Below are 288,358 nucleotides of genomic sequence, written 5' to 3' on the forward strand. Positions count from 1 at the left end.
GGGTCTACCTGAGCAGAGGGCAAAGGTGACCTAAGCCGGGCTCCTGCTTACAGAGCTCCCCGGAAAGAGGAGCCCCCCACGACCACCTTGCGCTCTCCCCACCCACCAGCCGCTCGGCGTCCGCCCCCACCTGTTCCCGGGACGCGGCTCCTAGAGGGCCCGCCCCGCCCCGGCCCCTCCCCGCCGCCACGTGGCTGACCAGGTGCGCGCGGCACGGGTCCCAGCTGTCCCGCTGACGAGGCGTCCGGCGCGAGCTCGGGCACCGCGGCCACGACTCTCGGATCCAGGTGGAGAGAGAAGGGCTGCGGACACTTCCCCTCCCCAAGGGTGGTGCCCGCGCGCCGTCGGCCGCCCGGGAGAGCTTCCGGGAGAGAGGAACAGCAATCTTAACAGGGGTGGGAAGGGACTGCGCGGGAGGTGCGGGAGTGGACAAGGGAAGAGTCGGCAAACTCTCAGACTTGACCAGTCGCGGCTCTGGATAGCTCGTTCACCGCACCCCGCCGAGGTGCACGGCCCTCGGATTAGGGTGACAGGACGCGAGCCTACTCACTGCACCTGCTCGAACACTGCTGAAGGCAGGCCTGAGCGGCTGGGGAGCAGAAGCACTGGGGCAAGAGACTAAGACTGCGCTCCAGGGACCCCAGTGTGCAGCGGCCACGCGACCCAGGTGACCCTCAGCCTTGCCGGAAGTGGAATTCTCCTCCAAGAAAGTGCCCTCGGGCATGCTGAGGTGTGGGAAGGAATTACCTTGAAGGGATTAGGGATGAGGTAAGGTGTCCAGGACCCCGGCTTGCAGGAAAAAGAAAAAAGTCATCAACATGCAGAGATTAAATTATCTCTATTTCCAATCCGGCATATTTCCTAAGCCTGAAATAACTTGCTAGGCCTCCGTGTGGGCTTCTGAGAAACAGGAGGGCAGCTGGGAGTACTTCCCACGCCCACAGGAGCCTTTGTGTGAAAATCCCTAAAAATAGAGATTGTTCTTTTAAAAACAAAAGGGAAGGCAAAGCCATGGGAACACTGACAGAGCTCCAACCTCCTCTGCTCCAGCAAAGGGTTTTTTGTTTTTGTGTGTGTGTGTTGTTTGATGTGGAAATATATATATAATATAAAATGTACCATTTAAACTACTTTTAAGGGTATAGTTCAATGGCATGAATAATATTCACCATGTGGTGCAGCTTGAACTATTTCCAAAACTTCTTCATCACCCCCAAACTGAGACTCTGTACCCCTCAGAAGTAACTCCCCACAGCCTTCTTGCCCAGCAAGTGGTAACCGCTAATCTACTTTCTGGCTCTACAAATTTGTTTCTCCAACCTTTCTCATATAAGTGAAATTAGATGACATTTGTCCTTTTTATGTCTGACTTTTTACTTAGCATCATGTCGTCAAAGTTATGGCATGTGTCAGAACTTCTTTCCCAGTAAAGAAGTTTGTAACAATGCATCTCTGTAAGAGGAAAGAACCCCAGGATAAATTACAGATTAGCCACCTGTGAGCAATGGATGGCTGGGTGGGCATATTATTGGAATCTCATGTTTGTACAGACATCTGTACAGAGAGTAGTGCCATCTTTATTATTTACTTTGGGGTCACACATGACACTGGCTTTTTGCCTCAAGCTGGTTTCCTGTTTGCTGTCACCTTCTGATGAGCCTCTCTCAAAGTGTCAATGTGAACTTTGAAGAATCCACATTCAATTCCATATCAGCCTGAGCTAAAAACATTAAAAAAGGAAATCCACCCCTCTGTTCATAACCACCTACTTCCTGTCACTCATCATTTTCTAAACAAATGAAAAGTTTCCCTTAAAACTTATGAACATCTTCTATACCTAAGAACAAATGTTTGTCCTTTTTCTTCATGTTAAAGCTAGAGAAACCTGTCCATTTGCAAATAAAAAAAAATGTATCCTGCTTAATGTAGATTTATAACAATGATATAACTGTAAAAAAACATATTAATACTCTTACTGTATTGAAAAATAGTATCCTGCATAACCTCTGAACAGAACAATTCCATTTTTAAGATACTACCCAATATCTAGTACAAAGATATTCACTGCATCATTACTTTGCAATAGTTTTTTAAAATTTAACATCCTAACTGACCACAAAAGAAGACTGATTAAATGAGCTATGGTACAGCCATACTATGACAGCCAGCATTAGAAAGAACTAGGTGTTTTTATACGTACTAATATAGAACTTTGATAATCACATCATAACAAGTAAAAACAGCAAGTTGTAGAATAACATATACAGTTTTTTTAAAGCAGTGCATATATGTGTATAGTTTGTATGGAAAATACACATCCATTTGTTAACTGGTTATCACTAGAAAGGGGGGTTGAGATAGTAAAGTGGGAGAAGAAATCTAAGTTTGGTGCACAGATTTTGGATTTTTATTGAATTTTTTTCTTACAATGAGCACATGTTATTTTTGGAATCTGAAAAAATGAGTAAGAAAATTAAAAGACAATGTGGGGCAGATTGCATTTTCCAAAGATAACTGTATTAACATATTCCATCCCATATGCTCTTCTTGCAATATGACATTGACATTCCTTCAAAAAGAGATGGGAATCTATGTCCCCTCCCATTGAGCCAAATGGACCTTTGTAAGTGCCTCAACCAATAGAAGTGGAAGAAATGACACTGCTTGACTTCCTAGGTTAGGTCATAAAGGCAGTAGGGAGTCCATCTGGCTTCCTTGCTCTCAGAGCACTTATCCTTGGAACTCAGCCACCATGTTGTGAGGAAGCCCAGGCCACACGGGGAGGCCACATGTTCCTACCAATAGCCAGCATCAATTGCCAGACATGTAAGTGAAACAAGCCTTCAGATGATGATTCAAGTTCCCTGTCTTAGATTATTCCAGCTGAGGTCCCAGACGCTGCAGAGCAAAGATAAGCTGCCCTTGCTGGGCTCTGTCTGGATTCCTGACCACAGAAACCATGATAGATAGTGAATTATTATTGTTTTAAGCCACTAAATTTTGGGGTAATTTGTTACTCAGCAACAGATAGCAAATACATAATGCATCTAACCAAGATAAAAAAAAATTCATTTCCTTTCACAGTATTTTTATTCATCTCAAATTGTTTGAACTTACTCTTGTTGCAGTACCATTATATTTAAAAATAATAATGTTCTTAAACTCACCTTTTTTTTTCTATTTGGGAACCACTCCAGCTAGAGTTGAAGCCCACAATAGTGAGGTTGTTACTCTATGGGTCTTGCCCTGGTCAGCTGCAGACAGAAGATCCTTCATCTCGTTCCTTTCCAGTGGTCAGTGCTGGGAATTGCCTTCTGTGTAAAGGCTGGAGAAGAGACCATGTCTTGAAAAATGATCTCATTTATCAGAAAGTCTGAACCCTGGGGAGGGATCAGGGCTTTGACAAAGTCAACCAAAATAGAAATGTGAAAACATATTGAAAACATTAAATCAAAATGTAAATATGTATAATAATTACAAAAACATATCTCACAGCCTGTGCCCTAGAACCAGCATCAGAAGGGCTGCAAATAGTGGATCTGCTAGTCTGGTGGTTCTCTCTCCCCCAGGTCTGCATTTGGTAATCACCTGGGTATAGTGTCAGACAATACGTCTGGGGTGGGGCCTCGGCATCAGCATTTTCTTTAAATTTCTCAGGTGATTCTAAGTGACAGCCAAGTTGTAAACGATGGAATTTCTAGCTCAGTCATTTTGGGATTTTTGTTTTGTTTTTCCCTTCTCTAAAATATCAGAGAGAGCATACATCCTGTCCACAATTGTGTCTTACTCCAGTTATAATCTTCAAGGACAAGGGGAAAGCGTGAAATATATCTGAGTGCAGAGAACACAAGTAAAACAAATATATTTGTAAATATACAAATATAAAATATGTATATTTTTTTCTTTTTAGTTGGACATTATGCACCTCCTGCAACATCATACCTGTCTAAAAAAGTCATATTTTGCACACACTCAGCAAACTTTTGTTTGCTGACTCTGAGGGGAGAGTCAGAATTTGAACCTAAATTTGGTTTGGTTCCAATACCAGACCCTCTCCTATACACAGCTTCTCTAATCCAGGTGAAGAGATGAGGCAGGAAAAGGGTTTTCCTTCTTCCTGGATTTTAAAGTGCTTTTCCAAGTGCCCCAGATACAAAAAACGTCTGTTAGAAGGGCCATCATATGTGACTAGGAGTTGGAAGGGGGTGAGTGAAGAGATGCAAACCTGACAAGTACCAGCACCTCACACAGCCTGAGTGCTCTACGTTCCCAGAGGGGAACAGGACTCCAGAAGACTAATCTTCTGACTTCCCGGGCTGGGTTGAGCGGACAGGGAGGGGCCGCCACTGTCCTGCTGTCAGGTGTCCCCAGCTCCTGTTGAGCAGGTTTCTCCTCCAGGATCTAAGCTATTTGTTGACTCTGGGGGTTTGCCCTCAGTCAAGAGAAAGGCATTCTCCCTCAGCCATCTGGCATCTGACGTGAGCCAGGACCTGGTGGGACTGTGAGAAAACATAGGATGCACAGAGCAGCCTAATGAACAGGGTCCAGTTTATTTCATGGATGATGGTGGCAGTCTCACTGAAATGTGACAACAGTGCAATTAGCACTCAGCCTTTGTTCAAATATAAGACCCATCACAGACCTTCAACAGTCTAGATGACAAAAATTAGGTCTGAATTTGAGTCCCAGATCTTCCTTTCCGCTGTGTAACTTCGTCCCAAGTCTTTAATGTGTCTGAGCCTCAGCGTCCTCATTTTTAACAGAGTTAATGATAAGACCTGTACAGCCTATCTGACAGAGTTTTTATGAACATTCTAGAAGTTGCTGGAGATTGAAATCCAACTCAGCTATCTGTTGTTTTCAAAACCCGCTCTCTTTCCTCCCATTTTGAAATTCACATGACCAGTTTTCTGGTCCCACAGCTACTATCCATAGAGCCTCACTCTCTGGCAGTGCTTTTACGCCACCTGCAAGCTCTCTTTGCTTCCTCAGGTGTAAGTCATAGTGCCTGAATGCCCTCTTTCAACCATATTCTCTAGACATCTGTTGATCACCACTGTGCCCAATGCAGATACACAATGGGGAGCAAGATGGCTCCTGACAGGCAGAAAATCAAATTCCCACACTAATAAGCAAATCATTACAAACAGCCAATGCCAGTTCTTTCCTATGATAGAAAAGAGCAGTACAGGGTGGTCCAAGACTGGGGGTGATACAGAGGGGAGGGTGGATGTGACGTGAACATCTGGAGAAAATACTGGAGGCTATCAAGACTCCTTATGCAGAAACTTGCAGGAGTCTGGGCAAGAACTGAGGTTAGCTTGGGCTGTGGTAATGAGAGAGGTGGGGTTCAAAAGGATTTGAGAACTATTCACAAGCCCTGCCTCCATGAGTTGCCAATCTGACTGATCAGATCATAGAACATTTACTAGGCCACACCCAGCAATGAGTAAGGTCATTTTCCATTAACTGGTCACACCATATGTAGATATGGTTCTTTGTTCCTATGCAACTGGGGTAAAGAAAGGGCTGGGACCTACTTGTTCACTGATCAAGTCCTGGCTGTACTGTTCCTCACTCTTCTCACATATTGAGATGCTCTCATCTCTCTCGTAAGGCGCCAAGGCGAAGGAAACGCTCTAGGGGCCTGTGGTCCTGGTGACACTGTCTGACCCATTTCTGCATGAGGGTATGGGAAACAGGTCCAGCACTTAAGATAGCTTGTATCCTACTAGCCATTGGTCCTTGTGTGGATTTCTTTTGGGGATCTTGTTGTAAGTTTGTGGTTGAATGCAGAATCTGGCATTTCCAGGCTTCCTGACCATAGCATCATCTTAATGCCATCAAATGTCCACCACCACTTCTAGTACCTTCACTGCTGCCTCTTTTATCCCATAACATTGTTCATTCACTCACTGGTATCTGCTTATGTTTGAGGCATGGATCTATATTCTGTGAACAAAATGCCTTCAAGGAGCCTACAAACTAACCTAGGCATCCAGAGTCTTTTCCTGATGAACAATTAGTTTTGAATTCTCTGGAACTAGTAATACTAAAAAACATGTATGATAAATAAATCTAACTTGTATGAAAAGCCAGGCATTGCACACCGTCTAGCTGTTTCTGACTGATATATACCTGTTATGGCCCATACACACAGCCATTTAGGAGGAAGAAAATAAAGGAGATAAACAGAAATGGTGGAAGAAAAATAAAAAGGTGACTGGGCAGGCCTCCCGCACCCAGACACACATCACTCCCTCCCAACTGGTGAGGCTGGCTGTGCTCCTCCAATCTTCCTGTCCATGACTGATTTGGCCTCAGGGGCAGCCAGGTCCCTGCACATTATTAACCAAGAGCTTAGGATTCAAAAGTTCAATATATTCTTGCTTTTGTAGAATGATTTCTTACCCTGAAAGTCTACTGACTTTGTTTTCACTCACAGTAACACAAATGTTCCATCCTTTCCAGGGTCTCAGATAATGAAATCGTAACTTCACAAAATTTTTGTCACTTCCACCTCACTAAGTAGTTATTCTTTGCTGGTCAATTAAATCCAGACAGGTAGATCCTCTCATAGCTACTTTAATCTTTTGAAAGACACAGTCAGCAAGTCAGGAATTTATTCCATGTGCTGCTTTACACAAAATTAAGCTTGCAACATCTGTCCAACTCTGTTCCATCTTGCCTTTGTGTTCTAAAATCTAAACTAGGGAGTATCTATTTGTGCTTTTATAGTTTTACAAATTATCTCAAATGACTTGTCACAGCAACTCTTACAGGGATTATTACGCCCGTCTTACAGATGAAGAAAACAGACTCAGGAAAGGTAAGCAATTTGGACAGTGTTACACAGGTAGATCCAGGTGGAGCCAGAATTTGGAAGGTCTAAATTCCTTATTTCACTGCTCCTTACCTGAAGAGTACCAAACTGTACTCCTGCTGTCTCACAATTATCACTGGCAAAGTCACACACAGCTTACTTAAAGCTGTCGCAAGCAGCACCGGTTATGCTGTCCTGGCATGCCATCACCTGCCCCCCAGATCCTGAGGGCCAGCTCCACAAGCTGCTCAGACAACTCTCAGCCAAAGTCTCCTGTGGAGTCCTGAGGTGTTCTGAACACATTTATTCAGTTGTGTCCTCTGCCTAACATTTACTTTTGTGCTCCAGCAATCAGTCTTAACCTTCATTACTGCCATGGAAAAAAGTAACATGATAGTGCTGCAGTTCCCACAAAGAAAACAAAGGAAACCTACCATATTGGACATTTAAAGATACATTTTACAGTGACCCAAACACATTGAAGGATACAGCTAATGAAAAGATACCAGATGATCTGGGGCTAGTGGAAGTTATCTGACATGAAGAGTATCATAATAATAGTCTGGGAGTAATGGCCAGTCAGGTGTTATTTCTGAGTACTTAAAAAATATTAACACCATTCTGTGAAGACTGCTAGAATGACTAAAAGCACTGGCCTGCCTACTGCCAGGAAAGCATCCTCCAACATCCATTTCCAAACCCCCAGTGAGAGAGGTGATTCTCTCCTCCATTTTCACCCTCAGGTTGGTGAATCCCTATAGAGTATTCATCTTCATTTTTTGAAATAGGTCAGTTCCCTCTGAATAAAGCCTACTGTCTCATTTCCACAGCCCAGGTTTGAATCCTATCCATAATCCTATTCAATCCTACTTGATGTTTTAATTAGGAGATGATTTTTAACAATGGTTTCTTATTTCCACTGTATTTATCTGTATATTTCTATCTTCTGGAACCTACTAAAACTCTTCAGAAAACTATCCTAAAATAAGACTACTACTTACTCATTCGTTGAGAAATGACATATCCTAACACTGAATATTTGCTTTAATAATCTAAAGTACAACCCTGCATCCTGAAACTGATACCATCCTGTAGTTGACACCTTTCAGATGTTCATATAAAGATACTAGTAGCTTCAACCACCTATTTCCATCTAGCACAACTCCTGTTACTAAGTAGGTGATCAATGCTGAATACTATACCCTCACAAGAATTCAAACCAACAAAATAGTTACTATCACAGATAATATACACTGTTCGGCCCCTTTCTTCACCTTGACACAGGCATCATGGCTTCAGAATCTTATTAAGAATGGTATAAGCTAGAAAAAATTAAGAAGGCAACAACTTTAAAGGTTCATATGGATAAACATGCAAAGGCTCAAATGTTCTCTATTTCACAATTCAAGTCCATTTCTAAACTTGAGTTTTTCCAGTAATTTGGAAAAACCCCTTTGAAAATGTCATTTACAGTATCACATTTCACATTCCAGCTCTTATTTACAGGGTTATACATCTGCATGAGAGTTTGTAAAATTTTTACTAGAAATGTCCTTTTAAGGGCATTTAAAAATGACTAAAGAACTAAAATAATGAGACTCTAAATTTACCTTTAATTCACTTAAAACTTCTGCTCCACTGATTCTTTATCCATCAAATGAAAATAATTATTCTAATATCATACTAGTTTCATCAAAGTGGGGGGAAATTTGCCAGCACTCTGAAAAGAATTTTTAACTTCTATCCAAACATGCAATCATCAAAATCTTCATACTCCTTTCTGCCTGATAAATTTTCAAGATTAGATATCAAACATACATTAAGTCAAGTGACTTCAATTTTTCCTGCAGTCTTCAGAAGGTGGGAGAACGACCATGAATAGTTGGCATGTATCTCACTGGCCCTCTCCCTTCCATAGTTCATCATTCAAGAAAAAGTGTGATCAAAGCAAGCTTTAGTAGATTATCGGTGGTATTATGATGTATAACTGGTTAAAACACCATACTAATAAACTCATCATGGTCTTAGGATTAATCTTTGCAAAAGCCAGTTCGTTTCTATTTGTCCCAAGGACCCAGACTGCACTCCAGTTTTCAGACAGCTTCAGACAGCTTTCTTACAATGTGTCCCACGGTCACAAAACAGGGAGGGAGTACTGGCAAGGAGATAAATGGATGAAAACAAATTTCCACAAACGGGGGAGGGGGGGGGCAAGCCATGTATGATGATAATTCAATTTTATCTATAAATAAAAAATCATACATTCTTACACTCTTATTCTTAGCTCTATGTTAAACTTACTTCAAGTCTAAAATACCGGTGACTAATGTGAACACCCGACTCCTGTGTTTCAGAACCGCCTAATGACGTTCTACACAAACTACAGTATGGGCCCTGCTATTTGTTACCCGACTTGTGTACAAACTGTTTGCTCTGTACAGACATTCTTTTCCTCTTTTTAATATTAACCTTACCAGTTTTAAAATATTTATCAGTAGGTTACTTGGTTCAGAATATTATGAAAAATTCAGCTAGGAAATTATTCATAAAACTGTATTCTGTATTTTATTTTTCAAACAGCCAGTGTCCACATTTTAAATGCAGAATTTGCAAATATAAATTAGTCTAATAATTCAATTAAAAATAAAACAAAAACAAATTCCTTTAGTATCACAATACATAAAATGGTATTATAAACGCCAAACGGCAAGGTTTACTACATGACAATAATGTCAAGAAGCTTTGAAACTCATTAAACCTCTTAATGAATAGGTCAGTTTAAAGAACATTTCTCTGTTCCATGATTATGCATGAAACAAGCTTTCACTATATTGAAGGCTCAGCAATTTATTCATGGCATAATATGGGGTCAAGCAAAATTTTATTTTTACAATGACAATAAAAAACGCATTTAAACAACAACAAAAAATCCTCCCAATTGTTTAAAAACAATTCTTTTTGGAGGGTAAAATGTATTTTAAAATATATTGACTTACCGAATTTCAATTGCCAAGCTGCTGACCACTGATGTAAAAGTTTGTATTTAAAAATATCACAAACATCATTTAACAGTGAAAATTTCAATGGGATAAGTTTCATTGCAAAGCAATTTTCACCTGAGTAGACTTTGAAATTTAGTGCTCATATGTTTGGAGGGAGGAAAGAAAGACCCACTGGTGTCAGATACTGAGTTTGTAGTTCTTTCACAATGATTTCCCAGAGGGCTGAAGAAACATCAACTATTACCTTCCAGGACATATATGATGCCCCCCCCTCCTCCTCCAATAAATTTGTTCTGGCATTTTATAAATTCTCAAATTCTTGTTTAACCACTTAAGCACAGCAACTCAAAATTCATTCAGTTCTATACAACAGTGTCTATATTATGTACATGTTTAATTACCAAGAGGAAATAGAAAATAAAATTTACAGTTGATTGAGAAAGGGTCAGAAAATGGGACAGGAGAAATAATACTGTATAATCAGAATATCCTATTATCCTACCAGTTTCAATGATAAGGTTTTTCCTTTATTAGTTGAAATACAAAGAAGGCATAGGGGGGGTCCCAGGAAAATAACACTATGTATCAGAAAATTCAACGTGCTCCACCGTCAGGATTTCCATTACACATTTAATTTCTTCTGTACAACTTTTATAAACGTGTTTTTCTTTTCAAAGCCATCAGATTCCCAGATTAAATTCAGCACTACACAATATGCCCTTGAAGTGAAATGAGGTTACCTGCTTTATTTGGATACCAAGTTCCCTTCCAGACAGCGTTAAAATAAAGACAAGGAAGACTGCACAGATAAAATCCAGTATAATTCAAACCCAACAATGAAAAATTTCCCCCGTATTGTTGCAAAATTCTCTCTACTGAAATGCTTTGCTACAATAATAAAAAGCATACATTACATATAAAAGGTACCAGTGTACTAAAAAGTGACAGAAGTGGACTAGCAAATCCTTCAAAGCACATTATATAAATGACTAGCATTTAAAAACATTTTCCTATAAAATGTAGGTCATATACATTTATAAATTGGCGAGTTTATTTCTAAAGCAGTGATGTGTGTGTGTGTTCAAATAGTTAGCTGTTCTGTACAGTATAATATCTACTCAATTCAAACTACAATAGGTTTGTCTTTCTTTGTATTAAGTTGAATAAATTCATCTGATCAGCTGAGAAACCAAGGTTGAAAAATAAGTATCTAAAAATCAAAGTAGAAAGTTCAGAATTGTTGAAATGTAGCTATGAAATATGAAGAGAACTATTTCACAATGGAGCTGAAGTCACCTCAAAACTTATGGGCTTGAATCTAAAACAGAAACAAATATTAAAATCCAAAGCAAACCACAAAGTTAGGTAGCAGTACAGAAGCAGGAAAAAAACCCACACCCCCTTCCTTCAGTGTGATGGGCACTGAGTTCTGCAGTCTTCCTCCATCGTGCAGAAGAGTGGTAAGGCCATTCAATGCTTAGTGAGAGTGAGTACAGATGAAGTCAGATTTAGCCTGTCTCCCCTGCAACTTCAATTATGCTGTGTAAACAGTGTTACGTTCCAAAAGGAGGAACAATGGAATTTGCTTATAAAAACTGATTAAAGATAATCATTATTAAATGAAATAAAGATAATAACTCTGAAATGTTTTTAGAACTTTCCTGATGCTACTTGTAAAGTTAGCACTGCTATGTATTATTGCTTACATACAGTACAACATCATATGCCTTCTAACATAAAGCAGTACTGTGATTTGTTTGTACATATTTACAGATTCTTAAAAACAAGCTGTAAAAACATTACATACTTTCAGACAATACAAATTAGCACATTGGTACTCACTTCAAAACAAATGGAATGCATAACATTAATAAAACATCATAAAGGAAGACTCACATAAAAGTCCTTGATTGTCAAGACACGTTTATATATAAACTCTAACTGTGCAGAATTAAAGATTCAATCATAGGTACATCCTTATTTGATGAACCATATTTACAGCATGGTATTGCATAAAAAAATAAAATAATGTTTACAGGGTTTTACTTTTTTATCCATTGGATTAAAGAAAGCAACAAACACAATAAGAAATGTTTGTCTGCTGTAGTTTTGTTTCCTACTAAAGTTTAAGTGAAAGAGGAAACATCCGTTTTTTATTTGCAGAATATAGCAAAAACAACTGGAAAATTATTTCCCTGAAATAAAGCAATTTGAAACGGAAAAAGTTTAAATTAAATTGCAGAGTCAAAAAGTTTCTCATCGATTATAATAGTGCTTCAAGTAAATATACTGTGAAAAAACGAGTTCTAGTTTAAAATGTTCTAAGTCTAAGAAATGTAGTTTTACAGTAATGCCTACTTTTAAGTTTCCCGGCTTTTTTTTTTTTTTAAACAGCCCTTTAAAAACCCAAATTAATAAAATGAAAGAAGTGGCAAAAGATCTAACCTAGCTGGCACTTTGAAAGCTTCTCTGGCCTATGGAAATGAAAGCCTACCCTGAGCACAAGGCCTCTTTTGCCTCTCAGAACGAGAAAATTACCCGACCACTGGCAGTCCTCACTCAGCCAGAGCTAAGAGGATGGATTTCTGCGGTATCAACTAGAAAATCTGCAAGCAGATCCAAAAAATTTAAGAGCCACTTCAAATATTCTGAACTAAATGAAATATGTGTACAGTAAGTTAAAAAACAAACACGCTTTTAGAAGATGTTCAAGAGATATTACTTCATCTAATGTGATCTGTTTCCAATCTTCAAATGTGAGAACAGGTCTAAGAAAGCACACCTCGGCTCACATTTCGCCAAGTTTAAGGATGTAAGAGCATGTTTTCATAGAACAATTTGCTCACCAAAAGAAATGAAAAAACAAAATAAAACCCAAATTGCAAAAGGATATCCTCAATATTCTGATTTAAAGCAGCACAACAGGCTACTTGCTTTCTCTATTAATGCCCAGATAGAAATTAAGTAACTTTCTGAAGCAAAATGGGGAAACCCAACTGTTGAGATGTTTATCATATGATGATAATATTAATACACGGTAACTCTGGTAGGCATGTAAAATTTCACAGTAAAGAGAGTAATGACTATACTTTAAGTGGTAAGTCAGTAAATTATGCCAAAGTATCATTTACCTCAAAATATGCTTCTAATGTGGTAGAAAAGTCTGCCATTATGTAGATGTAAAGAAATGAGGCGAACACAGAAATGCAACACCTGAACTTCTTTCTACTTGCATTGACTGCCACTTTCAAAGGCTTACTGCTCAGCAGTAGAGCCACATTCTAAAAACTGTGCTGGTGATGTTAACACAAACCAAAACCCCCACTTTATTCTGTACCAAGTTCTCAACAGAACAGAAATTCTGATCAGGCTCAAAACAAAAACAACTCACGACATCAATGCCTACTATCACCCAATAAGTAGTATGAGAAAAGCACAAATGCCTATTCCTACAGAGAACACAGTTTCATTGTTAACATCTCGCCTGAATGATGACTTCTTGAGGTTGTGATGTGCAACGCAAGACACACCATTCTTAAAAGAGTCAATAATGGCAAAACTTAAATATATACTTCAAAGAAGTCTAAAATTCTTGAAAATTTGGCAGCAAAGACAGCTGTCAAATGGGAAAGTTTCAAGCAAAGTTTAATAACCAAAGTATAGAGGAAACCACATTAAACATAATTTATATTCCTTATCATAAAATACCATATATTCAAAATAAATGTAAAAGATGTTAAGGTTAGATATTTCTTTGTTCCCTTTCTTTATGAGAACAGTCTTGGGATAACATTAAATAAAAGAAAAAATAATTTAAAATGTAGAACATTCTATACTGAAACAAAGACTGAAGATCTATAAGGCCAATATAAAAGCTAAAATGGAAATTAATAATAAAGTTGCATCTTCAAGGGGTTATTAATTTTAGATTACTGATGCTCTATCAGTATGTGTGCATTGTGACAAAGATGGTGGAAATTTAAAATAAAAAACCAAAAAGTTGGAACAAATTAAAGAGGATAATAAAATCAGTATAACTGTTATTTTCCAAAAATTAAAACTGTCCAATGTGTAACTCAAACCATCATTCTTTAGAAAAGTATATATATATATATATATATATATAATATGTATATATATAAAAGCACTATTTATTGTACCATGCTGTATTAAGACAAAATATTAAAAAAAAACATTCGTGGTATAAGGATAAAGTCTGTAGTTTATTTAGATTTTGAAATGCAACAAAAGGTTTCCGATCACTCATCTAGCTGAAAAAGAAACTGTAGTTACTAGAATTAGTAAACACTTTTGGTTTGTAAAATTGTAATGAGCAGTGTTCATTAAAAAGTAACTCAAGATAAAATAAGCAATTAAAATGCCCATTTCTTTAGTTTCTCTGGATACTGTTTAATTATCCAATCTATCAAGATTCTAGAAAGAGAAGGATTAAACCAGATTTTACAGTTCCAAAGATACCCAATTTCCTTTTATTGCCAAAAATTAAAATTTTCAATTATGAGATGATTATGACACAACCATATCAAACCTAAAAATCTAAATTTTTTTTTTTTACTTTGAGAAATCAAAAATACCAAATAGATTCTAAGTGCTCTATGTTAACTGAAGTGTATATGTAAAGTAAAATACAATTAAGCTTTAAAACGTGGAATATACATTTTGTATAAGCATTATGTTCTTGGGAATGTAATCTACAGAGGATCTTCTTACTAAAACTTCAAAACCTTGATACTTGCACATGAAAAAATCATAAAAAATATCTAGGTACAACTGTACAAAGAAACTGACACCAATATGCATACTTCCATATAGAAGTGAATGCTTCAACAGTTATGTATTTTGGTAAAAGTTTTGAAAGTATGCATATTTTTTAAAGTAATTAGGCTTTTAAATAGTGGAGTCTTAGACTATCAGATTTTTATTACTTTTCTCAAAAAGAAAAAGTCAATATAATGCAAAATGAAAATCAAGGGTATATGGCATATCATTCTTTAAAAGGTGGTTTCTTTTTTCCCCTCATAGGACACACTAATTTATTTAAGCCATAATCTCTTGACATTTAAACTTTTAAGTTCACTCTGTCTGTAAAGTATACTCAGATTCCCTGCTGAAGTGCCATGACTATGCTGAAAAACTTAGAAACAGTATGAGTAAATTTCACACAATTACTAATCTCCTAAGAATGTACAATGATATCAGTTAGGAAACAATTGTGCGAAAGTCTTTTTTTTTTTTTCCTTTTAAACTTGGTGTAGGTGGAATAGCAAGTTTCTGATCTAAAACAAGTAATGCATTGCTTCTGTAAAGGTGACAACATGTAAGGCAGTTCAAAGAATGCTGACTAACCAAACAAAACGCAGTTATTGGATTATCTTGCTATTCGTATCAGCTTAACTTGTTATAACTCATTGCTCTTAAATCTGTACAGCACTCCATTTTACACAGAGTAACCCCACTCTTGATTAATCTGTTCTAAAGTGCCAGTATTATTTACACATTTTTTTTTTTAGCCAAAAGTCTGGCCAGTTGTAGCATCAGGTGAGGATGTCATCCCAGCTCTATTATCATTTACATTCACCAAGGGAAATTCTGGAAATTCAGCACTTGTCCCTGGTCCCCGAAGGTTCACCTGTCCATTGGCAGTGCTAAACTGAGTAGCTATTCCAGCTCTGGATCCATGATATGGAGCACGGAAGGGTTGTTCAAAAGAGCTCATTTGGTAAGCTTGGTGGACAGGCTGAGCCTCAGCTTTCTTCTGAGAAGTCACTTGATCCAAAAAGTCCTGTGTTGATGTGGCAGAAGTATGGTTTGTCTCATCACCTGAAAAGGGAAATGAGTGCTGTGAATCACCAACTATGAGTCCAAAGTGGGATTTATCCGGAGTTGTTCTTAGTGGAGAATTCATTCCTGATCGAAAGCTATTGATGGGCATGGCTGCATAGACTTGCTTGTCTATGGAAGAGAATGCTGGCTGATTTGGAAGGGTCTGGTTATCAGTCACAAAGTTAAGGCTCGGGCTATTCAAATAGGCATCATTTTGGCTAGTTCTGTCCAAAGCCTGCTGCAGAAACTTTGAGTATTCCTGCAACATGTTGGCTTTATCTGATGAGGATGCTTGGGAGCTTGATCCAACATTCTCCGACTGGGTAACCTCAGGTACTTCTGATGAATTTATTGATATGCTAGAAGTCACCTCAGTGTCCGCAACACTGAATGATATCTCATGCTGTCCATTAGCTTTATGGGAATAATGATCCAACAGAGTCTGTAGTACCTCATCTGGAATAACATTTTTGTCATGATTACTCTTTATCTCCACATTCAGTGCCTGTGAATCTAATATGGATGCTGTGGTACTCTCATCAATGACACTTGCCACAGCTGCTTGTGTTACAGAAGGCTGAGAAGCTATAGTGCCCACATTCAGCGCATACTCCCTACTATTGTTACTCGCTGCCTGAAGATACCGCTTCTTCTTCAAAAACTGCATGGCATCATCATAGTTAGTGCTACTGTGCACAGGTTTACTGGGCCCCTCTTGCAAATTGTCAACCTGGTCAATATCAGCATTGCCTTCTGAGTCCAGTAAAGCTTGTTTGTCCACAAGTTCAAAAGCATATTTTGAAACTTTGCTCTCTTCGTATGTGGATAAAGGTGAAATTGTTTGATTCTGCTCCAATGGCTGTTTCAGACTTCTCTTACTATTAATTTTTTTGAGAACCAACTTAGGTGGATGTATTTCTCCTGATGCATCTTCCAAATGCGATCCCCCAACTGAGGAATGTGGCATTTCCACAGCATACTCTGCTACCATATACTCATCTTTCACTTTAGTACTTGAAGAGTAAAGAGGCAAGTAATCATTTTTGTCTTTCTTCAGGTCAGATTTGTCCAAAGAACTCTCTTTGTCCAGTCCAGATGATTTTTTCTCAGTTTTCTGCCTTTTCTTTTTTGGCAGTGAGTTATCTTTTGGTGATGTAGAAAAGCCAGAATCTTCCTCAGATGTCAGAAGGCCACCTTTGATGGCACATCTGTTTAGTTTTTTATCATGATTTTCATGGCACATACGTTTATGTTTCAAAACACGATCTGTTCTGGAAAAATACTGTCGAATTCAAAGTTCAGAGAGAGTTTTTTGTTTTAGTTTTGTGTTTTGGTCAACCAAGAAAAGAAAAGAAAAAAAGCAATTAATATAAAGATAGATATAAGTGTAATAATATGAGCAACTCTAAACTAATTTCCTGAGCCAACTGTCTATTATAAATTGAATCAACAACAGTTAGGAAATTCTTCAAATAGCTTTACTAAACTGTCTAATTTAATTCTTTAAAATTATTTTATAACTGAATTCCAGAGAGAAAACTTTCAATGTCAGTCATACCTCAGTAAAGTGACTTTTTAAAAAATTCAAACCACATCTTACCTGTAAACAGTATTCACACTGGTAAGGTTTTTCTCCACTATGAGTTCTCTTATGCCTTTCCATATGATATTTTTGAATGAATCTCATACCACATTCATCACAGCGAAATGGTTTTTCACCTAGTATATGATACATAAAGTTTAAAACAAAACAAAAACTATGAAATATAAGTTAGTGAATTACTTTACTACAAGAATCTCTAATAAGTTACTTTACCACAAGAATGCTGCCATACTTTGTTCTTTTTAAATGACATAAGTCTTTATTCTAAATATATCTTCCAATTTATTTTGTCAAGAATATCTTGCTTTACTAAAATGAAAGAGAGTGGCACATGCCATTGAAAAGACAAGACTGAAAGCACACATACTCAATTTCCCAGCATTTTATTATATGTATACATAACATACTCTTTCTACAGAGACCAGTATTACTAAGAACTTAACAGTAATATTAACAGGTCTCAGTAGAGTGGCTAACGTCTCTAATCTTTTTTTCAATCATACAAAAAATATTTTAGAAAAATTTTTGAAAAAGAAAAGGTTACCCATACACAGACCAACACAATTCTTGAGTATTATATCTTTTTAAATTCATATCTTTTCAAAGATATTGTGGTTAAATAAAATCTAAATCCTGAGAAAATATATTTTAAATCTAATTTATTAAAACATAAAACAAGTCACCTAATTAAACTTAAAAATATATAACAAGTGTAAATCAGAGGCTAGGTTTTAAAAGTAATGTTTGTTTATATTGATTCTCTTTTCCTCAACTCAAATGAGCATTTTTCAAGTCCTTCTGGGAAAGAATTAAAATGAGCGATGTTAACTGGACACAGAAACCCCACCCCACCTCCAATTTTTTTTTAAATGACAAAAGGACTTCTTAGCTTGAAGGAAGCATCTTATGAAGATCTAAAAGTTTTTACTGATAAAGCCACAGCCTACATAAACAGAACTCACACAAGCCTACATAACACAAGAAGTCACACCCTTCAACCTGTTTGGAAAACCACTGTTTCTACTTTTCATATAGTCAACAAAATTTTACTGAATTCTTCTCCTCTCCCCATAATCCCTCTCTAAGAGGTTAAAAGTTTAAGACTTGTTACTTGTCCTCAAAGAGTTTATAACATAATTGGGAAAACATGATACAAATATTACAAAGGAACAACTAACAAAACTATATCCAGCTCTGGTTTACCTTTACAACTTTATAACCCACTAGCTCTCTTCTTGACCTTTTCCTCCAGTCAAATTGAAGAACCTACCATCCTCATGCTTTCCTACTTGTGCCTGCTTCATGCTGCTCCTAAAGTTCACTTCTGTGTTTTCAGGTACTACGCTTCCCTCCAGGACCAACCCATCTGATCAAAGGGATATTCTGCCCTATTCTCCCAGAGGAAAGGTATTTATCTTCTTTGTTGTTGTTGTTCAGTTGCTAAGTGTCTGACTCTGCGACCTCCGGGACTGCGGAACTGCAGCACACCAGGCTTCCCTGTCCTTCACTATCTCCTGGAATTTGCTCAAACTCATGTCCATTGAGTCAGTGATGCTATCCAACCATTTCATCCTCTATCGTCCCCTTATCCTCCTGTCTTCAATCTTGACCAGCATCAGCGTCTTTTCCAATGAGCTGCCTCTTCGCATCACATGGCCAAAGTACTGGAGCTTCAGCTTTTGCATCAGTCCTTCCAATGGATATCCAGAGTTGATTTCCGTGAGGACTGACTGGTTTGATCTCCTTACAGTCCAAGGGACTCTCGAGAGTCTTCTCCAACACCACAGTTCAAAAGCATCAATTTTTCGACACTCAACCTTCCTTATGGTCCAACTCTCACATCTGTACATGACGACTGGAAAAACCATAGCTTTGACTAGATGGACCCTTGTTAGCAAAGAGATGTCTCTGCTTTTTAATATGCTGTCTAGATGTATCATAGCTTTTCTTCCAAGGAATGCCTTTTCATTTCATTAAATTATCATCAAATTATCTTCTTTAACTTGCCACAGAACTGTAGCTGTACCTTTCCTAAGACACTCATTACTTTCATCTCAATAATTAGTCTACAACTCTACTCTTTTACTAAATTTCTTTAGGTCAGAATCAGGGCCCAAATTATCTTTATGTAGCTCAAATTACTTGGGCAATTTTTTAAGTGCCACATGAATGGCATAAAGGATTATCACAGAGGCTCATTAGTGGGAAAAAACATTTATCATGAACTGGTATGATTTGGAAAAGTTTCTTGGAAGTGTCAGACTCTATGCTGAGCAGTCATTCAAAGATTGTGTATATGTGATTAAAGCCAAGAAAAGAATATTTAGTGAGGAATAACAGAGCAAGTAAGGGTTTAGATATTATAAGATATACTGGAGAATCACAACAAACTGTGAAAAATTCTTAAAGATATGGGAATATCAAACCACCTGACCTGCCTCCTGAGAAATCTGTATGCAGGTCAAGAAGCAACAGTTAGAACTGGACATGGAACAACAGACTGGTTCCAAATAGGGAAAGGAGTACATCAAGGCTGTATACTGTCACCCCACTTTTTTAACTTACATGCAGAGTACATCATGCAAAATGCCAGGCTGGATGAAGCACAAGCTGGAATCAAGATTGCCAGGAGATATATCAGTAACCTCAGATAGACAGATGACACCACCCTTATGGCAGAAAGTGAAGAACTACTAAAGAGTCTCTTGATGAAAGTGAAAGAGGAGAGTGAAAAGGCTGGCTTAAAACTCAATATTCAAAAAAAGAAGGCCATGGCATCCAGTCCCATCACTTCATGGCAAATAGATGGGGAAACAATGGACACAGTGACAGACTTTATTTTTCTGGGCTCCAAAATCACTGCAGATGGTGACTGTGGCCATAAAATTAAAAGACGCTTGCTCCTTGAGGAAAAGCAATGACAACCTAGACAGCATATTAAAAAGCAGAGACATCACTTTGCCAACAAAGGTCCATCTAGTCAAAGCTATGGTTTTTCCAGTAGTCACGTATGGATGTGAGAGTTGGACTATAAAGAAAGCTGAGTGCCAAAGAATTGATGTTTTGAACTGTAGTGTTGGAGAAGACTCTTGAGAGCCCCTTGGACTTCAAGGAGATCAAATCAGTCAATTCTCAAGGAAATCAGTCCTGAATATTCACTGGAAGAACTGATGCTGAAGCTGAAACTCCAACACTTTGGCCACCTGATGCAAAGAACTGACTCATTGGAAAAGACCCTGATGCTGGGAAAGATTTGAGGGCAGGAGGAGTAGGGGATGACAGAGGATGAGATGGTTGAATGGCATCACTGACTCGATGGACATGAGACTGAGCAAGTTCTGGGAGTTGGTGATGGACAGGGAGGCCTGCCATGCTGTAGCCCATGGGGTTGCAAAGAATTGGACACAACTGATCGACTGAACTGATACTGGAGAAATGGTGCCTAAGAAGAGACTTAAACTTGGCAATAAGTCAACTATTTGAAACTTTCAAGAATGCAGCTTCTGTAATTGCTATGGAGTTAACTAAATTTTAGGGTTGAAGGGACTTTGCAATGACTTCAAACTGTCCTCCTGGGAGCTCCACAGAGGCCCCCAGAGGCTAATATGGCAAATGGCTCTAAGCTTCCACCCAGAATTCAGGAGCAAATAGCTCCACTTCTGTACACAGGGGGTCTGAGTAAGGACACCAAGGGTTTAGAGACTAGAATGAAGAACCTAATATAACTAACCTCGACCAATTTACTTATCATTACAAAAACAAAGTCCAGAAAAGTTGAGGTACTTGTCCAACAAAAGCTGGGAGAGAAGAGCACTTACTTAGAAGCTTCAAAGTGAAAGAAATGAGAAAAAGGAGGTGAGAATAGACAATCCACTCAAGACTAAGAATTGTTAAGGGTGGGGAACTTAAACTAAAACTGAAATGGACTATTATGGTGACTAATCAAAAGAACAAGATCTCAGAGAAAGTAGGATGAAAAGGGAGAATACAAGTATTATTTTTTAAAAGGTAAGAATAGATGCATATTTTGAAGTAAAAAGATGTATATGATAGAAAACATTAAGATCAGAAGTTAATTAAGATCATTTTTCAAAAGTGAGAGAGGATAAAGGGAAAATTAGTGAATGAATTAGAATTCAATTAATTCTCCATGATAAGACTTAAATATTGTTAATAATGATATAACACCTCACACTGGTCAAAGTAGAAGCTGACAAACTGATCCTAAAATTCAAATGGAAATGCAAGGGATTCAGAACAGCTAAAGCAATTTTGAAAAAGGAAACTCAGATTTCTCAACTTCAAAACTTACAGCCAAAGGCATAAGGAGACATAAATATGAAAGAATAGAACTGAGAGTCTAAAAATAATCTTTACATTTACAGTTAACTGACTTTTCATTATAGTCGCCAAGATACTTCAGTGGGAAAAAGTCCTGTCAACAATAATACTGGGACAATTTGATGCTTATATGCAAAAGAATGGGATTGGACCTCAACTTCACGTTGCATACAAAAATTAGCTCAAAATAGATCATAGGCCTAAATGTGAAAACTACAACTATAAAACTCTTTAATATATGAATAACTCTTGACTTTAGATTATGTAGGCAATGACTTCTTAGATACCACACCAAAAGCACAAGCAACCAAACAAAATTAAATAAAATACCTCATCAAAATGAACCTTTGTTCTTCGAAGGACAGTATCAAGAAAGTGAAAAGACAAAATGCTGTGGTAGCTGCTGTGAGAAATAGTTTGCCGAAATGTTAAACTTAGAATTACCATACAAGTCAACAGTTCTACTCCTAGGTATACACCCCAAAGAACTGAAAACAAGTATTCATTCAGAGATTTGTATACCAATGCACATAACAGCATTATTCACAACAAACAAAAGATGGAAACAACCCACGGGTTCATCAAGAGATGAACAGATAAACAAAATGTGATATATACAGAAGATGGAATATTTTTCAGCCACAAAAAGAAATAAAATTCTGACACATGAATGAACCTTGAAGAAATTATACTAAGAGAAAGAAGCTAGATAAAAAAAGAACAAATACTGAGTGATTCCATTTATATGAAATACCTAGAATAGGCAAATTCACAGGGATAGAAAATAGAATAAAGGTTACCAGGGATTGGAAGAGAGAGGAAAGGAGCATTATTGCTTAATGGCTACATGTTTTTGTTTGTGTATAATTTTGTTACACAATGTCATAAATGTACTTCATGCCACTACACTGCATCCTTAAAAATGATTAAAATGGTAGATTTAGTTTTTTTTTCTTATAAGGTGAAAAGACAACCCTGGAATGAGATGAAATATTTTCAAATCATGTTTCTGAAAAGGGATGTGTAACTAATATATTAAAAAAGTAACCCAAAAACCACTTACAACTCAACAGTAAAAAGACAAATTATCTAATAACAAGCAATGGATCTGAACAGACATTTCTCCAAAGAAATACACAAATAGCCAATAAGTACATAAAAAAATGCTCAACATCCTTACTTATTGTTGAGTGTGAGTGAAGTTGCTGTCGTGTCCGACTCTTTGCGACCCCATGGACTGTAGCCTATCAGGCTCCTCCATCCATGGGATTTTACAGGCAAGAGTACTGGAGTGGGTTGCCATTTCCTTCTCCAGGGGATCCTCCCGACCCAGGGACTGAACCTGGGTCTCCCGCGTTGTAGGCAGACGCTTTACTGTCTGAGCCACCAGGGAAGTCCCTTCCTTACTTATTAGGGAAATGCAAATCAACATCACAATGAGATACCACTTCACACCCAACAGGACAATTACAGTAGAAAGGACAATAATAACAAGTGTTAGCATGGATGCAGAGAAACTGGAATTCTCATGCTTGGGTGGTAGGATTGTCAAGTGGTGCAGCACCTTTGGAAAACAATTTTGCAGATCCTTAACATGTTAAACATAGAGTTACCATACCATATAGCTCAGCAATTCCACTCCAAAGCATACACCCAAGAGTACTAAAACATTATTTCCACACAAAAACAAATATTCATAACAGCATTATTCATAACAGTCAGAAAGGAAAAACAACCCAAATGTCCCTTAATAGAATCAAAAAAACATGGTATATTCATACATGGAACATCATTCAACTACAAAAAGGAACAGAAGTACATGCCGCAACATGAATGAACTTTTAAAACAGTATGCTAAGTGAAAGGAGTTAGGCCAACAGACCACTACTGTGTGATTCCATTCAATATGAAATGTCCCTAACAGGGAAATCCACAGAAATAGAAAGTAGATTAAAGATTGCCTAGTGCTGGGAGGAATGGGTACAGCATTTTAGAATGGTGAAGGTTATTCTAACTTAGAACAGACTGTTAAAGACTCCTGTGACGGTTGTACAACTCTGTCAGTATACTACAAACTACTGAATTGCACACTTTAAAGGGATGGGGGTTCTGACACTGTTAATTATATTTCAATAAAGTTGCAAATTTATACACTGCATGTTAATACAACTGACATCATGCAAAGTGAGTAAGATTATTTCTTCCCCCAAGGAGCTAACAATTGAAAATAAATTAACTGGAGAAAAATCATGCTTGAATTACTAACTATGTATTACTACATGTGGGGTACAAAATGGCAACCCCGATGGGCTACAGTCCATGCGGCTGCAAACAGTTGGACATGACTGACAGTCACTCACACACACACACACACACATTAGTACATGATCAAGAATTAAAAGCTCATTTAACTAGAAGCAACATTAACAAACCTAAACAAAAAGGTACTAGAAACATTAATACCTTAAAAGAAATTTGTACAAATGTTCCCTTGTTGCTTAAAAAACAACAAAAAACAAAACAAAAACAAACAACTTTCACAGCCCCCTAAACAGAACAATTTCAATGGCCAAGTCAGCCAGGATTAATGTAGACACAAATTTATCTTCCATAGTCATTTACTTTTTGAGTACTCACTTTTGATATACTTATTTCTAATCCTTTGTCTGTTTTCTCCTTTTAATACTTTCCTTTTTCACTGTATCATCTTTCTTCACATTTTTTTCTCCCATTTTCTCCCCCCTCTTCTTCTCTCACTTTTTAACTAGCCATTCCAGAAATAAGACTTTTTAAAATTTAAGTTTTGTCATTTAAGGATCCTTCTTTGTTTATGGATTAGATCACAAACTTAAATGGTTAAAAAAAAAAAAAAACACACAAAAATACAAAACAATACAGAGAAGTATATGGAAAAAAGTTTTCCTCCTATCTTTGCCCCTCCATTGGTATCCACATTTACTTGTTGGTGGTCTGTTTCCTTTCAGTTTCTTGACACAAGGATGAAGAAAAATAAGTATATATTCTTTTTATAATTTTTCTCTCTTTCCTATGTGAATACAGCATATTTTATTATGTTTAGAGACCTTGTCAGTAGAAGAAGAATTAGCTCATTTGTTCTGACAACTGATATCTTTCACTGATGGACTTACAATTTATTTAACCAGTCCCTTATTATTTCCGGATATTTCCTATCATAAATAACACTGTAATAGATACCCTGTCAATATATTAATTCATACATTCACAGGTACATTTGTAGGGTAAATTCTCAGAAACAGAATTCCTGATCAAATAATAAAAATATTTGTGATTCTGAAATACACTGCCAAATTGGTCTCCATGGAGATATTAATGTATATTTCACCACCCATGTATGAGTGACTGTTTCCCTATAACCCTGCTATATACTACTATGTTGTTAAATGTCTTGATGACTTCAAATCTAATACATGAAAAACCAGTATTTCAGTATGAGGCTGACCATCTTATATGTCATTTTTCTATGAACTGTCTATATCTATCTTTCACCTTTTATTTTTTTAAACTAGGTTGCTGATCTTTCTCGTGATGATTTATAAGAGCTTTATTAAAGAGACTGGTTTTTTGACTGTGTAAGTTCTAAAACTATTTTCTGTGGATTTTTTTGGTGCACGACTCTTTGTGACCGTACAGACTGAGGCTACCAGGCTCCTCTGTCCCTGGGACTCTCCAGGAAAGAATATACTGGAGTGGGGTGCCATGCCCTCCTCCATGGGATCTTCCCCACCCAGGGACTGAACCCGCATCTCTCATGTCCCCTAAAATGGCAGGCGGGTTCTTTACCATTAGTGCCACCTTCACATAGATGAATTATCAAACATTTATTTTATAGATATTAAATTTTGAGTACTTTCAGAATTTTCCCGTTCCAATCTGTCCATATTTTTAATGACACATAGGTAGTTTCATCTTTTACATTAAATGTGATACATTTGGAGTTCATCCTGAGGTAGAATGTGATGGATAAAACTCTGTCTTTCCAGATGGCTATCCTGGTTTTCCAACATAATTTACTGCAAGGTTCAGCTTTACTTGATCACTTTTTTATCATAATCATACACTAGTAAGTTCTACAGGTCTATTTCCAGACTTTATATTCTATTCTATCGGACTATTAATAAGCCAGAACCAACATATTTTAGTTTTTAAGACTTTATGATATACTTTATCATTTGGTAAGACTAATCACTCTACATGCTTCAGTCCATGGGGCTGCAGAGTCGGACATGACTTAGTGAGTGAACAACAATCCCCCTCATTGTTGTTCTTTTATTTTTCTCTGGTTTGTCTTATTTGTCCACTTTTCAAAACACTTTTGAATTAGCTTGTCTAACATCTGGGGTGAGAAGAAGGGACAGTTGTCTGAAATGTTTAACTTATGGAAAACTGATACACGTTATGAGCTTCATGAAGTTGCCTCTTCAAAGTGAAAAAACACAGGGAAAGGGGATAAAGTTTTATTCTGTGTTTTCAATAGACTTTTAATAATTTCCCAATATGGAATTTTCCACATTTCTTATTGTGATATTAAAAAAGGATTATTTTCTTCCATTATATCTTCTACTGTGTGTTATTTACATACAAAGTATATGGTTTTCGACAGTTTTAGTGAATTTGCTGGTTTGCAGTCATTTTCAGTTGACTCTCATGCGTTTTCCAAGTTTACAATAATACTGTTTGCACAGTGTTATTTTTAACCTATAATATTTTTCTCTTGCCACTTCTGTCAGCTACTATTCTCAAATATTATGTTAAAAATAATGGTGATAATGTGCTCTGTATCTTCTTCCCAACTTTGGTACTTTCGTATATCTCTTAAATAGAAATGAAAATAAAATGACTGGTAAATATTTCCTTAAGAAACACAAAAACACTTAAGATAAATTTCTTTAGGAGAAAAACCCCTTTGTTATTTCTCCCTTAAGAACCAAAGCCTCTCTACTGGAAAAGGAAGACAATGTATACAGCACTTGAGTCACTTTAAGGTGAACAGGAAAGGTTTGTTTACATGAAAAACACCAAGAATTTTGTAAATACTGTTTGCAATTCAGGAAAGCAATAACACGGTGAAGAAGAAAAAAATCTCAAGCTGTTCTACTAATGATAATTTTCCAATACCCAAGGAGCCTGGAGTTTCATTTTTACCAGTTATCAATGAGACTACGTTGCAGTGTTTTCTTTTTCCCACTGCAGTGTTTCTACCTGGTAACTTGACACCGAGTTGTTAAAGGGTAAGAATTCTTACTTAAAATATGTCTAAATATTAGGGGAAATTATATACAAGAAACTGATAAGAACATAAGTTTTATGAACAAAATAGCTCACAATGACTTAATATATTAATCTTACTTTTGGTAGTTTCAACTAATCTGCTTCTTCCTCTTCAACCATTCTAATCTGGCTTCTGTACTTACTTTATCAAAACGGTTGAATAGATCACCTTCAGGTTACTAAATATAACCAAATCTTTTCAGTTACCATAGGAGACCTCTCAGCAGGATTCAATTCAAGTGATCCCTTTCTTTTTCCTTGACTTCTATGACATTCATGCTCTTTCAACCTCTCTTAATGGCTCCTTCTCAATCAATGCTGTTTCCAGTTCACTCTCCTCCCTCCAACCATGAAATATTTTAGTTCTTTATGGCTTCCTTCTAAACTCCTTGCTCTTCTCCTTCTATATCCTTTTCTTTGGCAAGAAGGGAAACTCATCAATTTCCACTGCTTTAATTATTCTCAACTCCGAGCTCCAGATCATGCATCCAAATTGCCTACACTTCTACTGCCTACACTCAGGGATCTCACACATATGGTATTATTACACACTAGTGATCTTCAACCCACAGTTTAGTTCTTATCCAGACTCCCTCTTTGTATGAATTCTTACTTAAAATATGGGTAAATATGAGGGAATTAATGCATCTAGTTTTGCAAGCTAGAGGCCTACACAACTTTTCTCTTCTACCCCCTCCATATTCAACTGATTAACACATTACTGACCAACTGATTCTACCTACTAAGTACCTGTCAAATCTGCCCACTTCTTTCCGTTACTTCCCACTGTCATCACCCAAGTCCAAGATAATCTAATCTTCTGGCATGGACTACTATATAATATCCTCCTAACAGTAGTCTCTTTGTGATTCACTCTTGTCTCTTTCCAATTCCACACCACAGCTAGACTTTGTTAACATTAAGTAAATGTGATCATGTATAAAGCCTACAGTTCCTAGGATCAATACACACACACACGTGTGGTAGTCCATTACCATCTGGTCCCTGTATCTTTCTCTCATATCTGATCATTCTTTACAATACTCCTCTTCACCTTCTGAGCGCTAGTCAAAGCCTTCTTTCAATTCCTAGTACTGTCATGCTTTTTCTCCCCCCAGGATCATTTTCTCCTATAACTCCTCCCCCAAACCAATTCTTCATCATGATAGTGAATCTAAAGAAATAGTACCTACTGTTCTTAGTAATCAAAATGAAAACGGCAATCATTTTAATAATGAAGTCTTCATAACATCTAGGTCAAAATACTTCTATTATTTAGATATTATGACATCAAATATAAAATATATAATATTATAATATTTAGATATTACGATATCTATGAATATGTTCACATGGCCTAGTAATACATACTTGGTAACAGAAGGGATTTTCTATCTTTAATAAGTCATAAAAGCAGAGAAAATAAAATTTACAAGTATAGCACATATTATGCTAATCAAAAAAGACTATTCATTACTATGAGAACCACTATAAGTACTTAAGATTATAGATTCTAGAACCAGATTGGCTGGGTTTTAGTGCTAGTCTCAGCATTTCTTAACTGTGAGACACTGAACATGTTATTTAGACTCTTCTTGATATTCTCATCTGTAAAGTGAAAATATTAATAAAACACATATTGGAGCCAAATGTTAAATGAGATAACCTGTGTGAGTAACTAGTCTTTGCTTAAGAAAAATCTAGCAAATTTTAATAGCTCAATAAATATGAGCTATTAAAAATACAACTTAAGAGGCTGATGTAAATGATTATCATTATATTAACCTATTGATTACAGTTAAAACCCAGAGACTGGGCTATATATCCCAAATGAAAATATCCTTAAGCTTAGACAGACAATTCAGGAAACAAGGAGGATTACTGAAATAATTATATAGAAACATAATCACACTCCCAGTAACTTGCTTAAAACTTCAGAGTATATAAGAAATAAGAAGGTCACTTACTGCATGATTAAATTTATTTAACATTCTCAAAATGGCACAACTATAAAGATGGAAAACACATTAGTGTTTGTCAGGAGCTAATTATGGAGGAGAGGGAGTGAAAGAAGTCATGTGTGACTGTAAACAGATAGTACAAGGAAACTTTCTATAATAAGATGAAGGTACCAGTAAAATTAAAAAAAAAAAAAAAAGAAACAAACAAACAAAAAGAAATAAGAATATCCTTGGCATATAGGAGGCCAGAAAGTTCATTTAAGAACTGGTTATGCTGCATGGCGTAGATATGGAAACTCGGTTCCCCAACTAGGAACTGAACCCATGCCCCCTGCATTAGAAGCATGGAGTCAACCACTGGATTGCCAGGGAAGTCCCAGGAACTATATTTCATACGAAATCATCTAAGACTAAAACCACAACCCATGAAGTACAAATTATGTTATTAAATAAAAACTGTGAAACTGCTCTTTTCTCTTCTCCGCCATCCTATGTGCGGTTGGGATCTGTCCGCACCATTTCTTCTCACAAGACTTTCAGGATCAAGCGATTCCTGGCCAAGAAGCAAAAGCAGAATCGTCCCATTCCTCAATGGATTCGAATGAAAACTGGCAATAAAATTAGGTACAACTCCAAGAGAAGACACTGGAGAAGAACCAAACTGGGTCTATAAGAAGCCTCACATAAAACGTGGCACACATATTAAGATCACTTATTTAAGCAGCCATATCACAGTGAGAACATCACTACTGTAATCCTTGGCTCTTGATGTTTCTTATTTCCTCACAATCAGTCTGAGACCAGTAATAAATATGTGTCATCCTTGTACCTGAACGCAGCACCTTTTTAAAATAAACTGTTGTGGGGGGGGATGCCTTGCCACAAGACATGCAGGATCTTAGTTCCCCAACCAGGGATTGAACCCACTTGGCTGCCAGGAAAGTCGCATAAAAAGCATGTTTATATGCTATTCTATGATGTGAACCAGGGTTTGGCCAACTGGTCTCCCACCTGTTTTTGTATGGTCTGTGAACTAAAGTTCTGCATTTTTAAATGGTTGAAAAAAATCAAATATTTTTGACATTTAATAAATTCAAGTTTACCTACCAGGAAAAAAAAAAAAACAAAAAACTGTGAAACTGCCACAGTAACATGAAGCAATGTCAGTTAAAATGGTAAAAACCCAAAAGGCCTTAAGTTAACTAATGACAGGAGTAATTTTTGTGGGTAACAAATTTTTTAAACCCCATTTTTTGATAAGTATAGAACAGTTTCGGGAAGAAATTTCAATGTCTGCATTTTCAACTTTAGAAGAAACTCTGGCAATGTTTGCCCATTTTAAAACAACACACTAGAGACACCATCTCCCCCGACAAAAGAAAACGAAGAAGGAATTGTTTCATTTTTTTCTGGGCTCCTTTTCTTTGGTAGAGCTAAGAAATTATACATTTATAGTGTAATGTTTTAAATGCTCTAGCTTCCTTAGAATGAAATAGCAAATGACAGGTGGGAAACTATGTTTTAGGCTACCAGAGATTAGATTTTAGATTCCTTTTTTGAGACAAACAACACTAAAAAATTATCAATTACCTCTATCCAGTAAAAGCAACATCCCTAATGCATTATACAAATTTTTTTAAATATAAAAGCTGGTCTAGGAACCATTTGAAGAAAACAAAACAAAATCAAAGCAACAAACACTGTCCTAATTCTGAAAATAAGTCATCATCATATAACTATGGCAACTTCTACATTTCATTTTTCTGTCAGCCAATATACAACTTGTACTAATATCTAAGCATTTTAACACTAAGTAACTGATGTTCCAATTATGGCACCTAGAAAAACTTAAAGTAATATTAATTAATGATAAATACCATCCAAATGCGGCGTATGTTGTTGTTAAGTCTCTTAGTTGTGTTCAACTCTTTGCGACCCCATGGACTGCAGCATGGCTGCCAGGATTCCCTGTCTTTCATCATCTTCCAAAGCTTGGATATGTAACATATGTAACTACTTTCTATTTATTTAAAAAACTAATGCAGACTATCACACAAGTCTATCTTCCACATATGTGGTTAAAAATTTTTTTAATTAGTAAAATGGTTGGAAAGATATCCTTACTAAAAAGAAATTTAAGTTAGAATCTCAAAATGTAAAAGAGATTTAAAACAGCAGTGAGCTAACATCCTGACTTACAAACATTTTAAATTAGTTCATCTATTTTAGAACTTAACATAAATCCCTAATTTCTAGCTACTTCTTGAAAACAGTGTTCGAGAATAAAGTTCAACAGTTAAGACTACATTAAGAATCAACAGACTCTATCATTTTACTTTAATCGTTCAGTTGTGTCCAACTCTTTGCCACCCCATGAACTGCAGCAAGCCAGGCCTCCCTGTCTATCACCAACTCCTAGAGTCCACCCAAACCCATGTCCATTGATTCAGTGATGCCATCCAACTATCTCATACCCTGTGGTCCCCTTCTCCACCTGATCTTTCCCAGCATCACTTTTTTTTCCTTTTTTTTTTTCCATTTATTTTTATCAGTTGGAGGCCAATTACTTTACAATATTGTAGTGATTTTTGTCATACATTGACATGAATCAGCCATGGATTTACATGTATTCCCCATCCTGATCCGTGTGCCCACCTCCCTCTCCACCCGATTCCTCTGGGTCTTCCCAGTGCATCAGGCCTGAGCACTTGTCTCATGCATCCAGCCTGGGTTGGTGATCTGCTTCACCCTAGATAATATACATATTTCGTGATCACGGTCTTTTCAAAGGAGTCAGCCCTTCACATCAGGTGGCCAAAGTATTGGAGTTGCAGCTTCAATATCAGTCCTACCAATGTACACCCAGGACTGATCTCCTTTAGGATGGACTGCTTGGATCTCCTTGCAGTCCAAGGGATTCTCAGCAGTCTTCTCCAACACCACAGTTCAAAAGCATCAATTCTTCGGTGCTCAGCTTTCTTCACAGTCCAACTCTCACATCCATACATAACCACTGGAAAAACCACAGCCTTGACCAGACGGACCTTTGTTGGCAAAGTAATGTCTCTGCTTTTTAATATGGTATCTAGGTTGGTCATAACTTTCCTTCCAAGGAGTAAGCGTCTTTTAATTTCATGGCTGCAGTCACCATCTGCAGTGATTTTGGAGCCCCCCAAAATAAAGTCTGACACTGTTTCCCCATCTATTTGCCATGAAGTGATGGGACCGGATGCCATGATCTTAGCTTTCTGAATGTTAGGCTTTAAGCCAACGTTTTCACTCTCCTCTTTCACTTTCACCAAGAGGCTCTTTAGTTCCTCTTCACTTTCTGCCATAAGGGTGGTGTCATCTGCATATCTGAGGTTATTGATATTTCTCCTGGCAATCTTGATTCCAGCTTGTGCTTCTTCCAACCCAGCGTTTCTCATATGTACTCTGCATATACGTTAAATAAGCAGGGTGACAATATATAGCCTTGACGTACTCCTTTCCCTATTTGGAACCAGTCTGTTGTTCCATGTCCAGTTCTAACTGTTGCTTCCTGATGTGCATGCAGGTTTCTCAAGAGGCAGGTCAGGTGGTCTGGTATTCCCATCTCTTTCAGAATTTTCCACAGTTTATTGTGATCCACACAGTCGAAGGCTTTAGCATAGTCAATAAAGCAGAAATAGATGTTTTTCTGGAACTCTCTTGCTTTTTCGATGATCCAGCGGATGTTGGCAATTTGATCTCTGGTTCCTCTGCCTTTTCCAAAACCAGCTTGAACATCTGGAAGTTCACGGTTAATGTACTCGTGAAGCCTGGCTTGGAGAATTTTAAGCGTTACTTTACTAGCGTGTGAAATGAGTGCAATTGTGCGGTAGTTTGAGCATTCTTTGGCATTGCCTTTCTTTGGGATTAGAATGAAAACTGACCTTTTCCAGTCCTGTGGCCACTGCTGAGTTTTCCAAATTTGCTGGCATATTGAGTGCAGCACTTTCACAGCATCATCTTTCAGGATTTGAAATAGCTCAGCTGGAATTCCATCACATCCACTAGCTTTGTTCACAGTGATGCTTCCTAAGGCCCACTTGACTTCCCATTCCAGGATGTCTGGCTCTAGGTGAGTGATCACACCATCGTGATTATCTGGGTCGTGAAGATCTTTTTTGTACAGTTCTTCTGTGTATTCTTGCCACCTCTTCTTAATATCTTCTGCTTCTGTTAGGTCCCTACCATTTCTCTTCTTTATCAAAAGAACTAATATTGATGTTGGAAGTTGGATAGTGGTTATTTTTGAGAGGTTAATGGCCAAGTGAGGTTTCATGAGGCACTTAGATGCTGATAATGTTCTATTTCTTTATTATGTATGCTTGTTACAGGCATTAGTAGGATTTGTGAAAATTCAGTGAACTGTGATTATGACTTGTTTGCTTTTCTGTATCACTGTTATTATACTCCAGTAAAAAGTTCACTTGATAGTAAGAAAGGAGGAAAGAAAGAATTAGTTGAAACAAAATTTGCCTAGTGCTGATAATTATTTAAACTGAGTGATGAGTACATGAGGGCTGTTAGAGTCTTCTCTCCTTTTATGTATGTTTGAAGATATTCATCATAATAATTAAGATAAACTAAGGGACAGAGCAGATAATTGTTTGCCTGGAGAATGGGGAAGGAAATGACAGGGGCAGAAGGAAGGGATTATGTAGAACAACAGGAAACTGTGGTTTTAGGTAAATTCATGATGCTTATTGTAGTGATGTTTTCAGAGTTATATTATTTTGTGAAAACTCATCAAATGGTCAAATAGTGTAAAAAAGGAAGCAGACTTAGGTTGCAATCGATCCACTACTATCATTTTCATGGACATTTCCTGACAGACACTTAGTACTTGCTAAATGAATTCATGAAAGCCCGGATTACCTGATGTATTTATTAATCCACAGTTTGGGATTGCTCTGAGATAACAAGGTGCATGAATTTGATGCTAAAATTAAGCCACCAGGGTTCATTATTACCCTGACTTTGGGCAGAAGTTTCCTAGCCTTGCCAAATGAGGATAATTTACTTGACAAGAACAGAGTTGATTTAAATGTAAGAGTGCCCAGCATGTGTTTGGCACATAGTAGGTGCTCTATAAATTTTAAAATAATGATGTAAATAAGACACATATTCTAGGTTGGAATGCAATTTCACCTGCAAGGTGACACTTTAAAAAACAGAGTGCTTGGAGCAGACCACTTGATACCATGTCTGTGGAACCTGTAGTGCTTCTTCCTTCTCTTTAGCTGTTTAACTGACAGCTGAATTCAGAAAGGGTAACTGTTGAAATTGTCACTGATTGAGTCAGACTACCTGGGTTCTTTGTGTGAAAGTTCTGTTGTGTTCCTTGTTCAAATTTAAGGCATCTCTTAATACACTGTACTTATCAGATACTTTGTATGTGAAGTAAAAGTGTAGGTTGCAGTTAATGTAAAAAGGCAAATCACAGTATTGTGGCAGAACAATAGAGGCAGTATTAAGGGTGGATAGACAGTTAAAGGATCTTGATTAGCTCTGATGAGAAGGATTTTATTGATGAAACAGAGTATTTGTTGAGAGAATGGCCCTTCACTCTTTGATACCCCAGTTAATTTTTTTAAAAAAAGCAAGAATGAAAGCTTATATGTATTTGTGCAGTCTTATATGAAGACTGAAGACAGTCTTATATGAAGATAAGAAAGAAAATGAACTGATGATGAGTTTCTTTCTTTTATGGGATGGGGTTTAAGGGATTCAATGTAGAGTCTATTCTGTGTATTCTTGCCAGCTCTTCTTAATATCTTCTACTTTTTTTAGGTCCCTATCATCTCTGTCCTTTATTGAGCCCATCTTTGCATGAAATGTTCCCTTGGTATTTCTAATTTTCTGGAAGGGATCTCTAGCCTTTCCCATTCTATTGTTTTCCTCTATTTCTTTGCACCTATCACTGAGGAAGGCTTTCTTATCTCTCCTTGCTATTCTTTGTAACTCTGCATTCAAATGGGTATATCTTTCCTTTTCTCCTTTGCTTTTCGCTTCCCTTCTTTTCACAGCTATTTGCAAGGCCTCCTTAGACAGCCATTTTGTTTTTTGCATTTCTTTTTCTTGGGGATGGTCTTGATTCCTGTCTCCTGTACAGTGTCATGAACCTCCATCCATAGTTCATCAGATCTAGTCCTTTAAATCTATATGTCACTTCCACTGTGTAGTCATAAGGGATTTGATTTAGGTCATACCTGAATGGTCTAGTTGTTTTCTCCACTTTCTTCAATTTCAGTCTGAATTTGGCAATAAGGAGTTCATGATCCGAGCCACAGTCTGCTCCCAGTCTTATTTTTGCTGACTGTATAGAGCTTCTCCATCTTTGGCTGCAAAGAATATAATCAGTCTGATTTCAGTGTTGACCATCTGGTGATGTCCATGTGTAGAGTCTTCTCTTATGTTGTTGGAAGAGGATGTTTGCTATGACCAGTGACTTCTCTTGGCAGAACTCTATTAGACTTTGCCCTGTTTCATTCTGTACTCCAAGGCCAAATTTGCCTGTTACTCCAGGTATTTCTTGATTTCCTACTTTTGCATTCTAGTCCCCTGTAATGAAAAGGACATCTTTTTGGGTGTTAGTTCCAGAAGCTCTTGTAGGTCTTCATAGAACTGTTCAATTTCATTATCTTCAGCGTTGCTGGTTGAGGCATAGACTTGGATTACCATGATATTGAATAGCTTGCCTTGGAAATGAACAGAGATCATTCTGTCGGTTTTGAGATTGCATCCAAGTACTGCATTTTGGACTCTTTTGTTGACTATGATGGCTACTCCATTTCTTCTAAGGGATTCCTGCCCACAGTAGTAGATATAATGGTCATCTGAGTTAAATTCACCCATTCTAGTCCATCTTAGTTTGCTGATTCCTAGAATGTCGACATTCAGTCTTGCCATTTCCTGTTTGACCACTTAAAATTTGCCTTGATTCATGGACCTAACATTCCATGTTCCTATGCAATATTGCTCTTTATAGCATCGAACCTTGCTTCTATCACCAGTTCCATCCACAACTGGGTGGTGTTTTTGCTTTGGCTCCATCCCTTCATTCTTTCTGGAGTTATTTCTCCACTGATCTCTAGTAGCATACTGGGCACCTACCGACCTGGGGAGTTCATCTTTCAGTGTCCTATCTTTTTGCCTTTTCATACTGTTCATGGGGTTCTCAGGCAAGAATACTGAAGTGGTTTCCCATTCCCTTCTCCAGTGGACCACATTCTGTGAGACATTTCATGAAAACATGGGCTCAATAGAGGACAGAAATGGTAGGGACCTAACAGAAGCAGAAGATATTAAGAAGAGGTGGCAAGAATACACAGAAGAACTGTACAAAAAAGATCTTCACGACCCAGATAATCACGATGGTGTGATCACTCACCTAGAGCCAGACATCCTGGAATGGGAAGTCAAGTGGGCCTTAGGAAGCATCACTGTGAACAAAGCTAGTGGATGTGATGGAATTCCAGCTGAGCTATTTCAAATCCTGAAAGATGATGCTGTGAAAGTGCTGCACTCAATATGCCAGCAAATTTGGAAAACTCAGCAGTGGCCACAGGACTGGAAAAGGTCAGTTTTCATTCTAATCCCAAAGAAAGGCAATGCCAAAGAATGCTCAAACTACCGCACAATTGCACTCATTTCACACGCTAGTAAAGTAACGCTTAAAATTCTCCAAGCCAGGCTTCACGAGTACATTAACCGTGAACTTCCAGATGTTCAAGCTGGTTTTGGAAAAGGCAGAGGAACCAGAGATCAAATTGCCAACATCCGCTGGATCATCGAAAAAGCAAGAGAGTTCCAGAAAAACATCTATTTCTGCTTTATTGACTATGCTAAAGCCTTCGACTGTGTGGATCACAATAAACTGTGGAAAATTCTGAAAGAGATGGGAATACCAGACCACCTGACCTGCCTCTTGAGAAACCTGCATGCACATCAGGAAGCAACAGTTAGAACTGGACATGGAACAACAGACTGGTTCCAAATAGGGAAAGGAGTACGTCAAGGCTATATATTGTCACCCTGCTTATTTAACGTATATGCAGAGTACATATGAGAAACGCTGGGTTGGAAGAAGCACAAGCTGGAATCAAGATTGCCAGGAGAAATATCAATAACCTCAGATATGCAGATGACACCACCCTTATGGCAGAAAGTGAAGAGGAACTAAAGAGCCTCTTGGTGAAAGTGAAAGAGGAGAGTGAAAACGTTGGCTTAAAGCCTAACATTCAGAAAGCTAAGATCATGGCATCCGGTCCCATCACTTCATGGCAAATAGATGGGGAAACAGTGTCAGACTTTATTTTGGGGGGCTCCAAAATCACTGCAGATGGTGACTGCAGCCATGAAATTAAAAGACGCTTACTCCTTGGAAGGAAAGTTATGACCAACCTAGATACCATATTAAAAAGCAGAGACATTACTTTGCCAACAAAGGTCCGTCTGGTCAAGGCTGTGGTTTTTCCAGTGGTTATGTATGGATGTGAGAGTTGGACTGTGAAGAAAGCTGAGCACCAAAAAATTGATGCTTTTGAACTGTGGTGTTGGAGAAGACTGCTGAGAATCCCTTGGACTGCAAGGAGATCCAAGCAGTCCATCCTAAAGGAGATCAGTCCTGGGTGTTCATTGGAAGAAATGATGCTGAAGCTGAAACTCCAGTACTTTGGCCACCTCATGCGAAGAGCTGACTCACTGGAAAAGACCCTGATGCTGGGAAAGACTGAGGGCAGGAGGAGAAGGGGACGACAGAGGATGAGATGGCTGAATGGCATCACCGACTCGATGGGCGTGAGTTTGAGTAAACTCCGGGAGTTGGTGATGGACAGGGAGGCCTGGCATGTTGCAATTCATGTGGTTGCAAAGAGTCGGACACAACTCAGCGACTGAACTGAACTGAACTACCTATTATGGAAATTTTAAAGCATATTTTAAAAATACACAGAAGGTACTCTCAACATATTTTATAAACAAATTTCTTGAAATGCAATATAACCTACACAAAAGTACACCAAGTAAAAATGCAGTCTGATGAATTTTCTGAGTGAACACACCTGTGTAACAGGCATCCCAAACAAGAAATAGAACTTAAGAGTTACAGGCCCTGAAGAGGCACTCCTACTTCTTCTCCATTAGTAATTACTATGTTGATTTCTAACAGATAATACATTTTGCCTTGTTTATGAACTTCACACAAAGGGAGTCATACAGTATGTATTCTTTTGTGTCTGGCTTCTTTCAGTCAATGTTATGGTTTTAAGATTTATCTATAATGCTGTGTCTAGCATTCTCTCATACGAATGTACTACAATTTATTTAACTCTTGACGGAAATCTGGGTTGTTCCCAGTTTAGGGCTATTCGTAACACTGCTGGCTTAACATTCTGTTACATGTCTCTTGGTAAATATATATATATATATATATATATATATACTATAGAGGTGTTAAACTACAAGTGAAAAGGAGATATCAGGGAGTTCATGCATGTGCAGCCTTGGTAGATAGTGTTTACTAAAATTCGAAGTGCCAACTTACATACCCACCAGCATAATATTCGAGCTCCAACTGTATAAAGCTCCACAACCTTTAAAGTATAGTCATCCCTTAGTATCCAGTAACGAAGTAGTCCCTTGTACCCAGGAATCCCCGTGGATACCAAAATCCCCCAGAGGCCAAATTTCAATCAACTGCAGATCATGTGATATTTCTGATCTCTGGTTAGCTGTATCCATGGATGCAAAACTGCAGATACAGAGGGTCTACTGTACTTTGTACCATCTGTATTTTTCATTTCAACCATTCTGAAGTATATGCAAGTGGTATCAAATTGTAATCTTAAGTAATTTTGCTGGTGGCTAATGAAACTATGGCACCCCACTGCAGTACCCTTGCCTGGAAAATCCCATGGAGAGAGGAGCCTGGTGGGCTGCAGTCCATGGGGTTGCTAAGAGTTGCACATGACTGAGCGGCTTCACTTTCACTCTTCACTTTCCTGCACTGGAGAAGAAAATGGCAACCCACTCCAGTGTTCTTGCCTGGAGAATCCCAGGGACGGGGGAGCCTGGTGGGCTGATGTCTCTGGTGTCACACAGAGTTGGACACGACTGAAGTGGCTCAGCAGCAGCAATGAAACTGAGTACCCTTTCATATGTTTCTTGATCACTTAGGTATCCTTTTTTGGTATATAAAGTATCTATTCAAGCACTCTGCACTCTTTTCTACTAGCTTGTGTTTTCCTTAATAGATCAGTAGGAATTCTGTACATAGTTATCAGACTTATTTTCACTTTCTTAATGGTGTCTATAAGGAACAAAAGGTCTTAATGAACCCATTTTTAAATATTCTATTATGACTAACACTATCTATATCCCAGTTAAGAAAGATTATATCCCACAAGTCTTTTTCATTTTTTTCTATATTTTCTACTGATGTCTTCCATTTCACCAACCTTCTCTTTTACTGCCTCTATTATTCCATTAAACCTATGTGTTATGTTCTCTATATCAATTACTGTATTTTTCAGTTCAAGAATTTTCCTTTGCTTCTTTTTCACAGTTTATAATGCTTTAATAAAATCTTCTTTTTCTCTATTTCCTATGCCTTTTCTATTATTTTTAAAAATATATTAGTCACAGTTTAAGTTTTAAAGCCCTTCTCTGATACTTCTAAATCTGGATCACCTTAGAGATTTTTTTCATTATCTTTTTTTCCTCTTGCCTTTCTGTGATTCCAACCTATCATCTGGCATGCGCTGTAATTTTTGACTGGATGCAAAATACTGTATGTAAAAGGTTGCACAAGCTCTGGATGATTTCTTCTTTTAAAGAGAGTTCACCCTCTTTCTGAGCACATACTCGGGAGGATGATAACCTAAATCCCCCAATGGATTAAGTCAACCAGAGCCTGGGTTTTTTATATCAAACCAAAGAATTATTTTTATAGCTAAAATTTAAGACTTAGTGCCAACAACTATATACTTTCACAACATAAGTTCTAAACTTTTATATAACCCATTCTCTCTGATATTATCAGGTCTCTATGAAGTTCATTATGGACTTTTAGATTATGCATTATGAATGAGGGTCATTGCTAATTGAGAATGCATCATTAACTTAACACATAATGTGGTAACAGCATCTTAACTGTTGCAAGCAGAGCATAAATCTGACAAATTACATCCTATATAATTAAATATAAGTCACATACTAAAAATATTTTCTAAAAAGGTAATTTATCTTCCATATAAGTTATCTTCCATATCTTCCACTTAAATTACGTTGGTGCTTCAGGTTGGTAGTAACACTGATTTATGTGAAATAGTTTAATCAATTTTTTTAGATAACAGATGTTAGGTAGGAATAGTTAATTATCTACTAAATGTAAAAATATTCACACTGTTCTTTGAAATATACACTGTTAATAAAACTTATGCTCAACACTTAATGCAGAAAAATAAAGTCTAATATTTTTGGCAAATTTTTGTTTTTGGATTTCTGCATATTTCAGAAAATACTTACATTAATGTAAATTCATTACCATTTTACTCTTTTATTTTACAAAAGTTAGAAATATGAAGCTAATACTGAACATAAAAATACAATACTCAACATGTTTAATCCTTAGGGAAATGCAAATTAAAACCATAATGAGATACTAGTACACCTATCTATACACACTAGTATACCTATTACAATGTCTAAAATAAAGAAATCTGACAATGTTAAGGGAAGTCAATGACACAGATCTACTGGAACTCTAAGTGACTATGGGAATGAAAAATGGCACAATCACTTTGCAAAACAGTTCAGTGATTTCTTATAAAATTAAATATTCACTTACCATATCACCCAGCAAGTCCACTCTTAGTTTCCCAAGCAACATGAAAACATGTTTGCAAAAAAAGCTGTTCACGAATTTTTATAACAAATGTTTATGGAAACTTTATTCATAATCACCAAAAACTGGTAACAACCCAAATATATCTCACCAGGGGATGAATGAACCAACTGTGATATTTATCTATACAACAGAATACTGATCAACAATAAAAAAAATTATTTGTCATGCATCAAGAGTAGGAATGACTCAAATGCACTAGGATGAATGGAAGAAGCTAGACTCAAAAGGCTACATACCGTGTGATTCAATTTATATGATATTCTAGAAGAGGAAAAACTAAAGAGACAGAAAAATATATCAGTATTTGCCAGAGGATAGGGGTAGGGGAGAGGTAGAAAATACAGAGAAATTTGGGGAAGTGATAAGACCGTTCTACATCTTGATTGTAGTAGTGGGTTACAAAAATGTGTATGCTTATCCTTTTACATATACAATGTATGTATATACTAAGAGTATACACACTAAAAATAGTAAAGCTTATTGTATGTACATTATGTCTCAATTTAAAATAATGAAAAAAAAGTCTAAAGTTAACAAAACATATATCCCTTAAAGATGAAAAAAATAATGAAAATTTAAACTATCCATATGTATCTCTACACAAAATATTGGAAAATCTTCAGCTACTTTGCAAAATAAAATAAATCACTAGTAACCTATCTTCCTCCAAAAGATCAAAACTTTCTGACTAATAAATGGATATAATACTAGAAATTTATTAAAGTTCTCTTTGATTATTTCAATTTTCTCATTTAAATAAAAAGCAAGTAATCAGCTGAACATGAGAAAGTAGGAGAAAATGGAGATTTATAGAAAGGAGAAAGTAAAAATATGTTGGGGAAAGATTGGCAAGCATAAAGCTGTAAGAAATTGAACAATAAATATTTTAGGTTTTGAGGATCATATAATCTTTTTTACAATTACTCAACTTGGCTGTTAGAGAGAAAATAGCCACAGCCATTGGATAAAGGAATGGGTATGGCTATATTCCAATAAAATTTTAACTACAGTAACAGGCAGCAGGAATTGGTCTATGAGCTGAAAAATGGACCCCATCTAGAAGAGTGGTAGAACGAATAGACTAAAAGAAATAAATTTCAGTAGGCATTAAGGGCCCACTGAAAATTTAAAGTGCACCTAATTCAGCACAGCTTTCTGTTGGAAAAAGCTACATTTTTCAAATGGGACTAGTAGTAGTGTTAGTCACTCAGTTCTGTCCGACTCTGCGATCCCATGGACTGTAGCCTGCCAGGTTTCTCTGTTCATGGAATTCTCCAGTCAAGAAAACTGGAGTGGGCTGGCATTCCCTTTTCTCCAGGGGATCCCTACCCAAGAATCGAACTGGGTCTCCCACATTGCAGGCAGATTCTTCACCACTGCACCGCTTGGGAAGTCCTAATATAAACAAACAAACACAATAGAACAACCTAGGAAGATAAGATAGGACTTTTACAACTCAAAGACAGAGAAATCTGAGCTCCCCCCTAAAAGGCCTTGCTTAAGATTTTACCAAGCCAGCTTTTAATTTTTAACTGCATATGCATTAAAGAGCCCCCTCACTATTTAGGGCAAGATTTAATTTCTCCAGTTAACTAGGTACTTGCCAGTATGAGCTCCATTCCTTACATCTTTCTACAAAAGAGCCACCTTGGTGTCTTTCAACTGAGCCCTGGTTATTTCTCGGGAAAAACCAAATCCGCCCCCACCGGTGCCTTTCCATAATAGTAGGTATTTTCTCCATAAGTTTCAACCAAGCCCTGGGTCCCCTGTCCAGTGTCTAAAGACACAATACATCAAATTAAAAAGTTTTTGTACAACAAAGGAAGCGATCAACAAAATGAAAAGGCCACTAATCACCACTAATCATCAGGGAAATGCAAATTAAAACCACAAAGAGGTATCGCCACACAACTGTCAGAATGGGTATTATCAAAAGGACAAGAGCTAGTAAGTACTGGTGAGGATATGACGAAAAGGGAATTTTTGTGCACTGTTGGTGAGAATGTAAATTGGTACAGTTACTACAAGAAAGAGTATGAAGGTTCCTCAAAAAGTTAAAATTAGAACTACAATATGACCCAGAAATTCTACTACTGGTTATCTTTCCAAAGGAAAGGAAAACACTAATATTTTTAAAAGATATATGCAACCCTACGTTCACTGCAGCATTAATCATAATAGCCAAGACAGTGAAGTAACCTAAGTGCCCATCCATAGATTACTGTAAAAAGAAGAAGATTCCTAGATAGATACACTAGAGTATCACTTAGTCATTTAAAAAAAAAAAAAAAAAAAAAAAAAAAAACCCTGCCAGAGTGAAATATGTCAGAGAAAGACAAATACTATATGATTTCACTTATATGTGGAATCTAAGAAACAGAAGAAATGAACAAACATAGTCAACAGAAACAGTCACAGACAAAGAAAAAACAGGTGGCTGCCAGAGGAGAATTAACAGATACAAACTTCCAGTTACAAAATAAATGAGTCATAAGGATGAAATGTATATGTGTGTAGTCAATACTAATGTAGTATCTTTGTATGCCATTGAAAGTGGTAAAAAGGTACAACTTTTCAGTTATAAAATTAGGGATACAGGGGTACAACACAATTAACAATAATTAACACTGCTACATGAAAGTTGCTAGAAGAGTAAATGCTAAAAGCTCTCATCACAAGGAAAACCTTTTTCCTTTCCTTTTATTTTGTATCTACATGAGTTGATAGATGCTCACTAAACACTGTCATCATTTCATGATGTATCTATGTCAAATCATTATGGTGTACATCTTAAACTTATACAGTATTACATGTCAATTATATCTCAATTATACCCTGTTGGAAGTAAAAGATCGATCTATTGAACTCTATAAATACAATAACTTGAAAAAAAATAAATTTCCCACCAACGCTGTAATTCAAAGTGAGTACCATGTACGAGACAGCACAAGAGGTTCAAGCATAAGCAAAAGAGTGATTTAAAAAAATGATGACAGGATTTACACTGTGTAAAAAAAGTAATGAAGATATGAGAGAAACAAGGGATAGTATAAAGGAGGTAGAATCACTGGACTGTAGAAGCTGTGTAATAATTGCTCAGCCGTGCCCGACAGGGATTGATCTTGGGTCTCGTGTATTGAAGGCAGAATGTTTACTGTCTGAGCCACCACAGAAGACCCAGACTGAAGGAGCTAGTGGAGACAAAAAAATTGTTGAAACTGAAGTACTAGAAGGCATGAGCAGGAAGTAATGCTTCGAAAATGAGAAACTTAAATCATGAGGATACAGAGGTTTAGTATCCAACGGTCTAAAACATGACTAACAGTAATGAAGAATGAATGACAAGATGGCCAACAAAGCAGAAGCCTAAGAACGAGTAGGACAGTCAAGGAATAAACGGAGATCAGGAAACTTGCTCTAAAAGGGCAAATGGTAAATGTATTAAGCTTTGTGAGCAGAAAGGTAAAATCAAGGACAGTGTATACATACTCATATAATAAGAGGGCAAAAAAAGTCCATATATTTTACTGCTGAAATTCAAAACAGAATAATGATGATGATGACAGAATGTAATTTTTCATCATGCAGATGTACTAATGAGAAGACTGGAAACCTTTTTTATATGAGAGGGTTGCATTTTGCTGAATTGGGATTCAAAGTTAGTACACCCTGTCATCAAAGTCAATTGCAAGTGTTTATTTGCTAATGCTAATTTGCAGTGAAACTTTACAAGAATTCTTTGAAATTGTTTTGTCACAAAGATAGGCACTGATATCCACGAAAATGTAATTTCAAGAATTATTCAACATTTGGAAGGGATATACAGAATTCTATTAGACTCTTCCTTAATTATTTGCCTTTTTAGCATACTATCACATCATAAATTATTTCCAACTGAAGATTAGGTAGAGTTACAATTTAATTAGTTTTGAAATATGGAAATTTCCTTTGCATTTGTAAAAAGGTATCAGAGTGTAAAAAACTGATCAGAGTGTAGCTTGAACTTGGAAAATATCTGCCCCATACTTGTGTGGGAACAGAGATTGTACTTCCTGTAATTTGTAACAACATGGTAAGTATATAAAGCAGCATTTTGTGATTCAACATTAACAGCTATCAAGATGACTTTACCACAGTAGAAGCCTCACTGTTAAGTACTGTTTTCCCCTTGTAGGTTGAATTTTCACATCTTCAGCAAAAGCTAATTTTCCAAAGTCATTCTTCAATATTCAAATAATAGTGGTAGAGAGTGGTTTTTCTCACCCCGCCCCCACAAAAAAATCTAACCTTGGCCCTACACGCAAACACTTCCAATAAAACTTTACCAATTTTAAGATATTAAATAGTTGTAGAGTAGAAGAGTCAGGATATTCAGTTTCTATTTAAGACAAAACTTCTACCATAAGTTCACCAGAGCAAATGAAGTTTGTTGTTGATCTACTACCTCAATTACACATAATATATTCAAATATTTTCCACGAAAGTCTGATCATAGAATGAATAGCCATAAGCTTTAAATGCTACACATTTTCTCAAGTTTTGTAAATAAGGTCAACCAAACTTCTTTCTGCTCCACACATATTTCTCCCACCATTAGTTGTAACAACACATCTTGGTGCAGTTCACATTGCACTTACATTGAAATATGTTTTCTCAGGTACTTTTTTTTGAAAAAGCTCTGAAATTTAATTTACATACTATGCAATTCAGCCAAGTGTATATAATTTCATTTAAAAAAATATTCTTGACTATGTTGTTCCAGAGAGGCTAATTCTTTAGTCGTTTGAAATATGGCATTGTCTCCTTGAATAAATAACAACTAAGCAGTATTGGAAACATCTGTCAACTTATCAAGAGTCAAGGAAACCACCCGAAATTATCTGCCTTGACTACTGACGCTGCTTCATGCAAGATTTTGTTTGAAAACCAAGCTTCCACAATAAAAGCTTAAAAAGTCTTGCTCCTTTAGTTCCTTCCATTTAAATTGTTATTAAACTTCATCTGTATTTGTTCTTCCTTTAAAATGTCTTCCAAAGTTATTTCATTAGACTTCTAACGTCCCGCTGTATTAATGTTTTGTTCAATAGTTCAGACTCTCATCATCTGCTACAGTAAGATAGTGGGATCACTAACATATCTCATTACAAAAGCAATTTTTTCATTTAAGGAAAAAAAGAAAGACTGGGATTTGTTTCAGAAGTTACTTTTCTGCAGTGGAAAAAGATTTTAATAGCTAATTAATTCATCTAAAACCCAAACACTGCAAAAGATACCTGGAATAACTGGCAAGTTTGGTCTTGGAGTACAAAATGAAGCAGGGCAAAGGCTAACAGAGTTTTGCCAAGAGAACTCACTGCTCATAGCAAACACCCTCTTCCAACAACACAAGAGACGATCTACACATGGACATCACCACGTGGTCAATACCGAAATCAGACTGATTATATTCTAAGCAGCCAAAGATGGAGAAGTTCTGTACAGGCAGCAAAAACAAGACTGGGAGCTGACTGTGGCTCACATCATGAACTCCTTATTGCAAAATTCGGACTTAAATTGAAGAAAGCAGGGAGTACCGCCAGTAGATCATTCAGGTATGACCTAATCAAATCCCTTATGATTATACAGTGGAAGTGACATATAGATTCAACGGATCAGATCTAATATATAGAGTGCCTGAAGAACTATGACGAGGCTCATAACACTGTACAGGAGGTGGTGATCAAAACCACCCCCAAGAAAAAGAAATGTAAAAAGGCAAAATGGTTGTCTGATGAGGCCTTACAGACAGCTGAGAAAAGAAGAGAAACAAAAGGCAAAGAGGAAAAGGAAAGATATACCCATCTGAATGCAGAGTTCCAAAGAATAGCAGGAGAGGTAAGAAAGCCTTCCTCAGTGATCAGTGCAAAGAAATTGTAGAAACAATAGAATGGGAAAGACCAGAGATCTCGTCAAGGAAATTAGAGATACCAAGGGAACATTTCATGCAAAGATGGGTTCAATAAAGTACAGAAACGGTATGGACCTAACAGAAGCAGAAGATATTAAGAAGAGGTGGCAAGAATACATCGAAGAACTATACTAAAAAGATCTTCATGACCCAGATAACCACAATGGTGTGATCACTGACCTAGAGCCAGACACCCTGGAGTGCAAAGTCAAGTGGGCTTTAGGAAGCATCACTATGAACAAAGCTAGTGGAGGTGATGGAATTCCAGCTGAGTTTTTCAAATCCTAAAAGATGATGCTGTGAAAGTGCTGCACTCAGCATGCCAGCAAATTTGGAAAACTCGGCAGTGGCCACAGGACTGGAAAAGGTCAGTTTTCATTCCAATCCCAAAGAAAGGCAATGCCAAAGAATGTTCAAACTACTGCACTGCTGCTGCTGCTAAGTTGCTTCAGTCGTATCCAACTCTGTGTGACCCCACAGACAGCAGCCCACCAGGCTCCACTGTCCCTGGGATTCTCCAGGTAAGAGTACTGGAGTGGGGTGCCATTGCCTTCTCGGCAAACTATTGCACAATTGCACTCATTTCACATGCTAGCAAAATAACACTCCAAATTGTCCAAGTTAGGTTTCAACAGTACATGAACGTCCAGAAATTCAAGCTGGATTTAGAAAAGGCAGAGGAGCTAGAGATCAAATGGCCAACATCTAATGGATCATACAAAAAGCAAAAGAATTTTAGAAAAACATCTACTTCTGCTTTATTGACTACACTAAAGACTTTGACTGTGTGGATCACAACAAACTGTGGAAAATTCTTAAAGAGATGAGAATACCAGACAACCTTACCTGCCTCCTGAGAAACCTGAAAGAGATGAGAATACCAGACCACCTTACCTGCCTCCTGAGAAACCTGTATGGAAGTCAAGAAGCAACAGTTAGAACTGGATATGGAACAACAGACTGGTTCCAAACTGGGAAAGGAGTACATCAAGCCTGCATATTGTCACCTAGTTTATTTAATTGCAGAGTACATCATGAGAAACACTGGGCTGGATGAAGCACAAGCTGGAATCAAGACATCCGGGAGAAACATCAATAACCTGATATATAGAGATGACAGTACCCTTACTACAGAAAGCAGAGAGGAACTAAAGAGCCTCTTAATGAAAGTGAAAGAGGAGAGTGAAAGAATTGGCTTAAAACTTAACAGTCAAAAAACAAAGATCATAGCATCCGGTCCCATCACTTCATGGCAAACAGATGGGGAAACAATGGAAACCAACAGACTTTATTTTTTGGGCTCCAAAATCACTGCAGATCGAGACTGCAGCCAAGAAATTAAAAGATGCTTGCTCCCTGCAAGAAAAGCTATGACAAACCCAGAGAGAACATTAAAAAAGCAGAGACATTACTTTGTCAACAAAGGTCTGTACAGTCAAAACTATGGTGTTTCCAGTAGTCATGTATGGATATGAGAGTTAACCATAAAGAAGGTGGAGTGCTGAAGAATTGATGCTTTTGAACTGTGGTATTGCAGAAGACTCTTGAAAGTCCCTCGGACTGCAAGATCCAACCAGTCCATCCTAAAGGAAATCAGTCCTGACTATTCATTGGAAGGACTGATGCTGAAGCTCCAATACTTTGGCCACCTGATGTGAAGAACTGACTCATTGGAAAAGACCCTTATGCTGGGCAAGATCGAAGGCAGGAGGAGAAGGGGACGACAGAGGATGAGATGGTAGGATGGCATCACCAACTCGATAGACATGAACCTGAACGAGCTTCGGGAGATGGTGAAGGACAGGGAAGCCTGGCGTGCTGCAGTCCTAGGGGTCACAGAGTCGGAGATGACTGAGCAACTGAATAATAACAACAACAAAACACTGCTAAGCAAATAAATCAGGACTGTTAGAGAGCAATAGTTTCAACTCTCAACTCATCACAGTTAATAATTTAATGCAAACTTTATACAAAATATTCAGGGACTTATTTACAGCTCAAGAACTGTCATCCAAAACATAATACAAATGCAATAGCTTAGAAACAGAAAATACCACATGAAATACAAGGGGAGAAATGACCCCGAAAGATATTATTCTGCTAAAAGAGTTTTTGCTATTGTCTATTTCTTGGAGGCAATCTTTTTCTTTTTAATATCAAAAAAAGTCTAGGTAACATTACTGAGCCACTGAGCAAATTCTCCCACTCAATAATAATCTAGAACTCTCAGTGATTAAGCAGAGCATCAAACAATACTTTCGGTAGGTGGTCACCACCACTCCCCACAACAATCATTCTCTTCTCCACCCTTTCTTAGCTTTTCATCCCATTAACAGCAGCCCCTCAAGTGTCTCCTGGCCAGTCCCTAATATTTATGTCCATGGCTTTGACATAAGGAAAACTCTTGCATTTGTCACTGAAGCCTAACATTTTAAAGTACCTTTCAGTTCCAGGTTCCATGAGTCCATTGTCCTTTCTCCCCAATTCTCATATAAAAAATAAAGCACCTTAAGAACAGGGATATTTCTATAGGAATAAAGTTAGACCTTAAGACCCTCGAGTTTCAGCTGATCAGACTTCATGTCCCTCTCCTCTATCCAACTATAAAGAACTAAAAGCTAGATGAAGTAGGCAAGAATATATCCAACTGATTTTTGAGGATGAATAGAGTATCTAAATTATATAAGCACAACAAGCCTATATAGAACACCTGTCATTCAAACAAGAGCAATAAATATGTCGCTCTTTTTGTGCTGATAATAATTTTTTCACAGCTGCATTTCTTTTTAATTTTTAAGTAAATAATGTACAATCTGATCAATTCCCTAAGATAATTAAGAGCTGACTGAATACATTTTCTAGAATAATTAAAAAAGCACACTGAAAGCATTCTTTAAATATATTTAGAAAGTAAAAGTCAAAATAGTTAATGAAATGTAGGTAAAGAAGAATCAATTAGGCCTTGTAAAAGAATTTTTAGACGGATGAAAATATAGCAGGACAGGTGGGGGGAGGGGCATCAATAAGCTTAATTTGTCTATCAGCCTCTTAATGTAGCCAAGCAGGAAACAAAGAGAAAGAAGTACTTCTGTCAACAACTAATAAAGCAAACAGCAGAAAGGCAGCCCTGGGAGGAGCTGGATATATCAGTAAGTAACTATCTAGTACTACATTAGTATGTCAGTCCTATGACTCCATTTTTCATAACAGCATCATCTCCCTAAAAGATCTATAGAAGAGCAAAACAAATCACAAAACATGCAGAAGCTATTATTATTATTGTAGCTGCTTTCAAAAACTATCAAGACACTTTCATAAAGTTCAGATGGGGGCTGAAAATGATGACACTTCAGGCATATTTTTAAAAAATAGAGACTCTTCAGATCAACAACTGAAGATCTTAAAAGTATCCAGAAAAATTAAAAATGAATGACCTTGATAAGCAAATTTAGATTGCCCTAAATATTTTAAGCCCAATTTCTTTGCCATGACTGAGTCCGTATCAAATATTACATTTTGTCAGTCACTCTCACCAAAAGACCCAAATAAAAAATATAATACTAAAATATATGAATTCTAAGCCTAAGTGTCATTCAAAGTCAGTCAGTGAAACAAAAAACTTTATCAACAAATTTTTTTAATGTGTTGTCAGCCTATCCAGACATCTGAAACTTAATAAATTCAAGGTTTGAAAGTCATGAATGTAGTCATCTAACATCTACCCAACCGGGTTCTGGAACAGTAAGCAGTTGTCCAAAAGGCAACTTCAAAACTGGAGAATCCTGAAGGTCTTCAGGTGTTTGACTTAAAGGAAGTAATTAAGTATTCTTCCAAAAGAATACGATGTCAAAGTATTTGTAAAACATCGGATCCAGACTCAACTGTCTTAAAGCTTCATCTTCTGCAGAATGCAAAATAATTTGAAGAACAGGGAGGAGGCAGAGAAAAAGTCATATTAAGTAAAGGCAAATCAACAAGAGAAAGAGTAGAGAGACTTATCTTGTTCTAGACTAACCATATTGAAAATGGTTAAAAAAGAAAAAGCAAAACATCAAAAATGAGAAACTGCTGTCAGAAGTAACATTTAAAAAATTATTATCTAGGGTGAAACAGATCACCAGCCCAGGTTGGATGCATGAGACAAGTGCTCGGACCTGGTGCACTGGGAAGACCCAGAGGGATTGGGTAGAGAGAGAGGTGGGAGGGGGGATCGGGATGGGGAATACGTGTAAATCCATGGCTAATTCACGTCAATGTATGACAAAAACCACTACAATAATGTAAAGTAATTAGCCTCCAACTAATAAAAATAAATGGGGGGGGGGATTAGAAAGTTCTAGGTGTGAAGTTAAATTTTGGGAGTCCTTTCTCAGCCCTTTTTCTAAAAATTAGCTCATCCTAAACTGCTCAAAGAAAAAGAGGCTCTAAAGCCCAGCAAAATTAATTTTCTTTGTTTTGCAGTAATACTCAGTGGTCTCCAAATTTTGCCTACTTCTCATAAACTTGGTGAAAATTGAAGTAATATTATATTTCATGAAGTTTAACAATGTTCTTCTTTGTTTAAATTGATTTTTTAATACTAAAAGTAAACCTGATTAATAAATGTGCAATTATCTAAGCTATAATTTCTCATATTAGTTATACATAATTAACAAAAAAGTAACACACTTGTCAAATTTCTAGTTTTCTTCATAAAACAATAACGGTTCCTCCAACATGGCAGTTAAATGCACTGCTTTTTTATAATGCTTACAGGATAAATTTGACACCCCTTTGCTTGGCATCCAGGCTTAACAACATAATTCTAAAATCACGCTTTCTAGTCTAACCCTCTCTGCTCTACTCAGAGTGGCCCTTTAAATGTTATTCATCTTGCCTTTGTTCTTACGCCTACATCCATAGACTTTTCTCATTCAGATATACCCAACTGCCTTGCTGCAAGCCATAAGGCCAGGCCCAGGAATGGCTCTTCTCCTTGCTGAACAATAAAAACCTCCATGTTTGAAACCAAAGTTTTTGTGAACTAAAAATCTTCCTGGTGCTTGATTTACTCTTTCAATAGCATAGCAGTTAAGAACAAGAACTCTGAAGACTGAACTATGTCATTAACTGAACTATGTATACACTGGGGCAGATTTCTTAATCATCTTAACCTATATTTCCTTACTTGTTTAAAAAAAAAGGAACAGTACCCTCTTCACAGAACTGCTCTGATGATAAAGTGAGATAATTTATGTACAGTTTAATACAGTGTTTGGCATAAAATAGGTACTCAATAAATCTGACAGTATTATTAGGTTTATGATAATAGTGACTTTTAGGAATTTCTAGCTTTTTAACTATCTTAAAGCACATCCTTCTCCTGGTTCTTTTAAACTAGTAAATCTGACACACTGCTTCTCCTGTTATCCAGCATCTGCAATGATCCTAGTGGCTTCTTGTCTGTGTGATTTCTAACTTGCTGTTCTGTGTTTCCAAATTATCTGTGTATCTGTCTACCTATCCTTCCCCAAAGATTCCCAACTTCAGTACATCCCAGATTTTTTCCCCCCAGTCCTAGCTACCATCATGCTCTGCTTCATAGTTCCTGTGATAACACTTGACTCACATATAACACATGAACTAAATCCAACTCACAGGGCCACCAATCTAAATCCTCATTGGTCTATTTCAACTGAACTCCTAAAGGACACGTTGTCTCTACTATTTGCAAGCATGTGTGCTAAGTTGCTTCAGTCCTGTCTGACTCTGTGCGACCCCAGGCTTCCACGTCCATGGGATTCTCCAGGCAAGAATTCTGGAGTGGGTTGCTATGCCCTCCTCCAGGGGATCTTCCTGACCCTGGGATCAAACCTGCCTCTCTTACATCTCCTGAATTGGCAGGCGGGTACTATTTGCATAGCATATGTCAAATTGTGAGTCATGTGATTCACATGTTCATCCATTCAATAATTACACATAAATAAGAATGAGACTACTTCAAGAGATTCCCAATTTGTTAAACTAGAAACTTGTCAAAACAAACGGTAAGCATTTTCTTTTAACTACAGACACTATAAACTGACAAAGAATATTTTATATGGATTTGAGGGGAAGAACACTCACACACACAAAATGCATATAATTAACTGAAAATGATGCAACTTTCATTATAAATCCTCTGATTCTTTATATTTCAGTTCTAAGGTATTTTAAATGGAGTTAACTTTCTGGATAACTTCTCCTATCCCCCCAAACAAAATACTTTTAAAAACTTATGGTATAGTTTTTATACATATATGCATATGTGCATATGATTTTTTTCATATTCTGAGATATTTTGTTAAACAGTCTTGAAACTTTTAAGTTTTATATTATCATATCATTTAGCATGAATTATTAACAGTTTTGCAAAGAAAAAAAAACCTGGCTTCTGAAAACTTTGTTAGACCAGCGAATGTCAGTAACAGCAAGCTGCACTTCCCTGCTTAATCTTTCTTGGCAAGCTATGTTTGCACCAGTGCTGTCTGGCTTCAGCAATCACAATGCCAGGAGCTCATATTGTACGCAATCTTTTCAGTATCCCAAACAGTATTCAGTTCCTTCATTGCCACAAATAACGAGTTTAACTAGGTCTGTAACATTTTCTTTTCATAAACTTCTCTATTATGCTAATAAACACTAAGTTAAGGCTTCAAAATAATGAGAGGTAAATTAATTTTTGTCAACAGTTGAACCATACTGAAGGAAATACAAAGTGTTGAACAAACTTAGTCAAGGGTGAATCAACATGCTCTCTGACTCCACCTCACTAGCCCAACTGGTTTTAAAAATAGTAATAATAATAATATTGTCATTCAGCTATTTAACATGGTTGTGAATAAAAGTCATAGTCAAGAGGAAAAGAAGATCAATGCATGTTTTCAGATATTAAGAATGCCAACTTAGAAGACTGATTTTCCAGTGTTTCTTGCTACATTTGTATCTATAGAACTGCATACATTCAAGATCTAAAGCCTTAAAAAAATTTTGTGAGAAAAGAAACCTAATAAATATGTATAATTCTAAATGATTTGGTTTATTTTCAAAATCCCTTTTATTTTGGGAAGAAAATCACTTTATAAAAACTTACCCAAACATAGACATTATTTTATAACATTTTTACTAATAAAATAAAAAGCATTATGAAAATTGCCACAACTATAGAAAATAGCCATAATCTGCTATAATAATCAGAATATTAGAGTAAGTATTCTGTGGCTTACTACTTGAAGGAATTCAGAAAATTAATATAAAATTAACAGCTGTTTATTCCTCAAACCCCCAGACCCTACTCATGGCAATAAGATGGAATTTCCTTAGACTACAATGGTGACAAAGTGATGAGAGAAAGAACACATGCATTAGAAAATGCAAAGGAAAAAGCACCTTAGATACACTCACCTGATCACAAGGTAAATCCCCCAGTGATGAATGTTTACCTTTGGTGTATACCTTACCAGTAATTCTGACCCTAACCAAAACAATCATTAGGATTATTATCTTCAACTTTCAACCCTGGCTTCAAATCCTCACCTAATCTCCCATATCCACAAAATCTGTAATACACTTCCAAAAGATATAAATCTCCTGTAACTGCCAAAATTAGCAGTGCCAAGGATATCAGACTTTTGACAGTTTCAGTGCCTTAGGCTAAAAGAACAAGGCTTTTATCAAATGTTCAGGGACCATCGTTGGTAATCTACACTAAAATGGTATTTCATAGGCCAGTTCGAATTAGCAAACAATCAAGTAATAATAACCTGTCCAGGCTGAGTTTAAATTTTTTCAGTTTGAAAACCAAATCAAGCTAGGTTTCTGGGTTTTAAAAGCCACAGAAGATTTCTTAATTGGTAACAAGAGCAGCCAAGCAGGTAATGATTTTTAACCATCTTGCAAATGGAACAGACATAGGCTCAGGGGCTGGGAGACTGGAGGTGACAGTATAAAGAGATCCAAAAGGACGAGGGAGGCTATAAGGAAAACAAAGCCTGTAAGAACTGGTAGTTCTTCTCACCACACAACGTTGTTTAAGGTTCAGCAGATAGGTGACATTACTTTCTTGACAATTTAAAAATAGATAAACAATATATGCAAAAGCTTTTTTACTGCTAGCTATTTCAGTGCATTCTTCTACATAAAGACCTACAGAGAAAGTCTTGACATTGGCAAACTTTAGGCACAATCCCCTCCAAAAATAAAAGTCCTTTAAAATATGAAATAAAGAACTCTAAGAACAAAATATAAATGATGGAGAATATCTATGCTGTTTTATACATATATTTCCAGCTCAGTACAGCTTATAAGTAACCTGGTAACAGGACAAAAATATCTTACTATCTTCAGGAACAGTGTACACAAAAAGAATCAAGAACAATGAAATAAAGGAAAATTTATTTCCTTTACATCATTTCTACTTGGGGGGTTAGGGGTGGTGATAATGAAGCAAAACTGCATTTCTCTTCAAAAGAAACTTCTCTGTTAAAGAATCATAGTTACTGGTTTGACTGGTTCCACTCTATTCCCTGTCATCTCTGTACCTTGGAATGCTTCCCAGGTGGCTCAGATGGTAAAGTGTCTGCCTGCAATGTGGGAGACCAGGGTTCGATCCCTGGGTCGGGAAAATTCTCTGGAGAAGGAAATGGCAACCCACTCCAGTACTCTTGCCTAGAAAATTCCATGGACGGAGGGAGCCTGGTAGGCTACAGTCCACGGGGTCACAAAGAGTTGGACATGACTGAGCAACTTCACTTCTTTTTTATACCTTGAGAACTCCGGCCTTTGCTTCCACCCCTTTTAGGTGTTACTAAACCCACAGGAAGGCTAAGCCATAACTGGCTTAGTGGTAGAGCAAGAAAAATTCCCAAAGGCCAAACAACATTATTCTGCTTCTGGTCATTCTTCACAGTTAGTGATTTCACATGTGTGCTCTGGAGTTGCAGAAACCTGAGCTGGAATCTTGGCTCCACCATATATATACACTAGACTATATAAATTTAGGAAAGCTTCTTAACTTCTGTGCGCATCCTACTGCTTCTTCATCTAAAAAAAAGGGAATGGTAATAATAGCGCCTCCCTTTCAAGATTAGTATGAAGACTAAGTGAGACATTTAACAAACATTTAGCCCAGCATCTAGTCTTAGTAAATTCTCAACATGAACTAACCAACATAACCTGTTGAAATTCAAGATAGCCCATGACTCAGCACCATTATTTTTCCAAACTGGTATCACTAAATTGTGACCAGCACTGTAAAAAAGAACTTGCTACTAGAACAGAATAGAAAATAATAGGGTGCAATAAGGGTAAGTAATGTTTTGAAAATCTTTTTTTCAAACTCAAACACATTCTCTCAACTGAGCCTCCCAGTTTTTCTTTATTGCCTTCACTACGTAGTCTTCAAAAGCAGCATATCTGGCTCTTCTTCAGGGTACAACAGCATTTTGTACAAAACTCTACAACACTTACTACAGTGGGCTTTACATATATGTCTCTCACATTAGACTGTAAACTCCAACATTGCTATCAGAGAAACGCAAATCAAAATTACAATGAGGTATTGCCTCACACTCGTCAAAATGGCCACCATCAAATATTTTACAAACAATAAATGCTGGAGAGGGTATGGAGAAAAAAGAGAACCCTCTTACACTGCTGGTGGGAATGTAAATGGGTATAGCCACTATGGACAACAGTATGGAGATTCCTTTAAAGACAGAACTACCATATGACCCAACAATCCCACCCCTAGAGAAAAATCATAATACTTTATTTTAGTTTTTATAAACCAAAACTAGAAAAAAGCCATAATTTGAAAATATACACGCAAGCCAATGTTCACTGCAGCACTATTTACAATAGTCGGAACATGGAAGCAATACTAAATGTCCACCAACAGAAGAATGGATAAAGATGGCACATATAGACAATGGGATATTACTGACCCATAAAAAAGAACAAAATAATGTCATTTGCAGCAACATGAGTAGGCCTAGAGATCATCACATTGAGTGAAGCCAGATAAAAAGACAAATATCATAATGAACTTATTTACAAAATAGGAATCACAGATGTAGAAAACAGTCTTATGGCTAACAGGGGATAAGGGAGGGCAGGGATAAATTGGGAGACTGGTAATGACATAAACATACTACTATATGTAAAATACATAGCTAATGACAATCTACTGTATAGCACAGGGAACTCTACTCAATACTTGGTAATAGCCTATAATGGGAAAAGAATCTAAAACAACAATGGATGTATGTATATGCATAGCTGATTCACTTTGCTGTACACTTTGAAACTAACACAAAATGGTAAATCAACTATACTCTACTGAAAATTAAAAAAAGAATGCAAACTCCACGGAAGCTACCTTTTATTATTCACTATTTCTAGTATCTGAAAAACACTGCCAGCTCAATAAATGTCTGTTGAATGAATCATTAAATCATTAAAATCTAACAGGCATTAAAAACATATAAAAATATTTAACTGTTTCATTTATCACTATCTGATTGGGTTTTATTATTGTATAAAATTTTAATTTAGCCATATAAGTCACACGCACACACACACAGAATCAATAAAGCTGTTCTTCCTCCCAAGTGCCTTGTATACTTCCTTCCAACTGGAAATGGTGAATAATGTTTACTTAAGAAACTGAAATGAGTGGTGTGCATAATGATCTTTGAAAAGTAGAACATCAAAGCATAAAAATGTGCTGCACAGGGAACCAGCCACATTCATATTTGTTAGGGGCAAATAAAGTTAAGGAAAGTTACTAGGCAGAAAAGCTTGCTGCTTCTATATGATAAACTGTCCAAGGATTCTCTTTCACAGGGACTGCAGGTACCACGAGAACACATCTAAATAACAACACTGGGAGGGTAGCTGCTTGATTACTTCATACAGAGGTATATGAGGAACTTTAGTATTTTCAACATTTAAATATTATCACTATCATTTTTCAATTCTACTTAAACGAAGAACCAAAGTTATATAAATTTACCAACTCTTTCACTCCATCACAAAAAGGCAAAATGCTGGAAATAAATTATAAAGAAACACTTTTCATCGTGCTTACAGATGTCAAAAGCTCACAAGTGACTAAATTAAGGTCACATATAAAATTTGGCTTTACATTTGCTTAAAAAAAAAAAGAATAAATGCAAATAAACATTTGCTCTAAAATGAGGCTCAACTTTTAAAGGTATGGGTTCTTTTATAGTAATCTTCCAAAATATCTGTTTCTAAATCCTTAACAACTTGAATGAAAAATTGGAAGTTTCCAATTTATAAGGTTATAACTCTCTTGATATAGTAAGCTATATACATGAAATAGGGGTGGGGGGGAGTGTTATCGCTATTTAAGATTCAGGCATTTTGCTTCCTCCCCCCTAATTATCGCAAATGATAATTTTACCTACTCTAAACCTGTTAAACATCTAAGGAAATAACTACTTCACAAAAACTTCCTTCCTTCCTTCCCTTTGTCACTTTAAACATATCTTAAGTTATGAAACTTTACTTCAAAGTAATTTGTTAGGCTACAACAGTAAGTCAAGTCTTAACAGTTAACACTGATTTATTGAAGAAAGAAAAAAAGATGAGCTGTGATAAATACTCTTAAACAAAATTACCAAAGAGGCAACAAGTTGTTGCTACTTATTAAAAATTCTTCCCTATATTTGAAATGGTAATTTTAACGACCCTAGTAAGGGTGGCAACACTCACCAGTATGAATCTTCTCATGTCTCTGTAGCAGGTACTTCTGTATGAAACGCATGTCACATTGACTACATTGAAATGGTTTTTCACCTTAAAATAATTTCACATCCACAAATTAGTTACTGTATAAAACACAGTTTAGAGTCAACTATTTCTGAGGAAAGAGAACTCTTAGAAGCCCAAATTCTGAAAAATTGCAAATTATGCATACAAAGGTTTTATACTATTCATTAACAGAATTTTATTTCCTCTCAATTTCCACCCCCCCCCCCAAGATTCAAAACTCCACATTCTCACAACCACACAAAAATGAGACTGAATATTATCTATATCCTTCAAGGAAAAAGAAAGTAAATAAATAAAACAATTTACAATAGAATTTAAAACTCATGATGCTAAAAGGCCTCCACAGGTTACCAAGTGTCTTAAACAGCTTTGCTTTTTTTGTGGAGGAAGATCCACCTACCTTGCTCTCCCTTGCTAACCACCACTTTATGCCTTTTCACTTTTTTCTCTAGAACCTTCAAAACTTTCCAAACATCCCCTTAAAAAAAAACACAATCCTTTCTCTTCAAACATTCCCTCTCTGTTGGAGCCTTTCCTTTCATAGTCCAACCTATGTCTCAAATTCTTCACCACCCATTTGTCCTTTAACCCTTATACTCTGCTTTCTTAAAAGAAACTAGTAAAAAAAAAAAAAAAACAAAATACTAGTGATCTCCTTGCTATTTATTCTAATGATCTGTTCTCAATTCTCTCTCTTGCTCTTGCTCTCTCCTCTCAGAAGGTTGTGCAGTTACTGATTCCTCCTTGGAATTCTCTCCTCTTTTGGTTTCTGGGTGTATTTTACCAGTTCATCAAATCTACCTTATTATTTATTACTCTGTCTCCTTCCCCACCCTTTAACTCAACACATATGTCTAGTAATATTTCCCCAAAGATCTGTGATCAGTCTTTTGCTCTGATCTCCACAACTTTATGGTCTAACTTTTTATATTTGATTCCAAATTCATATTTCAAATTCCATCTGGACATCTTATACAGAAAAATAAATGTTGACAGGCTTTTAATAGTTCATTCTTTAACTGTTTCTCTGGTTAAAAAGAATACATTAAGCCAAATAAAGTGTTCAACTAAGCTAATTAATTTTGAACATCCATGCTAATTGTTTCCTCATTTAAAGTTTTTCTTGGTTTCCTTGTGACATCCTGGCCTATGAAAACTCTGATTTAAAATGCCAGGTTAACTACAGTCTTAGGAATGAATGACATTTATAAGAAGATGAAAATAGCAAAGATAATAATTTTAACGGCCATAAGCCCACTTTAATTCAAGAAATACCTGTATGAATGAAGACATGTCTCTGTAAGTGATAGTTCGTTCTAAAGGCAGCATTGCAGTGCTCACAAACGTGAGATTTAGGGGTTTTCAAACCAAGTGATCCATCCTCATTTATTGTAAGGATCTGGTTTAAAAAAAAAAAGGCAAAACAAAAGAAAGAAACTTTTAAAATGTAATACTAATTATAAAAAAGATAATGCCTTTTAATGCAAACAGTGGTCACCAGAGATTATGAAATATTTTTTCCCTAGATAATCTTGAGAGGGCTACTGGAATAATTTTATCATTATTTGAAGAAAGTACAATGTGACTCAGAGTGGGTAAAAATTACTAATAAAACCTTGGAAGCTGGTTAAGTAAAATTTCAGCATTGTGTCCTCTCCTCTCCAAAGCTGATGTCTAATAGAGTCCCCAAGTGTTCTCTGTTAGGATGAGTATAGTTTTATTTTCAACTTTAAAATATCACATATGCAGTACAAGTCTTATGTTCTAGACATGGTATAAATATTAATCAGATAGGAATGGTTAAATAAATCATGAAAAATGAATACAACTTAATATTACATGGTTGTGAAATAAAAAGAGAAAGTTCTTTATATTCTTATATAGAAAGAGCTCCAGGATTTACTCTTAAGTTAAAAAAAAAAAAACAGGGTTTAGAATCTAGTATATAATTTTGTTAAGTTTGAATATAAGATAATACATACAGCAATATATATTTGTTTGCATATGCATAAAAGCTATTTGAGAAGGATGTACATAAATGTATATAAATTTGGTCGTCATGGCTGAGAAACTTGGCAGAAGACATGGTAGGAGAGAGACTTTACCCTAAACATACTTTAAAGTATTTTTCTGAACCATACAAATGCTTACCTATTACATTTTCCTTTTTCTTTTTTCTTAGAGAAGTAAAAAGGAAAAGTGTTTTTAAGTCAACCTAGAATACGATTTGGAGTCAAAACGGTTCTGTTAAGGACCTCTAAGGTTATTCTAGGACTACCAAACTATTGTTAAGCATATTCCTTAATAAATTAGAAGGGTATGGGGGAAGGAAGGGAGGTGACAAAGACATCAACCTCAAATGCCTGTGCTTCCTGAAGCTGACAGTATCTTGGGCAAGGTCTAAACAGTGCCAGAGAGAAGTTCACTTTTGGGGTTCATGTCTTCCAGTTTAATCACCATTTGTTCAACACACAACATTTAAACTGCCTCTCTCACCAGCCACGTGGCAGAGTAAAAATAACAAATAATCCCTTTTTTCATTACTGAGGAGAGAAGAAAGATGACAAAACATGATGTGAACATAAGAAGCAAAGAAAACTAGGAGGTAAGATCAGGAGGAATATGGCAAGTAAGAAGGAAACAGTAGTGGAGGTGGGAACGTAGAGAGTAGAAGCCAAGAAACTGTGTCACACACAGGATACAGAAATCTAACAGACATCTTAAGAAATACAAAGGCCTGTGGAAACTGATTAGGGCCTGTAAATACACAGCTATGACCCCTGTCCCAAAACTTAGAGGGTTAGGTAAGGAAAAAGGGCTTTAGTTTTTAAAAAAAATTTTTTTCAGTTTAAATGCAGGAACACATTTCAGACTACACTGTATGTAAATCAATGGTAACTATTATGCTAATTATACAGGGCATGTGGATTCTAGGCAAACTGCCAATGTGGTCAACAATGCTTCAAAGTCTATGAACCAAAGTCACAGAGGGAAACATTTGGCAGGAGAATGCAAGTGGGTGTCACAGCTTCCTGAAGAGTCAGTGAGAACGGAAAGTTTCATCTCTGGTCAGTGTAAAATTTTTTCAACCCCTCAAAGTCACAAAATAATATTCAAATTAACACTGTGTAAAACAAACAAACAAACAAAAAAACAAAATCTTTTAAAACATGACTTAAAATATTTCTAACATAAAACCAGTAACAAAAAGATGTTAAACATTTTATACAAAACAGAATAAAAACAGGATAGCACCAGGTATTTTTTTCTCATATGTTAATAACAAGTAAGATTCAAGTGTCAAAAAAAATGGCAGCTCAATAGCTTTCTGTGGCATAGCAACTACACAGAAAGGCTCTGTAAGGAAAAAATCTGGCCCAAGTTACTTAATGTGAAACGAATATAATCCTTGACTGTACAAAGCCTTTTTATGAAAAGTTAAGGAGTTCTAGGTCATTGTTTACTCACTGGAGGTAATACTGCCTTTCACTGTGAACTCCAAGCCTTAATTCAAGGTGGATTTTATGGATGAAAGAGCAAACACTTACTCGTGAATAAGGAGACTGAAAACAATCTAGCATATTTATAAGTTCGATGACAAAAAATAATCAAATTGGTGAACATTTTACATTGAATTTTATATTATTTTCTGCTTTTCTTAGGCCAGGGGAACACATGTCTTTGTATAAAAGACACAGAAGAAGATTATCTTGCCATAGAAGAGCACCACTGGCTCTTCCAACTTGTAATCTGTTTTTACGTATAATCGACAGATTTTGCCTGTTTTATTCATCACTATAACCCCAATACCCAAACTGTACATAGTGAGACTCAGTGCCTATTGATAATGGCAACCAACTACCCATACCAAACATCCTCACTGCTTACCACTTCTATTCCTAAGTTTCTGCAAATTCACTAAGCAGCATCATAGAAAAAGGTGTGTAAAGAATGGGTATGTAAAGAACACCACTCTTTCTTGGTGGAAGAGAAATGGCTCATTAACGCAGATAAAATTATCTTCCTTGGTATAGACTTGGTTTCTTTTCCTGTCCACACCCTTTCCAGATCTTTTAGTAAAACTGATCGACCAGTTAAGTGTATTTGCCTTAGAGATTAGCTGTCTTACTTGCTAACAGTACCATAAAATATTTTCGCTTTTCTTTTTCCTTCAGCATATGAACACTATTACAACTGAAGCATTTGAAATCTCCAAGTTTAAACCCTAAAGGGTCTGCAAGACAAGACATAGTTTGTCTTGACTCCTGTCACTGTGACTTTTGGAGAAATATGGTAATTGTTAAGATCAAGCAATTGGGCTTTATCAAGAGTAAAGAAATTGGTAGTAGTCTAAACAAGACTCTAAATATTGACTGTTTTCTTAACTGTTTCACAAGTTTAAAACCGAAATTTTCAGTAAAATATTTCAGTACCAAATGAATTCCTCAATCTGCTTTCTTAATCTCACAGTCCATTAGCAAATACATTTTTTGTTCTGAGATAAATCTGTTCCCTGCCAGCTATCAACATACATAGCAATGGCTATGTTAAATAATATACCAATTTTTAACTAACAAAGCACTAAGCTCTGCCTATTCAATTCAGAGATTTTTGACTCTTCAAGGGTCACTGCCACCAATTAGCCAAAACCTGACACCCCTCAGTGAGAAAGTTTTGTTCTCTTAAAAGGCAGACATGATTTCCCTCATTCTACACTGGAAATATTAAAGTATATATATTTTACACTAATAATTATAGGTTTTACCATACATTCTTAATCAACTGATTTCTAAATCACCAAAATGCAAAACAACAATTTGGAGGAATAAATTTCTCACCTATCACATTTTATTGCAACTGGAAAATGAGATCTATAATTTCCTTTACTCTCCAAACCCAACTAGAAATGGAAGAACAGTGCAACCCCAAAGACATCCAACAAAACAACAAAGTAGCCCACAGCAATACCTACCCTCAACATCTCTGACCATCCTAGTTATCACTAACATTCCATCTTCACATCATTACTTTCTTTCATTCTCCCTGATTTTTACTGTCTCTCAGTACTTGGTTTTACTTATTACCAAATTTAATTTCTAAATGGTAAGATTTTGCCAGTGCAAAAACATGAAATTCACTATATCATAAGCATGGTATATGTAACTGGTGTTCAGGAGAATGACCGAGAGCTTTAGAAAAGGTTTTTTTCTCTCGTATTTCCTAAATATCAGGCAAAGATGTGTATGGTTTTTTAAAAAAGAAAGATTTATATCCAAATATTTTTAAAGTTTAGGGTTTGGCTCTGTGGAAAAACTATATACCCAGAATTCAAAATTCCCTAGGGAAATTAGATAAATAAATAAAATATGTATACTTTTCCAGTTTTTCTCTTAAGTATTATTTCACACTTCCATCCCTAGTCTTACAATCAGTTATTTACCTTAAAGCTACTCCTTCGACAATCAAGTCAGCATGAAGAAGAGAGTTTGACAAATAGCTAGTATTTCTATTTCTCGCCTTTCAATTAAATTTTCCTCACTTTAGAATTTTTCTTTCTTTTTTTTTTTAAAGAATTGAACCCTGTTCCTTTCTTCAGTATGCTATAATAGATCCTGGCACATTAACAGGCATTCAAATTAACTGCTTAGAGAATGAAAAGGATATATACTTCAGAATAAGAAGTAGGTAACCAAAAAGCACTCCACTCTAGCACTATTAAGGAGTTTGAAAAGACCTAAAAGATGTACATAATACTGGGTTAAGACAGTGTGGCTACATCTTTACTGAAAGGATTCTTAGAGTTTATCGATGTTAATTCAACAATCCTCATAAAACCCTTCTGTGGTGGAAAACATTCTCACTTAATTCACAAAACAAGTCAATAGCAAAGTCAGGTGGCAATACCTCATTTATCCAGAAACTTTCAAAATCAAGATTTGAGATTCTCAAACTTAAGTATAAATTACATTTATCTTGGACTCTTTTTAGTACTAATGGAAACCCCCTGGATAAGAATCTCTGGTGATGGGGCCTGACTATTTATAACTGGAAAAGCCCTATGGGTGATCTAACGCAGAGCCACAAGACCACTGCCATGAATGCACTGAGACTGAATGAAGTATACTAAGGCTTTTCATACATTTCTCATAACTGTGGTTCTCTATAGTCCTAATCCACACAGTCACAGTGTCGATGGAAGGTGATGTTAAGTGGCCACATAGATCTAGTAATGTAAAAATGAACAGTATGTCATTAAGGCATGAGAGGATGAAGCACTTATAAGCAGTCAAAAAAAACACAAAAACTTAAAATCTAGCAGTTAGGATTTCTTAGTGTGTGTGTTTGAGGGGGGGGGGGGGGGGGGGATGTAACATCTCAGTCCTCCCAGAGGGTTTCACTCCCAGAGGGTTTCACTATGATACATATGATTTTTTTTAAATATTTACAACATGAACCCCAAACCATTAAAAGCTGAATTATGTTCAAATGTACTATGTTTTAAAAGAAAACAATATATTAAACATTTCTAACAAAGTGGTTGAAATAAAACTAAACATTTAAAGGGGACAAGTTTTTATTATGTAGAAAATTCACTTTCATAAAACTTATTCCATGACAGTATTAAATTACTTGACCAAGATAACCCTCTTCTTTAGACATGCTGCCAAATATATTCTGTCAATTTTCAAGTAGCAAATCTACCTTAAGATGACTAAGCTTTGCCATATGATAAAGGATCAGAAAGCAATTATTGCTTAAAATTCATGGCAGCTAAAGATGACATAATATTGCAGTATTTCTCACCACAAAGCTTACCTGGAAGGGAGCCAGTCTATATGGATATATAAACTCTAATATTTTTACTGAAAGTCTGCAAGATAACTTCATCTATATTTCCTGTGCAGATCCCCAATCTAACATGATATAAAGGGGACACATACTCAAAATATTCATAATGGCAAAAATTCAAGATTTGTGAAAAGTGTTGGTGGAGAGTAGAGTCCTCTAAGCACTGTTGTTGTGGTCGCTAAGTCATGTCCAACTCTTGCGACCCCGTGGACTATAGCCCACCAGGCTCCTCTGTCCATGGGATTATCCAGGGAAGAATACTGGCGTGGATTGCCATTTCCTTCCCCAGGGGATCTTCCTGGCCCAGGGATCAAACTTGCATCTCCTGCAGTGGTTCCTGCGGTGCAGCAGATTCTTTATTGCCGAGCCACTGGGGAAGCCTCTAAGCATAATACACTACAATTATTTGAGAAACTTATAGTTGCTTTTAAGGAATTTAGAACAAGTAACACTGATTTCTAAGCAAGAGATAAGCTTTTCCTTCTCTTAATACAAAAAGGGGAGAGTTACTTTAATGAAAAATCTGAAGTGTGAAATTTTTTTTTTTTTTTGAAGTGTGAATTTTTAAACACAAGTTCAAAGTTCTGAGAATTCAGACACAAACCACTCATCTGGACACTGCAAGGCCAGGGTTAAAAACGGACAACAACCATTCTCTCTCCTGTCACATGTAATAGGTCAGGACAATGTAAAAATCCTTGTTTTTGTTATTCTCACAGCCCTGTCTGCCATGTATTATTTCCAGTAATTCCACTGTCCTAAGAATGCTCTAAAAAGACTGCCAAAACATCTTCTTAAATGCAATATACTCAGAATAGGCAAAACCTCTTTCATCCAGCAACAACATAAATATATACATACATACACACACACACACACACATATATATACATATAAAATTAAATAAATGCCTGCCTTTAGGAGTATTTTGATAATATATTATAAATGAGTTTATCTCAAATCAGACAAGCAAAAACTAAACTTAAACTCTGTAAAAATATGATCTGCATTACTTAGGACATAATTCCAAACACCCCTGAAGAAGATAATAACCTAAGTTTTAGTCAGAATTTCAGAATTACATAAAAAATAGTATCAGAAAAACATGGATATAAAGTATCAAGGAAAATTTTCAACTTACATATGTTGTTTTTTTAAAACTTGAAATAGCTGATTCACTTTGTTCCATAGCAGAAACTAACACAACACTGTAAACCAATTATACTCCAATAAGATAAATAAAAAATAAACCAATGAGATACTAAAAATAAAAAAATTTTTTAAAGATTTGAAACAGATTTTGCAATGAACACAAACATAACCACTATCACAATTTCAGAAATTAATAGTTTTCTTAAACAGCTTGATTTATTCATTAATGTAAATTTTTAAAAGCATCATACATCACTGAGAAAAACATTAACCCCAAGAAAAGAAAAGGAAGAAAGAAGCAGGGAGGAGGGAGATAAAGGGATTGCACAAAACATGAAACATAAAATGTCAATAATTATGAAAAACACACAAGTTTTAGTATGGTCAATAACCAAAGAAATTAAAATTTAAACTATAATGAGACATTCCTCTTAAATACAAAAGAAGCAAAGTTTCATACTCAAGGTTATGAGAGAGTATGGACAGGCACACCTTAGCTCTACTTCAGGTAGCAATGTAACTAATAGGACATTTCTGGAAGGAGTAACATTATTAGAAAACTTCACTTATTTTGCTTGCTTGTTTATTTGCTTATCTTACTTATTTAATTTTTAAAGAAACCTTTTAAAAAGTTCACACCCTTTGATTTAGCAGTACATGAAATGTATACACAAATATTTCAAGTGCAATATGATTTAAAATGACAACAAAGAGAAAACAACTTTCCAACAACATAGCAATATTGAATATAATGTGACACATCAAAATAATAATACATATGCAGCTAATATTTGTAAAAATCTTTAATAACTTTAAAAATAACTTACACACTCTAGTTACAAACAGGAAATTCAATGAACCTATACAAATTTGAAAATAGAAAAGGAATATGCCAGAAAACTGAAATATTTATCTCTAAGAATAAATGGGTTATTTTTGTCTCTATATTTTTCAAAATCTTATGCAGTAACCATATTTATATATATTCCAAAAGCAGCATATTGGTAAATGTTTAACATTTTAAGGGGTTAGAGTAGGGATGTTGATTTCCATGGTATAAATATTCTCACTGTGGCTAATTTCAAATTACCAATGGTTTCAGAGTTAGTTTGCAAAATTCCTGAAAACTTATTAATCAGCTCTGGCAAGCCAGTACAAACCGCAGCACATCACATATCCAAAAGTGTACAAAATGCATAAATAATGATGATGATTTAAACCACAAATACAAAAACAAGTAGCCCTCAAAATAAAAAAGATCATGTTATAAAATCTTTTTTAAAAAAACAAAAGATGAAAAATAACTGTAAAAAGATGTAAATTATACTGAGACTTCCTAGGAATATCAAAATGATACATACAGTCAGCAACTACTGTATTGAAAGGAAAAAAAGGCAGGCAATTCCTAATAGTAATTATGGGTCACTTGTTTATTTACTAAGCCATTCATTTAACCATAGTATTCATTGAGAATCTCTTAGGCCTACTATTCCACGCTCTTGGGACATAGCTGTGAATAAAACAAAGTCCCTGCTCTCATGGAGCTTACATTCTAGTCTATCACAGGTATTGCACAACCTTTTCCTCATGACCAATTGGTACTGAATTTTCCTGAAATAGGAATACTAAAATAAGTAAGACTAATATGAATGAGAAGCAAGGGCACTGCATATTATCAGTTAGTTTTTAAAGAAAAGAGAGATATGGGGTAAGAAAAGTTTGTTTAAAAAAAAAGAAAGACATGTGAAAGGGAAGTAGAAAATTTTAGAGCAATAGCCCACCACCTCCATGCAGGCATGCATCTCTTCCTTACTCCTGATGCAACAGTCCAACTCCACTAAGCCACATGAGACCTATGGACCAGCCAAGTTCCTGCCTATAAGATTAAGCAACAGTATGGGACCACCACCTTAAAATATTCTCTTACTTTTGCAGGAGAACGTTGTTTCCGTTTCTTCTTTTTCTGTAAGTCTACTGGCTCTCTGATTTGTTTTTTGTCTCTCATCAGTTGTTCAGATACATCAGTGAAAGTAATTTCCTGCTTTACACTTATCTGTTTAAAAAAAAAAAAAGCCAATTTTAGAAATAAACAAAAAGTACACTGTGACAAAGAGCCATTGTATGCTTAATTCTTTGCTAAATCTACATACAGATGTTGCCAAAAAGATTACTTGTGTGTGCAAGTAAATAGTGTGTTGAAGAATTCAATAGGTAATTGACATATAAGAATCAACAGTATATAAATTGAAGGCATAAACTAGGATTTTATAAAAATTTATCTGGAAAAAAAAGATTAAAGCTGTCCTGGGAAAAAATAATAAGACCTAGGAGAATAAAGTAGAAGTGAGGAATAATTTCACTCCCATATGTAAGAAAATTGAGGTTAAAAGCATTAAAAAAAAAGGTTGTAAAATACTAGGGGACCAGACTTCATGATGGGTCTGAATTTGTCAATTTGTCAATTGGCAAAACATCACAAAAATAACAAAAAATTCTAAGAGATAATTTCATCAAAAATGGAATGATAATCTAACAATAAAATTTAATTATATTTAAGTTCAATGTTTCTGGCAATATCTTAACCAGCATTTTCCCAGGCTCTACAAAAAACCATCACCAAATGTGTGTTTCTGGAATTACATATGGTTTTAGGCCACAGCTATGTACAAGACAATTCTAACTACATAATAAGCAAAGAAATACTACAAGCATTAAGATGTCAAAACGTTATCTCATCTTTAGATCTCAGTTCTCAAAGATGTGACGATATGTCCTAATATGTGGAGTGATGGTAGCATCAATTCTCATCAGAACTGATGGTACACAGTCCCCCACTCCTCACCACTACATTTTCAAACTATCCTTGAAATGAAAACACAAGTATATTAAAACTAAGAAACTTTCAACTCAACAGGCTCTGAAATACATTTAAAATCCTTGACCCTTCAACCAGAAGAACAAAACGAGAAGTCTGCAAACTGGAAGGGGACGCTCACCCAACCATGCTGGCACTCTGATCATGAACTTCCAGCCTTCAGAACTGTGAGAAATAAATTTCTGTTGTTTATAACCTTTAAAAAATAATCTTGATTTAAAAAAAAATCTTGATAATACTCCAGGAAGTACAATCTGCTAATGGCTATATTTTCAAAAAACACACTTAAAAAGGGGGTGCTAAAGGTTATAAACATCTTACAAACTTATAGTTTAAAGTCAGAAGACATAGCTGCGTAGAAGGGTTCATGAGGGAAATGCAACATAAGTCAGGGATTTCAAACTGACAAAATACAGAATTGGAAGTTTTGATAAATTTCTGAAATGTGGGCAGCATAGAACTGTAAATCAAGGAGAACTTAGGCATAAAAACATGCCTGTAAATGATTATTTAGCTAATAATTCTATCAGCTTAGAGAATAGTACTAGTGACCATTCTTGTGGCTTCTTTTAGTGTAATTATTTGAAATACAAAATAGAATGATAAAGTCATCTCCAACAAGGCTTCAGAATACACACGTTACCATCTCTGAAGTGATATTTACTGAAACACAGCTACTGAGGCTCAGTATGAGACAAGGAGAAGCGACAACAGACTAAGCAGTTGTTGAACTGCTCTCTCTTATATTGCAAGAGCACCAAAAAGTAGTTTCAAACATTTCTGTTGGCTGATAAATTACAAAAAACCCACAAAAATACAGAATGCAGCAATAAGAAAGAATAACATTTTTTAGCAGAAGTGTCAGGTAGAATGTAAGACAGAGTCACAAGTAAGTTCTGCCATTAGCAGCTATTTAAAGCAAGCAAAAGCCTTTATGTGCAAATAGTGAAAAACATTAATATACACATCTGAACCTTTTAGCTATTTCTACATATATGGAGAGTGATCATATTGGTACTAGCACTGACAAATGTAAGGTACACTTCTAACATAATGAAAGTATAGAACCAAACTTAGAAGTATCAATGAATCAAAGCACTGTGACTGCTAATAAGCACACAAAAGCTACATTTTTAGAATACTCCAACGGGCTTATCACTCATAAATGAAATAAGGTAATCTCTACATATAATACAACCACCTACTAAAGTATATGGTCCAGCCTAGGGTACTTAGAAAATATATTGGTAAATCCACGAACATAGAGAGACAGGTATGAAAATGATAAGGCAGCTAGCAAGAATGAGGTACAAAAAGTCTGGGAAAACAAATCTTCATCGGTCCAAGGAAGACTACAAAAACCTATAAAGACACAAAGACTTTTTTAAGCATGGCAAAAGAGACAAAACTCATCTGTAAGTTTCCTACTTCTCCTTGAGAAATATCTTTAAACAAAAATCAAGTTCTCAGTGTTACTTTTCACCTAAAATAAACCAAAGTATAATTAATCAAAGCAGGTATCTGCATATGTGTGATTTTTGAAGAGACTTACTAATTTGCTGGATTTTTTAAAACGTACTCATTAGTACATCAAGAAAATCAACAGGCTAGGAAATATGTCAGATTATAAAATAAATCTCTTGTTTCTCCCCCATGGCTTAATCTTTACCATTTCACCTAGCCCCATGTGCAACCTCCTGTCTACATCTGAGAATCTGAATTTCAGTGCTTTGCTCACTACCAAATCAGAAAACGCCATCAATACCATTAATCACCCTACAAATACTTTTTTCTTAAGATTTGACTAAACCCAGACATTTCTCCTCCTGAAACTCCTGCTCATCCACTAATCAAAGCTCCATATGGGCCTCCCACTTTTAAGACAAAGGAGGACAATCAGGCATGATCATCCTGTGTCACACTTGCTTTATACATGCATCTAACTTCTACCCCAACACGCTTTCAAGAGGCAGAGCCCATGCTTCCTCACCCCTTGCCACTTTCCAAGCTGGTTCATTCCTGCTAGTTTTTATATATATACATATATAAATTATACTTAAGTATTCCTCATTTTTTACTGTTCTCTCTTTATTCTCCCAACTTTAAACATAAAGAGGCCCTTCTATATTGAAAAAAATAAAAATCTTTCTCTTGATTATAATCACTAGTAATTCACGCCCAGGATCCAGAATGATTCTTTTTCAAGACTTGTATCATGTCTGGCTCAAACATAAACTATCTCACTTTTATATTTTTCTGTTTCATGTGCCTGTATCTTATCTTGGTATCTGAAAGGTAGATATTCTTCTTTGGTATTTCTCAGAACAGCTTTCACTCACTTATTCAATAGCTATTAAGTGCTAAATTCAGTCAGTTTAAAGTAATACAATGAAAACTTTAAATTTACTGAGATTCTAACATTGTACAGAGCAAAATACTAGATACAAAGAACACATTCTAAGATCTTTTTTCCAAAGATCTTAAAAGGCAAAGTTTTCATGCTTTAAAAAGAAAAAAAGAAAGGAAAAAAAACTAATAACGCTAGTAAACTAATAAAATGGTACATATTTGGCTCAACCTAAATGAATGACACAGGGCAGGAACCAAATGGAGAAACTCATGAGATTTGAAATAACTGCAAAAAGCTGTCTGGATTGAATAAGAGACTTAATCAGAGCTGCAGGTTTCTCACACTATCCCCTTTTTATTTTCTTCTTCCAATAAACCTCCTACTCTTCCCAACAACTTTCTTCCACACTCAGTAATGTTAATAAGCAATTTAACAAATGTAGGCATATCTAAAATAACATTACCAGACATAGTATGTGATGAACATTTGATGTGGTTTGCAAATTTTGGTCTACCCCTAACTCCCAAACAAACTGACCCCTTACAATCATTTGGACTCTTCTTAGTCTTTATTCTTAATAACCTACGTCCATATCCATCTCAAGCTTTACAGCATTATAATCTACCAATGTATTCTTCCCCAAATAAATTAACATAAGACTGCTTTATTGCCATTTGCCCAGTGAGGAATACATAAGAGCTCCTCCTTATTGCCCCTGCTATCAATTATACTCTTCCCTAGCTCAGCTTTCAAGATTCTGCATGATCTCCTTTACAGTAAAGACCTAAGTCACTTGGCAGAAGTATCTGTCCTTACCATCTCTCCATTTTTGAAGTCATATGTTCCCTTCAATTTTCAACTTCACTTTTAGGTATTCTCAATCATCTTCCCACCCCTGTTTAAGAAAAAAGAAAGCATCTTTGTGCTTTCCTCTATACTCTGTGCTGCTGATTCCATTACTACCCATCTTTCAGGCTCTGCATCTTCACTGCCTCTAAAATAATCTCTCTTACTTCACCAACTACTTCTTTGTCTAAGAGTACATTTAAATATACCCTGTAAAATAATTTCTTGTGGACCTAAATATCTCCAACAACTTCCATTCTCTTATGGCCCAACTTTTTGAAAGAACAATCTGAAGTAAGTATATAATATATAAATAATTGCTACCAAACTTAGAGAAATGGTTATTCTGAGAGTAAAAATAGTACACAGTCATATAAAAAGAATGTGTTTAACTCTCACTAGAAACTGTTCCAAAATACTGCCTAGGAAACAAACAGAATCAAAGTGACCACAAGTACAACAAAGTCTTTAAATGTAAAGAGAAAGATATAAAACATTAACTGTACTGTAAATATACAGAAAAAGCAAAAGAGTTCCAGAAAAACATCTATTTCTGCTTTATTGACTATGCTAAAGCCTTTGACTGTGTGGATCACAATAAACTGTGGAAAATTCCAAAAGAGATGGGACCAGACCACATGACCTGGCTCTTGAGAAACCTGTATGCAGGTCAGGAAGCAACAATTAGAACTGGACATGGAACAACAGACTGGTTCCAAATCCGGAAAGGAGTACGTCAAGGCTGTATACCGTCACCCTGCTTATTTAACTTATTTGCAGAGTACATCATGAGAAACCCTGGGCTGGAAGAAGCACAAGCTGGAATCAAGATTGCCGGGAGAAATATCAATAACCTCAGATATGCAGATGCCACTACCCTTATGGCAGAAAGTGAAGAAGAACTAAAGAGCCTCTTGATGAAAGTGAAAGAGGAGAGTGAAAAAGTTGGCTTAAAGCTCAACATTCAGAAAACCAAGATCATGTGACCCAGCAATCCCACTCCTGGGCATACACACCAAGGAAACCAGATCTGAAAGAGACACATGTACCCCAATGTTCACCACAGCACTGTTTATAATAGCCAGGACATGGAAGTAACCTAGATGCCCATCAGCAGACGAATGGATAAGGAAGCTGTGGTACACACACACTATGGAATATTACTCAGTCATTAAAAAGAATTCATTTGAATCAATTCTAATGAGATGAATGAAACTGGAGCCCATTATACAGAGTGAAGCAAGCCAGAAAGATAAAGACCAATACAGTATACTAACGCATATATATGGAATTTAAAAAGATGGTAATGATAACCCTATATGCAAAACAGAAAGAGACACAGATGTACAGAACAGACTTTTAGACTCTGTGGGAGAAGGCGAGGGTGGGATGTTCAGAAAGAACAGCATTGAAACAAGTATACTATCAACGGTGAAACAGATCACCAGCCCAGGTTGGATGCAGGAGACACGTGCTCAGGGCTGGTGCACTGGGAAGACCCAGAGGGATAGGATGGAGAGGGAGGAGGGAAGGGGGATCGGAATGGGGAACACATGTAAATCCATGGCTGATTCATGTCAATGTATGGCAAAAACCGCTACAATATTGTAAAGTAATTAGCCTCCAACTAATAATAAATGGGAAAAAAAAGAAAACTAAGATCATGGCATCCAGTCCTATCACTTCATGGCAAATGATGGGGAAACAGTGGAAACAGTGGCTGACTTTATTTTTCTGGGCTCCAAAATCACTGCAGATGGTGACTGCAGCCATGAAATTAAAAGACGCTTGCTCCTTAGAAGGAAAGTTATGACCAACCCAGACAGCATATTAAAAAGCAGAGACATTACTTTGTCAACAAAAGTCTGTCTAGTCAAGGCCATGGTTTTTCCGGTAGTCATGTATGGATGTGAGAGTTGAACTATAAAGAAAGTTGAGTTCAGAAGAATTGATGCTTTTGAACTGTGGTGTTGGAGAAGACTCTTGAGAGTCACTTAAACTGCAAGGAGATCCAACCAGTCCATCCTAAAGGAGATTAGTCCTGGGTGTTCACTGAAGGGACTGATATTGAAGCTGAAACTCCATACCTTGGCCACCTGATGTGGAGAGTTGACTCATTTGAAAAGACCCTGATGCTGGGAAAGATTGAGGGCAGGAGGAGAAGGGGACGACAGAGGATGAGATGGTTGGAAGGCATCACCGACTCAATGGACATGGGTTTGGGTGGACTCCGGGAGTTGGTGATGGACAGGGAGGCCTGGCATGCTGTAGTTCATGGGGTCGCAAAAAGTCAGACACAACTGAGCAACTGAACTGAACTGAGATATACTGCCTCAATAATGTTAGCAACATCTGAAAAAACTCATAGAATCCAGGAAAAGAGAACTTTAACACCAAGAATATATCCCTATGGATATGCATGCATGTGTTTATTTCCAGGATGGTTTTGGAAATAACAGATATAACCAGTCCACAGGAAGGTTTCTAACTCCAAGCTCACCAATCCACAGCACAGGGCAGGAAGGGGAAGCAGCACACTGACGGACAGGCCTTGGAGTGACTCACAAACCACAACCCTCCCTTTCTGCCTGACCTGACGGCGTGTCAACTTCTGATACGCGCTACATTTGTCAGGGCTTGAGAAAGTCCATAACTATCTTTTGATTTTGAAAAGATTCAGGGACTCACAGTTCACAACAAACATTCTAATCTACTCCTCTATAATACTTCTCATTAAAAATTTGTATTTTGGTTGCTATCAGCATCTTATAATTTAGTAACTATAAGATGAGCTGGAACAAGTGATCAAATCAAATTATCTTACCTGCAATAGTGCAATCCCCATCTTACCCAGAAATTCTATTCTTTTAACTTCTGTAGCATCATGGTTCAAGTTCTTCCCTGTTCCTCACAGAAGTTCTTCTGGATCCATCGTTTTACTACATTACATACCTTTATTTTGTAAGAGTTTTAGTAAATCTCTATCAACAGTTCTCAAAGTGTGGTCCAGGGACTTCTGAAGATCCCTGACACTCTTTCTCATGGGTGGTCCATGAGAGAAAAAACACTTTCACTATAATACATGGGTTTTTTTTTTTCCCACTCTCTTCTTATGAGTACATAGCAGCAGTATTCAGAAGCGAACATGTGATGTCACCACAGACTAAATATACTAGCAAATATGAGATAAGCCAGACAATAAACAGATTGTAAAATTTTAAAACAAATTCTCACAGAATTTTTTATTTTAGAAAAGTTATACTTCATTAAAAAAATGCTATGTGTTAACATGTAATGCGATTCATTTATAAAAATAAAAGTTTTAATTGTTTTAATTTATAAAATGGTAAATATCAACATACATAACCAACAGAAGCAGGAGTTCTTAAAAGATTTCAAAATTTTTAAGAGCAAAGGGGTTCCAAGGCCAGAAATTTTGAGAACCACTGATCTAAATACATCTTAACTATATTTTGCATTCCCTCCCTTTTCTCCATTCAATCTCGTTCAATACAGATGTCTTGGCCCAACCAACATAGATTAGTATAGATGTGTGTGCATCTGTCAATTAGCAGACCCCCACATAATGCCTAGCTCTGTGTGCTAAGATCACTAAGAAGCAATGAAACATACCTAGCATCTGAAACTTAGTTTCTAACTACCATTGTCCAAACAAAAGGAACCGGAGTTCCTTGGAGAAGTGACTGATTTCAAAGCTGGGCAAGGAGAACTATATATAAAGATGACCTTGGAACATTTTGTGGTGCCAGAAACTGGAGCGCATGTCAAAAGGACACAAGAGCTTGTCTGAAAGAGTTCCTAATGGGCAAGCTGAAACAATGTGAGAAAAAAATAAATGGTAGTACCAGATTATAATGCAAAGAATAAAACAAATATCCATTCTGATATAAATGGAATTTTTTTTTAATGGAGGGAAGGGACAGCTACAATTAATGTAAATATAGAAGGAATGAAGAAAATACAAATTCACATTTAGGTAAATACCACATTAATAACAACAGTTGGCAGGACCCACCAATGGATGCTTACATAGCTAGGTAAAAATCTGAGTAGAAATAGTATATTTAAACAGACTCAAACTATTCAATATTTCCTACAAGATATCTGCCAATTACAGAAGAGAAAAAAGTGACTTTAAAATGGGGAAAACTGGCATTTATCACCTTACCAAAGCACAGAGAATGTGGTAACACCAATAAGACGACATATCTCCACATTTTATAATCCCTGATACGATACTCTGAAACGAGCACAACACTTCTGTGGGATTTGTCAAAAAATGAAAGCACCAATCTAATCATAAGAATACATCAGAAAGATTCAAATTAAAAGTCATTCTACAAAATAACCAATACCCATCAACTATCAAGGTCATATAAGATAAAGAAAGACTGAACTGTCATCAAACAGTGGAGACTCAAGAAGATATAACAACTAAATATAACATGGAATCCTGGAACAGAAAAGGAACATTAGGGGGAAAACATGATATTCAACTAAGTTCTCTAGTTTCTGTAATAGTATTTATCAACATTAAGTTCCTGGCTTTGATAACTGTACTATGGTTGCATAAGCTTTGATATTAAGGAAGCTAGATGATGGGTTTAGGTGAACTTGGTACTATTTCTGCACCTTTCTTACAAATCTAAAATTATTTCATAATAAAAAGTTTTTTGAAACTATTCTACAATTTTTCTAACTACAAAAATACTTAACATTCCAAACATCAATTCTATTCATTTAATATATGCAGGGTTTTTTCTTATACCAAGTATATCTCAATAAAGCTGTTTTTAAAAATAATTAGCATTTAAGCAGGAGAGGGTGTGGAGAAAAGGGAAATGGTGGCTCAGCTGGTAAAGAATCCCACTGCAATGCAGGAGACCTGGGTTCCATCCCTGTGTTGTTAAGATCCCCTGGAGAAGGGAATGGTTACCCATTCCAGTATTCTGGCCTGGAGAATTCCACGGATTGTATAGTCCATGGGGTCGCAAAGAGTCAGACACAACTGTGTGCCTTTCACTTTCACTTCACCTACACAGTTGTTGGGAATGTAAATTGGTTCTCAAAAAACTAAAACTAGTGCTGCCATATTATCCAGCAATACCACTCCTGGGCATGTATCTGAAAAAAACTATAATTAAAAAATATATATATATACATCTCAAAGTTCATGACAGCATTATTAACAACAGCCAAAACATGGAAGCAACCTAAATGTCTACTGACAGAAGAATGAAGACGATATCAGTTCAGTTCAGTTGCTCAGTCATGTCCAACTCTTTGCGATATATATATATATATTTTATATATAAATATATGATATATATTTTATATATGATATATATATAAGAAGATTATATATGTGTGTGTGTGTATATGTATATATATATCACACATACATACAAATATATGCTTAGTCACTCAGTCGTGTATGTCCTTCTGTGACCCCATGGACTGTAGCCCACCAGGCTCCTCTGTCCATGGGGATTTTCCAGGCAAGAATCCTAGAGTGGGTTGCCATGCCCTCCTTCCAAAGGACCTTCCTGACCCAGGGACCAAACCCAGGTCTCCCACACTGCAGGCGGATTCCTTGCTATCTGAGCCATCAGGGAGGCCACACATGTACATACACAATGGAATACTACTCAGTCATAAAAAAGAATCAACCAACGCTATCTGCAGCAACATGGATGGACCTAGAGAATACCATACTAAGTGAAGTGAGTCAGGAAGAGGAAGACAAGTATCACATGATACCACTGATAACATGGAATCTAAAATATGACACAAATGAATTTATGAAACAGACTCACAGACACAGAAAACAAATTTATGGTTACCAAAGGAGAAAGGCTGTGGAGGAGGGATAAATTAGGACTTTTCGATGGGCAGATACAAACTAATATCTATAAAATAAACAAGATCCTACAGTATAGCACAGAGAATTATATCCAAAATCCTGTTACAAATCACAATGGAAAAGAATATGTGTATAGGTGTATATATTCATATACACACATATATAATGGAGTCACTTTTCTGTAAACCAGATATCAACATATTGTAAATCTAAAATCTACTACAATTAAACAAAAAACAGCATTTATATAGTGTTCTACAAATTTGTGATTCCTCCTCAGCATAGTAACTAAGATTTATCTAATATTTACTATGTGCCAGACACTCTTCTAGGTGTTATGGATACAATGCTTGCAAGGCATGCAGGGAAGGAAGTGGGTGCATGTGGTCTCTACCCTGTATAAACTATTGCATTTAATCCTACAGTAAGACCATGAGGTAAGCATTTTCATCCCATTTTACAAATAAGAAATCTAAGGCTGAGAAAGGTTAATTTGTTTAAGAAGGGAAACAAAAACTTACACCCAAGTCTTCCAATTCCAACAAGAGAGACCCTAATTACTGTAATCTGTGAATTATCTTTTATTCTCGCATTACCAATGAAGAAACTAAAATATCACAGAGGCAAGTGTCTTACCCAGGCTATCACGGGGACTAGATTTCAACACTAGCACTTAAACCAGGATTTTATATCTCTTAGTTCAATGCTATTTCCATTACTATAACTGCTTCTTTATAAATCTAATAAATCATTCAAACATTTTAAAATGATTTTTGCACAAACATACTTCATTTTCCCTTATATAAACTATAGCTTGGTTGCTTCCAGAATATGGAAAGAATTTCTAGTGGTTCTAGAGAAAGGAAATAATTTAAAAAACAACAAAGTGGACAAAATGTCAACACTATTTAGATAAAGCATAAGACCTGAATTTCAATCCTACTTTCAATTATTATTGGGTGAACTTGGCTTCCAAAAGTAGTATGGAAAAACAAAAAAAGTACAGGCTGGGAGTTAAAAGAAATAGACAATCTAATCCCAAAGAGTAATACTAGCAGTGTCAGAAACACAATCTAATCCCAAACAGTGATACTAGCAGTGTCAAGTTAAACAACTAAAATTTAGTCATTTGTAACTTTCCTCACCCATAAATGGAGGGAATAAAAAATTCTCATAGAATCTCTGCAGAGTTAATGGGATTATATATGTAAATCATTAACTATGGCATATAGCATTATACAGTTGATTTTTTATGCCATTCATTATCATGACTTCCCTGGTGGCTCAAGACAGTAAAGCATCTGCCTACAATGCAGGAGGATCCGGGTTCAATTCCTGGGTCGGGACTATCCCCTGGAGAAGGAAATGGCAACCCACTCCAGTATTCTTGCCTGGAAAATCCCATGGATGGAAGATCCTGGTAGGCTACGGTCCATGGGGTCACAAAGAGTTGGACACGACTGAGCAACTTCACTTTCACTATCATAATCATTTTCTCACCTGTTAGGTAGTGGCAGTAATAATATCCAGTTTATACACATCAGAAAATCCAATGAGATTACACAAAAACTATAAGTTCTAAGTAAATATCTGTGGTTATTAATTATTACTATACAACCGCAGATATGTAATTGCTTAGGTACAAAGAAGACTATCAATTTCTATAGAGCATCTCAACTTAATACATCCTATTACCTAAAACTCAATATTGCTAAAAATAAAATCTTTTGTCACATCAGAACCTCCTTCTAAATTCCCTACTTCTCTCTTCTTCCCCCTACCTTTCAGCAACCCAGTCTCTCGTCTAAAGACATCTTTTAATTTTCTTCTCCACTCCCAAACCAAGACCAAGTCCAGTTATTTCTCTTAGTATCATACACAAATCTGGAAATTACATTCCACATTTCCTATTCTAGATCATTTTTAAAGAAATTAAGTTGGGAATCTCACACACTACTAGAGGGAGAATAAATCGATCAACATTTGTGGACTACAAATTAGACAGTGTATGTCAAGAGTCTTAGGAAATCTATACAGAAGAAATAATCTCACATGACAATACTATCTACATATAACATCACAATAACATTTACAACTGTAAATAAAGTGCAAACAGTCTAATACACAGTAAAGAAATAGTGAGATAAATTACAATACAGCTATATAATAATAGGAACGAGAAATCTTACTTTTGAATAATTTTAATAATATATTGAGATGCTCATGGTTTAAGGTTAAATGATATTAATAAATACGGATAAATACATTTTTACAATTTTACACAAACACAAATACATATGCAGCAAATTTTACACACACAAATATATATGCAGAAAAACAAACGAAACACTAAAATACTAACAATGAAATGTTAGTAGTGATTATCTTAGAGTAGTAAGATTGCAGCAATTTCTATTATCTCGATAGCTTTTTTAAATTTAATTTTTATTTTTTTAATACAAAAAGCATTTTGTATTGGGGTATAGCTGATTAACAATGTTGTGATAGCTTAGCTTTCAAATTTTTACATTTTCTTAACAATGCATTATTTTATAATCCTAAAAAGACATTAAGTCCAGTCTTAGTACAAATTCTTAGGATTAATCAAAGAAAAATCTATTTATTACTATCTTAATATACTAACTTATTGTAAGAATTGAAATATTAAGCCAGCAAAGTGAAAGCGAAAAAATTTCTATGGGTGAGTTAGGAAAAAAAGCAAAAGTCATCAAGTAAATCGTGACCCCCTATCTCACATCATCAGCAAAAATCAATTCCAAACAGACTACTGATCTAAATGGGAAAGGAAAACTATAAAGTTTCCAGAAGTTAACAAAGGAAAATATCATCATAACCTTGGGGCAGGCAATGAACTCTTAAACAGGACACATGAGACACCAAAAGGAAAAGACATAAACGGAACTTCATTAACACTGACTCCTGTTCATCGAAAGAAAAGGGAAGTCACAGTGGAAGCGTAGAAAAGATAACATATATATATATATATATATATATATATATATATATATATATATATATATCTCCAACAAATATAAAAGAATTACCACAAATCTGTAAGAGAAAGGAACACCCTAATAGAAAAAAGAGCAAAAGATGAACATGCGCTTTACAATAAAATAATATCCAAATTGTCAGTAAACATGAAAGGCACTCATATTAGTTATCAGTGAAATGCAAATTGGAAAAAAAAAAAACAACCCACACTGAAATACTACTACCAACCCACCAAAATAGTTAAAATTAAAGTATTGACAATGCCGAATATCATGGATAGAGAACAATTAGTATAAACTGGCAAATCCACTGAGAAAAACTTCTGGATGGTAACTCCTATAGCTGAACACATGCATACCGAGCAAACTCCAGGATATAACCAACAGAAATGAGTGTGTATATGCACCAAAAGACACACTGAAGAATATTTGCAGCAGGAAATTCCTTGGCAATCCAGTGGCTACGACTCACTGCTTTCACTGCCAGGGCCCAGGTTTAGTCCCTGGTCAGGTAACTAAGATCCTGCAAACCACGAAGCATGTCACCTGACCATCCCCTCCAAAACTTATTTGCAGCAGCACTTTTCAGAACAGTCAACATCATGAAACAAGATGCCTATTATGCTACAAAGAATAAATTTTGATATATTCACACTGCTGACAATGACACAGAAATGAGAATAAACTACTACTACTTGAAATAACATGGATGGATACATCTCATTAAAAAATGCAAAAGTCTACAAGCAATAAATGCTGGAGAGGGTGTGGAGAAAAGGGAACCCTCTTACATTGTTGGTGGGAATGCAAACTAGTACAGCCACTATGGAAAACAGTGTGGAGATTTCTTTAAAAACTGGAAATAGAACTGCCATATGACCCAGCAATACCACTTCTGGGCATACACACTGAGGAATCCAGATCTGAAAGAGACACGTGCACCCCAATGTTCATCGCAGCACTGTTTATAATAGCCAGGACATGGAAGCAACCCAGATGCCCATCAGCAGATGAATGGATAAGGAAGCTGTGGTACATATACACCATGGAATATTACTCAGCCGTTAAAAAGAATTCATTTGAATCAGTTCTAATGAGATGGATGAAACTGGAGCCCATTATACAGAGTGAAGTAAGCCAGAAAGATAAAGAACATTACAGTATACTAACACATATATACGGAATTTAGAAAGATGGTAACGATGGCCCTATATGCAGGGCAGAAGAAGAGACGCAGAAGTACAGAACAGACTTTTGAACTCTGGGGGAGAACGTGAGGGTGGGATGTTTTGAAAGAACAGCATGTATATTATCTATGGTGAAACAGACCACCAGCCCGGGTGGGATGCATGAGTCAAGTGCTCGGGCCTGGTGCGCTGGGAAGACCCTGAGGAGTCGGGTGGAGAGGGAGGTGGGAGGGGGGATCGGGATGGGGAATACGTGTAACTCTATGGCTGATTCATATTAATGTATGACAAAACCCACTGAAAAAAAATAAAATAAAATAAAATTTTAAAAAAAAATGCAAAAGAAAACAAATATTAGATGGTACACACGGAATTCATAAGTCAGAGAAAGCTAACTAACTGTGATAAAAGTGTTCTGATAGGAAGCAGCTATCTTTAGGAATCAGAGGAGTGTTGTGACTAAAAGGGATACAGGGGAGGGCCTCTGGGATACTGATAATGTTCTATGTCTTAATCAGGGTAGTAATTACACATATATGTCACTTTTGAGGAAATTCATCACTAACAATTTGTGCACTTTTCTGGATAAATGCTGTATTTCAATAAAAAGATATACACCTAGAGAAAAAGCATTACAAATATGAAGGTATATAGACAGATACAAGAAACATGCTTGTATCATATGGATATCTATATATACAAGCACGATCCTTTCATCATTATTTCATTCAAACAAATCTAGCAATAACATAAATATTCATCAATAGGGGAGTGATTAAATAAAACATGGCACATCATTTAATCATTCATTAGAATAAAAAAGCAAACCTCAGATGTAATAACATGGAAATTTCTATAAAATATTATTAAATGAATAATGCAGACTTTAAAAATATACAAAAATAACATTATCTAATGTGTGTAAAACAAAATATATGTATATTTTCATAAGATATATATTTACAAAACACATATAGAAATAAAGACACATTCTGAATGTTTTTCTATAAACTTAAAATTTTTAGGGTATCAGTATTAGCAGTTATCTCTTTGGAATTAGAGTAGAAAACAAGGAACTTTTACTTTTGTTCTCTTCTATACTAATTTTTATAATGACTCTGTAGTCCTTTAACAATAAACTTCATTATACAAGTATGAAAAAGTCAAAGTGCACATCTCTGAGACTGATCTCGCTAGACGGATGCTGTCAGTCTCGGCTACGACTTCCAGTTTGGGCACCACTTGATCTAAGAGTGTAACTCTCACTCCGTGGATCTAAGAGTGTAACTCTCACTCCGTACCACTATCTCACAATTCCAGGTCAATCACTTAGATACCAAGTATCACACAGAACTATATGAAAAGTGTTAGGAAACTAGCTATGTTACTAAAGAATATAGAAAGAAAACTTCTATTAACAATTTACGCCCACCTAAGGGGAAAAAAAACTTAAGTTGAGTCTAACAACTTTAAGAGCACTGGAGAATACTGAAAAATAGACCATTCTAGGTTAGCTCCCTAAAACAACCTACTAATAGAGATACATTGATTTATTTACTTACCAGTTGAGTTGAAATCACTAATAATAAGCAATAATATGACTCTCCTCAAGAAAAACTATAAAGCAAGATTATTTATTCTATGTTTTCTGCTAAAATAGATTCCTATCAAATAGGATACTTTATAAGAGCCACATAAAAGAGTAAAATCATGTTTAAAAAAAAATAACCTTAGGGAACTGATATAAACTACCATCTATTCTTTTTAAAATAAGCTCAATTAATAAATCTATCTCTGAAAATAATACTCAAAGAGTATGATGAAGTGAAAAGTATTTGAATAGGGGGGTACTTCTTAAAGCATGCAAACACAAAAAAAGTCAACACAAATGCCTCAAAAGACAAGGACCCAAGAGCCAATAAACATAAAATTACTTCTGAATCCCTCAAATGAACTTTAAAAGAAACAGAGAGTAATAAGAACTGACTATAACTAATAAATAACTTTATTGAAAAAGTATACAGTGTAATAGAGATAACAAATCGGGATTGAGCCAAAAAGACAGGAAGAAACATATTCTACCAATGACTACTTAAGCAAATAAACAAAATCAAATAGATCTGTCACCTTTCAAGATGACTGTAAAAGATCATTGACACCAATAAATGTAATCCAATCCTATGACTAAAACAGAGTACAAAATACATGGCAAAACTAGTATTTTAAAATCACTGACACAAATAAAATAGTTCTTTTTCCTTCTCATTTTGTTAAATAGGAAAGGAAAAGACACTTATTCCAGGACATGTACTCAAATTCCTAGCAACAGCATGTTAAAGTTTTATTCACTGGAGCAAAATGTATTTGGGGAAATGTCTATACAATCTTTCTTAAACTAATGACAGGATTTAAGGCAACTTTTAAAACTAAAAACAAAAGAGAGGTTTTACAGCAATGGCCAAATATGTCTTGAGTTTCCTAAGCCAGAAAATAACCATGAATACAAAATGCATAAAAGGATGTCTACAGGTCTATTCATACTGCTTTCAGCACAGAAATTCATGACTAAAATAAAAAGCTTCATGACTGCTAAAGTATATTTTTTTTCAGAAATCAAAAACACTTGAGATACTTTACACTTTATTACATCATTATATGACTGGAGCATGATTTTTTTTATAGCTCTTAATTTACATAAAATGGGATCTTCCCAACCCAAGGATTGAACCTGGGTCTCCTGAACTGCAGGAAGATTCTTTACCAACTCAGCTACCAGGCAATTTCCTTGGGTAGGAAATGGCAACCCACTCCAGTATTCTTGCCTGGAAAATCCCATGGACAGAGGAAGCTATAGGCCACAGTCCATGGGGTTGCAAAAGAGTCGGACATGACTTGACTATAAATAATTTAAAAAATTCTTTCATTCAAGCGCAATTCAGTACCTTCCTAGGAAACAAAGGTGGCATATATCATTACAAATAACAATTTGTTCCATTCTGTCAATATAAACATGTCTTTTACTCTTCAACATATCTGACATCAGTTGGAAAAATAGAGTCCACAAAGTTTCCAATCCCTTTTCTATAAAAGGAATTAAAAGGACAAGCCAAATACTTTTTTTTCAAATTCCTGAAATTAATTTTTAAGTTGAAAAGCTTTCTAACACAATGCTATCCAAAATTTCCTGAAATAATGGAAATATTCTTTATGCTGTCTAATACAAAAGTCATTAACCACATATGACTACTGATCACTTGAAATGTAGCTAATGCAACTAAGGAACTCAAATACTGCTGCTGCTGCTAAGTCGCTTCAGTCGTGTCCGACTGTGCGACCCCATGGACTGCAGTCTACCAGGTTCCTCTGTCCATGGGATTTTCCAGTCAAGAGTACTGGAGTGGGGTGCCATTGCCTTCTCCAGAAATGAAATACTAATTTTAGTTCATTTTAATTCAAATTTCTAACATACTAGAAAACTAAGTTTTACTGAGCAAACTATAGACATTTGAAAGTTGGCTTGCAGATTGCTGTTGAAAATGTACAGCCACATAGCTGAAACTGGGTGTCTGATTTAGAGTAATAAGGTAATGATAAATCCCGAAAGCCAGCACTTATCACAAATGAAGAACTTTACTTCAACTAACATAGAACAATAGGGAGTTTATACAGGCTACAGAACCTAAACTGTTATTAACAGTTTAAAGAAACACAAAACTCAACTTTCTGTTTTGAATTAACTAAAAAGTTAATATGAAGTAAAGTTCTGTGACTTCCAAGTGAATTAGCAAATAAAAGGAAAAAAAAACATCAACATGTTCAATATCTATTTTTAAAAGACTTTTAGCATACACTCTAGAAAGGATGAAAGGCCTTGGAGCTTAAGTTTTCACACTGTGAGGGACCTAGATCATACTGTTCTACATCAACGCCCTCTCTTTAACTCAAAAATGTATATTCATGATCCCAAGATCTGCCCTTCACAACTCTGCCTTACCAGCAGGAATGCATAAGTAATAAGTAAGGGATATAATTTCTCATCTGTGTTAAGTTCTTCTATAAAGCAATATTACACAAATCCTAAATTCTGCCATTTGGTATTCAGTATGAGATAACTTTCCATTGATTCATTCTCAGAATGAACTTAGATTTATCCTTTTCTATTAGGAGTAATAGGACTCAACTATGGACTACCCAAAATTTGGAATAGCAAGCAGATATTTAAGAAGCATTAGAAGAATAAGGAGTTGAGAAAAAGTTCAAAATATGCTGATAAATGAAGAGATAAAAGGCAACATGATCCTATGCTTGGTATGCATATCAAAGAAGCACTGAAGTACATATACCAAAATGTTAGAAGTGATTATATCCAGTGGCAAGGGTATGACAGGGTATTTATCCTAGAGCTATGTATACCTATGTTCACCCCAAAACCTACACATCAATGTTCACAGCAGCTTTACCTATAATACCCAAAACATGGAAACAACTAAAATGTCCCTCATTTGCCGACAAAAGTCCCTCTAGTCAAAGCTATGGTTTTTCCAGTAGTCGTGTATGGATGTGAGAGTTGGACCATAAAGAAAGTTGAGTGCCAAAGAATTGATACTTTTTAACTGTGGTGTTGGAGAAGACTCTTGAGAGTCCCTTGGACTGCAAGGAGATCAAATCAGTCAATCCTCAAGGAAATCAGTACTGAATATTCACTGGAAGGACTGATGCTGAGGCTGAAACTCCAAAACTCTGGCCACCCAATGCAAAGAACTGACTCCTTGGAAAAGACCCTGATGTTGGGAAAGATTGAAGGCAGGAGGAGAAGGGGACAACAGAGGATGAGATGGTTGGATGGCATCACGGACTCGATGGACATAAGTTTAAGCAAGCTCCAGGAGTTGGTGATGGACAGGGAAGCCTGGCGTGCTGCAGTCCATGGGGTCACAAAGAATCAGACACGACTGAGCAACTGAACTGACAACCATACCATGGAATTCTGTGTGTGTGCTTAGTCGCTCAGTCGTGTCCGACTCTTTGCAACCCCATGGACTACAGCCCTCCAGGCTCCTCTGTTTATGGGGATTCTCCAGGCAAGAATACTAGAGTGGGTTGCCATGCCCTCCTCCAGGGGATCTTCCCAACCCAGGGATCGAACCCAAACCTCCCAGACTGCAGGCGGATTCTTTACCATCTGAGTCACCAGGGAAGCCCAAGGATACTGGAGTGGGTAGCCTAGCCCCTCTCCAAGGGATCTTCCTGACCCAGAAATTGACCGGGGTCTCCTGCATTGCAAGTGGATTCTTAACCAGCTGAGCTATACCATGGAATACTACTATACATTAAAAAAAAAGAACAAAGCATTTATATATACAACTCACATGGCTCTTGAGGGCATTACATTAAGTGAAAAAAGTCAATCTCAAAAGGGCACTTAATATATTGATTCCAATATCTGAGATAAAATATGCTCAAAATGATGAAGTTTTAGAACAGAGTAGGGTAGGATAGCCAGGGGTTAGGAATGGTGGGGACAACAAGAAGCAGTGTGACTAGAGGGGTAGCACCAGGGAGATCTTTGGGTATGAAGGATTAGTTCTGTATCTACTTGTAGGATAAAGCATACAAAAATGGACATGTTGTAGCAATGTCAATTTCTTTGAGATTTTGTACTATAGTTATATAAAATGCAATCACTGGGGAGAAACTGCCAGTCTGGGTACATGGAACCTCTCTGTATTATTTTTGCAACTACCTATGAATCTATATAATTTCAAAATTAAGGTTTTTTTTAAAGAAAAGGATAAATCTTATCCCTTCCCCTTCCTGACTTTCCCTATCTTCTTAGGCTCCATGAACCATTTACCTCTAAGGCCATACTCTGGAGAATGAAGACAGAATGAAGAGGGCACTGGCATGGGAGGGCTGCCCAAAGCAAGACATCAGAGTGTAAGCAGAGAGAGAAAGTTCTCCAGATAAAAGGGCAGTTCAGCATGAGGTGTCAGAGCCCAAGCAACATAAAGAAGGGTCTGTGCCGTGGGGGAAGGGCAGCCTTCAGCAAGGTCCCTGGACTAAGTGGTGGGAGGACTGTGCATGGACCAGCACACTGTATGAGAAGGGATCCATGTGGTGAGGGAGGCCCAGAGCAACTGCCAAAGCACGTGCAGGGGGAGGAAGACATCCATGCAGGAGACAAGGCATGGCTTGCACTGCCACGGAGTATAGGAGTCGGGTGAAGAGAGCATCTGCCTGTATGGGAAGGGGAGAAGGGCAACAGTGCTAAAGGGAAAATAGTTACACACAGGGGTTGGGGGGAGGATCTGATCAAGTAAGTAAATAAATACATTAAGGATAACAGAATCAGGTTTATCACAGTCTGAGAAAGGACTCATAAAATATGTGAGGAAGCAAACTAAACTGTACTCCGTGGTAATGGACTATAATTGGAGGTATCGGTGTGAACTCATGGATTTCAATACTTATAGATAAACAGATAATTATAGATGCAAATGCATGTACATATATACATATAAATGTATGTAAGTATATACATATACATATATATATATTCTCTGGCTTTATCCACTAACAGTCCTGGGAGCAGTTATACTCCACCAGCAATAAGCAGCACATTGAGCACTCAGATCTTGGCTTCTAAATACCATTCTCCACCAAAATGAACTAGGACTCCTTAGAAAAATTGTCTGATTCCAGGGATGGGGCAGGTAAAATACAATATAAGCCTAGACCATCTCATGACTTAAAGGAAGGAAGTGCTCAAGGACTGATGGGACAGGTCAAAAGAACACAAAAGCCAACCTGAAGAGGCTCAGATTGGCCAAATCTTCAACTAAGTATTAATCATAGTAGTAGATTTTACCCAGTGAATAAAACTCCAAAATCAATATTGATACAAATAAATAAGTAAACAAATTTCAACGTATGATGAGGGATAAGATTAACTTTACACTGGCAAAACCTGGCAGACCCTACCTCAATTAACTGATCAAAGTGAACCATCATCAGAAGGGGGAAAATAAAAATCATGTGCCACCTGTTCAAATGCAATGGGGAACAAACATAGCATCACTTTTTGCAATACGCCTGCCAAAATAACAACTTAAGTCTCTCTAAGAGGAAAAATCATATAAACCTGAACTGAATGACATTCTACAAAATAAATGGTAATTTTTATGTATGATGATCATAAAATTTTTAAAGAGAGGAACTAACCCAGACTAAAGAAAACTAAAGAGACACGACAATTAATGCAATGTATAATCTGAATTGGATCTTTCTGCAAACAAACGTCAATGCCCGGAGAATAAGTAGATGAGTAAGGATATAAAAGAGTTATGGAGAGAACAAATGTATGGATACCAAGAGGGAAAGGGGATGGGTGGGAGAAATTGGGAGACTGGTACTGACATATATACACTACTGATTCTGTGCATAAATTAGATAACTAATGAGAACCTACCAGATAGCACAGGGAACTCTACTAGATCCTTTATGGTAACCTAAATGGGAAGGAAATCCAAAAGAGGGGATATATGTATACACATAGCTGATTCATTTTTGCTGTACAATAGAAACTAACACAACACTATAAAGCAACTATACTCCAATAAAAATAAATTAAAAAAAAATAAGAATACAACTAGCCAACTTGACCTAATTGACATATACAAAAAACCCACCCGACAATAGTCAGACTCCACATTCTTCTCAAGTGAATACAGAGCATTCACCAAGTAACCATACAGTAGACCTTATAAGACTCAACAAATTTAAAAGGACTTAAGTTGTACATGTATAGTCTCTGACCACAATGACTAAATATCAATGACAAAAAGATACCTGGAAAACTTCAAATATTCAGAAATTAAGCATGGGTCACAAAGAAATCACAAAAGAAATTGAGAAGTTTAGAGCTTAAAATGCTTACATCAAAAAGAAAGATCTAAAACAGCTACCAAATCTTCTACTTTAAGAAGCTAAGAAAAAAAGAACAAATTAAAATAAAGCAAGCAGAAGGAAAGAAATAACTTGAGAGCAAAGATGAAAGTTGAAATGAACAATGTGTGTGTGCATTCAGTCATGTCTGACTCTTTGTAACCCCATGAACTGTAGCCTACCAAGCTCCTCTGTCCATGGAATTTTCCTGGCCATGATTGCAATTCCCTCCTCCAGACAATCTTCCCTCCCAGGGATTGAACCCATGTCTCCTGCATCTCCTGCACTGGTAGGTGTATTCTTTACTACTGAGGCACTAAAACCAAAACTTATCCTTTGAAGAGACCAGAAAAACCAACAAATCTCTACCCAGATTAATCAAGAAAAAGACAACTGTCACTATCAAGGTGAAAAAAAAAATTATTACAAGTCCTTTAGACAGTAAAGGAATTAAGAAAATATTATGAAAATTTTTGTTCAATTAAAAAATGAACTCCTAGGCATATACCCTGAGGAAATCAAAACTGAAAAAGACACATGTACCCCAATGTTCATTGCAGCACTATTTACAATACCTAAAACATGGAAGCAACCTAGATGTCCATCAACCGATGAATGGATAAAGAAGCTGTGGTACATACATACAATGGAATACTATTCAGCTATGAAAAAGAACACATCTGAATCTGTTCTAATGATGTGGATGAAACTAGAGCCTGTTACACAGAGTAAAAGTCAGAAAGAAAAATATAAATATCATGTACTGACACATATATATGGAATCTAAAGCGATAACACTGATGAATTTATTTTCAGGGCAGCAATGGAGAAACGAACATAGAGAGCAAACCTGAGGACATGGTGGGAGGAGAGGAGGGAGAAGGGGAGCTGTATGGAGAGAGTAACACAGAAATTTACAATGCCATGTATGTAAAATAGACAGCCACTGGGAATTTGTTGTATGACTCAGGGAACTCAAACAGGGGCTCTGTGAAAGGCTGAAGGGTGGCTTGGGGAGGGAGATGGGAAGGAGGTCCAGGAGGAAGGGTATATGGGTGTACCTATGGCTGACTCTTGTTGATGTACAACAGAAAACCACAAAATTCTGTAAAGCAATTATCCTTCAATTAAAAAAAATTTTTTTAATGAAATGGGCAAATTCCTTGAAAAATATAATTTGTCAAAACTGAATCAAGAAAAAAATTTAAATCTGATTAGTTTTTTATGTTTTAAAAGTTAAATTTGGAAGTAGAAACTTTCCCACAAAGGAAACTCAACCCTAGACTAAGTTATTGATAAAGTCCACTAAACATATATTATTATGATAGAAATAAGACCAATTTTCTATAAACTTTCAGAAAATAGAGAAGGAACTATTTTTTATGAGGCCAATACACCTAAAACAAGACTGCAAGAAAACAATATGCCTCATAAACATATACATAAACATTCTTTTTAAAAAATCAGTAAACTGAATCCAAGAACATATAAAAAGGACGATGGATCATTACCAAATACAATTTATCCCAGGAATGCAGGATTGGCTTAACATTTGAAAATCAATCAAATGTTCACTTTAAGTTCACTTTAAGAAAAGGAAGAAAAATTATATGATCATCTAATGGATGCAGAAAAAATATCAATGAAGTCATACATCCATTCACAACTTTAAAAGAAATCTCAGCAAACTACAAAGAAAACATCTTCCACCTCGTAAAAAGATAACCTATGAAAAATTTATAGCTAAAACAATTATTAATGGTGAAAAACTGAATACGGTCCCCTAGAGATCAGGAAAAAAGCAAAAATATCGACTCTTACCACTCTTATTCAACACTGTTCTGGAAGCCTAGTCAATACAGTAAGGAAGAAAAAAGTAAAAAACATATAAACTGGAAAGTAAGATTTAAAATGTATGGACAATAGGGACCCTGAAAAAAAACAGAAGGAATCTTACTAGAACAGGTACATATAACAAGATCACAGGATACATGGTCAACATAAAAAGAATCAACTGCATTCCTATATACAAGCCACGAACCATTAGACACTGAAGTTTTTTTAAACACCATTTACAATTACATCTTAAACATGGAATACTTAAGGATAAACTTAACCAAATAAATATGTTCAAAAACTCTATGATAAAAACTATGCCAAGAGATGTTAAAGAAAAGCTAAATAAATAAGCTAAATAAACATAACAATACATCATGTTCATGGACTGGAAGCCTCTACTTTTTAGTTGCTGGTTTTTATCAAGTCAATATATACAATCAGTGCAATCCCAACTAAAACCCAGATAGTTCATTTTATAGAAACTGAAAGGCTGATTCTGCATTTTACATGAAAATGCAAAACTAGAAAAGTCACAGTAATCTGCCAAAGAATAACAAAATTGAAGGACCTACACTACCTGATCTCAGGATTTTCTATAGAAAATATACCAATCAAGAGTAATACTGATGCAAAGTTGAAACTAGATTAAACAAAATGAAAACAGAAAAGAAACAGCTTAACTTCTATGAAAATGTACCCAGAAGAAATTTAAAAAGACTTTTTAAATAACATTCACAGTGACTTTATTCATAAAGGTTGAAAACGAGAGATAATAAATAACCATAAAGAGGGAAATAAAATTTTAGGATAATATAACAACAGAATGTTAATCAATAATCAAAAGAAAGAACTAGTTACTGATAACACTAAACCAACATGGAAAACTGTAAAAATGCTATGCTGAGCAAAAGAAGCTGGAGTGAAGAGTTACACATGGTTCCATCCACACAGAGTTCTCACATTAGTTGATCAACTGTGTCTGACTCTTCGCGACCCCATGTACAGTAGCTAGCCCACCAGGCTCCTCTGTCCATGAGATTCTCCAGGAAAGAATACTAGAGTGGGCATCCATTCCCTTCTCCAGGGGATCTTTTCAACCCAGGGATTGAAACCAGGTCTCCCACACTGCAGGCAGATTCTTTACCGTCTGAGTGACCAGGGAAGCCCAAAGTTCTCAAGGGACAACATTAATCTATGATTGGCGGTGGGGGGTGGGGGGTGTGGATAATCAGAACAATTGTTGTGGAGTGGACTGACCAAGAAGAAAACAAACTTTCTAGGATGATGAAAATATTCTATATCTTGATGCATTATGGGTTACATACAAGTTTACGCAGCTGTCAAAATTCTGAATTCTAACTTAGGATTCACATTTCACTTCAAACTTTTTCTCAATTAAAAAAGACTTCTTTCACTCAAAAAATATATGACTTCCTACCACAGCCCAGTTACTGAGAACACAAAGTTAAAATACAAGTTTCAGAAAAGAGACCTCATGGTCTTGCAAGCAAAGAAACGAAAAGTTAGTTATTATAATGAAAAATTACACAAAGGAAAGTTTTGAGAAGTGAAAAACAGTAGACTGCCAAACAAAGAATATTACAGGTATATCCAACATGTACAGAAGTAAGAGAAAAAATCATATTGGACCTGGACAACTAATGTAATTTCAATGTACTGAAACTACAAAGTGGGCAGTAGGGCTTGCCGGGGCTGGATAAGATAAGAAGAGACCTGATTCAAAGGCTCTTTTAGCTCAAGCAAAAGAGTGCATTTCAGCTTTTTAGCAAAAAGAAACCTCTGAAAAATTTCTGGAAGAAAAATGGTAAGTATAAATCTCATTTTTAAAAGATCATTACAGAAACCATCTGAAAAACAGACAGGTAAGGCTCAGGCTACAATCAGCCCAAGAAGAAAGCTATAACCATCAACAGACTACTTTATTCTTTTCAATCTCATTTGGAGCATTTGCCAAGGCAAACAACATTTAGGGTCATAAAACACACAACTTCATAAAAGAATAAACAATCATACAATATACACTTTCAGACCATTTAAAACTATAGATCAGTAACAAAAAAATAGTTGAAAAATCCCCAAAACTTGGAGATTAAAGAACACACTTCCAAATAACACATGAATCAAAGAACATACCTCAGAAAAAAAAGATAAAATGAACCAAATGAAAATAAAAATACAACTTGTCAAAATTCATGGAACACTGTGAACGCAGTGCTTAGAGAGAAATTTGTATCATTGAACGCTATGTGTTGAGTGTTGTTTAGTTGCAAAGTCATGTCCAACTCTGCAATCCTATGGACTGTAGCCCACCAGGCTCTTCTGTCTGTGGTAGTCTCCAGACAAGAATACTGGAGTGGGTGGCCATGCCCTCCGCCAGGGAATCTTCCCAACACAGGGACTGAGCTCGTGCCTCCTGCATTGGCATGCGGGTTCTCTACTAGTGCCACCTGAGAAGCCCAAAAACCATGAGTGGCAAATTAAATCCAAAATAATATAAGAAAAGGTATCATAAAAATTAGAGGAATGATCAATGAAATTGAAACCTGGAAAACAAGAGAAAAATCAATAGCTAATTCTCTATAAAATTAGTAAGCTTTTACTAGAGGGAGGTAAAAAAGGAGAACTGGTGTTAAGTGGGTACAGAAATTCAGCTTTGCAAGACAAAACAGTTCTAGAGATCTACTGCACAACAAGAGTACAATGAACTGTACACTGACACTGGATGTAATACTATATGCTTAAAAACTGTTAAGACAAAGAGCAGCCTCTGCTCACTGCAACTAGAGAAAGCCCGCACACAGCAAGGAAGACCCAGCGCAACCAAATATAAATAAATAAGCAAATGGTGACATACTTTAAAAAAAAAAAAGGCAGAAAGCCTCTTGTCAGGCTAAGACAAAAAGAAGACATAAATTACTGATATCAGAAATTAAGGTGGGAACATTATTACAGACCTCATGGACACTAAAAGGATAATAAAAGAATACTATGACACAGACACAGAAGTACAGAACAGACTTTTGAACTCTGTGGGAGAAGGTGAGGGTGGGATGTTTCAAAAGAACAGCATGTATATTATCTATGGTGAATCAGATCACTAGCCCAGGTGGGATGCATGAGACGAGTGCTCGGGCCTGGTGCACTGGGAGGACCCAGAGGAGTCCGGTGGAGAGGGAGGTGGGAGGGGGGATCGGGATGGGGAATACGTGTAACTCAATGGCTGATTCATGTCAATGTATGACAAAACCCACTGAAATGTTGTGAAGTAATTGGCCTCCAACTAATAAAATAAAATTAAAAAAAAAAAAAATAAAATAAAATAAAATAAAAAAAAAAAAAAAAAAAAAAAAAAAGAATACTATGAACAACTCTATGCCCACAAATTTGATAACCTAGATGAATTGAACGAATTCCTGGCAGACACAATCTGTCAAAACTCACATAAGAAGAAACATAATCTGAATCTATAACTATTAAAGAAACTGAACCACTAACCTTCCAAAAAGGAAAGTACCAGGCCCTACAGATTCACTGGTGAATTCCATCAACCACTCAAGGAAGAAACTGTACCAACTCTCTACAATCTCTTCCAGAAGACCAAAACAGAGTGAATATTACTAACTCATTCTATGAAACCAGGGTTACTCTAACATCAAAACAAAGGCACTGCAAGAAAAGAAAACTAAACCAATCTATCTCAGGAATACAGATGCAACAATCCTCAACAGGTACTAGTAAATTGAATTTTAAAAATGTATAAAAATAATTATACACAACAAAGTGGGATATCCTCCAGGTATGCAAGGCTGATTCAACATTAAAAAATTAATTAATGTAATTCATCACCATCAACAGGTGGAAAAAGGAAAAGGCTACTACAATGGACTAGGTAAAAGTTGGTGAGCACATGTATTCGAACACAACCGTTAAGTAGTTATCCACTCATTCGCATCATGTGCTAACACCTGGGCTATAATGAAAAATAAGACAAAATTCATGCTCTCAAAGAGCCTACTATCTATTAGAGACAGACTGAACAAGTCCCTACTGCAGGAAGTAAACCTAGACTGGACAGAAGTGGCAGGCTGATGATGATGAAGCACTAATCAGTTTAAAAAGCAGAGAGGGGTTATGATTAAGGGGAATATTACAAGCAGGATACATGAAGGTCCTAAAGCAAAAGAAAAAGCACAGTATATTAGAAGTACTGAAAGGATCCAGGTTTAATATCACATAAAGAATAGAAGATTTTATGATAGTTGTAGTTCTGCTGATCATCAGGTAAAAATAAAAGACACAAGAAGGCAAAAAAAACCACCCAGCTTCTTAGACTCCCTGCCTGCATCAGCACCATGTTCAGGAAGGCCCTGCTCCGCTGCCTGGTCTGCCTGGCTGTGGCTTATCCCACACTACTCCCAGAACTCACCACGGACCTACAGTCAGCCAGCCACTGAACTACTAGACTTGATCAGTGACCAAAATACAGAAACAATCACTGACTTGTACTTAAAGAACACACAGACTTTTGCATTGCTTACTGATATGGAATTAAATACCCTCAGTACTGAGAAAGAAGTCACGGAGGCCAGAGCTGATTACAATTCACTTCACAGAGATAATTTTTAGAGTGAAGATTATAAAGAGGTCATTGCAGGCTGCTCCAAAGAGCCTGTGACTGAAGCATCAAATGAGCCCTGAACCTTCAGGGGAAGCAACAAGTCCAGTTCACTGTTTTGGTTTGTTATTGTTGTTCTTTTTTTTTTTTTTTCCAGAAAATGTAGCAATTCTCCATCAGCTGTGACCATTACTCTGCTAAGTACAACTTTCTAAAAAGATTGTAAGTCTTTGAACAAGCCTACCATTCCATTATAGAAGCCTGAATAACTACAAAGACTGAGAGACATAGCATGTATCCACTTGGGGATAAGCAGAAACTGTACACAGAAGAAGGGCATCTCATAATATCTTAAGCATGTCCCACTTAATGTGGGCTCAATAAATGCTCATTTGAATTGAAAAAAAATTTATGGCTATCTACAAAAGAGTATATTAGGTGATGACCTGTGACATCGAGGTTAAACAGGAAAGACTGAAAGGGTGAAATACTTTTTAAAGATAATGAAAAAATAAAAGAAGGCAGGAATTGCCAACAGTTACAAAATTTGAAGGAAAAATTCTCAAGTATATGATCTTTTTCTAGCTATGCTCCAGATTCAATCCTTATACTTTTTTTTTTCTTCCAATTCTTCTATTCTTTAAGGAGAAATCTGAAAATTAAAACAAACTATCTTTTAAAATTAAGCACTTAAAATTTAATACACAGTAATCCTGACAAATAAACATTATCCAAAAAAATATCTTTCTAAAATGAATACAAAAACCTAATTTTGCCTTTTCAATCGTGATTTTTATCAATATTTGGTACATCTATTTTAGAACACACATATGAACTATTTATATTCAGATTTTAAACATTTTTTGAGATTTCTTCAATGACTGTATCACTTAACAGAAAATTAATTATGTTTCTAACTAAGTTTAATATCTTATAAAGGAATTACTTACAGGGACATTAAGTGCATACTGTAGTCCTTGAGGAAGTCTTTCATGTGTTTCCATCTGCTCTTCATCATTTTTCACTGTCTCCTCATGAACCATGAGTTCATCATGTGATATCATATCCTGTTGTCTCATTTCACTTTCTTGCAACACTTCATCTGCACCAAGGATCTCCTGGTGAGGTATACTCCGATCTTGAAGCACCGATTCCTGCAGTTCCCCAGACACGGTAGACTGGCCAGACACTCCACCCATTACAACCATTGCCCTGGAAGACTGCATTTCGTCTATGCCGCCACATTTAAGAAATAATCCTTCCAGTTTGTCGTCAATGTTCATGCTTAAGTATAACTGCCTAGAAAGACCAAGTTTGGCAACAAAGCATAATAAATTAGTTTTATATGTCTACTTGAATTTTTTTAATTTCAAATTATCCATACTTCAATAAAAGTTTTCCATACTTCAATATGGAAAGGTATCCATACTTCAATAAAAGTTTTATTCACTTAATTCAATACTGCCTCCAATTTAAAAATTACCAATAAATTTCCAAAAGCTAGTAGAATAAAACACAAATTTTTATTTCTGACATTAAGGCACTAATCTATTTCATTATGAAAAATGAGCATGAAATAAAGCAAACTGGGAGAAAGTATTTGTAACACCAGATGGCTCCATATCCTTTAATATATTAAAACATCTTAAAATTAAAATAAGAAATAACATTAAGAAATAAACAGAGAATACTATCAGGTAAATCATAAAGAAAAATTAGAAACAGTCACTAAATATATAAAATAGTAGTCACAGCAGTATCAAAGAAATGAACATTAAAACCGTATTTTATCCACCCAGTTGATAACAACTCTTAAAAAATAAATCCAAGGTTGAGCTCACAGGGAAAAAAATCTACTGACAGTGGGAGTACTTTAGTTCAACTATTTCCAAAGGTAATTTGGTACACTGTATCAAAACCCATAAAAATGCGCATATTCTTTGAACTGGTGATAATACATTTAGGAAACTACCCTGATGAAATCAGGAAAGCACAGAAAGATGCGCATGAAATATCTCTATGGGAGTACTTTAATACTGAAAAACTGCAATTACACTAAGTATTCAACAAATAGAAACGGTTAAATTATATTTATACATGCATTTTAAAACTAAAGTAATGGTTGCCCCACTCAATTTACTAAAAATTATTGAATTGTACTCTTAGAATGGGCAAATTTTATTCTATATAAATTATATCTCAAAGTTTTTCTTAAAAATAGAATCAGAAAAAATAAAAATAGAATCAGAAAAATGGCTACCCTTGTATGAGGAGACTGCTGATAGGAGGTAGGAAAAGTGGGGTATCTGGGAGCAGACAACATTTTTTCTTGAGTTGAACGCTGGCTATACAGGTGTGCCCACTTTGTAAAATTTTAAGATGTGTATCTGTGATATGCACACAATTCTGTCAGTTATTATACTTCAATAAAAAGTCTGTTGGAATTTAAAAAAAAATACAGTCAAAAAATATTGAAAATATTTTAAAATTTTGGGAAACAGCCCAATATAATAAGGGAAATGTGTATGTAACTATGTGTTTGAATGTACACAGCTTTACTGAAAATGCTAACATTAATATTACCACTGGGTAGTGAAATTACTAGTTTTCTTCATACTTATATTTCTCTCTAATTTGAACTTTTTATAATGTAATTTTATTTCTTTTAAATGCTTTAAATTTGTTAAAATGTAAAAAGTATTTTCATTACTAATATATTCTTAAATAGTTGCCCATGATTAAATTTAAGAAGTCACAAGAATCAGACACTACTAAATAATTACATTATCTTTTTTCCCCATTATTATATGAAAAATAAGAATATTAAGCCTGCTCTTCTAACTTTGGTTACTATAAATTCATACTCCATTGTGTTACTCAAGGAACTAGCAAAACAATAATCTTGAAATCCAAAGAAATTTTACCTCAGACTGTCATGGCACTGGTATGGTTTGTTTTTCACCAGGTTATATAAAATAAACACACACACCCACCCAACATGAAAGGACTACAATTAGTAAATGTATTAAGTATAAATCAATGAGGTAGTAATGGCTACTACTTTAAGCACAGCTTTCAAATGTTAAATTTAAATACACTACTGAAATCTAAAATAATCTTTCATTTACTAACATCATCTAGGAAGAAAACTTTATTTAAATGTATAGCTCAAAAAATGGGGTTTTCCAGGTGGCTCAGTGGTAAAGAATCTGTTTGCCAAGCAGGAGACTTGGGTTCAGTCCCTGGGTCAAGAAGATCCTCTGGAGAAGGAAACAGCAGCCCACTCCAAAATTCTTGCCTGGGAAATCCTATGAACAGAGGAGCCAGGTGGGCTACAGTCCATGGGGTCAAAAAAGAGTCAGACATGACTTAGCAACTCAACAAAAACACAGCAGCTTAAAAACAGTAAACATAAACAGTACGTAAACAAAAGAAAAATGTAATTCATACTTGCTGTGTCTTCCCTGGTACCAGGTAGTATCAAAAATCCAGAAGACATACTGGACAAAGGAACAAGAATTTAATTTCCTTTTTTGAAGTATTTTAGTAGTCTAAATGACAAATATTTAAAATACATCACCAAATAACTATCCTCTTCAAATATTATATTTTTCACATTTCTTAGAGAATAAACTATCCTACAACTAACAAACTTAAGTCTCCTAGGGTTAAAATTTGCTTATTTCTTTGGAAATCCTTACCAAATCAATTATATACTTCTAATCTATTTACTGTTTTCCTAAAGGACTCAAAAGGGACCAATATATGCACAAAGCCACCCTTTATTGCTGTGACATCTGCCATTGCCACATACATCATTATTTAAAAAAAAACAAAACACCTTTGGGAGCTTTTAAAGAATATGGGAGAAGTAAAAAGAAGTAATTATTAAAAGCAGACATTAATAAAAGATATTAAACAAACTAACCTAGGACAGACTTTTTTTTTTCTTAAAGATTACCAAAAGTTAAAGCCGACTTACTAACCCACTGCAAGGTCTACATTTCCCTAAGGCAGTGGTCCTCACCTCCAATGTTTTTTATAATGTACTTCATCAATTTTTTAAAATTTAGCATATCCTAATATCTGGTGGTGGTGGTTTAGTTGCTAAGTCGTGTCTGACTCTTGCAACCCCATGAACTAGCCCACCAGGTTCCTCTGTCCATGGAATTCTCCAGGCAAGAATACTGGAGTGGTTTGCCATTTCCTTTCATTTCCATCCCATTTCCAAGGGATGTTCCCAACCCAGGAATCAAACCCAGGTCTCCCGCATTGCAGGCAGATTCTTTACCAACTGAGCTATGAGGGAAGCCCTATCCTAATATATGCATAATGCTTATAATTACACTCCTATAACAGTGTGTTAACATTTAATAAACTTAGTAAAACAAACTTTATGTTTTTTATAATTTTTTAATATGTTTTCTAATTTTTATAATTTAATTTTAAAAAAACTAATCTTATCCCTAACATCACGCTGGAACAGTAAGTATTGAGGAAGTCAAAATACTCTGGAGGTAGAGAATATTTGGGGGAAGAAAGGTAAGTATGCAAAAAAAGAAAGTGCCAGAATGAGGCATCTGAAACAGGAAGATACCACAACTCAATAAGAAAGTAGTAAATGGAGTGGGAAGTGGAAACACTGTAAATAAAGGGCAAACTTGACTTCTATGAAAATTTTCTTGAAAACAGTCCATGTAGACAGAAACAGGAATCGATCTTCCTTTTTCACATTTGGTTTCTTATTCCTCTAACCCCAAATTAACCTATAATATTTCAAGTTACTGGCTAGCCTAGAAACTGTTTCTGAGACAATTTCCCTGAAATACCAGAAAATATTAAGATATCAACAGAGACTTCAATATCAAGGAACACTGCTCTCACAGTTTTAAAGTTAGCTTTGAAAATATCTACCAAATGAAAACTGTTGACCACTGTGACATAGAAATCTCATTGCTAGGAGTATATATAATCCTATATATGTGCTTAGTCATAAAAATTAACCAAAGATTTATGTACAAGGATGTGACCTTTTAATGGAAAAAGATTGGAAACGGCCTAAGCATCCTCTAATGGAAAACTTGTTTAACTATGATTCAACCGCACAGTGGAATACACATTAGCCAGTAAAATGAATGCGGCAGCCATATGTGCTGGGTAAAAAGTTCTCCAAGATACATGGGGGGAAGAAATCAAGGAGAAGATAAACAGACAAATAAGTGAGCCATACTTGCATCACATATCTCAACCAGAAATATGGGGCAGAGAAAGCTGGACAGGAAATAAACAAGGCTCTCAAACAAATTTCACTAAGCCTATGGTAAAAAGGGAAAAGGACAAAGTTACCCTAATAAAAATGATCAGGAAAAGTATGTTTTTTACTGTCCTTGAAGCTCTCACCAATCTTAAATTTCTCCCTTACACCTCCTATATGACCTCAAAGCTCCCATGTGCTTCACTTCACTGTACATTCAAAAACCTAAACCTTGCAAAAGACTCTATGCATGCTTAAAAGTTAACACAGGCTCTAATTTCAGTATTTTCAGGAAGATTCAGTCAAAAATAAAGAAATGAAACTGATGTTATCAATCCACACTAAGATGTGAGTATTTAAGTGTCTCTTTCTGCTAAATCTTCAAAAAGCCAACTGTTTTTTGACCCACATGTCAATATAATTAATGGAATATTACACAGCAGAGAGAAAGAAAGAATGCTTAAGTCACGTCTCTTACATGAAAGGCTGCTCTGGAAGAAAAAAGAAATAACTAATCTACATTCCAGGAGCCTCTATCAAACAGGGGGAAAGAAAATGACTAGATGGAGTAATTAGCTCTAAGCCACCCTGAGATCCTTATAATGATCCATTATTTTGTATGTGAAGGAAGTTTGGGTAGCTGACAAAGAATATAAAATCGCAGAGCTATTAAGATCCAAGAGAGGATGGACAATGATGTTCTAGAAATAACTCAGCTAAAGGTGAAATGGCACTCCTTCTGGAGTTACCCAGAACACTAAAAATCAGAACTTAGGAAGACAGAAGGAAGGAAGGGGCCCACCTCGGGCCAATTTCTCCCTCCAACAGATTACTTCAAACTCTGCATTCTTTTCCTCCTTCCAAGTTTAATCCTTCTGTCTCCATCCCTCTGCCAGAGAAGCTAGAAGGTATACAGAATATCAGGGATACTGAGATGATCACAATTCAGCTTTCTGCTCCATTCAATACCCTCTCTCCCACACACACCCTCACTATCCTTCAGTATTGAAAAATGTTTGGTTCAGTTGTATAAAATTAACCCAAATTACAGTCAATTAAGTAATCCTAGTCATGTAAGTCTAACAGCAGTGCAGTACTTAAACAGAGAATATAAATTATAAGCCATCACTTTCTCCAATCTTCCAGAAGAGAGAGTTGACCCTTCTTGTCACCTTCTAATTTAATGCTTCTTTCTAATCAACTGTGTGCAAGCAACTAGAAACTAAGCTTTATATTAATAGATTTGTGTAAGTTGAAATACAGTAAATAAGCTTTGAGTTAGGGCTTTTAATAAGGAGTCAAACACATGGGCTTTAATATAAGCATTTGAGACAAGTATTTTCTCAGTCTGGGCTTGTTTTCAGAGGACAAAGTTAACAGAAGCATAATGTAATGAACAAGTTGGGCCTTATTACTCATTTTTAATCAACTATACAAGGCACTTAAAATGCTTACTGAGCTTTTTATGGGAATTCTATGCAATGAATGAAGAAAATGTCTCTCCAAATTTATTAATAGGTTTGAGGCTATATTACAAAATTCAAAGATTAGCATAACCTGGAGAAGAAAAAAAACTAACATGTGCTGAGGATCTACTGCAAGTAAGACAGTAATGCTAGGCACACTAGTGTGTTACTTCACTTAATGTTTACAGTAACACTCAAGATAGTCACAGTATATGCCGATTTAACAGATGCAGAAACTGGAGTTCACCCCAAAGTTGCACAGCCAGGAGGTAAACTGGGATCTGAAGACAAACTTACTTGGTTTAATGCACATTTTACCATACCATAACACCTCCTGTCTAGAAAAGGCCCTGGACACTAAGAGCTTGCTGAACTCATTCTCTTCTCACCGACCCACTGAGGCCACCCTGTCACCACTGCTTGGCTTGATAAAGCAATCCAACTCCCCATAGCTGGCTACTCCCATCTCATGGCTACCATGGGAGAATTCCGTGTGACACAGAATCCCTTTTCTCCTTGATTAGGGATGGACTTCCCACAATTCCCATTTCCGACTTCTGCCTCAGTGCATTTCTCCTTCATTCTTTTTTCATGGATCTATACACCCTCTTAATCCTTCCACTCTTTTTTCAAACCTTTACCAAGTTATTTTAGGAAAATCTCTCCTTCTCTCTTTCCTTTACTTTCCCATTTTCACTCGGAAATTTTAAAAACAATCCTAAATATGGCTAATAAATGTAGACGCTATGCCAAAGATACACCTATACCAAGAAAAAATGGGCTATAACTTTTAAACTCAAAACATATTTGAAGACTTGTACAATTGTACTTGCCAAATTCTTGAAAGCATCTAATTTCTCCTTCAGAATACAGGTGAATATTCATTTGCCATTTTATCACCTTTAATTAAATCTGTACTCAACCATGAAAGAAATATTTCTCACTTAAGATATTGCTTTTCTTTCACTGAATTTGGCTATAATATTATTTTCTAATAACATTTACTGAATAATATAAAACATTAAATGAGTCAAAACAGATTATAGTGGGCAAACCCAAACATCTTTCTTTTTTAAAAAAAAAAAAAAAAAGAGTAATTTCCAACTCAAAATATTCTCCCAAATTAAAAATACCCTGCTTTGTACCAGAACCCAATCCCTCGTAGTCAAAACAGAAATACTTAAAGGAATCTGAAACAGATTTTTAAAACAAAGCTAGATTTCACAAATTACTTCTGATTCAAAGAATTTTTCAACAAACTCATCTGAAGGATGCCAGTTACATTAATTTGGATAGCAGTATTTCTAACCTATGAAGGATTCAGGAAGAAATTATGCCTTACAAACATCAGCATTACAAATATCAATCAACCTTAAGATCAAATTGGTACTGCAAAGCAACAAAGAAACCCTTGATAAAAATGGATTTAACAATCTGCCATTTGTCACTCCTAAATTTTCTATTCTTTCTCATCCTTCAAAATGTTGATCTAAGCAAAAACTGCTTCATCTCTAATTTAAAAACAAGATCTACCTCTAATCTAGAGATATTTTACCTTCAGAAACCCCTTCAGATATACCTTTGTATAACTACCATCTTGTATCTACAAAGCTTATCTTGTAAACTATGCCCTGATTTTTACATTGATACTATTTGAAACATCCTAATAGGAGGATCATTTATAATAATCACAACTAAACAAAACGGCCTTTCTTATTAGTGCCAGTGACAATAAAAGATGTTTACTAAAAGTATTTACTGAGTAAGATAAATCACCTTACACAACATGACAACTAAATAAAAACCTATGATCATTTCCCAACCACAGAAAATTAATTTATAAATATTTAAGCCAAAATTAACAGGCATCTCCATGTATCTGATGCCCTGCTCAAATAAAGCAAAATCTAAGCATATTCTCCATTCCAAACACTTGTCGCCAGTCTTCTAATACAACATAACAATAAGAAATTAGTGCTATTTGGAAATACCAAACATCAAACTTATGTCAACTGTGGGTTGAGAAACAGCTACCTTTAAAAGGGAAAGGGAAAGCGTAAAAACAAACCAAACCAAACAGAACCCTACACTCTGCTAAATCTAAATGTTTCATTCAATATCTCACTTTATGCCAATACCAAACATTCAAACATTAATATTAAAAAGAATTAATCTTGAGGAAACTAAATTTTCGAGCCTTGTACACAAAGGAATATAAAAAATACTTCCTCAACTTCCCTGTACACAAGTTTACCTAGTCCAAACACTGAACACCTAAGTGATTTTTAATATGTGCTACATAATAACAAAGAATCATTCCATAGCAGAGAAGTGTTAATTATTCAAATCAACATTTTTTTAAACACTGGACAAATGTTCCCACTTATCAGTACAAACCCTATTTGTGAAGTACAATAAAACTAAAAATGTATTCATCACCTTCAATGCCAAAAACACCTACAATGTCTTACAACCGTTTACTAAAAGCTAGATCAATAGGCCTGATATAAATACAAGTATACTAATTTATCAAAACTGTTATCTTAAGTCTCAAAAAAAGGTAACACGGTTAACACATGTTGATGTTGACATAAAATAAGATGGAAAACTGACAACTAATTTCCAAGCCTTTAATAAATTCTCTTATAGAAGCATACAATATATTTGATACTTGTTTCAAAATAAAATATTTAAACAGAATCACAAAATGTAATCACAATGTAATAACTTTTCATCTAAAAAAACAAGTATATAATGCCTCTGGCAATAAGTTGCTCTAATGAGATCTGAACATTTAGAATAACAGATTTTTTACAGTTAGAAGGAACCAGTTACACATCATTTAGCTTTATGTGTAGCTAAAAGATCGTCTCATCCGAGGCTCTCATCCTTGCCTTAAGAGTCTAAAAACATTAAATAAATCATACGTCAATCTAATGGCAGTGAAACAAAATGAGGAATTATTTCAAGTCAATTTTAACTTTTAAGACCTTATTCCATCTTATGATATCAAAATTAGCAGTATTTAATCAAAGAACTATGAGGACTATTCACAAAACTAAAACTGCCTCAAAACTCAAGAACCATTTCCACAGTGTTATCACTGGCCAAGAGTTTAATACGTCTTAGATGATAAAAATTATATTTTAATTTTAGAGCAACTAGATAAATAGAAAGTAAATCTGACAAATCTTAACATAAGAGACAACTAGTTGACCCCTAGATGCTGTTTTCTCCTTCTAGCCCAAAAATAAAACATTAAGTGAGACACATTTGACCTAGATAAGACTCGTTTTCCAGTCTTCCTTGAAGCTGGCTGTGGTCATGTGACAGTTACAGCCAATGGGATAGGATCAGTAATGATAAACGTAACTCTTTAAGGGAAAAGGAACGTTCTTCCCTTTTCCTTCTATTGGCAGGCATGATGGCTCCCTCTTGGACCACAAGACAGAAGGCACGCACTAAGGACACCAAAGCAAGACAAGGGCATGATGACTCTGGAGCTCCCCCACAGTGCTGCACTTGTTTATATGCACTTGTCAGATAAACATAAATAGATTCTACCATTTTAAGCACCTGTTAGAGTTGACACGTCTAAATTTTAACCAATTATTAAATTATCTATATGATTGCTTCCTTATACTGGCATAAACAAACATACAATATGAAAGAATGTACAGGAACTGGTACTTTTTTTTACATCTAAAAAATTGTATGCCAAACACCATTAAATTCGATTAACAGGTCTAATTTTCCAACATATGAAAATAGTTTTCCTGGAAATTCTGGAAAACTTAATGTGGGTGTGTATGTGTTGATGACAGGTGGGTGAAAAATGCGAAATAGCCTGCTGAGAAAAAGGGTTAAAGAAGGAAACACCTTCCCACTTAAATTTCATCTAAGATTACATAATAAGCTACACATATCTTCCGGTGTTAAACTTAAAACCAAAAACTATATCTTTATTCATCAATTTTCTCTGAGTACTGTTTTCTCAAAAAAAAAAATTAAATCCCAAGTTTCTTCCAGATATAAACACAACATAAAGAAACGATTACACAAACTCAACATGAAAATCCAGCAGCCAAAAAAAAAAAGTTTTATATTAGAAAATTTTACTTATTCATGATTATGAAAAGTTAAGTACTGAAGTTACCTGAGACTAATGTAAAAATGAAGACTTCAAGGAAGCAAATGCTGTAGAGTTGAAAAAGAAATCATGGTTGAGTTTCTACCTTTCATAGACTTGAGAAACTCTCAGTACCACCTCAATTGCTTATGCCATCCAACTCCTACAAAAAAAAACAACAACAAACAAAAACATTACTTACGGAGAGAAAAAATACTGTACAAATACAACATGGACAAACTCACATGCATAATGAAGTGATCACTCTTTGTAAATAGTAAACTATGTCTGAATAAACAGTGCAATGACTTGTTTTTAAATCTGAAACTGGGAAAATGTAACAGTGAAGAGGACTAACTGTGAAATGATCCTGGCCTTGTAAAGAATAATTTGCCTAGATCTGGGATAAACAACTTCAGAGACATGGGGTATTGAAGAAAATTCAGAAAGTTACATACCTAAACATTTACAAAAGAGAAAATAAATGATTAAAAAAAATCACTTCATAACACTATATCTGCTTTGTAAAGGCTATGAAGTAAAGAGAGAAGCAAATAAAATCTTAGGCCTTACAAACAACAAATAGAACTAGTCCTACATAGAGTGCATATGTATTCACAATAGAAAAAAATTAAAAGTTGTAAAATCATGAAATACCTACAGAAATACAATCAGCAAGGTCATCTGAGAAGAAAAGCTGACAGAAGATGAGAATAATCATAGGAAGATTGCATACTATACCTCTCAAAAATAAAAATGAAGATCATAAGCTATACACAAGAAGAAAACTTCCTATCAGTGAATATTTCTCAGCATAGACTAAATACACTAAAGAGTTTATGAAGTTTCCTACCATAGAGGTCTTTAAAAACATTACATCCTATCTGATAAAGAATAGTTTGTATTTACTCCTCCACAGGAAGCTCTGAGACCAGATAGTGTACGATACATCCTATGATTTTAGATCAGTTTTTATAGTGGTGCAAAAGTAAAAAGAAGAGTCTTTCTCACCTAAAACATACCAATAATAAGTCCATCTTTGTACTTCAGAAAAAGGGAAAGTGTTAGCCGCTCGGTCATGTGTGACTCTGCGACCCCATGGACTCTAGCCCGCTAGGCTTCTTTGTCCATGGAATTCTCCAGGCAAGAATACTGGAGTGGGTTGCCATTTCCTCCTCCAGGGATCTTCTCAACCCAGGGACCAAACCCAGGTTTCCTGAACTATAGGCAGATTCTTTACCATCTGGGCCATCAGGGAAGCATACTTAAGAAAGTATAACACTAATTCACTTTTTAAAACATTTCAACACTGAATCCCTATTTTTTTTTAAGTTTAAATTCTGATGGAGCTATTTACCTTTCAGTACCCTTTCATTTCAGAATTTTCCTGGATATTCACTCATGCATGTCTATTTTAGTAGATAAACTTTTATTCAAAATAAAAAAATTTCAGTAGGATTGTTATTAGATATTAATAATACCAAAATGACAACAGTAACAATAACCTGGGCAGGGAGGGACGGGGGAGTCACAATCTGAAATTACTCCAATATGTTATCTAAAATTCCCAGTTTTCAACAACAGATTATAAGATGTGGAAGGAAGAAAGGAGAGGAGAGGAGAGAGGGAGAAAGGAGAGGAGAGGAGGGAGAGAGAAAGGAAGGAAGGAAAGGAGGGAAGAAAAATGCGACCTACATTAATAAAAAAAGGAACTGCTACAAACGGTTTCTGAGTATCCCCAGAAGTCGGTTTAAGCAAAGATTTGAAAATATCCATTATAAACGTGTTAAAACCCAACAGACCCTATCTTTAGTGTTTAATTACGAAAACAACCAACAAATAAAAAAATTTTCAGTGAGGGTACAGCATTTATGTAAAAGAACCACATGGAAAGTTTGAAGCCGAAAAGTACAATAACTAAAACAAAAACTTCACTACATGATTCAAGACGGCAGAAGAAAATCTACGACCTTAAAAATACATCAGCAGAAAATATCCAATCTGAAGGACAATGAAGAAAAAAAGGTTGACAAAAACTGAACAGAGCCTCAGCAACCAACTTACCAACATTTCTGGAGTTCCAAAGGATAGGAGAGTAAGGGCAGGAAATAAGGTTTTTTTTTTTAATAAAACATCAACCAAAAACTTCCCAAATTAGATTTTTCAGTAGAAATCACATCTATAGGTCTTAGAAGTTCAATGAATCTCATGGGGAATAATTACAAAGACACACACCTAGACAGATCATAGTCAAAATTGTTAAGAACTAACACAAGGAGAAAAATCATGCAAGCATAAAGAGAAAAATTACTCAGCATAGCAGAGAATCATCAACACGATTAACAGCTTTCTTTTTTTTTGCCTTTAACAATAATATTGTATTATAGAAGCACTTTACAACTCCACCCCATCTCTGAGTACAGGTTACTGGAGATGTGGGCTAATGATTATCCGAAAGCATCTCTCTAGTCAGACCCATCATCTCAGTGCTCGCTGAATACTATCAGGTGACAGTGAGTGAGAAGTGGAGGAGGACGAGGAAAGAGAGGGGAATGAGGTTCTCCCAGTTAAGGGCTTTGTTGCAATTAGGGGATGAGGAAGTATGAAGATATTTTTGCTGTCTTTTCATCCTTATACTGTGTTAAGTAATGCTTACAACATAAATTCAGCAGGCTTTTCCTGAGCTATAACTCAGAAATTTACTAACAGTTGACTTTCAATCAGCAACAACAGAGGCCAGAAGACAAAGGAATCACATTCTGAAAGTGCTAAAAGAAACAAACCTATCAACCAAGAAGGCAACAAAACTACCCTTCAAAATAAAGGCATAATAAACATCGTCTCAGATGAACAAAGGCTGAGAGAATTTTTTGCAGACCTGCCATACAAGAAATACTAAAAGAAGTCCATCGGGTTGAAAGGAAATGACACCACACTTAAAATACACAGGAAGAAAAGAACACCAGAAATGGTAAATATATGGGTTAAACTAGAAGACTATAAATAAGTTTTTCTCATTTCTTCTTTTAACATCTTTAAAAGACATAAGTATATATAAAGCAATACTTTTAACACTGTATTGCCAGGTTTATAGCATATATGGATGCTATATATATCACAATAGTGGCACAATAGAGGAAGGAGAAAATGGAGCTATACTGAGCAAAGTTTCTATATTTAACTGATGTTGACTTAGTGTCACTGTTAAATAAGTCTATTTAATGTTAACGTTAACATTAATGTTAACATTAACGTTAACATTAAATAAATTAACATTAAATAAGTCTATTAATGTTAAAATGTATAATGTAAACATCATAGCAACCACAAAGAAAATATCTTAAATTGTATTTAGAAAAAATACCAACAGAATAACTAATATGGCATATTAAAAAACATTTAACTCAAAAGGCAGTAAGGAAGCACTGAGAAACAAGACCCATGAGATATACATAGAGCAAATGGCAAATGTAAATCCAATCAAGTCCATCATTAAATACGAATGTCTGAACAGCCCAATGGAAAGGCAGAGACTGTCAGACTGGACAAAAAACCACAAGATTCAACCATGTGCTGCCAGCAAGAGACATACTTTAAATTCAAGACTGAAAGTAAAAAGATGGGGAACAAGGACAGACACACACCCCCCCACACACACACACCCATACACACACCCCACACACACACACACCCCCACACACCCCCACACCCACCCACTCCCCACACACACACATCCACCCACCCATACACACCCCCACACACACACCCAGCCATACACACACCCCCCCACACACACACCCACACACACACCCCCCACACACCCCACATACACCCACACACCCACACACACACCCCCTACTTCCACCCCCATGGAAAGAGTAACCATAAGACAGGTGGAGTGGTTACATTAGAATCAGACAAAAGGGACTTTAAGAGAAATACTAAAGATGAAGAAAGATATCTCTTTCTAATGATAGTCAATAAATCAGGAAAGTATAACAATTATAATCCCTAAAATAATGAAACAGTAACATTATTAAAAAGAAAACAGAAAATTTAACAAATTATCACTGGAGATTTCAATACTGCACTCTAAACAACTGATAGACTAAATAAACAGCAAATTAACAAAGATACAGAAAACCTGAAAACAGAAAAACACTCTCAATCAACTAGACCTAGCTGGCATGTATACAAAACTCCAACAAACAACATAAATCAGATTGTTTCCAAGCACACACTCTTCAGGACACATCAAATGCTAGACCATTAAACAAGCCTTAAAAATGTAAAAGGACTGAAATCATATGAAGTATGTTCTCCAACCATAACAAAATTTAAGTAGATATCAACTAAATTACAATTAAGTAGCTATCAACTGGAAAATTTTCAAGTGTTTGAAAATTAAACTTCACAATTCTGAATAGTACATACCTCAAAGAAGAAATGAAAAGAGATGTTAAGAGAATATTTTCAACTGAATGAATAAAACAAACATAACAAAATTAATGGGATGCAGCTAAAGCAGCACTGAGAAGGAATAATATACTTTTATATATTTAAAAAAAAAAGTGGAATCTCAAATCAATAACATGAGCCTCCATTTCAATAAACCAGAAAAAGAGCAAACTAAACCCTAAAGCAAGCTGAAAAAAATATTCAAAATTAAAAAAAAAAAAAATTCAAAATTTAGAGCAGAAACACAAAACAGAAAAATAGAGAAAAACTTGGTTCTTTTAAAAAGACTCAAAAAATTTACAAATTTTTATGAAAACTGACCAACAGCAAAGAGAAAAAAAATAAAGGGACACACACACAGACACACACACACACACTTATGGCTGATTCATGCTGTCATACGGCAGAAACCATCACAACACTGTAAAGCAATTATCCTTCAATTAAAAACAAATTTTAAAAACAAAAAAAAATACAAGCTACCAAAATTAGAAATAAAAGAAGGGATATTAACACTGACCTCGCAAAAATTTAAAGAATTATAAGGGAAGGAATACTATAAACAAATAAATGCCAAGAAATTAAACAACTTTTATAAAACTTCTTAAAAGACACATATTACTGACACATTAACTAAAGAGGAAACAGAAAAATCTGAACAAACAGACTTAGTATTTAAAAATCCTCCCAAAATGAAATGGCTTCGCTGATGAATTCCATCAAATATTTAAGGAGGAAATACCAATCCTTCATAACTCCTTCATGAAACAAAGGAAGAGGGTACATCTTCCAACTCAATCTCTAAGGCTAGAGTTTCTATGATATAAAGACATCAGATGAAAACTACACTCCAATGTCTCTCATCAACAGATACAATATGCTTACAAGGTATTAGCAGAATCTAGCAACAGATTATTAAAAAAGGTCTATACACCAAGACCAAGTAATACTTATCCCATGAAAGCAAAGCTAGTTCAACATCTGAAAATCAATTAATATAATACACCATATTAAAAGGAAAAGGACAAAAGCTACATGGCTATCTCAATGAACATAAAAGAAAGCATTTGATAAAATTCAACATTTACTCATGACCAAAAAAATCTAAACAAAGACTAGAAGAAAACTTCCTCAAAGTGATAAAAGATATCTACAAAAAACCTAACATCATGTTTAATGGTTAAACACTGAATGCTATCATCCTAAAAACCAGAATGTACATTTTCACCACTTCTATTCAACACTGTACTAAAGGTTCTAACTAGTAAAACAAAGCAGGCAAAATCAACAACCAATTAAGCAAAGACATCCAGATTAGAAAACAAGAAATAAACCTCTAGTGATGTGATTTCTTATGTAGAAATTTCCTAATAAATCCACAAAAAAGTTACAAGGACTAATAATAATAAGCAGTTCAGCAAGGCCACAAGAGATTAGATCAATAAAGAAAAATCAATTATATTTCTATAGTGAAATAACTTTCTATCGTATCTATCAAAAATTTGAATTAATCATATTTTCTTTCCTATCCCTCAGCAGTTTAAACTTTTTTTTTTCAAGTTAGATTTATCCCAGGCATTTTATCTTATTAGTTGTTATGGTGAACATATACCTCTTCAATAGTCCTATCTTATTATTTCTAATAAAAAATCATTTATGTAAAATTGAGTTTATAAGCAGTTCCTTTACAGAATTCTCAGAACTATCAGCACAAAAAACAAGCAGGCAGATGAACTGAACAGAAATGATTTCAGAAACAGACTCTGCCTTTCCAAAAAACATGGAAATTCAGTATATGATAAACGTGGCATTTCAAATATGTAGAAAAGAAACGCATCATTCAATAACTGGAATGAGGACAAATGGTTAGCCATCTGGAAAACAGTAAAGCTGATCTCTCCATTTTCTGCTTATATCAAAAATATTCAATATAAATCAAAAAGATTTTAAACAATTTAAACCATAAAAAATAGAAAACCCATACAATTTTTCAAGTTCACTGAATCTAAAACTACCAATCCTAAGAAACACAATTATTTTATGTTATTAAGAAAAAAACAATGCCAAACTATGACAAAACAGAAATTCATGTCTTTCAGAGATGTTACAATATGGAAGGAAAAATGTGTCCTACAATCAGTGGTAAAGACCTTTTAAACCTTACACAGGAAACCGCCTCCCCCACACTTGACCATGAATAAAAAGATCACTAAATTCAATCATACAAAATTAAAACTTCTACAAGACAAAAGCAAAATCAAAAGATAAGCAAAAACTGAGTAAAAACAATCTTCTTAACAAATGACCAAAAAGATTACTGAAAATATACATATGGCCAATAACAATGGGAAAAAAATGCTGAAACTCATAATGAGATTTTGAAAAACAATACTAACAAAAATCTGACAAATATTAAAAAGTTTGACACTAGCTAGTATCATCAGAGATAAAGAGATTCCATTTTCCAGACTACTGATGTTGGGACACCTTTTTTAGTTAGGCAATTCAACCACAAATTATTCAACATACGCACTTTTTGAACGAACGATTTTTTCCTTAGGAATTTACACTGCAAATGTATTTTTAAATATGTGCAAAAATGTATCCAAGAATATTCACTATATTCCCATTTAATACTTCAAAAAAAACCCTATATATTCATAAATAGGAGGCTAGTTAAAATAATTAAGGTAAATCAACATATTGGAATATTATATAGAATGAAATGAGAAGGAATTATATGCAAAGGTCCAGAAATTAACAACAAAAAAGGTATTTTGCTAAACAATATGTATGTTGTGATTTCATTTTATAAAGATTATGTAAATATATGTATACAAACAAATGCATGCACATGTATGGAAAATATATGGAATGATACATACACACACACAAATGTTAACAGTGAATGAGAATGAGGAGAGCCTTTAAAAATTTTTTTATAACATTCTCTGCAGCTTAAGTGTCTATTCGTCTTATAATAAACCTAAGCAAGAAGTAAAAAATGTTAAAGGAAATCTTAAAATATGGCCACTAAAATTCCTAATATTTTCACATCTTCATTTTAAAAGAATCCTCAAAACAAAATTTACGAGACTCTTAGAATATTTTTTAGGACATTTGCATTTATTCAAACACAAATGCATAATTATAAGGGTTCCAATTTATTAAGTCACAATCAAGTCATTCACCTCATTCTACATATTAATCAGGACTCTTTTGGTTGCCAAGTAACAGAACAGAAAGTAGTTTCACTAAAAAGTGGGATTTACTGGTTGACACAACTGAGAAGGCTTCAACCACAGCTGGATCTAGGGACTTATATCAGCACCTGGTTTTGTATGTCTTGATGCTGATTTTCTCTGTATTGGTCCATTCCTGGGTAAATCTTCCCTGTGGTGGCAAGAGAAGCTTGTATCTTCACAGCTCCAAACCCAGAGGAAAAAGAGAGTTATGTTTCTCATTCAACAGAATTGCCTCTGGTTCAATCAATGAAATGTCCATTCCTAAGGCCAGAGGAAGGTTCACTGTGATCACCCAGGCATGTACCATGGATACACATGGATTAAGAAAAGACTTCTTGCTCAAACAAAAATATCCAAGATCAGGTGGCTTAAATAGTAAGCATTTACTTCTCACAGTTCCACAAGTTGGAAATCCAAGATCAAGAACTGCATTTGAGCTACTGTCTGGTGAAGATGAGAATCTTAGAACTGTTATGATCATTAATGATGACATGAGAATATCTGCCACAGGTAAATACCCTGAAAACTGTTCATGTTTAATTTTCTTTCACTTTGAAAGATAAAAGCACAGGTCTAATACATGTACCAACATAGCCCAACAAGACAGAAGAGGATTTTGGGTCTTTCTAAAATAAGGGACCTGGGCCTAAAAAAGAAAAATGCAAATAATCTTGTTAAGTGAGAAAAGATAATGGTTTTCATCAAAAAGAACTAGTAATATCAATTATTTCCTACATATAGATGTTCATATCATGCTGCTGCTGCTAAGTCACTTCAGTCGTGTCCGACTCTGTGCGACCCCATAGACGGCAGCTCACCAGGCTCCCCCGTCCCTGGGATTCTCCAGGCAAGAACACTGGAGTGGGTTGCCATTTCTTTCTCCAATGCAGGAAAGTGAAAAGTGAGAGTGAAGTCGCTCAGTCGTGTCCGACTCTTCGCGACCCCATGGACGGCAGCCTACCAGGCTCCTCTGTCCATCTATATGTAATATTCATGCTGTGCTGTGTGCTTAGTCACTCAGCCGTGTCTGACTCTTTGTGACCCCATGGACGGTAGACTGCCAGGCTCCTCTGTCCACGGAGAGTCTCCAGGCAAGAATACTGGAGTGGGTTGCCATGCCCTCTTCCAGGGGATCTTCCTGACCAAGGAATCGAACCCAGGTCTCCTGCATTGCAGGCAGATTCTTTACCAGTTAAGCCACCAGGAAAGCCCAAGAATACTGGAGTGGGTAGCCTATCCCTTCTCCAAGGGATCTTCCCCACCCAGGAATTGAACCGGGGTCTCCTGCATCGCAGGAATATTTAAGTATAAAAGAAAAGGGATTATCTAGGAAAAGCAGAGTACTAACCAACAGCTGTGACAGGTGTGTTCATGTTCAAGTATATAGGCATCAATCACAGGTAACAGTGAAGAAAACAGCACTAGATTACCTCTACAAAATAGGTCAGGAAAATGCCCATCCCGCCAGATCACTTGGTCGAATTTCCAAGCTGTTGGTTCCTCCCTCTAGCCTATGAAAGTACAAAAATACAGGTTATTCCCCTCAAAAAATCATGATTAGATACATTCTTAAAGCCAGATAAAATAGTTATAACAGTTATATCAAAATGTGCTAAATCAGACAAAATTCTTTCCATGGATTAAATAATATTAGTTCACTTAGAACAGTGCAACTGTAATGACCCATCAGTGTTGAATGATTTTATGAAAAAAGGATCCAAGCATTAATTGGGCTTTTTCAAATTTAACTTCTAGCTAAGGATTAGGATTTCTTTAAAATCAGGGCAATAAACTAGAATTACCATAAACATCTTAAAATAGGAGGACACAAAATGTACTTCACTAAAACCGTATGTTGATGTTCTCAATTACTCAAACAGTTCTATTCCTGATGAAATCTCACAGTAACATTTCCCTCATCCCAAAAGTCTAATTATATTAAAAACATATTTGCTTTTGAAACTACAAAAACGTTAAGTATTTAAAATTTTCAAGACAAAGGTGTTTAATAACATTAAAATTGTCCACAGGTTATTTTTTAATGCCATGCTATAATCAATCTTTTAGCAACTAATATAGAAAATTAACACTTTATGTTGGTACTGCATTGATACTGGACATATATAATTTTTTTCCTGCAATTGGGATATGCTTTCCTGGTATATGAAATGGAGGTAATGAGGACTAAAACCTGGAATTTTATTAGAAAAAAAGAATAGGCCAAATATAACCTTTATTCAGAAATAATTAAGCATTTTATATAATAACTCAAACACGTTTTTAGGGCTTAATAAATATCTTGCAAATCAATAAAATTACAATCATAAAAGCAGAACAATTAAACTCTAAATCTTCAGAAAACAACCAAGTATATTAATTCAAAGTTGTGTTTAACACAATTTCATCAAGGGATTACCACAGCCTTTCTGATATTTCAGCATTTTCTAGTCCTTAGTCAGTCAGTAGCTTTGTTGCTAAACTAGTCATCAACAACAACAACAAAACCTATTTAAAATAACTTATTTCTACTAACCTCTTAATTGCCTGCCTCAAAGTTTTGTTCCCAAGCATTTAAAAGAGCACATATGCCATTCCTCTCAATTACCTAAAACTACTTTTAAATATGTACTTTCTATAGCATTAGCACCAAAAATACAAAAGCCATAGAACTGTATTATTGTAGTAGACAGTACTAAAAATATTGGCAAAGTAAGACAAAACTATATCTGCACTACATTCACCATTGTACATTCTTTACTAAATTCAACTTTTAGAATTTCTAATAGTTCACAGGAATAAAGTTGAAGAGAAAAGGCATGGTAAACTCTATCTATATACAGTAAATAAAAAAATCTTCAAATTATAAGCTTTGGTATTAGAAGTTTTTTAAAGTTGATAGGATATATCAAGTCAACAACCAAGATGTTATTACTTATGTCATCATATAACAATGGTAACATATACAGCTGGACAAATGTTTTTGAAATGCTAATATACTGTTGAAAACATTTTCACAAAAAGTCTACTTACTTTCCTGCATCACTTTTCATTGAAAGCCCTAAATTAAAGCTGTCACACATCAAAAACTATAACTAGATATGTTAAAAGAGAAAGAAACAAAAATAGTGAAGCAAGAAGGAAAGGGAAACATGTTTCACTTCCAAATACACACATCCCCCAAAAGTACAGAATAATATAACCTAAAAGTCTAAACCTATAAACACAAATTTTGGAATGTCTTTCCCATCACAACCTTTCCTACCATGGAAACGCACAATTTTCCCTAACTCACAGACCACACAGAGTCTGTGTCTCTAGAAACCTAAATTATTTAGCATCATCTACCAATTTCACTTCTCCTTCCAAGTGTCTCTATCCCTCTTTCTCCTCTGCCACTCCTCTCCCCTAAGAATTAGGAAAAGAATCTACCAGGCCGGAAACTAAGACCCTGTAAATACAAAAATAAAGGTATAAAGTTACTTGGACAACCACCTAATGATCAGGTAAAGTGAAAGTCATTCACTCATGTCCGACTCTTTGCAATTCCGTGGACTATACAGTCCATGGAATTTCCAGGCCAGAATACTGGAGTGGGTAGCCGTTCCCTTCTCCAGGGGATCTTCCCAACTCAGGGATCAAACACAGGTCTCCTGCACTGCAGGTGGATTCTTTACCAGATGAGCCACCAGGGAAGCCCAATGATCAGGTAAGATCTCCCTCTTTCCGGGCACCACTTCCCCTACTTATAGAGTGAGTGAATATTCCTGCTTAGCACCTCTTCTGATTTAAGATTCTGCTGGCTAATTATTCTGTGATTATAATCACTTGCACAGGTATAATCAAATTAAGACAAAACACATATTAAGAAATAAATGAAATTTCTTGCAAGGACCATTAGCTACTACCCTTCCACGGTATTTCAATGTATTTACCAGCAGGTCATTAATCAAGACATTTCTGTCGTTAATTGAATCAACATTTTTGATCACCTGATATGTATATGCAATACTACCTAAGATTTCTAAGACACGCATTAAAATACTGTGGTCTCTTCCCAAAGGAGTTCCTAATCTAGCTTGGACAGTAAACAAACATACAACAGATTATGTTAGTGATGATAATGCAAAGTGTTAAGTGCTATAACTGAAGTCTAAGAAATTTATCACAGCAAAATCAAAGCAAGAATCAATTAATTCTCCCTTTGTTACTTTTCCAAAAGAGAAGAAGTGATCTTTTCATGTTGGTTCCACATTTAAGAATACAATGAATAGTATTTGCTTTGGACTTTGGTCAATAATGTTGCTACATCTCCGCAGATACTAACTCAATTAAAAAAAAAAAAAATATGATGTGGGTGCTAATATTATTTACATTTTAAAGAAGAAAAAACTGACCAAATGTTACAAGTAACTCACCAAAGGTTACAAAACTAGTAAGTGGCAGAACCAAAGCCTCCATAATGGTCTGTGGCTCAGCCGTAAAGAACTGCCCTGCAATGCAGAACACTCCAGTTTGATCCCTGGATCCAGAAGATCCCCTGGAGAAGGAAACAGTATTCTTGCCTTGGAAATCCCATGGAAACGTGAGCCTGGTAGGCTACAATCCATAGGTCACAAAGAGTTGTACACAACTGAGCAACTAAACCACCACCACAACCAGATCCTCCAAAATCTACTGTGCTGACCCCTCCTGTTCCTCATCACTACTACCACCACCAGACTATTATGGCTTTAAGAATCTGAGAGGAAAAATGCTTCAAGTTCTTTAGCATTTTTAATTAAATCTAATGAAACTTAAAAGTTTTTGCACTACAAAGGAAACTATAAGTAAGGTGAAAAGACAGCCCTCAGATTGGGAGAAAATAATAGCAAATGAAGAAACAGACAAAGGATTAATCTCAAAAATATACAAGCAACTCCTGCAGCTCAATTCCAGAAAAATAAATGACCCAATCAAAAAATGGGCCAAAGAACTAAACAGACATTTCTCCAAAGAAGACATACAGATGGCTAACAAACACATGAAAAGATGCTCAACATCACTCATTATCAGAGAAAAGCAAATCAAAACCACAATGAGGTACCATTACACGCCAGTCAGGATGGCTGCTATCCAAAAGTCTACAAGCAATAAATGCTGGAGAGGGTGTGGAGAAAAGGGAACCCTCTTACACTGTTGGTGGGAATGCAAACTAGTACAGCCACTATGGAAAACAGTGTGGAGATTTCTTAAAAAAACTGGAAATAGAACTGCCATATGACCCAGCAATCCCACTTCTGGGCATACACACTGAGGAATCCAGATCTGAAAGAGACATGTGCACCCCAATGTTCATCACAGCACTGTTTATAATAGCCAGGACATGGAAGCAACCTAGATGCCCATCAGCAGACGAATGGATAAGGAAGCTGTGGTACATATACACCATGGAATATTACTCAGCCGTTAAAAAGAATTCACTTGAATCAGTTCTAATGAGATGGATGAAACTGGAGCCTATTATACAGAGTGAAGTAAGCCAGAAAGATAAAGAACATTACAGTATACTAACACATATATATGGAATTTAGGAAGATGGTAATGATAACCCTATATGCAAAACAGAAAAAGAGACACAGATGTATAGAACAGACTTTTGGACTCTGTGGGAGAAGGCGAGGGTGGGATGATCTGAGAGAACAGCATGTATATTATCTATGGTGAAACAGATCACCAGCCCAGGTGGGATGCATGAGACAAGTGCTCGGGCCTGGTGCACTGGGAAGACCCAGAGGAATTGGGTGGACAGGGAGGTGGGAGGGGGGATCGGGATGGGGAATACATGTAACTCCATGGCTGATTCATGTCAATGTATGACAAAACCCACTGAAAAGTTGTGAAGTAATTAGCCTCCAACTAATAAAAATAAATAAATAAATAAAAATAAAAAGAATCTGAGAGGAAAAATGCTTCGAGTTCTTTAGCATTTTTAACTAAATCACATTTGAAAGTATTCAGTCAAATTCTTCTTTTACATTAGTCCTTAGTTTTATGATTTAATGATACTTTCTGAACAGTGTTTAAAAAAAAAGTAAAGGAAAAAACTTTGTTTCAGGCAAGAGATTTCTATGAATACATTTAGAATTTCAACTCAGTAACAAAGTAGACATATGTGTTCTTTTAATTTACACTACCTGCTTTGAAAAATTCATTTACTAGACCTCAGTGTACTTTTCATGACCAGATCTATCCTGAGGAAAGGAAACCCCCCAAGTTCAAACCTACTATCCCAGAAACTACCCTAACCAAGTCTTTCTAGAATGATTTTCCATTTCTACTTTCACCAAAAATTAAGCCAAAATCTTAAAAATTTCACAATCAATGTAGTCAATCCACTTGGTTAAGAAAGAAAATCCTACACACACAATTACCTGGGAAGGGACTATTGTTTGTCTCCATTCTACATATGATGAAACTGAATCAATTTACATTCCCACCAACAGTACAAGAGGGTTCTCTTTTCTCTATATTCTCTCCAGCATGTACTGTTTGTATATTTTTGATGTTGGTCATTCTGACTGGTGTGAAGTGACAGATACCTCACTGTAGTTTTGATTTGCATTTCCCTAATAATTAGTGATGTTGAGCATCTTTTAATGTGTTTATTGGCCATCTGTAAGTTTTCTTTGGAGAAGTGTGTGTTTAGGTTTTCTGCCTGTTTTTTGACTGGGCTCTTTGTTTTTCGGATATTGAGCTGTATGAGCTGCTTATATACTTTGGAAATAAATCTTCTGTCAGTTGTTTCATTAGTGGAAATGTAAGCTGATATAGTCACTATGGAGAACAGTATGGAGATTACTTTAAAACTCAGGAATAAAACTACCATATAACTCCCACTACTGGGCATACACACTGAGAAGACCACAACTGAAAAAGACACGTGTACCCCAATGTTCACAGCAGCCCTATTTATAATAGCCAGGATATGGAAGCAACCTAGAAGCCCATTGGCAGATGAATGGATAAAGAAGATGTGGTACATATACACAATGGAATATTACTCAGTCATAAAAAAGAAAAGGTTTGAGTCAATTCTAGAGAGGTAGATGAACCTAAAAACTGTTATACAAAGTAAAGTAAGTCGGAAACTGAAAAACAAATACCGTATATTAACACATAAATATGTAACCTAGAAAACAGTATTCATTAATCTATTGCAGGGAAGGAATGGAAACACAGATTTGGAGAGCAGACTTGTGGACACAGTGGGGGAAGAAAAAAGAGGGACAAATGGAGAAAGTAGAATTAACATACACACACTACCATGTGTAAAATGGATAGCTGGTGAGAAGTTGCTAGATAATACAGGAAGCCCAGCTTGGCTTCCAAATTTGTGATGACTTTGAGGAATGGAATGGGGAGAGAGGAAGAGAGGCAGGCTCAAAAGAGAGATAAGATATGTATAAATATAGCTGATTGGCAGTGTACAGCAGAAACCAACCCAACACTGAGAAGAAATTTTCCTTCAATTAAAAATAAAAAAAAAAAGATCATGAAACTGAGGTTGAAGACATTAAGAACCCATGCTTACACAGCACTTAACTATCATGGCAAAGAATTCAACCAGATCTCCTACACCCAAATAAATGTTTACTTTAACATAGCACAATAGGAGAGGTCATTCCCAATTAAAATATATTTAATGTTACTCTTAACAATATTCTGGGAGTCAAAAAAAAATAAATATCTTTGAAGTAAGGATAAGATCAGCGAAAATAAAATCTGAAATTAAAATGCTATCTACAGTAATGATAGTCATTGTTGTTGTTCCGTCGCTAAGTCGTGTCCGATTCTTTGCAACCCCACAGACTGCATCACGCCAGGATTCCCTGTCTTTCACTATCTCCAGAGTTTGCACAAACTCCTGTCCGTTGCGTCAATGATGACATCAAATCATCTCATCCTCTATCGCCCCCTTCACCTCTTGCCTGCATCAGTATATTTTCAAATGAGTCAGCTTTTTGCATCAGGTGGCCAATGCATTGGAGCTTCAGCATCATTCCTTCGAATGAATATTCAAGGCTGATTTCCTTAAGGATTGAGTAGTTTGATCTCCTTGCTATCCAAGGGACTCATCATGAGTCTTCTCCAGCACCACAATTTGAAAGCATCAATTCTTCAGCACTCAACCATTTTTTATGGTCCACCTCTTATATCCATACACAACTACTGGAAAAAAACATAGCTTTCACTATACAGATCTTTGTTGGCAAAGAGATGGCTCTGCTTGTAATTCACTGTCTACATTTGTCACAGCTTTCAAGGAGCAAGCATCTTTTAATTTCATGGCTGCAGTCACCATTAACAGTGATTTTGCAGCCCAAGAAAATAAAATCTGTCACTATTTCCACTTTTTCCCCCTTCTATTTGCCATGAAGTGATGGGACAGGATGCTATGATCATTTTTTGAATGCTGAGTTTTAATCCAGCTTTTTCACTCTCTTCTTTCACCCTCATCAAGAGGTGCTTTAGTTCCTCTTCACTTTCTGCCATTACAGTGGTATCATCTGCAAATTTGTGGTTGTTGATTCTCCCAGCAATTTTGATTCTAGTTTGAGATTCAGCCAGCCCGGCATTTCACATGATGTACTCTGCATATGAGTTAAATAAGAGGGGTGACAATATACAGCCATAATGAACTCCTTTCTCAACTATGAACCAGTCCATTTTTCCATGTCCAGTTCTAACCGTTGCTTCTTGTCCTGCATACAAGTTTCCCAGAAGACAGGTAAGGTGGTCTGATAGTTCAATATCTTTAAGAATTTTCCAGTTTGTTGTGATCCACAAAACCAAAGGCTTTAGCATAGTCAATGAAGCAAAGTAGATGTTTTTCTCAAATTCCCTTGCCTTTTCTATGATGCAACAGATGCCAATTTGATCTCTGGTTTCTCTGCCTTTTCTAAATCTAGCTTGTACATTTGGAAGTTCTCAGTTCACATACTGCTGAAACCTACCTAATTTGAAGGATTTTCAGCATTACTAGCTGAATAACATTGCTAGCATGTTAAAGGAGCTCAACTATACAGTAGTTTGAACATTCTTTAGCATTGTCCTTCTTTGGGACTGGAATGAAAACTGATCTTTTTCTGAGGCCACTGCCAAGTTTTCCAAATTTGATGACATACTGAGTGCAGCACATTAACAGCATTATCTATTAGGATTTTTAAATAGTTCATCTGGAATTCCATCACCTCCACTAGCTTTGTTTGCAGCAATCCTTCCTAAGGACCACTTGACTTCACACTCCAGGATGTTTGGGTCTAGGTCAGTGACCACACCATCGTGGCTTTCCAGGTCACTAAGACTTTCCCTGGTGGCTCAGACGGTAAAGCGTCTGCCTACAAAGAGGGAAACTAGGGTTCGATCCCTGGGTTGGGAAGATCCTCTGGAGAAGGAAATGGCAACCCACTCCAGTACTCTTGCCTGGAAAATCCCATGGACGGAGGAACACTGTAGGCTACAGTCCATGTGGTCGCAAAGAGTCGGACACGACTGAGTGACTTCATTCAAGACTTTTTTTTTAATAGTTCCTCTGTGTATTCGTGTCGCCTCTTCTTAATCTCTTCTGCTTCAATAATGGTTACCATGTAAAGAAACAAAAAATTAAGTTCACCTGATTTTTATAAAAATTATTATACTCTAATAATTTAGGAGATACTCTAATAATTTAGAAGACATTACAGAAATACCCATTTGAAAATAAGTTCAGCTATTTAAAGTGTCAATTCTTTATTAATAAAAATGTTAAAATACTATTAAAACCCAAAAGTAACACAAGGGAACTAGAATTATTACTTCAAATATGAAATATAATCAAATATTTTCATTTAAAAACATAAATGGTCCATTAAAAAGTCAGTTCATCTGTTGATAATTTTATCTTATTCAATACTAGAATCACTCCTTTTTATCTCCTCTATCTAGAACATACGTCTAGAATTCCATAAGACACTAGACCCAATGTAGAGGTGTGCTCACACATAAAAGAAATGGTTTCTAACCTGATTAAAAATCTAAGCTCTGCCATTAAGGTCAATCTGAGAATACCTCAACAAGTGGCTGCAATGGAGCCCAATTATTCCTCTATAACTACAGTAACAACACAATTCACAAAGTATGTTCAATTCAGTTCAGTCGCTCAATCATGTCCATCTCCCTGCGACCCCATGAACCACAGGATGCCAGGCCTCCCTGTCTATCACCAACTCCCAGAGTTCACCCAAACTCATGTCCATTGAGTTGGTGATGCCATCCAACCATCTCATCCTCTGTTGTCCCCTTCTCCTCCTGCCCTCAATCTTTCCCAGCATCAGGGTCTTTTCAAACGACTCAGCTCTTTGCATCAGGTGGCGAAAGTATTGTAGTTTCAGCTTCAACATCAGTCCTTCCAATAAACACCCTGGACTCCTCTCCTTTAGGATGGACTGGTTGGATCTCCTTGCAGTCCAAGGGACTCTCAAGAGTCTTCTCCAACACCACAGTTCAAAAGCATCAATTCTTCGGCACTCAGCTTTCTTTATAGTCCAACTCTCACATCCATACATGACCACTGGAAAAACCACAGCCTTGACCAGATGGACCTTTTTTGGCAAAGTAATGTCTCTGCTTTTTAATATGCTGTCTAGGTTGGTCACAACTTTCCTTCCAAGGAATAAGCGTCTTTTAATTTCATGGCTGTAATCACCATCTGCAGTGATTTTGGAGCCCCCCAAAATAAAGTCAGCCACTGTTTCCATATGTTAGTGAGATTTTTTTTTTAAAGCAGTAATAGTTGGGAATTCCCTAGTAGTCCAGTAGTTAAGACTCTATGCTTCTATCGCAGGTACCATGGGTTCAACATATGGTAGGGAACAAAGATCCCACATGCTGAGTAGGGTGGCCAAATGAATAAATAGCAATAGTATATTTCACAAGTTAATTCATCCTTTAGAAACACTGGCTTCTTCTACTAACAGAGAATAGACATTTGTTATTTTGGGCCTATTTATTCTCAATTAGAAAATCATGGAATGTAAAAAGCAGGACCTTTTATCTTATCTTTCCTTTTCAACTAATGACTTAGAAACAGATTAACCTGTCTGCATAATACAACACTTTCAGTATTGTTTTTTAAAATTTTACTAATATTAAAAAAAAAACCTGTATGTATTACAGATGCTTTCGATCTGTGGTGCTGGAGAAGACTCTTGAGAGTCCCTTGGACAGCAAGGAGATCAAACCAGTCAATCCTAAAGGAAATCAACTCTGAATATTGGAAGGACTGTGGCTCAAACTGAAGATCCAATACTGTGGCCACCTGATGCGAAGAGCCGACTCACTGGAAAAGATCCTGATGCTGGGAAAGATTTTGAGAGCAGGAGGAGAAGGGGGATGACAGAAGATGAGAAGGCTGGATGGCATCACTAACTCAATGAAGATGAGTTTGAGCAAACTCAGGGAGACAGTGAAGTACAGGGAGGCCTGGCATGAAGCAGTTCATGGGATCACAAAAAGTCGGACACTACTTAGTGACTGAACAACAACAATCTAGTACTGAAATTATTAAATACTTTAAATACAAATAATCTAACACATCTTTACCCAGAATTCGCAGTTTCATTTTAATTAACTATATTACAAAATTTGTTTACATGATACATGCCTAGTAAAATAGCAAGCATCTATTCTGGCACCCTCTTGAACTGATTATTACTGGTGTTCCAAAAATTTCTTTAGGGTCCAATACCATGGTTTATAATTGAAGCAAACATTTATACTGTGCTCAAAAGTTCACAAAGCACATGGCCATAAACCATTATTTTCAAAGCTGAAATAACCTGCTGGGTGGAGATGATGCATGTTCACAAAAAGTAAGGAATTTGAACTTCCAGTCTAGATGGCATAGCTCTCTTTTTCCCTACCCCTCCACGTTAAGCACAAGTATGAACCATGGGAATAACAGAAAGAGACAACCAAAAGAAAACTATGAGAACTGGAAAGAAGGCAGCTAACTAGTTTGGGAGTCTAGGACCAGAGAAACAAAATAGGCATCATGGTGCTTTACATCCCCACATCCAGGAGAAGAAAGCAACCCAGACTGGCATTTCCCAACCACTAAACTAATTCAGCAACAGAAAGTAGACCAGATAATCATACTCCTCCCCCAAACTAAACAGGAGTCTCTCTGCAATATCAAGTGAGGGCAACTGGAAGCTCAGCCAACAACAAAGACCAGCCAGAAGAAGCAACTCTTCCTTCCCTGTATCATCTGAAACTCTTTTTTCCCACCTTGAGATGCAGAGGCAAGTGGTCAAAACTTACGAACCCAGCCCAGCACAAACAACTCAGTTGAGCCAAACTCAAAACGTACCCAGAAATACAAGATCAGGGAAGAACTAGGGGTTTGGGGTGGGTACAAGCAGGAGGACCCCACCACAATCCTCTCCCATCTGGAGACACCCAGAAACCTGATAAGAGGAAATGTCTTCTATTCTCTAAGATAAAATCAGCAAGGACCAGTGGGAGTCCAGACAGCATCAGATAAACCAAGCCAACCACAAAGGCTCTGAAAGTTAAACTGCCATTAAAACCAAAGCCTATAAAAGCAGGCAAAGACCTGTACACGAAATCTAAGTGGGATGTTCAGTTCAGTTCAGTTGCTCAGTCGTGTCCGACTCTTTGCGACCCCGTGAACCGCAGCAAGCCATGCCTCCCTGTCCATCACCAACTCCCAGAGTCCATCCAAACCCATCATCTAGTCGATGATGCCATCCAACCATCTCATCCTCTGTCGTCCCCTTCTCCTCCTACCCTCAATCTTTTCCAGCATCAGCGTCTTTCCAAATGAGTCAGCTCTTCACATCAGGTGGCCAAAGTATTGGAGTTTCAGCTTCAACATCGGTCCTTCCAATGAACACCCAGGACTGATCTCCTTTAGGATGGACTGGTTGGATCTCCTTGCAGTCCAAGGGACTCTCAAGAGTCTTCTCCAACACCACAGTTCAAAAGCATCAATTCTTCGGCACTCAGCTTTCTTTATAGTCCAACTCTCACATCCATACATGACTACTGGAAAAACCATAGCCTTGACCAGACGGACCTCTGTTGGCAAAGTAATGTCTCTGCTTTTTAATATGCTGTCTAGGTTGGTCATAACTTTCCTTCCAAGGAATAAGCGTCTTTTAATTTCATGGCTGCAATCACCATCTGCAGTGATTCTGGAGCCCAGAAAAATAAAGTCAGCCAATGTTTCCACTATTTCCCCATCTATCTGCCATGAAGTGATGGGACCGGATGCCATGATCTTAGTTTTCTGAATGTTGAGTTTTAAGCCAACGTTTTCACTCTCCTCTTTCACTTTCACCAAGAGGCCTTTTAGTTCCTCTTCACTTTCTGCCATAAGGGTGGTGTCATCTGCATATCTGAGGTTATTGATATTTCTCCTGGCAATCTTGATTCCAGCTTGTGCTTCTTCCAGCCCAACGTTTCTCTTGATGTACTCTGCATATAAGTTAAATAAGCAGGGTGACAATATACAGTTCTGGGCCTGGAAATCCAAAGATTAGGGTGCCAACATGGTTAAGGTGAGGGTCCTCTTCCAGGTCACAGACTTCTCACTGTATTATTACATAGCAAAAAAGGTGCAAGTGAGCTCTCTTGGGGGCCTCTTTTGTAACAGCCCTAATCCCACTCATGGGCTCTCCCCCATGACCTAAAAATATCCCAAAGGACCTAATTCCCAATACTATCATGCTGAGCATTAGGATTTCAACATTTACATTTTAGAGAAATTCATTCAGACCACAGCAAGGAGTAAATGGAAAAAATTTTAATGCATTTTCAAGAGAAGAAAAACTAAAAGAATCCGTCACTAGCAACCCAAACCCTGGCTGAAGAAAATTTTCTGAACAAGAAAAACAGAAATATAGGTACACAGAACACATTATCTTTTCCACACATTAATTTTCTGTTGTTGTTCAGTCACTAAGTCACGTCCTCTCTGCAACCCCATGAACTGCATACAGCACACCAAGCTTCCCTGTCCTTCAGTATCTCCCAGAGTTTGCTCAAACTCAAGTCCATTGAGTCAGTGATGCCATCCAACCATCTCATCTTCTGTCACACCTTTCTCCTCCCTCCCTCCATCTTTCCCAGCAGTAGGGGTTTTTCCAGTGAGTCTGCTTTTCACATAAGGAGGCCAAAATATTGGAGCTTCAGCTTCAGCATCAATCCTTCCAATGAATATTCAGCACTGATTTCCTTTAGGATAAACTGGTTTGATCTCCTTGCAGTCCAAGGGACTCTCAAGTTTTCTCCAACACCACAGTTCAAAAGCATCAATTCTCTGGCTCTCAGCCTTCTTTATGGTCCAACTTGCCATTCATACAATACTACTGGAAAAACCATAGCTTTAACTATATGGACCTTTGTCAGTAAAGTGGTGTCTCTGCTTTTTAATACACTGTCTAGGTTTGTCATGGCTATTTTTCCAAGGAGCAAGGATCTTTCAATTTCATGGCTGCAGTCACCATCCATACTGATTTTGGAGCCCAAGAAAAATGTTTCCACTTTTTCCCTATCTATTTTCCATGAAGTGATGGGACCAGATGCCATGATCTTCATTTTTTGAGTGTTGAGTTTAACCCATCTTTTTCACTCTCCTCTTTCACTTACATCAAAAGGCTCTTTAGTTCTTCTTCACTTTCTGCCATTAAAGTGGTATCATCTGCATATCTGAGGTTTTTTATATTTGTCCCAGCAATCTTGACTTCAGCTTGTAAGTCATCCAGTCCGGCATTTCATATGATCTACTCTGCATGTAAGTTAAATGAGCAAGGTGACAATACACTGCCTTGATGCACTCCTTTCTCAATATTGAACCTGTCAGCTGTTCCATGTCCAGTTCTGTTGCTTCCTGTCCTCCATTCAGGTTTCTAAGGAGACAGGTAAGGTGGTCTGATATTTCAATCTCTTTAAAAATATTCCACAGTTTGTTGTAATCCACGCAATCAAAGGTTTTAACATAGTCAATGAGACAGAAGTAGATTTTTTTTTTTGGAATTTGTTTGCTTTTTCTATGATCCAGCAGATGTTAGCAATTCGATCTCTGGTTCCTCTGCCTTTTCTAAATCCAGCTTGTACATCTGGAAGTTCTTGGCTTGTGTACTGCTGAAGCCTAGCTTGAAGGGTTTTGTGCATAATCTTGCTAGCATGTAAAATGAGTGCAACTGTACAGTAATTTGAACATTCTTTAGCACAGTCCTTCGCGATTGGAATGTAAACTGACCTTTTCCAGTCCTCTGGCCACTGCTGAGTTTTCCAAATTTGCTGACATATTGAGTGCAACATTTTAACAGCATTATCTTTTAGGATCTGACATAGTTCAGCTGGAATTTCATCATCTCCACTAGTTTTGCTTATAGTAATGCTTCCTAAGGACTACACTCCAGGACTCTTAGGTGAGTGACCATACCATCATGGTTTTCTGGGTCATTAAGCTTTTTGCACACTTCTTCTGTGTATTCTTGTCATCTTGTCTTAATCTCTTCTGTTTCTGTTAGGTCCTTGCCATTTTTGTCCTTTATTATGCCTATCTTTTTGCATGAAATGATCCCATGGTATCGCCAATATTCTTAAAGAGATCTCTAGTCTCTTCCATTCTATTGTTTTCCTCTATTTCTCTGCATTGTTCACTTAAGAAGGCTGTCTTATCTCTCCTTGCTATTCTCAGGAATTCAGCATTCAGTTGTGTATATCTTTCCCGTTCTCCTTTACCTTTCGTTTCTCTTCTCTCAGCTATTTGTAGGGCCTGCTCAGACAACCACTTTGCCTTCTTGCATTTCTTCTTGCAGATGGTTTTGGTCACCACCTCCTTTACAATGTTAGAAATCTCCATCAGGCACTCTGTCTACCAGATCTAGTCCCTTGAATCTATTTGTCACTTCCACTGCACGTATAATCATAAGGGATTTGATCGAGGTCATAACTGAATGGCCTAGTGGCTTTCCCTACTTTCTTCAATTTGAGCCTGAATTTTGCAATAAGAAGTTGATGATCTGAGCCACAGTCAGCTCCAGGTCTTGTTTTTGCTGATCATATAGAGCTTCTCCATCTTCGGCTGCATCTTAGTTTTCTAGATCATACTTAATGACGGAAACAAAATTTATACTGATACTTACAACAATTACATCATTACATCAAGATGGTAAAAAAAGGCAAATGAGAAGTGAAGTTTCCACATGACAACTGAAGCAGTAAAATGCTGATACCAGGAGACTGCTGTAAGTCACATATACACTAGTAATAACTACAACAGCCACTACAAAATCTATACCAAAACAGACTCAAAACTATAAATAAATATTTTATAATTTATGAAAGACAGAATCTTAAAAAATGTTTTAGTAATCTGCACGATGAAAGAAAAGAGAAACAAACAAAAAACCAGGGGGAAAAAAATTTTTTTTAATTAAAAAAAAAAAAACCAGGGAAAAATAACAAAATAATAATAATAATAAAAAGGCAGATTTAAGTGTTAATATCTACCAGTAATTACCTTAAATGTTGATGGTCTAAACAGACAAATCAATAAAGACTGGAAGAATGTATTTCTGAAATGGCCCACTATGTGCTACTAACAAGAAATTCAGTAACATATATTGAAAGTAAAAAGAATGGAAAAGCTAGTATGGTTTGTTTGTCCATTTTTCATCAAACAGGCTATATTAATAACACAACTAACCCACAGGGTCAGCTTGATATACATAGAACAGTCCACCCAACAACAGCAGAATTTCTTTTCAAACATCCATGGAATATTCACAAAGACATTTATATCCTGGGCCATAAAACAAACCTCAACAAAACAGTATGGAGCTTCCTCAAAGAAAAACAGAGTCGCCATATGATCCAACAATACCACCTCTGAGTATGTATCCAGTTAAAATTATAATTTGAAAAGATTACATGCACCCTTATGTTCATAGCAGCACTACATACAACAGCCAAGACATCGAAGCAATTTAAATGTCCATCAACCAATGAATGGATAAAGAAGATGTGGTATAGATGGAATACTACTTGGCCATTAAAAAAGAGTGAAATAACACCATCTGCAATAACATGGATGAAAAGTGAAAGTGAAAGTCACCAAGTCGTGTCCAATTCTTTGCCACTCCATGGACTAAACAGCCCATAGAATTCTTCAGGCCAGAATACTGGAGTGGGTAACTATCCCTTCTCCAGTCAATCTTCCCAACCCAGGGATCGAACCCAGGCCTTCTGAATTGTTGGTGGATTCTTTACCAGCTGAGCTACCAGGGAAGTCCATAGTTACACAATGGAATACTACTCAGTCATAAAAAAGGAATGAAATAACACCAACTACAGTAACGTGAATGAACCTAGAGATTATTGTATTAAGTCAGAGAGAGAAAGACAAATACCACATAACATCACTTACATGTGGAATCTAAAATACAACACAAATGAACAGATCAAATTAACAGAAGCAGACCCACTCACAGACGTAGAGAAAAGACTTGCGGGTGCCAAGGGGAGGCTGAAGGTGGGCGAGTGATGGATTAGGAGTTTTGGATTAGCAGATGCAAGCCAGTATATGGGCTTCCCTGGTGGCTCAAGATAGTAAAGAATCTGCCTGCAATGTGGGAGACTCAGGTACAATCCCTGGGTCAGGAAGATTCCCTGGAGAAGGAAATGGCTACCCACTTCAGTATTCTTGCTTGGAAAATTCATGGACAGAGAAGCCTGGCAAGCTACATGGGATCACAAAGACTCAGACATGACTGAGCTACTAACAACCAGTGTATATATAGAAAGGATAAACAAGATAAAGTCCTACTGTCTAGCACAGGGATATTCAATATCCTATGAAAAACCATAATGGAAAAGAATATGAAAAAGAATATATAACTGAGTCACTTTGCGATACAGCAGAAATTAACACAACATTGTAACACAACTATACTTCAATAAATTTTTTTCGCCCCTGAAAATGTGACCTGTGAAAGACCTCTCAAGAAGTAGAAATCTCTGCAAATCATATATCTGACAAAGGTCTTATATTTGGAATATACAAAGAACTCTTTAAGCTCAAAAATGTAAAAAAAAAAAAAGAAAAAAAAAGAGATTAAAAAATGAGTAAAAGATATGAACAGACAACAAATAAGTACATACAAAGATGTTTAATATCATTATCCATTAGGGAATGCAAATTAAATCTACAGTAAAATATCACTATACACCCATTAAAACAGCTAAAATAAAAAATATTACTAACGAATGCTGACAAGGATGCAGAAAATGTCTCATACATTGCTGACAGGAAAGTAACATGTAATGTAATATGGTACACCACACTGAAAAACAGTTTGGAAATTTCTTATAAAACTAAACATGTGTGCATCCAAGTGTATGCATGCTCAATCAGTTGTGTCCGACTCTTTGCAACCCCATGGGCTATAACCCACCATGGGATCCTATGTATCTCGGTCCATGGGATTTCCCAGGCAAATACTGGAAGGTTGCCACTTCTTCTCCTCGGCACTCAACCCAGGGATTGAACCATCATCTCTTGTGTCTCCTGCATTGCAGGCAAATTCTTTAATCACTGAGCCACATCCTTTCCAATTCAACCTAGGAAGCTCACTCTTGGGCATTTATCTCAGATTACTGTATGCAAATAAAATCCTATATATAATAGGACTTCCTCAGTGATCCAGCAGTTAAGACTCCATGCTCCCAATGCAGGGGCAAAGGCTTACTCCCAGGTCAGGGAACTAATATTCTGCATGCCTCAGTCTTAAAAAAAACCTGTACATGAATGTACGTAATCACTTTATCATTAATAGCAAAACACTGACTATCAAAAGTCCTTCAACAGATCAACAGTTAAACAACGCATTAATATATCATTAGAAACCATTCTTGACATGACAAAACTACAGAGATAGAAGACAGGTCACCAGGGGACAGGGAGGGGTTTTGGGGTAGGATGCCAATATAAAGGGTAGCAAGAGGGATTTTCTTTGTGGTAATGGAACAGTTCTGTAACTTCACTGCTGTGATAGCTTCATGAAGTTATATACAGGAGAAAATCACAAAGAACTATAAATCCACAAACAAATCAAGATTAAAAAATGGTGAAAAAGTCAAATAAATAACCTTACTCTACACCTAAAGCGATTAGAGAAGGAAGAAATGAAGAACCCCAGAGTTAGCCGAAGGAAAGAAATCTTAAAAATTAGGGCAGAAATAAATGCAAAAGAAACTAAAGAGACCATAGCAAAAATCAACAAAGCTAAAAGCTGGTTTTTTGAAAAAATAAACAAAATTGACAAACCATTAGCAAGACTCATTAAGAAACAAAGAAAGAACCAAGTTAACAAAATTAGAAATGAAAATGGAGAGATCACAACAGACAACACTGAAATACAAAGGATCATAAGAGACTACTACCAGCAGCTCTATGCCAATAAAATGGACAACTTGGATGAAATGGACAAATTCTTAGAAAAGTACAACTTTCCAAAACTGAACCAGAAAGAAATAGAAGATCTTAACAGACCCATCACAGGCAAGGAAATCGAAACTGTAATCAAAAAATCTTCCAGCAAACAAAAGCCCAGGACCAGATGGCTTCACAGCTGAATTCTACCAAAAATTTAGAGAAGAGCTAACACCTATCTTACTCAAACTCTTCCAGAAAACTGCAGAAGAAGGTAAACTTCCAAACTCATTCTATGAGGCCACCATCACCCTAATTCCAAAACCAGACAAAGATGCCACAAAAAAAGAAAACTACAGGCCAATATCACTGATGAACATAGATGCAAAAATCCTTAACAAAATTCTAGCAAACAGAATCCAACAACATATTTAAAAAATCATACACCATGACCAAGTGGGCTTTATCCCAGGAATGCAAGGATTCTTTAATATCCACAAATCAATCAATGTAATACACCACATTAACAAATTGAAAGATAAAAACCATATGATTATCTCAATAGATGTAGAGAAAGCCTTTGACAAAATTCAACACTCATTTATGATTAAAACTCTCCAGAAAGCAGGAATAGAAGGAACATACTTCAACATAATAAAAGCTATATATGACAAACCCACAGCAAGCATCACCCTCAATGGTGAAAAATTGAAAGCATTTCCCCTGAAATCAGGAACAAGACAAGGGTGCCCACTCTCACCACTACTATTCAACATAGTGTTGGAAGTTTTGGCCACAGCAATCAGAGCAGAAAAAGAAGTAAAAGGAATCCAGATAGGAAAAGAAGAAGTGAAACACTCACTGTTTGCAGATGACATGATCCTCCACATAGAAAACCCTAAAGACTCTTCCAGAAAATTACTAGAGCTAATCAATGAATATAGTAAAGTTGCAGGATATAAAATTAACACACAGAAATCCCTTGCATTCCTATACACTAACAATGAAAAAACAGAGAAATTAAGGAAACAATACCATTCACCATTGCAACAAAAAGAATAAAATACTTAGGAGTATATCTACCTCTTTAAACAAAAGACCTATACATAGAAAACCATAAAACACTGATGAAAGAAATCAAAGAGGACACAAATAGATGGAGAAACATACTGTGTTCATGGATTGGAAGAATCAATATTGTCAAAATGGCTATTCTACCCAAAGCAATCTATAGATTCAATGCAATCCCTATCAAGCTACCAACGGTATTTTTCACAGAACTAGAACAAATAATTTCACAATTTGTATGGAAATACAAAAAACCTCGAATAGCCAAAGTAATCTTGAGAAATAAGAATGGAACTGGAGGAATCAACCTGCCTGACTTCAGACTCTACTACAAAGCCACAGTCATCAAGACAGTATGGTACTGGCACAAAGACAGAAATACAGATCAATGGAACAAAATAGAAAGCCCAGAGATAAATCCACGAACCTATGGACACCTTATCTTTGACAAAGGAGGCAAGGATATACAATGAAAAAAAGACAACCTCTTTAACAAGTGGTGCTGGGAAAACTGGTCAACCACTTGTAAAAGAATGAAACTAGAACACTTTCTAACACCATACACAAAAATAAACTCAAAATGGATTAAAGATCTAAATGCAAGACCAGAAACTATAAAACTCCTAGAGAAGAACATAGGCAAAACACTCTCCGACATAAATCACAGCAGGATCCTCTATGACCCACCTTCCAGAACATTGGAAATAAAAGCATAACTAAACAAATGGGACCTAATGAAACTTAAAAGCTTTTGCACAACAAAGGAAACTATAAGTAAGGTGAAAAGACAGCCCTCAGATTGGGAGAAAATAATAGCAAATGAAGAAACAGACAAAGGATTAATCTCAAAAATATACAAGCAACTCCTGCAGCTCAATTCCAGAAAAATAAATGACCCAATCAAAAAATGGGCCAAAGAACTAAACAGACATTTCTCCAAAGAAGACATACAGATGGCTAACAAACACATGAAAAGATGCTCAACATCACTCATTATCAGAGAAATGCAAATTAAAACCACAATGAGGTACCATTACACGCCAGTCAGGATGGCTGCTATCCAAAAGTCTACAAGCAATAAATGCTGGAGAGGGTGTGGAGAAAAGGGAACCCTCTTACACTGTTGGTGGGAATGCAAACTAATACAGCGCTATGGAAAACAGTGTGGCGATTCCTTAAAAAACTGGAAATAGAACTGCCATATGACCCAGCAATACCACTTCTGGGCATACACACTGAGGAAACCAGATCTGAAAGAGACACATGCACCCCAATGTTCATCGCAGCGCTGTTTACAATAGCCAGGACATGGAAGCAACCTAGATGCCCATCAGCAGACGGGATAAGGAAGCTGTGGTACATATACACCATGGAAGATTACTCAGCCGTTAAAAAGAATTCGTTTGAAGCAGTTCTAATGAGATGGATGAAACTGGAGTCCATTATACAGAGTGAAGTAAGCCAGAAAGATAAAGAACACTACAGCATACTAACACATATATATGGAATTTAGAAAGATGGTAACGATAACCCTATATGCAAAATAGAAAGAGACACAGAAGTACAGAACAGACTTTTGAACTCTGTGGGAGAAGGTGAGGGTGGGATGTTTCGAAAGAACAGTATGTATATTATCTATGGTGAAACAGATCACCAGCCCAGGTGGGATGCATGAGACAAGTGCTCGGGCCTGGTGCACTGGGAAGACCCAGAGGAATCGGGTGGAGAGAGAGGTGGGAGGGTGGATCGGGATGGGGAATACATGTAAATCCATGGCTGATTCATATCAATGTATGACAAAACCCACTGAAATGTTGTGAAGTAATTAGCCTCCAACTAATTAAAAAAAAAAAAAAAAAGACAGCCAGTGGGAATTTGCTATACAACACAGGGAGTTCAACCTGGTGCTCTGTGACAACCAAGAGGGGTGAGATGGGGTGGGAGGGAGGCTCAAGAGGGAGGGGACATATGTGTATCTATGGCTGATTCATGCTGATGTATGGCAGAAACCAATACAACATTGTAAAGCAATTATCCAAAATAACTGAATTTTTTTAAATGCTGAGAACTGATTAAGTTTGGCAATTTCTATAACAGTAATGTATTAATACCAATGTCAATTTCCTAACTTCGATGTCTTATTAGTCCTTTATAAGATGTCACCACTGAGGGGAAGCTGGGTAAAGGATACACAGGACTCCACTATTTGAAACCTCCTATGAGTTTATAATTATTTCAAATTAACATGTTTTTAAAAATCATGTGAGTTGAGAGACAGGGCACATAAGCACAGATGAAATTAAGACTGTCCATTAATGACTAACTGTTGAGGCTAGTCTGGTATACAGCAGTTCATAAGAATGCTGCATTTTTTTATCTTTTTAAATTTTTCATAATAAACAGTTAACAAAAATATAAGATGCCATATATCAAAACATTAACAGTAGTGTAATCCAGTTAGTGATTTTATTCTTTTTGCTAAAAAACATTTAAAATTTTTCTGTAAAATAAATTTCTTGTGTTTCTTAAATAAAACAATTTTTTAAAATCTTTGCTCATATTGGTCTTCTGTCCTACTTGTTTTTCTCATTTTTAAAAAGCAGCACCACAGAAAACATTTTTTAACTTAAAAAGAACTTCATATTTCTTCCTCCAACAATACAGCACTTAATTTAAAATACCCAATTTAAATCTAAATATCCAATTTAGATTTCATCCAACTGCATTTCACATGAAAGTTCCAGTATCTTTTTCTAAAATTAACTGAAAGAATCTTGCTAAAATAGATTTACAATCAGTACAATAACTGACCATTATAGTAATCCTCATAAAACAGATGTCTAAATTCAAGACACCCTAAGACATTTTAACAAATCTAGTTGGGTTTGCATCTGCAATATTGCCAATGACATCCTAATTAACTCCAAATTGTTTTTAAATTTTATGTGGCATGTTTTAATTTTTCAAATTTTTTTAAAAAAGACAATGCTGAAAAGTTTACAACAGTTAACAAAACCATGCTGAAGAATTCAACGTGGAAATACGAAAAAGTAACAATGATTTAGTGAATATTGAGATTCTCAGGATGCAATTTAAAATTTTTAATTATTTAAACTTATCAACCAAAAGTTATAAAATACCATTTCCCTCAGTAATAATTAAAATTAATTTTAATTAAGTAAATTAAAATTAAATTATAATAGAAATAACAAGACCTGAGCTCTCCGTATCCGTAGGACCTTGGGTAAGTCACAGTCTCTCTGAAACTGTTTCCTTATACACATATTCAGAGTTATACTTGTTAATCTTTCAGCTCCAAAACCCTATTAACTGGTGCTCTAAAATATACTTCATAACCTCTGACACATGATCATTCTAATGACAACTCTAAGAAAAGATTTATAACAGATGTGATATAGATACCACTTACATGACAAATTATAAGTAGAATATCATCCACAATAATTAAATCAGGGCTTCTCAACATCAACTCTACTGACACTGCACTGGGATAACTGTTGTGGGGGTTATCATGTGCATTGTGGGATGTTTAGTATCTACCCACTAGATACCAACAGAATCCCCCAGCATGACAACCAAAAATGTCTTCAGACATTGCCAAAACCATCTCTCATGGAGAGCTGTATTAAGATTAAAAATTTGCAGGGTCCTTTGGAGATGAGAAGCAGGAAGAAGAGAGGCTGTTTCTGTGACACAGGAGGAAAAGTATAAGGAAAGACTAGGAATGAACAAAACAAATCATAGCTAGTAATTATAATGAAAATAGCAATACAGAAAGCTGAGGAGAAAATTCACAGGTATTCCATCAGGACCTTTGTAAGCATCTTCAATAAAGACTGCTGAAGATTTTTTCTCAGAACTTAATATGAAATTAACATAATTCCTCTTCTCCCTAGCATTTATGAGGCTAAACATCAAGTTACCAACTATTCTTCAACCACTGAGAACACCCACTTGAAAAACACATCCCCCACAGTTAAATATAATAAGCATCTATGTTTTAATCAAATGTAAATATGCTACAAATGCCATAAAAAGCAACACAAATATCCTCAAATCCTTTATGTATTTAAAGAATGGAGAAACGACATACATCTAAGTGCTACAGAGATTAAACGTTCACACATTCCCTTTCTGGCTCTTTAATACTTAGTATAAAATCAACTCGGCCATATTTTCCACCAAACAGACAAATACCCAGTTTCCTTAGTCTATTCTTGGATAGGTCACCAGACTGGGAATAAGAGACCCAGAGTCTATTCCCAGCTGCAAACAGACCGGTAATCTCAAGCAAATTATTCACTCAGGTTAAGGTTCTACACCCATATCACGCTGACAATACTGAAAATCTGCCCAGAAACAAGCACTGAGAAACCAAGGGCTTCTTCCTGCACCCAAAGGACAACTGCAAACATATTTTTAGATTTCTTAAATCTAAAAATCTGAATAGGATTTTATTTATAGCAACATTTAACATAGTTGAAATTTCAAAACTGTGTGGTGTGGTGCCTTTATCACTGCCCTTTGTAAAATTAGTAAGAAACGCTCTTTTTAAAATCACACCATGCCCAACTGTGTAAAACTCTATATGCAAACTACACCAATCATAATTTGTTTTTTTTTAAAAAAAGCTGTTTTTAATGCAAGCTCTTGGGAAGGGCTTTAACTTTTTCATTTCCTAACTTTATCTAGTCTCCAACACAAGTAGTTCTTTCCTGGCACTGTAAAAAGTGCTTCACGAAGTCTGGAGAGACAAAGTGTGCCCTATAGCCTAATTCTGGAAAGGCCTTTAGGACTGTTCTTACCACTAACCACGCAGGTTTTAGTAGCGCAACCAATATACGGATAGGTACATGCGCACATTTTTTTCGCTCTTGATACCAAGTAAAAAAAGTGTCTAGTAGACCCAAGCTACCCGTCTGACCTTTTCGCACACCGTAAAACTGTAAACACAATACAGACCAACATAAGATTTGCAAAAAAAGAAAGAAAAAAAAACAGGGTTAGGACCGGAGGGTGTCAATTAACGTTCGTCGGCCCCCGCTGTCAGGCAGACACTTGTTAGCCGCCGAGAAGTCACTCACAAAGTTTGCCATCTCGCTGGGGGAAGGGGCCCGGACTGCGCCGCGGGCCCCGACCCGGAAGACGGGTGTCTGCAAGGCCCCACCGCCCGCCAAGGCCCGGGCGCGACAGCCACCCCAGCAGGAAAAGCCCCAGCTTCGCGGCCCCCCTCCGCCGCCTCCCTGCCCACGGGCGCACTCACGCGCGCGCGCGCACTCGCACTCCCGTACACACAACAAAAGGAAGCGGTGCGAGCCGCGTGCGGAGCTCTGCTCGGGCGCTGAGGGAAGCCCCTCCTCCCGCCCCCCCGCGCCGCCCCGGGCCTGCTCGCTCGCTGGAGCGCCCCCCGAGGGCCCGAGGGTGCGCGGATCCCTGAGGCCCGAGTCCCGGCCCGGCCCGCCTCTCCTCCGCTCGGCCGCGCTCGCAGGCAGCTGCGGCGGCTCCGGGCCCACCAAGCGCGCAGCTCCGCCAGCCGCTGGGCCGAGCTCCGGCGAAATCCCGCGCGGGCGAGCCTGGGCTCCCAACAGGAGGGCTACGAGGGCTCCCTACATCCCGGTTTTCTTAAGAAATAAAACTATCACAGGGAATTGTCCTCGGTAAAAGTCCCCCGCCACACCGAACCACTATCAAAAGTAGTACTTAACACAACATTCCTTACAATAAATCTTTTCCAGTAACCTCTTCTTTAATCCTTCCTCTTAACTCTTCCACACCTTAGTTTACTCCTTTTACTTTTCCCTTGCCTTCCTGTTTTCAACCTATGAGCTGCATTTTCTCAAAAGAGTTATTTTCACTAAACCGTCTTTTCAATTTTACCCTTTTGAAATTTACTTTTCTAATAATAACAAGCTTTCTCCTAAATCTCTTCCATTACATCTCCCTCTTACCTACACAAACTTGTCCACAAATACCTTCTTTAATTTTTATCAGCATCTACCAAGTCAATTCATAAATAACTCTCAGGCACTGCATTTTTTGTTTGATCCTACAATCCCTCAAAGCAAACATCCCCCAACTTAACACACAAATTTGCCCAAAATGGCCCTCAAATTTTGTGAAATTGTGCCAGAGAGGCCACCAAAGTCACTGAAAATTCTACTTCCTAAACATACCCCCAATAACAACCATCTTCCCAACTACTCTCTACCAATTCATTTGAATCACTTATAACAAGACTACCATATTTATTTCCCCAAAGACTCTAATTATAAAACCTAATCAAATTAACACATTATCTCTATCATTGTATGTATCTACACATGCAGGTGAGTATGTATGTGTTGACAAGTATACAGGGCACCCTGCAAAACAGCAACTGTGTATGTCATTCTAATCCCTTATATATTGTATCCTCTCAAATTTACAAGGAAAACTCTTTCACATGAACCAAGATTTTCAGGCATCCAATCCCTATCTTGTGAAGTCATTTACCTATGTTAAATTAATTTATCACTTTAAAACATACTGTCTCCATTTCTACTATAATCATTCCTCATACCTTAAGATATCCATCATTGGTCTAACCCACACAATCCACTCAAAGACTCAGAACATACCCCTACTCGCCAAGGCCCAGTGATGTCTAAGGCAGGTCCTAGAAACAATTCTAGACCATTGGCGGATTATAGTAAAGTTGTGAATTGAACAAGTGACATCCTTGGGCCATCTTAGGCCTTCAAAGCTCTGGGTGGTCTCCATAGGTTCTTCATTATTAAATTTGGTGACTTACTAAACGTAGAAATAAGAGAAAACGGCTGAATGACCCAGAGCTAGATTCTGAAACTAATCCTGAAGCAAAACTGCACTAGGATGGAAAACCAATACTATATTTCATGCTTTGTCATATTTTTCTCACTGCCACTAAATAAGCTCTCTCTTGTCTGGCTGAGTTGCATTGCTGTGCCCCTGAAATTATCACAATTTTGTTAATTGGCTACATTCCAATATAAAATAAAAAGTTAAATAAATAAACAAACATGCTCTCTCTCCATGAAACATAAAGGAACATAAAAAACCCTGACCTGAACAGGGAGGGTCAGGAAATATTCTTTGCTCAGAGACTGAAAGATGAAAGAGTTCATTAACCATGTGAAGAATATAATGCAAATAGTAAGGATTTGAAGCATACAGCATTTTTCCCTTAGTGGTTTAAAATGCCAATTACTGGGACCAGAGCAAGGTACTAATGGAGAATCTCTAAAAGCACAGTTAGGTAAGCACTTGAGAGTCAAGTCTTGGATAGTACACGGCAAATGTTAACAGAAGACAAAGTCTGACAAAAATCAATTCTACTGTATAAAAGGACAAGCAAAAGTTTAAGAGCAAAGATGCAAGCCAAAACATTGAAGGCCTGGTCCAGGTCTTGTTCAGTCACGCAGTTGTGTCCAACTCTGCAACCCCATGGGCTACAGCACGGAAGATGATAAAGGATTCAAGCCCTGAGGTGATAATGCTTAAGGTTTACACCAAAACAAAAAAGGAAGCAATGGTTCAGTTTTAGCTATATTTTGGTTTTGGAATTGGCAACACAGCTCCTCTAGAAATGTTCAATAAATGATAATTAGAAATAAAACAGGAAACCATACTTAGAACCATATATTTATATGCTCTCTCTTGTAGGGCTGAGTCGAGTTGCCATGCACCTGAAACTATCACAACATTGTGAATCGGCTATAGTCTAAAATAAAAAGTTAAGTAGAAGTATTTTTTCAGATAATAAATGAAATGAGAAGACAAGAGCAGATCAACTTCCTAAACACACTAAGAAATACATCAGATAAAAGTCACAGACAAAAACAAGAAACTACAGAAGCCACTTTAGATTCCTTAGGACACTTCCTTTTACCATCCACCCCATGTTTTCCATTTTATACCTGAACCTCTTTACACATACAAATTATCACCACACAATTTTCAGAGAATTGTGGTTTTTGAGGCATTCAAGTAGAGATCAAAAATCTCAATGTCTCTATCATTCATTATTTTTTAAAAAACAATTATACATGACATAGTATCTATCATCTTTATAATAACATCATGGATAGTAAGGACTGTCCTTACATGCACAGAGAAGGAATAGGGTTCTGGCTTTGTTTCCTAGGTCACATTATGTTTTCTCCATATTTTCTCTATTACAAGCTACTCACTGTCCTCTTCATCTTACTTATTCCTATTTAGGTCAACTCCAATCTCTTTTTTTAAAATTTATGTATTTTTTATTTGAAGGATAATTGCTTTACAGGATTTTGTTGCTTTCTGTCAAACCTCAACATGAATCAGCCATAGGTATGTATACATATATTCCCTCCCTTTTGAACCTCCCTCCCATATCCCTCCCCATCCCTCCCCTCTAGACTGATACATGGTCAACTCCAATCTCTTCATTCACTTCTATCCATTTACTAGCTTCTATCAGCTTGTCCATGTTCTATTGTCAATAAATTACTCCATGTCTCTTGACTTTCATATTAGTAACCTCCACCTCAGCTTTCTTCCCCCTTTGTCTCCTTTCTAATCCACAAATATCTCTCAGTTGAATTTATCTCAGTATATTACACATGAATGGTTATGATTTTGCAAGTATAATTTATAAAAACCTTAAAGAAGAAGTGACTGTAACAAATCCATCTTTTTATCTCCATCCTCATGCTACAACAATCCAGATCACTACCATCTCTTATCTGGATAGCCCCTCATCTTATCTCGTTTGGCTTTTCTTGGACAACCTGCTTCACAGAACTTAGCTATCCATTCTTCCACTCCTTCAGCTTGATAAAAGCACCAATTGCTTTTTGTTCCCCAAGGCCACTCCCATTAGTTCTATCACTAAAAAATCTCTTTGCAGTTCACATTACTCTTTTTTTTTTTTTTTTTTTTTTAGTTGGAGGCTAATTACTTCACAACATTTCAGTGGGTTGTGTCATACATTGACATGAATCAGTCATGGAGTTACACGTATTCCCCATCCCGATCCCCCCTCCCACCTCCCTCTCCACCCGATTCCTCTGGGTCTTCCCAGTGCACCAGGCCCAAGCACTCGTCTCATGCATCCCACCTGGGCTGGTGATCTGTTTCACCCTAGATAATATACATGCTGTTCTTTCGAAACATCCCACCCTCACCTTCTCCCACAGAGTTCAAAAGTCTGTTCTGTACTTCTGTGTCTCTTTTTCTATTTTGCATATAGGGTTATCATTACCATCTTTCTAAAACCCATATATATGTGTTAGTATGCTGTAATGTTCTTTATCTTTCTGGCTTACTTCACTCTGTATAATGGGCTCCAGTTTCATCCATCTCATTAGAACTGCTTCAAACGAATTCTTTTTAATGGCTGAGTAATATTCCATGGTGTATATGTACCACAGCTTCCTTATCCATTCGTCTGCTGATGGGCATCTAGGTTGCTTCCATGTCCTGGCTATTAAAAACAGTGCTGCGATGAACACTGGGGTGCACGTGTCTCTTTCAGATCTGGTTTCCTCTGTGTGTATGCCCAGAAGTGGTATTGCTGGGTCATATGGCAGTTCTATTTCCAGTTTTTTAAGAAATCTCCACACTGTTTTCCATAGTGCTGTACTAGTTTGCATTATTTAAACCATTCTATCTGCAGCATCTACCAAGCTCCAGAATCCCTCCCACCTTGCTCCCCACAAAGACTTCAGTGTCCCACATTCAGTCACTATTCTCAGTGACCAGGGTGCTGAAGACCTTTCTGCACACTACACTGACCTTCCTCAACTCCTAAAACCTGCACCTGCACTTCAGCCCCTTACACATATATACTGAAAACAGGTCAGCAATTCCAAGTGCAGTGCCACTAGCACTATAACTTTAGAGACCTTTTTTTTAAACCACCACTACTTTATTTTCTAGGTCTACACCTGCTCTTCACCTCCTTCTGGCTTCACTTATCTCCCTACACAATTTAAATCTGTCCATCAACCATTTTAATATGGCCCTCTCCAGAATATCATGACTTCCCATTACATTCACCATGCATTTCCCCAAGGAAAGACAATCTTCACCATCTGTTTTTTCCACACCCACACACTGGGTGTTAAGCATCACCAGAAAGCTACAAAATCTTTTACAACTGACTTATTCTAAATACAACTCTCCATCTCATTGACTAATCCAAATCATTTTCATATTTAAACCCTTAATCTCATCAAATAATCTCTTCCAAAAAATTCTCTCAGATCACAATTTCTCCACCTGTAATCAAATCCTCTTTATAGCTTCTAAAATGCTGTATCTTTTTATCCATCTGCTACTTCTTGCCTTCAGTTTTGGAAGAAGAGTTGTTCCTCCTTCTTAAAATAAACTTAAGACAATTCCTATAGCTGATGCTTCCATATTCTCCCAACTCACTCAGTAGATCTCCAAACTACTCTCTTGAAGACCAAAATAATTCCATGTACCAAATCCTATGGCTCACCACCCAAGTTCTAACTCTTTTTGGCAATGACATTTGAACTACCTCCTTTGATTTAAATCGCTGTATCACAGGATTCTGGTGCTTCCTAGGTGACGCTAATGGCAAAGAATCAGCTTGCCAATGCAGGAGACATGAAGAGGCGTGGGTTTGATCCCTGGGTCTGGAAGATCCCCTGGAGAAGGGAATGGCTACCCACTCCAGTATTCTTGCCTGGAGAATCCCATGGACAGAGGAGCCTGGCAGACAACAGTCCATAAGGTAAAAAAAGAGTCAGACACAACTAAAATGACTGAACATACACGCATGCACACACAACACAGAATTCTACTCCAGTCTCTCTGGTTGCTTCTTCTGTCTCCAATAACTACTAGTCCTCTTTTTAGCCCAAAGAATGGGTCTCTTCCCAAGTTCTGTCCAGGAGCTCTCTCCATTTCTCTGCCTCTCAGGGTTTCATCCCTTACTGCTGTTTCTACATTTTCTCTCCTCTTATGGATACCTTCCCCCAGCTCCCCAAAATGATCTTTAAATCATTACCTTCTGCTACAACCTAATCTATTCCTGAGGAATTTGAATACATAATTATTGCTTTTAAACTAAATTCTTCAATGATTGTTTCAAATTACATTTCAATCATTAGTCCAGATAATTTTATAGCCATCAGCACGCTATCAAACCCAGAGTTAGTAGCTTCAATTGTCAACTGTACGTACATATTCCCAAATCTCCATTGGCACTCTTTCCTCAGCTGGAGCAGTATTTTTAACTCTAGCTAGACAATACACCTTGGATACTTCCACTGGTGCCTCACACACTGGTCAATGTGTCTTAAAACCAAAGTAGTCGTTCTTCCCCACCAACATGGCTCTGCTAAGGAATATAATAATTTATTTTAATGACACCACCATTCTTACAGTCACCCAGATTAAAAACCCTGGAGTTCCCCTTTCCTTTTTCTCCACTATTTCCCAAAAGCCCTTTTGCCATCAAACCCTTCAATTCTTTCCTTCAATTATTTCTTACATGGCCCCCTTTCCTTTTATTCCCATTACCACCATCCCAACTTTGATTCTCAATACTTCACACTTGTGTCATAGCCTTGTCTTCTAGTTACTAGGTTCTCTTCATTGAAAAAAAAAAACAGAGAAACAAACAAAACAGGTCACCAGATTAACACTCTTAAACCCACTCAAAAATCAATGGTTCTCCATTACATACTGAGTCAAGTTAAAACTCTCTGTATTTCCAAAAAATAGAAACTACTCAATTTTCCAATAATCATGGAATGGATAAACACACTGGTATATTCACATAATGAACCCCACAGAGCAATGAAAAAGAATGAATCTCACAGTCATATGGTGAGCACAGGAAACCAGATACAGAAGTATGATTCCCCTAATATGAAAACATACAAAACTACTCTGTGTGACAGAGGTTAGTGTAGTAATTACTTTTGGTTGAAGGCGGCATAAACTTAGAGGAGACACATGAGGAAATCTTCTGGGATGTTGAGACTGCTTATATTGAACTGGGTGATGATTACATAAATGTAAACCTAAGAGAAAAAATTAAACTGTACTCAAGATTTGAGCATTCTATATAAGTCATTTCTCAACAAATTTTTAAGAACCACTTCAGCCTGGATATTTAGATATCTACTTAACTTTATTTTCCTCCATTCATCAACATGAACCCTCAATTCCAATTCATGTAGACCACCAATTACTTAATATATCCAGAATTTTTCTATCTGTCATATCACTTCTTTCTGGAGTGCCAACCCTCACCATCATGCCTACTATAATCTTATTTATCCTTCAGGCTCTAAGCCATGTACCAATTCTTCACAAAGTTGAACCTGCCATAGTACTTCTGTCACAGACAGATGTGTACACGTTTTTGTTCCAGGAAAACCCTTGAAGAATATGAACATATATAAATGTTTACGTCATATATAAATGTGTATCCTTCACACAGCCTACCATAGAACCTTGCACACAGTAAGTATATAAAAATATTTTCTGACTGAATAAATCCTGGCAGATCATCAAAAGCACCCTCCAATCTAACCCCTCCTTCTCAAACCCATCTATCACTGTCTTCACTCACAGTTCATTCCTCGGCTTACCTATTTAATCATTCAACAAACAACTGAGAACCTACTCATGCAAGAAACTGTATCTATTCTAATATACCCACCAAACTATCCAAAGACATAATCCAATTGCAGTTGCTGCCTTTTACATCTTTCCCCAACTCTAATTCCCTAGTCATCTTCCCCTCTTTTCTCCATCCAATCATATCTCACACCCTCATTTATAATCCTCCTGTTTTCAAACTAATTCAAGCCCTTCTTAGTTTCTCCTGTAGCCTCCGAACTGGGCTTTCCTCACCTCCAGTCATACTCTGCCACCACACTGTCCCCAATCTATCTTGTATGGTATAGCTATCATCAGATTAAGATATCTAATACACAGTCCTTGATTCAATTCTCTACTCAAAAAAGTGCAATAGCTGTATGTTAATGATATATGTTAGCATGCTTTAAATCCTAGATTAACATACTTTAATCCTCAAACCCTCACAATAACCCTTGCCAGAAGGTGTAATGATTATCAATTTCCTGATGAGAAAACTGGCCTCAGAAAGGAAGTAATTCTCTCCACAACCATAGTGGAGGTAAACAGAAAGGCCAAGACTAAAACCTAGCTTGTTTGCTTACCAAGCACAACACTATGTCACATCAAATACAAACTACTTAGCTTAGCTTTAAAGGCCACCCATTTTCAACTCAAGCCCAACTGAACCTTCCTACCTTATACCATACTCATGAATTCTTCATTACAAATTACAGGTTATGATCAATTAATTCATCATGAAATCAGTTTAGTAAGTGACAGCCTTTTTTTTTCCTTTTTAGTCAAAGAGAACAAAAGGAAACATACAGTGCATCCAACATGGTGAGGACAGTTACTGTTATTGAAACTTTGTGTTCTAAACATACATTCATACATGCATATATTAGATGAAGATGTGAAACATTTTCCTTACTGTGAACCATAGTAAAAAAAAAAAAAAAAAAAAAAACTAAAAAGAAAAAATAACAAAAAAAGAAAACTAAAACCAACTCACTCTTCTCCACATCTCCTTGACTTCTCACCACCATGTTTTTGCTTCTGTTAATTCCTCAGGTTGGAATGTTCTTTCTAGTAATTTCTGCCGGTCAGAATCCTGTCTATCCCTTCAAAGACTAGCTAAAATGTCACTTCCATGCTACTAAATGCAGTCCCAGGCTTTTCCTTAATCAAATGTTTTTTCCCCCTTTTAACATTAGTAACATTTGGTACTTTTCTCCTAATACATTTGTGATCATAGTGTGTAGTCATCTGTGCTCAAGTCTAGCCCTTCTATTAGAATTAAATCCCAAAGGATTTATCCCTGATTGCATCTAACAATGCTTTTGCACATAACAAATGTGCATTATCTGTTGACTAAAGAAAACTCACCCCATTACTTTCTGAAACTTCAGTTATAAATCAACATCATAATTTCCACTACATTTCAAACTTTTGAAACTCTCATCCTTCAAAGTCTTATCATCTTCCTCCCAAAATCAGTCATTTCAAATAATCCTCTACTTTCAATCTTCTCTTGCCTCCCTTTAACCATAACCTGTCACATATCAATAACTTTTTTCTTTCAGAATCACATTTCCCATCAAGTAACACCATTTCTCCTCCATCTGCTTATATTCTACTTTATTCCTAACATCTAACATCCATAATGGTAAGTCTTACATTCTTTCCTTTTCTCATCAACTAGACTTCAATTATTTCAATTCAGTTATGGTGAACATATTTCCGTCAGCCTCATTAAATCCTTGTAGAAAAAGGCAGGTTATGAATAAACTGAAACAAACAAAACATATAGACAGTTCAGATAAATTATCTCAAACACTCTCATTCATTCATTTATTCAACAAACATGTGTCTACTGGATATATGCCCTCAATTTTCTTGTCTATTCTATTCTGTAATTCAGAAAGTAGCTCTGAGAAAAGCATTCAGGAAAATGCCAGGATAACAGAGCCAAGTTGACTCATTCTCTTCACTCACAGAGACCAAGCCATTTGTGGGGTATACAGGCTCAAAAAAAAGGAAAAACTAGAAGTTTTACTAGATATAGCTGAGAACTGACCCCATCCCCCCACAAGCTGTTCCAAAGGGAGCTCAAAATCTACCCAGCAAAGGTGAATCTGAAAAGGAACAAACCATTAGGAGTAGCTAAAATGAAATAGGCAGAAAGCATTCAGACAAAAATAGATTCAGACTCTAGGTTCATTCTAGGGCTGCAAGAGAAATTTGGAGCAGTTTAGTTCCTCTCCTGAAATCTCTAAGGAATCTTTTCAAATATCCAGCTAAAGTTTGGGACATGTAAATCCTCTCCCCAAACCTAAGCCAATATTTATTTCTCCATTCTCTGAACTCCTAAAGCAATTACTGTCTATAAAACTCATTTGGGAGCTTAATCATAAACCATCTTGTAATGAACTGTTAACAAACAGAGCCAGAATTTATTTCCATATTAAAGTCAGTGTGGTCTTCTTTAAAATAGTTACCTTGGGAGGCTACCACTTACTTATTTATTCACTCCATCTATCCAACCATCTGATGCACTTAACCAACATTCATCTAGTACCTAATGCCACTGTTCAAAATATTTCCAAATTCCTCTTTGGGAGTATATTCCGAAGTTAATTAATAAGTCAACCAAGAAAATCATCCCCATTTCTGTGCTAAACCAAAATTATTTTTTATTCACTCTAATTGATACTAACAGATCCTCGATATTTCTAAAAATCAAACCTTTCAAACTAAAAAGATTTGTCCCAATAAGACCATTCAGAATAACATTATGCTGGTATTATTTGTAACTGTGCTACCCTAGAGCGATTATGAACTCCTACAGGATAGGGACCATATTTTACTCATCTTTATAGACTCCCTCCCCTCAACAGCACATTACAAGTACTCAATAAATAAGTAAATTGTACAGAATGTGCTAGACATCAAATCAGAAAAGGTGTTCCAAAAACCTTTTGAACACTACCACTCAAAGTGACTACCAAAATACAAAAATTCTCATTTAGAGGTATACTTTTGATACTTGTTTTAAAAAATCAGTTTTCTGAAAGAACTGAGGGTTGTGGGGAGAGAATGGAGTTTTGCTGGAGAGAGATGGGAGGAATGTGGGAGAAAAACAATTGTGTGAGGGACAGCAACATGGGCTTCCCATGTGGCTCAGTGATAAAGAATTTGCCTGCCAATGCAGGAGCCACTGGAGATGCAGGTTCGATCCCTGGGTCTGGAAGATCCCCCAGAGTAGGAAATGGCAACCTACTCCAGTATTCCTGCTGGGAAATCCCATGGACAGAAAAGTCTGGCAGGCCACAGTCCACGCTATAGGACTGAGAACACAAGCATGAGCATTGCGGAACAGAACAGGAAATTTGGAGAAAGAAAGGGTAACTTGTGAAAGAAGGAGTAATTGTGAGAGTGACAAGACGGAATTTGGGGATACATGTGGCATTGCAAGAGAGATGGAGATTCTGGGAAGAAAAAGAATAGTGGAAGGGACAGGGACTTTTAGAAAAGAATAGGGAATTGTAGGGGGAAAAAGAAAAAATCAATTTTCTAAAATCTTACACCGTTATGGGATTACTTCACAACTATATTTCTCCCTCTAAAAGAATAAAAATACCATAAATTCCTTGAGGGTAGAAACTTCATCTAACATTTTTTTTATTAAATCCCCAAAATGAATTAGACAGATTCTTAAAACAGCTAAAGATCTCTAAGCAGTCATTTAGGCCTGAGGTAAGAAAATCAAAATTAAACCAGCCTCCAGTTCCAAACCAGATTTACTCAGATTAAACTAGCCTCAAATTAGAAGAGAACCTTTGGTCCCACGCATTAGATGTTTCTGCAGGACTATTACAATTCCATTCTAATCCATTCTGTTGTCTTCCCTTAAATCTAAACGCCTTCCCCAGTCAGATAGCCCTTTTTTCTTCACTACCTCCAATGCACACTCTCTCTCTCACACACACACACACAATTTTGTCTGTAATACTCACATAATGCTCAGCAATTTCACAGTCCCACTACTAACAGTAAGGTGAATCCTACTTTCTATCAGTCATTCAACAAGTACTTATTAAGCACTTAAGAATCAAGCTGTTGTGAATTTTCCCAGAAATGAATGAAAGTGTCAGCTCTAGAGCAGGTTACAATCTAGCTACTATTTGCAAAACAAACAAAATAATTACCATAAACAAATACAAGATTTAGCACTATAGAATCAACATGTGAATGTTGTTCTTATTCAACAAGTAAGGAGGAGCCTCAAGAGCTAGGGTTACTTAAAACAAGACTTAAAAGGGGGAGCAAGACCTTTCTATACTCCCAATATCTGTCACCCTGACTTGGGAATGTTGAACCTCATACCAAATTTCAAAAACCAACATTTCAATAATCTACAATATATGAGCAGCATGCTCTTTCCCACCATATTCCCAACATATTAGTGACTTAAATATGCTAATTTCCTTAATGACTGTCACAAATCTGTCTCACCACTCTACTGTAAATCTCCTTCAGAGCCAACTATATCCAAATGTCTTGAGAATTCTTTACCTTTTCTTCAGCCTCCCACAAAATTATCACCATCTCCACCATAACCTGTCCCTCATCCTCCTCTCCCTCTTACCAATTTCCCCATCCCCCAACCCACAAACAAGAAACACATTATCACACCAATCCATTCTTTCCTAAGAAACATAAGACCACCACCAAAGCCTGGAAAGAATAATCAAGGGTTGTTTCAACCCATTCCCAGATTCCCCACACTACAACTCTCCAGAAGACTGTCAAAGAATTCTGCACTGCTGACCTGGTAACTACTTTCAAGGTGAACAACTATCACTGCCAAGCAACTCCCCCTCATCTCTAAGCAGCAACACTTAGGATGCAAAGATGCTGTTTCCTACAGCCTAGTCTTTCCCAAAGGTCCACCAATCTAACTTCCCTTACTCATCTCACCCAGTTTTTCCAGCCTAATTTTAAATGTTTTTTCTTTAAGAATATTAATTATATAAGACATCAAATAAAAAAGCTAAAATAATAACTATCAAAGTTTGAAAAGGAGGAGGAAAAAAGAGAATAATGGCAATGACAAATCCTTTCCACTCATCATAAGAAGTCTCTTGACTCCTTTTTAATGTCACTTTGATCGATCAAGAAATAAGAATACATACATATTACTTTGAAACCTAGAGAAAAGCATGGTAAGAACTACAAAAATGAATGCTTAGAAGCAGTCACTGGAAAGTGGGGCTGTAAAGGACAGGTGAGACAGACGTTACTGTTCTTCATTATAAGCTCCCTCAGGACAATTTTTAAAATTACGTACATGTATTATTTTATATAATTTAATGGAGAGAAAACAATGATATACTTTATTTAAATTCATTAAACTTACAAAAACTAAAAGAACTGATAATATATAGTGCCAGTGATGGGAAACGATACTTTCCCTTACTTCTCATACTATGATGACCAAAAAAATGGGTACAACCTGCTATGTAATACATTGAAACCCTTAAAAAGAACGAATAAATCTATAAACATACTGACATAGAAAGTTTTTCAAATCTTTTTAAAATAATCCTGAATTATTTCTATTAAAAAAATTTTAATAAAAGACCCTCTCCACTCAAATGTTAAACTGTATCCTCCTTTAGAGTTATTTCCTAAAAGAAGGAATGACTGAATTTTCCCATCCCTCCCCTAAATTTCTATCTTCCCCTTTAATCCCTCCACCCTCTATATCCATAAAAGGATTTTTCATATTACTCTCTCCTCAGTTTAATTAATATTACAATGTAATGTGCATACAGTCTTTAATTAAAGGTGAATAATTTTCAGATAAACTTTAAGGGTATGGTTTTAGCCCAGGGTTCCCTCTTGGAAATCCAGTCTGGTTTGAGCTCAGCAAACCCTGGGTACATTTCCTGATAGGGAAATGCTAATATTCCCTCCAACCTGGCTCTAGAATCACCTAGTCTCTTCAGGTTCCCTTAGACTTCAAAACAGCCAGTACTGACCTCCCTGCAACTTCTTAAGACCAAAACAGATATCCTCATCCTCCCTTCTGCAGCCGCACACTTTGTAGCTGATGCATTTTCTTCAGTACCACCATGCCTCAGTGAGGGTATACATTCAGGAACCGAGAGTGGAAAAGATCTCCAGCCAGCAGAGAGGAACCAATAACCAGGGTTATGGAAGCAATCCTGTCAATCAGACTAATCTGAGCTACAAATGGGGCCTCCAAAGAAGGGCCACCACGCATGGACTCTCCCCACCATTAATTATAATCCTGTGTACTGCAACCCAAGCTGAATAATATGGCAACAGTTCTCTTGGACCAGATAAGCTGGGCAGTGAAGAAGAAAACCGCCAAGTCAAGTAATTTCCATTCCAGCATCTGCCAGTAGTGTTCAGTTCACCCAGCCACTGGTAAGTGAGAATATTTCAAAATTGCTAAAATCTAAACCCCGTGGCCTAGAGAATGCCTGTAGGCCAGGCGTCTTCTTAAGGTCTGCTTCAGAGATTCTCAGATTCACTGGTGCAATTCTAAAATGTCTCAGACCAAACTACAGAGTAAGGTCTCATTCTCAGTGACCCCCAAACACTGACAGTACCCACACTTACCAGATGTCATCTTACAGAAGAGCCCCAACAGGTTCGGAACTAGGCCATCCTGGCCCATCTGGAATAACTCTTTAGTCTTTGGACCAACATTTACTAATTCTGCTACATCTGTCTATTCTATCATGCATTCTCTTCATATTCTCTGGTATTAAACACTCCCTCTTGCTTCAAACCTACCCTTTCTATTCAGGGAAACTCCTCATATCCCTTCTTTCCTTTCCTTAGAAACCCTTGAGTTCTTTCCACAACGAAATACCTAATGTATCTACACAATGAACACCCCCCGGAATCCTCAAGACTCCTCCACAGCCGCCCCCTGCATTCCTCTACCTACCCGGCATCTTCCCCTCCGGCCTCTCTCCTAGTGCACGCTCCCACTACGTTTCCTGCAAGGATTCCCTTTTCTCCAACCCCTGCCCTTCCCTTCTCCCAAAGAACACATTCAGGCAGCAACAGTGACTGAGGCCTGCGGTGCATAAACCACTGCACCAGGCACAGCAGACAGAGACCCGGTGTCTCCCGAGGCTTTTCACACCCACATCCAGCACCCTCTGGCCACCCCGTGCAACCATCCCACCTCCCTCCCTACCTCTGACACCCGCTTCAGGCCTCGGAGGCTGCCTTCTCGCTTCAACCACCCCCGTCATTATCCTTTCTCAACCCCCCAACCCACCATCCGCGCCCTGCTTCCTCCCGTCCCCCAGCCAGCTCCTGCGTTTCCCTCGGCCTTGGCTGGTCTCGGGGCCACCCCCAGCCTCGCCACGGCTCGCTCCCCCCGGGGTCAGGCCGTTACCGCCGCGCGCTCCCCCCGCGCGCCGCCCCCTCCCCCTCCCTCGCCCTCCCCCGGGCCCGGGCCTGCCAGGCCGAGCGCTTTACCGCGGGCGGGCGCCGAGTCGCGCGGTCACCGACTGCAGGCGGCGGCAGCTTCAACCTTTCTAGGGCCCTTTAGAGGAGGGGAAGGGGGGAGGGGGGAGAACTTTTGCTGTGGCAGCTTCGGCAACAGCTCCCACCCCTGCGCCTTTCTCCTCTTCCTCCCCCTCCTCCTCCTCCTCTTCCTCCTTCTCTTCCTCCTCCCAGAGCAGTAGAGACGCAGACATGCCGCGTCTAGAGCGCCGCCGCGGTCGCCGCCACTGCCGGCGCGGTGCATTGTGGGAAGCCCCGCACACGGGAAGCGCTCCGCGGTGCCCGCCCTCCCTGGGCTGGGGACCAGGCTGAGAAGACCCAGCTTGGTTCCGACGTCTGCGTATCACCAGACCGGCGTGGTCCGGGAAGCTGGCCCTGAGCCGCAGGGTCCCTTCGGGCTGGACCCGCAAGGAAAGCAATTTGAAAAAGATCAGAACTGAGGAAATGTCTTTGAGATGGGGGCCGGGCTTCAGTATAAATCAGTGCCTAACTCCCTGAGGCTTGGACTCAGTGGTCGGGTGCATTTCAGGCCTAGGGCAAAGGAAGGGTCAGGTGGGGACCCAGGTGAAAGGTTATCTATCAGAATTTGGGGACTTTTTCGTTTCTCCTCTCTTCCCCAGCCCTCTCTGCTGTGACCCCCCAGTCGTTGTCCACTACCATCCCAAATGCTACCTGTCCCGGAGGTGGTTAGCCCTGCGCCCTTGAAACTAGAAAACCCCTTTAGTGTCTGCAAATATATGCAAGGTGTGAGCATAGGGAAGGATCAAGAGACCTGGCCCTGGATCCTATTGGGCAAGATCTTACATGGTGTTTCCCCTTCGTCTCACTTAGGGCCCAAAACTCTGTATGTCAAAAACTTGGTAATGGTCTATGTAGAGCTAGAATTGCACAGTCTCAACATTTGGAGGACCTTTAAGTGACCTTAGCCAAACTGTGACCTCCTTAATGGTGCCTTTATTCAACTAACATTTATTGGGCACCCTGAGGTGCTCGTGCATGCTGCAGTGGCTTACAATTACTCATCTTTGTGTCCACACCCTAGCACAAGGTCAGCCATGTAAAATAGATGCCCAGTGAATGTTGATTGTGAGATCACAAAGGTATCATGGGATGAAATACCTTCATTAAGATTTCTTCATAATAGTCTGAAGATTTAGTTAGCGTCTCTCTGCAATACTTAAACATAACCCCTGAGAGGAGAGGGAAAGGGAAATCATTAAAATATCTATATAACCATTTCTGGAGTTCTTCTTCCCTTCTCCACACCCACCTCCTCACATAACCCCTGAGAGGAGAGGGAAAGGGAAATCATTAAAATATCTATATAACCATTTCTGGAGTTCTTCTTCCCTTGTCCACACCCACCTCCTCACCCCTTGCCAAATGAATCTTCATTTGAATAGTGCTTTTTGGCAAAACTCCAAACTCCTGCATTAGGCACTTGTGATGGCACTGAATTAGATTAGTGTCTGCAAGGTTAATGTTCCCCCACGCATTAACCTTAGTAAATCATGATGCCTGTTTAGAAATAGCAGAAGCCCAGAGGTTCAGCTTAATTTAGACACAGGTAACTAAGAAAAAGCAAGGGTAAACCACAGCTCCACAAGCAACTCTTCCTGTGCTTTCTTCATTAAAAAATATAAATTTTAATAAGATGACAGTGCATATTCTGAACGCTAATTGCAACAAAACATTGATACAAGCTAGAGCAAGGGACAGTTATCTGGAGGACAGCCTTCTGGCAACTTCTAGCATCTGCAATGGCATCAAATTCAGATGTTTAAAAAAACACCTCTGGCAGCAAAGAGGCAGACTCTGAGTATTAGGTAATAGAAAAACTAATAACTAAACAGAATTGAGGGCCTGGATATTACACCCAGTAGGCTAAGATTGATTGGCCTATCATCAAGAATAGACCTAGTTCTCTACTCAGGATCACAACTAAGAAATAATAGAGGAATAACTGTCTAACATGGGCAGAATAAAGAGCATAAAGAGGTAGTGACAGCAGAAGTGATGACGGGGGGAAAGTTTAAGCCTTTGGTAGGTTAAACTTCTGGTAATATTTCTCAGAGCCCCAGTTTGCCTTCTTCATGCTCCTCTTGCTCGCTTCCCCAATACCAATCCTAGGCATTCAACCTACTTTCCTTCTTTAAAAAAATTTTTTTTAATAATTAAAGACTCACAAGAAATTGCCAAACTAGTACAAGGAGTCCCATTTACCCTTCACTCATCTTCCCCCAATGGCAACAGAGTTTTAGAAATATATCAAAACCAGGAAATTGACAATGGTACATTATTTTTTAGTAGACTATAGAACTTACTTTTTACCATTTTTAAAAAACTTTTGTGTGTGTGTGTGTTGCACAATTTTGGGCTTCCCAAGTGGCATCAGTTGACTTCAGTCGCTCAGTCATGTCCGACTCTTTGCAACCCCATGGACTGCAGCACACCAGGCCTCCCTGTCCATCACCAACTCCCGAAGTTGACCCAAACTCATGTCCATTGAGTCGGTGATGCCATCAAACCATCTCATCCTCTGTCGTCCCCTTCTACTCCTGCCCTCAATCTTTCTCAGCATCAGGGTCTTTTCAAATGAGTCAGCTCTTCACATCAGGTGGCCAAAATACTGGAGTTTCAGCCTCAACATCAGTCCTTCCAATGAACACCCAGGACTCATCTCCTTTAGGATGGACTGGTTGGATCTCCTTGCAGTCCAAGGGACTCTCAAGAGTCTTCTCCAACACCACAGTTCAAAAGCATCAATACTTCTGCGCTCAGCTTTCTTTATAGTCCAACTCTCACATCCATACATGACTACTGGAAAAACCATAGCCTTGACTAGACAGACCTTTGTTGACAAAGTAATGTCTCTGCTTTTTAATATGCTGCCTTGGTTGGTCATAAACTTTCCTTCCAAGGAGTAAGCGTCTTTTAATTTCATGGCTGCAGTCACCATCTGCAGTGATTTTGGAGCCCAGAAAAATAAAGTCAGCCACTGTTTCCACTGTTTCCCCATCTATTTGCCATGAAGCGATGGGAGCAGATGCCATGATCTTAGTTTTCTGAATGTTGAGCTGTAAGCCAACTTTTTCACTCTCCTCTTTCACTTTCATCAAGAGGCTTTTTAGTTCGTCTTCACTTTCTGCCATAAGGGTGGTGTCATCTGCATATCTGCGGTTATTGGTATTTCTCCCAGCAATCTTAATTCCAGCTGTGCTTCCTCCAGCCCAGCGTTTCTCTTGATGTACTCTGCATATAAGTTAAATAAGCAGGGTGACCATATACAGCCTTGACATACTCCTTTTCCTATTTGGAACCAATGTGTTCTTCCATGTCCAGTTTTAACTGTTGTTTCCTGACCTGCATACAGGTTTCTCAAGAGGCAGGTCAGGTGGTGTGGTATTCCCATCTCTTTCAGAATTTTCCACAGTTTATTGTGATCCACACAGTCAAAGGCTTTGGCATAGTCAATAAAGCAGAAATAGATGTTTTTCTGAAACTCTTATGTTTTTGATGATCCAGCAGATGTTGGCAATTTGATCTCTGGTTCCTCTGCCTTTTCTAAAACCAGTTTGAATATCTGGAACTTCATGGCTCATATATTACTGAAGCCTAGCTTGGAGAATTGGTGGCACTAGTGGTAAAGAATCTGTCTGCCAATGCAGGAGACATAAGAGATGCAGGTTCAATCTCTGGGTTAGGAACATCCCCTGGAGTAGGAAATGGCAACCCATTCCAGTATTCTTTCCTGGAAAACATTCCATGGGCAGAGGAGCCTAGCAGGCTACAGTCCATGGGGTTGCAAAGAGTCGGACACAACTAAGCACCTGTCAGCAGCAACAGCATGTACAGTTTTATTCCATGTGTCATTTGTGTACCTACTACAACCAGGATATGAAACTGTTCCATTATCACAAAAAAACTCCCTCATGCTACATTTTTGTATTCACAAATTTACCTCCACTTCTAAACCCCCACACTATCCCTGTTTCCTAGTAACCACCAATCTGTTTTTCATCTCTATAGTTTTGTCATTTCAATAATGTTATATAAACAGAATGATATAGCATGTAACCTTTTGATATTTTCACCTAACATAATGCCCTTTTCCCAGTAGCCATGTAGGGATGTGAGAGTTGGACCATAAAGAAGGCTGAGCCCCGAAGAATTGATGCTTTGAACTGTGGTGTTGGAGAAGACTCTTGAGAGTCCCTTGAACTGTAAGGAGATCAAACCAGTCAATCCTGAAGAAAATCAATCCTGAATATTCCTTGGAAGGACTGATGCTGAAGCTGAATCTCCAATACTTTGCCCACCTGATGCAAAGAGCTGACTCATAAGTAAAGACCCAGATGCTGGGAAAGATTGAAGGAAGGAGAAGGGGATGACAGAGGATGAGATGGTTTGATGGCATCACCGACTCAATGGACATGAGTCTGAGTAAGCTCTGGGAGATGGTGAAGGGAAGGGAAGCTTAATGTGCTGCAGTCCATGGGGTCGCAAAGAGTCAAACACTATTGAGTGACTAAACAACAACAATGCCCTTGAGTTCCATCCACATTGTGACAGGTTTCAAACATTCATTTCTTGTGATTGTTAAGTGATATTCCATTGTATGGCGGTACCAAAATCTGTTCACCCATTCCCTAGGTGAAGTACATTTGGGTTGTTTCCAACTTTTTTGCTATTATAAGTAAAACTGCTGTGAAAACCTGTGTACATGTTTTTGTGTGAACTTAAATTTTCATTTCTCCAGGATAAATCCTAAGATTATGATTGATGGGTCATATGGTAAGTGTATATTTAGTTTTTTAAAGAAACTGCCAAACTGTTTCCTAGAGTGGCTATTATCCTTTTACATTTCCACCAACAATGTATGAGAAATCTAATTTGTCCCCATCCTCATCAGCACTTGACATTATCACTCTTTTTTATTTTAACTGTTTTAATACATATGTAGTGGTATCTCATTGTGGTTCTTTCCCTTTTAAAAATGGGCACTGTCTTCACAAAACTGGTTCCTGAGTAGGATGTATGCTATCTTTCTCTTACTTTCCATGGTGTATTTTTAAACAAGCTTACCAGCCCGTTTGTTGACGGATACTCAAGTGTCCACCAACAGATGAACAGATAAAAGAATATGTGGTGTATACATACAGTGGAATCTTATATATCACTGCAGAGAAGCACAACTCTAGTGGATAAGTTATTAAATTTCTTGAAATATTAAGTACATATAGCTTATATCTTTTTTTCACATCGTTTTTGAGATGGCTCCAGGAAACATCTGTTAAGCAGATGTAGAAATTTCTCTGGGGAAGTGATACATATAAGCTGCTCAGGATGCAGTTCACAGGTAGAAAACTTTAATGCCCAACAAGCTAAGCATATAACATGAATAAGTAAGGCAGGCCAGATATAAAGATAACTGACAGTAAAAGGGACAGTAAAGAGCCAGACAGTTCAAGCCAGTCTAAAGGGCATCGCCACTACTCATTTCCAGCTGATCATTTCCAAGTGAGAATGTAAAGAGCAAGAAATCAAGAGAAATCAGGAATCTGATTTTTAAGGTGAACTCTCCCTACTATTAATGTTGGCAAATAACATTTAAAATTCTTTAAAACAGGAAAGCATATTAAACAAAGCATCTCTGTGGGTCAGATTCAACCTACAACCTTCTGGCTCTCTGGCTTCTTTAGAAGAGGAATGTACTTCCATCTCTTGTCCCCAAAGACTTCGCCAGGTCTTCAGAACCTCCATCTTCCAAGAATTGACCATCTTCCAAGCTTGCTGGATTTCTTAGGCTCAGGAGGATGTGGAAGTACTACCTTCTCTACTCATGTGTTGCCTGCTGCATGAGCCATTTATAAAGGCTACTCCTACCTTAAGCAGAAGCTTGGCTTTTTCTTTTTTTTTTTTTTTGCAAAATTATAAATTCATAACCCTGTCAGAGATTGGTTGACAGGAGCCTGCTCCACTATACCTTGTCATTCCCACTCAATCCAGAAAAACATGGCTTTTCCTGTTCTCAAGGGCCATCTTTTCATGGGACACCTCTCCCTTAGTTCCTGCTTCATATTTGAAGGACACTTACTGATCATTGATATATTCTAAAACTAATGACCAAAATATGGAAACAACTCCAGTGTCCATCAACAGATGTACAGATAAAAGAATATGTGGTGTATACATACAATGGAATCTTATTCAGCTTTTAAAAGGCAGGAAATTCTGCCATTTGTAACAGCATGGATGAACCTGGAGAAAAGTGTGCCAAGTGAAATAAGCCCAACAGAGAAGGACAAACAGTGCATGATTCCACTTGTATGAAGTATCCAAAATAGTCAAACTCATAGAAGCAGAGAATACAATAGTGGTTACTAAAGGCTGGGGACAAGGGGTGCAGGGGAAATGGAATATTATTATTCAATGGGTATAAAGTTTCAGTAATGCAAGATAAATAAGTTCTAGATATCTGCTATACAACATAGTGCCTATAGTTAATAATACAGTATTGTACACTTAAAAGTTGTTTTCCTTGGACTTCCCTGGTGGTCCAATGGTTAAGACTTCACCTTTCAGTGCAGAGGGTATGTGTTCAATCTCTGGGCAGGGAGCTAAGATCCCACATGTCTCCTGACCAAAAAGCCAAAATAAGAAACAGAAGCAATATTGTAACTAATTCAATACAGACCTTTTAAAAAAATTGTCCCCATTAAAAACAATCTTTAAAAAAATTGCTTTCCTGACAAATCTCATGTTAAGTGTTCTCAGGACCGAAGAGAGAGAGAGGGAGAGGGGTAGAGAGAGAGAAAGGTACACAGAAGGAAACTGGGAGGTTTTGGATATCTTTGACCTTGACAGCAGTGATAGTATCACCAGGGTTTGCATATGTCCAAATCGTCAAATTGTACACATAAATATGTGTTGTTCTTGGTGAAAAGTGAAGGTGTTAGTCCCTCAGTCGTGTCTGATTCTTTTTGACTCCATGGACTATAGCCTGCCAGGTTCCTCTGTCCATGGAATTCTCCAGGAAAGAATACTGGAGTGGGTAGCCATTCCCTTCTCCAAAGGATCTTCCCAACCCAGGGATAAAACCCAGGTCTCCTACATTACAGGCAGATTCTTTACCATCTGAGCCACCAGGGAAATAAAGCTATTTAATAAATAAAGCTAAAACTAATGAATGGCCTATTCTTTCCTGCTTAGGAAATTGAGTTTAGACAATAAATTTTTCAGTTTAGGAAGGCAAGTAGCCCTCCACCTCTCAGTAGCCTCTGAGAGAGGTATTGGGTTGCACTAAAGTTCATTAACTGTGAGATAACTATAGTTTGGAGGGATCCAGGGAAGACCTGAGTGAACATCAAGAACACAGCAATGAATGAAAATAACGCCTTGGGCCAGGATGATATCCGGGGAAAGGAAAAATTAAATAAAGCAACATTATAAGGATAAAATATTATCAGGACCTAGAGATTAGCCTTGTGGTTAAACTGAATCCTTCTGGGTTTAAATCCTATCACTACCACTTACTAGGTTTGCGACCTTAGCTACTTCTCTGTGTTGTCAAGTACCCCATCTAGAAAATGAGGCTAATAATAGTAACTTCTTCTTACAGTTGTTAACAACATGAAATGTTAATACATGTAAAGTATTTAAAACAGTTTCTGGCACATAGTTAAATGTTCTATGTGTTGTAGATATTGTTGTTGTTCAGTTCAGTTCAGTCGCTCAGTTGTGTCCGACTTTTTGCAACCCCATGAGCCGCAGCACGCCAGGCCTCCCTGTCCATCACCAACTCCCAGAGTCCACCCAAACTCATGTCCACTGTGTCAGTGATGCCATCCAACCATCTCATCCTCTGTTGTCCCCTTCTCCTCGTGCCCTTAATCTTTCCCAGCATCTTGTTGTTGTTATTTTTACTATTAAAAAGGATTTAAAGATGGTGCTGAACCAAATTGCCTAAAAATAAAATTTGATAAGGGCAAGAAGTCAGCTTTTGGAAGTGGACTGAGGCAAGGAAAAAGATAAGAACTATTCAAGTACAAAAAAAGTGATTTGATGCAAATCAAAACCACAATGAGGTACCATTACACGCCAGTCAGGATGGCTGCTATCCAAAAGTCTACAAGCAATAAATGCTGGAGAGGGTGTGGAGAAAAGGGAACCCTCTTACACTGTTGGTGGGAATGCAAACTAGTACAGCCACTATGGAAAACAGTGTGGAGATTTCTTAAAAAACTGGAAATAGAACTGCCATATGACCCAGCAATCCCACTTCTGGGCATACACACTGAGGAAACCAGATCTGAAAGAGACACGTGCACCCCAATGTTCATCGCAGCACTGTTTATAATAGCCAGGACATGGAAGCAGCCTAGATGCCCATTAGCAGATGAATGGATAAGGAAGCTGTGGTACATATACACCATGGAATATTACTCAGCCATTAAAAAGAATGCATTTGAATCAGTTCTAATGAGATGGACGAAACTGGAGCCCATTATACAGAGTGAAGTAAGCCAGAAAGATAAAGAACATTACAGCATACTAACACATATATATGGAATTTAGAAAGATGGTAATGATAACCCTATATGCAAAACAAAAAGAGACACAGAAGTACAGAACAGACTTTTGAACTCTGTGGGAGAAGGTGAGGGTGGGATGTTTGAAAAGAACAGCATGTATATTATCTATGGTGAAACAGATCACTAGCCCAGGTGAGATGCATGAGACGAGTGCTCAGGCCTGGTGCACTGGGAGGACCCAGAGGAGTCGGGTGGAGAGGGAGGTGGGAGGGGGGATTGGGATGGGGAATACGTGTAACTCTATGGCTGATTCGTGTCAATGTATGACAAAACCCACTGAAATGTTGTGAAGTAATTGGCCTCCAACTAATAAAATAAAATTTAAAAAAAAAAAAGTGATTTGAATGGGAAAATACCTTACAAAATGTTTAGCTTAGGGAATAAAGAGGGTATATGATAGATGGAGCCAGGAAAAATAAGCAATTAAGCTGCAGGAAAAAAAAATACATAACATTATTCAACGGCTTCTCTGATGGCTTGGACAGTGGTGGCTGAGTGATAAAGAATCTGCTTGCAATGCGGGAGACCTGGGTTTGATCCCTGGGTTGGGAAGATCCCCTGGAGGAGGGCATGGCAATCCACTCCAGTATTCTTGCCTGGAGAATTCCCATGGACAGAGGAACCTGGTGGGCTACAGTCCATGGAGTCACAGAGAGTCAGACATGACTGAGCAACTAAGCACAACATTATTTAAAGAATTTATTTCTGAGCATAATCTTTGCCTGAATAATTTTATTTATAAGGATAATGAAATTGTTAAGATGCTTGCTATTTTCTACTCAGCAAGTACAAGTGAATCAAGCTCCTACCTCTCCTTTCCCAACGTTTAAGCAGAATGAAGACAAGTTAACTACTGTTATATGTATTAAAGCTGCGGGTTTCCATAAAATAGAAAGAATGATAATTTGAAATTTTTATCATTCTGGAGCTTTCAAAGATTTCATACTTTAGCTTATTGCCAGATAATGTGATATAACGTGGAGATGATTTTTTTTCTTGTTTTTACTATCTTTTATAATTTAAAATTTAAAAGCACATCAGCATTCCAGCCTTACCAGAGAATCTTAAAAATACCCTGTTGCTAAACAATTGTTTTTTGGGCTCCAAAATCACTGCAGATGGTGACTGCAGCCATGAAATTAAAAGATGCTTGCTCCTTGGAAGAAAAGTTATGACCAACGTAGACAGCATATTAAAAAGCAGAGACATTACTTTACCAACAAAGGTCCGTCTAGTCAAAGCTATGATTTTTCCAGTAGTCATGTATGGATGTGAAGTTGGACTATAAGGAAAGCTGAGTGCTAAAGAACTGATGCTTTTGAACTGGGTGTTGGAGAAGACTCTTGAGAGTCCCTTGGACAGCAAGGAGATCCAACCAGTCCATCCTAAAGGAAATTCTTTGGAAGGACTGATGCTGAAGCTGAAACTCCAATACTTTGGTCACCTGATGCGAAGAACTGACTCATTGCAAAAGACCCTGATGCTGGGAAAGACTGAAGGCAGGAGAAGGGGACGACAGAGGATGAGATGGTTAGATGGCATCACCGATTCAATGGACATGAGTTTGAGTAATCTCCGGGAGATGGAGACGGACAGGGAGGCCTGGCATGCTGCAGTCCCTGGGTTTGCAAAGAGTCAGACATGATAGAGCGACTGAACTGAACTGAAACAATTGTGAGGGCTTCCCTGATGACTCAGTGAGTAAAGAATCTGCCTGCAATGCAGGAGACACAGGTTCAGTCCCTGGGTCAGGAAGATTCCCTGGAGGTGGAAATAGCAACCTGCTCCAGTATTGTTGTCTGGAGAATGCCTGGAGAATTCCATGGACAGAGAAGCCTAGCAGGTTACAGTCTATGGGGTCTCAAAGAGTCGGACACAACTGAGTGACTAAGCATTCACACAAACAATTGTAAAGATCAACACAATGAAGGAGTTCCTCCAAAATGACCATCTTCCTACCTGTTAGTATCCGGGATAAACATTTGTGAAAAGCGTATATGCGAGACTCAGCAAAAGAGATAAAAGAGGTCCTGGATTGCACTGAAGTTCATCAGCTACAAGATAGCTATGGTTTGGAGGGATTCAAGGGGAGACACAGGTGAAAGATCAAGATGCACAAGAATGGAGTGCTAGGGTTGAGGCTGTCAACACTAACGTGATCATCCAGTTAACCTCAGGCCCCACATCATGGGAGTCTCCATGTGTGCTCTGCTGAACTCTAACACAGAGAGACATGACATCCAAATAACTGATATCTGTAGGTAGAGCCTCAAATCAACAAAGAACTATTAATATTGCAGGCATTTTATTTAAAAAGTCAGGGAAGTGTGCAATACTTTTGGAAAGTCCCCATCTCTCTCTTTTTTTTTTAATGTTTTGGTATTTACAAGAGTAAATATCAATGTTTGGAAACTCCACTTATATCAAATATTGCATTCCCTGATGCCAGAGAGTAGAGATATTACAAAAGAGAAAAATAAAAGTTCTGGAGTACAATTTAGTTATTGTGAAACTTTTATTATAAACCCTTTGGCACACATCGTTGGAAGAAACATTGGTACCATCAGTCTTAAAAAGTGCTGTGAAGAGGACTTTCATGACTTTGTATGACCTGTAAAAAGGTCATTCGGGGAACCCTGCTCAATGTTTTGTGGCAGCCTGGAAGGGAGGGGCGTTTGGGGGAGAATGGATACATGTATATATATGGCTGAGTCCCTTTGCTCTTCCCCTGAAACTACCACAACATTGTTAATTAGCTATACCCCAATACAAAATAAAAAGTGTTCTTAAAAAACTGCATAGGTTGTACTCTGGAATCTCAGAAAAGGAGAATGCTGGCATCAAAATTTGGATATATAGTAAGATAACATTAAGTGCACCGAAAACCTACATGAAGTATGGATTCTAATATTAACTCAAAAGTTTAATATTGGGACTTCCCTGGTGGTCCAGTGGCTAAGATTCTGCACTCCCATTGCAGAGAGCCTGGGTTCAATCCCTGGTCAGGAAACTAGATCCCAAACACTGCAACTAAAGATCCTGCATGCCACAACTAAGACCCAGAGCAGCCAAACAAACAAATAAATAAAATTTTTAAAGTTTCCTATTTACTCTATAGCTACTTTGCACTAAGAGAAAAGCACACTGTCTTAACTGCGGATTTCCTGACAGTCTGCCCTCTGTCGCAGCAAGCCTGTTTACTGAAGGACCAAACGTCTCTTCAGGCATGGGTAGACATTCTGACCTCATTTCTGACCTCTTCCTGGGCAAACAGTAGAGAACAATGTCACATAGTGCCAAGCCATTTGAATCGGACACCATCTCTCAAATAATTTTTTTAAATGTAATATCACTAGGGTGAGGAGCAACATTTACTTCTTTCAGTCACTCAGCAATATTTTTTGAATGCCTAGCAGTATCAGGCAATGTGCTGAATGTTACTGCTATTCATTTCCTTGAGAAATCTATACATTTGTTCTTTTATTCATCAACCAGATCATTCCTGAATATCTGGTACTATACTAAATACTAGAAATATGATGGTAAGTAAAATATTCTTCCCCCAGCCCTTGAAAAGGGCTTCAGCTTCAGTCTTCATTCAGCTGAAGTAAAACATGCAAGGAAGCCACTTCACTAGAGGAAGATACACTCTAGGACGGACAAGCCAGGCTCCTGGGGAGGACATGGCTCAACCTAGGGCCGGGCGGCTCTCCCTTCCCAATGTAAGACCAAAGACAAGACCTGAAAGGTGGTGGGCTGGGGTTCTGATGGAGTCTTGGACAGAGAAAGGAGATGGCGAGGACAGAGTCCCAGAGCCAGAGAGAGCTCCGTGCTCAGACAGAGCTCGATGTATTCAGGGGAACTGCCAGTCATTCAGAATGAATGAGTGCAGAAAGCGGTTTAAAAAAAACAACAACTGAGAGTCTGCAGCAGAAAGCACAGCCAACTTCAGGGTTGCCACTCGTGGGCTATGTTGTGGCATCTGACTTTATCCTGAGAGCAGGTTTCCCCAAAGTGTGGCTGAGTGGTGACCAAGATTTTAGATGGTGTGCAAACCAATGTGTGTTTCTTTCTTTCTTTTGTTGGTAGCTAATGGATTTTATATGCGCTAGAAAATACATAATGCAAGTATCCAACACATTCTCTTACATTATTGCTCAAGATGGGACTGAGCAATGAAAGTGATTTAATTCACACAAATTTTAAAATATCACTGGTACATGAACAACCATAAAAGATGGACATTTGGGAGAACCTGCCTGAGACCCAGAGATTGCCTTTGAAAGATTTTATGCAGTAAAGTAACAGGACAAGACTTTTGAAGTCAGAAAGAACACTCTAGTTGTGGACAATGCATTAGGGAAGTGTTCATGAAACTTCTGATTAAATTCCATTAAAGGATTCTGAAATCAAATTTAAAGTTGTAACTGGCAGGGTTTTTTCAATGAAATGTAATAGGAGAGAATAAATAATATCAGACAGCTTCACACTAATGATACTTTTAACTATATTATGTTCATGTGTGCATGTGTGTGACTCTTCACTGGATTACACTGTAAAATGTTTTTCCTCCTGTAAGTCAAGTTCAAAGAAAGTTTAAAAGCCTCTGAAAATAGACCAGTTAAGAGGCTATTACAGTAGTCTGTCCGTTCATTTGACTGGTATTTATTGAGCACATCCTATGTGAAAGGTGCTGTTATAGGCACTGAGAATATAGTTGGTGAACAAAACAGAAACTGTCTCTGATCTCAGAAGATTCACACATCGGTGAGGAGAGGTGATATAATGACCACGTAACCAAATATATACATAAAACAATTTGAGGGATGGCATGTTTTTAAAAGCTATAAATCTAAGGGAGAAATGTAAGCTCCACACAGGCTGTTTTTTCACTTCTGTGTCCCAAGCCCAGGGAATAAATAGTCCCTGGAACATAATGCTTATCAAGAAGTATTAGTTGATTGTTTAAATAAAGGAAGTTGTTGGTTTGACACAGGTAGTGACAACAGAAATTAAACAGATGGGTTCAACATATATTTACGAGGTAAAAAGGGCTTACTGAGAAAAAATTGTGGGGGGGGGGGGAGGTGCTGAGAGATAAAAAGAAGAGGAATAAAAAAAAAAAGAAGAGGAATGATTTCCCTACAACCTATTCTAAACATTCTAATCAGAGTGATTGTATGATTTCTTCACTCTAAACCCTCCTATGGTTCCCTATTATATTCAGAGTAAAACTCAAAATCTTACAATGGCCAGTAAGACTGCACGTGATCTGGACTTAGGTACCTCCTTGACCTCATCTCTAATAATCTCCCCATGGTTCTCTCTGTTCAAGCCACACTGACCACCTTGCTGTTCCTCAAATCCTCCAGTTAAGTTTCTCGTCAAGGCCTCTGAACCAGCAGTCCCTCTTCCTGAAAACCTCTTCCCCCAAATATTTATTCATTTAGCACAGTTCTTGCTTCCTTCAACAGTCTCTTCCTTCACGAGGTCTAATCTGACCATTCCATTTAATATTACAGTATACTCTCCATGACATTCATTGCTCTGCCTCCTCAATTTCTCCCTGATATCATTTATTGTTTTATATAAATATAAATGGGCTTCCGTGATGACCCAGTAGGTGAAGAATCTGCCTGCAATGCAGGAGACTCAGGAGATGCAGGTTTAATCCCTGGGTAGGGAAGATTCCCTGGAGAAGGAAATGGCAACCCACTCCAGTATTCTTGGCTGGAAAATCACATGGACAGAGGAGCCTGGCAGACTACAGTCCATGGGGTCACAAAGAGTTGGACCAACTGAGCACACACGTGCGTATAGCAATTACACCAAAATGTATTGGTTTAAAATAAAGCACATTTATTACCTTACTCCTCCTGTGGGTCAGGAATCTGTGCACTGCTTAGCTGGGGCCTCTCGTTACGTTACATTACCAGGCTGCAGTCAAGTTATTAGCCAAGGCTGTGGTCTCTTTGGTAGGGTTGACTGAGAAGGAATCCTCTTCCAAACTGTTAGAAAACTGGCCAATTGTTGGCAGGATTCCATTTCCTAAGATCTGTTAGGATGAGGGCCTTGGATCCTTCTCATGTGGGTCTCGCCATAGGGTACCTCACAACTTGGGAGCTTGCATCAACAGAACAAACATGCAAGAAGACTCTGAGGAAAAGTGCAAGCAACTTTCTTATAACTTAATCTCAGAAGTGCCATGCCATCGCACCTCACATTTGTTGTATTCTGTCCTTTAGAAGAAAGGTACCAACTTAGCCCACACACAAGGGGAGAGGATCATGAAAGGGAATGAATACCAGGAGGTGGAGATCACTGGGATCCATTTTTGAAACTGCCTCCTCCAGAAGATGTGTCAGCAGTATTAAATGTTGTAGCATGATCAAGTGTCCAGGAGATTTGGCAATCTCCTGGGAAGCCATTTGTTATTTTAGAGAGAGCTGGCTTAGCAAAGGTCAGACTCTGATGGCCTGAAGAGTAAGAATGGAAGTGGTCAAGACATCTATCCCAGACAGTTCTTTAAAGATGCGTATGAAACGATGCTGAACATTGCTAATTATTAGGAGAAATGCAAATCAAAACTACAATGACATATCACCTCACACTGGTCAGAATGGCCATCATCAAAAAATCTACAAACAAAAAATGCTGGAGAGGGCGTGGAGAAAAGGGGACCCTCTTACACTGTTGATGAGAATGTAAATACTGTTCTCCATAGTACCTCTATGGAAAACAGTATATGCTGTGCTGTGCTAAGTCGCTTTAGTCCTGTCCAACTCTTTGCAATTCCATGATCCACAGCCCACCAGGCTCCTCTGTCTATGGGATTCTCCAGGCAAGAATACTGGAGTGGGTTGCCATGCCCTCCTCCAGGGGATCTTCCTGAACCAGGTGTTGAACCCACATCTCCTGAGTCTCCTGGATTGCAGGGTATTTCTTTACCACTGAGATACCGACGAAGACCCATGGAGAACAGTATGGAGGTTCCTTAAAAAGCTAAAAGTAGAAATACCATATGATCCAGCAATCTCACTCCTGAGCATGTACCCGGAGAAAACTATAATTCAAAAACATACATGCAACCCAGTACTCATTGTAGCAATATTTACAATGGCCAGGATGTGGAAGTAACCTCAATGTCCATTAACAGAGGAATGGATAAAGAAGATGTACTACATATACACAATGAAGTATTACTCAGCCATTAAAAGGAATGAAATTGGGTCATTTGTAGAGATGTGGATGGACCTAGAGACTGTCACATAGAATGAAGTAAGTCAGAAAGAGAAAAAAATATATCATGTGTTAATGCATATGTGTGGAATCTAGAAAAATGGCATAGATGATCTTTTCTGCAAAGCTGAAATAGAGACACAGAATAGAGAACATATGGATACCAAAGTGGGAAGAGGGGTAGAATGGATTGGGAGATGGAGATTGATATATATACACTACTATGTATAAAATAGGTAACTAACGAGAACCCAGTGTATATAACTCTACTCAGTGCGCCGTGGTGATGTAAATGTGAAGGAAATCCTAAAAAGGGGGAATATATGTATACATATAGTTGACTCATTTTTCTGTACAGCAGAAGATAACACAACATTGTAAGGCAACTACACACCAATTAAAAATCTTTTTTAAAAAAATGCTTAGATCAGGTGATAAAGAATCCACCTGTAATGCAGGAGACCCCAGTTCAATTCCTGGGTTGAGAAGATCCTATGGAGAAGGGATAGGCTACCCACTCCAGTATTTGGGCCTGGAGAGTTCCAAGGACTCTCAAAAAGTTGGAAACAATTGAGCAACTTTCACACAGGTATGAAGGAAAGGACAGAGATAGGATGGCAGGGGGAAAGAATGGAGTCAAAGCCAGATTATAGGTTTTTTAAAAATTGGAAGAAATTTGAAAGTGTTGAAATGTTATTTGGTAAGCATCAATAGAAAGGAAGAGATTGTGGTCAGAGAGAGAAAAAAATCACTCAGATGGTTTTATGAGGGATGGAGAAGACCAGTAGTAAGTCCAGGAGAAAGATGATGAGGGCCTTGATAACTACTGTTTTTAAGGCCTTGTTTGTCCAGGCTTATTGAAAGTGCTTTACTGTATTATCTCATTTAATTCAACTCTCAAACCTAAGACTTTTATCACCATGCTATATACCAGGAAACAGGTCTAGAAAAACTAAGTAACTTGCCCAAGATCACATAGTAAATAAGAGGAGTAAAATTTGAAATCAGCCCATAGATCACTAGGGGTCAAATTGTAGTCCAGCAGCAGCAGCACCAAGGAAGTCATTAGAAACGCAAATTGTCATGTCCCACTCCAGACCAAGTAAATCAGAAATTCTGGGGGCAGGGCCCAGTAATCTGTTTTAACATGCCAGGCCCTTCCGGTCACTGAAGTTAGAGAAGCACTGCTCCAGGCATTGCTGCCCTTCAAGGCCTAAACTGGGGCATGTGTGCCAAAGATGAGTGAAAATTTTAGATTTGAGAATTATTTAGAAAGTTAAAGAGAGAGGAACTGGGTGAAGAAACCCAGGATGAGTTTCTAGCTTGAGTGACAGAGAAATCGCCCAAAGGAGGAAGTTTAGTAGAGAACGGTAACGAATTTTGTTGTGGACAAGCCAATTCTGAAGTTCTAGCAAACAGGTACACTGTTTAGTAGGCAAATGAATATACACATCAGATGGTAGAAGGGAAGATGGTGACAGAAAAGCTGGTCCCCAACATTTGCAGAGCCTGGGGCAAGAGTACACATAACCTGAACTTTAATATTTAAATGTTTGTAAGTTATCAATCAGACTAAGTTATTTTTAAATAAAATACACTGTCTCCTTTTACTATGACACATATACCTTCATAATGACAAAATTTTAAAAAATGGGTATAAAGAGATGGTTTTTAATATTCCTGAAAATTGGCAAAATAGCAGATGCCTTGGGAGTTCTGTTGATGGGTCCGCGATTAGGATAAGTCATAAAGTATGTAATTTATGTAATACATAAAGTATTACAAAAAATTATGTAATACATAAAGTATGTAATTCATAAATTATTGTTCATTTCCTTTAAGAAATCTATTTTCCATGTCTTCATCTCAGCAGAATTTTCAATGAAGTTGTTATAATGAAGATTTTCACATAATCTGTATGCAACTGACAATAATGATTCAAAGGGTTAAACAATAAATGTAACTATTCGAAGTTCACAAAAATTTTTTAGTAAATTTTCATTAAAATGTAAATCAAAGAAATGTAAAAATTTTCAATTACCTTTCATGAATGTTTCTAAAAATTCTTTCTTCCAAACTATTCAGAACTATTAAAATTAAAAAGCAAGATACAAATTACAATGAATGAATATCAATTTAAAGCGAAAGCAATTAAAGTTGAAAGTCTTAATTTTTTGACAATTTAAAACTTATTAAATATTTTTAGAAAGATAAAACTATTAGCAACTCTAGCAATTCATGCTTTCATTTTCTCTTGCCACACAACTAATCATCTCAAAACTTAGTACCTTAAAATTATGAGCTCTTATCTCTCACCATTCTGTGGACTGGCTGACTGGCTTTTTTTCCTAGTCTCTCCTGAGCTTTTCATGAGCCTGCAGTTGTAAGGAAGCTCAGCCAGAACTGGGTTTCGAAAATCCCCTGGAGAAAGGAATGGCTACCCACTCCGTTATTTGTTAGGGTCGCAAAGAATAGGACACAACTGAGCAACTAACACTCTTCTAAAACTAATTCTCCTCCAAACTCCTCTTCCATCCAGGCTGCTACATAACATTGAGCGGAGTTCCCTGAGCTATAAGTAGCTCCTTGTTGGGTATCCGTTTTAAACACAGCAGTATGTACATGTCCATCCCAAACTCCCTAACTAGCCCTCCCGCCCCCCGACCCTGTCCTTTCGCAGACTTCTGTCACTTTCTACTGGTCAAAACAAATCATAAGGTCATTCCAGATGGAAAGAAACAGAGTCTGCTTCTTGATGGGAGAAATGCCATGAGTGGACAGGGATGGGAAGCATTATAAGAAGCTATCTATGCAATCTACCACAGTTCATCTGGTTGTCAATGTGAAGAACTGGTTATCTTCATAGCTGCACAGACCTACATATAGACCTACATATATACAAATTTTAAATAATAGGATATAGTAAATAACAGGATATATAACTTAAAACGATAATTTTGTTTAATATTGCAAAACGGTCCTCCACCATTCTATACAACAATAGGAGAATCAGAATTTAGAACATGAAGAGAAGCAAGAAAATGGAAGTTCATCATCCATTTTCTACAGTTAGTGGAAAACACTTCATTATGCAAGTATCTGTTATAATTCATGCACTCTGAGAGAAAGGATTTGACCAGTTAATTGTCTAAATACTTACCCTGCTCAAATCCTCTTCAAACTCAGAAGCAGCATCCATCTCTGTGTCAGCAGCAGGAATTTAGAGGCAGCTGCCTTTTGTTTTAGGGACATAGGGCAAAAGATGTGGAGAAGTGTTTCCTTGGGACTTGAACAGTATTAGTAAAGTGAATGTTTACAGATACGGATCACACTGTACCTGTGCTGAGTACTGATGCTGATACCTGAGTACCTGTGCTGATCCTGGGTGACAAAGGTGCTCAGGTAGTCCTCCATTCATTTATACTGTATATGTTTGCATATGAAGGAATCTCCAAAGTACACGAGTCAGGGAAGAACCCTCTTGCCTACTGGAAGTACTGAGTAGGGACCACTGGATAGGGAGTAACATGAGAGGAGAGGAGAGAAAATCCAGGGAGAGTGGGGAGACCAGCAAGGATGGGATTCTGGGGAATAAACACATTGTTTATGGTATGTGAAGGTCACTCAGTGGTGTCTGACTCTTTGCGACCCCAGTCCATGAAATTCTCCAGGTCAGAATACTGGAGTGGGTACCTGTTCCCTTCTCCAGGGGATCTTCCCATCCCAGAGATCAAACCCAGGTCTCCCGCATTGCAGGCAGATTCTCTACCAGCTGAGACACAAGGAAAGCCTGTTTATGGTATGGATGGACTGAAATATCCACTGAGAGGAGAAATGATTAAATCAATTATAATGCATTCATTGTAGGAAATCCTAAGGAACTCTTTTCTCTCATTCTGTCTTTGTCTCTATCTCTTTTCTACATACATTTGCATGGATTGATCTCTAAAATAAAGCACAGAATAAAACAACCAGCAAAACGTAGGACAATAGGTATAACATGATTTATATTACATTTATATCACACACACACACATGATGCATAGAAAAAGGACTATAAGCAAACATACCAAACTGCCAAATGTTTAGAGGTGCAAAGGGGGATTTTCACATCATATTCAGTCACTTAGAATAACTTGTTGTCTCTGAACGTGAGTTTTCTGTTACGTAAAGTACAGATAATAATAGTAATCACTTCACAGAGTTCTTTTTTAAAAGTTGAGATATAATTCACCACAAAATTCACCCTTTTAAAGTTTACAACTTGGTATTTTTTAGTATATTCACAAAGGTGTATAGCCATCACCATTATCTAATCCAGAACATTTCATCACCCCAGAAAGAAGCCCCAAACCCCTAAGCAGTCACTCCCCAAGCTCTCTTCCTCCCAGGCTTTGGTGACCACTCATCTACATTCTGCCTCTCTGTATTTGGCTATTCTGGGAATTTCATATAAATGGAATCATACAGTATTTTCAAGGTTCATCCATGTAATAACATGTAACCTATTTTATTCCTTTTTATGGCTGGATAATATTCCACTGGGTGAGGGTATCACAATTTGTTTATCTATTCATCAGTTGACAGACATTTGGGGTTTTTTTTCCCATTTTTTAGCTATTATGAACGCTGTTGCTATAAACACTCCTGTACAAGTTTTTGTTGGGGGCATAGATTTTATTTCTCTTGGGCCCATACCTAGGAGTGGAATTGCTGAGTCATATGGTAACTCTATGTTTAACTTTTTGAGAACTGCCAAACATTTTTACAGCAGCTGCACTATTTTACATTCCCATCAACAATGTATGACTGTTCCAATTACTCCACATCCTTGCCAACACTTGGTGTTGTCTGTCTTTTTTCTCACAGTCATCCCACTGGGTGTGAAGTGGTATCTCATTGTGGTTTTGATTTGCATGTCCCTGATGGCTAATGATATTGAGTATCTTTTCACATGTTTATTGGTCATTTGCATATCTTCTTTGGAGAAATGTGTAGTTACTTTGCCCATTTTAGAATTATTTTATTTTTTATGAGGTTTTTTTTTTTTTTTAATATTTACTATTTATTTGGCTATGTTGGGTCTTACTTACGGTACATATGCTTCTCTCTGCAGTGTGCAGGCTGAGTTTTTTTGTTTGTTATTTTGCTTTTTGTTGGCTGCGCTGGGTCTTCATTGCTGCCTGTGGGCTTTCTCTAGTTGCAGCGAGCAGGGGCTACTCTTCATTGCTGTGTGCAGGTTTATCATTGTGGTGGCTTCTCTTGTTTTGGAGCATGGGCTCTAGAGTGAACAGGCTTAGCTGCCCCTCAGCATGTGGGATCTTCCTAGACCGGGGATCAAACCCACGTCCCCTGCATTGGCAGGCAGGTTCTTAACCACTGAACCACCAGGAAAGTTCCAAAAGCTTTCAATTTTGATGAAGTTCAATTTGTTCTTTTTTATTGCATGCGCTTTGGGTGTCATATTTTTTAAAACATTACCTAATCCAAGGTCACAAGGATTTACGACTATATTTTCTAATAGTTTTAGCTATAAAACTGTAAGTTTTAGCTCTTACATATAGGTTGTTGATCCATTTTGAGTTCAGTTTTATATCTGGTGATAGATCTCAAAGTTCTTACAATGATTCAGTGAAATGAATATTGCAAACTAAAAGCATGTAATAAGCTCTCCATGACTGGTAGCTAGTATTATTACTGTATTACTTGTTTAGCAAAACCATCAAATGCACAACAATCACCAAAAAAACTTTGCAGAGAAAGATCAACCTTATTACTATGTTGTCACATCTACTTTTTGAGAAAAACATAACCACCCAATACGGTTATCCCCTTGCTCATCATTTTTGGTAATTGCTAGTGTTACCAAAAAGATGAAGACTTGCCATGGGTAGAGATTTCAAAGCTGAAGCAGTTTCCAAGGACAGCTCCAGCACCACCCTAGATAATGAGGTACCTCTGGCCCAAGTGTAAAGCTCCTCACAGTGACTGACTATTGGAGGAAAAACATGCATTTTGACATAGTTATTTAGCATGAAACTTCATAGTTTCATTCTTGTATTTCTATGTCCATGTGCCTATATATTCTGCACCTGAGCCTTACATAGAATTAACTTTTGAGGATTCACCCACTACTCAAGTGCTCCAAGCTAAGTCAGGGCTCCAGCTACCCAAATATGCTAGATATCTTCTCTGAGTCTTTAGTACTCACAATGACCCCATATTGGTCTCTCTTTGAGACAGTCTCCCTGAAATCTCAGTATTTTTAATGGGGAGGCGGTTGCCCCCAGGGTACGTTTGGCAACGTCTGGAGATATTTTCGGCTGTCACAACTGAGGGAGGACTACTGGCATCCAGCAGGCAGAGGCAGGGACATTGCTAAACATTCTACGGTGCACAGGACAACCCCCACACAGAAACCTCCGTGTGTGTGCTCAGTCATGTCCGGCTCTGTGCAACCCCACGGACTGTAGCCCACCAGGCCTTTCTGTCCAAAGGATTCTCCAGACAAGAATACTGGAGAGGGTGGCTGTGCCCTCCGCCAGGGAATCTTCCTAACCCAGGGATTGAACTCGTGTCTCCTGCATTGTCAGACAGGTTCTTTACTCCTAGCGCCACCTGGGAAGCCCAAATGAAAACTTATGCAGTCTCAACTGTCAATCATGTGGACTGAGAAACCCTGACTAGATCTATGAGTCAATCATGCTTACATTTTGAACTAGGGCCACAAGATGTGAAGGCTCTGGAATCAGACACAGCTGGATTCAAATCTTAGCTCTTTCACTTACCCCCCTTTGTGAGCTTGAGCAAGTTTCTTAACCTCTCTGAGCCTTAGTTTCCTCAGCTAATAATCACTCTAATATACATATGTGTATATACATATACTTAGACTCATCTAATATGTAATGTGTGGCATAGTGACTGGCACATATTGTGTTCTAATATTATCTCACATAAACATAGTTGATAACAATATCCTAATAAAAATAATACCTTAGGATTTTTTTTAAGTTGGGTGTATTGTATTGATTTACATAGGGTAATATCATCTTTTTTGAGTATACAATGAGTTTTGACAAATGAACACAATTGTGTGATCACTACTGCAATAATGATACTGAACAGGTTCATCACCCCCAAAATTCCCTCATATCCCTTTGTATAAATTCCTCACCCCACTGATCTACTTTCTGTCCCTATTGTTTTTTGCCTGTTTCAAAGCATCATATAAATGGAATCATAGTGCATGTAGCCTTTGAGTCTGGCTTCTCTTGCTTACATAGTGCTTTTGTGACTCATGTATGCTTTGCACACATCAGTAGCCTTGTTCGTTTATATTGCTGAGTAGTATTTCATTGTGTGGATGTGCCACAATTTTGTTTATCCATTTACCAGCTGATCGGCTTTTTTTTTGTTTCCAGTTTCTTGGCTATTATGAATGTAGCCACTATAAACATTGGCACACAGGTCTTTCTGTGGATGTTCATTTTTGTTTCTCTTGAAACTAACTAGTTTAATCCCAGGAGTAAGACTTCTTGGTGTCATAGTAAATGTATGTTTAACTTTGTGAGAAACTGCCCAACTGTTTTCCAAAGGGACCGTACCATTTTGCATTGCTGATCTATAGCCTGGCTAGCACATGATGCTGTTAGTTTTTGTTTTGCAATTTTAGTTATTCTAGAAAGTAGGTAGTAGTATCTTATTGTGTTAATTTGCATTTTCCCTAATAACTTGCAGTGTTGAGTGCCTTTGTTTTGCTTTCAGTTCTTAACATACAGACCATTTGGGATGCCTTAAACCTCACAGAGAGCTATATTAAGTAGGTAGAAATAAACAACATGTTCATACTGATGAGAATTAAATGCATGCGTCTCTCCACCCCACCATCACCAAAGTGACTGCTTCCCCACTTCCCATAAGAAAAGAGACGTCTGGTTTTGTACACTCTAGCAACCCGGAGCTGCAGCCAATCTGCGTCATCCTCACTGTGTAATTAGAGGCTGGAGGTGCCCACGTGTCTCATTTTTAGGATGCTGTGGGCTACATTTGGCCCAGATTAGGTTATACTTTAGGCATTTCACTGCATATCTCTTTTTCCCCCTCAGGATTCTGTTTCTCAGAAGGCTCTCAAAAGAACAAACAGCTCTGGGTCCAAGTGAAGATTCTCCCTCTCTGAGGACAGTGGGGGTGATAGAGACCTTCCTCAGGCATACTCTCTAAAGCAGAAAAGGAAAGAAAAACAAGCCCCAGCAGCCCTGAGGGTGCAGTGTCTTAGACTCAAACCCAGAAGGAGCATGCTGCTTCATGTACTAAAATCCTTCATCCACAAGTTTATTTCACCAAGTGAACATTGTCCTGCCCTCTCTTCTTCTCACATAGAACCCATCATCCCTAACGCTTTTCCTTGCTCTTCTAGTTATGGTTGCCAGAAAAAATAGAAGATCCCCAGTTAAACTTGAATTTCAAATAAACAACACACAAGTTTTTAGTGGAAGTATATCCCATATAATATTTGGAGTCTTCTTGTAGTGCCAATGTTGGAGGGGTTAACTTATTTTTATTAAGGGAGTCAAAATATTACTTGAGGAGAGAACTAAGAACCTATTTGATTTTGTTTTAGCCCTATGCTTGTTCTCCCCCCTGCCCCGCCCCTGCTCCCATACCTTCAAGAGGCAGGATATATAGACAACTACTTATTTTCTCCACCGCAGCATCAGTTACGGGACTTCAGAAGCAAAAGGACCAGAGCTAGATGGCAATGACCATCAGTAGCAATTCCTGTTTAAAAAAAAAGCAAAGCTCCTTCTGGGCTGGCTCTGTGTATAGTCAGATGAAAAACTGACCACTCCGTTTGCTCAACACAGGATGGCTGGGGAAGGAAGTGAGCCAATCCTTATTAAAGCGTCACTTAAACTCATTTCTGGAATCAGCCTGATATAAATGCATTCATGTTAAACTTCTTCAGTCACTGCACTGCCAGCAAATCACTAAGAGTGAGCCTCTCCTACAGAGAAGGGCACAAGCAATTTCAGACCCTTCAGCCTCTCATATAAGGTTAATGGGAAAATAAAAGCAAACTATAATTAAAAAATAGAACAAATGTTATTTTTAAAACAAGAGAAAAAATGTATTGACTGCCTCCTTGTCCAAGTTCCCTATGTGTGTTATGTGAATGGGTCCAATTTTACCTAACATACTTGCAGGCTATGTGCTATGAATTACTGAATAATTAAATAATTTCCCCAATGCTAGTAGGAGTAGCTTGGATTTTTATTAGGATCAGTCTGATTCTAGAATTAGGTCTCCCTACTAATCCACATAAATCTGACACCATAATTACCCAGGAGAAGGAAAGAGAAACTTCTCAGTGAAAATGCTCGGTAGTGTATGGAAATTCTCACAATGAATCGTCCCCACAGTTACAAGGCCTATGATTCCAACAGCCAAGCAGAACCCACATAGGCAGTTTTGACAGCGATATGAAAGATGGGTTCCAGGTGCCATGGCCGTAGATTATTTTAGAGGCAGCAGTGGGGCTCTAGTGAAGCGGCGGGACTGAAGATTGGTGTTAAAAGTCATTGACACAAAGACGAATAAAACTGTCCTGTAATTTCCCAGAGAGCAGAGCAGACAGATCAGAAATCGAGGCAAGTAGAGAAATCCAACCACATCTCTAGCTACCAAAGCACCGTGAAGTGATTATGACTCTGACATAATGTCTGGGCCAGCCATAGCTTGGTCAGGGCCTTGGACCTGTTTCCCCAGGTGGGATGCCAACAACAAGTGTTAACATTGTCATGGTGCTGTCCAGGTGTCAGGTTCTGCTTCAGGTGCTGCACAACTTTTAACCCATTTCATCTTCACAAGAACCCTCTGAGATAGGTACTCTTGTCATCTCTCTTTCATCCTTGAGGAAACCATGCCAGAGGGAGGCTAAGTAACTCACCTAAGATCCCAAGTGGCAGATCTGGGATTCAAACAGAACAGTCTGGATCCAGAGTCTGTGCTCTTAACCATCACACCACGTGCTATGTGCTAAGCATCTGCACCTGTCAAAGAGGTGGACCTGAGGAAAGGATTGAAACTGATGGGTAGGATCAGCTTTCCAAATGAAGGCACTGAATGTAGAGGAGAAAATCAGTGGAGAAAGCCATGGTGAGAGGAGGGAAAGAGAAGGGAGGACCATGGAGGTAGACAAAGAAGGAACAGTCAGAGAGGTATAAAGGGAAGCAGGATTGTGCAAAAGCAGGGAAGTACAAGGAGAAGGAAGCTTCAGGAAGGAAGGTCATCCACAGAACCCCAGTGCTGCAGAAAGATCAAGAAGAGTGGGGCCTGAGAAACAGACATTGAATTAGCACTTTGAAGCTTGTGTTGATGAAGACTGGGTTACCCGGAAGGATACCAATTTGGATGCTGTGACTCGGATGGTAAAGACTCCACCTGCAATGCAGGATACCCAGGTTCGATCCTTGGGTCGGGAAGATCCCCTGGAGGAGGGCATGGCAACCCACTCCAGCATTCTTGCCTGGAGAATCCCAAGGACAGAGGAGCCTGGTGGGCTACAGTTCATGGGGTCGCATGGAGTCTGACACAACTAAGCAGCCTACAAAGGCCCACAACAAAGGCCAAAAATGACAGTGTGAAGCGTATTTCCCCTCATGTGACAGTCCAGCCTAAACAGTTCTGGTGCACTGTCATCTTGAGCATGAGGTTTCTATATTAAAATGACTGTTCCTGTCATCTCTCCACAGTCTAGGCAGCACGAAGGCTAAAACTTCATGGAAAATGCACCCCTTCCTTTCAAAGGGTTGGTCTGGAAGCTATGAACCTGGCAAAACACCAAGCTGCAAGGGAACCTAGAAAATGCATTCTTTCGTTGGGCAGTTGTACTCAGATAACAGTGATGAGTTCTATTTCTAAAGGTAGAAAAAAAGATGACAGAATCAGGACACAACTCTATACCATAGAGGTCACTGATCACCTTGGCAGTTAGCTTCATCTAGTTGGCTGTAGGGAGTTCACAGGGAAAGGGTGGGTCTTTCCTAGAGAGGAAAGACCATGTGAAAGGGTTACTGGTCATGGAAATAGAGAAAATGATAGAGGCAGAGGAGTAGCAGAATACAAAGATGGTCTGTGCAAAAAAAGGGAGAATCAGGAATGTTTATGGAGAGTAGAAAAAAATCATGAGGGAAGAGAGAGATCAGATGCTGCGAGGTCTGCCTTGGACACTTCTTTCTTTGAAACAAGAGAACAGGATAACACAGTGAGTAAAGATGTACATTTCTTTATTTCTTTCTTTATTTTTATTTGGCTTCATTGGGACTTAGTTGTGGCACAAGGGATCTTTTTTTTTTTTTTGGTTGCAGCATGTGGGACCTAGTTCCCTTACCATGAATCACACCTGGGCCCCCTGCATTGGGAGTGTGGAGTCTTAGCCACTGGACCACCAGGAAAGTGTACATTTCACTGTGAAGATTAGGGAAATTGAGCAAGCATGGGTTCATGTGGCTCCAGTCTCAACCACATAGGTGAGATCAGTCGCCTCCCTAACAGTGTGTTTCCAAATATGAAGGCTACCAGGAGCTTACAAAACGTAAGGGTGATGCTCCTGTGCCTGACTAGCATCCTGTCGCCTGCATCTCAGGAGGAATCTCGTGACTACGCACTGTCTCTCTCCTACAGAGTTAGAACCCTACAGAGAGCCGCTTCTCACCCATAGAGCCACTGTGGACACAGAGATGACCCCCAATAAATATCTGTTAAGTCAGTGAATAAATGAATAGGTGAATGAACAAACACATTTCACGACTGAGTAGTTGCACATGTTCAGAACATTTAAATTCCTCTTCAAGCAGCATAATTCCTTATGGGCTGACATTCATCTCAACAGATTCCATTTCCAAACCTGCTTCCTTCTTCTCTAAAACATGAGTATGATACATTCCCTGGAATATCTGAGATGTTGTAGATTTTACTAGGCAATATCTCTCTAATAGCACAGAGAAGTGCCTCCGTTTATTAGTGACTCTAATAGTGGCTAATATCTCTCTAGGTCTTTTGTTTGCATTGTTAGAGAAGCTTGTGAGGATCCATTCAGGCTAAATGTTGACTTCTTTCAGTTTAAAGAAACAGCACCCAAAATAGGCTGCTTTTGCCCTAAAAGGAAAATATCCTTTCATGGAAGTTTTTTGCATGTACTTGTTTCCTACTGCCACAATGTCGTATCATTTCGGATGTCAGCCAAGCAATGTCAGAACTCAAAGAGTTCAGATATTTCAGATAAGGAAAATGTCCCCCCCGCCCCGTTCCCCACCTTCAGTTCTTGCAGTTAATTGTTCATCAGCTCAACTCTGTTATTTCAGGAGGTTACTTACAGGAAGATGATGAAATTAGCAGGAGAAAGTCAGATCAAAAGTGGCCTCATCACCCATTAACTACCCAAAAAATCACAAAGTCTTTCATTACGTAGTTACTATATGTGGTGACATGTTTAGGACTAAACAAAATGACAAAGTGGCTCCTAGGCTGGTGTTAACATATCTTCAGTACCTGCTCCTGTAGGATGATCCCAGTCATATGACCGCTTAAGACTTTGGCCCTGCCCTGGGTTTTTTTCTGAATTAAACGCACTCTGTTGGTGAGTCACAGAACATGTTCTCTGTAAAGGGAGACTCTCCAGGTCCAACTATTACAACTGCAGAAACTATAAAGCAAGCATAATGATTACATCACTTCTAATTACAGTTCCTCTTTCTGGCTCCGACAGGAGGAAACATTGTGCTTGCTCACCTCCAGACTGCCACTCTCCAAGCAGCCTTCACCTTCTGAAGGACATAGCTGCCTCTGGTCTTCTACCCTTGGAAATCACCCTGAGCTTGTCTCTCTCCAAGACAAGACACTCTTTAAAGCATTCTTTAAAGCCCAGACTCTCTGGCACAAGACAGAAACAGGTGTGCAAGGGACTTGAAATAACTGTCCTCTTCCTTCTCCAACAAAAGTGACTTTTGGCGACTATATTTGGGGCGCCACCTCTGCCTCCTCCATGCTCTCCTGAAACACTGAGCTTCCACTGTTCTTGGCAGGGGATAGGGCACTAACACCAGTACCCATTATTTGCCTCAATCCCTCCCTGCTTCCAGATTGTTCCATTAGCTTTAGGGCCCACCCAGTCCTCTCAATAACTTTTGTTTGACTTCACAGCCTCTGACTTCTCAGCCTGCATGCCAGAGGTCGACAAGGTCCTTCCTGCCCAGAGCACAGGGAGCACTTTCTACCTTGCTTTTCCTTCTTTTCCATCTGTGGGCCTCCCTCTTTTCCATATGCAAAGACAATACAAAGAGCAGACCACACATTTTCAAGATGTTTACTGAAGAAAATTAAAGGAGTGATCTAAAATTACAGACTAGCATTTGTGTGTAATCCTTGGTTAGAAATTGGTGCTAAATTCTGTCCATCCTTCTCTGATCACACAGTTATGGTCACCCAAGATCTGTGCCTCTCCCAGGTCTATCTGGGACTATGCCAGAGTCCCCATGCTGACCCAGTTTGGGCCCGGCCTCCTCCTGTAATTACAGATGCACTAGACCATGGAGGTCTTGTGTCTGAATCTTGTCCTAGCACTTGATGCACCTGCTATTTCATACCCTGTGTTTAGTCCTGGTTGTCATCATTTGAGAAGCAGATTGACAAACTTGAGAGAACAACCAAGTAGTGAGGAATTTGGAAGACATCTTACACCCAGAATGGTCAGAGAAACTGAGGATGTGGGCTAGAGAAGGACTTGGGGAGTGGACACGGCCATCATAGAGACTGTTGAGATACATCTGCTGCTTTCAGGCCAACCCAAAGATAATGCCTTTCTTACACTAACCCAGATATATTAAAGTGGTGCAGAGTGTTCTAGAAAATGGTATTTCTGTCTCTAACTTGTTCTAGCAGTGACGTTCCTTCCAGCAGAGATGGTCCAGAGATTCGTGTGCCGGGTAAGGGCTGGCCTTCCAAATCCATAATTGTCTATTTCTATGGAGAACACCGAGGGAGGGTCCAGAGGTTTTTGGTGACTAGGATCCTGTTAAACCTTGTGGCCTGCTTGGTACTAGACATCAGTCAGCTTTCACCTATTATTATTAGCCTTTGAAATTCTGACATGCTCTCCAGGAATTTAAAATATTCCCTTCTGCAGGACGGCACAGCTTGCCAGCTTTAAAATTCAAACTTCAAAGCTGCTTTGGAAATAAAAATTTGCTTTTACAATTTTAAACGTTTCTAGCCACAAGAAAGATGACTTGAACTTTTGGAAATTGGCTTTTGAAATGTACATCTATTGACCAGTTTAGTGATGAGCTTGGAAGGCCCTCTGCCAGTGGCCTGTTTAACTTACCTTTGCCCTCTAGCAGGTCACCCAGCATCTGGTTCAGAGCAGGCTACGGCAGTGGCTCCCAGCTGGGCTGGGATTGGGTCAGGCATCGGTCATTTATTTAATCCTCTGGGTCAATGTGCAGCTGGAGGTGAGAAGCTCTGTTGTTGAGGGTTTGAGAATTGCCATTTTAAACCATGTTCCTCTCAGACATCATTTCAGAACAAGCCAGTTTGCTTACATTCTATCATATCACAAAGCACCCTTCCGCAATATGTGGATGAGATGTTTTTATCTGTTGTCCTGATTCTCAGAGGACCTCAGAGGACCTCAGGTCTGCTGACCCAGCTATGACGGTGGAGTGACAGTGGGGTGTAGGTTGAGAGGTGTTTTACATCTCTGATGACAAAATTAGGGTGGTGGTCAAGCTACACTCACCCCTAGGTGTTTTTAGGGTTTCTCTTGGGTGCCCTTGCCAACACACAGCCTCCCCAGGCCTGGGCAAAAACCTTTTTCTCTGGAGCTTCCACAATCTCAGACAAGACTGCATTCCTTTAAGAAGGCTTTTGACATGCTGATTCACAGCTGTTTGTAGTCAAGAATAGCTGCCCATTGGGGAAATCACATCTGTGCTGACTATTGGAATAAAACTGCCCACAGAAGTTGATGAGCCAGCAGACTCATTCTTCTGGATAGTGCTAGGTCCCTGCCATCCCCACACAAAAGTAAACTCCATGAAGGCACAGATCTCATGGGACTTCCACACCCTGGTGACCTCAAAGCCTAGAACAACATCCGGCAGGAAGGGGGTGCTCAAGAAATGTGTTCAATGGATGCATAAATGAAGGAATGAATCTAATGCTAATCGGGACCCAGAGAGAACTCCAGAGACCATCGATACTACTTAAAAATAAATAAGTAAAATATTTATTTACAGATTTTGGTTTTTCCAGGGCTTCAGATACTAGCAAGGGAAAACTTTCTGGAAAACTTTACATGTTAACCTAGGGCGTTGTGCTATGCTTAGTCACTCAGTCGTGTCTGACTCTTTGCGACCACATGGACTGTAGCCTGCCAGGCTCCCCTGTCCATGGGGATTCTCCAGGCAAGAATACTGAAGTTGGTTGCCATGCCCTCCTCCAGGGGATCTTCCCAATCCAGGGATCAAACCCAGGAAGCCCAATAATACTGGAGTGGGTTGTCATGCCCTCCTCCAGGGGATCTGTAGGAACAAAGACGGCTCAACCTACATGAAGTCTTAGATCCACTGCAAACTGACCAGCCCAAATGCTCTCATTGCCAAGAATTCCCTGAGCATCAGGAAGCATCCCTCCACAGAGCTGCCTCCCCCAACTCAGAGGTTACCGATATTAACTGCACTTACCCACCCCACCTAAAGGAAGGGCCCCTTACAAATCCATTCTCATGTCTCAGGTCTCCAGCCTGACCCCCGACACCCTTGCATAATTCCAGTTTTTTTTTCTTCTTCCTCAGAAGCAGCTTAGAAAATCTTCTTTAATTTGTGTGTGTGTGTGTGTGTGTGTGTGTGTGTGTGTGTGTGTGTGTGCGTGCATGCCTTAAGAAATTAGAACTAGGCTTGTCCAGCCCTGCCAGTGTTAGCAATCATCTGCTGGAGAAGCATACAAATTTGAGTAAAAAAAAGCCACACAGCTGTGTTCTCCCAATCCCTAGGGCCCTAGAACACACCCCACAGAGAGTAGAAATCCTTTCTTGAATATGGAATGTGGGGTTGAATGAAAAGATTCTGACCTAACCACCTTTCTCCTGGGCTCTCACATCTTTCCCCTAGAAGAAGCTGGTATATAGGGAAGTGTTCACATCGATTGCTTTTTAGTTTCCCCGTCAGCTTGGCTGCTGACCACATGACTTGGCAGAGCCAAATATCTTTCCCTGAGTCTCTGACTGGTACAATAAGGAATTTTAACTTTGAGGTTCAGTCAGCTGTCTGATGAAAAGGATTCTCTATGTCTCAGTATAAGCATTGCCTGTATCAAAATGTGCACAAGGAAAAATCAAGTGCTTGCACCCAATAGTTGATGTGTTGAATCCCTTGTATTTATCACATTCTCTGGCTGAGATTCAAAGTGAGGGATTAAATGCTGGCAACCTGGGGACTAGCATTATTTAGTGTCTCTAGAAAAGTCCACTAGGAAGATCGTTTCCTGTGGGCTGCACCTCTAGGGAAGTGCATCTTAAAATCAAGAGGGAAACAGTCAAGCAGCTTGATATGTAACAATAACCTGTGATTGTTAGCCACAGGTTAATACTTTAAGAAGAGCAGCATTCCAATTTCTAATCAAGGGGCCATTGTTACTGATAATAATTAATCCTCTCTCTGCTTATCCCTCTCTTTGAACTATGCATCCTAGACAGGGTGGAAAGTGATTGCTTGTTTAGGAAACTTCACTCTTGTCCGTGTTATCACAACCACAGGGAGATTCACATAAATGAGGTGGAGGTATTAGGACTGAAAGCAAGGCTGAGATACAGACATTACATTTAAAGTAGCGCCAAGTTAGCAGCAGCTGGAGAGAGCTTTCCCCTCCCCCAAAATACATGCAGACACAGAAAAAGATTAAAACTCTAAGTCATCCAGGGATTAAAAAAAAAAAACCAGTCATCTGACAAGCGATGAATAGTCACTGCTTTCAAGGAATTTCTGGTCCAGTCACTAAACCAAGCTCTTTAGTTAACCAATTTGCTGTGTAGCAAATTACCACAAAACTTAAGGGCTTAAAACATTTATTTTGTCACAGTTCCTGGGGGTCAGAGTCCAAGCATGGCTTAGCTGGACCCTAGCTGGGTCTCTCTGGGCTCAACAAGGAAGGATTCACTTCCTCCCTCACTCACGGGGCTGTCAATGGGATTCAGCTCCTTATGGCTGGCAGTCTGAGGATTCCTTGGTTTCTTGAGATATGGGCTTCTCCACAGAGCGTATCACAACACTGCAGCATTTGAAGAGCTTCAATAACAAAACAGAATGGAGTAAACCTGGAGACAAGCAGGAACAGTTCCAAATTCCCTGCCTTGTTCCCCACTCACAGCTGATTTGAGGAGTATCTTAAATGCTTTCCTGCCCACCCATCTGTGACTAGACGCCTTCTCATTCCTTCCTTCACTGATTCATCCACTCAACTATTAATATTTGGGGGTTCTCTCTATGTGCCAAGAATGATTTGAGGTAGCAGGAATATAGCCGTGAACAAAGCAGATTTCCAGTTCTTAGGGATTTTACAGTCCAGTAGAGAAGACAAATAATAAATAAATAAGAAATGTAATGCTCACTTCAGCGTCACATACTAAAATTGGAATGATTATAGAGAAGATTAGCATGGTTCCTGCACAAGGATGACACGCAAATTCATGAAGTGGTCCATATTTTTGTCCATCAACAGAGAAATGGATAAAGAAGATATGGTATGTACTTTATATATATATATATATATATATATATATATACACATATATGCACAATGGAGTATTACTTGCAGCAATATGGATGGATCTAGAGATTGTCATATTGAGTGAAGTAATTCAGGCATAGAAAGACAAATATATGATATCACTTATATGTGGAATCTTAAAAAAGGGTACAAATATACTTATCTATAAAACAAAAATAGAGTTACAGACATAGCAAACAAACACATGGTTACTAGGGGGTAAGAGGGCTAAACTAGGAGATTGGGATTGACATATAAACACTACTACAAATAAAATAAATAACTAATAAGGACCTCCTGTACAGCACAGGGAACTCTACTTGATACTCTGTAATGATCTATATGGGAAAAGAATCTAAAAAAGACTGGAGATATATATATATATATATATATATGTATGTATAACTGATTCACTTTGCTAACAAAATGTAAATCAGCTATACTCCAACAAAAATTTTAAAATAAAAGAAATGCTTCAAAATGATTTATTCATATTTTATTTCCAATTTTAAATAAGGTTATTACTATTTTACTATTGGCAAATATTTTTTAAAATGTCAACTCTCTGTTGTTATATTTAAAGCAAAACTTTACAAGTTTGATTTTTTCCTTTTATTGTGTTTATTATTTTAGATTAATATTTTAGGTTATATGTATTCAAATTTACCTGTCTGTATTTAAGTTTTATGTCTGAGAATATTTTTCCTATTTTTAATTAAAAAAAAAAAAAAGAACTGTATAGTTTATCAGAAGACAAGTGCTATAGAGAAGAAAAAAAGTGTTAAGTCTTTCAGTCATATCTGACTCTGTGACCCCATGGACTGTAGCCCCATCAGGCTCCTCTGTCCATGGAATTCTTCAGGCAAGAATACTGGAGTGGGTAGCCATTCCCTTCTCCAGGGATCTTCCCAACCCAGGGATCAAACTCGGGTTTCCTGTATTGCAGGTGGATTCTTTACCATCTAAGCCACCAGGAAGTGCTGAGGGGTGTGTAAGTCTGTGCGATGGGAGGTTACAATATGACATTTGAGCAGAGAAGTGATAGAAGGTAGAAGTCTTGGGGTGGCAGTGTGCTTGATGTGTTTGAAGAACAGCAGTAAAGTCGATGGGACTGAAGCAAAGTCGGTGAGGCAGACAACAGTATGACAGCAGGTCAGAGGGGTGGTTGATTCATGGGATGTGGTAAAGCCCATTTCACAGTCACTTGAAGGGTTCTGTAGATCAGTTTAAGACCGATTTTTACTGTGAGGTGGAACTTGGTGGGCAGATTTGGACAAGAGGAGTAACATGATTGGATGTAAGACCACATGGTTGCTAGGTTTAAAAAGAAATGGTCTGTGGGGCAAGGCTGGAAGCCAGGACACCAGTTACAAAAGAATAGAAATAATACAGGCAAAATGGTAAGAAGTAACTGGATTCAGGATTTATTTTAAAGGTAGAGTAAATATAGGATTTAATGACAGAATGAATATGGGAGCAAAAAAAGAGTGATTAAGGACAATTCCAGAGTTTTTGGCCTGAGCAACTGGTGCCATTAAGAAGAAAGAAGAACGCTGGTGGAGGAATAAGATGGGGAAGGTTCAGAAATCAAGAATTGTGACAGAACCAAAACAAATAATCCTAACATTTATACAGACCCTGAACAGTCAAAGCAAGCTTCAGAAAAAAGAACAAAGCTAGAGGTATCATGCTCCCTAACTTCAGATTATACTACAAAGCTATAGTAATCAAACAGCATATACTGGCACAAAAACAGACACATAGATCAATGCAACACAATAGAGAGCCCAGAAATAAACCCACACACCAGTGGTCAATTAACCTACAGCAAAGGAGGCAAGAATACACGATGGAGAAAAGACAGTCTCTTCAATAAGTGGTGCTGGGAAAACCAAACAACTGTATACAGAAGATGACATTAAAGTTTTCTCACACCATATACAAAGATAAAATGAATTAAAGACCAGAAACCATTAAACTTTTCGAAGAAAAGAGGCAGAACACTCTTTGACATAAATTGTAACAGTCTTTTTTTGGATCTGTCTCCTAAGGCAAAGGAAACAAAAGCAAAAATAAACAAATAAAATTTAGTTCAATTTAAAAGCTTTTGCATACCAAAGGAAACCGCTGACAAAATGAAAAGACAACTTGCCGAATGGGAGAACATATTTGCAAATGATATGACTAATAAGGGGTTAGTATCTAAAGTATATAAACAACTCATGTAACTCAATATCAAAAAACCAAACAACTGGATTTAAAAATGGGCAGGACTTCCCTGGTGGTCCAGCGGCTAAGACACTGCTCTCCCAATGCAGAGGGCCCAGGTTCAATCCCTGGTCATTGAACTAGATTTCACATGCTGCAACTAAGACCCAGTGTAGTCAAATAAATAAAGAAATATATATATTTTTTAATGGGCAGAAGACCTAAATAGACATTTTTCCAAAGGTGACATAGCTGGTCAACAGGCACATGAAAAGATGCTCAACGCTGCTAATCATCAGAGAAATGTAAATCCAAATCATAATGAGATATCACTTGATCAGAATGACTATCATCAAAAACACCACAAATAACGGTCATTGGTACTGTAATCATCATCATTATGTTGTACACTTGAAACCAACATAATACTATAAATCAACTACACTTCAAAAAAGACCATAATAAAATAAAAATAAATAATAAAAAAATACTGTTTTGAATCTGTTGAGATATCTATTAGATGCCCAGGTGGGTAAATCAAGTAGACAGTTCAATAAATGAGTCTGGGGTTCATGGATTGATTCTGGCTAGAGATGGAAACATGGGAGTTATCAGGCTTTAATAAGGGCTCCCTGGTGGCTCAGACGGTAAAGCGTCTGCCCGCAATGCGGGAGACCCGGGTTCTATCCCTGGGTTGGGAAGATCCCCTGGAGAAGGAAATGGCAACCCACTCTAGTACTCTTGCCTAGAAAACTCCATGGATGGAGGACCCTGGTGGGCTACAGTCCATGGGGTCACAAAGAGTCGGACACGACTGAGCGACTTCACTTACTTCACTCACTCAGACATTAATTAAAGCCCTGAGTCAATGAATTCACTAGGAAGTTAGGGCAGATAAAAAAGGAAGATTCAAGAACTGAACCTTGGGACACTCTAACATGGAGAGGATGACGGGAACAGTGCAAGTGGCTAGTAAGGCGAGGAAAATCAAGGGAAAATCAAGAAAAAGTGGTATTCAGGAAAACAAATGAAGGAAGTATTCCAAAGTATTGAGTCTTCCTTTAGTTTCTTTTTTTTTTTTCCCCAAATGCTCATGTTCATAAGAATCACTCTACAAAGTATCCGGAGGATGACTTAATTACTTATTTTGTGGGAAATTTAAAAGATTTTCAAGATAGTTCTGACTTGGGTTGATTTTAGCCATAAGTACTGGTGCAAGAATGTAATTGTGATGAATGGGATCTACTCAAGTTTCGAGAGAGATGGAAGGATTCTAACATGCTTTAAGGATAGAGGCAGTGTTTACTAGGTGATTAAGTGAATTTTTTTGATAGTTGCAATTTTTAAAATTTTCATTATAGAGAATATCACATGTGCAAAATTAGCAGAATAATCTAATGTTATAATATCCTCTGTGTTCCCATCACCCAGTTCAACAATTATCAACTCATGGCCAAACTTTTTTCTTTTCTATTTCATGCACTATCTCCATGTATTTTGAAACAGACTCCAAACACCATATCACTTCATCTGCAAAAATAAAGATTTTTTCACATTAATAAAATATCATTATCACTCCCAAAAAGTTAATGTAATTTCTTAACATTATAAAGAAATACCCCCCCAAAAAAAGAAAGCCAGTCAGTGCTCAATTTTTCAATTGTTTCATAAAGTTTATGATTAAAAAAAAAAAATTTGGCCACTAAACTGTGGCATCTTAGTTCTCTGACCAGGGATTGAACCTGCACCCCATGCATTGGAAGCACAGTCTTAATCACTGGAACACCAGGGAAGTCTTGATTTATTTAATAGTTTGTCTAACTAGATGCTTCCCAGGTGGCTCAGTTATCTGCCTGCAATGCAGGAGACCTGGGTTTGATCCCTGAGTTGGGAAGATCCCTTGGAGAAAGGATGGTAATATTATTTAAATAAGGTCTATACATTGAAAATGGTGAAAATACTATCTTTTAAGTCTCTATATATTTTCCCTTTACCATTTCTCATATGTGTGTGTGTGTGTGTGTGTGTGTATATATATATATATATATATATATATTTTTTTTTTTTTTTTTTTTTTTTTTTTTTTTTTCCCTTTTCCAGGCAAATTGTTTGTGGAAGGGAACAGGCAGTTTCCCACCATCTGGATTTTTATGATTGCATCCTCATGTTGGTGATGCTGAAATGCTTAGCATGCTCCTCTATCCCCTGAATTTCCTATAAAAGGAAGTTGAATCTGGAGGCTTAATCAGGTTTGTTAGATTTTTTTGGCAAGACTACCTTATAGGTGCTGCTGCTTTCTTCCCCCAGAGGTCCCTTACTGTCTGGTTGCATCTCTTCTCTGTGATGTTGATGGCTGTTGATGGTCAAAGCCTAGGCCGGTTATTACATTGGAGGTTGCAAAATGGTTCTAACTCTATCCTTCCTTCATTATTTACTAACTGTAATATTTCTACAAAGAGAAACTTACCACAATCTGAATTTGGCTTCTACATGATACAGTCCAAAAAAAGAAAGGCACCATAACTGCTTAATTTATCTTATTTATTAATTTTAAAAACAATGAGTTGGTCTCTAGCATCCTCCCACAGAGACCAACTAGGGCTTTGCCAGGAAAGGGTTTATTGTGAATGCATGGATTTAATTGTTTCAGTGTTCAATCCATTGCAGTTATCCTCACTTATGCTCAAATTATCCACCATTGGCCAATGGAAACCCCTTCACATTAGTTCCTGAATCCTTCTGATGTATAATCCTCACTATCTGGTGTGACAAGCTGTTTAGGCTTATCTTGTATATTTCCCATCCGGACCTGGAATCAGCCATGTTCCCTAGAAGCCCTGTTTCCTTTTAGTGGAAAAGGAATTGAAGTTGTTACATACCATATAGGGTCACAGAATCAAAGAGCCAGGAGGTAGGTGTTGAAGGAGATGTCACTTTAGTGAGCAAAGCTGTCTAGAGTCCCCTAGAACTCAGAATTTGACTGGGAACCATTCACACCAACCTCCTCTCAAGCTGTTGATCTAAGAAAAGGATGCTATTATCTCCAAGCAGAAAGTGTTGGGCCAAGCTGATGGCATTGTTTCATTCAATCCAAGTAAGTAAAAGGAGAAAAAAATGGAACCCACGAAAAAATTCTACTAAATAAGAGAAGGACAAACCTCTTGATCCCTGAACAACAAGAGGAAGGGACAAATCCCTGAAAATGTAGACTTCTACAGAATACAGAAAGAAAATGCCGAGAAATTGCTGGGCACCCTCAAAAAGATGGAAGAAGAGATGTCTTTCATAAAACATGAGCAGATAGTCATAGGATGAAAACAAGCTAAGAAGAAAAAGAATGAAATAAATAGAATGGTAGATGCATGAGATAAAGAATGCTAAGGGAAAATCATAAACACAAGGGTAAGAAGAAGATCAGACTAGACATCTACACATATAATACTATGGTTTTCACTTAACAATATATGAGAAACATTTTTCCATATATCACTTAAATTTTTTTAAACCATAATGTTCCTAGTAACTGGACTGGGAAATTTAAAATATGAAGAATCATACTTCATTGAACTAATCCTCTCATGTTAGAAAATTAGGCGTTTTCCAAGTTTTTCTGCCACTCTGAGCAATCTTAAGATATACATATTTTTGTATATCTGTCCATGTAGTCAGTAACTATTTATTGAGCATCTAATGATTATTACTGGGCACATTCTGGGGTGCATAGTGGTGAAAGAGATGGACACAGTTCCCATCTTCACTGGAACTTGCAGCTCAACGGGGAAATCAACAATTAAGAAATTGCAACACTTTTGTGATAAACGGTAGAGAAATTGTATGGTGATAATGAAGCACATGGCCAGGAAGCCTAACCTACTTTAGAGTTTCCTGAGAAAGTGCCATTTAATCTGAGACCTGAAGAATGAGAGGAGGTATGCTAAGAAAAGAATTGCAAATAATTTTTTCGGGAGAAAGAACGATGGGTGCAAAGGCCTGAATGTAAGAAGAGCAAGGCACATTCAAGACAAAAGAAATTCAGTGGCAGGTCACCTTGTGACAAGGTCACCTTGAACTTTTTCAAGGTCACCTTGAACCCAGTGACAAGGGCCTTGTCACTGAAGGATGTTAAGCATGGGTGTTCCATGGTCAAATTTTTTGCTCTGGAGGAAGCACCCTGGAGCACAATGGACATTGGTTTGAAGTGTAGCTTGACTCAAGGTAGGGAAGTCATTCAGGAAGCTCTTCAATAACCCAGGCAAGAAAGGGTAGTGAGCAAGAAGAGGGTGTTGACCCTGAGGACTCAGAGAAGCAAATGGATCTGGAAAATATTTAGGAGAGACTGTTTCATTTGAATCAGTGGTGGTAAGGGAGAGGGGAGTCAAATTCGGACCCTAGGTTTCTGACTTTAGCAACCAAGGGGTGCCATTTACTAGTATCAGGAGAAAGAAATGAGAAAAATTATGAATTCAGTTGGATAAAGTTGAATTTGAGGTTCCTCCAAAATTCCCAGATGGAAATAGCCAATATGCAATTCGATATACAGATTTACAGCTCAGAATTGCTCCTGAGACCTGGACTGGAATTCTAGATTTGGGATCCATCAGCATATGGGTTATAATCAGAGCTTTGGGAGTAGTGATCTTATAGAAAGAATATGTGGAGGGAGAAAGAAAAGTACCTAGGGCACACCCTGAGGAACAGCGCCAACACTGAAGGGATGGGCCAAAGACACTTAGAAGGGAAAGCCTATAAGACAGGAAGAAAACTGGGAGGAAACGCAGCCTTCTCGAAGCTGAGGAAAGAGCTTGCATAGAGGGGAAGGGTGTGGCTTGCAACGTCAAATATTTCCAAGAAGTTAAGAAAGACAAGGGCTGAAGAGACTCCGTTGGATTTAGTGACCACCTACAAGACAAGAGCAGTGACAGAGGAGTTGGACATGGTGACCAAATTTCACAGGAAAGAGTTAGCTGAAGTTGAGGGAACAATCTCTTATTTGACTCCTGACCCAATTTTGAGAACCACTCTCTTTAACTCTAGCAAGTAACTCATCTACAATTATTTTCATAATGGCTTCATTTGGGTTTGCTTCTTTCATTCTGTTTTATGCTTTCTAGCTCTTATTGTATCCTTGCTCCTTCTTTTCTATTTTACCTTTTGCTGAGTAGATCACTGCAAAATCACGGCAGATGGTGACTGCAGCCATGAAATTAAAAGATGCTTGTTCCTTGGAAGAAAAGTTATGACCAATCTAGACGCATATTGAAAAGCAGAGACATTACTTTGCCAACAAAGGTCCGTCTAGTCAAAGCTATGGTTTTTCCAGCAGTCATGTATGGATGTGAGAGTTGGACTGTAAAGAAAGCTGAGTGCTGAAGAATTGATGCTTTTGAACTGTGGTGTTGGAGAGGACTCTTGAGAGTCCCTTGGACAGCAGGGAGATCCAACCAGTCCATTCTAAAGGAGATCAGTCCTGAATGTTCATTGGAAGGACTGATGCTGAAGCTGAAACTCCAATACTTTGGCCACCTGATGCAAAGAACTGACTCATTTGAAAAGACTCTGATGCTGGGAAAGATTGAAGGCAGCAGAAGGGGACGACAGAGGATGAGATAGTTGGATGGCAGCATCAACTCAATGGACATGAGTTTGAGTAAGCTCCGGGAGTTGGAGATGGACTGAAGTGACTTAGCAGCAGCAGCAGCAGCAGGGAATCATGGCGTACCGCAGTTCCATGGGGTCGCAAAGAGTCAGACATGACTGAGAGACTGAACTGAACTGAACTGAGTACTGTTTACCATTATTTCTAAAGCGAACTAGAGCATGAATAGCCTGCTTTTAATTATACTCAGTAGGGGAGCCAGAATTTGAACCCTGTAGGAGCCTGGTGGGCTGCCATCTATGGGGTCGCACAGAGTCAGACACGACTGAAGTGACAGCAGCAGCAGCAGCAGTCCACAGTCTCAGCCATGATATTGTACAGCCTTGTGTGTGACCCCAAGTAGCCTATACCTATAGAAAATTAACTTGCCCTTGAAAATAGCTGGGCTTCCACTGAGGCTCATTGTGGCTCATTGTGTTAAGAATTTGCCTGCAGTGAGAGAGACCTGGGTTTGATTCTTGGGTTGGGAAGATCTCCCGGAGAAGGGAAAGACTACCCACTCCAGTATTCTGGCCTGAAGAATTCCATGGACTGTATAGTCCATGGGGTCACAAAATGTTGGATATGACTGAGCACCTTTCACTGAAAATTGTTATGTCATTAGGGCAATAACTTCATCTATAGAAATATACTGTAGAGAACTAACCAGAGAATTATGCACATAGTTATTTATTGTAGTATTATTTATAACAATATGAATTTATATAGGTTTTTCTGTTTTAAAACAATATTCATCAGTTGTTCCTCTCTAATGCTTGACTTATCTTTTTGTCTGTGTTTATAATTTTTGGCCTTGCATCTGAATTTTGGTGTACATTGATCACATTCATTTAAATGCCGATTGAAAAAAAATTTACATTAAAATCTGTGCTCTGCTTGCTTCCTAAGTTAGCTGACTGCAACACAGAACAAGACTTGACATATAAGGATGAAAGAGCTCAGAGTCCATCTGAAAGAGGCAGAGGAAGCAGGCATTCTCTGGCGTCAGAGCAGAACGTATTACAAGACCTGAGCAATTTGGTTCTAAGCTGTCTGGCAACGAAGCAGGAAGAAACACAGTAAGTTACATAATTTTCATTGTCCTAGGAGACAAAGAATTCATACTAATCCTTTTGCGGAGGCAAGCTCTTTTTGAGATCTAAAATCAAGCAGAAATTTATGTGAATCTTCATGTAACAGGTATTGAGGGACACTGAAGACTGGAATAGAGTCCCCAAACCCTTGGAATGTTCTGAGCTATAAGAGTCATGGAGAGCATCTTTTTTTGTAATATTACGTTTTTCATCTTCAGTTTCTGAAATTGCTTCAGAGCCATAACGGTGGAGTGGATATCTTGTTATGTGTAAGTCCCTTTCAACCACAACTGATTTGATGTGAATGAGGCAACTTTTGGAAAGCACCTAAAGCTGGGGGGCTGGCTACTGGAGAAGCCAACCCTGTGAGTAAAGGGTTGAAAGTTTCAGTCCTACTCCCTGATGGCTAGAGACTGAGTTCAATCACCAATGGCCCATGATTTAACCGATCCTGCTTGTGTAACGAAGCCTCCCTAAAAACTCAGGAGAACAGGGTTCAGAGAGCTTTGGAGTTGGTGAACACATGAAGATGGGGGAGATGGAGAATCTCTGGTCCCTTTCCTATGCCTACCCTGTGCATCTCTTCTATCTGATTGTTCCTGAGTTCTATCCTTTCATAATAAACTGGTAACATAATAAGTAAAATGTTTCCCTGAGTTCTGTGAGCCCCTTTAGCACATTGACTGAACCCAAGTGGGGGTCATAAGAACCTCCAGTCTATAGGAAGGAGGTCAGAAGTACAGATGCAAACTAAATTTGTGACTAGAATGTCAGCAGGGAGGCGGGGGTGATGTTCCTCTTGTGGAACTGAGCCCTTAACCTGTGGAAGCTGGCCCTGTCTCCAGGTAGACAGTGTCAGAATCGAGTTGAATCACAGGACACCCAACTGGTGCAGGAGAATTGCTTGTTGGTGTGGGGAAGACACCCTCATGCTCACCCCGCCACAAGTTGGGACTGGGTGCTCGAATTCCTCACTACCTTCAAACAGTTTATAAAGATATCCTGTTAAACTCATTGGCCTGGATGGCTCTCCAAGAATTTGCCATAAAATCACATACCAAGGTACTTCCCTGGGGCTCCAAGGGCTTCTCTGGTGGCTCAAGACAGTAAAGAATCTGCCTGTAATGAGAGACCTGGGTTCAATCACTGGGTTGGGAAGATCCCCTGGAGGAGAACATGGCTACCCACTCCAGTATTCTTGCCTGGAGAATCCCCATGGATGGTGGAGCTTGGAGGGCTACAGTCCGTGGGGTTGCAAAAGAGTAGGACACAGCTGAGCAGCTAAGCACATAGCACATCCCTGGGGCTCCAGTGGTTAAGACTTCACCTTCTAACACTTGGGGGTGTGGATTCGATCCCTGGTCAGAGAGATAAGATCCCACATGCCTTGTGGCCATAAAACAAAACGTAAAACAGAAGCAACATTGTAACAAATTCAATAAACCCTTTAAAAATGGTTCACATCAAAAAAAAATTTTTAATTCACTATAAAAATAAAAGCACACAGCAAAATATCCTCTCCCAACCTGGGGAAATTATTTATGTAAACAGACAAGAGAGGGGTCCGGGTATTTTATTTTCTGGTCTTAGTTGAGTCTTTCTCTCATCTGGGGAGCTCTACCACCAGCAAGGCGCTTTCAGATCCCGTGCTTTTTCAGTTTTGCCACGAAAGCACCCTCACGTGAATACGAGCTGGAGGTGGGTGAGAAGATGTTGTAGCCCAAAAAGGCCAGCTGTAAGCTAAAATGTGTTTGAAGATTTGCAATTTATATTTAAAGTCCATGTGAATTACAGTCTGTTTCATAATGTGTTATAGATAAAAATGTGTTCACCCCCACCCTTAAAACTTCTAACAGAATTGGTGCTCCAGGAAGATGAGCTGTTTTTATCCCATCTGAGCAACTCGGGGCCAGCTGACTTGGACCTCCCTATGCCCACAGACACACTTTTACTTTAATTTTGATTTTGGGTCAGTGCTTCCGTGGTGGCTCAGACGGTAAAGCGTCTGCCTGCAATGTGGGAGACCTGGGTTCAATCCCTGGGTCGGGAAGATCCCCTGGAGTAGGAAATGGCAACCCACTCCAGTACTCTTGCCTGGAAAATCCCATGGATGGAGGAGCCTGATAGGCTATATTCCATGGGGTCACAAAGAGTCGGACGTGACTGAGTGACTTCTCTTTCTCTCTCTGTCTTCCAGTGCTTTCAGAGTCTAGATTAGTGAACTGTTCTTTCCAATGTTAAATGTCTTACAACAGAACATTGTGTATTCTTCTAAAATATAGAAAAGAGGGTCTATATAAGCTCTGGTTGACAGGTGTTTTTTTTAAGTTGACATTATGTGGTGAACACACGTAAGTTGGACTTACTGTTTAGCCACTGTTTTACACAGATACAAACATTAAGAGTGACCACATTAGGCAAGAGCGGATAATTATTTCTTAAGCAAGATCTTTTAATCTCTAGCATTCATGACCATGACCTACCTGCAGTCCTAGGGAGAAGATGCCTGGTGGTGAACACTGGGTGGACTGATGTCACTAGAATAACGAGGCTCTAAGGAGGGTTTGAAGCTGCCGACCTGGCACAGGCTCTCTATAAAAGCAAGTTCATGCTAAGAACTTTGCACGTTGAGTCAATTATCCTATAAGCTCTTTCCTACTCAGTTGGCCCTTTCTCTGCCTAGGACTCCTGGATCTTGAAAGCCTACAGGTAGGTAAAGCAGCTCTGGGGAAGGGGTGTTGTATAAATCCTCCAGCTGGACTTAGGACTGGGCTGGGCCATCATTTGTGAGTATGGAAGGATAGAAGGCCCAAGATTATTTGGGAAAAGATGTACTGTTCTGAAATCAGAGGCCACAACCTCCATGAACAAGCCTCATAGAGTGCAGGTCAGGGATTGGCCAGTAGGCATGTGGAAAGCCCCATCAAACAAGGAAGAAAGACTTCCTTATGGAAAAGGATCGAAAGCAGATGCTAGCCACCTCTTCCATAGAAGAACTTCAGGATAGCCTCAGAAGTACAGCTATTTTAAGAAAAACACTCACTGAACTATCAAAATGAGTAAGTTATAAATTGTACCCCTAAATATCTAACAGATAGAACCCTTTGGTACCATTTTTAAAGACTCACTGAAGGACTTCCCTGGTGGTCCAATGACTAAGACTCCATGCTCCCAATGCAAAGGGCCCAGGTTCGATCTCCGGTTGGGGAACTAGATCCTACAGGCTGCAACTAAAGGTCCTGCATGCCACAACTAAGACCTGGAGCAGTCAAATACATATCATTAAAATAAATAAACAGTCATTTAAATACTGGCAAAACCAATATTTGAAACCATATGTGTTGGCCAGGGGGAAGACCCAGGAGGAGGTAAAGTCAGGTGTTCATTCCTCCAGAGCCCTCCTTGCAGGGCTGTGAGTTGGAGTGGTGGCATTTCTGTACTGAAAGCTATAACCCTGCTAGGGCCCTCCTCCAGCTACAACTCTCACCAAATCCTAGTAACTGCTCCCTCCTCTGTCCCTTCAGGCTTGGGGGCAGTAATGCTGGCCTGGGACATCTCATCATCCTTCCCCAGTTTCTGCTAAGGCTGTCCACTCCTTTGTGGATTAATACCTCATTAAACTCCTAATTCCCCTTTCGCCTGTGTCATCTTTCCCCTGCTGGACCCTGACTCACACACGGTCCTCACTCCGGAGCCAGCCTGATGAAGCTTCCACCATCTAGAACCTTGTCTGGAAAAAGAATATAGTGGCATGTACCTTGTTCTTAAGGTTTCTTCTTCCTGAAAATGACATGTGACACTTCTGTTCATTCTTTATAAGCCAAAGCAAATCACAAGTGTATTAGTTATCAATTGCTGTATAACAAATAACCCCAAAACTTGGTAGCTGAAAATAATGAACATTTATGATCCCACATAGCTTCCGAGGGTCAGGAATCTTGACCAGATTAGCTGGGTGGCTCTGGCCCCAGGCCTCTCACAAAGCTACAGGCATTTGGAAGCTTGACAGGGACGGAAAGTCTGTTTGCAAGGCAGCTCACTAACATGTCTGGCAGCTTAGGACTGGTTGCTGGCAGGGGGCCTCAGGTCCTCGCCACATGAAACTTTAAAGTACTCCTTGAGCGTTCTCATGACATGGTAGCTGGCTTCCCCTGGAATGAACATGTCAACAGAGAGTCCAAGAAGAAGCCACGAAACCTTTTAGGACGTTGTCTGAAAGTCAGAATACTCTGTTTATTCTAAGTGAGTCGTTAACTCCAGCCCACACCATATGGGCAAAGCTAAGTTCCACCTCCTGAAGGGAGCAGTATCAAAGAACACTTAGATATTTTAAAACCACCTCAGAAGCCTACACCTAACTTCAAAGCAAAAGATGTAACTGGGAGATGAAACATAAACATCTGGTGACTAGCACTAATGATCGGAAGAATCCTAGATTTTACTGGCCACTTAAAAAGTTCAACAAGGTCTGGACCCAAGCTTTACTTCTGTGTTTATGAGTCTTTGCTATATGAATCTTGGGGCTATGGTGTTGAAATAGAACTTGAACCTGATGCAGGAATTCCTTGGGATATGGAGGGGGCGGACCAGCATACAGACTTCCTTGAAATAATGTCATTCCCAGGGCTAATCCCCTCTGGGAGGAAGGGGTTCTTCACTTAAAATGAGACCCTAGGCAGACAAGAGTGAGGAATCCACTTCTTTCCACAATCTTCACTGTTCCCACAGCACAGCTGGGAGTGACTCAGCCAGGTCTGAACCCATGCTTTAGGAAGACTGGCAGTTCCCCCTTCCTCCTTGTTGGTCCCCAGCATCCATGCTGTGAGGAAGCCCAGGCAGCCACATGGAGGAGAACCAAGCCGCTTGCACAATGACCCCAACTGACCTCCCCGCTGTCAGCCAGCACCAACTTGCCAACCAGGTGACCAAGCCATGTGGAACATGGACAGATGTCCCCACTGAGCCCAGTCTCAATTGTAAAGATGTGAACAAACCTGTGACTACTGTTTTAAGGCACTAGTTTTGGGGTGGTTTGTTTTGTAGCAATCAGTAACTGACACGCTTCTAAGTTCTCCAAGTAGCCCCGTGGAAGCCTTTACTACTAGGTTGGACATGAAATAAATGGTAGGATGGGCACTCAGCCTGGCAACAGATCTCTCCAAGATCTGTGATCTCTCACAAGTCACCCTCTCTCCCCACACTCTAACCTGGAATAGAGTTCATATCCCTAACCTGAGTTACTTTCATATCCCTAATCTGCCTGAGGAGTCCAAGAGCTGTGGAATCAGCTCTTTGAAATTTCCTTTACAAATTCAAAATGCATGGGAATTCTGTCTGATGCTCACACAAGCATCTAGTATTGTTCATAGTAATTCTTCAGTTAAAGGTGAGGCCCAAACAGCCTCACTTTCAGGTTCTGTGGCACTGGGTCCAGGACCGGCTGGGGCAGATACTGACTGGGAGTCTTCAAGCAGATGGATGGGACACATGTTTAAATTTTTTTTTTTTTAAACTGGGAAATCCTGGCAGAGTCCTATCTGAAGGTCCAAACAAGCTAAAAGCTATGCTGTAGTTGAAGTGGGTGGGGGACATCCAAGCTGGTCCAGAGGATGCCCTCCTTGTCCTATAGTGCCCTATAAAGCAACATCAATGGCTTGGGGTGTGCAGAGCACAATTTGAACACCACTTGTGTAAGGTAACCAGCTTGGGCTTCAGAGCAGGTGAACATCTCTGCACCTCTGTATCTTTTTCTGTGCAAGGTGGACAATGATGATGCCTGCCTCACCGTTTTTAGAAGAATTTGATGAGACCAAGAGGGCAAGCACATCTGCTCTTAGTTGGTAATCCAAGATGTCTGTGCCTCTCTCATTTCATTCTGACCCAAGTCTTAACTCAACATAACATGGACATTCCTCCCTGGGCTTGGTGGAGAGCCCACCACAGCACCCCAGGCCTCTGCGGATTGTCACTGTGTGGGATGACCAAAGCCCCTCTTCTGGAGGTTGGCCAGACTTCTGGTAAGGGAAGGGTTAACCATGGTGCCCCTCCCAGTCTAGGCTAGAGAAAGGCTGAGTATACTGTGGTCACAGAGGATGCACCAAGGCCATTTCCGAGCCCCACAGGGGGACCCAGCAAATCCTCCCTCACAACCATTGTTGGTACTCGCCACATGCTAGACAGATGCTAAGTGCTTTTTCTGCACTACTTCATTTAATCTCCATAATGACCCCAAGGGGCAGATACTGCCACCCTGTTTAGAAAACAGGATCATAGATATTAAGCCAGTAATGCCCAAATTTGGCTGATCATCAGAATAACCGGGGAGGTCTTAAAATGCACATTCCTAGGTCCACCTCAGAGCAACAAAACCAGAACTCAGTTCTTTAGGATCCAAGGTTACTTACCCATCCAGTGGGAAGACAGGTCTGGGAATGGGGTGAGGCAATGGAAGCAGCTGGAGTAAGGGTAGACACAGAGAGCCAGCCTTTGTGCAATCTAATGTAGGTGCCCCAGCTCACCCTAGTCCCACCCACTGTGAAGCCAGAATTGGAACGCAGGCCACTCTTAGCCATGAAGCTTATCATCCCAGGATCCCCTAGGGAGGAACTTCTTAAACTTGAAGGTGCGTCAGAGCCACCAGGAGAGTGCTGTCCCCCACCACCTGCGCAGCCTGTGATTCAGTAGGCCTGGAGTGAGGCTGATAATCTGGATTTCTAAGTTCCCACGTGATGCTGATGCTGCTGGCATCAGCAGGTTCCACACTTGGGAGCTCCACAACCTTAAGGTGGAAGGAGAAGCCAGCACCTTGAGCAAGGGCTTCCTTCTCTAAGCGTCTGGGATGAAGGGCTCCCAGGCGCCTGGATGCTCCATCCTGCAACCGCAAGTTGGAGGAATTCCCTCATCTTTCCTGAAGGCATCCCAAGCTGCTCCTGGTCTCAATAAGAAGAAGTGTCTCGAGCACAGAGAACTCAGGGCTGACAGGCTCTCTGGTCTCTGACCACTCTGTATTGACCCCATCATTCGTGCGGCAGCTTCTGGGATGGTAGTGGTATACTCACGTGTATTTCTGTGCTTTCTGCAGCCCCGCGTTTACGCAGCTGACCAAGAAAAAGAAGAGCCTAACTTAAAATTCTTAGGCTCTCACACTTCCCTCACTGAGTAATTGTCCTGAGAGCAGTTGCAGACATTAGCACTAATTAGTTAATTTAACTTTATGTGCGCCTTGTTAGGGCCCCAAATTCAATCTACAAATTAATGGCAGCTCACATGCAAATAAGTGGGATTCACAGTCCCCAGACTTCATGGTTTTGGTTTGTAAAACAGCCCTATAGCCCATAAGCCAGCACTGGGTATTTCCTTCTAATCCTCAAAAAACTATTTGACTCATTAAGCAGCTAATTGCACAGCTCTTAAGGAAACTTTCTATCAAAAACGCAAAACAACATTCAGTGGGCCTGGGGCCCCTCATCACTTCTACCCCCATGAACTGCAAAGTCAACAATTGCCTGTCTTAACTGACCTGTCCCTGACCCCTGGCCACTCCCGATTTCTCCACTCTAACTCCGGCCTGTTATGCTCTGGGGAAAGAGTTCTATGTTCTGTGTCAGGACTTGTGAGCTCTGCCCACAGACTAGCTCTGTGTATTGGGTGGTCACCTTGCCTCTCTTAGGCTGCAGTTTTCTCACCCAAATACAGGAGCAACAGGATGGTAGCTTCTCCTGAAGAAAATGGGAGGCGCTGCTGGGAAGAGGAGTCTAGGGTTGCTGTGAACTTGGGGCTGGGAGAGGAAGGACTTCCTCTGGGGTTTTTGGAACTCGGAGTTTTGGGGAGGATGGAAAGCAGCTCTGGGGACGACAGTGAGTTGATGCTTGCTGCAGGGGTGAAGGGGGTTTAACAGCATCCTTGGATGCCATTTTACTTTTGCTGGCAGCTGCAAGGAAGTCCGGCTTCCAGGGGACACAAACAGCCCTTGAAGGATTCAGAGCCTTGGAGAAAACTAGCCCCGGCTGACCAGCATCTGTGTGGAGAAGTTCAAAGAGGTGTGTGTGTGCTCAGTTGTGTCCGACTCTCTGTGACCACACAGACTGTAGCCTGCCAGGCTCTGCTGCCCATGGGATTTTTCCTGGCAAGAATACTGAGTGGGTTGCCATTTTCTTCTCCAGGGGATCTACCTGACCCAGGGATCGAACCCGTGTCTCCTGCACTGCAGGCAGATTCCTCACTGCTCAGCCACCTGGGAAGCCCAAAGTTCAAAGAGCTTTATTTCTAAAACATCATTGCCATGGGAGCCCAGGCCAGCCCCAGCTGAGCACAAGCTGCAGAGACAGCCCTGAGAAACAGCTGTTTCTAGGTGACAGGCCGCATGGTGAATGGTCCTTCTGGCCTCTTGTATCTTCTCAGACATGAAATGACCACGACCGAGAACCACTAAGGATTTCTAGATTCATTATTGACAGGACACATTTTTTTAAAGTTCTACTGAAGTGTAACTGACAAATAACGGGAGATATTTTTAACAAGTTGTATGTTGGGAGCTTGGAATTGCTTATTTGGACCTTAAAAAATAGTTTCTTATTTTCATCCAAGTTGGTGAAGCAAGACTTCTGGTTATTTGAGAGAACTATCCTGCCTTAGTCCTTTCGGACTGCCCTGACATCACACCACATATGGTGTGGCTGATAAGCACCAGAAATTTCTCACGGTTCTGGAGATTAGAAAGTCCAAGGTCGAATGCTGACTGAATCAGCTTGTGGCGAGAGCCCTCTTCTGGGTGCCAACTTCTCTCTGGACCCTCATATGGCAGAAGGGACGAGAGAGCTCCGTGAGGTCTCTCTTGTAAGTGCACTAATTCCGTTCCTGGGGGGCTCCACCCTCTGAACCACACACCTGGCCTCCTAACACCATCAGGCTGGGCATAAGGATTTCAACATGTCAATCTGGGGGGAAATGAGCACTCAGACCACAGTGTAGCCTGATCTCTCCAGGCACATCAGCAGTATTGGTCCATGATCCCATGAGCTACTTCCATCCTTTACTTAACTGAACAATAGCCAGCATAACCAAGCACTTAGCCCAGTGTGCCAGGCACTATGCTAGGCACTTTACATGCATTATTGTGCCTAACACAACATTTCTGCAGAGTAGATGCTATGCTTGTGCCCACTTTGCACTGAGGAAGCCAAGTCTCAAAAACTAGGGACGCACCCTAAAAATCAGACTTTGTAAAGGGTGGAGCTTACAGTGCCACCCATGGCTGCTTCTCCAGCACCAGCCCCACCCTGCAGTCCTTAACAGTCAGGAATTTGTCTGCCTGCGAGAGACCCTCCCCCAAGCACGAGGACTGGGCACTGGGAGCAGTCAGACTGCAGCAAGGGACATGGCTGGGGGAGGCTTGGACGTCAACCCTGGACCATTTAAGGCAGAACCCACATGTGGTGAAACGTTAAAAAAATCCTTTTGCTGTTCTATTTCTGTTGAAGGATAGACGCAGTTAGACAATACAAACGTGTGCTTGTACAAAGGGTGTGAAAGAGATGCCGCTGGGCAAGGGGGGAAAGCAGCAAGGAAAGCCCTCCTGCTTGTTCAGGAACTCCAAAATGAAAGAATAAAATGTTTTTGTTTCTTTTTTTTAAAGGAGGCAGAAAAATCTCAAACTGTGAGTGGGAGATTGAAGAAATGAGAGGGGTTTGTGGGCTCCTAGATCAGAAAGGGAGAAGGCAATGGCGCCCCACTCCAGTACTCTTGCCTGGAAAATGCCATGGACAGAGGAGCCTGGTAGGCTGCAGCCCACGGACAAGACTGAGCGACTTCACTTTCACTTTTCACTTTCATGCATTGGAGAAGGAAATGGCAACCACTCCAGTGTTCTTGCCTGGAGAATCTCAGGGATGGGGGAGCCTGGCGGGCTGCCGTCTATGGGGTCACACAGAGTCGGACACGACTGAAGCGACTTAGCAGCAGCAGCAGCAGATCAGAAAGAGGCACATTCTCCCATACAAGTTGGATAGGTTGAAGGACGAGTAGTTGGGCCATGAGTCTAAGATTCTTTCCGAAAATAGGACTACCCCAGTCCCCAAGGGTTTCCACAGGCCACCAAGTTCCCCCTCTCTAAAACCCTTGCCCCAGGCTCTGACAGGATCTCCTGGCTGAGGATATGGCCCCACAGCCTTGATTTCTGCCAGGGGTGGAAAGGCAGGGGCAGGAGCAGCAAAGTGTGGGTGGAAAGTCGGGAAGGATCATCCAAGTGCAGGTGAGTTCAAAGCAGAGATTCTCCCTGAGGAATCACAGTGATGAAATCTAGGCTAGAGAGGGCCACGTTCAAAGGTCTGTTTACTTTATTATCTTTTTACCCTGAGGAATGTGCCTGCTGGGTTAATGTTTATTTTATTGAACAATCTAGTTTTAGGCACGTCAATAAGAGTCAATGCTACTTTATATGAAGAAAGTGCAGGTTTGTGGCTATTTCTGATCTCTTCCTGGGTACTTCCTGGGCTCATTAGCACTACTGCCACCTGCTGGTGGATTTCTGTAGAGCAGGGCTGGCCATTTGGGTCGCAGGCTGGAGCCGAAGCCCAGGGCTGGAATCGTGGCTCCGCTCACTTGGAGCAGGGTGACTAGTTAGAGTCTCCCTCTCTGAATTTCATTTTCTACCTCTTAAAGTGGCTTTTGGGGGATTTTGTGATGATTCAGTGAGTTAACATTATATATAATGCCTGGTGCATATTTATGTGTAATGTTTATTATTTAAATGTATAATGTTTATGTAATTTATGTTTATTTATGTGTAATAAACTATTAATTAGTCTTCAGAATTCGATATCCCTGTGGGGTCCTCTTCTCATTACCATCTTGACCCAAACAAAGTTACAGAAGGCATGGCCCCACATCGGTGACTGAATCAGAGGCTGAGGCATCGGCAGGCTGGGCCAAAACTAACAGGCGAGATGTAACAGGCATAAAGCTCTTAATTACATTTATTGTCCACCAAGTGCATAAATGTGGGGGATGCCTGGTTGACAAAAAAGACCAAGCCAAAAGCACTGAGAGATTTTAAGAACACATAGCTCAACCAGAGCCAACTGGGTGACTCCACACTCAAAATTCTACGTTGATCAATAGCCATGAAGGAGCAACAGATATGACAAGCCTTTAAAATGTTCATACGCCCTGACCTCATAATTCCATGACTAGGACTCTGCGCAGAAGAAATAAGAAGAGAGAGTTGTATACAAAAATTCCATTCCAGTGAGATTTATAAAAGTGAAAAATTAGATACAATCAATGTTCAATAATAGAGGACTAGTTAATTAAATCATGGTTTATCCATATGTAGTCCTTAAAAATTAAAGGGAAAAAATCTCATCATGTAAGTTGGAGTGGAGGGAGGACCACAGTATAAATAGAAATAGAGGCATAATATACTGATAAAAAGTTTCAATAAAGATAAAAATTAAAACCCTTCCTGCATCTAATGAGAGAGCATTAAACTGTATATGGCATCAACTGACAAAACTGAGGAGAAACTGACAAGTTCAGCATTGAAGTAGGAGATTTAATACACCTTTCTCAGTAGTTGATCAAGCAAACAAAAAAAAATCTGTAAGGATAAAGGGTTGAACTTCACAACTCAGAAATGTAATAAAAACACTGCAGAGTACATTGATCCCTGTAGCTGAAGCAAACATGTCCTTTTCAAATGCAGACTTGACCCCCACTCCCTAACCCTCCCTGCCCCCACGGAGAAACCAGCAATTTCAGCATTTGATGCTAAAGTCTAAGAACAGGGAGCCGGGGGACCCGAAGGCTCTTTGAATTGGGGCACAGAGAAGATTACCCAGCAGAGGTTGTGGCTAAGTTGAGTTTGTGAGGATGGTTCTCTAGATAGGGAAGATGGGCTGGGAGCCTAGCATGCCTCACGCAGGAGAGGCACCAGGTCCCCGGGTCCTGAGGCAAACGAAAGCAAATGAGCTTGGGGAGTTGCAGAGGGCAACCCTCAGGGTCACGCCAGCTCTCAGCCAGCCTGCTTCCAGGCAGACGCTCTGCCATGACTACCCAGGCCCCACCAGAAGCTATGGTTCAGTTTCCACCTCTAACAGAAGACAGGGGGGTCTTCAGTTACTTCCAAGCAGAGCCATGTCCCCCAAAGAGGAACATGAGCTGGGCCTGAAGAGGAGCCACTGGAGCTCAGGTGTCAGGCAGGTTTGGCGAGCTCACCACAAGCGGGAAGGTCACAGGACTCCTGCGGCTCTGCCGACCACCAAAGGAACCCATTCCCCTCCGGGGGACCCCTGAAGAGCCTTAGAGGCCTCCCTGCAGGCTGGGCCAGGCAAAGTGGGAGCCACGGCTTCCAGGCCTGGGCCCCCCAGCTGTGTAACCCAGATCGCCCATCGCGCTCTGGGGCTCAGGCCACCTGTTAAACACAGTTATCACTGGCGTCCTGCCCACCCCGCCAGGGTGTCACACACACAGGCTCAGGTTAAGGAAGGAACTGGAGAGCTGTTCGCAACAGTAACCGTCCGAATTCTCTGCATGGTTGAAAGGCAGAGTTGATCCCACACACTCATTCAGCCAATGGTTTTCCTGTGTTCTCCCCACAAACTGCTCTCCGTGTGCCCCCTGACCTGGTGTGAGGGCTCGCCTTATCCCCTTTCCAGTCCCTGTCCCTGGCTACAAGCAAGTGGTGAGACATGTTAGCCAGAGAGATCTGGGCAAGACACCCAGGCCCACTAGCTCAGGAGACAGAGCAAATACAGGAAGGGAGGCACCCTGTCCGGAGTCGAGCATCTGCTGTGTGACTGGGAGCGAGTCACTTGTTCTCTCTGGTCACGTTCCCTCGTTTCTAAATTGACGGGAAATCATCTCTAAGCTCACTGCTTGCTGAAGATTCTGGGATGCTATCACTGGAAGACCTGGGTCTGTTTCAAAGGTCAGTCAAGTTCTTAATTAGAGAGTATCATCCCCTCCGTTGACTTTACCAGGGCTGCTGACCAGTGGAAGCAGAAGTGGGACTCCCCGAGTCTCTGCTGAGCCGGACTGGGAACTAGACTTCTCAGGGGCTGTTGACTGACCAGGTACCAGGTTCATTTTGCTCCCCACGCAGCAGCCAAAACACTAAGGTGCTGAGGTTTACAGCACAGAGGGGGCTTGTTCACAGGGCAGCCAGGGGTAAGCAAGCCTCACATGTACCTCCCCACAGGCAAGGGGCTCAGGGCACTTAAGAGATAAAGAATATAAAGATGCAGGGTAGCCTGAGGCACAGGGAACATGGGGAAAGGTGAGGTGACGGATGTTCTGCATAGGTGTCACTAGGCTACGGGCATCAGCGCGTTGGAAGATGAAGGCATCAGGCACCACCTGAGGGTGGCTGTGAGCCCTCTGACATCAGAGGTCACTGGGCAGACACTCGTGCAGGCCCAGTGTGAGGGGTTGGTGGTCCTGTCCAGCCTCAACCAGCTTACCTCCAAGATGCAGCAGGCTCCAAGTTTCTGGAAAATAACTGGGCAAATAACTTACTGTTTAGGCTACATGCTGCATGGAGGACATGCAAGCCTTTTGTAGATAACCTTGACTAGTAGAGGCAGGTGACATGAAATTTTGACTAATGGTTACCCACGGTTTCAGGGCTGCAGTAGGGTCAGTGTTCTTCGATCATTCCCACCTGACCAACAAAGCAGCACGGGGAACACTGGTGCTTCTATCAGGCCTGACCAACATTTTTGATATGCTAGTAAGTCTTAAGAGAAGCCAATCCTTTACCTGTGTGTATGCATGGGTCTATACCTAAAAATAAAGAAATTTGAAACCTTTATATATATATATCTCCCCTGGAGGAGGGCATGGCAACCCACTCCAGTATTCTTGCTTGGAGAATCCCCATGGACGGAAGAGCCTGGCGGGCTATAGTCCATGGGGTCGCACAGAGTCAGACACAACTGAAGTGACTTAGCACATATATATATGTGTGTGTGTGTGTGTGTGTGTATACATGAATATAGAGAATCAAAAAAAGTAGAATTATGTTATACAACATAGTTTTGGTGGTTAAAGAATCAGCCTGCAATACAGGAGACCTGGGTTTGATCCCTGGGTCGGGAAGATCCCCTGGAGAAAGCAATGGCTACCTACTCCAGTATTCCTGCCTGGAGAATTCCAAGGACATAGGATGCTGGTGGGCTACAGTCCATGGGGTCACAAAGAGTTGGACAGGACTGAGCGACTAGCTCTGTCTTCTTTTTGGTTCCCGAGCATCTTTAGTGGTGTAAGGGAAACAGAGACCCGGCTCACAGTGGTGATCCTCAGTTTGCTGACAGGTAACGAGTGGTGCCTCAATACCAGCCAGGAGCAGCATTCCTGCATCCTGCTTACACCTCTGGAGGGTCATACTTATTTCTGGGTCCTAAGTTTTGAGAAGGATACTTCAAATCAGAGATTGACAAGTAATACTAGCTCAGGTGGGTTGGAGCCTGGAAAGCACGAGTGATGGCTGAAAGAACTGGGCACTCAAAAGTTTAAACAGGAACACAGATTAGTACAGAAATAGAGTTGAGTTTTTACCAAAACCGAAGTAGAAGGAAGAAAGATTAGTAACAATGGTCATGCCCATATCCACGCATACGGCTTCATGCTTGGGTCTCTTTTCTTTTTTTGGGGGGGGTCTCTTTTCATTCAGGCTGCTCCCCCCAGTGTTCATTCCATCTATCTGCTAACGTCTCCCAGACCCATGTTCAGCCAAGACTCCTCTGGAGCTTCTGACCTGTATATCTAACTCCCTCCTGGCCACCTCGACCTGGTTGTTCTCATCATACCAAGCTCCACATGTCCTAAAGTGAACTCTTCACCACATCCATGACCATATTTGGAAGGGCTTCAACTTTTATGGGCTGCATTTTTATTGACCATATCTGGAAGGCAAAGAAGGGTATGGAATGTGTCATTTATAACTAAACTCCACTGTGGTGGTTACCATTTGCCTCTATCCTGAGAATGAAGTGTTTTCAACTTGGTTGCTCATCAGAATCTCCTGGGACATTTTTAGAAAATGCAGATTTTTTTCCCCAGGCCCCACCTGAAATTCCATGAATCAGAATCCCATAAACTTTCACTTTTATTTTCCTTCAAATTTTGACTCCCACTAATGAGGTCAACAAAAGTCAATTATGCTAATTAACAATTCATAAATATCACCACTCAAAATTTCTTTCTCACATTTATTGCAGTCAGTAGAAAAGATCAGGGATTGATTTTGAGGGAATGAATGCCTTGGCTCTTATCACCACCTTTAACCGGAAAACACACTGCTCAAGCATTCTCTTAAAATTTAGCAACTCGGGGAAGAATTATTCACTTGATGCCTTCAGAAAGAATCTGCCCTTCATCTGGCCTCTCTGAGCATCAGGTGCTTCACTGCACAGTATTAATCTGTTCTCACAATAATTCTGTCCTTTGGAGCAATTCCCAAATCACTAACTGGCCCCACCCACTCCAAACTGGAAGCTCAAGGGCAGGAAAAGAAAGGGCAGGAGAGCCAGAACAGGCAATGAAAGGTGCCAACGTCCACGTGGACCCACACCATCTTTCAGGGGGCTCCCATGCTGCCCCTTGGCTTGGGGGTGGCCCTGAGTTCTGGCCCCAGACTTGCTTCTCCTGATAAGAATCTGTCATTTTGGAGCCATGATGCACTGCTGGCTACCTTTCTGTACTTTTGATAGCTTTTCCCTTTGAACAAACAAAACATAGTTATGTTCAACTTGTGGGTGGGCTTCCCTTGTGGCTCAGTTGGTAAAGAATCCACCTGCCATGCAGGAGACCTGGGTTCGATCCCTGGGTTGGGAAGATACCCTGGAGAAGGGAAAGGCAACCCACTCCAGTATTCTGGCCTGGAGAATGCCATGGACTCTATAGTCCATGGGGTCGCAAAGAGTCAGACACGACTGAGCAACTTTCACTTTCACCTTGCAGGCAGGGTGGTGGGGTGGGGTGGGGTGGGGATAGGTAAAATGTACACAGTTCTAAATGGTAGGTCATTGCGAAATTATTTAAATACCAGCATGGGAATGTAATCAGAAACGAATGTGCTAGAATTTACCTCCCTTCCCATGTCAGCCGCTCCCTGGTTATGTATACGCTGCACCCCACTCTCAATCCTTCTGACCTGTGCCCCACCTTTTTCTCTGCTTCTTATATATTAGAAGAAAGAAGGAATTATTTTTACGTTTTTATTATACATACTCTGAATTAGCTATTGACTCACACTACTTCTCCTTTCTTCATCTTGTCACATACAGGAGCGCAGAATTTGCACACTAAGCCAAGTTTCTAACGAGCAGGCAGTGTACTGTGGTGACTGGAAACCATCACTTATGACACGATAAGTGGGGAGGGGCAGATGTGGACACTGCCGTTGTCAGTATGCTGTAGCCATATTTTGCTGATAGCCTAATTCCTGATACTTCTTTAATTTTCTGACTTTTTTTTTTGAAGTAAGAGAAATCATTTTAATATATACATTTTCACTTCAGTCAATTCAACTATGATTTCTAATAGGCATGCAGACCTATTTAGTTTGCTTCAAATTTATTTCTCAACATGCAGAAACCTTCCTAATGAGATAGTTAAGTTGAACTATTTATTCCTAAAGAGTACAATGTACCTTGTCCTCAAAGAGTTTTATCAACTTTACATTAATTTTCAACGAGCCCTATGAGGCTGCTCAATATGGTAGTTTTCCCCTGAAATTTCCTATTTGGAGGATGGGAAAACAGTCTAGGATCTTTCCCAGTCTACTGGTTGCTTGTATTCGTACCACAGCTGGCTAAGAGGTAGAGACTGAATAATATGTAGATAGCCTTCAAGCCCAGCTGAGTGAGACAGCTTCATTTTTAGAAAGGAAACCAAATCATGAAAACCCTCCTAATAGTATGATTTGTTCCAGGGTTCTTTTAAGAAGGGACGTAATCCTCATGCACAGACTCTTTATGGCCTTCTAGAGTTTTCTGCTCCAGCCACTGTTCTCTAGCCAGGTGACTTATTGCACTTGCTGCAGAACTGAAAGCATGAAGTCTCCGTCTACTTGCATAATTAGAGGTGGTGTTAATCTTCTCATTTCTGGCCAAATGGATCCGACCACACTTTCAACCCTGGTGGCTGCACGTCTTCTTGAACAATACCAGCTCGATTAACGGCTTGTTCCTTCTTGTACTTCTCCAGCCACATTAAGGACCGGAAGTAGATGGGGTAGAAGGCGGCGCCGATCAGGGAGATGAAGCCACTGAAAATGTGAGCAGTGCGCAGGTTCCGGGACATGGCTCCAGCCAGGGCTACCCGGATTCTCCGAGTGCCCGGGACTCTCTTAATTTTCTGACTTTTAGTTACAATTCCTTTGGAGCCACTTTTGGAGAGAAGATGTGTGTTTTCCTCACTTTTGTCACTCATGTCCATATTCATTTCTAGTGTATTATACTGTCTACCACATGTACCCAACTTTGATAAGGTTCCTATGGGGTCATGTTGTCTGAGGTAGTGATTACTGTTATTTTCCTTTTGGTCACAAAGCAGTTTGGTGTATAGTGATAATTTTTCACAAATATTATTCCTATTATCTGCAGGGATTTAACTATTAATTTAAAATTAAACAGTACTTACAATTTTCTATAATAAGCCATAATAGAAAAGAAAAAGAATGTATATGTGTAACTGAATCACTTTGCTGTCCAGTAAAAATTGACACAACATTCTAAATTAACTATACTTCAGTAAATTTTTTTTAAATTAAATAATATGTAAAGATTTACAATATAAAATAAAATTAGTGAGAGTATGGATGAAATGTGATTGGCCACATTTGTAATTGTTGGGGCTGGATGAGGGGTACATGGAGATTCACTGTACTTTTCTCTATACTTGTGAGTATGCTTGAGAATTTCCACAATACACACAAAATATTGTGAGAATTAACACAATAGTGTTAACAAAAAAGTTTATTACAAAAATAGCTGCCCTTTATTTCACCTTCTACCTATTCTCTATTCTTCAGTCCCTCTTTTTGCCATTTCTTTGGGCATTTATCTTTGTATTTTTTAACAATGCTTCTGGAGCTGTGTCTTGATTTATCAACATACTAAGTTAAGTATTTGGCATGCTTAATCTCCCCTCCCAAACCACCAATTACAGTGGTTAGCACCATGTCTGGATAAGCTGATTGTCAGGTTTCCACTATTATAATTATGTAAATATTTTAACTTCAGAGCCATGTAGTATACTCTGATTATGATTCTCTTCTTGCAAAACATTTCTTTTCCTCCTGAATATTATAATAGACTTGTTTTTATTGTTTAGTTTTCTATGTCTAGCATCCCACTCCAGTGGCTCTAAATACAGCATTCCACATTTGTCAAATCTATACAGAAGCCTAAAATTACAACTTTTTCCCAGCTGTTCTTCCTCCTGGAGCTCTCCATCTCTGGCTTCCCACTGGACAGTGCCTTCCTGGGACTCCTTTTGACTGTATTCTGGGCATATCTGTCATCTACCTTCTATGCTGGATCTCCTTTTTCTATATCCCATGTCTTCGGGGTCAATGCTTCTGCTTTGGTGAACCACATCCTCTGATAGCTTTTTGAGAATAAAGGTATAGGAAGAGAATTTTTTGAGACTACGCATGCAAAAATGTCTTTCTTCTGCCTCACATGTGATTGACGGTTTGGCTGTCAAGCTGGAAATAGTTTTAGAATTCTGAAGGAATTGTTCTTTTCAGAGACTTTGCTATTGAGAAGCCTGACGCTATGATGATGGCGATTCTCTGTATATTAACTTTTCCTGGAATTTTTTTATTCATGTGAAACTTCATAGTAATGTGCAACGGTGCTCTCCTCATTATATGGAGAAGAGTCAGGTCCTGGCGTCTACTTGCTCTTGGTATAGATTTTCCACCGACCCCTCCCCCTACCTTTAACTCTACACCCATTCATTTGGTTTCCTCTAATTCCTAAGTCTTTCTAACATTCTGCTGTGCAGATTAGCTTACGTCTGATTAGCAGACCCCACTATAAGCGTGTATTAATAAATTTCAGCTGGCACCATTTTGCTTAGTCAATTAACACTTCTCCATCTTTTTATTCTTCCAAAACTTTGTGATTTTTGTCAACATTTCTTACACACTGTTGTCTCTTCTGTTCCCTTTGCCCTTAATGGTACTCAAAAAAAATTTTTTTCCCTTACTGCCATTTTAGAGGAATTCTGAGGAGGTGCAAATATAAACCAAAAGAACAGTCTAAATCACTGTATTTAATAGAAAATCTTCCACAATATTTGATGAATGCCTCATAAATGCTATTTTTATCACATTATAAAATTTCAGTGTTTTTATGTAATTATCCATATACTCATCTTTATCATTAAAGCTTCACATAGAACTTGCTTTTGATATAAACTTCCAAACTTGACTTAGTACTAAGAAGTTGCTATTATCTAATTTTCTTTTTTTTTTGTTGTATAACTGCTAAATTTTTGTATATTTGCTAAATAACTGAATCAAAATAGATCTGTTTGGCCAGGTCATTGGCCTAATAGCTAGTGATGTGCAATATAATATAAATGTATGTATTTAACACCTCACTACTGAAAGGGTGACCAGTACCACTGCCAGTATCTGGGAGCTTGGTAAGAAATGTGGACTCTCAGGCTCCACTCTATAAACTATTCAATCAGAATCTGCGTTTTAACTAGATCCCCAAGCAATTCACAAACACAGTAAAGTTGGAGAACTAGTCTAGTATTTCACCAGAGCCTGCTTCTCTCTCATGTCTCCACTCCCTGCTCCCACTTTCAGAAATACCCATGACATTTTCCTTTCAAATACCTTACAATCTGAGTATGATGAAAGTTACCTTTTCTATCCCTCTGCCATCCTCATGGGTCTGTCCCAGAGGGTCTCCTCCAAGTCTCTGCTCCTCAAAAAGGGAAAAGCCTCGAAAAGTACAGGCTCTAGAGCCATGTTATTTGGGTTCATTTAAACTCTGACTCTACTCATTACTATATATGGGACCTTGGGCCAGCACACTGCGACACTGTGCCTCAGTTCTAGGTGTAGTATGAATAGCATTGTCATGCATGTTAGCTATTATCCTCTGAAATCAAGGCCTTAACAACTGAGTATTTAGGAATTTCTCCTCGTCTTCTGCTGATGGTGCTTCTATCACACGATGGTTGATTCATTTGGACTTTTGCTACTGAATCAACTAGTTCCACCTTCATCTGGGGATGATTTTATAAAATTTCCTGAATCAACAGATTCCCCAGGCTATTTGGACTTGGAGTGTCCACCTGGTGAACATACGTGAATGAATTTCCTGTTAGAAGCTTTAAGAATGAGGCAGCCATCTTCCTCAAGGTTCAACAATATTCTGAGAAAAGTGAGCACAGGGAACAATCCGGGAAGGAGACAGTTGAATGGAGAAAGCCAGAAGAATTTCAGCACTGGTGGGAGGAAAGGGGGAAATGGGAACATATACTGTCTAGTGGGGAGTTGTCTAGTAATGAACTTGATTTTCCCAACATTAAATATGATGTTAGCTGTAGGTTTTCCACAGACGCACTTTATCAAATTAAATTTTCTTCTATTCCTAGTTTCCTCAGAGTTTTAAGTCATGAATCAGAGTTGAATCCTGTCAAATGTCTGTCTGCATGTATTGAAGTGATCATGAAGGATTTCCTTTATTTTGTTATTATGGTAGACTACAGTAACTGACTCTTCTAATTTTAAAACGACTCTGCATTCTGAGATAAACTCTACTTGGTCATAAGGTATTATGTTCTTTATATATTGGTGGATTCAACTAGCTAATAGTTCAATAATTTCTGTATCTATGTTCATGATACAGAACATATATTGGTATGGCCACTTTCTTTCCTTGAAATGTCTTTGGCTTGTTTCGCTATTGGGGTAATACTTGCTTTCATTTTTTTAAAAAAATAGGGTAAGTATGCCGTTTGCCCCTATTTTCTGAAAATCTGTGTAGAATTAAAGCTTTTTACTCCTTAAATGTTTGCTAGAATTCACCAATAAAGCAAAGTGGACCTGGAGTTCTTTTGTATGAAAATTTCTGATAATTTCTTTAATATTAAAACTATTCACATTTTCTGTCTTGTATCAGTTCTAGTAAGCTGTATTTTTCAAGACATTTGATGATTTTAATTTATTGGTTTAAATTTGTACATAATATTCCTTATTGTCCTTTTAACATCTGAAAGATCTAAATAACATTCTTGATTTCATTCCTGATAAGGATAATCTGTCTTTTAGGTTTTTCCATCACTTTGCTAGAGGTTTAATTTTATTAATATTCTCAAAGACCAACTTTTGGCTTTGTTAACTGTATTACCTATTTTCAATATCACTGATTTTTGCTCTTGCTTTTAATATTTCTTTCTTCTACTTACTTTGAATTTTATTGCTCATTTTTCCCCCTCTAGTCTGCTCTTTTAAATATATAAATATTTAAAGCTATAAAAGTAAGGAAGCAAATACAATTTTACTGATCTGGCCATTTGTTAGCTTATTTCTCTGGATTATTAAATCTTGAAAAAAAATTTCTAAAATTTTTATAGGTAAATATTTTCAGGATAATCAGTAAATTCTACCATGGAGAGAGTATGCATGTAAACATAAAAAATGATTATAAGAATATACAAAGCCTAGTTAGCATTCCTGTTACATAACCCCTGGTTTTTCATTCTATTCCAAGCTGGATATGTGTTTATTCTAAAGATGCTTGAATTTTAAGAACTCTCAGTTCCTGTTTTGGATGCTATGTTGTAATTACCAATGACTCATTCACCAAGTTTTTGGATATAAATGAAGGTGAGGTATGACTTCAGTTAATTTTAATGCTTTGACTACACTAACTGCATCACTGGTACACTGTAAAGATTAAATTTTCCTGTTATGAAGTATCTACATTTATGTAATAAGTCATCTTTAGTTATTGCTCATACAAGCTTTACATATATATATATATATTTTTAAGCTTTTTATATTTATCTTTGGAGAGCTATCTCCCTCTTAAATAATTCATTTTTGAGTTCTAGTTTTTAAATACTGAAAAGGGTAAATGCATACAGGTGGCGCAGTGGTAAAGAAATCTGACTGCCAGTGCAGGAGATGTGGGTTCAATCCTTGAGTCAGGAAGACCCCCTGGAGAAGGAAATGGCAACTCACTCCAGTATTCTTGCCTGGGAAATCCCATAGACAGAGCCTGGTGGGCTACAGTCCATGGGGTCACAAAGAGTTAGACACGACTGAGTGAGCACACACGCACACACAATAGTACCAAAAATGATTTTCACCATAAAATTCCTTTAAGAGTTCTTTTTAAAGGAATTATTGTACTATCAAGTGAAACTTTTTCAAACTCAATCCGTTAGGATATTCCTACTTAAATATACATACAACCAAATGAATTTTTGTATATTTCAGAGATAATAAAATATTTTTGCTAATTTATCTCAAAACATAGGTATTAGTTACCTTCTCAAATTAGGTCAGGTAGTAGGAAAAAAACCTAATACTTTTTTTTGGTTGTGCTGGGTCTTCAGTGTTGCTTGGACTTTCTCCTGTTGCAGTGAGCAGGCTTCTCATTGCAGTGGCTTCTCGTGTTGTGGAGCCAGGCTCTAGTGCATGGGCTTTAGCGGCTGCAACACAGGAGCTCATGAGTGGTGGCTCACAGGTCCAGAGCGTGGGGGCTCGGTAGTTGTGGCTCATGGACTTAGTTGCCCAAGCTATGTGGAATCTTCCCGGACCAAGGATCAAATCTGTGTCCCCTGCATTGGCAGGCAGATTCTTATCCATTGTACCACCAGGGAAGTCCTCTAATACATTTTCTATTTAGCATAAGGTTAGGTTGGAAGAAAGGGCTTTTTATTTTAAAGGCCAAATGGAAAGCTATTTTATTTTGTGAGCCAAGAGTGTACCTATCAAGATGACTTTTGCTCCTGACAATTTTATCTTTTTTTAAAAAAAAGGTAAACATTTAAAAATCATATATCATTTCAGCATCTTATTTTTAAGAAATCCAACATCTTGGCATAAGAAAAATTTATACAATTAAACTCTTCAAAACATAATATGGCATATATTATTTTTCCACAGGGCATCAGATACTAACAGATATAGACCACTTTGTTAAATAACAATTATCATATGAAAATCAACACAGTATTTCATTTATTTACTGTATAAGTCTGGCAAACAGCACAAAAATTCAGCAACATTTCAAACATGTAAAAAAGTCAAATGTTGAACAGTACTGAAAATTTTTTTTACATAATTAGTAATAATGAGTACACATGTAGAGTTCTGCAAAGCTAGCAAATTCCAAGGGTGCCTGGCTTCTGAACATATACCACAAAAACAAATACACAAAAGCAATATAATTTATCTTTATAAAAATTATAGCCAAGCAATAAAAAAGGATAATAATGAATAATACATATGTTCACTACATATATCTTATACATTGAAATGCTACATCTTGTACCCTGAAATGCCATGTGTAGAGAGCCAAGCAGAGTAAATTTAGGCTCATCACTGAGGTTAAGAATTATTTAAGAATTTAATGCTTGTATATGTAACATACTCAAAACTTTCTATATAGCAATTTCTAGATTATAACAATGTATTCCACTGAGAAGTTGAGTCTTCTTTGTTGGCAGTATAAAATTTTGACCATATCAAAATTCTGGTAAAACACACACTGAAGGCATTGTCTAGTGTATGTAACGTTTGGTGGCATTAATGGCTGAGCTTTGTCAAACCAAACAGCTCAACTGTAAGGCAAGAAAAATTAACCCTCTGTGATAGATTAGTGGGCCTTACCAAATAAAGATAAGAATTCAGTCTTAGGGAAAGACTCCCTACATAAGCAGATATGAAACAGTGGGCACTGAAATGAACTTCTAGAAATGACCTAACATCTTGATATTCAGACACTGGTTCAGAAGCGACAATCTGTTGGTATATTTTATCTAATTAACATTTTACAATCAGCACCAGTCCCCAAAACCTCAAATTATAATATTTAATCTTCATTAAAATACATCCTTTTGTGCTATATTAATATAATCAAATTAACGAAAGTTGAACTTACTCAACTTACTATATATTTTTGTGTATGCAGGGTAACAAATCTTTTTATTTACTTGTGCTTCTGTTTTGGGGTACTTTGATTGAAGAGAAATTCATTTCACAGGGTTACATCTTGCTAAAGCATTCCTTAGCATTGGTCCAAACTTGAATTCCCTTTTAAAACAAACCAAAAAAAAAAGGCCCAAAAACCTTAAAATGTAATTTTGGAAGGATTTTGAAAGGCCAAGTACTTGGCTTACTGGTATGTTAGGTTTCAACTTTTGGAATAATTAATAAGTACAACAAACAGAACACTTTTTCTGGCAATGGTAAATATAAGTCAAAGTGAAATACTTGTGAAAAAAGTAATAGAATCACTGTATGAGCCTGTCTTCAAAAAAGATACAGAACTCCTACTTCTTTTTGAAAGACTCATTTACTCATATCATATATTCATATCATTTCTACTTATAAAGCAAACAAGTGTTGCAATATCTGAAACAAAAAAACCTGATTAGTCTAACAATTAAATATTAATTTATTAACATAATAACGAATATTTTGATAAAAAGTTATGAACTCCCTCTCAATGGTTACAGCAGGCTATTTAGCAAAAACTAACATGCTATTATATACCTAATAGGCTTAAACAAAAATGCATGTTTGTAAAAAATGTAATAGTAAAATCTAGACAGTGGTGGAAGGTATGTTTTCAACAAACAAGATATATATATATCCTGTTTATATATATATATTCTTCAATAACTGCTAATTTATGAAGAAATTTTAATACTTACACATTAAAGTTAATCAATATTTATTGAGGCTTTGAACAATAGGAAAAAAATTAATCTTTTTAGCTTTTTTTCCTCCCTGATGAAACACAAAAAGAAGAAGAAAACAAAACAAAACCGCACAAGAATCCTTTAATGTCCCAGATTGACTTACTAAATGATTTACTGAGATAAAGCATGCTGAATCACTCAATAAATTGAGAAGCACTAGAGAAATGTAAAGCACCAGTACTGACTGGTGATCACATAGGCAGCTCTGGGGTTATGAAAATGAGGTTAAGGAATATTACACATTTTGTTCTTACAACATCATTTTAGAAAAATTTCCATCACTGCCAAAACACTTATTTTAACCAGAATAAGCTTCAGTGTTAATACCTTATACAACAGGTTATTGTTGTATAAACAGTGACATGTTTATTAATACACACTTTCATGTGTATCTTTTCAAACTCATTTGTATATATACAATCATTTAAAAAATACACACTTTCCTCTTTCCCACAAAAACAGGATTGCATTATATGCACTAGTGTGTAGCCTGTTTTCTCATCTGCCATTCTATTAAGACATCTCATTAGGACATGTGAGATCCATCTTATTAGGACAGTGCATGTGAGATCTGTCTTGCCTTTTCTAACAATGAATACTCCATTAGATACTACTTTATCTAAGCCCTAACGTTTAGACCATTTTTCAATGAAAGTATGTATCGCTGTTAGGAATGGTATTTTACTGCCCTGTTCAAGAATATCACATAATCATAGTAATGTTTTTAGTGCATATTTTCAAATACAAGTAAAAATAGGGCATACAAATTTGGAACTTTAGATGAGTGGAGACTTGGTAATTAAGATTTTAATTATGACACTTCTTTCAAAATTAGAGAAACTGGGAAACATTCTGGAAGAGAAGAATGAACTTTAAAAATAAAAATGATATATACTTTGTTCCAAACAACAAACTGATTTTAAAGAAATTTGCCGGCACTTCTGAATATACTTGTACCTTCAATGAAACGAAAACCTACCTTTTTGCACATACTGATCTGCATGACTGCGTAGCTTATGAGGGCCTCCTTTAAATCATGGTTCTTTTGTTCTTTGAAGCGTTCAATATCAGCCCAAGCATTTTTGACAAACTCTCTGAAATAAAGGGTATAGTCATCATTATTATTCTTATTTAAATTAAATAAACTACATATTATTAATTCAAATAAACACTTCTCATCTGAGTTGGGTTTTTGTCTATAAAGTGAGAGAAAAAGCAGACTGTCAAACATTCTTCTACATTTTAATAGTCTCTTTTACCACAAATTCCAGCTTCAAATTATTTCTATAAAACAGATGTAAATGGCTCCTTGAACCAACTTATAAGCCAACAGATGCCACATGAACTTACCTGCCTGGAGTCACTGCAAAACATACAGTCTTTTCAACAAGATGGATTATATATCACATTTATCATGTATTTTCTTTAAATGACAACTAGAGTTTTAAAAATTCTGAGAGCCATTTGTCTTTTTAACTCTGTTCATGAGTTAACTTTGACTTACTTGACACCAGCAGTTTCAAAAATTAACAAAACCACCTCCAAATCAGTGAAACTCTTGGTCTGCCTTGATCTACTCAACAACTGTCAGACAAAAACAACATGAAAAGTGAGCCCAAAAGTCAATGGCAGATCTCTGAGAACTGAATTTCTGAAAATATTTATGGAATAATTATATTCTAAGTCATATGCAAGGTGCTGGGACACAAAGACGAAGAAGACACAATCACCGACTTTGAAGGGTTCGTAATTTAGCCAGAGACAGTCACACTGTACAAACTGCTGTGGGATAAGGGCATTAACCAAGTGCTGTGACAGCCTGTGAGGATAAGAGAAGGCTTAACAAAGGAAGCAGTTCAGAGCTGGGCACTGCAGAATGAAGAGGCTTTTAACTGACAGAAAAGAGTAGAGGAAATATGCAAAGGATAGAAATCATGTAAAGTGCAAGAAAATAATATTATGAAGTTTAAACACTTCCTTCTTCCCCTTTCCCCAACACTAACACAACTGTTTCTGTGTAACATGATTTTTGATTACTCAAATTTCTCAGAAATAGTCAATCACTGTATTTTAGAAGATTGAGGCTACATCCAGGGACTGATGAAGCTAGGAATTGTTATAAGCCACCTGCCACAGAGCCTGAAGTCTAGCCATGTTAAACATCCCAGCATTTTTACCTGCCTTCCAGATTTTTAGACTTAAGTTGTTGTTCTCCTTCCTTTATTTGTTCTTCTAGCATCTTTATTCTGGCTTCTCTCTGCTCTGGAGTTTCTTGACCGAAGAGCTTGGTAGTCATTCCCTTCAAAGAAAATGTTCTCACAGTCTAAAATGAAACAGAAACAGATGAATAGATAAATAACATCTGTACACTGAAATATTTTTCAGTCTTAAAAAGGAAGAAAATTCTGACACACGCTACAATATGGATGAACCTTGAGGACACTGTGCTAAGTAAAATAAGCCAGTCACAAAAAGACAAATACAGTACAAGTCTACTTACATGAAGTATCCAGAGTAGTGTAACTTACAGAGACAGAAAGTGGAATGGTGACTGCCAAGGGCTAGGTGACGAGGGAAATTAATAGTTGATATTTAATAAGTATAGAGTTTCAATTTTGCAAGATGAAGAGTTCTGCAGGTTGGCTGTACAACAATGTAAATGAACTTACTACTACTGAACTTGAAAAATGGTTAAAATAATAAATGCTATGTTCTATGTATTTTACCACAATTTTTTTTTAAAGAGGACATAGTCATTTTTCCCCTACCTCAGACAGAACACCACAAACCATACAACCAAGGGGCTACTATTAAGGCTTATAATACTAGAAAATGTTGAAGAATCAAAAAAGGAAAAATTTTAACTGAGCTTCTTCATCATATGGAAAACTTCCAGGTGAAATACTAGGCAAATTATTTATGTCAGCAGTCATATTTTTTAAATTATTCTGTGATCATAAAAAATGGATAAAATTCAACAGGCAACAATGAAAATAAATCAAACTGAAAAAATCACTTAAAATCTGCATAACTCACACAAAAACTTGGTTATCTATTAATAAAACAGAATGAATAAACCCAAGCCTCAAACTTCACCATCTCTTCACTCTCTGGAATTTATTGAAGGAAACGCTTTTCCCTGCAAATGCAGGAGTAGAGAACCAAGCTCCCTGAAAATGGACTGGAAATTTCCCCTGGATTTTAAAAATAAATCAAGCCAGTGTGTATCTGCTTCATGGTCAAAGGTCCTTCCCCATGTATCTTTATGTGAGTAGCCCACAAGCACTTTTGAAAGTAAAGTGAAGTTGCTCAGTCTTATATGACTCTTTGCGACCCCATGGACTGTATGTAGCCTACCAGGCTTCTCCATCCATGGGACTTTCCAGGCAAGAATACTGGAGTGGGTTACCATTTCCTTCTCCAGGAGATCGTCCCAGCCCAGGGTTTGAACCTGGGTCTCCCACACTGTAGGGAGATGCTTTACCATCTGAGCCAGCACGGAAGTCAAGGACTTGTTAACTATGAAATGACTTATAAACAGTTGCACAGTCACTGCTTCATTACTTCCAGATTGTGTGCTCTCACCATGATAGCTTATTTATTCCAATGAAATAGCTGGACAATAGAAAGCTGATTATAAAAATTATCTAAGTCTAATATAGTAAGATACAAAATTTTCTTCACAAGTACTCACTGTAAGGATTCAAGAATAAAGTACACAAAAAGTTCTCTGTTAGGAGAGAGGCACTGATTCTAACAGGGCAAAGTTTTTCAAAGTTAACTAAAATTTCTACAATGTAAGTGATAAAATTAAACCGTGCAAAGGTCATTATTTCAATCCCAAAGAATAATGGTTTTTTCCACTTAGACTTAATCAGAAAAGAGATGGTTCTTATTACACAGTGCAATCTGGCAAAATTTCTTGTAATGCTATATATGTTTTAATGGCTTGCTTTTTTTTAAGAGTTAATTTTTTAAATTTAATTTTACTTTTTGGCCACAACGCAGCATGTGGGACCTTAGTTCCCTGACCATTGACTGAACTCGTGCTCCCTAAAATGAAAGCACGTAGTCTTAACCACTGGACCATCAGGGAAGTCCCTAATGGCTTGTATCTTTTTATGTTAAGATCACAACCAAAAGAATTATAACGTTGTCCACAAATTACTCCCCTTTAAAAGCTACAGGCATCCTGCAGCCCATTTCACTTAAGGTTCGTTATAATAAAACCAAAGACCCAAATGGAAAACAGCTCACCCCAGTTGCCAGTTCCTCACACTGCTGCTTCTTGGATGCTAGGTCCTGAGCAGCCATCTCTAAGTCATACTGCATAAGTTCATGTTTCCTGCACACAGCCCTAGGAAAAAAATTTAATTTTTGCCATTTAATTTTTGTGGCCTCTCTAATTATTAACATGTTAAATTTTTCCCCAGGGAGTAAAGTGGAGGCATTTACGTACTATGATCAGAAGTTTTATATATAGAATTTTTAAGCTTAAAATGTAGTAGTCCAACATTAAAAATTTAATTTAGCAGAATCTAAGCATAAAAACTTTATAAATCAAAAAAGGTACAAGTTTTTATGCTTAGGTTCTGCTAAATTAAATTTTTATCACATACATTTTTTAAAAAGCTTTTTTTGTACAGCACTGGAACTAATGCTATAATCTCACATAACAACTGAATATTGTTTAAAAAGATTATCTCAAAGTTTTCTATTGGAAATGTCTATTAGTTTTCATTATCATAAAAGTAATCCATGCTCACTAAAAAAAAAAAAAGATTCTAATACAGGAATGTACTAAATAAGTTTCAAGAACACTTTCTTCGCCCTAGTTCTACTATCCAGACACAATTCATATTAATAGGTGGTATATATTGTTCTAGACTTTAACTAGGCATTTCTGAACTATATACCAAGGACACGTTTCTTTATCAATATACATTCATCTTTTCTATAATCTTTAAGAGTTGCAAAGAATTCCATTGTGTTAAGCAACCTTCCTTTGGTAAGTTACTTGAAAAAGCTTGATGTGACCTCTACTACTCAAAGCTCTAGAAGGAAAAAGGCTAACAATGTGATGTTTTCATCCCAGCTACTGAACAGCCAAAGGAATATTGCTCTTCTGTTTTATTAACAGAATTCTTACACTGATTTTAAAAGTGGCAGGAAAATGATTCATTTTTCTAAACTGGAATATCTCCCAGAGAATTCTGTTTGGCCCTGTAGGAGATACCATAAAAACAGAAGACAAAGTCTTGACATTAAGAAATTTTACAATCTTACTAAGGAGATAAAATATGCAGGTATGGAAACATCACAGAATTTAAAGGTAATATACAATCTAATGACAGATCATGGTAACACACACTCAATGTGTACTTTGCTTCCAGTCTCCAAGCTGAAAAAAGCAGAAAGAACAACATACAGACAGACCTGAAGTCAGAGACTAACAGGTTTTATCAATACAGTGAAAGTGTTAGTCGCTTAGTCATGTCCGACTCTTTGTGACCCCATGGACTGTAGCCCTCCAGACTCCTCTGTCCATGGGATTCTCCAGGGAAGAATACTGATAGGTTGCCATTTCCTTCTTCAGGGTATCTTTCCAACCCAGAGATCGAAATGAGGTCTCCTGCATTGCAGGCAGACACTTGACCATCTGACCACCAGGGATCAGGGTTGTCTTAAATTCCTATGTCTAGCACTCTGCAACAGATAGGAATACAGTGAGATCTCATTCAATATCTAGGGGAAGGAATTCATTTAAAAATCACCTTACTCTCTTTACTTTAGAGTAACAGATGAAGAGAGTGTTGACCAGCCATAGGACTGCATCTGGAACATGTATTATACTTACCGCAATGCTTCTGCATAAAAAAGATACTCCTTTAACTGATCTGCATAATGTTCTTCATCTTCCAAAATATCATCAATAGAAGATGCATATCTGTTTAAAAAATAACATATATAGTAACTTTTATCAAGACACAAAATATTAATATTCTAAAGAAGGGCTATTCAAAGCATAGTCCACTGACCATTTGCTACCCATGAATGACCAAAGTACAAAAAATTAGAATAAGCATTTAGAAACATTTATAGCAACTTTTTGATTGAAGTATAGTTGATTTGCAATACTATGTTAGTTTCACGTATATAGCAAAGTGATTCAATTATATATTTATTTCTTTCAAATTTTCCATTATAGGTTATTACAAGATATTAAATATAGTGCCCTGTGCTATATAGTACGCCCTTGTTACTTATTTTACGTAGTTTGTGTCTGTTAATCCCACATTCCTAATTTATCCCTCCCCCCAACAGCAATCCTTAATTATCATGACAATTCTACGGAATTTTACCAAAATGTGTTTAGCAAGGGCTTGGTGACAAAGCCCTTGCTTTTTAAAAGAACAAAGCAAACAAAAAAATTGTCCTTCTTAAGGTAGCTTAATGAGCACTGTAGTATCTTTTGTTAAATGTAGTATAAAAAGGGCTACAAAATTTGTAGAAAGAATAAGAATTTAATATAATTGAAGAATTTAGTATCTCTGATAGCAACTACAGGGATAAAGTCAAAAAGTCAAAAAGTCATAGAGGTCAAAAAGCTATAGAAGGAACAGTTGAGCAAATAAAGATCACAGAAAATTTTAGAAGCATTATTTTACTCTAATTCTCAGTAGCAACCTCTGCTTTGATCTGGACAAGTCCCTCACTGTTGTGCCATTCTTGTTCCGAGTCTTCCTTTGCACAGAACTATACTGGCTCTCCACACTGCCTCTCCAAATCCTCAACACGTCTAGAAATCTCCCCAGACTCTGGTCCTTGTTCATCACTCTACTTCTGATCTCTTGTCAAAAACTGAGAACTTAAATCTTATCAAAGAAATGTCTCTTACAGGTATATGCTTCACTGAGTCCCTACACGGTTCACCTCAAACCATCAGAACACTGTTAATCGGCTATACTCCAATACGAAATAAAAAGTTAAAAAAAAAAAAAAGAAATGTGTTGTGTTGGTTTTCTCTGATCACCAGGGCTTCCCTTGTGGCCCAGATGGTAAACAATCTGCTTGCAACGCAAGAGACCCAGGTTCAATCCCTGGGTTGGGAAGATCCCCTGGAGAAGGGAATGTCTACCCACTCCAGTATTCTTGCCTGGGCAATTAGATGGACAGAGTCCATGGGGTGCAGCCTATGGGGTCAAAAAGAATCGGAGACAACTGAGCAACAACACTTTCTCTGATCACGTTATAAATTCCCTAAGGACATGGGCTATGTCATTTATTATTTCTGTATGGTATAAGTAGCATTCTTTTTTCAAATTAATTCTGATTCCTTAGCATGGGCATAAAAGGAAAATATACTTTATGTCTCCAAGCCTGCTTCTACATGTAGTTAAGTAAACAAGTTTACTGAATTAAAAAATAAACAAAAAATCTAAGTTAATGCTCACTGAAAAGCAACATGCTTATAGTATTTATGAAAGTAGGCAAAATACATATTCTGTAAATAAAAATTTACATTTGTGAGAGTGTCGACTTTGTCCTATGTGACTGAAAAATGTCTTGAGAATGTTGTTAAGAGTAGGAATAACTGTCGGTAGTTCATAAATCTACGATTCTGGAAAAGTTAATGTTAAGAAAACAAAAAAGAAGGTAAGCGGCTGGTGGCTTGAAGATAGGAAACACAGTGTGGAGAAAGAGGCAAGTGGTAAAGATGTTTTAGGTATTAGTACTAAAATTAATTTTATTTAACATTTACATAAACCAAGTGAAGGGATAATCCCAAATTCCTGCAAATACTGAGACTGTCCTGTCAACAGAATGCATGAAGACAACAAAATAGTTGAAAAGCAGGTGGTCAGCTTAAACAATAATCCAAAGAAAAATGATATTTAAATAAAGTAAGTATTTTTGCCTCTTTGTTGATCAGTTGTAGGAGTTCTTTATATATTTTGGTTGGAAATGTTTACTCCCGGTCTGTGGCTTGCCTCTTCCCCATCTTAATGGGGTGTGTTTTTGTGTGTGAGGTAAAATGTAACGTAAAATTCACCTTTTTAACAATTTATTGGTGTATATAGTTCAGTGGCTTTGAGTACTTTCATGCTGTTGTGCAACCATTACCACCATTCATCTCCAGAACTTATCTTCCCCAACTGACTGTACTCCTACACTCCTTCCACTTACAACGGAATCTTTTGATAAGCCAAATTTTTAACTAATTTTTTTTGTTTTTTGGCACAGTATGTTAGGTAGCAGTTCCCTACCCAGGGCTCAAAACAGTGCTCCCTGCACTGGAAGCAGGGCGTCTTTACTGCTGGACGACCAGTGAGATCCCAAAATTTCTAATTTTGAAGAACAATTTACCATTTTTAAAAGATTGTTTTTCCTTTCACGTCCTTTAAAAAAATCTTTTGCTTACTTGAAGGCTGCTAAAATATTCTCCTATTTTCTACTAAAAGCTGTAGTTTAAGGTTTTATATTGATGTATATCATCCAAATTGAATTAGCATTTATGTAAGATATGAGATATAGCTCAAGGTTCCTTTTTTTTTAAATGATTCACTTTTTAAAAAAATTACTCATTTTCCACAGAAAAAATAAAATTTATACAGAAAAAATCCTGCTAACTGCAAATAAAGACAGTTTTCCATCTTCCTTTCTATGCTGGGTCTTTGTTGCTGCATGGGCTTTTCTCTATTTGCAGAGAGTAGGGGCTACTCTCCAGCTGCAGTGCGTGGGCTTCTCGTTGCAGAGCACAGGCTCTAGGGAATGCATACTTCGGTAGCTGCAGTACATCGGCTAAGAAGTTGTGGCTCCTGGCTCTAGAGCACAGGCTCAGTAGTTGTGGTGCAGGGACTTAGCTGCCGTGTGGCATGTGGGCTCTTCCGGGAGCAGGGATTCAACCTGTGGCTCCTACACTGTCAGGAGGATTCTCTATTACTGATTCAAAAGGGAAGCCCTCAAAGTTTAGTTTTTTTTCCCATGAAGATATCCAGTTATTCTAGAACCATTTCTTGAAATGAGCTATGTAAATGTAGATCTATTTCTGAATTCTACCCTATTCTATGGATCTGTTTATCTCAATATTGCCTGATAACTATAGCTCTACAGTAAGTCTTGAAATCAGGTAATACATTCAACTCTGTCCTTTTTTTCAAGATTGCTTTGAATACTTCATGTTCTTTGAATTTCTATATACATTTTCGAATCAGCTTATCAATTTCTATTAAAAATCACTGGAGGTTTGATTGGGACTGTCATTTAGGACAAATGTTCATATTAACACCACTGAGTCTTCCAATCTATGAACATGGTTTAATCTCCCCTTTTATTTAGGTAATTAGTTTCTCTCAGCAATTTACATATAAAGTTTTCAGTGTAGAGGTCTTTAACACTATTATAAACAGCATTTTTAAGCTTTCATTTTCTAATTTTACTAGTATGCAAAAATGTTTTTTTAATGTATTCATTATGTATCATGCATTCTCATTAAACTCAGTTGTTAGCTCTATAGTATTTTTGGTTGATTATTTTCTACAGAAAAATCCTGTTAACTGCCAATAAAGGCAGGACAGTTTTCCTTCTTCCTTTCTAAGACGTATGCCACTTATTTGATCTTCTTGCCTTACTGCGCTGACCAGGACCTCTGCTACCACTTCCACCAGTAGTGGTGGAGCAGACAATCTTGCCTTATTCCTGATTTTAGGAGAAAACATCAATATTTCACTATTAAGTACAGTATTAGCTGTATGTTTTACACTGAGGAAATTCTTTATATTCCTAGTTTGATGAAAATTTTTACTGTGAATGGACGTTAAAATGCTTTCTACAAATTAAGGAAACAATACCATTCACCACTGCAACAAAAAGAATAAAATACTTAGGAGTATATCTACCTAAAGAAACAAAAGACCTATACACAGAAAACTATAAAACATTGATGAAAGAAATCAAAGAGGACACAAACAGATGGAGAAACATACCCTGTTCATGGATTGGAAGAATCAATATTGTCAAAATGGCTATTCTACCCAAAGCAATCTATAGATTCAATGCAATCCCTATCAAGTTAACAACGGTATTTTTCACAGAACTAGAACAAATAATTTCACAATTTGTATGGAAATACAAAAAACCTCGAATAGCCAAAGCAATCTTGAGAAAGAAGAATGGAACTGGAGGAATCACCCTGCCTGACTTCAGACTCTACTACAAAGCCACAGTCATCAAGACAGTATGGTACTGGCACAAAGACAGAAATACAGATCAATGGAACAGAACAGAAAGCCCAGAGATAAATCCATGAACCTATGGACACCTTATCTTTGACAAAGGAGGCAAGGACATACAATGGAAAAAAGACAATCTCTTTAACAAGTGGTGCTGGGAAAACTGGTCAACCACTTGTAAAAGAATGAAACTAGAACACTTTCTAACACCATACACAAAAATAAACTCAAAATGGATTAAAGATCTAAATGTAAGACCAGAAACTATAAAACTCCTAGAAGAGAACATAGGCAAAACACTCTCTGACATAAATCACAGCAAGATCTTCTATGACCCACCTCCCAGAATATTGGAAATAAAAGCAAAAATAAACAAATGGGACCTAATGAAAATTAAAAGCTTTTGCACAACAAAGGAAACTATAAGTAAGGTGAAAAGACAGCCCTCAGATTGGGAGAAAATAATAGCAAATGAAGAAACAGACAAAGGATTAATCTCAAAAATATATAAGCAACTCCTGAAGCTCAATTCCAGAAAAATAAATGACCCAATCAAAAAATGGGCCAAAGAACTAAACAGACATTTCTCCAAAGAAGACATACAGATGGCTAACAAACACATGAAAAGATGCTCAACATCACTCATTATCAGAGAAAAGCAAATCAAAACCACAATGAGGTACCATTACACGCCAGTCAGGATGGCTGCTATCCAAAAGTCTACAAGCAATAAATGCTGGAGAGGGTGTGGAGAAAAGGGAACCCTCTTACACTGTTGGTGGGAATGCAAACTAGTACAGCCACTATGGAAAACAGTGTGGAGATTTCTTAAAAAACTGGAAATAGAATTATCATATGACCCAGCAATCCCACTTCTGGGCATACACACTGAGGAATCCAGATCTGAAAGAGACACGTGCACCCCAATGTTCATTGCAGCACTGTTTATAATAGCCAGGACATGGAAGCAACCTAGATGCCCATCAGCAGATGAATGGATAAGGAAGCTGTGGTACATATACACCATGGAATATTACTCAGCCGTTAAAAAGAATTCATTTGAATCAGTTCTAATGAGACGGATGAAACTGGAGCCCATTATACAGAGGGAAGTAAGCCAGAAAGATAAAGAACATTACAGTATACTAACACATATATACGGAATTTAGAAAGATGGTAACGATGGCCCTATATGCAGGGCAGAAGAAGAGACGCAGAAGTACAGAACAGACTTTTGAACTCTGTGGGAGAAGGTGAGGGTGGGATGTTTCGAAAGAACAGCATGTATATTATCTATGGTGAAACAGACCACCAGCCCAGGTGGGATGCATGAGTCAAGTGCTCGGGCCTGATGGGCTGGGAAGACCCAGAGGAATCGGGTGGAGAGGGAGGTGGGATGGGGGACCGGGATGGGGAATACGTGTAACTCTATGGCTGATTCATATCAATGTATGACAAAACCCACTGAAAAATAAAAAAAATAAAAAAAAATAAAATGCTTTCTACATACATTGAAATGAACAATCTATCTGGATTTTCTTCTCTGTTCTGCTAACATGTGAACTGAACTGAAAGATTTCTGAATGTTAATCTTGCATTCCTGAGATAAACTCCTTTAAGTCAAATCTGTATACAGAAAGCACAATACAAATGCCAGTAGTAACCTTTCCAAAAACAGAAGACTCACTAACACTTTTGCACTAAATGTCTCCTCCAGTTCTACCTTAAATTCTCTGGGTACTTACACATCCATATGATGACCAGCACTCTGCAGTCCATCACCCATTTCTTTCTCTATGGCACTCCACTCACTATGAAGAAAGAGATGAAACCAAAACTATCATGAATTAGATATGCAATATTATTAAACAGAATCTTTTATGTTTTTTTCCTAGTTAGCTTTTAAACAGTATGATATCTATTTTATTTTTTTCCTGACAATTTATTTTCCGTGACTCAAATATGCTCCTTTCCCCTGAAGTTTAACAACTAAATGCAAGTGAAGGCTTTAAAAATGCTAATTCAAAAGTTTATATCTGCAGTTAAGTACAAAGTTAGTATCATACGAAACAGTTTCTGCTTACAGACAGCTTTCTCAGCTACAGTGCCTATTTAAATCAACCGTGGGGCTTTCAGAAACTATGGATGCTTGTCCTGCTCTTGATCTACTTAATCAGAATTTCTAGGATAGAGCTGAGGCATGTATATTTTTAAACTCTACATGAATGACTGTGATAACCACACATGATTACATGTCACTATCTTAATAGATAACAGAAAAAGACAATTGTACAGAAATATTGGATGTACCATAAAACTTCAGTAACTTGCACTAAAGTTGCACAACAAAGTCTACTGGAACCACAGATGATTTTGTTACCATTTCAGTGAAATTCCTGAAATAAAAATTCCTTTTTATGGAAGATGTATATATTATAATAAAGGGGGGGGGGAATAGATCTATAATCTTAAATACTAGGAGATGATATAATTTGATATATTTTCTTCTAGTTATTTTTACTTATTTTAATATGGCTGAGATCACGCAGTAGATGCAACTTTGTACCATGTTTTTTTCTTGTTAACAGTATTCCCCCACATTATTAATTTGTTCTCAGCATTGTTTCAGTGGCAACTCTTAATTTTTTTAACCATTTTCTGAACCATTCAAGATTGTTTCCAATTTTTCTGCTATGTAAAGAATGTATAATAAACACCTTCAACTGCATAATATCATTAAAAAAATTAAAACACTATGATTCTGTTAATCTGTAGTCTTTATAAATTGTTCTTGAAATATCAAGATTATATGCTTATAATTCTAGAAAGGAAAACCCTCACATGGTTTTTAAAACTGTCAAGGAAGGAAAACAAACATAAACAAACATACCTCCTTCTGATAATTTTACTCATGTTTACTCTCAAAATAGTAATAGCAACAGTTCAATCCTTTTTTAGTGCTGGCTGTTTACAACATGATTCTTTCTTTTTGGCTGTGCTACATCTTGACACTGATATTCAAGTAAATTTCAGATGAATCCAAAATTTATAGAACCACAAAAATATAGAAGAAATGAAAAATGTATGCTTTATTATTCATAAGGGGGAGACCTTACTAAGATATACAAAAAGTGAGAGGCTATCACTTTATAAAGGAAAAAAAACTAATCACTTGCATGTCAACTGAATTTAACAGATTGAATATTTTTGTATATTAAAAGCCACATAAGAAAAGTCAAGAGACATATGACAAAGTGGGGGAAAAGCTGCAATCCATTTCACAAAGGTCTAATTCTCCTAAAAGATAAACAACTCCTGCAAATCAATTAAGAAAACAGGCTACCAGCCCAACAGGAAAAAATGGCCAAAGATACAGTTTATAAAATTAAAAGAATAAAATAAAATAGAGGCTATTAATCATCAGGAAAAAAGTTTAACTTCATTCATAATTAGAGTAATACAAATTATAACTACAGTGAGAAGGTATTTTTCACCATTAGGCTGATAAAAGACAAAAGTTCACTAAAAATTGTTTGGGTGAGGATCTGAGGAAATAGATATTAACATTTTGATGATGGGAGTTGAATACCTTCCATACAGGGAAATTTGGCAATATCTACCAACTCAATTATCCTTAGATCCAGTAACAACATTTGTAGAATTTTACCCTACATATATACTCAATCATATGTGAAATGACATGAACATGAACATTAATTAAAGCATTCAATGCAACAGCAGATTAGAAATAATTATCAAGAAGAAACTGGTTAAATAAATTACGATGCTCCAGCTCAATAAAGCCAAATACAGTTATCTGCTGATAACAATATATCTAGGATAGCAGTTTTTAAGTTTAAAAAAGCAACATAAAAGAAGTGAACATAACAATATATACAATATGCTCCCTTTCCATGTTAAAAAAAAAGGGGGGGGAGTAGAATGCATTTGTTTGTATGTTAATATATACATTGACAGTGCTGCAATACATTTTACTGGAAGGATACGCAAGTAACTCAGAAACTGCAAGTAGTTGCCTCAGAGGAAGAGACCTGGGAGGTTGGCAGGCAGGAGCAAAGAGACTTTTCACTATATAAGCTTTTGTTCCTATTGAATTTTGTATTATATGAATATATTACCTATTCAAACATGTTAAATGAATTATTTTTGACTACTTCAATCAAAAGGACAGAACATTAGGAAGGACAGTCTTTCTTACAAGGAGATATGGATAATAACTACTAAAATTTCACAACTAAAATAATTAACAAACAAAAATTCACAAAAGAAAAATCTCAAAAATTACCAACATATGCAAGTTACATATATAAGTAAACATTCTAATTTACACTAATATTACTCCAAGACTGAAAAACCCATCTTGCAAAAGCCTTAGAAATTATAAAGTGAAACAAAGAAAAGAAAAAGAAAAAGAAAACCACCAACTCAATATGACAGTGATTTAAAAGGAATCTCCTTGGGCAATCTGCCAAGAAAATAAAAGACACTGCTTACTGCTTAAGAGGAGTTTATCTTTTATCTGCTCAATATATTAGATTCCTTTACTATTTTTTATTTAAAGAAAGGCTTTACAATAAAAAGTTTGAAGACTTAAAACTCTCTGGAAGTCCAGTGGCTAAGACTCTGCCGCTACATGGGGGTATAGATTCGATCCCTGGTCAGGGAATTAAGAGCTTGCAGGAAAAGTCTGAAGACTACTACTATTGGACAGGATTTTAAAAAGAAGCTTTTGGGACTTCCCTGGTGGTTCAGTGGTTAAGAATCTGCCTTTCAACATACAGAACGTGGGTTGGATCCCTGGTCAGGGAACTAAGATCCCACAGGCTGCAGGGCAACTAAGCCTGTGCGCCATAACTAGAAGGCACATACGTCACAATGAAGACTCAGCCCAGCACAGAAAATAAAAAAATAACAATTAAAAATTATCTTTTGCTTTGCAGACTCATATATATTCAAGAATTACAGTTCTTACGCAAAAAGCTGATTAGAGCTAACTGTTGTTTATTATAAAAGTTTGTATAATGCATACCTGAAAACTCGCCCGTAATTCCCATGTACTTTATACACACCATATAGTCGATCTGCTACTCTCTGGAATAAATATTCAAAAGAAATTGCTATTAGTTATAAACAGTTCACTGTTTATAAGTTATAAACAGATTACTAAAAATACATTTTATCTTCATTAAAAAATACAAATGTATACTTAGTACAACTTGAAAAATATGCAAAAAAAAAAAAAAAAAAAAAAAAAAAGCTTAAATCTCCCAAAGTCTCATCATGGGGAAAAAACTAATGTTGTCATCATATTTATGTGATTTTTTTCATATATATATACATATATATGTTTTAATTAACATTTTAAATTTCCTATACTAAGAGTGCTAATATTTTTATCCAGCAGGTTAATATTATTTTTAATAGACACCAGTTAAAAAAATAGATGCATAAAATTTCACCTAGTGGTATATAAATTATATAGACAGTCCTTGTCAGGTACACAGTTATCCCTAATTTTTTCTGTATTAAATAAGCATTCTCTGAGAGTACAGCTTTTTCCAAATTTCAGATTGCTTCCCTAAGATAAAAGTCCCCAGAGAGGGATCTACCAGGGAAGAGAATATAAACATTTTCAATTGTATTATTGATAGTTTTATACATAAATGATACACACATGCAATATACTTCCTGTGCTATTTTATCAAATTAATGCCTTCTAACCATTTAATAACAGTAGAATTACAGTTTAGCTCACTGAGATTAAAACACATACCACCCCCCCATCATTCACACACATCTTGCAAAAGACAAAAAACACTGTGTGTGGTAATCTCCTTTCTTCAAAGTGTTATGGACATGAAATAGAAGACCAGAAGTCAATGTCACATAAAACTCTTTTAAAAAAATTTCTAGTATACAATTTCTCAATGTAAATCCTGAAGATGAACTGCCCCCCCTAATTCCTTACTCAGTTCAGTTCAGTTCAGTCACTCAGTCATGTCCGACTCTTTGCGACCACATGAACCACAGCATGCCAGGCCTCCCTGTCCATCATCAACTTCCAGAGTTTACCCAAACTCATATCCATTGAGTCAGTGATGCCATCCAACCAACTAACTCATCGTCTGTCCTCCCCTTCTCCTCCTGCCCTCAATCTTTCTCAGCATCAGGGTCTTTTCAAATGAGTCAGCTCTTAGCATCAGGTGGCCAAATTCCTTACTCAAATATGAGTAATTTGAGGAAACAGGCATTAGCCATACAAATCTTTACCTGTTCAACACTTCAGCTTAAAGTCAGTAAACTACACTGTAAAACTCGGAGCTGGTACAAGAGGATCATAAAGTGCTTTCCATCTCTCCTTGACCTGCTATGAAAAAACACATACCTGCTAGATGAGTGGGCAGCACACTACTGGTCTACAGCTAGTTTCTGTGAAGTCTTACTAGGACAGTCATACTCACTCATGCTAGCACTACCTACGGCTTTCATAGATAGCAGAGTTGAACAGCTTCAACAAGGGCCATACGACCCAAGCAGGTGAAAATAATTACTATCTGGCCTTCAGAAAAAGTTTGCCAACTCCTGTACTAGACTCCACTTCCAGTACAAAATTCACAGTCTTTACTATGCGTGAAATTTTTTGGGGTTGTCCGCAGACCTCTAAACTAGTTACTCTGGGACGTCATTTCCCAATTATTTTTTGAGAGTCCTACAGAGTGTTGACTGGTTGTTTACATGGGTTCCATTGTTAAATAAATTTTGGAAACAATGAGATTTAAAAGTTTAACAGGTTGTTGTGTTTTTTCTTTTCTGCCTGACTTTTTAGATCTTTAACACTATATATGAATAAGAACTACTGAGAGGGCGTGATTTGCAGTAGGGACCATCTAATAGGACTAGCATTCTGAAGATGACAAAATGGAAAATGCCATTCTAAACTACTAACTTTTCCAGATTCTTGTCCTTTTAAAAATCAAACCTCCTCCTGAAAGCTGAGCATTTTATTATCTACCTAAGATACTAAGCATGGAAAAGAGGGAAAGAATTTGTTAAATAGCCACGTAAGTATAAAACCTAGAGCAACTTAAATACAAAATACATATCCAAAATAAATGTGCAAGAAAAAGTTTTTGAATCCCAGGTGTTTAAAAGTTTTGGTTTTTTTCTTTAAATTTTATCACTCCGTGCAGCTGATACAAAAAAAGCTTCAATCATAATAATTAGAGCTCTGGAAAATACTCTAGTCCACAGAGCATGACAAAAACAGGCAAGAGTTCTCATATGCCAGAAAGATGAGCAACTACACAAGGAACCACTCTACTAGAGAATGAGGCAACACAGAGCCACTCAGCAGTTGTTACTGAACCAGCAGTAATGTTTCTGGCATCAACTACTCATGGAAGTAAATTGTGCTAGCCAACTAAAACACGAGATGACTAGTACCCAGATCATCAGGCAGTGAGAAAAAAGATGAAGCAAAGAAAAACTATAGACCAAAAATGAGCATTTCTACAGAAAAGTAAAGATAAAGATGGCCAGGAAATAAATCATGAATTATTAAAACCTATAGCTCAGTGGTAAAGAATTCACCTGCCAATGCAGGAGACGCAGATGTGGGTTCAATCCCTGGGTCAGGAAGGTCCCCCTGGGAAGGAAATGGCAACCCATTCCAGTATTCTTGCCTGGGAAGTTCCATGGACAGAGGAGCCTGGTGGGCTACACAGTTCATGGCATCACAAAAGAGTCAGATGCAACACAGGGACTAAATAACAACAAAACCAGATTAATTCAATGGTCACTGGTAATCAAGAACTGTGGTGCCAGGGAAAAGGGGCTAGACCCAATGATTTAGTCTAGACTGTCACTCAATTTCAATTCTGTTGACAAGTCTTTCTTTTTGAAAACTGATCATCTTAACAACTGAGAGGAGAGGACTGACACCTAGCAAATAATATGACAACAGAAGAAACTTGACAGACTCATCATATCATCCTCACCAGCTCTGAATCACTTGGAACTATGCTAAGAATGCCTTCCCTATCCATACTAAAGTAGTAGCAGATTAAATATTAAAAAGGACATAAAAGTTTTATGACAGTCTATTAAATTATCTTATTTTAAAAATCTGGACACACAGTTTTTCTTCTGAATTATCTCCTAAGGAGGCAATGATCATGAGATTTAAGACTCATGACACTACTGCTAAAATCTTTCCCAAAGGAGCTGTAAGACTTTACATTGCCATCACCGAATATTTCAAAAACACTACATATTGCTATCTATACAAATGACTACAAATTAAATGTCAAATAGTAGCTCAATAATTTCAGCTTACATAGTTAGCATATTAGCAAAGTTAAGCAATCCTCCTTCCCTTCTAAATTTGACTTCCCCTAGAGAGGCAGCAAATATGATTATACGAAAAAAGGGATTTGCTTCCTAATCTATAAACTGGGGACAGTCACAGCACCTACTTTCAAAGGGCCACTGTCAGAATCAGGTAAAAATAACATACCATGGTTGGCTTATATACAACAGTAAAGATAATAAATATTACATCAGTTCAGTTTAGTTCAGTCCTCAGTCATGTCTGACTCTTTGCGACCCCATGGACTGCAGCACGCCAGGCCTCCCTGTCTATCACCAACTCCCAGAATTTACTCAAACTCATGTCCATCGAGTCGGTGATGCCATCCAACCATCTTCATCCTCTGTCATCCCCTTCTCCTCCTGCCTTCAATCTTTTCCAGCATCAGGGTCTTTTCCAATGAATCAGTTCTTCGCATCAGGTGGCCAAAGTATTGGAGTTTCAGCTTCAGCATCAGTCCTTCCAATGAATATTTAGGACTGATTTCCTTTAGGATGAACTGGTTCGATTTCCTTGCAGTCCAAAGGACTCTCCAGAGTCTTCTCCAACACCACAGTTCAAAATATTAGATATTAGTATTTTTTCCTTTTGTTTTAGTTTATGAAACATGGATGATCTCATCCGAATATCACAACTCTATGAATAACACACTCATTCATGTAACAAAAATTTATGCAGTACCTACTGTGTACCAGGCAGATACTCTCCAAGAAAACAAACTCTGAAAGGTCTCTAGATTTGCCTGAAGAACTTAGTAAACGGCAGACACAAGTGTTAACTCCAGTTCCTCTCAATTTAAGACTACCCACCCTTTCTGGTTGTTCTGTTTTAGTATCTTAAATATTAACTCTTTAATCTGTAAGTCATTTATTTTTTACCTTTTCTATTAAGACTTTCAAACGAATTTTTCTCAACAGAAAAGATAGCCAAATAATTGTATTTTCTCTTTAATAACATGTCTCCAACAGTGTCTAAAGTCTTCTTCTCTTGACACTGAATGTTACAAAAATGCTCTCCCTGTGGCAATCTCTACGTTGTTTTCAGGATTCTGTCAGTGTTGGGCTCTAACCTTCCATTTTTAACTTTTATGTTACTGTCAATGACTAAAGAGCCTTTTTCATAATTCTAGAACAATCAAGATTATAGTTATTCCATATTTTTCACTGGCATATATCTTATTTACACAGTCAAAATCTCAATTTGACTCACAGATCAAGTGCTGCCTTTCTTTGAAGCACTCAAGCAGTCTTTCAGGTCAATTAAGTTTCTGAAGCCTGTTTTCATAAAGTCTAGGGTAAGCATCTAGACCCAGAATTCTCTTACTTGTGTATTACAAGCTCTTTGACGACAAGGTCATTTTCTTTAGAAGTTCTTGTCATATATACATTAGTAACCAGTTCCCCTTGGCTGGTTATAGTTAAGTTCAAGAAGCAATTTATCTGACTGCTTTTCAAGATTTTTTTAAACATAAAACTGTCAACACATACATTTATTTATTCATTCATTCAATGAATACATAGTGGGTGCTATTTGAGTCAGACATTATTCTCAGGATTCCACAGTGAGAAAACAAAGCTCCTGCTCTTGCGAGCTCACATATATACTAGTAGAGGAAATAATTTAACAAGTTCAGAATGACAGAAAATGACAGAAACAATAGAAACCTGCACCGCATTTTATATAGGATGCTCAGGAAAGATAATTTCTCTCAAGAGGTATCTGAACCAATAACTGAACAACAAAAAGAATAAGCCAAGAGAGGATCCTGGTGGTAGGGCATGGGGGAAGAATGGTACAGGCCCAGGAAACAGCTAATAAAAGACCAGAAACAAGCTTGGCATGGTTAAAAATAGTTAGAACAAGGCTAAAACGAAGTGCCGCAATGTTTAGTCACTAACTCATGTTCTTTTGCAACCCCATGGACTACAGCCCACCAGGCTCCTCTGTCCATGGGATTTCCCAGGCAAGAATGTTGGAGTGGGTTGCCATTTCCTTCTCCAGGGGATCTTCCCAAATCAGGGATCGAACCCAAGTCACCTGCGCCTCTCCTGCATTAGCAGACAGATTCTTTACCACTGAGCCAGGAGGGAAGCCCTCAAAATGAAATTTACAAAGTACTGAAACAGCTGTGTGCGAGACTCAAAATTTTCTGTAACATCACTATTACATTTTATCATGATCTCTAAAGATTAAGTATTAATCACATTCAAAAATATACTTTCAGCAGAAAGCCAAATATGATCACTGGATATCCTACCTTGACTGTGATAATTTTCTTACTTGCTTTATGAGAGCAATCACCCATACCTTCTTGCAGGCTAGATGATCTGCAGCACAGCTTCACAACAGTGACAGTTATTTCCTCCCTCCTCTAGATCTCATTCAAACTTATTCCCTACACTTTACAGATTTTCTGGGTTTTAACTGTTACACTTTGTTCAACTCACCACTCATCACTGGTATTTCTGCAAAATCTGACTCTGGTTGGTTTTTCTGCCTTTTCCCTTTGTTTCTTCTGGATGTGAACGACTGCCTGAGAACCTCTCAATACCTGGAGCTGGTCATGTGACTGCTTTAACAGTGTGCCTCTGCCCACCCAAGACGCCCAGCACTGTCCAGCTTCCTGCGGCATGACACCTTCCACCGTGTGCCCCCTCTTCCCTTTGGTAGAAGGTCTTTAAGAAGGATACAGCTTTCATTATCAGCCAGACCTCTAATTTAAGTAAATTCTCCAGGTTTTTTGACACAGAAGACAAAACAGTATGAAGGGTTCTTCCAGTCTTCTGGGGTGTCTCTGACCCCACCTTCACTTTCCATTAAGAACTGTTGCCTTATTTGTTTAGGTAACTTCAAAGCAACTAGAGGCCTAGAAATTTTATCTCATCAATTCACAAGTCCTTTTCAATACCCCATTCTTGACTCTACTCTAATAATTCTCATAGGTACCTTTCTCTTTTCCTACAAAGTATCTTACAATTTATATAAAGAGTCCTATAGTACTCTGGATGGTTACACAGATTGGGCCAATATGAGGATACTTCAAAAAGACTATTCCCTTACTTTATATTTTTATACTTTTTATGAAATCTTCAAACATACAGAAAGTAGAGAATAGTAGGATATAGCCCATTTCCCAACACTTAATCGTCAATAATTATCATATGGCCAATTAAGTTGCATCTAAAATTGACCCCACTCTGCACCCTTTACCAGCAGACTCTTTCATTAAAACAAATCCCAGATAATATATTTCATTTCAAGATGATTCCAATGAGTGTAAGATATGACCCTAGACCTGGTAACTCAGTGTCTTTCAAAGCCTTTAAGACCAGTTCTAAGGTTTTCTCTAGGTTACCCCAAAGGACCAGAGTGGATGATACAACATTTTTCAGATACTACATTAATCCACCCAAAAATATATTTCTCCATGTCTATTACAGCCAAACTCTACAGGTAAGTACAATCATCATTGGTATATTTCTAGTTCCTCATGTCATAGCAGACCATTACCCTACATAAGTTTATTTAGGATAATATAAGAGCACAGACACAGAATGACTTAATATTAACTACCAACCTTAAAAAAAAAATCGTGAAAGAAAAAAAGAATATGTAGATTAAAGTCACACAATTATATTCCAATGCTAAAATGGCAGGCCCTTTGATAAATGTCAAAACAACCATATACTAAGGAAAAAAAAAACAACAACAAGAAACCATATAAAGACTACAGAGAAAACAATAGATTAAAATTCTTTAAGTTATTTATGCCAGAAAAAATTTCACAATTAAAAAAAATGCAATTTAGATGAATAATAACACACCAAATTTGAATATAAAAATCAGTTATTCATCATAAATATCTTCCATTACTTAAAAACATAATGATTAAATGAGAAGCACTTCCATAAAAACACCTGTCAAAAAGCTTCTGGTGACCACTTACAGCTCTGACTCGAAGGAGATGTGAGATGACAGATTGGAGTTCATCACTATAGTGTTTTAGTTCAATAAATCTCCTGAAATAGGAAACAAAACATCATTTTTTTCATGAAAAGCAGTCAAAAACTGAAAGACAAAACAGCAGTTCCTGAGAATAATGAGACTGACTCTACTTAATCATATGCTAGCCTTAAACATTTATACACTGATACAAACTCAAAAAGTTCTAAAATTACTACTACAATATTGTAAAGTAATTAGCCTCCAATTAATAAAAATAAATGAAAAAAAAAGAGCTCTAAAATTAAATAACCATATTTTCTTTAGATATTTTTAAAGCCAAGAAAAGATGTCATACTTAATAATTTATACCGTGGAACTGAGATAGAGATAAAATTTGTTGGTATGAAAAACTACTTGGGGAAAAAAAGAAAAGGAGAAAATTTATGGTGCTAAAAAAATCTTTTGGTACAAACATAAACTCATGATCTCTAACCCTAATCTTCATGCTGCTCAGTAATCTTTGTTTCTATAATCTAATATCTGCCATTCTCCATAACGACCTGAAACTTCAGATAACACTGCTCTCCCAGCAACGTAACAGCTTACTTCACCCTCCTCAAAAACTTATTTCCTTGACATCATTGTTAATTTTTCCTTTTACTCTCTGGCCACTCCTAAAGTCTCCTTTGCAGGACTGACTTCCTTCACCCATCTCTTATACTGCCAACTTTAATGTGCAAAGGACTCCTAAAATATTTGCCAGAAACACAACTGAGGACCTCAGTAAAAGAAGGCATGAGTAATCACCATAACTGTACACAGAGGCCCTAGTGGGACTCAGGAATCTGAATTTATAACAAACTCACTCACAGGGTTCAGATGCTGGTAATCCTCAGATTATACTATGGAAAACACCCTTCAAGCACTGGTTTCTTTAGAGTTTAGCCCTAGGTCCTTGCCCATAATACAACCAATCATTCAGTCTACATACTCTATGTGTGTGCATGCATGCCAAGTCACTTCAGTTGTGACTGACTCTTTGCGACTCTATGGACTGTAGCCCACCAGGCTTCTCTGTCCATGGGACTCTCGGGGTAAGAATACTGGAGTTGGTTGCCATGCCCTCCTCCAGAGGATCTTCCTGACCCAGGGATCAAACCTGGGTCTCCTGCAAAGGTAGGCGGGTTCTTTACCACTAGCGTCATGTAGGAAGCCTGTACTCTATGTGACTTATTCACAAAGCTTCACGATTATGATCTACATGTTGCTGAACTCCAAATATCTATCTCCAGCCCAAAACTCTCTCCTAAATGCTGTATCTATAATGCCCACTGGCTAGCAGATATTGGTAGCTGCTTACATATCCAAAGTTCAACTTATCTTCCACTATCCCATCAAATCTCTCTCCTCTGTACTCCCTAGCAGTTTAAAGAATGAAACCTAGGTGCCACCTGTATTTCCTTCTCCTCTCTTTCATCCCATACATTCTATTAATCACTTGGTTTACCTCCTAAATATCAGCCAAATAATGCCACAAGGAAGTAGAAGACTCAAGGTCCTTCTCCTCACTACTTTGAACAGTCTAAAGAAAAATATCCAACTAATAAAAATAAATGAAAAAAAAAAAGGAAAGAAAAATAAACGTGCATGAAGGAGGTATTATTTTGGTATTCCTTCTGAAACTCTTTCTGGTTTTCTAGATTTTAAGAAAGAACAGAAAGAAAGTGTTTTAGTGATACAAACTATTTTAGTAATACTATGAATAATAACTAATCTACTGGACCAGCTAGACCTAGAACAGAGATTCTATATATTAAAAATCTGTTACAACAATGACCGATACAGATAATTCTCTAATCTAAAACTTAAGGCAAACAAATTCTATTACTAATTACATACTTTAACAAGAAATTAGGAGCAAATAACTGCCCTGGTTATGTGATTGGCCGTATCACATTTAAAATTCTACAATATGGGTATTAAATAAAATTTAGTAAACTAGAAAAGATAGTAGGTCAGAAAAGGGAAGACAAACATACAATTGACATTTTTTATTACATTAAAAAACACTTGCTTAACAGTAGCATTAAAATATTAAATTGCCTCATTTACATGCTCCTCTAATGAATGTACATTCACCAATGTTGTAAACTCTGCCGCTTACATTTTCCAAAGCTTTTTTTGGAGGGTGACATAATTTTAGTTCTTAATCTAGACAATACTTCTTATCTACTATGGATGTCTAACCTTTTAGTTCTTAATCTAGACAACACTTCTTATATACTATGGATGTCATAACCTTTATAAAAACCTCAGTGAAATCTTAAATGCATACTGTAAAGCAAATGTCTGTCTGAAAATGCTCCGTACTATGATACAACATTCTGGAAAAGGCAAAACTATGGAAACAGTAAAAAGATCAGTGGTTGCTAGGGTTATGGGAAGGAAGAGATAAAAAGGGAGAGCAAAGAGGATTTTTAGCACAGTGAAAATACTTTTCATAATACTATAACGATACATATATGTCATTGTACATGTGTCAAAATCCATACAATATATAACACCAAGGGTGAACCCTGATGTAAACTATGTGCTTTGACAGGCATCATGATGAGTCAATGCAGGCTGATCAATCTTATCAGCCTGGTATCACGCTGGTAAGGGATAACAGGGGTGGCTGTGTGTATCCAGGAACAGCTGTGCAAGTGTAGGGGCAGAGGGGATATGGGAGCTCTGTATGATGTTTCACTTAGTTTTTCTAGGAACCTAAAACTACTCTAAGAAACAAAGTCTATTAAAAAAGTAAAAACCTCAATGGTTACCATCACAATTTCCTAATTACCAAAACTTTAAAACATTAATATTTACATCTTATATTCAAAAGTTATATTAAAAAGTAGAGGCATTACTCTAATGTGTTACGGTTTATGAAAATCAGCATAACAGGCTATTAGACTATGCAAACTTGGCCTCTGTCTGCTAAGAATGTACATTATGTAGAAGTTAAGGCTTGAAGGCCTGACTAGCGAACTTCTAACAGACCTCGTAAACTTGGTCTTTAAACTTGGGTTTTTCCAAGTACAGAAAAACCCCATCTACCTAAGCACATTTCTAATTGGAAAGTACAGCTGAACTAAGCTTCAGGCAATGGTCCGTATGATGAAGAGCCTGAATTATCTGTCAAATTCAAAGAATGAGCAAAACCAAATCTTAAATACCTAGATTCCACCCTTCGGAAAGTTATTTTTGAATACACAGCTTCATTAATATAGAAATGCTCTCACAAACTCCAAACTAACATTAATGAAGTCAGGTAACTGTCATATAGATATAGTTCCATGAAATTATTATACTAGTATGCATTTATTTAGCAAGTTTTCTTGGCATTCAAAGTAGATAGTTTATTATTAAAATAGATAATATATTATCTTGAGTTTTGCACATACCTGACAAGCAAAGTCTAATAAGAAAACCTATTCTATATGAAATTAAAATTACTTTCCTCATTTTTCTGATACCTTCAATAACACTTAATAAATCCTTCCAGGAAAAAGCAGTGGTTTAATTTTCTAAAACTTCAGTTACTTACAACCTTAATCCCAATAAAATCATCAAATTTCAAAATCAGTTTTAGACTTTAAAAGGATTTCACCAATGTGAATTGCTATTTAAAATATTTAGCAAATAAAGTGCATACATTCAGAAATGAAAAATTAAATAGATTGATAGGCACCATTCAAAACAACATTGTAACTGTTATTAAAACAAAACCTTACTTGTCTGGGTTTTTCACTCTGAATGTTGCATTAAGCGCTTTTAACCTGGAGTCTGCCTGGAAAAAATAATTTATTCACTTAATACAATTACATTTCAGGGTATAAATCCAAACAGTTTTATTTTCCCTTTAGAATTAAGCTATTCGAGTATACTTTTCTTCATATTATTTGTGTCAATCACATTAAACATATCCCAAAAAACACCTAGCAGTTTTTTTTAAACACTGCAAAAATAATATTATAAATACATGACATTCAATGATACCAAAGTAAAACAACTGTAAATACCAACAGGCGAGCAAGCATACAGCTCTGCATTATAATAACTCAGAATAGGTTGTGTCAAAAAGTAGTTTACTTTTTCTCTAAATCAAGAACAATGATCTGTATATATGAACTAAATAAAATTATTGCTTTGAAGCCTGTGCATTACTGACGGATTCTCAGATGGAATCTAAACCAAATGTACACTGGTTTTTCTCCTTTTCATGATCAGTTCTTTAGAAAAGAAAGAAATATGAAAATGCCTGTACTAAATTAAAACAAGCTACATGACATCAAACTAATTCCTTTTTAGCTGACAGAAAACATTACAACACAATTCTTAAACAACCTTTACTTATTTCTAGATATTCTGACACAACTACTTAACTACCTTTACTTATTTCTGCTGCTGCTTAGTCGCTAAGTGGTGTCCAAATCTTTGCAACCCTGTGAACTACAGCCAGCCAGGCTCCTCTGTCCACGGGATTTCCCAGGCAAGAATACTGGAGTGGGTTGCCATTTCCTCCTCCAGAGGATTCTCCTGACCCAGGGATAGAGCTCACATCTCCTGTGTTGGCAAGCAGATTCTTTACCACTGAGCTACCTGGGAAACCCCTTCAACTTCTACCTTATTTCAAAGGAGAAACAGAGGGATCAACACTAAATAATAATTTCATTGTATAAACTTATACTTAATATATCCAAATCTTATCCTCTTTGTCTATGTCTTCATTTAAAATATATAAATAAATGTATTTTTTCCCCCGACCAAGGCACAAAAAACATAGGATTCACAGAAGGTAGCTCAATCAGTTAACAATTTTATAACATGATTCGCTTTTGAAAATACCAATCATCCTGAACATTTTATATCAATCCAACTTAACAAACCCTAATTACAAATACTCCCCAAATAATAAAACAAACAAACCAGAACAACTAAGGCTTCCCAGATTACATAGCTTTAAAAAAAAAAACTGCAATAAATACACCACTCCACAAATCCAGCATCCTAAAACTTTAGACCAAAAGCAATTCAAAGAGCTATCAAGAATATCTAAAGTTTAAGTTGTCATTGAATTCAGGGGATTCTCTTATTTCTATAATGGGGTATATTTTAGGAATTTCCCTGGCGGTCCAGGGGTTAGGACTCCACACTTTCAATGCAGGGGGCACAGGTTGGATCCCTGGTTAAGAAATGAGGATCCCACACGCTGTGTAGCATGGCCCCCCCCCCAAAAAAAGTTTTTAATAAATAAAAGGATATTTTACCAATTCTTGACATTTCTTACATCTGAAAGGCAAAGGAGCTAATGTATGTGAAAGTCCTTTCAATTACAGTATATAGAATTTAAGGCATATATTACTCCCTTGTGTTCTTTAAGCGATTTCAAATTACCAATGTGTTAGTGATTTTATAGGCACAGGCAAATGAGATTCTTTAAATAAGGATGAAATTATATAAAACCCATCAGTAAAAATAGAAAATTTTCATGTGTATCTTTTTCTGAATCTCATACTGAATACCATCAATTTATTTTTTACTTTTAATATTACCAATTTACCACTATAGAAGGCATATAAAATGTAAACCATCACCATCCTAACCTTGCTTATCAAACACTGTCAGGTCAGTCCACTATAATACCCCACTCAAACTGCTCATCATTTCACAAGATTCCATAAAAAGAGAAACTGCCTAAAATGTCATCAAATCAGAAACTTCTCCCCACAGCTAGATCTCTAAGTGAAAGTCACTCAGTCGTGTCCGACTCTGTGACCCCACAGACTATACAGTCCATGGAATTCTCCAGGCCAGAATACTGGAGTGGGTAGCCTGTCCCTTCTCCAGGGGACCCTCCCAACCCAGGGATTGAACCCAGGTCTCCCACGTTGCAGGCAGATTCCTTACCAGCTGAGCCACAAGGGAAGCCCTACCCAAATCTGACAGGTTACCGTTTATCCATCTTATCAGATTCCCCACTAAATATCTAAAGAAGCCCTCACACCACTGTTTCACACCACCCTACTCTGTCTCCTTCACTACAGCACTGTCTGAAATCCCCTGGGTCGTTTGCTTGTTTCCTAGCTGTCCATGAAAATATAAGAGCCACAAGGAAAAACACAATGTGAATGGGGCCCCGAGAGCTGCACAACAGCCGCCATGGCACTACTTTAAATTGCACTTTCATTCCTGTATCCCCAGCACTTCCCAAAGCCTGGCACAAGAAAAACATGCAATAAGTACACTGGATGGTTGGAAAAAAAAACCCGACTATTCTACAGTCCCAACTTACTACCTTCCCATATTCTTTAATCCCCACCCCCCTTTCCCTTTCCAATTCCTATCACATATTATACTTCTCTTGTCCTAGACCTTGTCTTTCCTCTATTTCATTTTCAGATTTTTATCTTCCTCCAAACTTTACCTAGTAAACCATTACCAGCGTGTCCTGTCTCTAACATTCTTTTTCCTTGACCCCTTAGGCTGACTCCACTGCAGGCTTCTCATTATTCAGGTCTCAGCTCAAATGTTCTCTTCAACCATGTGACCCAGTTTGCCCAGAACAGTACTAGTTTACACCAGCTGTCCTAACCTAATTATTAGCAGAGCCTCTTTTTATTCTCAAAACTGTCTCCATTTGCACAATAAATTATACTGTCATATCTCAAAGTAACCCCTGGGGAAAAAATTCCAGCTGTCATATTCTCTCACAATGATAACTTTTCTCTTTTATCACCTGTAACTTTCAAAGTATCTTAAATAGATGTAAATTTAAAGTCTTCAACTACTTCAGTATAAGCTCCATAAGAACATAAGAACATGGAGCTTATGAATGTTTCCAGCTTATTCACAGTTGGATCCACAGCACCCAGAAGAGTACCCGACAGTCTGTAGGTACCTAGCATCTGGAATCTCCAGATTTAGCAGAGATCCTAAAGGCTCAGATCTTGTCTCTGGCAGTTCCTGCTCCAAGCAACAAACAAGGTTCTAGATACTTCCCTAAATTCAGGGAAGTATAAATTCATTTAAGATTTGGGCATATGGATGACACTTACTTTCATGTAACTGGGTTAAAATGGTATTTCTTTAAATTAAAGTAACTAGTTAATATGTTCGTTACTCGAAAGAGAAACTCTCTGATCTCCCTTCAGTGAATTAACAAAAGTATCATATAGACATTCAAGAAAAACAAAGGAATACCAATATACAACAGTGATGAAATATTTGTGTTAAATGAAGAACAAGAGTGAGAAGATGGGGGGAGGGGAGAGAGTTCCCTAGTGGTCCAGTGGTTAGAACTCTGTGCTCTCACTGTCAAGGGTGTCTGTTGAATGTTTAACCCCTGGTTGGGGAATCAAGATCCCACAAGTCATGTAGCATGGCCAAAAAAAAATAAAGCACGGACTTTTATAAAACTAAATTTTTACAATTATCTTGCTGAGTGTGATACTCTAAAAATATTTAAGAAAATGTAAACTCTTAGGCCCAAACTACAGATTAAACATGTCTAGAAGGGAGAAATTAAAGCTATTATTTCAATTTGATGATGACAATCCAATAGCCAAGTTCAAGTATTCCTTTTTTTAATTGTAGTATTATTGACCTATAACACTGTATTAGCTCCAGCCTGACTCAGAACAATCTCATTTTCACTGAAATATAGTTTCCAACATTCCTTTACCAACCATATTTATATACATTAATTATATAAGTAGCTAGTGAAAAGATAAGTAATACAGGATGGTAATTAAGAAGGCCTGGACTTGAATTCAGCCTCTATCACTTATAACTATATGACCGTGGGTTAAGTCACTTTCTCAAGTTCCTGACCTAAAAAGCTGGGATAATACTGAACTAACCTCAAAGGTACTGAGGCAACTGCCAGTGAAAAAAGCATGAACACTTTATCGGAGTACAGTGCTTAAGCACATAGTAAACATTTAATGTTAATGATATTCAGACAAAATGCTGCTTTTGGTTCTAAACATTTTTTTCTTACCAATTTTGATAATCTTTTAAAATTATCTTCCTAAAAACATTCTTATCTGTCATCTTACAACAATGTTTGTCAAGTTTTAGGCCCATGGGAGTCAGTATGTCTGCAATGAACTCTAGGATTCAGTATTCTGAACAATCCCAACAAATTGAGACTCATGAAGCCAAATGACCACACTTGAAGAAACACTGAATTAAAAAAAATTTTTTTACATCAAAAAACTAGCTGCATGCTAAAAAGAAAAAACACTGAATTAAAAGTACTCAGCCAGCAATTCAACCTTTTCTGGAAGCCTCAAAGTAACCACTATCAACAACTAATACTGAATCCACCTGTGATGCAATGAAGCCCAAGAGGCTACAAAGGTGTGTGGGGATTTAGCACCATGCCAGACCCCAGTACTGCAGTGTCTGACTCTCATATCACTGTTATACTTTACCAGCAGGCTCAGCTGTCAATTCTCACTATTGTCACAGTATGCCTATCTCCAGCAGTATTCACCTTTAGACCTTTAAAACTTTCTAGTAGGCTGCAGACTAAAAATAGTCAAGTTTGTTTGGATAACTACAATAAAATTAATTGGATATTATCTGAAAGGACCAAAGTATACCTGTAAGCACTGTAGTAAGTTATGTCACATCCATCTGAACATCTCAGAAGTCAGTTCTAAATCCCACCTTTTGAGTGTGATCAGGTTAGTTATAACTACCAAATACACAACCTCTAGATAAGAGAAGTGAGTCTTTCTCTATATATATGTATATGAAGTGAAGTGAAGTGGAGTGAAGTCACTCAGTCATGTCCGACTCTTTGCGACCCCGTGGACGGTAGCCCACCAGGCTCCTCTGTCCATGGGATTCTCCAGGCAAGAATACTGGAGTGAGGTGCCATTTCCTTCTCCAGGGGATCTTCCCAACCCAGGGATCGAACCCAGGTCTCCTGCATTGCAGGCAGACACTTTAACCTCTGAGCCACCAGGGAAGCCTGTCTATATATATAGATATACACAGATGCATGTACATGCTTGAATGTATGCATGAATGTACATGCATGTGTTAGTCCAAAAGGTTCCATTTCCTTGCAAGTTTTTCCAAATTCTCCCTATACATTTTACCTCTAGTCCATTTCAATTTCTACTTTTCAAATTATTAATACTGTGTACAGAGTATTACCTTTCAAAGATTTTATAAAAGTGAAACTAGGATTTTAAGTAAGGCTACCCAAATATAAAACATTGTATCTAAACACTTAGGTAGCATCTTTTGACACACAAGATTCAAAGCACTCTGTAAACAGAAGAGTCTAAATGGATGAGGAAATTCATGAATTTTCTCAAGGCCACCCAGTTACACCCAAAAACTGTGCTAAGGACAAACAACTGATAACCAGTTACTAAAATAATGACTAAAACAATGACTAAAAGTTCTTAAATTTTCTATTATACAAAGAGACATCACCAAAAAAAAAATTTCAGTTTGTTCTTTTCTTTAATATTAGCTCCTAAGAAATCATGGACTAGTTCTCATAAAATTCTATCAAAATATAAACAATTTTTTAAAGTCAGAGTTATTTAAAATCATCTTTAAAATTCCATTATTCTCTTTCTGAGCACCATAGTGAGTTACAGTTAAGAAAATACTAATTTTCATGTTATGTGAAGTTTCAGATAACTCATAAGTTGAACCAGTAAGTTAAAATTGGTTTATGAAAAAATTACACTTAATTACATTTTCTGTGCAGAAAAAAATGTTTTCTCCTGTCTTTTTGTGTTAAAATTAAAATACCTATATGCAAATGTATAAATCTCTAGTTCTTAAAATTACTGTAAAGACATTCTGTTCTTGCTGCCTAAATCTACTGAACTTCTGTTATTGCAGTATCATATGAACTGTTTCTCAACTTATATATCAATTTATATTACTTTTTCTTCTTACCTATTCTGTTTACATAAGAGATGAAAACTTTAAAAAATTTGCAATGTTAAATTACTTTTGAAAACAAGAGGGAGGGGAGAGCAGAGTGAGGGCAGTCATCTTATGACTGACACGCTCTTTAATTTTTAGGAAACAGTTCCATTCCCAAACACTAACTTCTAATGATCAAGTATGATAAGCAATCAAAATCTAATTAAACCTGTATCACTGATACAAAATGAATCCTATGCCCACTCAAAACTGGCCACCATGTCTCAGTATACAAAATAAGTGTGACTGATGGCTACTCTTTCAGCCTACTAAGAGAGGAAAACCCAAGTTCAACCCTTTAGAAGTGTCTTTTCTATCTAACAGAGTAAGCAATTATGCGGGCACCACTGAGAATGACAGTGATAAGGACAGAGGAAAGAAAAAAACATAAAAAGCATAATATGACTATATTGAGGGAAAAATCTATAGCTTATACCTAAATTATTGCTTCAAAATGTTCTTTCCCAAGAGAATTAAATTCATACATAAATATGCCCATTATAGTCTCACTAGTAACAAAAATTACACCAATCAAAAATAAACTGCATTGTTTCTTTAAAAACTTTACCAGAGATATTAGATGTAAAGCCTATTTCCAACATTCACTCACACAACATTCACTTCCAATAAATAGCAGGTACCCATTAAGGCGTGGCACTGTGCTAGAAACTGTTAACAGACGTGACCAATTATTTCATACAATTACCCTTACCTTCAGCTGAAATCCAGTTTCATTTACTGTCTCTTTCCAGTTGCCTTCCTAAAAATTAAAGATAATTTTAGATATCACTGTAAAATAGCCCATAAGTAATATCCCAAATAAAATACCCATCGTTCTGTTCTTCTTTCATGGGAGATGGGGGAGAGGGGTTAAAAAAGAATTCTTTTCACTACAAAATTACACATACAATCCAGATTCCAAAAGATTACCACAGACAGCCCCAAGATTTTATAGATCTGGGATTCAAAAAACTAAAGACTAACTTTGATACCATATAAGTGATACCAAAAAGTACAACCTTTAGTATCTTTAAGAATAAAAATGTTAGCTAAAAGAATGATATAATACTTTGGAAATTCAAAACAAAACAAACCATGAAATACATATAAATTAACAAAGCGCAGCTCCAAGAGAATCCTTAAGAAGCATTCCACAATTTAAAATTTTAAAAATCCCAAGTCAAATGAAATTTTTTAAAAGACTAAAGAAAAGAAAAATACCTGTGTTAAAAACAAATAGAAGATTTTGTCTCTACAAAGGATGGGATGTGAAGCAACTCTCAAGAGGAAGTTTTCTAAACCAATTCGTCGTCTTTCCACAAAATCCGGGTCCATGTTGTCAGCAGAGAGTTTATGCCAAACAAATTCTGCCTAGATAAACAAAACAATCATGAAGAATAGTCTCAATGCTAACTACTTCTAAACTACACCACCATTTCACTCCTTACCCTTTTTTCTGGTAGAGGTGGCACAACAATATGTGGATAGTAAACTAAAAGGTAGTTTCTCAACAACTCAAATTCACTATACCGCCTCCACAGTGAGTCTGTTAGGACACTCTGACCATCACTATGTTCAACTGACCTGAAAAAGACAGAATAAGATTTCTAGTGTTTTTTAAAAATACAAATGCATGCATACGACCTCCTTTAAAACTGATAACTCCATTTACTGAATGCTTATGAACCAGGAGGGCTATGAACCAGGCACTGAGAACTTTTCATGTATTATTTAATTCCTACAACAAACCTGGTGAAGCAGGGATTACTGTCCCCATTTCACAGATGAGAAAGCGGCTGCACGGTATATGCTCTTCCTTCAATCACAAAGATTTGTGGGTAGAGCACTCAGATCCATCTGATTCCCAAGCCCTCACTCCTAACCACTTTCCTCCATTATTGAAAACCTATTTGAACTTGAGAGAAATAGTCATATTAGGAATATTCTTCTCAACAAAAGCCTCAATATAAAATAATTCAGTTAACATAATGGCTGGCTTTACCATATAGTAAAAGTCTGGCTTCACCAGTGTTTCATTAAAGAAAAAAGTACTTTTAACTGCCACAATGAAAGAACAACTCCTGCCACAATGAGAGAACAACATTCATGCCAAAGACCATGACACCAAAAAAACCCTCAATTTAACATCATCAAAGAATCAGATGCATCCAAGTGCCAGAAAAGATCCACAAAAGTAAAATGTCAATTAACTCTGAACGAGTGGCAAGAAGGGATGTAACAAATCAATTCTAGTCTTATATTTAATATAAAGAGCTGCAGGCAATGCCATGAGTCATCCATACAAAAGTTCAATTTGGGGGAAAGCTGGGTAAAATCATAAAAATAATATTTGAAATTATTTTGACTATTTATCATTTCTGCTAGCATAATGACTATTAGAAAACATTAGCCTTCTAAACATTATCGGAACCTTCCCATTTCCTAATAGAAAATAACTTACAGATCCTCCAAGAAACATGCATATAACCAAAATGTGCATTTGTGCATGTACAGTATAAAGGGAGAGAGGCTAAATCAGTCTCAGAATAAAGTCTTGAGAAAATGGATACACCATGCCATGCTCAACACAAGATGTTCATTGTTTTGATTATTTATATAGTTTGCTAAATTAATTCACTGCATATTAATTAAAAAGGGAAACATAATATGAAATTCAAAATATACAAATGGCTTTCATGGCAAGATATAGGATTATTAAATGATAATTCATTTTAAAGAGTTGACCTAACCATTAGCTGACTAAAACTGTTCTAATTCAGATTTTCAACTTCAGCTAAAAAAACATATCTTGGGTTAATATCAAGTTTCAAATTATTCAAAATTATTACCAACAGAGCCCAAATCTTGCTAAAAAGTAGATAAATATAGCCTATAGGCAGTATACCTAAAGGCTGTTAGAAGAGCTGCTACAAGTTGTTTTTGCTTTGTTTTATTTCAGAGGCCACAAAAAGAAGTCAGCGGAAGCCTCCTAAAAGCATAGAGAAGACTTTCTTTGGACCACAAAACTACCCAATTTATCCAATCATTTAATAAATGTTTAACAGCACCTAATGCGTTTCACTTGCAATATTTAAATTAAATTTAACCATTTAAACCATTTAATATGACAAAGTATATAGGATCTTTAGCCCTGCTTTACAAATTAGAAGAATTTCCCAAGACAAAGAGGCACTCTTACCTGTTAATACACACAATGTTCTTACCTATTTTAAAAGGGTTCATACTTAATGAACAGCAAAACATAAAAATCTCTGGAGAAATTAAAATCAATGACCTTAGCCTTATTAATCCTTAGCCCATTAAACTGTAACACGATAGGCAACTGCTAAACTGACTTTCTTCTTGTGTCCACAGAGTAGGTAGAAGAGCTATGTGATAAAGTTGAACTTTTAGTCAATGTCAAGGCTCAACAATATTCATGGTGTCGAAGATACTCTGCATAACACTGAATTACAGCAAGAATTCTACATAACCAAATTAATAAATTCCAGGGTTCTGTGGCTGAAGGTCAGTTATAGTGCTGACAAAATTATTTATAAACAATATCTATAAACAGTAATTTTCAAAGTGGATGTGTATATGATATGGGATAGGTAAGACTTTAAGACAGGGAAAACACAAGTCATAAAGAAAAAAGATAAATTTGACTATCTTAAAATGTAAAACTTTTGTATTTGAAAGATAAAACTATGGTCCATGGCTTATTTGCTTCAAAAACACTTGGAAGTTAAGCTTAAAATGTGTTAATTCCTGGACCCCACTCAAAATTCTGTAGCTTAACAAATTTTCCAACTGATTCCTATATATGTTAAAGTTTAAGAATCACTGTTTTAAAATAAATGAAATATAAGTGTGACAGTCAACTCAATATCCTTTTGTGTACCACATTATTCACTGATGATCCACTTAGATATTTATCCAGAGGCTAGCTATATTACTCACATATGGTCACTTCTAACTCCAACTTTTGAATTATAATTCTCTATTCATTTCAAAGTCAAGAGTAAACAACTATAATAAATAAAGAGTAAGCAACTATAAATTATTCCAGATTATTGAAATCAAGAGGTTCTTCTAGCAGTAAAGCGAATCAACAGCTAATTTCATTGTTGAACTAGATGAAGAAACAGGCATATATTAAAAATATCCTTTTTAGTTTTAAATTTAAGAATTTACTTAAAAAGCTAGAGCCAATACAAATTTCTAAAGTATGATATTTTAAAATGGCTAAACTTAAAAAAAAAAAAAACCTCTCATGGGACCATACTTTTTTTAAATTAACTTAAAAGTCTCTGATATATATGCATGTATGTACACAGGCAGGATACTTCCCTGATCCACCGGGCAGGTCCCTCTACTTTTCTTTAAAAAATATGGACTATATCTTTTTATTAATTTTTTTTATATTTTGACCGCACTGCACAGCATGTGGGATCTAATTTCCCCAACCAGGGATCAAACCTGCACACCCTGCACTGGAAGCATGGAGTCTTAATGAACTACCAGGGAAGCCCCCCCTGTTTGTTTTAACTGAAAGCATTTCTTCTCAGCCCACACAAAGAAAAGAGCTTGTTGGTGTAGTCTTTATATAAACTATTTATAATAAGCAAAATTCCCAGGTGGTGCAGTGGTAAAGAATCCACCTGCCAATGCAGGAGATGCAAGAAATGTGGGTTCGATCCCTAGGTCAGGAAGAGGCCCTGGAGAAGGAAATGGCAACCCACTCCAGTATCCTTGCCTGGGAATCCCATGGACAGTGGAGCCTGGTGGGTCACAAACAGTCAGACATGACTGCACACACACACACATCCTTTGCTTTTCTCTGGACAAAACACTTTAATTCATTTAACTTTTTCCTTATGAAGTAAAAGACTGTTCTGGTGAGATTTTTAAATAAATAACTTTCTTTATGGCTGTGCTGAGTCTTCCCTGCTGGGTGGGCTTTTCTCCAGTTGCGGTGCGCGGCACAGGGGAGCACAGGCTCTAGGGGGCAGACTCAGCAGTTGAGGCTCCCGGGCTCTCGAGCACAGACTCAACAGTTGGGGCACGTGAGCTTATAGTTACTCTGAGGCACGTGGGGTCTTCCCAAACAGGGACGAACCCGTGTATCCCGCATGGGCAGGCCTGTGATGTGGATGGGATCTGGATGCTACCTGACACTAAAGCAAGCACCAAGTAACATCCAGTAACCTTCGTTCTCCCTCCAAAACAAATACATTCAAATTCAGCTAGAGTACCAGAGTAAAAGAAAACCTGGTCACCTGTCAAAAAGTAAAGAAACAAAAAGACAATGACCTGTGAATAATTCCATTATACAACAGAATTTGCATCAACAGCTACCAAAGCTTTTTCTAACTTCAGACATAATTCTCATCACTCACCTTGTTTCAATGAGGTAAGCAGTATACGTTTCCTGCATGTTCATGGCATTTCTTCCGGTTCGCTTTTCTGCTTCTGAAACACTGATTTCTATCTTCTTCAACGAAAAATTACTTTCTGTCATCTGAATAAAAATAGAACAACAAAAACTTTTTAAATGATACTAAAAAAAAGCCAGCTATTATAATCAAATCCATTATTAGTACATATCTCAGGTTACTTTTTTTTTTATCTCTTGCATTACTAGTGGTTGCTAAACGACATCAGCAAATGATACACCTCTTTTTATCAGCATGTAGCACATTAAACTTTACCAGAAGCTATTTTAGCAAGTGCCATAGATTTAATTATTAAAATGTAGGCATGATTATAGGAGAAAAAAATTAAAATAAAAAGCATACCTACAGAAAAAGAGACACAGATGTACAGAACAGACTTTTAGACTCTGTGGGAGAAGGCGAGGGTGGGATGTTCAGAGAGAACAGCATTGAAACAAGTATACTATCAAGGGTGAAACAGATCACCAGCCCAGGTTGGATGCATGAGATGGGTGCTCAGGGCTGGTGCACTGGGAAGACCCAGAGGGATGGGAAGGAGAGGGAGGCGGGAGGGGGGATCGGGATGGGGAACACATGTAAATCCATGGCTAATTCATGTCAATGTATGGCAAAAAACACTACAATATTGTAAAGTAATTAGCCTCCAACGAATAAAAATAAATGGAAAAAAAAAGCATACCTATTACTTAAATGACCAAGAATAAATCTATATAGAAATATATAAGAAAAAACTTAAAAACACTGTTTACAAGATGAATGGTCCTTAATACTGACATCTTTTTATTTTACCAGTCAAATCAAATATAAAATGCTGTATGACAAAAGGTGAGATTTTCAGCTTTCAGCTTTAAAAATTAAAGCTGAATTTTAAATTTTTTTAAAAAGAAGGAGCCATCACACATTTGATCATAAATTTGCCTAAATGTTTTGGCAGTGGTTAACAGGCTCCACTGTGAGATAGCAGGTTTTTCTTTTTTGTAAATATTGTTTTTATTGATTTATTCATTTTTTATTGAAGTAGAGTTGATTTACAATGTTGTTTTAATTCCTGGTATACAGCAAAGATATTCTTTAATATATATTCTTTTTCATTTTATTTGTGATTATAGTTTATTACAAGATAATGAACAGAGTTCCCTGTGCTATACACAGGACCCTATCTGAGATAGTAGGTTTTAAGAACAGGAAACTTCTTTCTTTTCCTGCTAGATCATCCCCAGGTCTGTATCAAACAACATCACTGGTGGTTCACAGGCTCTTTGTGCCACTGAAGAAAGAAAGTGAAAGTGAAGTAATTCAGTCCTGTCCAACTCTTTGCAACCCCATGGACTGTAGCCCATGCTCCTCCATCCACGGGATTTTCCAAGCAAGAGTACTGGAGTGGGTTACCATTTCCTTCTCCAGAGGATCTTCCCAACCCAGGGATCAAACCTGGGTCTCCCACATTGTAGGCAGACGCTTTACTGTCTGAGTCACCAGCGAAGTCCTGCCACTGAAGAAGGGTCTTGAATACACCCAAACTATCTCCAAGTTTAAACAAGAAAGACACAGTGAGGCCATGCGACAACTGCTGTTCTTTTCTTTTTGTTCCCTTGCTTTTTTTTTCTCCCTTTCTCCCTGAACTTTAAAAGTTCAGAGGTGGGTTTTAATTAAAAAGCATTATATTGCACTACAACGGGGGGTGGTTTGTGAAGAAGAGATATAAGTAAAAAGATGGATATACCAACAAGTTAAAAGAAAAAACAGTATGTAATAAAAATCCATGATGATACTTTACACAGAAAATTAAATCTGTATGCTATGAAGACAGAATAAGCTATGTGACAATACACAAAATTAAATCAGTGATGAATAAAGATGACATGCTTAGAAAGTACCCCAAAAGCGCTGAAGAATAATGGAGGAGGTAAAGATGCTAAAAGAAAATAAAGGACAGATAACTAAAAATGAACCCAAAACAAAAGCACTCTGTTGCCTAACAAGACAAATTTTATAAAATGTAAGTTTTATGTTCATGTAGTAAAAGAGAAAACAAGATAGAGAAAAATCATTCAACTAAAAGAAAGCTCAAGAAATTACATAAGCATAAACCACTCAACATCAGGACTATGAAGTCCTCACTGGTTGAGATTATACATATAAAAAATTTTGGCCTACAGCCGAGCACTGATTTATCACCAAGTACTTCACTGAAAAATTCTCTGAATTCTAGAATCAGAAACTGATAAAACAAATTATTTCCCACCAAAAAGATAGTGCACATTAATCATAAATTTTTGCCGTCCAAATAACTACACAGAAGGGAAAAATAAAAGTATAAAATCAACTATCATAAAAACTAAAGACAGGCACATAAAAATATCAGCAGAGATTGGTAGATGATATAAAATTGCTAATACTGTCATACTAAAGTACAAACAGTGCCATGAATAGCATAACTAATGTTAAAAGGACACATTAAAAAGATTTAGAAATGGATAAACTTGATGACTGGAAGATGAGACTAGGAGTGTGTTTTAAAGAGAGAGATAATATTTTATGTATTTACTTTTAAATTGAAGTACAGTTGATTTACAATGTTGTATTGGTGAAACACAATGTTTTAGATGTATTAAAAGTGGACTTCTCATCAGAGTAAAGAATATCTGCCGGGAGCCAACACACGAGACCCCACCCCTAAAAAGGCCATAGGGGAGAAAACCTGACGGGCAAGGCGAATCAGGTTTTCAGGGGTTTCGAAAAAGCTCACGAAACCCTACCCCTAACAAGGGCGTAAGGGAGAAAACCTGATGGGCAAGGCGAATCAGGTTTTCAGGGGTTTTCGAAAAGGCCAGCTCACGAGATCCCACCCATGACAAGGTCACGAGGAGAAAGCCTGACAGGCAAGGCAGATCAGGTTTTCAGGGATTTCGAAAAGCTGCCCCCGGCTCTCACCTTAAAGATGATATCTGTCTTTCTGATGCCTGCCTCAATGGACTACTCCCTAATTTCTCTGACACAGGCAGGAAGGCCTTCCCCGATCTCTTCCCAAAAAAAGAATCAATTTAGAACTTTAATCAATAAGTTTCCCAGGTGGTGGTATTTTATGAGATTATTTAGGATGAAAGGAGTGTTTTAATTTAAACTCCTTTGCTGGTAGTTTGTTAGCCAAATGCATTTATGTCCTTGGTACTAATATGCATGATTGTTTATAATATCCTAATCATAAAATAGCATAAAGAACCTGATTATATAAAAGCCCTAATAGATATAGAGCCCTTTTAAGGGGTAAAGGAGTTCTATTGGAAAACATAAGAAAATTATTCTATAGGTGGTTATTGGGTTGTGATTTGCTTGCTGTGTTTTGCTTGCTGTATTTTTGCCTTTAATGTGCTAAGGTTGTGTTATAAAAACCATTGTTAATATAGTTAAAGATCTAGGGAAATAAGAACTTAGCCCTAGTGTGGTAACAATGAGATGGTTGTTAATTGTCAGCCAGGAGTACTAGGCAGAAGCTGCCTCACTGAAGCCACAGAGTCTGTATGGGGTAAACTTCTTAGATAAATGCAACTGACAACTTTTGCAGAAAGATTAATTTTTGTATTAACAAGAATATAATTCTACTCTGTACTATTTCCCTATGACCTGGTTACCTTTCAGTTAAGATCACCATAAAAACGGAAAATAGGTTTACAATCACCTGACCTGCATGAAATGTTAATAGCCTCAAGGCCAGAAGATCATGTGCTAAAAATTACTATAGAATTAGAAAGCAAAAAAATCCTACTTTTCCTAAAAATCAAAATGATGTAATGCTAATCCTGTGTAATCATGAGTAATCATCTTGTACCTTGAAAACGTTCTGTGAAAGGGTATAAAACCGATTGTCAAAAAGTAAAACACAGACTTGGCCCTATCAAGACTAGTCTCATGTCTCTCTCTCTCTCTCTCACCGACACCGTTCATCCTGAGGGTACCCCCTGGATCCTGCCGAGGCTGGACCCCGGCAAATATCATTAAAGAATGATGCTACACTCGTATCCTATACTTACATTCAAAGAATAACATCCCAAATGTAGATGCTCGATAGGTGAATCACTACTTCCCACCTGACTTAAGACCAAATAGATATAAAAGATGGACATGTTTAAAAGGCTGATGAAAAATAAAAAAGGCTGATGAAATTTTTTATTTCCAAGTCAATGAGCAAAAGTCAATCTGTGTGCATGTGTGCCAAGTCACTTCAGTCATGTCCAATTCTGCAAACCTATGGACTATAGCCCACCAGGCTCCTCCGTCCACGGAATATTCCAGGCAAGAATATTAGAGTGGGGTGTCATTCCTTTCTCCAATGAACTTCCCAACCCAGGGATCAAACCTAGGTCTCCTGCATTGCAGGCAGATTCTTAACCATCTAAGCCACCAGGCAAGCCCCAAAATCAATCTACTATAAGTTTTAAAATATTGCAAGGACTTTCCTGGTGGCTCAGTGGATAAGAATCCATCTGCCAATGCAGAGGACACGGATTCGATCCTTGGTGCAAGAAGATTCTACATGCTGTGGGGCAACTGGGCCTGTGTACCACTACTACCGAGCCCGCACTCTAGAGCCCTCAAATTGCAACTACTGAAACCCATGTGCCCTAAAGCCTGTGCTCTGCAACAAGAGAAACCACAGCAGTGAGAAGCCTGAGAACCACAAGAAGAGAACAGCACCTGCTTGTCGCAACTAGAAGAAAGCCCATGCCCGCAATGAAAATCCAGTGCAGCCATAAATGAAATAATGCTGCAAACAGTGAAACAGTAAAAGCAAGCATAAGACAGGTAACAGTGATAAAAGGAATAAGAAACTATTAACTCAATAACTGAATGATTACTGAGTATATACAATGTCAGTCATTAGGAATGGGAGATAACTGAGACAAAGTGCGTGAGTTCAGTGGTTCAAAGTGCAGAGTTCAATGGTTGAGTTTGCCTGAGGAATTCTCACCATTCAAAAAAGAGAAAATGACGAAAGATGATATTTTAAAAAAGGAAAACTAAGAACCAATGCTTAAATAATACTTCTTAAAGAAGAAATCAGAAGAAACAGAACAGAAATAATAATCACCAATATAAAAAAAAAGAAACCAACAAATATTCTTTCTGGATTGAAAATATTTCTACAGCTCCAAATTGAAAGGCATGTGGTCCATGTATAATGAATTAGAAAATTAAATATCTTCAGCATAAAGGAAAAAAAATCCTAAAAAGATTAAGGAAGGAAAATAAAAAGCACAATCACTGCCAAAGAATAAAGACCAGATTTGCCCTAGATTTCACAACAATATAAAGTCCAAATGACAAAGGAGCTCCATGCATATAGAATGCTTGAAATATTATAAAAATACTAACACACTGTTCCTTTAAAGGTAACTTTATCCAGAAGGGACTTCTGCGGTGGTTTTTTTTTTTTTTTTTTAGAAACTGATGCTCTGTTCCTACAACTTATATGGAAATACAAAGAACCTAGAATAGCCAAAATAGTTTTGATAAATAACAAGTTGCAGGATCTATACTATCTCGTTTCAAAATTTATTAAAAAGCTAAACTAATCAAGACTGTGGGGGCACTGGCAGGATAGACATAGACATCAATGGATCAATGGAACAGAATTGAGAATTCAGAAATAAACCCTTACATTTAAGGTCAAATGATTTTAATAAACACACCAAGAGAATTCAACAGGGAGAGTCTTTTCAACATATAGTGCAGGGGCAACTGAGTAGCCACAGACCAAGGAAAAAACTCCAAAACTAGACCCTTTACTGACATTGTACACAGAAATTAACTCAAAATGGCTTACATATGCAGATGTAAAAGCAAAACCTGGGGAATCCCCTGGCAGTCCAGTGATTAGGATTGATATGCTTTCACCACCAAGGAGCCAGGTTCCATCCCTGGTCAGAGAACTAAGATCTCCTAAGCCACCTGGGGTAAGCTCAAAAAAGGACAAAGAAAACATGATCCTGGGATAAGCAAAGCATTCTTAGATAAGCACAAAGGGAAAAAAAAAAAAAAAAAAACCACCTGATCTCCTAGTCTTCATCAAAATTAAAAACGACTGCTAAACTTTCAAAGATATCATTAAGAAAAAGTAAAAAGCCACAGCCCAAGGGAAATATCTGCAAATCTCATTATTTGATTAAAAAAAATATATCCAAAATAACTGAACAACATGTGCTTATGTGCTCAGTTATGTCCGACTCTGCGACCCCACGGACTATACTCCACCAGGCTCCTCTGTCCATGGAATCTTCCAGGCAAGATGACTGGAGCAGGTTGCCATTTCCTACTCCAGAGGATCCTCCCAACCCAGGGATCAAACCTGTGTCTCCTGCACTGGCAGGCAGATTCTCTACCACTGAGCTACGTGGGAAGCACCCTCAATAGAAAGAAAAACCACCCAATTTTAATAAGCAAAAGATCTGAATAGAATTTCACCAAAAAAGATATGCAAATGGAAATAAGCACATGAAAAGATGTTCAACACCATCAGTCATTAAAAAAATTCAAATTAAAACCACTTCACATCCACTAGAATGGTTATAATCAGAAAGACAGACACTGCCAAGTGCTGGCAGGGATGTGGAGAAAAGTGAGCCTCATAATTGCTGGTGGTAATGTTAAATAGTACAGCCACTCTGGAAAACAGTGGCAGTTTCTTATAACAAAAAGTTAAAACTTACCATATAACTCAGCAATTATACTGCTACAAATTTAACTCAAGAGAAATGTAAACATACATCCACACAAAGACTTAAACCTGAATATTCATCACAGCAATAATATTCACAATATAAAAGCTGAAAATAACCCAACTTGCATCAAATGGTGAATAAACAAAAAGTGATACATCCATACAACTGAATGTTATTCAGTAATAATAAAAAAAAAAAAATCAGAAAAGTTCCAAAACTGGGTTGTAGTGATGGTGGTGCAATTCTGCAAATCCAACTCTGAGACCCCCATGGACTGTAGCCGGCAAGGCTCCTTTGTCCATGCAATTCTCCAGGCAAGAATACTAGAGTGGGTTGCCTGACCCATGGCATCAAACCCAGGTCTTCTGCATTGCAGGAATACCAACTGAGGCACCAGTGAAGCCCTTACTACAAATTACTGAATTTATATACTTACAGAGTGAATTTTATGGTGTATAAACATATCTTAATAAAGTTTAAAAAATAAAACCCATGAGTCCATAATGAAAAAGACAAATAGAAATTTTGATGAGGAACAAGGTATTTTTGTAGTTTCAAAGTATGTCTTCACAAAACGAGATCAGATTTGTAGTTACCAGAGACACTTCAGTTCAGTTCAGTCACTCATTTGTGTCCGACTCTTTGTGATCCCATGAACCACAGCACGCCAGGCCTCCCTGTCCATCACCAACTCCCGGAGTCCACCCAAACTCATGTCCATTGAGTTGGTGATGCCATCCAACCATCTCATCCTCTGTCATCCCCTTCGCCTCCTGCCCTCAATGTTTACCAACATCAGGGTCTTTTCCAACGAGTCAGCTCTTTCCATCAGGTGGCCAAAGTACTGGAGTTTCAGCTTCAATATCAGTCCTACCAATGAACACCCAGGACTGATCCCTTAGGATGGACTGGCTGGATCTCCTTGCAGTCCAAGGGACTCTCAAGAGTCTTCTTCAACACCACAGTTCAAAAGATTCAATTTTTCGGTGCTCAGCTTTTTTTTTTTCCCCCCCAAAAACTTTATTGTTTCAAGTGGCAAAAGGTCATCGATTTCTGTGGGGCCCCTGGCAGGGCGGAGGGAGACGTGGGGTGGAGCTGGGCCCCACCCATTACAAAAAAATCAAAGGCTTTTATAAAAAAGGCTATAAACTGGTATCAAAAGAAAACCCAAGGGGGGGCTACAGGAGGAAGCAGAGAGGGAGGCGGGAAGAGCGAGGGACCAACACCGTGGACTGCAGAAGGGCGCTCAGTCCAATTCTCACATCCACACATGACTACTGGAAAAACCATAGCCTTGACTAGATGAACCTTTGTTGACAAAGTAATGTCTCTGCTTTTTAATATGCTGTCTAGGTTGGTCATACGGAGGCGGCAATGGCGACCCACTCCAGTACTCTTGCCTGGAAAATCCCATGAACAGAGGAGCCTGGTAGGCTGCAGTCCATGGGGTCACTAAGAGTTGGACACGACTGAGCAACTTCAGTTTCATTTTCACTTTCATGCATTGGAGAAGGAAATGGCAACCCACTCCAGTGTTGGGCTGCCAACTATGGGGTCGCACAGAATCGGACACGACTGAAGTGTCTTTTAATTTCACAGCTGCAGTCACCATCTGCAGTGATTCTGGAGCCCAGAAAAATAAAGTCAGCCAATGTTTCCACTGTTTCCCCATCTATCTGCCATGAAGTGATAGGATCGGATTCCATGATCTTAGTTTTCTGAATGTTGAGCTTTAAGCCAACTTTTAGCTCTCCTCCTTCACTTTCATCAAGAGGCTCTTTAGTTCTTCTTCACTTTCTGCCATAAGGGTGGTGTCATCTGCATATCTGAGGTTATTGATATTTCTCCCAGCAATCTTGATTCCAGCCTGTGCTTCCTCCAGCCCAGTGTTTCTCATGATGTGCTCTGCATATAAATTAAATAAGCAGGGTGACAATATATAGCCTTGACGTACTCCTTTTCCTATTTGGAACCAGTCTGTTGTTCCATGTGCAGTTCTAACTGTTGCTTCCCGATCTACATACAGGTTTCTCAAGAGGCAGGTCAGGTGGTCTGGTATTCCCATCTCTTTCAGAATTTTCCACAGTTTATTGTGATCCACACAGTCAAAGGCTTTGGCATAGTCAAAAAAGCAGAAAGCAGAGGCAGGGGATGGGGAAAAAAGAAACTGGATGAAAGAATCAAACGGTACAAAGTTATAAAGAGTACTAGGGAATTAATGCACATGATAAATTAACATTGATGTATGTTATTTACAAGAATTGTTAAGAGAGTAAACCTTAAACATTCTCATCACAAGAAAAAAAATGTATTTTTTCTATTTCTTAATTTTGTTTCTATATGAGATGATGGACATTCATTTCATGATGAATGTAAGTCCAATCTTTATACTGTACACCTTAAACATATATAGTTCTGTATGCCAATTAGACCTCAATAAAACAGGAAGGAAAAAAAAAAGTATGTCCCCACAAAGTTAATCACAGAAACTTTATACTGGAGAAAACTGGCAGAGAAAGTGATCAAACCTGGATCATGTGCAAGCTGGTAAGAAGCAATTAGAAGAACACAGCATCACATTAGTGGCAACTTCTGCCAAAGAAGCATAACCTGAATTTAACCACAAGAAAACATCAGGCAAACCCAAACTGAAGGGCATTCTACAAAAATAACTGGTTGCTAATATACAAAAGGGTCAAAGTCATGAAAGCAAAGACCAAGAAACACTTTCAGATTGGAGGAGACTAAAGAGACAATGTAACTAAATGTAATACTTGAGTCTGGACAGAATTATTTTGTTGTGAAGAACACTATTGGTACAACTGGCAAAACTTACATGAAGTCTGAGGATTAGATAAAATAATTTATCAATGCTTTTGATAGCAGCTCTGTGATTATATAGAATGTCCTTCTCTGCCCTTGAAATATATACCAAATGTTCTGGGGATGAGATAAATTGCAGTTTATTCTCAAATATTTCAAGGGAAACAATTCTTTGTACTGTATTTGCTTATAAATTTGAGATCATTTCTATAAATTACTTAAAAAATTTTAATGGCCATTACATTTACATAAATAATATCTGTCTCAATTATGTCTTGGGGAAGAAAAAAAAAAGACATGCCTTCACAATCATTACAGAGGATAAAACCAAAGAAACTATGGTCCACAAAGGAAAATCCAAAAACAGAAACCAAAATAAGAAAGCATAAACTAGAACAGGAAAAAATTAGCTAAAAATAGAGTCAGTTAAGATAATAAATGTAGGGGCTTCCCTGGTGGTCCAGTCTTTAAGAATTCGCCGTTCAATGCAGGGCGCACAGATTCAATCCCTGGTCACGAAGCTAAGATCCTACAAGCTTTGTGGCCAAAAAACATAAAACAAGTAATACTGTAACAGATTCAGTAAAGACTTCAAAAATACTCCACATCAAAAAAAATTTTTTTTAATAAAAAATAGATAATAAATGCAAATATCTTATTCTTCATGGTAAATATGGGGCTTCCCTGGTGGTTCAGTGGTAAAGAATCCACCTGCAATGCAGGAGACACAGGTTCAATTCCTGGATTGGATGATCCCTTGTAGAAGGAAATGGCAACCCACTCCAGCATCCTTGTCTGGGAAATTCCATGGTCACAGAAGCCTGGTGGGCTAAAGCCCATGGGGTCAGAGTCAGCCATGACTGAGCTGAAACAATGCTTATGTAAACAAGTACATGTGTACTGAGTATGATGTAAAACTTATTCTGCACCATAAGTTGCCTTCAAAAAATAACTGAGAGCTGCTGAAGTAGGAAGTGAAGAAAGCAATCATTGAGAATTATTCAATAATCTGCTGTGCTGCGTGTGCTTAGTCACTCAGTCGTGTCCGACTCTTTGTGACCTCCTTGACGGTAGCCCACCAGGCTCCTCTGTCCATGGGATTCTCCAGGCAAGAATACTGGAGGGGGTTGCCATGCCCTCCTCCAGGGGATCTTCCCACCTCAGGAATTAAACCGGAGTCTACAGCACTGCAGGCAGATTCTTTACCAGCTGAGCTACCAGGGAAGCTCTAAACTGACAACTTCTATAACTCTGCCTATACATTTCCTTTTTCATATTATCTTTACCACAAATGTCTCAAACCTTCCTCCACTCACTTCTGGACTCCTCCACTCAGCTTTCTGCTATCAACCTGTGAAGGAACTAATAGTGTACAGGCATTTTTCAAGCAACAGTTAGTTGCTCAAGCACTCTTAGCCCCAGGAGCACTCAGAGGCCTAAAGAACCCTCCCTACAAAAGAAAGACACTCTGAATCCCTCAGGCAGCGGTTCTCTGAGCAAATGCTGTTAACTGCCAACTCAATGGAATCTTCCAGTCTAAAAAAAGCAGCATTTTTACCTCCATTCCCTTGCTACTTCCTCGCCAGGACTAATTACTACTCTCTTGAAGATTGCAGTCCTCCCTCATATTTCATATTCTAAACTACTTTAAATAAAACTGACAATACTTAAAAAAAAAATACACTCCTTCTTATAAGGAAAAAGTACAAAAAGAAAGGAAACTTCTAACCAGACACTGGAAAGGAAGAGGATGAAGACTCACAGAAACAAAAACAAGAGAGTAAGAGTTTACAACATAATTTAAAGAATGTTAAAATTAGTGATGTTTAAAACTGGAAAAGATTTGCAACCTTGGTAGTGCTTGTTTCCACTATCCCTCGGGGTAGGGCAACTGGCACAATTTACTCTCCAACCAAAATGTAGAGTCAAAAATAAGGCTGATGAGGCTTTTTGTCATTTCACACTATCTGTATAGATATTTTTATGGTGAAAAAGTTATTGATAAATCAACACATTATTCAGAGCTCTTTTCTTCTTAAAATAACAACTTAAATCTTAATAAAACAAAAATATTTAAGTATAGTATTTTACAATTTACAAGACTATTTTTAATCTCTTTTTTTTTGGTTGGTGGGGGGAAGCAGGGTGTGAAGCTTCACGGTTTCATGAACAGAGCACTGACGTTAAAGCCAGGAGGACCTGGGCCCAAATCCCAGCCATGTCACCAGTGTGTGGCTTTGGCCAAATCACTTCTCTCAGAGCCTCTGCTTCCTTATCTCTGTATGTCTTTTATGTCTTTTGGGAGTAATTTTGAAAATTAAATGAAAAGTAGAGCCTCACAGTGTCTAGCACAAACAAATGTAACTTACCTGTCTGCCCAGACCACATTCTTATCTACCAGTAACAGTAGCAACGTGGCTATGGTTACTGCAATACTTCTCAACTGGGGATGGATTAGAGAGGAAGAGGGGATAGAAAGAGGAAAAGGAATAGATCTTCTGAGACTGCAGACCTTTAGAAGGAGAGGACAACATATAGAGTGTATGTGAATGCATATGTGTGTGTTTACAAGCGCCAGGTGATTCTGAAATAATTGTCCAAACAGCGTGCATTTCTAAAAATTACTAAATTATCTCTATAAATTACTAAATCATTGTTTGATGAAACCCTTAAGTTTGGGCAATCTCGAATGGTCTCTTACAACACATATAAAAGTCAGGTAATATTACATAACTACAACTTTTACTGTATGATGGCATCTTTGGGATTTCAAATATCTTAAACCAAACACATATTTTTTATTTTAAATGAGATATTTATAATCACTTAACACAAATGGATTTTATACTATAGTTGCAACTTTGTATTAGATAATCATCCAAAGGCTTTCACACAAAAAAAATTACCAAAATGTTTAGTCATAATCAAAATTAAACTCACGATGTAGCTAACAAAAGATAGGATTCTTACCCTTTGAAACAATCTAAAATTGCTTTAACACATATCCATATGGTTGGCAAATAACTTAAAAGTCTGAAAATATTAAGTGCTGATAAGGACAGACAGCAGCAGGCACTACTGATGCGAATACAAACTGGTATGTTCACTCTAGAAAACAACCTGGCACTGCTTACTACGCTACAGTGCTACCCAGGTGCTCAAGAATCTGCCTGCCAGTGCAAGAGACGTGGGTTCAACCCCTGGGACGGGAAATCCCTTGGAGTAGGAAACAGTAATCCACTCCAGTATTCTTGCCTAGAAAATTCGAGTGGGCTATATAGTCTATGGGGTTGCAAAGTCAAACATGACTGAGTAGCTGTGCGCGTGCGTGCACACACACACACTATTCTATGTCTTATGCTACCACCCTATAATCCAGCAATTCCACTGTTAAGTTTATATATACTTGCACTATGTATTTCTTACATGTAAGAAGTTCATAGTGGTAGTAATCTTTCAGAAACAGCAAGAATCTTGAAACAACCCTAATGTCTGTAAAACGAGGAAAAGAGAAATCAACTGTAGAATACCTACAAAATGGTATACTATAGAGTCAGGACTATAAAAACAAACTAAGTTACTAAGTTACATTTTGGATGAATCCCCAAAACAGTATAAAGCAAAGAAAGGAAGTCATAGTAAAACTAGTCCGATTATGTAAATTTCGAAATGAAGTAAACCTAAGCAACATGTTGTTTAGGGACATTTACATTTATATATATATTTAAAGCTAGAGAATTGTTAATACAAAATTCAGAATAAAGATTACTTCTGTGGTCAAGGGAGCGGATGTAACACAGGAGAATATACAGAAGTTTCAAAGAAACTGATTTTTATTGTGTGAGACTCTTCTCTGCATTAATTATATACTTCATGATGAAAGTTTTTTTTTTTTTAAAGAAACAGAAAAACTAAGTCACAAATGGAATCTGCATTAAAAAAGCAATTCACAGAAGAGTCAACTTTATGGACTACAGAATACACACACTACTCTCACATTTCATATACGATACCTCTCCACAAATAATTCTATAATTTAGGAAGAAAATAAATGAAAAACTTAAAATTCACCCACAGAAGTCTTCATGCGATCCTATATACCTCGACATTTCCCCCAAGTAGGCAAAACCGTAAATTCCTAGCTAGTTAAATCTTTCTTAAATAGCTAGTGCTTAAGTGTTGAACTTCAACTAGTGTTGAAATTCCTAACTAGTTGTCTTTCTAGTTACAGTCAGCAAACAACTTTTAACTTTTCTTTATCCATTTATCACAAGGATGGGCAGTTTTGTACTTATAACTTGTTTCAGAAAAAAAAGAATCAAAATGGATGAGCACTGCACAGGCTCATTAGGGTGGTCTGATGATAAGTACTCGGCTGAGTTTCCGAATCACTTTACTTAACGTGGTCTACTCATCTTGCATTATGCGTGAAAACACTTTGGAATGAAAGCAATTACAAATATAAAATGATGCATTTTCTCCTTCCGTCAAGCAAATGAAAATCACTATCAAAGGGGCTTCACAAAGCCAATAGGATATCCATGACACATCTCCATTGGGAGATACAGCACTGACCCCAAACGAGGAAATTACAAGTCAAGTAAGAATCTGGATGGGGGGAGGTTCAACAGGGAGGGGACCTATGTATACTTAGGGCTGATTCACGTTCTCGTGTGGCAGAAACCAACGCAATATAGTAAAGCAATTTTATTATCCTCCAACTAAAAATACACTTAAAAACACACAAACAAACCAAAATCTTTTTCACTTGTACCTTTCCTTGACTCTAACAGTTTATTCCATCTTCCGATGGTGGCATCAAGCCAAACACCCTCGTGCCCCAGATTTGCTCCTCAAGTCCCCCATTCTCTTCCTTCCCAAACAGCGCTGCCACCGCCCCCGGTTAAGCCTACTCCTCCGCACAACTCATAGATGCCACAAACATCAGCGTTCCTCTTCGAGTCCAACCGTCCCGGGTTCCCGACCCTGAAACCGCACCTGCCTCAGCCTGGCGCTTTCCGGGCCCCGCGCCCGCGCCCGCCGAGCCGCGCCCACAGAACCCCTCCGCTCCCTCGGCCGCGCCCTCTCCACCCTGCCTGCGGTCCCGCAGCCCTGGCGCTCGCCCCCTACTCAGAACCCCCTTTTCCCATCGAGCGCCCCCCACTGACTGCACCCCGCTTCCCCGTCACCGCGGGGCCCCTCGGCCGAGCGAGCCCACCCGCGCGGTCAGCGTAAACCAGTCCATTCTGCCCTCTAGGCCGCGACCCAGGCCGGGGGGATCTCTGCCGCCCCTTCTCCTCACCGTGCCGTCCCCGTGGCCCTCGTCCCGGGCCCCCTTCGCTTCCTCACCGACCACGGACTCCAGCCCCGCGTCGGGGTGGCTCAGCGGCTCCAGCGGCGCGGGCTGCAAAAGCCGCTCAGGGTCGGGAGCTGCCTGCTCCATGGCTGCGGCTCAGCACAGCGGACACAGTGCGCCTGCGCCGGCACCGCCTCGCCTGGGCCCGCCCACCCACGGCCGCCGGCCAGGCCCCGCCCCCTTGGGCTGCTGCCGCCCAGCCCCACCGCGCCTAGCTCGCGGCTGCGCAGGCTGAGAGCGCTCCTGGGCTAGGCCCGCAGTTGGGAATGGTACTTGGGAAGGGCGGGCCTGCGGGGAAAGTGGTCAGCTCCCGAGCCTGGAGACCCAGGAATCAAGGAGAACCGGTGGAGGAAGAGAAAGACAGAAAGGCAAGGGGAAGGTGAAGATAGGGTGGATGCTGGAACCACTCAGGTTGGTGATCACCTAAAGAAAACTTGAAATCAGTAGAAATCCGAGGCTGTGATCTGACGTCTCCCTCTTGGCCTTTATCTTGCCTGCCATCAGTGGTTCCTTTTTGGCGCTGGCCCCACCCCCACCCCCCAAACACGCTCCCGGAAAGATTAGAGCCGCGTAACTCACTAATTTTCAGCAGATTGAGTGACACAATCAGGAAAAAGTTAACACTTTTTGTGTTTGAGAAAAGCGGAGCGCTTAACTGAAGCTGTGTTTGAGTTCTACAAGTTTCTTGAAGCCCTGGTGATATCTGATAATTTTCTATAAACACTTAAGTTGAATTTTCGGAACCTGTTTCCTAGGCAAGCATTCACTATGATAACCTGACAGGAAACGCTCCCTGGGTGTACCAGACTGTGGTACTTTGTAGTACCTTGTATAGAAGTCTGGCCATCAGTTTTTCAAGGAGAGAAACTGATCTTTCTGTCTAAATAACTTAGCTGTTCGAAGCGGTGACACGCAATTTTCTCCTTCTTTGGGCATGGTAGCGATTTTTCCCTTCATCCCTAAAACCTCAAGTTATGTCCAAGTGCTGATATCACTTTGTCCATAAATCAGTTATGACCTTTCTCATACTTCTTTACAATTATTTTATTTATGTCTGTCTGCCCCAACTGAACTTCAGACTCCTTTAAAGCAAGGACCTTATTTTATTATTTTTTCTCGCTTACCAAGCCTAGGACATTTACTCAATAAATGTTTAAAGGCATTTAGGACTTCCCTGGTGGTCCAGTGGTTAAGAATCCACCTTGCAATGCAAGGGACACAAATCCAATCCCTGATCCAGGAATATCCCACATGCCAGTGAGCAACTGAGCCTCTGTGCTGCAACTACTGAAGCCCATGTGCCTAGAGCCTTGCTCAACAAGAGAAGCCACTAATGAGAAACCTGTGCACCACAACTAGAGAAAGCCCATGTGCAGCAACAGAGACCCACTACAGCCAAATAAATAAGCAAACCTTTAATGTTTCAAGGCATTTAAACAGTTTTTCAGGGAATATCCATGCTAGGCAAGTTCTTAGCTTTTTTTTTTTTTTTTTTTTTTTGATGGCTTCACTGTGTGACTTGTGAATCTTAATTTCCCCACCAAGGGTTGAACAACCCTGGCCCTTCACAGTGAGAGTGCTGAGTCCTAACCACTGGACCACCAAGGAATTTCCAGGAACCATTTTTAAATCAGAAGACTTTATTAATTTATTATAGGAGAAATAGATATATTTTCAGGGACAAATTTGTATCTGTTAATTTTTGTCGTTCAGTCGCTAAATGGTGTTCAACTGAGACCCCATGAACTGCAGCACGCCAGGCTCTCCTGTCCTTCACTGTCTCCAGGAATTTGCTCAGATTCATGTCCACTGAGTCAGTGTTGCTATCTAACCATCTCATTGTCTGCTGCCCCCTTCTTTTTCCTTAAGCCTCTCCAGGGTCTTTTCCAATGAGTCAGATCTTCTCATCAGTTGCCAAAGTATTGGAGCTTCAGCTTCAGCATCAGTTCTTTCAATGAATATTCAGAGTTGATTTCCTTTAGGATTGACTGATTTGATCTCCTTGTAGTCCAAGGGACTCTCAAGAGTCTACTCTAGCACCACAATTCAAAAGCATCAATTCTCCAGCGCTCAGCCTTCTTTATGGTCCAACTCTCACACCAGTATGTTACTACTGGAAAAAACATAGCTTTGATTATATGGACCTTTGTCTGTATCTGTTACACTGTGCCCTTTCCCCAGTTTTGAGATACCCAGGAAAGTAAGTCCTAGAGCCATTGGGATGATTGCTCTCGGCTGGTGACTTGAGCATCTCACCTTGCAGTGAGTAGTGTTAAAAAACCATAATTCAACTGAGTAAACTTTGAAAGTCAAGCGCCAGAGAATTGATGCTTTTGAACTGTGGTGTTAGAGAAGACTCTTGTGAGTCTCTTGGACAGCAAGGAGATCAAACCAGTCAATCCTGAAATAAACTAACCCTGAATACTCCTTGGAAGGACTGGTGCTGAAGCTCCAATACTTTGACCATCTGATGCAAAGAGCTGACTCACTGGAAAAGACCCTGATGCTGGGAAAGATCGAAGGCACAAGAAGAAGTGGATGACAGAGGATGAGATGGTTGGATGGCATCACCGACTCAATGGACATGAGTTTGAGCAAGCTCCAGGAAATGGTTAAGGACAGGGAAGCCTGGCGTGCTGCCGTCCATGGGGTCACAAAGAGTCAGACACGACTGAATGACTGAACAACAACAAACTTTGAGGATCTTTTTGGCTTTATTCAACAATTCATGGATCAGACAGCATCCCATCTAAGCAGAGAAAGGCACTCCAATGAGCTGTACAAAGTGGAAAACTTAGGAGGGAACAAGGGCAAGGAAGTTATACCAGCAAAAACTGAATTGTTTGTGGTAAGGACACCTTCCTTTCGAGGATCAGTTCAGTTCAGTCACTCAGTCGTGTCCAACTCTTTGCCACCCCATGAATCGCAGCACGCCAGGCCTCCCTGTCCATCACCAACTCCCGGAGATTCCTCAAACTCATGTCCATCAAGTCGGTGATGCCATCCAGCCATCTCATCCTCTGTCGTCCCCTTCTCCTCCTAGCCCCCAATCCCTCCCAGCATCAGGGTCTTTTCCAATGAGTCAACTCTTCGCATGAGGTGGCCAAAGTATTGGAGTTTCAGCTTCAGCATCAGTCCTTCCAATGAACACCCAGGACTGACCTCCTTCAGGATGGACTGGTTGGATCTCCTTGCAGTCCAAGGGACTCTCAAGAGTATTCTCCAACACCACAGTTCAAAAGCATCCATTTTTCGGCACTCAGCTTTCTTCACAGTCCACCTCTCACATCCATACATGACCACTGGAAAAACCATAGCCTTGACTAGCTGGACCTTTGTTGGCAAAGCAATGTCTCTGCTTTTTAATATGCTGTCTAGGTTGGTCATAACTTTCCTTCCAAGGAGTAAGCGTCTTTTAATTTCATAACTGCAATCACCATCTGCAGTGATTTTGGAGCCCAAAAAAACAGTCTGACACTGCTTCCACTATTTCCCCATCTATTTGCCATGAAGTGATGGGACCAGATGCCATGATCTTAGCTTTCTGAATGTTGAGCTTTAAGCCAACTTTTTCACTCTCCTCTTTCACTTTCATCAAGAGGCTTTTTAGTTCCTCTTCACTTTCTGCCATAAGGGTGGTGTCATCTGCATATCTGAGGTTATTGATATTTCTCCCGGCAATCTTGATTCCAGCTTGTGCTTCTTCCAGCCCAGCGTTTCTCATGATGTACTCTGCAAATAAGTTAAATAAGCAGAAGGATAGTAGTGTCTAAAGAACAAATTACCTCACTAGTGCTGACCAAGTAATTCCTGATTGACAAGTTTTATTTATTCCATTTTGGGAAGAGCTGAAACTGTAATTAAGTTAAATATTAAGTCCCGTTTGATAACATGGGGTTAGCATAAATGACCTGAGGCACCTTTCCTTTTTATGAAGGTAAAGTCACTACACTAGCTAAAGTCTAGAAGAGCTCAAGACTAGCTCGGTGGAGATTTCAGATACAGGTGTTCTCCATTCTTCTGATTCAGATGGGGGATATCTATCCCAGCACGTCCCTCAGGGAAGGCCTGAATGGGAAAATCTCAGGAGTAGGGTTATATAGGGTGGGGTAGTCACCATCTATGTGGACACACTCCCCACCTCATTGAGCCAGTGGAACTTCAGTTTCTTACATCTGAATAGTGTGATTTAAGCTCCCATTTTGTCATGGGCTTAACAAATATTTATTGAGCTCTGCTGTTAGCCTAGGAACCCCATTAAACACCCATTCTTGCTCCCCATCATCTGGTTCTCCCATCATCAGGGAGGTTCTGTGCTCCCCTCTCCAGGATTCTCCTCCTGTGTCTGGCCAACCCCTCAGGGTCTGTGAAGGTCACGTTCTTCTTCCTCTGAAACTATACCCTTCTTCTCCTTGACCAGCAACCAGCCCCAACCCCTCCCATCTCTCATTTTAGTGTCATTGTGGGTGACATCTGCTTCATATATTCTGAAGATGTATATTAGGCACATACAAACTTATGACTGTTGTGTATTTCTAGTGGAATTGATCTTTTATCATGGAGAAGTGTCTCTTTCTGTCTACTGATACTCTGTGCATTAAGGCCCATTTTATCTGATATCAATATGGCCACACCAGCTATGTGATGCTTTTTGTTTTGTTTGCATGGTAGATCTTTTTCCATTTTGTTATCTTCAACCTATCTGTGTCTTTAAAGTGTTTCTTATAGACAGTATAAGTGGGAGGGGGGAGCGGGGAGGAAGGCTGCATTTGTGAAAAAATTTAAATTACCATGAATCAGTTTAAAACATTGTCTTAGATGGAATCTTCTACTTGGAACTTCTGGTATCATTTGCCTCTTGCTGTGTGGACTGCCACAGGGGAACACTTTAAGTCACCAATCAGAGGTGCAACCCTCCTGAGGGGGATCCTATCCTTCTTCAGCCAACCACCCTCAAAAAGCAGCAGTTCCCAGGGCAGCAAAGCAAAGGGAAAGCCATGCTGTGAATGAGAACACCCAGGAATAGAATTAAGTGAGGGCAGGACGTAGGAGAGAGAACAGTACCTGGGATCTTAACCTCTGCCTGAGAAGCAGCGTGTCCAATACATGTTCAGAAAGGTGAACAAGAAACAGGTAAGAAACAGTTGTTTTGACTGATAACCGGTGGAGAGCTCTTCAATTGTTTTCTCCTAAACTATTTTGCCCTTTTTATGGACATCTATAGAAAAACAGGGGACTTCCTGAATACTAGAAATAATTTTAAATAAGTAAATTTATACTGAATGTACTTTGCCCTGTCTTTATTCTTTTTCCTTTATTGTGTTCTGCTTCAGTTATTTCCACCAGTCTATCTTCCAGCTCATGTAACTGTTCTGCCTCACTTACTCTGCTGTTGATTCCCACCAGTGTATTTTTAATCTCAGTTATTGTGTTGTTGATTGTTGATTGTTTTAATTTTTCTAGGTCCTTGTTAAACAAGACCTTGTGTCTTCCTGATCCATGCCTCCATTTATCTTCTAGATTTTGGGTCATCTTTAGTATCATTGCTTTGAATTCCTTTTCAGGTAGACTGCCTATTTCCTCTTCATTTGTTTGGTCTTATGGGTTTTTACCATTTTCCTTCATCTGCTGCATATTTCTCTGTCTTTCCATTTTGTTTAATTTACTGTGTTTGGGGTCTCCTTTCTGCAGACCAGAAGGTCATAGTTGTTCTGAATTGTGGAGTCTGCCTGCCATGGGTGGGGTTGGACTAGTGCCTTGTGAAGGCTTCTTGTTTTGGGGGGACTTGTGCCCATGTTCTGATGGATGGGGCTGGATTTCATCTCTCTGGAAGGCAGTGCCATGGCCAGCAGTGTGTTTTGGGGTGTCTATGGGTTCAGTATGGCTTTGGGCAGCCTGTCTGCTAATATGCAGGGTTGTGATTCTGCTTTGCTGAAGGATTGGTGTGGGGCATCCAGCACTGGAGTTTGCTGGGTTTTGGGTGGAACATGGTCTTAGTGTTGAGATGGAGGCCTTTGGGAGGGCTCTTGCCTATTAATTTTCCAAGCGGTTAGGAGTTCCCTGGTGGTCCAAAGTCCTGGAGTTGACTCTCCTGCCTCTGGGGTTCAGGCTCAACCCCTTACAGCAGCATCAAGACTTCACAGGGCACACAGCACAGAAGACAAAACACCTAGACTAATGGTGAAACAATTCTCAACATCCAAGATCACCCAAAAAGATTCACACACTTAAACAAAGCAAAGAAGAGCGAAGAAGGAGAAAAAAGGGGGAAAAAAGAGCAAAAGAAAAGAGCAATCAAGTCAATAACCTAACTCCTAAGTGAAAACAGATACTAAAAATTAGACTCTCAAAGATACAAAATTAAAAACAAAAGATCAAAAATCAAAAATCAAAAACATGGAAAAAAATAAGACTCAAAATTATAAAATCAAAAACATCAAAAACAAAAAATATGTAATTTGTTTAAAAAATAAGGTGTTTTTATTTTTTAAGAAAAAATAGGTTACAAAAAATAAAAATTAAAGGAGTAATAAAGAACTGTATTAGGCCAATATGAGAAGAAAAGGGAAAAAGCAGGGGGGTGCAGAATACAGAGAGTGGCAGTGAGAGGAATGTTCAAGTGATTCTTGTTTTCCTGCTGCAGTCCATCTGCCTATTCAGAAAGTCTTCCAATATATCTTGGAAGGTCTGAACCTGTTGTGGGTGGTGTGGGGTCAGCTTAGACTCAGATCTTCCCTTGCTCATGCTGTACTTGGCTCTCAAAGTCTACAGTTGCCCCTAAAGCACACAACCTCAGATTAATTGCAGGCATTTAAACCTCTTCTCTTGCCACTTCTGGGGCGGTTTCCTCTTCTTTCCTTTGCTCACAGACCTTGGTGTTCCACTTTGGTTTTGGGGTTGCCTCTTCTTCTAAGTCTCTCTCCAGTGTCTGTTCTCTGCCCAGACACGACACGAGGGGGGCGAAAGTAGCCACTTATTAGGACTCACTAGCTCAGTTGTGCTGGGAAAAGGGAGGGGTACAGCAGATACTGCTGGGGTGTGTACGGAATGCTTGCCATGGCTGGGCCCTGAGGGAGGTTGCCCAGTCTGGGGTGGGTCATGTGCTTCCCCAGGGGAGTTGGTTCCAGGTTGTGACATCCTTGGCAGAGCCAAGCCACTCAGGCTCTCAGGAAGATGTGGGTAGCGACGGGCATGTGTTCACAGTTTGATGGTAGTTGTGATCTGTGGGGTCAGTACTGAAGATTCCTGCCCCTGGCACTCATGCCTGCTTCTCTGCCTCTGGGACCTTAGACCGACTGATCGGAGTCCTTTGTTCTGTGAGCACATGGAGTTAGAGCATGGTGGCATTAGAGATTTCCCACGGGAATGATCTTTTGCTTCTCTGGTGGTCCCAAATATCTCCCCCTTAAGAATCTGAATATGTCCTACACATTTCAGGGCTTTCCTGGTGGCTCAGATGGTAAAGAATTTGTCTGCAATGCAGGAGACCCAGGTTCGAGATCCCCTAGAGAAGGGAATGGCAAGCCACTCCAGTATTCTTGCCTGGAGAATCCCATGGACAGAGGAGCCTGGTGGGCTGCATTCCATGGGGTCGAAGAGTTGGATACAACTGAGTGACTAACAAACACTGGTGGTCCCAGGGTTTTCCCTGGTCTGCTTCCTTTGTGTCATATTAGACCCCTCAGAGTACCTTCATGGCTGTCAACCCCCGTTCCTCTCACTGAGGACCAATCCCGAGGCCTGAGCCTCCACACCCAGCCCCTGCTTGCCACAAGCGTGAGAGCCACGTGCAATCTCAGTGATGAGGTTTCTCCATTTTGCCTTCGGCGCACCTGTCTCGCTGTGCTTCCCTCTGAGGTTCTGAAGCTCCCCTCCCCTGACCTTGCTTGTGAGGGGTTTTCCTAGTATAGAGAAACCTTTTCTCCTTCACGACTCTGTCCCCAGGATGCAGGCCCCCATCCCAAATTCTGTCTCCTTTTTTGTCTTTGATCTTTTGCCCTACCTCATTCCAAGGAGATTGGCTTGCCTTTCTGTAAATCTGGGGTCTTCTGGCAGCGTTCCAAAGGTGTTCTGTGGGAACTGTTCCACATGCAGATGATATTTTGATACATTTATTGGGGAGAAGGTGGTCTTCCCATCCTATTCCCCCACCATCTTCTCTCCCTTTCTGCCCTGTGTTTAGACTGGTTGTTTTCTTGATGATATTTTTTTCATGATTTTTTTCTCACATACTCATTAACCTCTTTCATTGAAGGCTGGCTTTTTTCTCTTCTGGCATGTCTCCCCTGGTTTACTAACATACTGTCTCCTCTTCTAGGCTAATGGGGGAGTGGGGACTGTCTCACATGTCTATGTCCCCAGCACTCAGCATATAGGTCTCCTGAATTAATAAATGAGTGGGGGGTGGGACAGAGCATACAAGACAAAACAAGCAAACAAATAATAAGAAACCACACTTTTGCTTATTAAAGCCAGGTAGGTCTCCTGCCTACCCTAGCTCTCATTGTACCAGTCAGGCCAAAAGAAAGTCCTTCCTCCTCCAGCCCATGTAGGAATTTTCTCATACCAGAATTCTCCCTAAAACTGCAAGGAAGGGAGTAGGTAAAAATGGTGATGGTGGAATGGTGGCCAGTGCTGCCTCCTTTTATATCCCTTCCCCAGTCCCAAGATGGGCCCTCCTCCCTAGCCCCTGCCCCAGGGGCCTGGTCCTGTGAGGACCCCAGCTTGGGTCCTGAGAATCTTTTCCTTGAGATGGAGAGGCACAAAGCAGAGTCACCATGTCCCTTTATGCCTCTGGGCCCTAAAGTCAGAGCTCTGCTTCTACCAGGGAGTGACTCTGAGCAGCCTTACCATCCTCACTTCTCCCCTTTGTTAGGCAGGAAAAACAGTGACATGGCAGAGATCTGAGTCAGCTGACTGGTTCCAGAAACCACCAACTTCAGCCCTAAGGGGAATGGGAGAGGAGGGGATTTTTTTTTTTTCCTATATAAATAACCCAAACTGGAGATCATTAGTAAGGTATTATCTGAGAGATCCTCTAATCAACCCCTTCATTTTTCTGATGAGGGCCAGGAAGCCCAGAGAGCCAGTCAGACTTACACATATTCCTCACTAGTAGTAGTAGTGGTGTTGGTCGCTCAGTCATGCCCGACTCTTTGCAACCCCATGGACTGTATGTAGCGCACCAGGCTCCTCTGTCCATAGAATTCTTCAGGCAAGAATACTGGAGTGGGTAGCTATTCTCTTCTCCATGGGATATTCCTGACCCAGGGATCAAACCCGGTCTCCTGCTTTGCAGACAGATTCTTTATGGAGAGCCACCAGAGAAGACCATAGTCAGCATTAACAACCAGCTAATAGCAGAAGGTGGTTGGGATAGAGCTCACTGGCCCTAAACTCTGATTGAGGGGCAGAGAGTGCCTGGCTTAGCTTCTTCTAAAGGCCAAAGTAAGCCATTTCCTTGTCTGGAGGGATGGAGAAGTTTTTTCTCTTCCACTTGAGGCAGAATGAGGTGCTGGGAAGACAACCACAGCTATCTATCAACACCAGTGAATAAATGAATAAATTGTGGTATATTCCAAACAATTCAGCAATAAAAAAGAATATACGAATCAACATGGATAAATAGCAGATAATTATGCTGAATGGAATAAGTCAGACCCCCCACCCCCAACAAAAGACCATACTGTTTGATTCTGTTAACAAACCTGTGATACAAAGTAGTTAGTGATGTAATGGGTTGAATGATAACCTCCAAAATAATATGCCCATATCTCAATTCCTGGAACCTGTGAATGTTACCTTACTTAGATAAAAGGTCTTTGCAGGTGTAATAAAGGATCCTGAGATGAGTTCACCATCCTGAATTATCCTGGTGGGCCTTAAATTCAATGTCAAGTGTCCTTACAATACAATACACCGATATAAGAAGTTCCCTGGAAACAGGAAAGAAGATGAGGAGAGGTGGAAAGGAAAGATTACAAAGAATTATTAGAGTCTACTTTCAGGAATGATAAATATTTTCATTATCATGACTGTGATACTGTTTCATGGATGGAGACATATGTCAAAACTTATCAAATTGTATACTTTAAGTCCATTATACATTAACAGAACTGTTAAAAAGATGAAAGATCCATGGATCCAAAATGAGACTCCACTTGCAATACTTTGGCTTTTTGGAAGTAATATTGATATATGGTGCATTCTCAGGAAATTGATTATGAGAGAAAAGTACCATCATATGAAGAACAGCTAAATAACACCAGAATATTAAAATTGGGAGAATGAACATACATATAAATACATATAGTAATCAAATATATTAAGTATTGTGACATACAAGTTAAAACATTCTCATCTTATATGAACTTCATCAGAATCGAGATCAATGATATCCTTATAGTGAGACAGATTTTGGTTCAAATAACTTCCTAAAGTCAGTACCTGTCCACAGATATGATAGTGGTTGGAGGAGCTAGTTAGTGGGAGGCTACCTGTCTAGATGGACAGAGGAGCCTGGTAGGCTAGTCCATGAGGTTGTGAATGAGCCAGACGCAACTTAGCAACTAAAGAAGAACAACAATGTGTCTCAAGATCATAGAGTGGAAGCCTCTCTGACTTGTGTTTGATCTTATGTTTTTCATGATTTTTTATCCTCTCCAATTCCTGTTTTTTCCCTCTTGTTTTGCTGGAGCATATACTTTAAAAGTTTCCAGAAAAGGAAATGCTGGCATAAAATTTTGAAATCTTTTTTTTTTTTATAAGACATTATGATAACTTGTACTTTAACAAGGCTTCAATGTTCCCATTCTAGATTCAGAATAAACAACGGAGAGAACAGCTATTAATATTTATGCTTCTGTTGATCACTGTAGAACAAGATTCTTCCTAGAGTGTTAGTAAAATAGAAATTCTGAAATCTTGAATGTCAGATTTGTCTTTTGGCTGGGAGTAAAATTCTAGGCAAAATTGGAGGCATTACTCTTTTGCCTTTTAGCTTTAAGTGATGTTATTGAGAAGGCTGGTACTATTCTCTGTTTAGAATTTCTCTATCCTTGCCTAAGTTGCTTCAGTCATGTCCGACTTTGAGCAACTGTACGGACTGTGCCCGCCAGGCTCCTCTGTTTGCGGGATTCTCCAGGGGATCTTCCCGACTCAGGGATGTTGGAACCCGCATCTCTTATGTCTCCTGCATTGGCAGGCAAGTTCTTTACCACTAGCACCACCTAGGACGCCCTCTGTATCCTTAGTGTTAATGAAATTTCACAATATGCTTTGGTTTGGGCTTTTGTTTTTTCCCTATTGTGCAGGGTATTCATGGCATTTTCAAATGAATTCACATCATTTACTTCTGGGAAATTTTATATAGACACAAATATATAAATAGTATCATCCTTGCCATTGGTTTTCTTTCCCT

The 288,358-nt window shown here is 38.0% G+C and overlaps 4 protein-coding genes and 1 non-coding gene across 9 annotated transcripts; 2 read left to right on the forward strand and 3 right to left on the reverse strand.

Moving 5' to 3' along the window:
• Nucleotides 1-10,545: 10,545 nt before the first annotated feature.
• ZNF148 (zinc finger protein 148) lies at nucleotides 10,546-156,652 on the reverse strand. Of its 5 annotated transcripts, none has more exons than XM_065942338.1 (9): nucleotides 156,432-156,650; nucleotides 117,142-117,222; nucleotides 108,036-108,171; nucleotides 98,110-98,458; nucleotides 68,512-68,637; nucleotides 59,859-59,982; nucleotides 58,524-58,607; nucleotides 17,270-17,388; nucleotides 10,546-16,951 (listed from the first exon to the last, which is right to left on the reverse strand). In XM_065942338.1, the coding sequence occupies exons 4-9, from the start codon at nucleotides 98,440-98,442 to the stop codon at nucleotides 15,353-15,355; spliced, it is 2,385 nt and encodes a 794-aa protein (XP_065798410.1). In that variant the 5' UTR covers nucleotides 98,443-98,458; nucleotides 108,036-108,171; nucleotides 117,142-117,222; nucleotides 156,432-156,650; the 3' UTR covers nucleotides 10,546-15,352. The 5 variants fall into 5 exon arrangements, with proteins under 5 accessions (XP_065798410.1, XP_065798411.1, XP_065798412.1 ...); XM_065942339.1 differs by lacking the exon at nucleotides 156,432-156,650 and adding an exon at nucleotides 155,556-155,972; XM_065942340.1 differs by lacking the exon at nucleotides 156,432-156,650 and adding an exon at nucleotides 141,368-141,410.
• LOC136173523 (large ribosomal subunit protein eL39-like) lies at nucleotides 29,324-29,718 on the forward strand. The gene has a single exon (XM_065943203.1). The coding sequence runs from the start codon at nucleotides 29,324-29,326 to the stop codon at nucleotides 29,555-29,557; it is 234 nt and encodes a 77-aa protein (XP_065799275.1). The 3' UTR covers nucleotides 29,558-29,718.
• Nucleotides 156,653-189,944: 33,292 nt separating the features above from the next.
• Nucleotides 189,945-190,051, forward strand: LOC136173843 (U6 spliceosomal RNA). The gene has a single exon (XR_010664322.1). It is a non-coding gene; the product is annotated as a U6 spliceosomal RNA (small nuclear RNA).
• Nucleotides 190,052-215,098: 25,047 nt separating this feature from the next.
• On the reverse strand, nucleotides 215,099-216,719 carry LOC136173465 (small integral membrane protein 20-like). The gene has a single exon (XM_065943132.1). The coding sequence runs from the start codon at nucleotides 216,488-216,490 to the stop codon at nucleotides 216,146-216,148; it is 345 nt and encodes a 114-aa protein (XP_065799204.1). The 5' UTR covers nucleotides 216,491-216,719; the 3' UTR covers nucleotides 215,099-216,145.
• A 4,717-nt stretch (nucleotides 216,720-221,436) lies between these two features.
• SNX4 (sorting nexin 4) lies at nucleotides 221,437-277,039 on the reverse strand. Its single transcript, XM_065942783.1, has 14 exons — nucleotides 276,886-277,039; nucleotides 261,985-262,106; nucleotides 258,031-258,166; nucleotides 257,804-257,953; nucleotides 257,295-257,342; nucleotides 250,354-250,409; nucleotides 246,579-246,651; nucleotides 239,294-239,355; nucleotides 235,989-236,054; nucleotides 229,869-229,958; nucleotides 228,269-228,368; nucleotides 226,189-226,334; nucleotides 224,991-225,105; nucleotides 221,437-223,340 (listed from the first exon to the last, which is right to left on the reverse strand). The coding sequence occupies exons 1-14, from the start codon at nucleotides 277,024-277,026 to the stop codon at nucleotides 223,293-223,295; spliced, it is 1,353 nt and encodes a 450-aa protein (XP_065798855.1). The 5' UTR covers nucleotides 277,027-277,039; the 3' UTR covers nucleotides 221,437-223,292.
• Nucleotides 277,040-288,358: the final 11,319 nt, after the last annotated feature.

Source organism: Muntiacus reevesi, chromosome 8 (assembly GCF_963930625.1).
Source record: "Muntiacus reevesi chromosome 8, mMunRee1.1, whole genome shotgun sequence".
Taxonomy (NCBI): Eukaryota; Metazoa; Chordata; class Mammalia; order Artiodactyla; family Cervidae; genus Muntiacus; species Muntiacus reevesi.

Bases quoted from the DNA above. Each gene is read 5' to 3' on its own strand.
- LOC136173523 (XM_065943203.1), top strand. From the start codon at position 29,324: ATGTTATTAAATAAAAACTGTGAAACTGCTCTTTTCTCTTCTCCGCCA.
- ZNF148 (XM_065942341.1), bottom strand. From the start codon at position 98,442: ATGAACATTGACGACAAACTGGAAGGATTATTTCTTAAATGTGGCGGC. The intron at 68,638-98,109 runs GTAAGTAATTCC...TTTTTTAAACAG, and splicing joins AGTATGCACTTAATGTCCCT to ATAAGTGTAAAGCAGGAAAT. The intron at 59,983-68,511 runs GTAAGAGAATAT...TTTTTAAACCAG, and splicing joins AACAACGTTCTCCTGCAAAA to ATCCTTACAATAAATGAGGA.
- LOC136173465 (XM_065943132.1), bottom strand. From the start codon at position 216,490: ATGAATATGGACATGAGTGACAAAAGTGAGGAAAACACACATCTTCTC.
- SNX4 (XM_065942783.1), bottom strand. From the start codon at position 277,026: ATGGAGCAGGCAGCTCCCGACCCTGAGCGGCTTTTGCAGCCCGCGCCG. The intron at 239,356-246,578 runs GTAAGTGGTCAC...TATTTATTCCAG, and splicing joins ATCTCCTTCGAGTCAGAGCT to AGAGTAGCAGATCGACTATA. The intron at 228,369-229,868 runs GTAAGTATAATA...TTTTTTTCCTAG, and splicing joins TTTTATGCAGAAGCATTGCG to GGCTGTGTGCAGGAAACATG.